Source organism: Pristis pectinata, chromosome 13 (genome assembly GCF_009764475.1).
Source record: "Pristis pectinata isolate sPriPec2 chromosome 13, sPriPec2.1.pri, whole genome shotgun sequence".
NCBI lineage: Eukaryota > Metazoa > Chordata > Chondrichthyes > Rhinopristiformes > Pristidae > Pristis > Pristis pectinata.
The window spans coordinates 18110503-18365051 of NC_067417.1; the positions used below are offsets into that span (position 1 = coordinate 18110503).

Sequence of the window (254549 nt, forward strand, 5' to 3'; positions counted from 1 at the left end):
AGAAGGTGGGGGGAGGGGGAGGGATATACGCAGACAGGGGATAGGTGAGTTCAGGTGATGGGCGAGCCCAGGTGAGAGGGGGGAAGTAGGTGGGTGGGGGAGAAGCTGTAATAAGCTGAGAGGTGATAGGTAGAAGAGGCAAAGGGCTGAAGGAGGAGGAATCTGGTAGGAGAGGGCATTGGACCATGGAATAAAGGATGGGGGAGGGGAGGGGAGGAGATTAGATGAGCAGGTTATCTAGGCGGGGGAAGGGAGCCATAGGAATAAGGGAAGATAAAGGTGGGGGGGGGGGGGGGAAGAAAAAGAAGTGGTGGAGTTACCAGAAGTTAGAGAAATCGATGTTCAGGCCATCAGGTTGGAGACTTCCAAGGCGGAATACGAGGTGTTGTTCCTCCAACCTGCGCCTGGCCTCAACGTGGCAGTAGAGGAGGCCGTGGATAGACATGTCTGTATGGCAATGGGATGTGGAACTGAAGTGGCTGGTAAACAGTGACAGGATCAGCTCAAGTCTTTACAAAAGAAAAAACACTTTTGGAGGTTATGATGAGTAGAGCAGATGGGGTGAGACAATGGATGTAATGTATTTAGACTTTAAGAATCAGGTTTATTATCACTGACATATGTTGTGAAATTTATTGTTTTGCGGCAGCAGTACAGTGCGAGGCATAAAGACATAAAAATTACTATAAGTTACAAAAATAAATAAATAGTGCAAAAGAGGAATAATGAGGTTGTGTTCATGGACCATTCAGAAATCTGATGGTGGATGGGAAGAAGATGTTCCTGAAACATTGACTGTGGGTCTTCAGGCTCCTGTGCCTCCTCCCTGACGGTAGTAACATGAAGAGGGCATGTCCCGGGTGGTGAGGGTCCTTAATGATGGATGGTGCCTTCTTGAGGCACCACCTCTTGAAGACGTCCTCAATGGTGGGGAGGGTTGTGCCTGTGATCGAGCTGATTGAGTCTATGACCCTCTGCAGCCTCTTTCAATCCTGCACATTGGAGCCTCTATACAGGCAGTGATGCACAAAAGAAAAGCACAAGAGACTACTGCGCAAAATGAAAGCACATGGGATTGGGGCTAATGTACTGATGTACTAAATGGGGCTAATGTACTGATGTACTAAATGGGGCTAATGTACTGACGTGGATAGAGAACTGGTTGACGGACAGAAAACAGAGTAGGAAAAAACAGGTCTTTTTCTGACTAGCAAGCAGTGACTAGTTGGGTGCCATGAGGTTTGGTGCTTGGACCACAGTTATTCACAATATACAGTATATTAGTGATTAGATGAGGGAATTAAATATAAGTTTGCAGATGACATGAAGCTTGGTGGGAGTGTGAGGAGGATGCAGAAAGGCTCCAGTGTGATTTAGGACAGATTGAGTGAATAGGGAGATGCACACCAATGCAATATAAAGTAGATAAGCAAGAAGTCATCTCCTTTGGTGTCAAGAACAAGAAGGCAGGTTATTTTCTGAGTGGTGATAGACTAGGAAAGGGACAGTTTCGACATGATCTGGTATCCTGGTACACCAGCAAATAAAAGTAAGCATGCAGGTGTTGTATGTTGGCCTTCATAGTGAGAGGAATTGAATACAGGAACAGGACATCTTACTACAATTGTACAGGGCCTTGGTGAAACCTAAGCTTGAGTACTGTGTGCGGCTTTGGTCTCCTCATCTAAGGAAGGATATTTTCACTATGGAAGAAGTGCAGTGAAGGTTCACCAGACTGATTCCTGGGATGACACATGTAGAATCCAGAAAACCATTGCACGTGAAGTCCAGGAATTCCTCCTCCACTGTATTGTTACTAATTTGGTTTATTCAATTTATGTGCAGATTAAAGTCCTCCATGATGTACCCTTAGTTCCTGTTCGAATCCTCAACACCATCTCTACTATTTGGAAGTCTGTACACAAGTTCCACAAGTGTTATCTTAGCTCTACCCATACAGATGTCACATCATCTGAGCTAATACCCTTCCTTGCTATTGCATTAATCTCCTCTAGAACCAGCAATACTATCCCATTTCTTTTTCCTTTTTGTCAGTCCTTCCTAAGTATTGAGCGTACCTGTATGTCCAGTTCCTCTCCTTGGTGCCCTTCAGTCATGTCTCCATTATCTCAATCACATCATGCCTGCTTACATTGATTTGCACAATTCATTCATTCACGTTATGGCAAACGCTCCATGTCTTATAACACAGAAAGCCCTTCAACTTGTTCTTTTAACATTCTTAATCTCTGCAGCATTATTTTGCATTTTGGCCCTGTTGGTTTTTCGCTCTTGATTTTTTTACCTTCCACTTTTCTTTCTCCTCATCCATTTTTTCTTTCTATCCTTGTCTCCCCTTCCTCTGTTTTCCTACAAAAGTTCCCATCCCCCATCACTTTAGTTTAAAACTCATTTTTAAAAATTGCTTTTAAAACACATTTTCTGTAATAGCTGCACTTCAGCTGTTTGATGAATCGAAATCACTGAGCTGAATTTCCCCAGAGCCCATTCCTGCTTTTCTCTAGTAAATTTGGTGTTGCAATAGAAACTCTGTTTGTGTATGTGGGCAGAGTTTCTGTCTGTTCTTCCATCACAGTCATAATTCTACTCATCCACTGGATATCCAGAGCTTTGCATTTGTACAGGCCCTCCCTTTGAGCTTTGTCCCTTGATGTATTGTTTGTTGTCTATGATTGCTTAACTGCAGAAATGGAGCCTTTGCCTTGGACAGGACTACACTTGATTCACATTCGGCCAAGAACTTGTTGAAAACTGTCAGCAGATGTTGAGAGTCACATGTGTGTTTCCAAACCCGATCACAACACAGCTTTAGAACATAGAACAATACAGCACAGAAAGAGGCCCATTGGCCCACAATGTTGTGTCAAACTAATTAAACGTAATTAAATGCCTAACTAAACTAATCCCTTCCACCTACACAATGTCCATCTCCTTCCATTCCCTGCACATTCATGTGCCCATCTAAAAGCCTCCTAAATGCCTCTATCATATCTGCCTCCACCACCACCCCAGCCAGCGCATTCCAGGCACCCATCACCCTCTGTGTAAAAAAAACTTGTCCCACATATCTCCTTTGAATTTACCCCCGCTCCCCCCCCCCCCCACCTTAATGCAAGCCCTCTGGTATTAGATATTAGACACTACAATGCTACTCTACCTATGCCCCTCATAATCTTATAAACCTCTATCCTCAGCCTCTGCCACTCCAGAGAAAACAACCCAAGTTTGTCCAACCTCTCCTTATCGTACATGCCCTCTAATCCAGGCAGCATCTTGGTAAACCTCTTCTGCACCCTCTCCAAAGCTCTCTCTTTTCTCTCCCTGCTTCACTTGCAAACACATTCAGATTTGAAGCTGTTACCCATGTTGCAGCACAATTTGTCTTCACTAATGCCACAGAGAGGTGCAACACAAGCCCTTCAGCCCATCGAGTCTGCGCCAACAGCAACCACCCATTTACACTAATCCTCCAGTGGTGGAGAGGAGTAACAGATGCAGTGGCATCTGTCATTCACCAAAGCCCGGATTTACAGTGAGGTCACATAAGTTCAAGACATAAGTGCAAGTGGCTGTATACTGGCAATTTTCATCAGAGCCACCAGCCAGAGCCAGAGTGATTCATCCCACTTCTCACTTTGCTGAAGAACCATATGGAAAATTTCAAAGGCAAATCATGTAGGACACTGGAAGAAGCTGTGTAGATCAGTGATCCCACCTGCTCCTTGAAAAGCTAGGGGAACATATGAATTTTCTTTATACCGTACTGTCTGCATGTTCAGAACAGCTTATGTGCGATATTGCAACATTGAGAATTGCAACTTCAGTAATAACTTGAAGTAAATGCACAGGGGCTAATGATGATACACTTCAAGAAAAAGAAGAGACAATGCAGGGGCTAAACTGGATATCCCCCAAAATGAGTGCAGGATTCCAATGTGTGATTAAGCTGCATCCATAGCTTCTGCTCCATTCGGAACACCAATTTTGTGCTGCTTTTGACATTGTATAGTTGAGCAACTGTGCTAACCATGTTGAGAAGTTGTATCCTTCAGCAGGTCAACATTGTGAATGATTACCATTACTTAAATCCAGTTTGCACATCTTAAAATCAGCCTGTACCTCGTAAAGGCGAGTGAATCGAGCTTGCAGCACAACACTGCGGGTATTACAAAACTCTGTCTGACCTGATAAAGTATGGTGCAGCGCAGTGGAGAGAAGGCTCCAAGGCTTTCTTCAGACACTCCACCGGAATCCTTGATGCAGGAGCTGAGGGGAGAGATGGTCAAGGAGAAATGTACTCCATCTGAAGGGAGCCTTCCAGGCCAAATCCAAGAATGCAAGGAGAAATGTTCCAAGGACCTGTGGTTATTCAATGATAAGATAACATAAGATAAGATATCTTTATTAGTCACATGTACATTGAAACACACAGTGAAATGCATCTTTTGCGTAGAGTAGTCTGGGGGCAGCCTGCAAGTGTCACCACACTTTTGGCTGGAATTGAACATGGGTCGCTGGCGCTGTAATAGCATTATGCTAACTGCTACACTATCATACCTGCCACTACGCACCTAATATGTGAGAGTCAGGTGTCACTCAGTGCAATACATCACCACCACTCAGCTACTGACAACTTTCCCCAATCAGGACAGGTTCACCTTTTATAGAACATAGAACAGTACAGCACAGGAATAAGTCTTTTGATCCACGATGTCTGCACTGAACATGATGCTGAATAAATAAGTTTGTTGATTCATCATATCTAACCGTGAGGTTATCCTCAAATCCACATGCCACAGCCGGCACACACTGACACAATTCAATTACATCAATGAAACACTTGAGAATCACTCACTGAAAAACTTCCAGACTAACTACTGTATAATCAAAAGCAGCAGAAACGAACCAGAGATGTGGCTGAAAGCACTTGCCCAATGGAGAAGATGGTGCAGGCAGTAAGTCCAGGCCTATGGCATCTATCATCCATGCAGATTAGGCAGCATCTGTGAGAAGAGAAACAGAACTGATATTTCAGGTCGAAGACTCTCTGTTAGATCTGGGAAAGAGAAATACATCAAACATAGAACACTACAGCACAGTACAGGCCCTTTGGCCCACAATGTTGTGCCGATATTTTATCCTGCTCTAAGATCTATCTGACCCTTCCCTCCCACATAGCTCCCCATTTCTCTATCATTCATGTGTCTATCTAAGTTAGTTTGCAGCATTTTCTGTTTTCATTTCTGATTTCTGACATCTGGAGTTCTTGATTTTCATCAGCTATGCAGGTTAGCATCAAATTTCATCAGCTACACAGTTTATCCCCATGGTCACCCTGGTTTGACCCTACCAGAGTCATCCCCTACCCCTATCTTCCCTACAGCTTAAAAAGCTTCTTAAGTCTTTTTCCCAATTCTGATGAAGGGTCTTCAACCTGAAACGTTAACTCCATTTCTCTTTTCACAGATGCAGCCTGACTCGCTGAGTGTTTCCAGCATTTTCTTATTTTATTTTAGCTATGCAGTTTAGTTAGTATGCAACTTTTCTCTTTGATTTAGGGGTTAGGTCTCAGCCAGAGCTTCAGTCAAAGTACTGACATTGCTTATAGGCCTTGGGTTAAGAAGAGAATAACACACTTCATATAGCTAAAGGGAGCTCTCAATATAGAAAATATCCCAAGGTGTTTCACTGAAGCCAAAGGTGGCGACATTAGGAGAGTGAATTAAAGCTTGGTCAGTCCAATATGTTTTTTTCAGGTGAGTCGTAAAGGAAGAAAGGGAGGCTAGTTTACAGTAAGAGTTCCAGAGAATATGTGGATACACATCTGATTGAAGCAGGGGGAGTGAGCTTCAGATGGAAGTGACACTGATGGGAAGTGTGAAAACTTCCCGCAGTCGGTTAGCTGTTGACTGCAATATTCTTGTGGTCAAAAGTCCTGCTAAAGCCCCAAATTACCACTGAATAATCAGATGAGGTAGCAAAATACAGCTAAGGTCTGGAGAACTATAAACAAGAGAAGGCAGTGCCTTTGGGAGACAAAGGGAGAAGAGGAACCAATGAGGGAACATCTAAAAAAAGAACAGTGGAAATTAATGGACACATCTCTCAGCAAAGCCGTATGGGAGAAGAAATTTCATGGATTAAGAATAACTCAATTTGGGGTGCCATTTTTAATGACTCCTAATACTAAACTCCCTTGCACTAGATTTAACCAATGACTAATGATTTATAATTATTTTCTGCATTGGAGTTAATTACTGAATGATTGTTATGTGAACCTTTGTTGCATATGTCTAACTATTGAATGCAAAAATAAATTCTGAAAATGTTTGAGTCAGACAGTCAATATATTAATTTGTTTACATCACAAAGACTTGCAACATCTACTCAATCGTGTCAATCCGTTGGGATTGGAAGCAACTCTGGAAAATTGCCAGGTCTTAACAACTCTATGAATAAAACTCAACTTGAACACAGTATATTAACAGAAGTAATTGGCAAGAGGGAGTTAGCAGCTGTATCATAATCTTGAGACTTATATTTGTGCTAACAATCTCCAGCTGGAATTGTGTGCGTCACTGAGGTTATTAACTGCTGAAGTTTACAGGACACAAGGTTGTTCTTACAATTACCTGGTGATAACCTACTGGATCATGTTGAAAGTCATGCACATATTTGGTCATTGTCTCTGAGTGTTTCTTGCAGAAGATCTATGTTGCTAACACTGAGGTGCCAGTGTTAGGGATGGATTCCATTCCAGTGGCAAAATATAAGCATTTCCAAAGGGATTACACTCAGAAACCACTCGGATGAAAATAAGAAGTAAGAGAAAAAAGTAATACAATTCTCAATATATATTGAGAACAACAGACAGTGGAGATAAGGTGAGATTGGAGGCTGATAATTTAAGGGGTATGGGTTTATTGTGGGAAACTGGCACTGAGGAGAAAGATAAGCCGTGATCTTATTGGATGGTGAGGAGGTGCAAAGGGGCCAAGTGCTGTGTTTGTGCTTAGATTTCTTATGTCCTTTTGAAATGGAGATTGAGATCTGCAGATGGATCAGAGACATTGAATGATTTTACCAACCCCAAGTTAGCTTAAAATTAAGCTAAGATCTGCATTTTAAATTCAGGCCATTTTATATAGAACATGGAACATAGAAGAGTGCAGCACAGGAACAGGCCCTTCGGCCCACAATGTCTGTGCCAACCATGATGCTAAATTAAACTAAACCTATCTTCCTGCACACGATCCAAATTGCTGCATTCCCTGCATGTTCGTGTGCCTGTCTAAATGCCTCATAAACATTACTATCTTGTCTGCCTCCACCGCCACCCCTGGCAGCCCGTTCCAGGCAACTAACACTCTGTGTAAAAAACATATCCAACACATCTCCTTTAAACTTTCCCCCTCTTACCTTAAAGCAATGTTCTCCAGTATTTGACAATTCTACCCTGGGAAAAAGACTCTAACTATCTACCATATCCATGTCTCTCATAATTTTATAAACCACTATCAGGTCTCCTCTCAGCACTCTGACATTCCAGAGAAAACTATCCAAGTCTGTCCAACCTCTCCTAATACACTCTAATCCAGACAGCATTCTGGTGAATCTCTTCTACACCCTCTCCAAAGCATCCACATGGTTTCTGCAATGGGGTGACCAGAAATGCACAGAACTGCATACAGCCACATCATGACCTCCTGTCTCTTAGTGTAGCGGTTAGCCTAACACTATTACAGCGCCAGCGACCCAGGTACAATTCTGGCTGCTGTCTGTAAGGAGTTTGTATGTTTTCCTCGTGACTGCATGGGTTTCCTCCGGGTGCTCTGGTTTCCTCCCACATTCCAAAGACGTATGGGTTAGGAAGTTGTGGGCGTGCTATGTTGGTGCCGGAAGTGTGCCAACACTTGCGGGCTGCACCCAGAACACTCTAGACAAAAGATCCATTTCACTGTGTGTTTCAATGTAAATGTGACTAATAAAGATATCTTATCTTATACCCAATGCTGTGTCCAAATGAAGGCAAACATGCCATATGCCTTCTTTACCACCCTATCTACTTGGGTGGCCACTTCCAGTGAGCTATGGGTTTGGACACCAAGATCCCTCTGTACATCAATGCTGTTAAGGATCCTGTCATTTACTGCATACTTTCCCTTTAAATTTGACTTCCCAAAGTGCAACGTTTGTTTGGATTAAACGTCCTCTGTCATTTCTCTGCCCATATCTGCAGCTGATCTATATCCAGGTGAGGCTTCTGTTGGTGACTAACCACTCAGCATCAGAGACGGGGAGGTCGGAGGCATGGTAATGACATGGCAGGAGTTGGAGCTGGAATAAGGCATGGGGTTAGAGGAGGAGAGGAAAGAGATGGCACGGGGGGTATTGGGGTAGAAGGGTGGTGAAAGGAGATTGAGGAGGGAGATGGTCAAGGGTAGTGCTAGGGCTTGGATATGGGACCAGAGGAGGGTGAGATTGTTGGTGGGGGGGGAGTGTAGGAAAGATGGATTCAGATAGTTGAGCAGGGGAGGGTGGAGGCCCATGTTGGTTATCGGGGACCTAGGGCCAGGTGTGGGACAGAAGAACCGTCCCTCACCTCCCCCCTCCACCTGGCTGTATCTGCCCATCGAACCATTCCCATCTGGTTTCACCTATGAGCTAGAAGGACAATCTCTTAGAATGATACTTTGAGGTAAAACTAGTAAGATTTAAGAAGGGGATGAGTTAATTAAGTACATCCTGTAGAAGTAAGTTAAATTGTAAACTATTTTGAAGTAATGATGAAAAAGGGAATATGCTGGATGTTGTGCATTTTTGGAATACATTCAATCCAGGTATTTCACAAGAAGATTGAGGGTAATAAAAATGGAGCTGATGAAGGGTTATTAAGAGATAAAATTGAATCTATTTCTCTCTCCACAGATGGAGTCTGGTGACTATTTGCAAGCTTCTCTCAGAAGATCTGTTCATTACATTTATTACAATCATTCTACTGTTTTAAATCTAAATTCTATGACTTTAAGAATTACTCTCTCAACCTACCTCATTGTGCCCCTAACACCTCATTTGTCTGCCTGCGCTGGACTTTCTCTGTAACTGTGACACCATATTCCCCATTCCATTATTGTTTTTCCCTTTGTACGACCTCAACGTATTTATGTTTGGAATGATCTGTATTTATGGTTTGCAAAACAAAGTTTTTCACTGCATCTTGGTACATGTGACACTAATAAACCAATTCCCAATTACCTGTTGAGCATTTCAAGCATTTTCTGTTTTACTTCAGATTTCCAGCATTTTCAGCTTTTTTCAGGCTTGACTGTAAACCTTGTTAGCAGAGAAGGTAGTGTGGAATAGGATGTTGGTTGGCAGATGGAAAATGATCAGTTATGGTAAATGTGTGTGGTTGAGTGTGGAACAGTGGAAGTGTTTATCTTAGGTTATGTCTTCGGACAACTCTTATTCTCTGTTTTTATTTGGTTGATTTGGATTTGGGCATTAGGAAAATGCTCTTAAAATTTGCTGACTTAAGAAATTTAAGACAGTAGATGAACAGCATTGTTGTCCACAAGGGTATATCAAGAAGATATTATTAATGAAAAGCACAAAGAAGAATGTATATAATTTAATAAATAACACACTATGGGGAAGAAAGAAGTTTACAAAAATTACTTGTGTTTACATGCTCTTTAAACGTAGTAAAATGTTTGGTCACATTTCACAGGAGACTTATTGAACAAAATTTGACAAAGTCAATAAAGAAGATATTAAGCAACAATCAAAATGCTGGAGGGACTCAGTGAGTCAGGCAGCATCTGTGGAGGGAAATGGACAGGAGACATTTTGGGTTGAAACCCTTCATCTGGACAGTAAGGCAGATGACTCAAGGAATGGTCAGTGCAATAGGCCTTAGGGAAGGTATTAAAGGATGAAATAGAGGTAATTAGGTTTAGGGAGGGAACTCCAGAATTTATGTACTTGGCAGCTGAAGTCAAAGATATCAGTAATGTAACGATTACATTTAGGGATGGTCCAGAGTACAGAAGTGGAGGACTGCGGATATTTTATTGTGTTACGGGGATGGAGGAGTTTACAGAGATAGGAAAGGGTGGGGCCATGGAGGAATTTCAAACAATCAGACAAGGGTGTCACGATCTAGGTTGTCCTTCTCTAGAAGCCAGTGTGGGAGTTAATAGATGAGGGATGAATGGGATTAGGTGTGACCCAAGTCAGATATATGAGAGTTCTGGTTAATGATCTCTAGGAGAAAGATATTGAAGGGTGTGGAGAAGCAGAATACCTAGGCATTAATCTATAAAACTTTCTGAAATTGCAAGTGGAGTATGATAAAGCACACTTTCATTGAGAGCCTATCAGTATCAAATGGAAATTTACACAAAACATCGGTAAGACAACATTAGGGCTGGGAGTATTCAGCAGGGCAGACACCAACTGTGAAGAAACAGAATTAATATTTCAGGTTGATAAACTTCCTCTTATGCCGATGAAAAGTTTTCAACCTGAATACTTCGAACATTTTCCATTAATATTTTAGATTTCTGCTATCCCCTTTTGTATTGGTAAGCCCACAGCTATACAGCTTTGGGCACTGCATTATAAACATTGAAATCAAAGAATGGGAAAAGTTTTTTCCCCTTGGTTGGAAACTCTAATATGGAGTCATGAAGAGTAAACAAAAGTTAAAGATTAGAAGAGAACTCTCTATACAGGGGGTGGTGGATGGATGGAATGAGTTACACGAGGGTTGAGAGAGAGAGTCCAATGCAATTTTAAAGAGCAAACCAAATAACTAATTGAAGCATAAGAAGGTATAGAGCTAGAAATCCAACCACAGATCTCCAAAAGAACGTGCAGAGTGGACCCATTTTGCTGTCATTTCTGAGTGCCTTAGTTCCCATTAGAAGATTTATCCCCTCACTTATTGGTGGGACTTTTCTTTCTGGCTCTTTTCTTTTGTGTACAACTCTAACAAATGATGTCAACACTAGTGCAAAATGTAAAATTCATCTGAGACAAGATTTACAACTTCACTGATTTGAAAAATGATAATTTTAATTTACTCACAGACCAACCAAATTTTACTAACCCTGTTTCCCTTGAAACCATGCTATTTAAAGGGACAACACTCAATAAAACTCTTTTGTCCTCTATGAGATCTGTGGTGTCATACAACCTCAAACATATCTTCACACGTGCCTCAACTGTCCAGATCCCCCTGACTCCCTTAGCGTACTTTCTCAGCCATCATTAGTGTCCATTCATTCAGTAGCAACATTCCCGTGTAGCTGGAGGAATGTAGTATTGTGGTTTTTCCCTTTCCAGGACAGAGTACAAAGATTGCACCTGCTACTCTATTTGCTGGCAGTCGTGAGAACTTGCTATACATCAATAGGGAGCAGGTCAGATGCTGTGTATGCTGTAGTTTAAGAGTGGTATTTCTCGGAGAAGTCAGATAACACTGTTCTGCGAACTTGGTAAATGATGCTCTTGCCCTTAATGTGATACTCACAGAGTGATTTAGGGTAACCCACAACAGTTTTAGTACCAAAAAAATGGCATAGAACAATTTCTAGACCCAAAAATTAAAAGGGGGGAGGATGTGCAGTGAGATTTGTTCAAGGCAGTGGGATTTGTTCAAGGTGGACACGTAAGACTGAATCATTCACTTCCATGTTGCAACTGCTATAGCAAGCCAAGACATTGAACATATGTCAGGAAATAGGTGGGGCCAACGACAATGGAATAGAAAGTTGAGCAAGAATGATGCAACAAAACACTAATTTGCATTTTGGAATTCATCTCTGGAACTAGGAGCAAATTTAAAAATAGTTACAACAAATACAGCATGAAAGACAATTAAAGATGTCAAGGTATTGGCAAGAGCCCAAAGGAGATCTACCTAAATGATTCATTCAGGTAGACCTCTTCTGGGCAACTGGAGAACAAGAGCTGGTTCTTTCTGAAGCAAATCACATTAAGAAGATTCAAAAGAGATGTTCAAAATGACCAGAGGGTTTGATAAATCAGAATAATCTATTTCCGCTGGCATGTGAAAAAATTTGAGATGATTGGTAGAGGTCCAGCTTGATAAATGGTGTGAATACTAGAATAGGTCAATGGCTGGATATTTGTAGCGAGTTGCATACTTTCTGATTCCCCAGATCCTCTCTATCACTTACAAAGCACGAGTCTGATGTGTTGGAATATTTTCTATTTTTCTCCTTAAGTACAACCGCTCGCAAAGCTCAGTGATATTCAGGACAAAGTGTATGATTGATCAGCTTACCATACTTGACGCACCGCCTTTGCATTAAACAAGGGTATTAAATGCGTAGGAACACCATCGATTTAACCTTGCTCCACATGACCGTTTTATAATATCTGACTGGAAAAATTCTCATCATTTTCATCAAAATTCTCAATCCAGCAACATTTTTGAAGCTCCTTCACTGGGCAGATAGTAATAGTTCAAGAAAACGGCTTACCATCTCTTTCTCAAGAGTAGTTAGGAATTGGCAATAAACGTGAGTCTCCTTGGTCATTAAGCAAAAAAAATACTGCAATGTTGGAATTCTGAAATAAAAGTTGAAAATGCTTGAGATACTCAGCAGGTCAGGCAGCATCCATGGAGTCATGTCTTGATTAGTTTATTGAGTGATGCCCACATGTTGAAAGCTTATTTAAAAGTAACTCCAAGCATTATAACCCCCTGCTTTTCATATATGGCTGAGAGAATCATTACCACAAATACAGGAAATGCTTGAGAATAAGGTCCGCCATCACCTTTTCAATGTAACTAAGAGTAAAGAATAAACTTGCAGCCTGGCCAAAATTGTCCAGCTCATAAAAAGAAAGGCAGAGAATTGACCTGGTTCCATTCTTCCATATCGAACTGATGTCTTCGTAGAGTAATCACGCTGTACAAGTAACAGGAGGTTTATCAATAGCCCGTATTGGCAGGTTCTCATGTTTTATCTGGATAAGCCTCTGCAAGATTTTTTGTAATACTTGAGGGCATCCCAACCTTGATTCTTGCAAACCTGTATTTAAAACAGCTAATTGGGAGACATCCAACAGGTAGACAGCACATTTTTGAAAACCATCCCAAACATGGTCCACTCCCATCACCCAAGAGCTGACATCTGAATGCAAAGGCTACCATGAAGATGAGTTTCATCAGAATTTGACCACTTGAGGGTGTTGCCAACATTTTCAGCTCTTATTATATCATAAGAGGTAAACAGAACGTGTGTTTTAAACTATGTATAAATTCTAAGGGCTTCAGTGAGATCTCAGGGATCTAGTACAAGATATAATTTGCAGAATATTAGAATCTGGGAAAAATTGATGGGAATGTGGGGAGGGTAAATGGGATTAGTGTAGCCTTGCTGTGATTGGGTGGACTTGGTGTGCTGAAGGGCCTTTTTCTGTGCAGTATCACTTTGTGACTCTATGACTTCACAGTTATCTGAAGTTGAAAAAGAAAGCAGTGTGGATGTAAAATAATTACATTGTGTTTCCAAATGATCTATATCGATTTTGGAAAGTTTGAAAGAGCAAGAAAGAAAAGTAACCACTTTCAGTTTTATTAAAATCATAAATATACCAGTGTACACTGTGAACCAAGAGCTTACTTCATTTAAGTAATATAAATCAATGATATTAAAGCTTCCATTTTGAAAAGAATATCATGGTTATGAGATACAAGGAGGTGAACTATCCTACAGCAATATCTGCCTGTATAATGTGAGCAATAAACAATGCTTTTTGTTCTTTAGAGTATTCTCTCAGCTGCTATAAACGGATTCAGCTCCGTTAGTGATTAGGCACTAAAATAGAGAATGTAGCACAATTGGTTTAAGGTTTGAGTGGGCTGCAGTTCTACTCTGTACATTTAAATAAATCTTCTGACTTCACTCATGTTTTACATCAGTAATGTAAAATCTAACATACAGAAAATTGCCAGCTGCCGATGAATGAATTGAGAGAACTATATTAAACATCGCTGTAGTACAAATGGTGTGGAAAATCAGTCATATATGGAAAATATTTCACTTCAAGCCAGGGGGCATCCTCTGCTATCCAGCAGAGTGCTGGGAAACAAACTGATGGGCTGTGACACACTGCAATCCTCTTTGAACATTGGTATCCATAGCTATGATGGCAGCAGTCTGACACTGTACATACTGACATTGGGTGATTTCTGCTTCTGCTGCAATGGAAGCTGTGATATTGACTTCGGGCGCTGTAATATGCATTAAGATATGTCATCTCTTCAATGCTGGAAAGTCTAGGCTCCAAACTCTGGACAAAGCTTTGTTCAAAGTTAATGCCCCTTGACCCTACATGCTGGGTCTTCTTACAAGCTTTCCAATGTACCAAGCATTTCATTGTCCATACTTATCAGCCTTCTTCTGGAGGATGCTGCCTTAATTTACTAGTCTCTAATGGAGCAGAACTTATGCCTGAAGTTGATTTAGTAATTGGCATTTGTGCTTCTCCATTTTCTACTCTGGTTGCAAGCAACTTCTCCCCTTCAACTAAAAACATGCAGACCCTTCCAGCCACTTTTAAAACTGTATTAAAGTCTAAGTTCCAGAGGTGAAAGTGGTCTGGTACAGCATATTAGCAAGAAATTGTCAATCAGTAAAAATGGGTTAAATCAGAATGTTCTTATGTGTTAGCCACGCATGGCAATTACTGTGTCCTCTTTCAGGGCTATTAAATCCAGCCTCCAAAGTATCCAGTTCTAATAGTCATCACCCACTAGTTATGGAGTAATAAACAATCTGCTGGAGGAACTCAGTGGGTCGAACAGCAGCTGGGGGAGGGAAGGAATTGTCAATGTTTCGGGTCAAAACCCTTAATCAGGACTGAGACACATGAGTTATGTGCAGCCTCAAATCCAAATTAACTCTCCCGATGACTGATTGACCATTTACTTTTCACATCTTTGTGAAGAGCTAGACAGTGAAGACTCTGAACGGAAGAAAAATCTATTACTGACTTCTCTTTTTTTGTGGCGTTTATCTTGTGTTCCCTATTGCTTCCTTTCAAATTTTTCTGTAGGAAGCCAGTGAAGAGACCTGTGGCCACCATGATGGGTGTTACTGAAGCAGAACCTTACAGCAATCTGTTCCCAGCTTTCTCACTCACCACCTAATGAAGGAAACAAGACACAACTAAATCAGTAAGAAATAATGCCCTCTTTCTCAGAGTGCAGGATAATGTGGACATCCAATCACAGATTAATCTTTTTTAACATTTATACTTATACTCATAGCATGTGCCATTGTAAAGGGAGAAACTAGCTGAGGATTGTGAATCTCGCTATTGAGGTAGTGTTCGTCATCAGATATAACTGATAGCAGTAAGGAGTATTTCAGAAGAACAGGAAGAAGAAAATGCTCATTCAGAAAATGGTACTTAAATGTGAAGCTACCAAGGGTTTTGGAAGAAGAATGATTATGTTACTAGATTAGCAATTCAGAGCCCTGGAGTAAAACCCAGAGACATAGATTGAATCCACCATAGCAGTCGGGGAATATAATTTCAGCTATTTAACCGAGAAAGCAGTGTCAGAAACTGTGCCAATGAGTTGTCAAAAAAAGAACTCATTGCATTCATTGAGGTGTCATGGCATAATAGGTGGTCTTCTTCATAGGCAGTCTTTTAGGATCAATGAAGACTTGCTTCCACTCTGGTTTTGTGGGTTCTGAGGTGTCTGATGAGGCCAATGTGGGAAATGCAGACTCTTCCACAGATGGGGCAGAAGGTGCCTGGTGGGGTGGGTAGCTGGGTGGTAGGATAGATAGAGCAGGTGATTAAGAAGTCAGATGGAATACTTGCCATTATTAGTAGAAAGATAGAGCAGGAAAATCATGCTAGAAAAGTTTAGAGCACTAATTAGGACAGTGGCAGAGCACACAGTACAGTTTATTTTGCCCTATTGAATGTGATGGCAACAGAGAGGGTGAAGAGGAGATATCCAAGGACATTAGCAGGCCTGAAGAGTTATGGCTAAGAAGCTAGACGGACTTGGCTGGGGTTGTCATTTCTGGAAAAGGAAGAAACCCAGACAGATTTAATTGAGGTCAATACATTTATGAGAGACTTAAACAGAATGAACAGGAAGGATCTATCTCCTGGAGACACAAGAGGCTGCTGATGCTGGAATTTGGAGTAACAAGCAACCTACTGGAGGAACTCAGCGGGGCAGGCAGCATCTGTGAAGGGAAATGGACAGTTAATGTTTTGAGTCTAGATCTTTCATCTGGATCGATCTCCTCTTCAATCTCCCAGTATGGTAATTGAAAGAAGCATTAGAGGGGAGATGGGGAAGCAATATTACCACCAAAGAGTACTGGGAGCCTGGAACTCACTGCATGAATGGATGGCAGAGGCAGAATCCTAATCACATTTAAAATGTCTGTAATCTACAATGCCACAGACTGAGGGGTGGGAAATGGCAGTGACCTAAGTGTCTCCAATTTTGGCTTACATGGAAATAAGAGGCCAGAGGGCCTCCTGCAGGGCTGCACATTTCCAAAATTATATAGTTCATTTCAAGTTAAAAGGAATAGAGAACAAACAGCTGTCTTATAATATTAAAGTACCCAACAAAAGCAAAACTGTAATCTAGATAATTGATGCATTGCATATCAAAAATGCTCTTTTACTTTCTAATAATCATTAATTTCTCTTACCACTTCTCTATGTGTGTCATATACAATCTGATTACCTACATGGATGGCAATAGTTCAGACTCTAATACAGTAGGCTTAAGTAAAACCTCCAAAAACTGGCTCAAATATATTTGGCTAACTGCTGGTGGTTCCTAAGGGAGCCACTGACAGTCAGCTATTCACTCTCAGATGCAGGCACATCTGACCTGCCACTGGGCTCAACAATCAGCCCAGAGGCAGAGCACTGTTGGCCTGGAGCGAGGCGAGGGCCAGATTCACCCATCGTCCTCAGCTTTACACCAGGGAGGCTGGTGTATGGACAATTCCCCAATTCATCTGGTCAATGACACAGTGGAAAAAATCATAGGTGCAGGTAAGAATTATTTTACTTTATTTATTTTACATGATCACTATTAGCCTTATTTTTAAAAACTATTTGAATTTGTTTGAACTAAATATTTGAGATGGTGCCTGTGCTGTACAAGGGGGCAAGTCACTCAACCATCCACATCAGGAAAAGTTAAGAGCAGGTGAGTGGACAGTTGATCAATCTAGTAAGATTTGGCCCAATGCTCTTTCCAATGAGAAGACATTGAAATGGCTTGATACTGAAGCTTACTTCTGCTAAAATCCATAACAGTTATTTATGAAGATGAAATTTGGCTCAGGATCAGTACAAAAAGCCCATAGCGAATCACCAGCCTTGTTTACTTTCATGTAACATATATCAGTGTGAATGTACCTTTAAGTTACCAGGTGGGTATGTCTTTTGATACACAAGTTACCAGACACTTCTGTCAATTTGGAGTTGACTCCCCTCAATAAATACAGTATATTGTTTAGTAGCTCTGTACTTGTTATTAAACAGCAATACAACCCATTGGAGAAGAAACCTGAGCAAGTGTGAAGCAAGCTGGCCATTCACTACTGGTTGTTCAGCATTGTAACCAAAGATGATTTTTCACCTCTACCTTGCAGAATTTCTGGTAGTCTCTTGGGATCTAGAATGACTCCCAGTTCAGTTTTGTGGGTTTTGAGGTGGCTGATGAGGTCAGTGTGGGAACCACAGACTCTTCCAACGACGGGGCAGGAGGTGGGCGGGTGAGTTATTTGTGACTTGGTGTGCTCCCTTGTACAGTGCTATACTAACGTCAACTGTTTTCCAACTTTATCAACATTCTTTCCATAAGTTCATTCATGAACGTGGTTTCATTTATATGTTTTGATTAGAGTCATTACCAAATAAGAGGAAATGAAATAAAATGTCAAACATTAGGATCTGCTTCAATGAAAATAACTTTGTGCTTAACTTCAGTTAGATAATGTTACTAAATATCTCATAATAAGACAACAGACTGACAGACCATAACTGTACATCTGCTTTTTCATCCCACAATTGATTCAACCAAATCTCAGAAATTAAAAAAAACAAAAAAAATTAGTGTTGTCTTATGAGGATAGGTTAAGTGAGCTAGGGCTTTTCTCTTTGGAGAGGAGGATGAGAGGTGACTTGATAGAGGTGTACAAGATGATAAGAGATATAGATCGAGTGGACAGTCAGAGACTTTTTCCCAGAGCGACAATGGCTAATATGAGGGGACATAATTTTAAGGTGATTGGAGGAAGATGTAAGGGGGATGTCAGGGGTAAGTTTTTTACACAGAGGGTGGTGGGTACATGGAATGCACTGCCTGCAGAGGTTGTAGGGGCAGATACATTAGGGACATGTGAGAGACTCTTAGACAGACACATGAATGATAGAGAAATGGGGAGCTATGTGGGAGGGAAGGGTTAGATAGATCTTAGAGCAGGATAAAATGTCAACACAACATCATGGGCTGAAGGGCCTGTACTGTGCTGTAATGTTCTATGTTCTATGTTCTATTTCACACTTTGGGAAGAGAGTGGCTTTTTGCAGACAGTAAAACATTTCAATTCAGATTCTCATACCAGCGTTAATTCCTTAGTGACGTGAGAAATGGTGGAGGTTTATATTTTTAAAAATTCCAAACTACTGGCCCGATTTGTGATAATATTTATACTGGAATCTAAATGCAACTGCACACATTCTCCATGTTACAGCTGTGCACCAAAGACACATCCATTGAAAATGTCATCGCTAATAATTTGAACTTAAACTAACTTGCTATCAAGACCAGGCCATGCGTCGCATAATGCATGGTAGGATGCAGATTTACTACGTACAATAAAGCAAGATGACCAAACCTCAGCTGACATTCTGCATGTGGTTCTTTTCTGGTTCAACTGAGGCTCTCAGAGATTCATAGCAAACACACTCATTGGTGTTCATAAATTTGACAGACGTGTACCTGGGATTGATGATGTCCCACACACGTTGCCTTCCACCCTCTGCAGACTAGTCACAAAGACAAACTCTGTGTTGCATTGTGAGACTATGACATGAGATAGCTGCAGCCAGATGACATTCAACCAGAGTGGCAAGTACTTATGGTGTGCCTCCAACCTTCCTGCACAATATTTATGTAGAATACAGGCCCTAAGTAACACAGCTATTCTCCCAACTCATAAGATTTTAAGTGCTGATCATCTTACTTTAATTTTGTTGGCAAACAGGAGATCATCAAAGTGACTTAAATTGACATATGAAGGATAAAACAGAAGTTTTAAACAAGAATGGAAAAACACTTTTGTGCTGTTAGATCACAAGATATAGGAGCAAAATTAGGCCATTCAGCCCATCAAGTCTGCTCTGCCATTCAGTCATGGATGATTTTTTTCTCAATCCCATTCTCCCACCTTCTCCCCATAACCCCATTGTGCGCAGTTCTGGTCACTTACTTGCAGGAAAGATATCAATAAGCTTGAAAGAGTGCAGAGAAAATTTACACGGATGTTGCCAGGAATTAAGGACCTGAGTTACAGGGATAGGTTGAATAGCTTAGGACTTTATTCTCAGGAGCACAGGAGAATGAGGGGAGATCTTATAGAAGTATACAAAATTATGAGGGGAATAGATAGGGTGAATGCATGCAGGCTTTTTCCCCTCAGGTTGGTTGAGACTAGAACTAGAGGTCATAGGTTTAGGGTGAAAGGTGAAATATTTAAGGGGAATCTGAGGGGGAACTACTTTTCTCAGAAAGTGGTGCGAGTGTGGAATGAGCAGAAGTGGTGGATGTGGGTTCAATTGTAACATTTAAGAGAAGTTTGGATAGGTGCATGGATGAGAGAGGTATGGAGGGCTATGGTCCAGGTGTAGATAGATGGGACTAGGCAGAAAAGCAGTCTGGCATAGACTAGATGGGCCAAAAGGCCTGTCTCTGGACTGCAGTACTCTATGACTCTATGATCCTTAATCCCCTTACCAATCAAGAAGCTATCTATCTCGATGTACTGTTGTTGTGAAATGATCTGCATGGATGGCATGCAAAACAAAGTTTTTCACTGCACCTTGGTATATATGTCAATAATAAACCAGTTACCAATTACCAAGTACCAATCTCTGCCTTAAATACACCCAATGACTTGGTCTCCACAGCCCTCTGTGGCAAAAGATTCACCACCCTCTGGCTGAAGAAATTCCTCCTCATTTCAATTCTGAACGGACATCCCTTTATTCAGTGGCTGTGCTGTTAAATGATGATTAACCACTGCGTGTTACCTGGAACACATCAGTACTCGCTGCAAAGTGGGGAGTCCAAAACACCACCAACCAGGACAGAGATTCACATGGCTCTCCAGCCACAGCAATAATTAGCTATAATGTACCAGATGTGCATTCAATGTTCTTCCATACATATTATAAGGTGAGCGTTAGCGATAAAAATGTACATATAAAAATCGCATGTGTTTTGCAGTTCACAAATTTCTGAGAATTGTGGCTCCAAGAGCTGTTAGGTTTGGCTACACTTGCTGGGGTTACTATCCCAGCTCTGCTGCAAGAGACACTGGTTTGTATGCAGAAGAGTTTTGCCCTGGAGTATAAGATAAGATTTCTTTATTAGCCACATGTACATTGAAACATCTTTTGTGTAGATTGTTCTGGGGGCAGCCTGCAAGTGTTGCCACACTTCCGTCGCCAACATAGCATGACCACAACTTCCTAACCTGTACGTCTTTGGAATGTGGGAGGAAAGCGGAGCACCCGGAGAAAACCCACACAGTCACGGGGAGAACGTACAAACTCCTTACAGACAGCAGCCAGAATCGAACCCGGGTCACTGGCACTGTAAAGCGTTACGCTAACCACTACACCACCGTTTCTTTATTTAGTTTGATTTGTGTCTAGGCATTGTTTCAAAATAAAATAGCAAATGCTAGAAACACTTGGCAGGTCAAAGAGCAACTTCCAAGAGAGGAACACAGTTAACATTTCAGATCAGTGGCTTTTCATCATTGTTTTAAATCTATGATGTTTAAACACACGATAGGATGATTTTAATGGGCTCCAGAACCTGTTAGTAATGGAAACCTACATCATCACCATCCCTCGACACCCTGAAGTCATCCAAAAAAACAGAAAATGCTGTAAATACTCAGTGGGTCAGAAAGCATCTGTGGAAAGAAAAAAAGAGTTGACGTTTCAGCTCAGAGATCCTTCATCAGAATTTTGATTTTCTAATTTGTCAGATGGTTTGTCCAACCTTGTGTTGGATGAATAGAAATTTCTTTTGACTCGATCTTGGGAAGACTGAAGCATTTGTCTGGTTACTGTGGTCAGACCTTGATTAAAAAATGTCATACTTACATTCAGTAAACTGCTTGATGTAGGGTCGGACAAGAGAGTGGAAGATTTTCTTCATGATGTCCTTTGAACTCATAGGATTGTGCAGAGTAACAATGATGCCATGTGGGGAGTCAAGACCAGCCTCACCCTCAAGATCTGAAAAAAAAGTAAGTAGGCTGGAACAGACCCCCAACTTAATCTGAACTGCCTGGGGTTGAACTGTTGAAAACATACAGAAATAGCCCAAGCTTTCCCTTGGTTAGACTTAGTGCTGCAGAGGCACATCAAATTGTTCTCAACAACCCTTGAATGTCTGTGCACAGACAGTCCTGGAAATCCTAATGTTACTGTCAGTTTTGCAGAGTAATGTCAACAAATCCCAATAACCATTAGTACTGCAATATCCAGGCTAATATAGTAGCATTCTTGTTGATCTTGTGTGATATCCACAAACTCACCCAGTCTGCCTTTTCATCCTAATATCACCTGACCCACTGTCCCAAGTCATCTTTTGCAGAAGCCCTCATCTGTACCTTGTTTCTTCTGGACTTAACTCCTCCAAGGTACCTCCTGGCTTCCCTCATCTCATCCTCTATATACTTGCCATCCAAAACCCAACTGCCTGCAGTCTAACTCACATCAAGTCACATTCACCCTTCAACCCTGTGCCTGTCCTGTTCTTGGATAAGCACTGCCTCAATTTTAAAGATTTCACCTTTGTTTTCAAAGTCCTTGGAAGCCTTGTTCCTCTTTAATTTCTGCAAACTCCACCAATCCAACATTCCTCAAAAATATCTGTACAAATCCAATTCTGGCTTCTTAATCATCTAGAATTAAATTTGTTATTGTACTGTTAACTCTCAAGGATCTAAATTCTTGATATCCCTCCATAAATCTCTCTCTTTCTACCTAGTTTCCCTCTCTTTTAAGATTCTGTTTAAAACTTACTTTTTTGACCAAGCATTTTGTCTTCCCCTTGTAGATTGCTCTGAAATTCTGTTCAATAAGGTTCCTGTGAAATATATTGGGCTATTTTTTGCTATGTTAAGGCACTTTTTATTTGTAAATTACTATTGTTTTTGAATGCAACTAATCCTAAATTTATGTGGGTCCAACCTATATGTGGGGATATGTGAGCATATAAACTTCACTTTTGTGGCATTAACATTTACATACTCACCAATGACATAGTGCTAATAACAAAGTGCAAAAATAGCAAGGCTATAGTAGTGGAGGATTTCAGCTGTCCTAACATCAGGAGAACAATAGCAGAAGATGGGTTTAGAAGGTACAGTACATAATTCTTAAAATATATTCAAGAGAACTTCTTTTAATCCATACATACCAAGCTGAACAAGAGCTTTAGGGAATGAACCTGGGGAAGCGGAGAGAGTTGCAATGGGATGCAATGTTGAAAGCAAGCATAATTTAATGAGATTTAGCACAGCTACAGAAATGGAAAAGAATGATCTGGAGTAAGGCCAATTTTACCAGGCAGAGATATGGTTTAGCCAAAGTGAAATGGAAATAGATGCTTAAAGATAAATCAGAGTCAGAGCAGTAGGAAACAGGCAAGGAGGAGATGGTGAAGATTCAGACCAAAGATTCATCGCCCTCTGCTTCTTTCTTGACCAGAGACGGAACCAGTCCCCTTCCACTAACACTCTCCTCTGCCTGGCCAAACTTGTCCTCACCCTAAACAACTTTACTTTCGATTCCTCTCACTTTCTACAGACCAAGGGCGTAGCCATGGACACTCGCATGGGCCCCAGCTATGCCTGCCTCTTTGTTGGCTACGTTGTATCGTCCTCTACAAACTCACGAATTTTCACAGCTACCTCGAATACAGCTCCTCCCACCCTGTCTCCTGCAAGGACGCTATCTCTTTTTCTCAATTTCTCCACCTCCGCCGCATATGCTCCCATGATGAGGCTTTCCACTCCAGGACATCCGAGACGTCCAACTTCTTTACTAACCATGGCTTCCCCCCTACTGTGGTGAAGAGAGCTCGCACCTGCATCTCTACCATTTCCTGCACCTCTGCTCTCACACCCACCACTCCCAGACCCAACAGGGATAGGGTCCCCTTTGCCCTCACATTTCATTCCACCAGCCTACGAATCCAACACTTCATTCTCCGTCACTTCCGCCATCTCCAACGGGACCCCACCACCAAGCATATCTTCCCCTCCCCACCCTTTTCTGCCTTTTGCAGGAACCACTGTCTCTGTGATTCCCTAGTTCACTCCTCCCCCCACTCGTCCCGCTCCCACCCCAGGAACTTTTCACTGCCCCTGCCATAGGTGCAACACCTGCCCCTACACCACCTCCATCCAGGGACCCAAACAGTCCTTTCAGGTGAGACAGAGATTTACAGTACCTGCACCTTCCTTAATATCATCTACTGCATTTAGTGCTCCAAGTGTGGCCTCTTCTACATTGGCGAGACCAAACGCAGACTAGGTGATTGTTTCGCAGAACACCTGCGCTCCGTCTGTAACCATGATCTGCATCTCCCCATTGCCAGTCACTTCAACTCCCCCTCGTGCTCCATCACAGATATGTCAGTCCTCAGCCTCCTCCACTGCCAGAAGTCCAAGTGCAAACTGCAGAAACAGCACCTCATTTTCCATCTAGGAACCTTGCAGCCTAATGGCATGAACATTGAATTCTCCCAAATTAAGTAATCCCCACACATCCCCACCTCCAATCATGCCTCCTCTTTTCTTCCCTTTCCTAGCCTCTCTCTCATTTTTCTACCCACCCTTTTTTCCTCTTTACCTTTGACCCATCCCCCGGTGGATCTGCTCTCCCCTCCTCCCCCACACCTGCCTATCACTATCTCTTACCTGCATCTACCTATCACCACCTTGTGCCCACCCCGCCTCCCCTCTTTTGTCCACCTATCATGCTCTGCTTTTCCCTCCTATGTATTGGGCTTCCTCTTTTCCTATCTTCAGTCCTGAAGAAGAGTCCTGACCCGAAACGTTGACCGCCTGCTCTTCTCCACGGATGCTGCCTGGCCTGCTGAGTTCCTCCAGCATCATTGTGTTTTTCATCAAGATTCAACCGAATATATTCCTATAAAAGGAAAAACTCACAAATCTATCCCCTGATGTAATACACATGGCATGATAAAGCAAAAAGCAACATTTACTACTGAGACAAAAAGCTCAACACTGCAGAGAGACTGGAGGAGCATCCTGTGCTGTACTCTTCCATGTTCTATGCAGAACGTTCAGAAGTGAAGCTAAAAAGGAAACAGAGAACATATGAAAAAATATTAACAAGTAAATTCAAAGTAAACACTCAATTTTCTGTAAATACACAAAAGGTTCTTTAAAGACTGAAGCAGACACAGAGGTTTGGAACTGGCAGATGTTTGCATAAATTTAAATGTACACCTAGCATCTCCCTTCAGAGAGGAGGGGATGAATATCATACTGCTGTTTAAAAAGGAAGGGTTAGACTGAATGACTACAGGTCAGTAGGCTGACAGTAAGTGGTGGACAAGTTGTTGGAATTATTTTTGAGGGACAGCATGAGTTATCATTGATAGAGGTTAATTAAGAACAGTCAGCATGAATTTGTTAAGGGAAGAACTTGTCTAACTTGGTTGAATTTTTTTTAGAGGTAACAGGGAGAGCCAATGATAGAAGCACATTTGATGTAGGCTACGTGGACTGTAGCAAGGCACCCTACAAAATCCCACATGGTAGATTGACCAGTGAAGTAAAACACCATGGTAACCAAGGATTCATTGTGTGCATTAAAACAGCTTTTGTACCATCTCCACTCAGGTTATGACAGGGGAGGGGTGGCAGAGTGGAGAGAGGGGTGGGGAAGGATGGGCTGTTGGTTAAGGAGAGGACATTGTCAGGTTAGGACATTGGTGAGAGGGAGTTGTATTCAGCTGCTGAGAGGAAGGTTATGGTTACAGGCAGGAGAATTGAGCTCAAGGCTAAGATTTAGAGTTGCAGGGCTGCCTGCTGGGGGTGCCAGGAACAAATACAGTCAGAGTAAAAGTCAAACTAGGTTGGCAGGGGGATGGGAACCAGAGTGTTAGGTGAGACGATGGAGCAGTTTGTGTAAAGGTAGATGCATTATGTGGAGAGACTGTGAGGGAGGATAGACGGTGGATAGCTCATAAACACTGTCAGTTGGATGGGTTGAAACGTCTTTACTTTAATGCAAGAAGTATTAAGAATAAGGGTGATGAACTCAGAGCATGCATCAGTATGTGGAATTACAATGTTGTGGCCATGACAGAGCCCTGGCTGTCACAAGGGTAGGATTGGCTGTTTGATGTTCTGGGGTTTAGATATTTCAAAAGGGATAGGGAAGGAGGTAAAAGGAGGGGTGGGGGGGAGGAGTGGCATTGCTAATCAGGGATAGTATCACAGCTGCAGAAAGGGAGGATGTCATGGAGGGATCCTTTACTGAGTCAGTGTGGGTGGAAGTTAGAAATAGGAAGGGAGCGATCACGCCATTGGGAGTATTCTATAGCAGCCCCCCACCCAAATAGCCACCAGGATACTGAGATACTGAGGAGCAGATAAGTAGGCAGATTTTGGAAAAGTGCAAAAATAACAGGGTTGTTGTCATGGGAGACTTCAACTTCCCTAATATTGATTGACACCTCCTTAGTGCAAAAGGTTTAGATAGGGCAGAATTTGTTAGGTCCGTCTAGAGAGGATTCCTGACACTGTACGTGGACAGGCTGACTATCGGAGAGGCCATACTGGATCTAGTACTAGGCAATGAACCTGGTCAGGTGACACAACATGGCTGGTGGGCAACCATTTCGGAGATAGTGACCACAATTCCCTGACCTTTCGCATAGGCATGGACAAGGATAGGAGCAGACGATATGGAGAAGTTTTTAATTGGGGGAGGGCTAAATATGACTGTGTTAGGCAGGATCTTGGGAGCATAAATTGGGAACAGATGTTCTCAGGGAAATGTACAGAAGAAATGTAGAGGCTGTTTAGGGAACACTTGCATAGAGCTCTGGATAGGTTCGTCCTACTGAGACAGGGAAAGGAAGGCAGGGTAAAGGAACCATGGTTGAGAAGAGAGGTGAAATATTTAGTCAAGAGGAAGAAGGAAGCATACTTGAGCTTTTGGAAGCAAAAATCAGGCAGGGCTATTGAGAATTATAAAGTAGACAGGAAGGAGCTTAAGAAGGGACTTGGGAGAGCTAGAAGAGGACATGAGAAGGCTTTAGTGAGTAGAATTAAGGAAAACCCCAAGGCATTCTATACGTACATGCGGAACAGGGGGATGACTAGGGTGAGGGTAGGACTTCTCAGGGATAAAGGGGGAAACATGTGCCTGGAGGTGGAGGAGGTAGGGGAGGTCCTTAATGAACACTTTGTTGCAATGTTCACTAGGCAGAGAGACTTTGACGAATGTGAGGTCAGCAGAGAACAGACTAATGTGCTGGAGCATGTTGAGGTTAAGGAAGAGTTCGTGTTGGAGCTTATGAAAAACATTAGGATAGATAAGTCCCTGGAACCAGACGGGATATACCCCAGGCTATTATGGGATGCAAGGGAAGAGATTGCTGGGGTGTTGACAATGATATTTGCATCCACCCTGGCCAAAGGAGTGGTACCAGAGGATTGGAGGATGTCTAATGTTGTTCCCTTGTTCAAGAAAGGTAATGGGGATAATCCTGGGAATTATAAACCAGTGAGTCTTATGTTAGTGGTGGGCAAGCTATTGGAGAGGATTCTTAGGGACGGGATTTATGAGCATTTGGAGAAGCATAGTCTTATTAGGGATAGTTAACATGGCTTTGTGAGGGGCAGGTTGTGCCTCACGAGCCTGATTGAGTTTTTCAAGTAGGTGACAAAACAAATAGATGAAGGTAGAGTGGTGGATGTGGTGTACATAGACTTTAGTAAGGCATTTAACATGGTTCCTCATGGTAGGCTCATCCAGAAAGTCATGAGGCATAGGATCCATGGAGACTTGACAGCGTAGATTTGGAACTGACTTGCCCACAGAAGGCAGGGGGTGGTAGTAGATGGAGAATATTCTGCTAGAGGACAGTGAATAGTGGTGTTCAGCAGGGATCTATTCTGGGACCCCTACTCTTTGTGATTTTTATAAATGACTTGGATGAGGAAGTGGAGGGATGGGTTAGTAAGTTTGCTGATGACACAAAGGTTGGAGGTGTTGTGGATAGTGTAGAAGGTTGTCGTAGGTTACAACAGGATATAGACAGGATGCAGAGTTGGGCGGAGAAGCGGCAGATGGAGTTCAATCCGGAAAAGTGTGAAGTGATACACTTTGGAAGAATGAACGTGAAGGCAAAGTACAAGGTTAATGGCAGGATTTTGAGCAGTGTGCAGGAACAGAGGGATCTTGGGATCCAAGTCCATAGATCCCTCAAAGTTGCCGCGCAAGTTGATAGGGTGGTTAAGAAGGTGTATGGTGTGCTGGCCTTCATTAGTCGGGGGATTGAGTTCAAGAGGCACTAGGTAATGTTGCAGCTCTATAAAACTCTGGTTAGACCACACTTACATTGTGTTCAGTTCTGGTCACCTCATTGTGGGAAGGATGTGAAAGCTTTGGATAGGGTGCAGAGGAGATTTACCAGGATGCTGCCTGGATTAGAGAACATGTCTTATGAGCAAAGGTGGAGTGAGCCAGGGCTTTTCTCTTTAGAGCGATGCAGGATGAGAGGCTATTTGATAAGATGTGTATAAGATTATGGGGGGCATAGATAGAGTGGACAGCCAGCACCTATTCCCCAGGGCGGCAATAGCCAATGCCAGAGGACATCCATTTAAGGTCAGAGGAGGAATGTTCAGGGGAGATGTCAGAGGTAGGTTCTTTACACAGAGAGTGGTGAGTGTCTGGAATGCACTGCCAGGGGTGGTTGTAGAGGCTGATACAATGGGGACATTTAAAAAGCTCTTAGATCAGCACATGGAAGTAAGAAAAATAGAAGGTTATGGGCTGTGCAAGAGGGAAAGATTAGATTGATCATGGAAATGTTCATATAATTCAGCACAACATTGTGGGCCAAAGGGCCTGCACTGTGCTGTCCTGTTCAATGTCCTAATATTTTTACTTAAAGGGAACCTACTTGCAGCCATTTCTCAGTGGCAGACTCCATGGATGGTTCTTCTCAATGGGTCCACAATATTCAGCAGGTCAGGTTACATCTATAGAGAGAGAAACATTAATAGGTCTTATTTTTCCCTACGACATTAGAGGCCATTCAGCCCATCATGTCTATGTCAGCTGTCAAAGCAATCCCATTTCCCCTCTTGTTCCCGGTAACCTATTCTCTGACACACGCACATTAGTACCCCCTCAGTGCCCCCTCCCATTTCTCTTGCTCCACCCACCAACAGAAAGGTTAATTTACAGCAGCTACTTAACTTAATAGGCAGCAGGTCCTTGGGATGTGGGAGGAAACTGGAGAAACCAGGGAAACACATGTATTCACAGGAAAGTGTGAAGATGACCTTGGATCAGAAAGAAATTAGAAATCTATCGTGTTTTAAGTCGCAGAGAATGGGGGAAGAATAGAGAAATCAAAGGGACTATCTCTGATTGGATGGAGACCAAGAGAGTTTGAATGATACAATAGCTGGTGATACCAACTGAGAGACAGCGGTGAAGACGAGTTATAATCTGCTTGGAGGAGATACAAATTGGAGGTAGAGGAACCACAAACAAGTTTGTAGCTGTCAGTTACGGGTTGAAGCAGCAAAATACTACAGGTGCTGAAAATCTGAAATAAAATCAGAGAATGTTGGGTAGCATCTATGGGAAGAGAAAAACATTTTGAGAGCCAGTTTTGATATAATTTGGAAAGGCTGGTAATCTGGAATTGTTAAATTTAATGTTAAATCCTGAGGGCTATAACATGCCAAGTCAGAAGAAGATCTTTTGTTCTTTGAGTTTACATTGAGCTGTATTGAAACAAAGTAGAAGGCCAAGGATAGAAGTCATAGAAGGAGTGGGACAGAGAATTAAAAAGAACAGTAATTGGAAGCTTAGGGTCATTCTGGAGGACTGAACAGAGGTGTTCTGCAAAGCAATCACCTCATCTACTTTTGGTTTCTCCAATGCAGAGGAGACCATGTTGTAAGAATTGAATCGAGTACACTGAAGCAGAAGAGGTACAACTGAACCACTGCTTCCCCTGGATGGAATGTTTGGATCCCTGGGTGGTGGGAAGGAGGTGGTAAAAGGACAACTGTTACATCTCCTGCATTTACTTGGGAAAGTGCTGTGAGAAGGGAAGAGGAAGAGTGTCTAAAATATCACAGGGAGAACGGTTTCTGTTATTTCTCTGACATTTGTGTTTATTTCATATTTCCAGCAACTGTAATTTTTTGCCTTTTAGGTTCCATGTAGATCTTGCCAAAGCAGGCTTCATATTTATAGCATAGACCTGCATCTGCACATGGGCCATGCATTCTGGATTTCACATCACACAAATGGCACCCAGACATGCATGTGTTATACATTGTTCAGTTGGTACCAAGCACATCAAACACGAAGAGAACCCAGAAGAAAAATTTGCACTTTGATTAGTACAATTGTTTTTCTGATAAAATTCCATCATGCAGTGTACAAGTCTTATGCTACAGGATAGAAGTTCTCAGCTTTTGGATGAGAAGTTGAAATAAAATCCACTGCTTTCAGTGGTTTTAAAGAGTTGGTTGTATTATCCAAGGAGAGAGGTAAAATGTTCTCCTTGATCCCTGGGCACTTCAACACCATTCAAAAATGAAATGACTTTCTCATCATCCACCTTGTTGCTGTTTATGGACCTTTGCTATGCGCAGTTCCATAAACAGCTTGTGCATCTGTCCTGCACTCACCACACCACACTATCAGTGTTGAAACTAACTCAGCGCCCATTCCCAATCTGCCACCATAATTAAACAGAACCAACTACACAATTGAAAGATATTCACTTACTGTTTATTTTGCCTGAAATTATTTCACATCTCTTTGTACAACAGCTACAGAACAGTAGTAAACCATCTGATAAAAGCAACAGTGCTGATGATAAACCATGGATGCGTTTTTTTTAAAACTTTTTTTTCCACGCCTGCATCTTCATGCAGTTCGAGACTCGATGCAGCACTCTGGAACATGAACCTGATTAAGACTTAACCAATTCAAAACAAAAGGGAAAGTGAAAAAGCTACCCGGCAACAAGGTATAAAACAAAGAAGCCTGGTCTCCATTCTTGGATAATTTACATACAAAACAAAATAAAAAGGTACATGTTACAATCTTTTTTTGTGTGTGTTTTTTTCTGAGATGCTGTAAATTTTGCAATGTAGCAACCATGCCAAAAATGACAAAGATAATTTTGCTTTATACAACAATGGCTCATATGAAACAAAGGCAACGGAAAATAATAAAGGCATTCCATTACTGCAAGGAATGCTTATAGTGGTTGCTATCACAAAAAAAAAGTGAAGCTATTGGTTTTGAGAGGAGGATTTCTACAAGGGCCATGCAAATCATACATGCATGTTGGAACTATGCACTACTCAGGGAAAGAGGGCAGGGGAGAAAATTTAAATAGGGTGAAACATTTAAGAAAAAAAATGAAGTTACAAAGTTACTTTTTGTTAAAACTCTTGGATGCAGATAGCTTTGGTGGAACCTCATCACAACTTCAGAAAAATGATTGGCAATTTGGTCTTTGTAAAGAAAAGTCTGTTGCTTATTTTCCTTCAAAGTTCCAGTCTCTTCATCAGAGGTGAAGCAGAAAACTTATCCTTTGTTGTTTTCTGAATCTTGCACAAATTGCAGTGATCCAAAAGGACAGACAAGAGAAGTTCATCAAGGCAAAGGAAAACCACTTAAAGGAGAGCTTCCAGGCTACCAGACAGCCAAAATAACTAGTTTTTACAGTACTATACGCAAAAAACAGGTAAAAGAATTACAATCCATAAATAAGTGTCAGGTCCCAGACCTGTCATGTGAACAATTTTTAAATATGTGTGTTTATGTAAAATTTATGTACAAAACAAAAAAGAATTATCACTTTGCATATCACTGCAAGGATTTAGGATGGCAAAGGTAATGTATCCATCAAATAACTGCTATCTTCAGCCAAAGACAATCGTGCGAACTTCCAAATTGGTTTGACATTGGTCCGTTCAAGTAGACGAAATAAACAAGAGAGGAATATATCTTTTCACACACAGCGTAAGCACAAAGGCAATTAATGACCAGGGAGGTTCCTCTTGTGGCCGGTTTGCTGCTACACATTTTTTCATCTTCTGAAATCAAAAAGCATTAAGAATGAACCAGGGTCCACAAGGAACCCAGCAGTGTACAGGCCTCTGGTGAAAGAACCCGAGCTGGCGATCTCAGCACTCCCTGACCCAAGGTAAAAATGCTGGAAAAAGTTTCTTTTTTCTGATCCTTCCACAAAATAATCTTTTCTCGGTGACCATCACGTGAGGAATTCACCAGGCTTCTGTGTAACGGACATCCACTTCTTTGAGGTTTGGCAGCTTGGCCTAATGGACAACAGATTGGTGAAAAAATATAGTTACTGTTTGATTCAACTTCATGCAATATGTTCTTCTACGGGAGACAAGTGTCTGTGACGTAGGAACTTGGTTTGCAAAAGCAGTGTGCATTTTGATACATGTTTAACAAAGAATTTTATTACAAAGTGCCATCTGTGGCAAATAGAAAATTTTACAGGTATCAGCGAAGTAGATATTGCTATTGGAATGAAGGTTTTTCCAATGCAGACTTCAATTTAGATCTCTGTACTTTAATTCCATCCACCAGCCTTAATACATTTGCCTATCAAAATTTTATTAATTTCAGTTTGGAAATTTAATTCGTTGTCCCAAATTGGACCTGGGTTTAAATGTGACATTGTCAAAGGTTTAGAGTGAAACCTGGTCACCTTGCCTGGCCACGCATCTTCGAAATTACTGAATATATTCTTCTTCTTTTATTCCTCTATGAGAACTACATCATTAAATCTACTTTAACCTCATTTCCCTAAATGTTTCTTAATATCCATTAACATCCATTAATGCATTTAGTTTTCCAATAATTATCCAATTTTCTTTTGAACAACATCATAGTCTCTGCTTTAATGACCACATGAGACAAAGTCACTTCTGATTACTCAGGTCCTTTTTAACTCACAATGTTATCAGCATGATAGGAGCCAGTGTAACTTTCAAAAGATGCTAATAGATGACCCAATACTGCAAAATGTGTTCCTTCTTCTCAATTGTGGATAATATGTTAGATCCACTCCCTTGTATGATACTCCTTAAGAACTACTCAGTAATGTATGGTGATGTTTCAATTCTTATCCTGTAAATTCTGTTCTTCAACATTCAGATTACAATTATCACAGACCAAATAAAAGATACTGCTTTGAATAGGGCAGTTACCTTGAGATCTTCATAAGTGTCAGCTGACAGTTTGGTGCTGTTCATGTTCAAACTGCACAGGCTCCTCATTGCTAGAAAGGAAATAAAACATTTTCATGAGAATTCTAGACAACAAGCTCCTTTAATACCAAAACTCATCTCATTAATTTGATTGAGCTTTTTTGAGGAGATAACTAAAATTGATGCAGGCAGGTTGGTACACATTGTCTATGCAGATATAGTAAGGCATCTGACAAGGTCCCACATGGTAGGCTGGTCCACAAGGTTAAGGCACATAGGATCCAAGCTGAGCTGACTAATTGATTCCAAAATTGATAAGAAACAGAGAATGGTGGTGGAAGGATGCTTTTCTGATTGGAAGTCTGTGACCAGTGGTGTAATGCAGGGATTTGTGCTAGGACCCTACATATAGATATATGACTTTGATGTAAATATAGCAGGTATGATTAGCAAGTCTGTTGATGACACAAAAGTTGGTGGTGTTGTGGATAGGGAGGAAGGTCGTCTAAGGCTACAGCAGCATATAGATAAAATGGAAAGTTGAGTGGAGCATTGGCAGATGGAAGTTAATCCTGACAAATGTAAGGTCATGCATTTTAGGAAGTCAAACAGGGACTGGGCATATACAGTAAATGAAGGCCATTAAGGAACTTGGCATTCAAGTCCATAGTTCTCAGAAAGGGGCAACATATGTAGATCAGGTGGTGAAGAAGGCATATGAAATGTTTGCCTTGATAGGGCGGCGCATAGACTATAAAAGTTGGGATGTTATATTGCACTACTTTACTGGTGAGACCATACTTGGAGTATTGTGTGCAGTTCTGGTCACAACATGACAGAATATGGTTGTGTTAGAGAGGGTGCAGAGGAGATTCACCAAGATTTTGCCATTATTGGAGTACTTTAGTTATGGGGAGAGATTGGATAGGCTGGGCTTGTCTTCCCTGGAACACAGGAGGCTGAAGGGTGACCTGATAAATGTAGATAAAATTATAAGAGGCACAGATAGAGCAGATAGTCAGAATGTTTTCCCCATGGCAGGGGTATCAAAAACAAGAGGGCATAGGTTTAAAGTGAGAGGAAGGAGTTTTAAGGGGGATTGAGGGGAAAGTTTTTTTTTACACTGAGAATGGTTGATATCTGGAACTTGCTCCCAGGGGAAGTGATGGAATCAGATACAATCAGTACGTTTAAGAAACATTTAGACAGGCACTTAAATAGGCAAGGCATAGAAGGATACAACACTAATGTGGGCAAATACAATTAATGTAGATGGGCAAAATGGTCAGCATGGATGTTGTGGGCTGAAGGGCCAGTTTCTGTGCTATTCAGCTCTATGACTACAAAGCTACAGTACTATGTTTAGAATTTATTGACACATGGTGTGTGTTGAAGAAGCTTTTTGTAACATCAACCATTTCCCAGACAAACATTTGTTAGTACTTCATGTTTTCTTTACTGATCAGTGGATTTTACATACTAGTTCCTTCCTGTCTTTGGGTGTTATGAATAGTTCTCTTTTCTTTCACTCCAATCTCACTCCATCCTCTGAGAGGGACACAGTTGGTGACTGGATCTCTGACCTCCAGCGGTGCCACTATTAAACAGCCAACTTGAGATAAGAGAGGGCACTTGTATGTGGTTCCAGCTTCAGCTTTTTCATCCTTGTTAGATACCATCTGGCTTCTTTCCACAAATTCCACTGCAGCACAGATGAACAGGGGAACTTAGCATGTGGTGTGAACATGCTTTCTCTCTCTCATGTTGTTGATACTGCTACACTATTGTCCATGGACACAGAAGCTTTAAAGCTGTGGCAAATAGATTTCAATGCAGACAGTTGTGAAATTGTATGACTTGGATAAAAGAAATTCATACCATTTTCTAAATGGTGAAAAGCTAGAAGCTGTGGAGACTCAAAAAGATTGTACCGAGACCATTAAGATGTCATAGATAACAAAAAAGGCTAAATATAAATGTCAGCATTCCAGTCGAGAATCTGAATATAAAAAGAGTAGAAGTCATGCTGCAGCTATTCACACTTAACCATACCACACTTGGATTAGTGCGTTCAGTTTTTGGCACCAGGATAAAAATAATGGCCTTGGAAAGTGCTGGAATGATACCTGTATTCTGGTGTAAAATTATGAGGACAGATTTTACAATTTAGGATTATATTCCCTGTATTTTAGAACTTTAAGGGTCCATTAGTTTGCAATTATTTGAGTATTGTGGCCCTTCAAGTCTGTACCACCTTTCATCAAGTTCACAGCATTATCCCCATATTACCCTTAATATATGGAAATCTATTGACTTCTGTTTTGAACAAACTCAAGTATTGAATCTCCAGAGCCCCCCAGAGCAGAGAATTCCAAAAGTATCGTCTGTGAAGAAATTCTCTTCATCCTTGTTCTATATTGATTGCCCCTTATTTTGAAACTGTGACCCCTAGTTCCAAACTTCTCAATTCTTCTAAACTCTTGCTAATAAAGGCCTGATAGTTTAATAAATAATATTTCCAATGCAGGAGGAGTCTTGGCCTAGGGTGTAAATTAGCTTAAACATATAAGTTAGGGTTTTCATTAGTAGTTAAGAATTCTTTCTCAAGGGGTGACAGAAATTTAGAGCTCTTCTACAACTGGCACTTAATGCTAGACTTATTATTAACTTTAACTCCAACATTGGTAGATATTTTAAACGAAAGGTTCATGTACTCTCATAATTTAATCCTAATTACATTATGTCTGTTGCAATAATATCTCAATATCTTACAAGATATTTTCAAATGATGATAATTGAAATGGTAACTACAGTGACATGAAGTAATTATTCATGCATCTATATGTAGCATTACACATTTGTATTGCTAGAAACTTAACTGGACCAGCTGGATAAATACAGGGGATATCAGAGCAGATCCAAGGCTGGGTAACCAGGAGTGAATGAGTCAACCCCAACACTCCAAAACCTTTTCAACGCTACAAGGAATCTCAGGAGACAAGCGGAATACTCTTGTTTTGTTGAGTGCAGCTCTAACAACAATCAAGAATAGTGACAATTTTCCAGCTTCATTGGTAATCCATCACCCTAAAAATATATTCCCTTCACCACAGGTTTACAGTGGCTTCACTATATGCCAACTACAAACTGCATCATTTGCTTGCCTACAGTACTCCAACAACCTTGCCCAAATGCACAACCTCTACCAACAAGAACAAGGGCAACAGACACATAGGAACACCACCACCTGCTGGATCCCCTCCAGTTCACACACATAGCGAACCACATACATATCGCCATTTGTCCACCATCACTGGATCTAAATCCTTGAACTCCCTCCCAACACTATTGTAGTGCTTTAACCAGCGGGAATGCAATGGCGAACAAAGTGACTCATCATCACCTTTTCAATCTCAATTAGGGGAAAGAATAGCAACAATCACATCCCCCAAAAAACATGTGTTCTTCAGGATTTAGTTTGGAACTTCCCATTCATTAATCTAACAAAGATTTTGATTTCCATTATGCAAGGTGGAGGGAAGTGTTGGCATGGAAGCTTGTTATACTTACAGCTAAGTGCCAGGAGACCTGCATCTGTGACTGGCGTCTCGCAGAGGTTCAGAACTTGCAGTGACGTGAGGTGCTCCGAAAGAACCCGCAACCCTGCATCTCCAAACTGTAACAAAGACACTAGCTCAGTCATTAACCACATCTCAACAACACCATGGGCACATCCATCACCTGCTCATTCTATTTAACTTCTATTCATTTCATTTTTATACACACTTTACACATTTATCTTTATCATGCAAGTCATTTTGAATATATTGTTGCTGTATTTCAAATGTCATAACATGTATTCAATGACTTCAGTAATATACAAAACTAAAAGACTGCTGTGGCTAGAATTCTGAAATAAACAGAAGTGCTGGATATACTCAACAGGTATATGATAACTGTCACTCTCTCCCACAGATGCTGGCTGACTTGCTACATATTTCCTGCATTTTAGATTTTTTTACCCTTCTACAATATGTATTCTGTAGAAGTGAGACTGCATTGTTGTACTGTTTTAGAATGGCACACAAATAATGTGCGAAATATATTGTGACAAATTACATGATGTATGTTCTTTATTATCTCAAAAAATGTCTACAACAAATTGAGAGACAATGTGCCATGCCTTTCAAATGATATTCATTGCCAGGCACATGAGTGGGATGAATGTTGCTTGTCATTTACCACCCAAACCTGAATAGTCCCTAGTTCTTACAACTGTTGACTATGGACTGCTTCATTATCTGAGGAATCGTGAAAGTAAATGATTAATGCACGATTATCAGCCAGCAGCCTAAGTTCTGACTGAATCATGGAGAGAAGGTCATTGATGAAGGAGCTGAAGATTGTTTGAACTAGGAAGCAGCCCTGAGGAACTCTTCCATTATTATCAACAAACAATCTGCTGGAGGAACTCAATGTGTAGAGCAGCATCTGTGGAGGGTAAGGAATTGTCGATGTTTCAGGTCGAAACCCTGCATCAGGGCATCGACAATGCTGTTCAACCCGTTGAGTTCCTCCAGCAGATTGTTTTTTGCCCCAGATTCCAGCATTTGCAGTCTCTTGTGTCTCTCTTGCATCATTATGCTGGGCATTAGCTAATTGACCTCCATGAGCAACAACAATCTTCCTTTGTCCATCCAGTGACGAGTTTTTCCTGATTCCCATTGGTTTCACTCTTACTAGGGAGGCTTGATGGCACACTTACTCACATACTGTCCATAGTAGTCACTCTATTTCAACTCTGTGGTTTAGATCATGCTTGTACCAAGGCAATAAGAATTATCTACTACAACACTCACTGCCATGACATGATCTACAAACACATAGAAACAATTTCCTGCAGAAACAATCATTATGAAGATAAGCAAGCTGCTCACCTGGGTGGACCATAGGTTTAACTGCTTGAGCGAAGGCAGTTTGATTAACTGCTCTGCACAGGCACTCGTTACATTAGTGAAGGCCAGGCTCAGATTTTCCAGATTTCCAAAAGACCCTGAGCTGAGAAGTCTGGCTAGATCTGCATCCTAAAAGAACAATCATGAAAAAAACATAAAAATGTATGACTGATAAAACAGATCAAAGAAATTCATATCTGCATACATTTTGAGTCACTCCCATTTAGATTCCAGCACTCAGTCACAGGGAAGTTAAGATGGAGATTAGCTTTCTGACTTAAAGACAAAAAAGATCTTTTTCAGCTCCTGGCTCCCACTGATTTTCACAAAAACATTCAATGCACACTTGTTATTATCATTTATGCATCAATGCCAGTATTATTATAAATCCTTAGGAACAGCAGCCAATTTGATATGATCATATTGGATTAATTGTCAAAGTGTGCCATTTCCGGGAAAAATTAGCATTAGCTGACTGCAGTTGTATAAAAAAATAAAGGAAAGACTTGTATTGTAGTGCCTTTCGTGAATATATCCTTCTAAAATATATTTCATTTGTTCTAATCGTAAGAATTGGAACAAATGAAATGTATTTTAGAAGGATATATTCACCTCTATAAGGAAATGCAGCATCTAATTTCTAGGGAACAAGATCCCACAAATATTGAGATGAATGTCAACATGATCAGTGTTGGTGGTGTTGTTCAGGACACAAAAGATTTCCCTGTTATTCAGTAAATAATACCAGTGGATCTTTAATGTCCTTAGGTTTAATGTCTCACCTTACAGATGGCACTTTGATAGTGGAACACACTCTGAGTACTCCAGCACAGTGCTGGCATAGGTAGCACATTCAAGTCTTTGGAGTGGAGCTTGATCCCAATTACCTTCCAATTCAGAAGCAAAAGTACTACTGCAGTGCATTAACCAACAGCTAGCAATATCTACTATCAGATCAGGCAATTTAAAGCCATCACTGTAGACAGATAGTAGTTAAGAAATCAACTCCAGTCTGGAAGTACCTGACTTATATTTTATTCTTGGAAATTAAAAACTTAGCATAAAATCAATCTGGTTTACTCATGTCCATTAGGGTAGAAAATTCACTTTTCTTACTCTGGCTACAGCTGCACAGGATTGTGGTTGATTCATTGCTGTCCTCTGAATTGGCTGAACATGAACTCAGTAGAACCATTCCAAAATAACAAAATAAAAATAAAACTGGTCTATCCGGCTTCGAGTTAGGCAAGGGATTGCGATATAATGGAAGTGCACTCAGCCCAGTCAAAGCTACATAATGTTCCTTTCAGATGTCTGGGGACCTGCCAAAAAAGAGAGCTGCCCAAATGAGCAGCAGCCTTACAGAATCCTACTCATGGAATCATATAACAGATTCCTCCAATCCCAACAAGGAGGTGGCAACACTTTGGTATATATTTGCGCAGGAGTGTCTCCAGGATCTACTAACTCTGACTGTAGACTCTAAACCTCAGGAATTTTCTTGGCACTAATTCAAACAGAGATGTTTCCTGTTGGTTAGCCCAACTTCAACTGACGAATCTATACTCCTGCAAGTGGAACTCATATATTGCTGCAACATAGAAAATTATTTGGCCCATCAAGTCTATTCAGATTCTGAGAGCAATCTCATCAATTCCATTTACTCACTTATTTCACTGTGACCTATTTTCTCGCACACTAAACCCCCCCCCAACCCCCGCGGTTCTCCCACCAGCCACCTACACTAGGGATAATGCACAGTAACTAATTAACCTAACCATAAGAATGGCTAATGTGGGAGGAAATCAGAGCACCTGGGGGAAACCCACGTGGTCACAGAGAGGAAGTGCACATCCCACTCAGACATCACTGGAGATCAGAACAACAAATGCCACTGGGCCACCTCCTTTACAATCAGTAATTACAATGAAGTTAAAATAAATAAAAATGTTCTAAATGTTTTTATTCAAATAAAGCACGATTTCTGGGCTCATATTCTAGTTTTTGCTCTGAATAACATAGGTGGAAGAAAATGATACCATTGTTCATGAGCAGGAAATTAACCCGAGTGACATTTAACATACTGAGCTGTACCTAAGTAACTGTAAATAACCACTAGCTCCCTCTGCTACTTCAATCACCTTCACTGAGCTCCACAGTTATGCCAACATTCATACAATCAGCAAGAGTAAAATTAAAAAATAGACACTGGACTTTATGAAAGATCGGCAAGGGAAAACAAACTGGAGTTGAGTTTGGCTTTAGCTTTCGTTAACTTGCAGATTGAAAGTGTTGGCACTGTAATGGAGATTGCAAAGATGATACTATCACATATGTTACAGAAAGATTTATTGCTATCATCTGACACCATGCATTAGGTCATTGCATGACATCTACACCAGCAACTCAGAATCTGCCCCTTGACTTTGCATATATGACATACTTACAGTCAGAATGCACTGTCCGTGTCATTCTAATGCAGTTGGTCTATTACACAAATATACAAGATTGCAATTTTTGAAAATACAATAAAAAATAGTTAAAATAAACAAAATGACAAAATGTTAATAAGCCACTAGGAGTACACTCACTCTTGGAAACTTCTCTGATGGATAACTAAGCAAATATACAACTTGGAGTGATGCTGAGCACAATGAATAGGAAGATCTCACATTTGATCTGAGGATTTACCTAGTCAATCAAGGATGTGCTGAAAGCCTCCTTGAAGACATACAGCATCCTCAAGGCCATGCATCAGGAGCAAGCAGAAGACCTGCATAGACGGCAGAAGGAGTGCACCACATCACAGTCCACCCACACGCTTGCCTGAAGGCACCTCTTGCCCCAGCTGTGGAAGAGCCAGCAGCTCCAATGTTGCCCTCATAGGCCACCTCAGAACTGGAGTGGAAGCAAGTCATCCTCATTCCTGAGGGACTGCCAAAGAAGAGGAGAGTGTTGAGACAATCAGATGTATCGGCAATTGGCTGCTGGGTCAGACAGAGTGGACCTCATTGCTCCCTGAGCTCAGTTTAACTCTCCTGTAATGATACCAGTGCTGCGGAATGAACAATTCAGAAATACCACTTCTGACTGCTCCCTCTTCACCATTCCGAAAGTGTAGATGTCAAGTGAGGAAAGAACTGGGCTTATCTGCAATCATCGGCACGGTCGAATAACATGTCAATGCTCCCTGCTTAAGCTCACAAATGAAAGATGACACTTAGGGTAAGCTACCAGAATGAGTCATCCAGCATATGCCCATTCTTCAGGAGCTGAGGGATAGAAAGACATCCCTGGCTTTTCATTTCCCAAAATCAGCTGGTATTCAGCTGTTGCTAGAACCTCTTGTAACTACAGTGGCAGTTCAGTTTCATTTGCACTCTCATGATATTGCTCTGTGCGTATATTTTTTTTAATCGAAGACAAATTTGCATTTAATGCATTAGTCAAAACTATTGCTGGTGTGTAAAGAATGAACTGTCTGTATTAGTGAGGGACGAAAATTGTTCCATTCACATCAGGGAATCTACCACTCACTTGCCCAGTGCAAGTTACATTCAAAATTACTCACCAGAGGCATTCCTCAATTTGATCCTCTTTAGCTTTTCAACTGAAAGTATGGAGCTACCACCTGAACAATGGCATAACCACAGTTATGCTTGTGCATGCTTAGAATGGATGATCTTTGGAAAGCGAGGGAGCACTGGTATCCTTTTGAACATTATTCCTTGGTGTCAGCAGGATCTGCCTGACAACTTGATGGTTATTTGTTACTGTCAATCATGCCAAGATAAATGAGCAAAGCTACCACGACAGTTTCCTTATTCTATAATAGAGTCACTTTAATTTAAATAAACTGGGTATCAAATCAAAAGGGAAAACACTGGTTATCTCCTCATTTCCAAAAATTGCTTGCTTCACAAAGCTGCAGTTGATTCCAGTAAAAACAAATGTTAAATATTCTTACCAAATACTTTGTTCGCATAGCCTATTTTGCTAATTTCATTAGAACAGCAGATATGTTAAAAACAATGCATCATTGTAATAGTCATTTTGTCCATGTTTAAAACTGCCCTCGGTATTTAAACTCCTTTTAAAAAAAGGATGAACAAATATTGAGGAAAAGCAAGAGAACTAAAGCTATTACTAGTTAAGCCCATTAAGTCTAAGTTAGAGTTGGCACCAATGAGTGCAACTCCCAAATACTGCTGCTTTTCTGCTACTTCAAACATTCTCTGCAAATTGTATCACTTATTAAAAATATGCACTATTTTGAGCCGATCTTAATTTATTTTAGTGAAATTAGTTCTTGTTTCTTCAGGGAAACATTCTCTCATTAACTTAATAAATCTCTTCTCTATGCTCTCCACGACTTTGACATCCTCTTTAAAGTAACATGCCCAATATCACATACATAGACCTATAAATTAGCAAGATCCCTAAAGCTGTTTCAAGAAGCTCTAAAAAGACAATCATGAAACATGTTATCGCTGCATTAATGTGATTTTTGTCTGCACAATGATTGTTTTTTTTGGACATTGTACAAACAAGTTTCTAGGTCATGATCTTTACAGTGTGATGTAACTTAATCCATGTTCCCGTTTATAAAAACTAGGATCACATAATGTTCATCTTTACATTTTTATCAATTTGCCCTTGCACTTTCAAAGATTCAAAGTGTATCTTTGAAAATTTTTGCATGATAATTTCACCTGATTAACTTAAAATGTTCGTTTCTAAAAAGAAAACAAATCAGAACTGGATAACTAGGAAGTGTGAAGAAAATCTTCAGGCAGGAAAATCAGAAAATAAACCAATCTGCTCTAAAACAGTAACTTATTTGCTGACATTTTTCACTCCATGAACTGAAATGTCAAAAGTTGAAAATAAATTTCCTTAAATGGAAGGATCCAATACCCCCTACTACTTTTCAATGGTTTTCTCAAACGATATCATGTTTAAACTTGGAAAAAATTAGGAGTGGTACTGTTGATCCTTTGTTTAAATTTGAAGATATTTGGGGTCCATTTATTCAATATTTTCACATGATGTAGATCCCCTTTCAATAACTTTCCAACTTAGAGGAACGGAGTTGACAACATAATATTGCTCTGTTTCTACTGAGAAATTTTAGCCCAGTTTTTTTTTCTTTTTTTTTGTTGTTTGTTTTTCTTTGAAATTTTTCTGGTTAGTTTAGTTTATATTGTTTACAATTTTTCTTACTGATTTGGGTTTTTTTTTCTTTCTTTTTTTTAATTTATATAATAAATCTTTTTCCTTTCTTTTATATTATATTCATTTACTAAGAGTTCATTGGATCTACAGTTTTTTTATATTTTATTGTTCTTTATGATTATCTATGTCATGATTGTTATCCTGATCTCTTTGTATTACACGTATAAACATTGATGCTATATATCAATCTGTATTAATCTGAAAACTAATAAAAAGATTGAAAAAGAAAGAAAATAAAGTCTGAAAACACAAAAGAAACTACGTATTGCAACATGATTTTCTTATCTTTCAATATCTTTAAATATCTTTCAAATCTTAAAGTACCTTGAAAGGTATTTTATAGGGAAGTTCAATCCCTGAGATACCTCTATTCTTTTGAAACCATAGTTGTCAACTGAGATAAGGTAACACCACCCATGTTGCCAGTTCCTTAGATGACACAATCTGAGTCAATGCAATGTAGAAAATCTTGAGTGCAGGGAATCTCCTGTGTGCTTCAACCTGATTCTTTGTCCAATGACTTGAGATGCATCCCAGGCCTTCCCATACATTTTACTTTTGCTTTTCCTAAAGATTTGTAAACAACCTGGTTTGCAATTTTTAATATTTTTGCATTATGTTTCAGCAGCAAAACGATTTTTCAAGTGATTGTGATAGCCTCAAAGAGAATAGCTAAGAGAAAAGCAAAAAAAAAAATAACGGGCACCAAAGGATGATTATTAAACCCATCTCAGTGGGAAAAAAAAAGGACAGCAAACCCCGATGACTCATCATGCAGTTACACTACAAGGCATGGCACTGAGTCATAGACCAAGATGATCCTCGATTCACCTCTGTCGCATGCTGAATTAGTCAGCTCTGAAGGCAGTGAAAGGGATTCTATTATCTGGCTCCTTATCTACAAGTTGGTGATAACCAAGGAGTCCCACTCCAAATACCTGGTGTCTTACACTTATGTTACAGCCTTGACAATGGTCACTCTTTCTTTCGACATAGTCTCAATCTTACCCTGTACCTTGCACCATTTGCATTTCACTGTTCTGTGACCTCTCAAGCCACAATAACTTCCTTTGGATGGCAATCTTAATGGCTTGAGCAAATTCAGCTTTGCTCCTGTAGGCAACATCTTGTGAGCCAACCCAACTGGAAGGTACTATTTTATTCAAATAACTGAAGCTGTGATTTCACCCCTCTCTACAAAAGTTGTTAAGCTGTGTATTTCCTTCCAATAATCCTCCCATGCACTGGAAACTTTAGAGTCAAGAGATAATGGGGAAAAAATTGTCCTAACACTAAACACTTATGGGAATATCAACCATCAGTATGCTTCCCTCCGTATATTTGATTCTACAGAAATCAACGTATTTCTCATTTCAGTATTTTTAAAGTATTTTACAGGAAAAAGCCTGAACTATTGAAAAAAAACACTTGAGTGCAATGTCTGTTATATTCATCATGTAAAAGGAAGTAGAATGGAGGAGGTGTCCTTCCCATGGATTTAGATCCTCACGCACTTTCAGCAGATAGCACACCAGCCACACCTCAGTGCCTCAAGGGTCTTTCTGCCCGAGTTGGAAGGAGGGCCCAGGACCTGGAGCTGATCCAGAAGTCCACTGAATGCCCTCTCCAGTGTGTCAGTCCACTCCAATGTTGGATTGATCTCTCTGACTCCAATAGAAGACAAATGTGGCAATTCTTCCTCCCCAATAGAAGATGACTGCTATATTGCTCCCTCACCCACCCTCTCCACCAGCAGAATGCAACTGACGTGATTCTCCCTCTCCCAATAGTATCATCTGCCAATGACCCACCCTCCCCAACAGAGGACAACTGTGCCTGACCCCTCTCTCACAGTCATGCTCAAGGATCATCCTTGGGATGTTCTGAGATATTAAAAGGTGCTATTTAAATTAATGATATTTACTTTTTTCTTCCTTAATGTTTTAGCAACAATCAGATTGTTTTGAAGTACAGTAAATCTTCCACAGGCACGTAATGGGAAAGGTCAGACTCTAAGGGGGTCACTTTAACCTGGACAGAAAGCTGACAAACTTTTATCATGCTGGCAAATCCAATCTCACCACTTCATCTCAAATGAGTTGGGGTAAGAAAGCTTCAAAATGTTTGATTGCTGATAATGTTAAAGCTCAAAGTTGCAAACTGCATCAATTCTAATCTAAGAGCTACCAAAACAGAAAGGGAGGCTTACTCATATAACATAAGTGCCTACAAGAAGTATCATAAATAGAAAAATATCGGTTTAAATCCCAACTTACTGTGGATTTTGATGGCAGTGTTAGTCGTGTGGGTCCACCCTTCCTTTGCTACAACAAAAAACATATTTGCAAATGAATGATATCCGTTAATCCATCACTACAACTGTAATTCATTGAACACCGAAGACACTTTCCATGGTTCACTATTAACCTCCTCCCACCTCTCTCCCTCACTAATTGCAGAATATGACATATGTCACTTGATATCAAAATCTGAGATCCTATACTTACTTAAAGTTGAAGTTTAATTTGGAGGTTGTTAAACAATTAAAAACATCACTATCTCTGCTGTAGAGATGAATAGCAGCAGTGTCACTTTAAAAAGTGAACACCTGCATCAATAGTACTGGTGTCAAATACAGAGTCAGGCTTTACTGGTTGGTTCCCCAACTTCTGATGTTAAAACAAATGTGTCAGTATATTATTTCCACTTGCACACCAGATGGCCTTCTGGACTTTCCACTGGTAATTTAATACACAATTACAGACAGTGAAGCTCCTCAAAAAGGCTGTCAAAGGGAACTGCATACTTCCCCAAATAGAGGTTGGGAAGTCAAGGGCATTTTATTTTACACTTCCTAGCTACAAGATTGCTGGCAGCACTAGGAAAGGCAAAGGAATAATTTATCAGCTAATATCTCAGGCTGCGTAGAGAAGATACCTAAAGTGAGAGAATACCACATAAAATAATTGTGAAATAGAGATTTATCAAAACCTACCAGCTCTTTTAACTCTCTTTGTCTGTCACAGAGTTGTTCATACATTTTCTTTCCGACATCTGTGCTTTCCAATGTGGAGATAATTTGAAGCTGTGTGTCATTGTTGTCTATGATGTTGTACTCAAGCATCAAACATAAGATCTAGAGTTTAAAGAAATCAAAGTATTTTTTTAAGTCAAAAAGCTTTAGCAAAGGATAGCATCTTATTGACCATTGGACTTTTGTAATACACTGATCCTCCAAATATACAGTGACTTCCTGAAGGTGTCAATTTTGGTTTGGTGGTGGCAAACTTGTGTGAGTCAGCAGGTTATGAATTCAAGCCCCACAAGAGAGAGAGCATGGCATACAGTCCAGGCTGAGGGAGTACCGCTTCATCAGAGATGCCAACTTACTGCTGAGACATTAACCTGAACAGGGGAAGTGATAAGTAGAGGGAGTGAGGCTGCATGATCGAACAGCCCACAGTACACAAGGAAGAGTAATTCTGCTCCTTCTGATGCCACAGAATACAAAAAATTTCAAAGTGTTGAGGTTTTCAGTGGTACCTCTATGGACCACTGGTAAGGCTGCCTATGATCTTGTACTACTGGGCAGAGATTACATTTGTACATAAGAGGCCAAACTATTTAATCAATATATTCAATGCCTGTTATCAGCAGCTACCATGCCAACTAAAATGGTGGTCATTGAACTTTGAATCCAGATCAAGCACAAGAAGTCAATACCTAATGAAATTTGACCCTAAATTTTACATATAAGATGGGTGAAGTGATGTTAACTTTCGCTTCTATTCTTAACAGTAAACTGGTTAGGTAATATGAACACTTGCCTCATTAGATCACCAGCAGCTTATACATTAATTGATTCCCTTTGCCATTTTTCAGAGGAAGTGTAACGATGGGAGTGTCACACCATGTGAAAGAGAATGTATTATTCTAAGGCAGGACTGTCTTCCTCATGAACCAAAAAGACTAGTTGTTGTTAAGTGAATTGAGTCAACGGCTAATCAGAGAGGTGTGTAGATTAATGTCAGTGAAGTTTAGTTCAACACACACTTCAAAGTATTTATAAAGCACCTTTAAAGTAGGAAGACATCCCAAGGCACATCACTGAAGAGATTTTAGGACCAATGTTCTGGAGATTGGTTGAAGAAGTAGGCTTTAGGAGAATCTTAAAGGAAAAAAGCAGAGAGGGTTAAGGTGCCCAATTCACACCCAAGGGACGAGGCTGCTGAAGCCATGACCACCAATGGTGACATGATTAAAATTGGGATGTTCAGGAGGCCAAAGATGCGGGAGTATAGATATCCCAAAGTGTTGAAGGACTAGAGGGGATTATGGAATCACAGAGCACTGATACCATAGAGTGATTTCAAAACAATGATGAAACTTAAAATTGAGCTCTTGACAGGAATCAGTGATGAAGGTGGAAGAATTTTGAGTGAGCTGAAGTCTACAGATGGGGCAAGGTGGAACAGTTAGGAGAACCTAGAAGTGGCCAAGTCCCGAGGTAAGAAAGGTAAGGATGATGATTTTAGCAGCAGAGGCTGGGACAAGAACAGAGGTAGGCAATGTAGTGAAGGGGAACAAGGGGATGGTGATCCTGCAGATAAATTGAGAGAAAACTCGTCTAGGATCAGACATAACATTGAGACTATGAATTGTTTGATTCAGTTTCAGACAGTTCCCAGCGAAAAAGATGGAGTCAGTTGCTAAGAAATAAACTTGAAATCTGGTCCAAGAGAATGGCTTAGACTCTTCCTGATATTTATGTGGAGGAAATCTCGGACAGCATATCACAATGCAGAGAGTAATATATGGAACCCTCCCTTTCTTTTTAAGTATAATTTGCCAAAGTTATTTTGTTTTAAGCAGGTGCTCTGACTTCTACATTCACTAGATCACTGTGCTATATCTTTTAAATATTGCTGATTGCTTGTTCTTTAGAGAAAAATATTGAAATAAATGTGAAATAATGTACTTCAGCCAATAACATGCAAACGAATAGCTGAGGATAGACCGCAATAATGAAAGAGAAATGAAAAGTAAGTCTTGTTGAATGGAAAATGCCTACAGATGTGTCATTTTTATTCTAAAGTGGACAAGTGCCTATGAAGAGAAAATAGTGTGTCACAACATTCTTGTCAGGCATGGTTCAGTTGGTAGAACCTTTGCCTCAAAGTCAGAAAGTGGTAGGTTCAAATCCCAGTCCAGACTTAAGCACTAGCAAGGGAGACATCTTTCAAATGCAACATAAAACTCAGGTCCGATCTACCCTCTGAGATGGGTGTAAACAAACTCAAGGCATAGTTTTGAGAAAGAGCAAGGGAGCAGTCACAGGTTTCCTGGTAATATTAATCAATCAAACAATATCATTAAAAACAGATTAACTAATCATTGTAACATTGTTGTTTGTAGGTGCTTGCTGTGTGTAGATCAATTGCCAAGTGTCTTACATTTCTACAGTGACAAAATTTGCTATAAATTGCCTTAGGAAATCCTGAGGTTATTAAAGATACTTTATGAGTACAAGATAAAATCACTGCCATTCTGTAGGAATATCTTTTTCATTAATCTCTCCGATTATTTGTTGCTTCAAATTTGGTTTTAGTAATCTGCTCACCACCAGGTTCCTAAAAAGCACTCCAAGTTAATGTAAGATTTAATTGATAAGCAGATATTTAAGAAACAACTCCCTTTTAATGGGAGATAAGTCCTTGCAGTTCCACTTTTGAGGTCACTAAGTTTTACATCAAATATTTTATACAAATAATGCAAAATGGCAAGTCTCTTTATCACTTCCCTAAAAATAGGTAAGGTAGGGGAATATTTATCATAGTAATTACAGATCGTGAATTGTCTGGACATTTTGATTCTGTTTGATCCAACTTGCTTGCAATTCAGGCATGAACAAAACTTTGCATGCCCTGCCATAAGGAGGCACAAGAGCTTAACCCAGAGATTCACACCAAGGTATGTATATCTGGACCTGAGTGTCCCCTTTCTAGCAGCTGACACAACAGTAGAAGGCCCTAGCGGTGAGAGTAGAGTGCATCTCTTTCTGCAATGTTCAAGAATGTCTCTGGCCCAAAATCCAGTTACAAATGGATCTATGGATATATCTTAAGACTAGAATCTTGAGGAAAATTAAAGCAGTAAAATAAATGAAATAGGCTCAGCCTGTAAGTGGCTGTACCACCCCTGATTGGCTTCCAAAACAAGTTATATTTAGTGTAATACCAAACGTTTTAATTGGGGATGAAAGATATACCCATCTTCCCAGCTGCCATATGAATGTGCACATAGACATTGCAAAATTAGCTGCGGAAAATACAAATGCAAGATGCATTTAGGGGGCATGCAGAATATACTGTTCATGAGTTTATATACATCACCTTGCTGTGTGGGACTTACCTCTACCATTGTTTGATTTCCCCTCAAAGCCAGCAGCATGCAGGGCCCCAGTTTGTTCTCAGCCAATGATAACAGGAACTTCTTTGTCTTGTAACAGGAACCCATTAAAATATGTACCTGAGGAAACAATATACCACTGCACTTGTAAGACAAGCAGCGCATTACAACACACACAGTACTAAGCATGTGTGCACACATGTACACACATTCTTATTCTCGCGGGACACAGTGGCAATCAGGCAGATTGCTGAATTGCAAGTGTTGCTTCATTTAGAACAAGTTTTTAATCACAGAAGGGCTCCAGCAAAGAGGTACATAATGACAGGAAGATTCTCCCCACCTCCAAAGAGAAGATGGAGAAATAAAACAAAGTGGGGAGTAAAGCAGAACTTTAAATTGTGGCATTTACTCCAGCAATGGCAGCCACCCAAGGACTGTGAAATGATGCTTGACATCACAGAACCTAAACAAAGAAGCAAATTCTTTACTGAAAATATGCACTTTAATTTTAGTGTTTTGGTTGAATAAATAAATCCAGTTACAATAGACAACCTTCTCTGTCACCATCTGCAGATTAACAAATTTGGCTGGAGAGGAGATCAGTATAACTTGTCCTTAGCTATAAAGGACAATGCCGAGTTTCACAGGTTAAAAAGGAAGGAGATCATGTAATGTAACGTGTCCTCCCCTGTCTCCTTCACCTGGCCAATATCAGGAATATTCCTAGAAGTCAAGCAGTGAATTCCATGCAGGCTCATTTAATTCTGGCAGAGATTGTTCCTGAACTCCATTAGGTTCAACTAAAGTTCACTGGTGAAAGACTTAATGTGGAAGGAGAACTGGATCTTGCCTGTTACAACTAACACAATGCCCTATTTATTCACCCACCATCAGTCCCTCAAATTCCTGTTTATAAAATGGTTGCAGATCTGAATTTGTTGTGAATTTTTGGCTAATGTCATCTAAAAGTAAAGGTACAATCCTGAGTATAGAGTTGATGATTTAATTGGAACTCTTACCTAAACGGAGTGTGCAGTGAGCTCAGGATAATAAAATAAATGCAGACCACCTTTTTTCATTATCTTCATTTTAAAGATGAGGTTTTAATGGTGTAAAGGGGATCTTAACATGCTGACAAACAGCTTGCTGCCCCATTACACTTGCAATCCTATTTGTCTCATGTTAGGTTTATGACATGCATGGACCCTGTTTGCCATCCAGGAAAGTATTGAACAATATTGCACAGAGGCACAGTGCAGGGCAGCTGCTTTCACTATGCCAGAGACCCAGGTTCAATCCCGACCTCAGGTGCTGTCAGTGCGGAGTTTGCATGTCTCCTCTGTGATCTTGTGAGCTTCCTCCCATATCCCAAAGACATGTGGGTTAGCGGGTTAATTGGCCACTGTAAATTGCCCCTAGTGTGACGGTGAGTGGTAGAATCTGGGGGGAGTTAATGGGAATGTGACGAGAATAACAAAATGTAGGATTAGCATGAATGGATGGCTGATTGTTGGCACAGACATGATAGGCTGAAGGACCTGTCTCGATAGTGTTTTTCTCTATGACTCTATGAAAATCTATTACTTACTTTGTTGGGGCCAGGAGGAGCAGATTGACCTGCAGACCTCTTTAAAAAGATTTCTGTCTCACCAGTTAGTCCTCCTCCATACTAACCATGCCCTCTAACCCATTTGACCTTTGACAAGCTACAGTACTGGCCTGGAGTAGGCAAGCAACTCTAAGGGGAAAGGTAATAGCCTAGACCATCCCTTCCAAATAAATAAAATCTCCAATGAATGCTCAAAAGTGCAGCTTTTCAAACTTCAGTTAATCCCTAATGTGAATCCAGTCAAACTTCACTTGGGAGGTAAGAGGCAATAGAGCCGTGGTGAAAATGACTGATCAGACAACTCTTTCAAGCACTGTCACAGGCATGATGGGCCAAATGGCCTCCTTCAGCGTTGTTAGATTCTGAATCAACAGAGCCTTTGCAAGTTAGCTGCTCCACACAGTCAAAATTCACCAAAGCTTTCGGTGGCATTATCTGGTGAATTGATCCCTGAACTCCCTGTGTTTAATATATAAATTGCAGAGAAAATCAATACTTTCATTCCTGTTCTTCAAAGCAAGTGCAGTGGTCAGGGATTGAATGCAGCTCTAACAGATTCCCAAGCATGTATTTTGCATTTAACTTAACTGGCATAGGTTTTTCAGCGTCTTGATAATAAAGGATATAAGCCTAATTTGCAAACAAGCAGTTTAGAGAAGGCCCTACTTCTAACTGAAGTGAATAAAGGATAGTTTTACTAGTCTATGAGCTGGCATCACATGTCTGAGGATAAAACAGATTTACTTAGAATAGGATTATTAAAAGCAAAAGGATTGTGCAAAAATGATTTTTCTCCCTTAATTGTAAAAGCTAAAACAATGCATCTGCATTTGAGTTACTTGGCTGCATATAATAGCATGTAAATAAGTGCAATTTTAACAATAAACAGCTATCTGATTGTTGTTTGTAGCATAAGCAGAAGGTGTTAACTCACATTATTGCAAACACGTACCATACTGGCAAAAAGTTCCCCATCGTCATCACAAGCTACACCTCCTGGACTGTAGAGCTGGAACCATCCATCCTTGCCAGCCCGAACACTCAGCAAACAGGAATGGACCTGCCACAATACAATTAATCTTCTTGAGTTTCTGGTGCACCAGTGATCCACATTAACCTGGCACAGAGTGACTTTTACTTATCCATTGATTTACTTTTCAATATCAGGTTAATTTAGAGCTTTCACAATCAGAATCCTGTCATTTGTGTGCATAGAGTGTGACTTCAAATGGGACTTGACAGTAAATGAATGACTTTTGTTAAATGCAAATTACTTTAAATGAAGAATAAGATGAAATAATTGCATTAGGTCAAAGAGCAAATGATACACTTTATTTTATATACTTAAATGTTTCATATATACATAAATTAACAATCATTGCCAGATTCAACAAATGAAATGTCTTAACCCCAATGTATAGTTTATGTATTGGCTCCTATTCCGGTCTCATAATCTATTTTTATTTTTACATATTTCTGATGGCATTTATCCGAATTGGTATCATCACTTGGCTGCAATTATTATTCTCTTCACTAATCTATGCATAACGTGGTCTTCCCTCACTTAGAAATGCAGCCAGTAAACAGGCAACATGAAAGCATGGTGGGAGAAGAAGTGAGTTGGAGCAGGCACAGATACTGATTGTTATTCCGCTCTGGCAGAAACTTGGCAAGAACTTTTACAGGAATGGGGGAAGTAGTTTACTTTGGGATTAATGTGCCAATGTTATGTATGGAAAAGCACAAATTAAGCATTATGAAACCAGATATAAATCTGCACAGTCTGAAATAACTGAAAACAGTAGTGACCTTAAAAGGTCAAATATTGCAGAATGGCTCACATCACAAGACCGAACACAATGGCCATGTTTGATATGTTGTTTTGTTTTTGTTTTATGTTTTTATTGTGATTCACAATTGGATAACTGCAATCCTTGTGTTGAAGCCGACCCCAAGGCAAGTTGTCGATAATTCTATCAAAGACATGCCTTTAGGATCAGCCTCAAAAAACTCAGCCATGTACAAACCAGGATTGTGAGTTGTTTCATAACTGAAGAGATGGCTTTCAGCATGATTCCATCCAAGCTTGAATGAATAATGAATGGAAAATCTTGCTGGCTGTCCAACCTCTTCTAGCTATAAAGAGAAGTTGAATAAACTTGGACTGTTTTCTCTGGAGTGTAGCAGCCTGACGGGTAACCTGATAAAAGTATATAAAATTATGAGAGGCATTGACAGGGTAGATTGTCAGAGTCTTTTTCCCAGGATAGAAATGTCAAATACTAGAGAGCATTGCTTTAAGGTGAGAGGGCAAAGGGTTAAAGGAAATTTATGTGGCAAGCTTTTTCTGCACAAAGAGTGGTAGCTGCCTGGAATGCACTGCCAGGGGTGGTGGCGGAAGCTGATACAATGGTAACATTTAAGAGGAATTTAAACAAACACATGAACAAGCAGGGAATTGAGGGATATAGGCGACGTGTAGGGAGATGTGCAGTGTAAATTGGCATCTGTTCAACACAGATCTTGTGGGTCAGAGGGCCTGTTCCTGTGCTGTACTGTTCTATGTTGCATGTTCATCCTTAGACCAGCAATAGTACATATCAGATGCCATTCCAGCTGCATTCAGCTAAATTGAGGTGGACCACTGGTTTTGGAGCCTCAAAGATTATATATGTCTCAAATTTGTTATTAATAATAATGAGACTAATGGCTAGGATCTGTATTTAAGCATAAATCAGACACATTCCATGCAGTGCAGACCAACTCTGATACTCCTCCAGCTGGGTCTTTCCTCCATATCTTGCACAAAGCCCTATCCTCTTATCTGGCTCTCACTCCAGGAGTAGAGATGTTTTTAAAGTTTGTTTATAGTATGTGGATATTGTTGGCAAGGCCAGAATTTATTGTGCACCCCTAATTCTCAATTGAACCGAGTCCTTGCTACCCATTTCTGTGGGCAGTCAACCACTTTGGTAGGGCTGGAGACACCTATATATCAGACAGGTGAGATTGGCTTAAGCATAAGTGAATCAGACTGGCCTTTTCATTACTGATGGCAACTGCTTATTCTAGGTGTACTTAATTACTTGAATGTAAATTCCCCCACTTTTGAATTGTTGCAGATTTATACACCATTCTGACTTGCAAATAACGCTTCTGCCTTCTTCCCTATGTCAAAATTCTCAAACTCCCAGTTTAAGAACACTTCACCATAAGAACTGTAGCAGTTCAAGGAATAAAGCTCAGCAATACCTTGCCGAGTGTAGTTCAAAAGAGGCGATAAATGTTGGCCTTGCAGGTAGCGTTCACACCTCACAAATGAATAAAACATTTTTTTAGTTTTTCTTTGCCTCTTTTACTCTCTTAATCACTTCATCCTTGCTTCTGCTTATTGCTCTAGTTGTACTCCATTCAGCATTGAATTCACTGTTCTAACATATACTTATTGGCTCAGATTCTGCACTGTTCAATAACAAATACTTACACTTAACTGGTTAAGAAGGTAAACAATTACCTGCCCTACTCAGACACATTTCATATTTCTATATGCCTTTTGGGGAATTTAAATTTAAGTAATTGAGTAAATCTGGAATGAACATCTAAGAATAGTAATGCATCTGCTAAGCTAACATAATAAAAATATCCACCTTGTTCAATAGAGTACTATTAGGCATTTGATAAGGTACCCTATGCGAGGCTTACGGAGAAGGTGAGGAGACATGGGATCCAAGGGGACATTGCAGTGTGGATCCAGAACTGGCTGGCCCACAGAAGGCAAAAAGTGGTTGTTGAAGGGTCGTATTCTGAATGGAGGTCTGTGACCAGTGGTGTACCACAGGGATCTGTACTGGGACCCTTACTATTTGTGATTTTTATAAACGACCTGGATGAGGAAGTGGAGGGGTGGGTTAGTAAGTTTGCGGATGACATGAAGGTTGGGGGTGTTGTGGATAGTTTGGAGGGCTGTCAGAGGTTACAGAGGGACATAGATAGGATGCAGAGCTGGGCTGAGAAGTGGCAGATGCAGTTCAACCTAGATAAGTGTGAAGTGGTTCATTTTGGTAGGTCAAATATGTTGGCGGAATATAGTAATAATGGTAGGACTCTTGGCAGTGTGGAGGATCAGAGGGATCTTGGGGTCTGAGTCCATAGGGCGCTCAAAGCGGCTGCGCAGGTTGACTCTGTGGTTAAGAAGGCATATGGTGTATTGTCCTTCATCAATCGGGGAATTGAATTTAGGAGCTGTGAGGTATTGTTGCAGCTATATAGGTCCCTGGTCAGACTCCACTTGGAGTATTGTGCTCAGTTCTGGTCACCTCACTACAGGAAAGATGTGAAAGCCATAGGGAGGGTGCGGAGGAGATTTACAAGGACGCTGCCTGGAATGCAGAGCATGCCTTATGAAAGCAGGTTGAGGGAACTTGGCCTTTTCTCCTTGGAGAGACGGAGGATGAGGGGGGACCTGATTGAGATGTATAAGATGATAAGAGGTATTGATAGGGTAGATAGTCAGAGGCTTTTCCCCAGGGCTGAATTGGTGGCCACAAGAGGACATAGGATTAAGGTGCTGGGGAGTAGATATAGAGGAGATGTCAGGGGTAAGTTTTTTACTCAAGAGTGGTGAGTGCGTGGAATGGGCTGCCGGAAACGGTGGTGGAGGCTGATACGATAGGGTCTTTCATGATACTGTTAGATAGGTACATGGAGCTGAGTGAAATAGAGGGCTATGGGTAAGCCTAGTAATTTCTAGGGTAGGGACATGTTTGGCACAGCTTTGTGGGCCGAAGGGCCTGAATTGTGCTGTAATTGTTCTATGTTCTACTTCTGCCTTCATCACCCTGCCTGACTAATGCGTGGTTTCTAGTGAAAAGGGTCAACAATGGCTACAGTATATTCTGGTCCATTGCAAGCAGGATATCTATTCAAAACAAAGTATCATTAAGTGTAATTAGTAAACATGTATTGAGATCAGTATTCATGATATAAACAGACAAATGCCTCACATCTTCAAAGATGGAACTAATCATTCTTATCCCTTACTCATGCCATAGATTACCAATGGGTTTACACTTTCAGGCCTTTTACCATTACAGATGACAATAAATTTGCTAATATTGCTATGTGTACCTCCAAAGCCATAGAGTATCTGATAAGCCACTTTGCAGATCTTACTCACCTCCTGTCTGGGGTCTTCTGCGAATCTTTGAATGACATACTTTAATTCTCTGAGAAAAAAATACAAAGATGATTATGAAATAATAGGAATAGTTTTCATAAGCAATAGGTAAAATATAAATATGAAAGAGGATATCATGCCTTAAAAAGGAACATTCTTGTCCACAACTATGCTTCCCCTGCTTATAATAAGTGAATGAGGAATTGAAGCCAACTAGTTTGTGAGACACTCAACCAAGAACATGGGTCAGGGCGAGATTAAATATTTTCAAGTAAAAGACACCAGTTGTTGTAAGTTTACATGACTGGCATCCTGCCCAAATGAAGACGACTCAAACCATTTCAAGGAGTAATATATCTATTAGAAAGATTTCCTGGGTATTCTTTGATTGCCATTGTGCTTTCTTCTTGGTTAACATAAACTACCCATGGCAGTTGTAACTTATCTACTCAGGTAAGCACTCAGCAGGTACTAAACAGAACTCAAATAACATCAGTCACACATTACACATGAAAAGTTTTCATCGAACCGTTTTTAGCTAATGTGGAGGGCCATAGCATTAAAAGGACAGGGTGGCATATTTCATCTCAAATTACATTATTTTACTGTTTCAAAACAGCCCTTTGTATGTTTTTGAATAATGGATCATAAAATACAACCAGAGTTAATTACTGTATATCTATTTAGGTAGAGCTTATATGTAAAATTTCCTTTGAACATTCTGAGTAAAAATATTTAAATATACATTCACTGACATAGTAACTGAAAAAAATACTAAAGATTCTCAGAAGCTGTTTGGAATTGTTATAAGTTATAAAAGGCTATATTAATCCACAAAACCAATAGGGTTGAAGTTATCACACAATTTTATAGAAACAACCTAATACTAATAACCGGGCATTAAATGATGGTCTGAATTGCAAATATTGTACAAACTACTGCAGTACAATGCACTTGTACCACATAGAAGCTCTGCCAATGGAGGAGTTGTGATTTTTTAAAAATTAAAGCACAACGTCAGAAGCTGGAACATATCCTTTTCAATACATCAATAATCAAACGTCTTAAGTATTCTGAGAGAATTCCATCCCATTTAAACAAACAATATGCATATAGTTTTGTGTAAAAAATCACTTCATATCATCTAAGTAAGGGACCAACTTAACGTTAAGGTATTTTGATTGTGGAAATTGATCTTTAAAAAACTGAACAAGAATGAAACTAATCTATATTTTGTTATTTAATAAGTCAGTGACTTTGGGAATAAGGAGGTTCACAATGGTTAGTTTCAAATGTCAGTTGGGCTGGATTTGGCTGTACATTCTATGTTGAATAACCTAGCCTAAGAAAATCACACTTCCAAAAATTTTTAGAAAATTACAAAAAAAAACTCTCATATGAACATTGAAACAAGTGTAAGAAGTTTCAATAAATTTTGTTTTAGGCTGCATTATAAGGAACATATTGTAAAAAAAATGTATCAGAGTCCAATATACTTTGCACTCACTGGATTTAGTGTTGTGAACACAGGGTATCAAGGGAGAAATTAAATTGAACCATAAATCCTCCAAAATAATTTCAATATGAATAAGGTAACAGATATAAATTACATTACTTACTTTGTGAACTTAACATGTGCGAGTGCCCTGTTGACAAAATGCATAGAGTCCATTATACATCCATCCTTAGTACAATGGTAGGAAATTTATTGGTTAATTCTATTTGGGATTACTGCATTTCCACAAACAATTCATAAATTTAATCATGACGTGGTAGATATATTGAAACCAAAAATAATAAGGACTTGTTACCAATGTACATTTTTATCCCCAGTTATCAGTGGTTAACAATTCCAGGTTTTTAAGTAAGTCATGGGAAAACATTTGTGAAACTATTGCATGTCATTCACTGCACCATGTTTGATTCAGCAAATATCTTAGTGAATTCTGGAACCTGATTTGTAGCTTGCTACTAAAACAACAAAATTAAATAACAATATGTCATCCATTGTTCCTTACTTTGTTTGACAGTTTCCATTAAAACTAGCGATGTTAACTGAATAAAACACTTTATAAGCCAGGGTGCTGGAGTCAGAAGTTAGCATAATTAAAGCTGCTTATTTTCACCCCTAGGGTTATACTTTCCAAACTGCCACTCCCACAATTCTGAATCCAAAGTTATTGCACTCTATAGCAGGGGTTACTTTTCAAATTGATCCTCAAACTAAACTATGCAGGCTTATGAAGAAACATAACACTGACTGCTTGTGAACTGCAAGTAATTGAATACATTATATGAAAACTGCAGAGATTTTTCCATTTAACAAGAAGAATGCTCAGTTTTTTCTCTAAGGGTCCTTGGAACTCTCTTCCCCAAAGCTCTGTGGACTAGAAATGGATAGATGCTTAAATAAACTGGGGGGTGGGGGGTGGGGTTAAAGGTTACCTGGGTTGAAGTGTGAATACAGAGATGAGTTTACAAATAGATTAGGCATGATCCTATTGAAATGGAAGAGTAGGTTCAATGGGTCGAGTACGACCCATTGTACTTCGTATGTTCATTTGTATGTCAACATCATTTAATTTTGGAATATTGACTGCTTTTATATATTACAGTAATTCAATCAAATCCTATGTCTAATTTTTATTCAGGAGAGGACTGCAAAATTCAACAATAAAAACAGCCAAAAAGTGCTTGCAATGAAACACATGATAGAAAGATGCACCCAATCATACTTAATTATGGCCAAACAGCATTTTCCAGTTGGTAGGTGACAATTTAATTTGAACTTAACGGATACTTTACCTCTGCATTTTATGGAGCATTTCAGCTATCAACCTTGCTGGCTTTGACTGCTTAACTTGCAAGAAGTGGGAAGATGCATTTTGGAGGCCAGCAAGGGTCACTAAGTGGATTCTACTCAATGGACTCCATATAAATAATGGAAAATTAGCAGTTTTTCACCAAGTATAATTATTCACATTTTCCCAGAAAATGTAGTGATATTTAGGAAATTATTGGCCTGGTCAACAGCCTGCTCTCAGCAGTGAGAATCTCCCCATATAGGAAGAGGGTCATGTAGGTCAATGGAAATACAGCAAAGCATGTCATAAAAAGACGTACACTGTAGTCCAGTGTGCAGGTCCACACTGATGGCCATGTTTTATCGGGAGTGAGTTCTGGTGGGCTAGGATTTCAACCTTCCCTTGTTCCATTTTCCTAGGCTGAGGATTGAGGAATATTTCACAGGCATCCAGTGGAATTCACCTTTCAAAACTATCTTGGAGTAGGTAATTATCAGGTCCAATAACTTCACTCCTCAAGTAGGTTTCCTGCCTAGTTGTTCCAGTTGATAACCTAGCATTGTGCCTTTGAACATGTCCTCACTCTTATCTCAATTTTTAATCCATTCCAGGTAACCAAACTCATCTATTTACCAAGTGCACTCACACCTTACTGTTTCAGCCAACCTTCTTATAGAATCATGGAGATTTACAACATGGAAGGAGGCCAGTTTAAAAAGAATCAACCAGGAACAATCCCATCTTCCAGCAATTGGTCCATCTCCCTGCAGTTCATGGCTTTTCAAGTACACGTTGTACAGTTTAAATGTGATGAGGGTTTCTGCCTTTACTACTCCTTCAAGTAGTGAATTCCAGTTACTTACCATCCTCTACCTGACAAAAAATGTCCTTGTCTCCCCTCTAACCCTTCTACCAATTACTTTAAAGCTGTGGCTCCTGGTTATTGAATGCTCTGCTAAGGAAAACAGGTCCTTCCCGTATCTAGGGCCCTCATAATTTTATACACCCTTCAGCTTCCTCTGTTTCAAAGAAAATAACCATGGCTTATCCAATCTTTCCTTGCAGCTATAACTTTCCATTCACTGCAACATCTTTGTATATCTTTTCTGTACCCTCTCGAGTTCAAGTACATCTTTCTTGAAACATTATGACGAGAATGGTTCGCAGTGCTCAAGCTGTGATCTAACTAGTGTCGTAGACAGTTCCAACATAACTTCCCTGCTCTTATAAGTGACTTGCTTTAACTAAGTTTTTCAGGAACTAAGATTTTCTAAAAATTAAAATGCATCCTACATGCCTTTTTGACCTATCCTGCTATCTCAAGAATCTGTGATGTACACTCTAAGATCCCTTTAATCCTTCACTCAGTTACCTTCCATTTATTGTATATTTCCTTGCCTAGTTGCACTTCTCCAAATACCTACCTCATCCCTCCTGGATTAAATTCCATTTGCCACTTTCCTGCCCAAAAGCTTTGGTAATATCCTTATTGTCTACATCAATGTACTGCCCTCACTGACCCTCTCCGCCCAACACCTGGTTACCTCCTCAAAAGAATCATAAACTAGCAACTGAATTTTATCTAATGTTTTCCCACACAAAACAATCTATTCCTTTTTGGTCTTGTATGTTTGCTCACCTGGGTCATCATTAAAGTAGGATTCAGTAATGTTTGTTTTATTGCAGCTTTGCTCTCCAGCAAAGTTTATTACTGTAATCCTTAGAGTCCTAACCCTCATATATGGGAGTTTTGAAGCATCCATTTCCTTCAGTCTCCAAACTGAAGTTTAATTATTTTGTCACTACTTTCTTGGGTGGCTCTACCTTTCTATTCAACCTTTGGGAACCTGCACAAGCTGTAACTCAAACTTTGCCCAAGTCATATCAATCCAACTCCTTCCGAAGCCATTGAATTATATATGAACAGGACTTGGATTTTTCTGTTTTAACTAATAATAACCAAAAAAGACACCTGCCAAAGACCTACTTAATAAATGCTTTTTTTACATGCCAGTAACACTCTGTTGGAAATATATATTTTACAATGTCAACCATGCATGTCACTTTAAAAATGCAGAATTCAAAATGCAGAAATCATGCATGGACAACCAAGTGATTGATTTGTGATGTGATTGGGGTAACTCAACAGAATAGTGAAAACATGGGCAGCAATGATACACCACTGAATGTGCAGGTCACCAACAATTTAGTTGCTGCTTATTATAGAAACTGATGCATATGTTTGAATTCTTTTTAATAACCAAAAAAATCTGATTTTGTTAAACAATTATAACCAGAACTAAATCTAAAATGAATAATTTAAACCCTAGGCACGAACTATAATTTCTGTGTGGCCTTGAACCTATTCAATTTTTTACTCCCCACAGTAATAATCTAGCAATTGACAGTCAACTCATCACATAGTTCAAACTGTAATTTTCATGTAGAATATAATATATTATACAGAGAAGAGATTTGTTTTCTGTCGATTATACTTACTCTTTGGGAAAGGGAATGGGCTGAAGCAAGCTGGCGAGTGCAGGTCTCCAGTCATCATAATCTGACCTGTGGGACAGACAGATATCAGCTCCTGCACCAATTACATTTGTGTTTACATCAAATACAGCACTGTTAACCAGAACCTTTCAGACAAATCAATTCTACAATTATCTGTTATATTCTGATGTGATGTCTAAATAAGGTTCCATATATTGCTTAAAATATAAGAACGTAAAAAATACAAAGCCACAAGACCTAACAAGACTTTTCCATCATTCAGCAAGAATACGAGTGACCACCTTCCTCACTTCCACTTTTTCACCTTATCCCCGTACCTCTCAACTCCCTCAATTCCCTTAGGCATCAGGGATAGAAAAGGAGTACCTGCCATGGAGCCATACAGCATGGGAACTCGCTCTTCCATCATACAGCATGGGAACTCGCTCTTCTGCCCACCTGGTCTGTGCCAAGCACCTGCTTATACTAGTCTTACATGAATCCCATTTTATTCTCCCCATTACTCCTCCCAGATTCTCTCCCACTTATCTATAAACTAGGGGAAATTTACAGTGCCCAATTAACCTTCCAACCTGCTGGAAATGACACAGACTATTTCTATATTAATTAATTATTTGCCAGGGGTATAACTTTCCACCTTTCAAAACCTGAAATTTACAAGTAGAAAACCACTGAAAATTTCATCTAAGTCACCCTGATTCATCTAAATGCTTGGCATTTTAGAATTGACATACGAGCATGAAAACACCTAAGGGGTCATCTGCTCTTAAAGAGAATATCCCATCGACTTATCCTCAGTTATAGAAAATTCTGATTGTTTTAATCATGTGTATAATCATGTTGTTAAAACAAACACAACCGACTAGTGGTCATTAACAATTATTTAAAACATTAGAAGAAATCTATTTGCCACTGTTTTGGCCATTCACTTCATCGAACAATATCTTTCTTCATAGTTAATGTCTGTATCTGTACTGCTTACACTGCTGCCCATCTTTGTGTCATTAGTATACTGGATTACATGGCTTTCAATTCTGTTATCCAAGTCATCTGTAAACATAAATTGTTGCGGTCTAATTAGATTCCTATGGGATGCTGCTGGTCACATCCTGCCAATTTGAATATTTGCCCTTTACCTCAGTTCCCTGCCTCCTGCCATTCAGTTGATTTTCTAATGAGGTCAATAATTTGCCTTCAGTCCCATGAGCTTTAATGATAGCTAATAGACTCTTAATAAGGAACTACATCAAATGCCTTCTGGAAGTACATATAAATAATATCCCCAGACAATCTTTTGTCCAATACTTTAACCACACATTCTGAAAACTTCAGTGCAGTCAGATTTTCCAAACAGATTCAGTGTAGATTTATGAAGTAAATTTCTCTGGCCTGCTAAAAATCTTTCAAGTCTTCTGCAAGTTTATTCTCAATTATATTCAGGCAATTTCCCAACATCAGATATAAAGCTAACTGGTCTATAATTACTTGGTTTCCATTTGTCTTTTTTAGTTAATGATATGACATGCTGAATTTTCCAATCTGAAAGAAAATTTCCTGAAAGATTTTGTTGGGATACCTACAATGTCATCATCTGGGTTGGAAACTAGCTCCGCATGGAGTCCAGCACTGGAGTGAGAACACAGTGGAATTCCCTGATACTATGCCAGACATGGCTATGTAGCAGCAGTGACCCCATTCATTTGAATAGGGACCTCCAGCCCTGTAGATCACATGGTCACTGTTTAAACATGAATAGTCACCTATTGGAAGTAGAGATGAGACAAAGTTTTTTCTTTCAGAGTTATGAATTTTTGGAAACCAAAGGGTGGTGGAAAAGTGTCTTTGAATAACTATTAGGCAGAAGTAGATAGATTCTTGATAAGCAAGTAATCGAAAGGTTCCTGCAGAACATGCAAAATCGAGAATACAAGCAAATCAACCATGATTTTGTTGGATGACAGAGCGGAGTTGACAGACTAACTAGACTACTCCTATTCCTAATTTATACATCTATATGAAATAGCAAGGTAATTTCAATTACTTTTTAATTCATTTTAATGTATTTCAATGTGTTTAATTTTATTATTTTTAAAAAGATTATTTTATACTAATCCAAGCAATTTTGATAACCTTTACATATCTAGGAATATCAGGAATATCTAAATAACATTACCAAACCTTGACAGGCTACAACGCAGAGGGAGGTGAGTATATGGAAATGAGCTGCCAGAGGAAGTGGTTGAGGCAGGTACATTAGTATCATTTAAGAAGCACCTGGATAGGTACATGGAGAGGCAAGGCTTGGAGGGATATGGGTCAAATGCAGAAAATTGGGACTAGCTGGGTGAGGACTATGGTTAGCATGGACTCGTTGGGCTGAAGGGCCCGTATCTGTGCTGTATTGTTCTATGACTCTAAGTAAGGCTCTGCCCCAGACTTGCTTCCTGTCAGGACATCCTGGGGACAGGGGGTCACTGTGATACTCCCTGACACCCACTCACTGCCGAGGCCTTGATTCAGCTCATTAAATTCCTTCTGGTGCAGGGGTGGGGTCAGCTTGTTTGACTCTCCACATCCAACTCAGGTAACCGTGGACGGGCAGGGACTGTGAGCGGTAAATTCATTCCAACTCAATTCAGCCCATTATGTTCTTGGATTGTCTCTGGCATTCTGTGATGCAATATTAGTATTCTTTGGATATCTGTCATGTTATCCTTTTCTTTATGCTAAATATTAATACAAAGTAATTGTATAATGTATGCATCAATTCTTTATTTCCCTCTATTATATCACCATTTTGATTTCTAAGAGCCACTCCGTTTTTTGCCATGTTTGCTGAGTAAATTGTAAATATTTTTTGTTGATTTTGTTATCCCTCAAAAGTTTCATTTCAAACTCCTTTTTAAAAAAATTTTGCTCTGTCATTTTTTTTATTCCATGTACCTCTCCCAGTTGTCAGGATCTGTGCTGTTTTTTTAATATTTGTATTTTCCAAACATGAAATTCTCCTTTCATGATATCTTGATACATCAAAAGTGTTCAGTGTGGTTTATTTCCAGTCATAAAGAAAGATGGTAATACTTCTTTCTCTCTTAAATGTAGGATAAAGCTATAGACTGTAAAGCTTGAGAATGTACAGCTAACATTTGATATTTCATGAAGGATTCTGCTAATGGCACTAGGATCTAACACTAAATTTGATAGCTGGTTTGATAATAAGAGAGTTTGACAGGTCCATCAACAGACAATGGAAATACATATTACTCTGCTTTTAACATCCCCCTTTCTGCTGAGCAGCCTTGATCCACATTGTCATTTATTTAAACATGGAATACGTTGGCTACGAGTCCTAACTGACAGCACATGCTGGCAATCTACCTCTCCCTGTGGGCATGCTAATGGATGAATTAAGCTCTCTGATGCCAATATTGGGACTTAAAAGGTTGAGAGAAATGTATGCAGAGCACAATTAAGCACTTGTCTGTCAGAATCTGATTAAGTGCTGTTTAATGATCACAAACTCAAGATTAGGTTACCATTTCCTTACCTCACCTAATGCTTGTCATTTTTAGAAAATACAGACTGCTTAAGCTTCCTGATGAATGATATTTTGTGTGTGTTCCCATTACGCGTCCTTTGGCTGCACTGTGAATATTTTGGAACTAGAAGTGCACATTCGAAAAGTCAGAATAGAAGGCCTCTGTCTCCAATCCATTAAAGGTAAAGAGTGGAGATGGGGTTGGAAATACCCTGGGGGGTGGAAATAGAATAGGATTGGAAAATGTGTGCTGGGATCTCAATGTGTGATTAACCCATGCACTCATGGCCAAGTGAAGTATGCACACAAATGTTGTGCTCACTATCATGATTTCAATGTGCAGAGAGCATGAATGAGCTTATTGCCTGACTGCACTGCTAAGCAAGCCATTTTATTAAAACCAGCCACCACTGACTGCTGCAAACCTTAAAGAGGAGATGTGTTTTGCCTCCGGTTGCAATGGTAAAAGTAATTTCACAGGTTTTGAACGGCCACAGGCAAAGGATAAACCTCTTGCACCCATTTCAGCTCTTGCCATTCGCCTTCTCTTGTGCCTTTCCTCTTTCAGATAGCCCAGGTGGCAGCAGAACAGCAGGGGAGCAAAGGCAAAGTCATCTGTTCACACAGCCACCAACCCACCTGCTGGCAGTTCAAGTAAAACCGAGGCAGCATCAGCAAATGGGTGGAGGTGGAATCCTGCAGCTGGGGCAGGGCGTAAAGGTGCACCGGCTGACAGCAAGTTCTGATCCAGAGGATGGGGCAACCTGCTGATGGAGGATGTTGGATATAGAGAATGGGGTGCTGAGTGCATTGGATGAAAGTATGTGTGAAATACTAAACAGCATCATGCCATCCACTTCCAGCATGCACACAGCTCTGCAGAGAACTTCGATCTCCATCTGTCCTGGACAAACCCAATGGCCAGTTCCATTTCATCACTTGCAGATACAGCTATTACAAAGCACCTGATGTCTGAAAGCTGCAACTTCTCCTGTGCAAGTTCAGATTGCTGATATCATGGTTCTGGGCACTAAGAATGTTGTCCAGGTCTTTCCATTGGCAGCGACAAACTGCTTCATTCCTAGAATGAGGTGCTTTGGTTCACATTTGTCCTCACTGAAATCACAAGGCATGCCAGAAAGGATCATGGAATATTCCTGCCTCTTCCTTCTCCTACTCCAAATCTACATGGTCACTAGGCACTGGAGGATGCAGAAAGCTGCCACAAATTGAGACACCTCCTTTGAGGGGTCCAGGAGCATGTCTCCAGAGTGATCCAGCAGCAGAACCGTAGCTTTTGCTTCATTACATTGCAGGTGCTGCAGGCAAGAATCTTCAGCTCTTCAACCTACCCTGGAGTCAGGAGCCAGGGATATGTTGGTCTGGCATGTTGGGCAATGTCAATCAATGCTAAATGAAGGCCTTTTCTATTTGTAGGCCATAAACCAGTTGAACACTGAGGGAGTGAAACTCATCTCGGTGAAGATACATTTCTGCACTTTAAAGCACTTTTATACTTTATCAGTGTTGTCAATGACACTGTGTGCCATCAAGCAACTCACAATATTAACAGTCCTCCATGAGTGCACTACCTGGTGCTACCTACCCAAGGAGAAAGAGGTGAACTTTCCTCTCCTCAAGTAGAGAGCCTCCATGATCTTCCAATGCAGCAGTGCATTACATATTGCAACACAACCCCAGCATAGCCCCAAAAGAGTCTGAAGCAGAAGCGGAGCCGGCAAAACCGCCGAAGCAGCCACAGGCAATCTGGTCCTGACATGGCACTGCAGCTGCAGTTGTGGTCAGAGTATAGATCAGAACTCAGTTGCCACATGCCTGCTGAACCAGAGTCCCCACAACCAATCTTCCCCACTCATGTATGCGAACAACTGCTGTCTGAAAAAATGTTGAGGATGTTCCCTTCTGCAGAGACCCCCTTCTCCTCCTCCTTCTAACAGGGTACCCTACACTGAGTCCCTCCTCTCCTTTCTAGATCATTGATGGCCAAGGGGATCTGCACCAAAGTGCCCATTTCTGCCAGCAAGTGGCTCACATTTGTGTCTGTGCTAAATTTATACAGCAGAGCCTGGTCTCTTGGACTTCATTGCCATTACTCTGTCAAGATTATGTGACAGCTGATGTGCAACGACCAGAACTCTTCAAAAGAGTTTATACACTGGCATCTTCCACTGTGAAAGCAAGTAGTTTTTGATCATGAGATCCTAAGAAAAAGATTATGGCTGAAGATAAAAATTGAGATTGCGGGTTCGGACTTAGCCATGGTGTTCCCCAAAAAGGTTAGAAAACATTACTCTTTTGCTGCAGTTCAAGCCAAAGAACTCTGCTCCAAATTAATCATCAAGAAACCTGCAAGTCATTGAGAATCCCTTTAAATAGTGCCGGTTGGGAAGGGAGGGGGGAGGTAGGGATCAGCCTGCAGCTAATCACCAGGTTCCTTGTGGATGATTAATACTTGGCATCAGTTGGAGCATCGCAGTTTAATTTGGAGGATCAGTGTCCTACCATTTGCAAAATTCCTGCGTGCCTGAGCACTGGCTGTGTTACTGCGCTCTCTAATCTGAGTAGCAGAACAAGTATCACTAAATTGTCCACTTACAATTCACAAGCAAAATGGGAAGCAAATCAGCACCTGTGGAGCCAAAAGAATTGCTCAATTTTGTGGCTGAGCTAACATGCTAAAAGATGTCAAATTCATTAAATATTGGCCAGGAATTTGTGGATGAAATGTAAGAATAAGCAAAAATCCGTGCCCAAAATTAAATTGTATTTAAACTGCAGTGGTTTGGAGAACAGTGCCACTGTTTAAACAATTGGAATTCAGCCATCTAATCCAGTGGGAGTGAAATTTTTCTTTGTGATTCAGTTTCACTGTTAAATGGCTATAATATTTTAACTCTCTTTCCAGCTATGTCTACAGACAAAATACTGGTAAACCACATATCCTGATTAACGTAGTTGCTTCATGTTAATGCCTCAAGATGCACGTAGACAAATGCTAACAAGGCATATTCTTGACGTTTGCACATTTTCTCACTTAAATCCATTACATCTGAGGAGCTTTAGTGACATTAACTTAAATTACGTAGGTTGCAGAAGGTATAACAGTAATTGCACTGAATCCTACATGCATTTGAATACCTTCCAACATACATTTAATTATTTTGCCATTTAAATCTCTAATGAGATATACTCCACTTTTAGGTTTGAATAATATTATAAAGAACAATTTGTTTTTTAACAAATGCTGTAAATAGAAATCAATTTAGTAATATACACATCTGAATATATGGTTATCTTCATGGCATTAAAGATCTTTATGAATAATAGGATTATTTCTCCTCATTGGGCGTCTACTCAGCATCTGATGGATACAGTAAGCAATAAATTCATCTTTTGATGCATGTGTTACATTTACAGTATAATTGTGTCTGTATGCAGTATTCTACTTCCAAAATTCTGTTTCATTGAAGTTAATGAACTATATTTGGGAAATGGAGCACAAAATGCAATCATTACTATATTGCACAAGTAATGCATGCAACGATAAAGGATTTCTTTCTCATTGTCACTGATAGGTGACAGTTGCATGTATTTCTCTTGACGATTAGTTGGATCCTTGTGAAAACTAGTGCCCAGTTGCTGGTTTTTCAGCATCACAATTTCTTGTGACTACCTAGATCATGGCCCTCTGGTGATAGAACCTACCAGCAATCCACAGGGTGCATGATATCGTCCACGGAGGGACCAGTTAAAGAAGGAAGGACTACTGCCTCTGTCTCTTTGGCCAGCTAAAGAATGCCTGAGACACTTGGGCCCCAGGGAAGGCCACTTTATTAAAAATCCTCAGACGCCTAATGACTTCAGTCTGAGAAAATGAGGTGGGTCACCCCATCTATTTCATTACAATGCCAACACTAGTCTGTCTCTGCTACTCTTAAGTATCCTGTTAAACAAAATAATCACAAGGCAGCATAAGCCAAGAAGAAACTGGCTTTGTTACAATTTTATCTTATTTTGGTAGAGGAGCATTGTCCTCTGTATGTTATTCAAATCTCACTGTTATTACCTGAAACAAGTAAAATAGCTTTGCAATGCTACTTACAGCATTTTGAGGATTTCCACGTAGCAGCCAAGGACCCTCTCAGCCTGCGAGCTTAGTTCAATGACCATGGTGCTGCAGGTAGGGCTGACTAGCAAACAGTCAATCAGGCTAGGCTCACTGTCACTGTTGCTGCTGCTGCTGGTGCAGGTACTGGTGCTGGTACTGCTACTGCTGGTGCTTCCTTTCAGTTTCTGATTAACCATGTTGCTCCTTCCCAGTTCCACGTGGATCTCAGTTGAGTTCACAATGATGGATTTCATCCTGGCGTCACTGTTGACCTCCTGCGACACAAGGTCAGGGCTGCTGTGCAAGAGCCGGAGAGGCAGGTTCGGCTTCCGATCACATTGCTGCTGACAGCCATTGCGTATTTCCTTTAGGCTGGGGGAATTGTCACGACTATGGAGGAGCACAGATAATTGTACGGTCTGTTAAAGTGACAGTTGCTTACTTAAGTGGAAATATAGCAATTTATTTATGTCTTCTCCAAAAATCCATGTTGTGACATAGATTTATTTACTTAGAGCAGGGCAAGGATGGGGTTTTCAACTCTTTTTTAGTTCTGTTTCATGTTTGTTGGTTTTTAGTAACAGCTGATAATTCCATTAGTTCTCTCTAACCTTCCTACATTACTCAGTAGCAATGCACTTGCATTACCACTCACATCTCTTTCTATACCCTGTCCCTACAAGGATGCTTATAACCTGCACAGATTCTCCAAATGCTGGAAGAATTGAGTTTCTGATGCCTTCTTAATTCAAAGGGATCCTTCTGTTTCTCAGAGGATTGGTTACTCTAACCTATCATCTAGTAAAATAAAAGTAGTAAATACTGGAAGTACTCAGCAGGTTAGGCAAAATCTGTAGAGAGCAAAAAGAAAGCAAGCGATTAAATTGACTGAATCCACTTCCCTACCCTGAATCACCATCCACAGTTCCTCCAAGCTTACACTTACTTGGACCCTCTGCACTCCAGACAGAGCTCACAGTGTGTCTGGATGGTAACAGCACCTCCGTTGGTGCAGTAAGAAGGACCTAAAATGCCCCAATGACCTTTGACATTCATCAAAACTTAGGGGCAAGATTTTGCCAGCTGTAAAAGCTGTCATCGATTTTGATAACATCTCTCTTAAAGTAAAAATTTAAAAACAAAATAAAAAACATTTCGAAGTCTTAAATAAAAATGCATAAAAACTTTACATAATTAAAAACATTAAACTAAAGCAGAATATATTTTTTTAATGTAACAGTTTCCCTTTGCCTCCAAAATCTGTCCTATATTGAAATTAATGAGGTTTTGTGCCTTGTACTGGTTCTAATGAAGGATTCAAGAAGCTGTTCCCAGTGTAATGCTGTGAGTCTCAACCAGACCAAGGTCTGTCACTGGGCTCCACAGCATGTATAGTGGCAGTGAACTTAGTTCAGCCTTCTCCCAGTAAGTCCCAGAATTCCAAAATTCACAACACTGTGCAGAGGTCCAGGACTTCAGTTTCAACTGCTGAATGCCAGCAGGTCCAATCAGAACCACCACCAGAAGTGATTACAATCAGTACAATAGCATTTCACCTTTCTCCACAGATACTGCCTGACCTGCTGAATATTGCCAGGAGTTTGTTTTTATTTCAGATTTCTAGCTTCTGCCGTATTTTACTTCTGCAGCATTTGATGCAAATGTAGAATCTGCGCCATGAGCCTGAGTTTTGAAGAATATGTATGACACTTTAAAAGACAGCCTATATCAAAAGACATCTGTAAATTATTTTTTGATTCTGGAAGCATAACTATGAATTTAAATTATCATAAACATGTTATTCAACTTTAAGGAAAAGTTTAAGATCACTAGGGTTCCACTGCATTGCAATGTTTGCACAACAAGTAAATGTAAATTTGTCAAATAATTTTATGAAGACATTGCCCACCATAAAAATAACTTTCACAAAACACATTCATGCCTAGCATTAACTTCACCTTCAAGAAGAAGGTGACAAGAAGCCAGTTTAAAGCCTAATCAGTCTGATGAGTCATGTATCATCATTCAGTCAACCCATTTTGTTTCAGCATGTGAAGTAAACATAATTGCACAAACCTGTTTATAAATTCTTCATAACAAGAATAAATGGCAGCTAAGCAGACAGCTACAAGGTTTGGGAGAACCCGCGGGTGGGGACACTGGCCGGTTGGACCATGCATACTGTAACATAAAATAAATGAAACAATTTTTAGCTAAAAGCAGTTATGTGCTAAACATAGCTAAATAATGTGGTTATATTACTCTGGATCTATGCAGTTTTAAATGTCATGAATACCAATGAATTAATAATGCTACTTGAAACTCAATGTCCTATTAATTTGGAAAAATAAATAATTTTACCCTGAATCTTCATCAATGATTATTATGAATTCTATTTCTCCATATACATTGGTCATAATGCCATTTCATCAGTAAGAATGTAAAGTTGTACGTACCTATGAATGAATTTTTTTACCACTTCCATTCCAGCATTCAACTCATTCAAAGCAAGAATATATTCCTGAGTGAAAAGTCTCAATCGAGGACACTTGCCAAAATCCTGTGAAAAAGGAGATAAAGTATTGTTTGATTTGCCATCACCTCATGTCCTCAGGCCATCTTTTACAGTGTTTCAAGCTCCACCAAGTATCACCATAAGATCAGTTTGTCAGCGTCACAATCTGTCAGAAATCCTAAGGTGCTAAATCAGTAAAACAAAAATGATTTAACATCAAAATACCAGCATGAGTAATTGGCCTTAAACATTTAATACCAAAGGAATTTGGCAGTTCTTTTAAAATTTACTCTTTGACCAGATCACTTCATAACAATGGCAGGACCAACCATTGAAATCAGTATACAAAGTGGATGCGGTTGCAATTAGATTATAGACCCTATGATTTAGGAACCAATCATAAAGTTACTGAAGAATGGATGAAAAACATTAACGTCAGTGGTCTTTTCAATTTACGAACTCAGCTTTTACTTTCTCCTTTTTAAAATCTTTTAGTTAAATGTCATTCCCAATAGAATTCAAAATATATTAACCAGCATAAACTGAAAGAACTAACATAAAAGCCATGCCAAACAACTCATGGGAAATCAGTTGCATTCATTAGAAAAATATTTGCAGTAAAATTAAGCCAAAAACGTCCTAAGTTTGTTAATATTTAATCATTATATCTCTAATCATTCCTAAATTCTTAGATTGCAGTGACTGGTGATCATTAATCAAATCACTGTGCCAAACAAAGGACTGACAAAGTTAACATTAAAGATCAGAACCACCTAGCCAAAGAAACAAATTTAATGGATCTTGGAATGTGAATTAATTAATTAATTCAGACCATTAAAGCTTCCAGTAAATTCGTAGCAAACAATATGACAAAAGCACTGTGATCTTTACAGCTCCTACTTGTATTAATTTCTGCATATTTTTCCTCTGCCAAAATTTTGGGGTAAATGATCAGACGAAAGCATTTGGTTATGCAGCAAGTCAGCATGCTGTTTACTGTTGCTAGGTAAGAACCCTTAACAGTTTGAACTGAGCAACAACATACACACCATAACTCACAGGATATATCTACAGAGCAAAAAAAGAGATGAACACAGCTGAGAAAATAAACTCTTAATAAGGGAATGATAGCAATGTGTTATGTTACTGGACAAGTATTTCAGAGGCCTGGATTAATGATCTGGAAATAGAAGTTCAAGTCCCACAACAGCTGGGTAATTCAAACTCTGCTAATTAAGTAATCTGTAATAAAAACTTGGCATTATTAATGATGATCATGAAACCACCGGATCATCATCATAACTCGCCTGGTTTTCTAGTGTACCTTTGGGAAGGAATTCTATCCTTACCCACTCTGACCTATATGTGACTCCAAACCCCTTTGGCATTTAGAGGCTCTCCACCATCTTGACAGTTAAAGGTACATTAAACAAAGTCTCTGAGGGAGAAGAACCCAATGCATGAGGGCAAACCTTTGCATAGTGGGTATAGGTCTGCTCACCAGTTGGAGGTTGGGCCATTCGCTGCTTCCTGACTTGAATCCTGGTCTTACCCTGAAGTTGCCGGTGGCTCTTTGCAGTGACTTAATCTGCCTCGACTTCGCTCCTTTAGACTGAGTGGTTGTGGGCAAGGTTCTCCCAGTTGTTAGTGGGAAGTTCTTGAGACCTTGTCACTGTATCCAAATGTTTTCCTTCTTTTCCAACATGTGTATTTCTTGAGTCACCCATGAGGTACAGCATTTGGCCATGATCTTGAGGCAGGTGCTCCATTTGTCCTAGCCAGTGAAGCCTGTGAAGTTAGTCTGGATAGTTCTCCCAAGGATCTTTTTGTTGGTAATTCATTGCTGCCAAGTCATTCCAAGGGCTTTTCTCAGATGCAAAAATGAAAGCTGTTCAAACTCTGCTCATGCTTAGGAGGTTTATGAGGGCAAAGTCTGTAGACAGACACCTTTGTGTTCAGAATTAGCTGCTTGAGAGGCACATGAGCTGGACATTGACTTCAGAAAGTGGGTGGAGCTCATGCCCCTGTACGTATCAACGGTGCTGAGGTGGAGATGGTGGAGAGCTTCAAGTTCCTTGGTGTAACCATCACCTATAGCTTGTCCTGGTCCAACCACATTGACACCATGGCCAAAAAAGCACATCAGCATCTGTGCTTCCTTATAAGGCTAAGGAAATTCAGCACATCCCTGTTGACCCTCACCAATTTTTATAGATACACCATAGAAAGCATCAGACCCATATGTATCACAGCTTGGTATGGCAACTGCTCTGCCCAAAACTGCAAGAAACTGCAGAGAGTTGTGGACACAGCTCAGTACATCATGAAAACCAACCTCCCCTCCATGGACTCTGTCTACACTTCCTGCTGCCTCAGGAATGCAGCCAACAGAATCAAAGATCCCTCCCACTGTGGACAATCTCTCTTCTCCACCCTTCCATTAGGCAGGAGATACAAGAGCTTGAAAACATGTACCACCAGGCTCAAGGACAGAGTGCATGAATCAAAGTAATCGCTCACCACACCTGCAATTCATTGAAGTGGTTTAGAGACAAATGCAGTATCACATGCAAAGGGCAAATTTCAAGTAGTGAGTTGGGTGCTGAGTCCTTTGCTCTGAAATCAATGATGATGAAGAATTTGTCATCCATCTTCAATTTAATTGGTAGCCATGTTAATTGTTTTAAAAAACAGAACTGAGGAGAACTGGGAAGCTGCCAAAGCCAATAGGCACTTGGACCAAACATTCTTCATACTCACATCCGATGATGTTTTATGCTCATACTGAATAGTTGTCTTTATTTCCTCTCAGAAATCCTCTGTGGACAGTCAAATCCCTACAAGATGTTGTCAGTCTCCATCCTGGGAATTGTGTTAAAGGCCTTTCCTCTGAAATGGCCTGGCAAGCTACTCAGTTGAACCAGACCACTTTCGCAGAATATAACGGACAAAAAAACCCAGATAAGCCACTTGGGACTCACCTAGGGTCTACATTCAGACATGACTATCCTATATCCAGCCCCTTAAATCTAACAATGTTCTTCTTGGAAATATCTGGGGAACCCAAGCCTGAAATGGAAGAGCTGTATCATGGATTAGTTAAGCCACAGGGTGGCATAACCAGAATCATAGAATTGTATCTGTCAGCTAACACCTCAGACTCCCGCATCACAATCCCTCAGTATTAATCTCCCTTCACCAGAACAGGCCCACCACTGAGGTGACAACAGTGGTACACAAATGCGGGGAATGGACCTGAGCTAGTGTAGACTTCAAGCACCATGGTTAAGCATGGTCTAGCAGACCTTCTGCAGATTATCATACTTCAACTGCCTCAAAAGCATTCCCTCCATCAGTCATGGAGTTCTTCAATATTCATGAGTGAAATACTGACAGGTAAAATAGTGACTATAACACTGAACCAGCCATCCCATGAAAGTCATAACACAAGAATTCATTATTCAGAATTAATGTGATTGTTCATCATCCCCAATGTCCAAGGGTAGCCTATTAGCTTGAGCATGGTTCTAATTGAGATTCAGTCTTCAACAGACATTAAAATGATGTCCATTAATGAGAAAATTTTATTATGATTAATATCTGGAGTATATTTGAATGGTTGTGGTTTATCCTTGGCTATTGAAAAATGGGATGAAAACATTATGAGTTCACCCAGCCTTGCTTTAGAGAAACCTCTCTCTTAAGCTTTGCCGACATGAACGAAGATGATATAGAAGTCCCAGATTGCCCTACAATTTTCCTTCAACTGCAGGTTAAAGCCAAACAAAGTATGGGAGGTGTCAGAGTGAATTAGACACATTAGTGACTTGTGATAATCACATCATGATTTAAATATTATTGATAGCTGAACCCTTTGGCATTTTGACAACTGGATTTTATCCAGTGAGACCTTAAGCAAGTGTGCATTTAAATTGTATTATCTTAGTCATTTTATGAACAGCTTAAGAAATCAAGACCCACAATAGGAATCAAAATCTGTTTTAATTAATGACATCTCATCTTGATGGGAATTTGCACATTAGACTTATGCTTGGAGCCTTGAAACATAAAATCAGTACATTTCTGTTTCTTGTGAACATCAGTGCCAAATAAAATTGGCTTTGATTGGGAAACCTCAGTGCTGATATGCCTGAATTAAACAATGGGAAACCTGAAACTCTTTTGAAGCTGGGATCAACACCATACAGTTGGATGATTTCAGTAGTACCTTGGGATTACCATGGGTTCACATCGTCACTGACCTAGACCTACTTATTACAAATAGAAACTACTCTATTCAACCATTGTAATCAGTATTTGGAGCTTTGACCATTGGCAAAGTACCAATTTATGTGTTCATATTTCAGGGTTAAACCTTTCCTTCAGTAGGATCTCTGCCAGCAATAAGCTCTTCTCAACAGTTGTAATCTTTAGTTTCACAAGGCCCTCATTTCTATTCCCTGCTGGCTGTGGGTTTAACCACACAGAGGCAAATTAAAATGAAAGCCAGAGGTTGAAATCTTTGCTGCACTGGACCAAAATTAAGTAGAGAATTTTGAAAATACTCAGCAGCGCAGACAGCTTCCATAGAGAAACAGTTAGTTACAGCTTGACAATCTTTCACTGGAACTGGGGATGACTTTTCACCAAATGCATCCATCAGCTGATAGTTTCCCAGCCATATTTACAAACTGAAAGGTGTATTCAGTAGCTTTATCCTTCGTGCTCTAACAGTTGTTTCTAAAGCACGGAAGAAATTGTTCAGGCAGAGGCCTTTGCAATGGTAAAGCAAAAAAATATAATACATGTTGGAAGCAGGTGAAGTTACAGATTAAAAGGAGAGCACGATTCATTTTGGATGACTTTAGGTGTGAGCCCACACAGACATGATGGGTCAACTAGAAATGGACACAAACTGGCTCAAGAGGTGTTGGATCAGGAAAGAGCTGGCAGCTCATGTGCACCCTCCAATCACAGGGATCTTCATCTGTATCTTCCTTTTTCTCCACCTCCTTTCAGACATGGAGCTATGCTTTTCTAAGGACAAGATTCCTTTAAGTGGCAAGCAGGACCTTATTAACATATTATTCTGTTCCATCTTCCCCTTACTAGCCAGCAGACTGGAGTATTGTGCCAGCTATTGGGTCATCTTCCATTAAGAAGGAAACTTACTGTGTTTTAATGGTCAGGCATATCTGTCCTGACCTCTGTTTTGCACAAATATGCATGAAATGGCCTAGCATTAGTAAGTCATTCAGCATCAAGCTGTTATAGAAGCTCAAGACAGTTTATTATCATCACTATCTTCTCAAGGATACTGGCAGTGTGGAATAAGCCGATTAGCCGTGACCACATCCAGAGAAATAATTAGAAACTTAGTAGGCAACAGACACTGTTTCTTGCTTCCATATTTGCTGCATATTACTGGGTTTTACAAACAATTTTTATAATCCTTACAACATATATTTTTAAAATGCAAGCAACTTTTGTGAACTCCATCACAATTCTCGTCTTTTAGTGAATGCAACCTCTTCCATGTACCCATTACCTTGTAAATGGCCCTTACCCTGAGATTCTTCTTTAGTCCATGCACCATTTCTAAACTCTCACACAGACCATCATTCTTTGTGAAAGTGGGATGAGAAATTCTAAAATTCTGGTACATTTCAAGCCAAAATCCTTTCCATATCACTTATCTGTACTTAAAGTGACCAATGAGTAGCCCAAAGTCATGTACAATATTTGTTAATAATACATAAACTTATGGTAGTTGGAGTTGAAAATATAGCTTTCTGCCCACATGTAAATGCGAAAAAAACAGAAAATGCCAAAAAAATTGATGAAAGATTATTGAGCTAAAACCTAAACCGAGTTACTCTTCACAGATGCTGCCTGAACTTTTCCAACATTTTCTGACTGAATTTCAGATTTCAAGCATTCATTGCATTTTGTTTTGTAACATATAGAATTAATCATCTCAGTGACAAATGAGTACTCATACATGCAGAACCTTTGTAAAATGTGGTGTGACTGTATATGGGTGCTGACTTCAATTACACCAATTCACCAGCTTGACAGGACATTTAAAACAAAAATTGCCCTTCATGTATTGTACGTTAATAGGGTCCTTCATGTTACAATAGACATTTTAAGCAGAAGTGGTGCAGTCAAACATGTCATTTCTCATACTTGTGATTGTGCTTGTTTGACTACACACAGGAACTAGAAAAATGATACATACCTCCTTCACCTCAGTTAATCTAATGGGCTCATCCTTTATAGGACTTAACAATCCATGGGCAAAGTGGACAGTTCCATGTAAATAGCACATCAAAAATATATATCTGTCGTCACTTTGGTACGTAAATTGTAAAATATTCCGTATTATGATGATCATAGAATCATAGAAAGTACAGCACAATACAGGCCCTTCGGCCCACAATGTTAACCTTTAAACCTCGCCTAAAAACTATCTAAACCCTTCCCCCCACATATCCCTCCATTTTAACTTCCTCCATATGCTTATCTAGCAATATCAGTTCTAATGAAGGAAATTATGTGCAGAACGACTGTGATTTTTGTTGGCAGTCAATGCAAGGTTTCACCTCGGTTGCACTATTTTGCAAGTATCCTTATCAACGTCCAACCAAGATGCTTTGTCCTAAATGTCTGGTACTACTTGTATAAAAGCATGGATTAACACAACAGATAGAACAAAGTATAGGGAAACAGGTCAGATCTGTAGTTGTAAAATTAATTATGGACCTACTTAAGAGAAATTTAACTCAACAATACATTTACCCCAACAGGGCTGTACTGGATCTGGTCTTGTTACTATAGTTATTCACAAGACAAGTTACTGCTTGTTGGGAAAGTGAAAAGGAAATACCTCTTGGTGAGGAGGTAAAAACCAGACTTAAACGAAAGGGTTACATGCTTTCAGAAACACAGTGACAAGCCAGATTATTTTCTCAATCTATCAGGAACATTAGCTTTGACAAAATTTGCAGAGACTAAAGGTTAAAGTATAAGAAAAAAAAATCACCATGCAACCAATTTCATTTTGCGTTGCACATTGTTTAAGAGATTACACTCTGACTACATCGGTAAATTAATTAATCCAATCAATTTTTGGTAGCCACACACAGGCGGTCATTTGTATCACGAATATACTCCAGGAAGAGAGGCAGTAAATGAATTTCTATTATATTTTCTAAATGATGCAGAGACCTGAGAAAAATTAGTTTTATCCAAGTCAAAACCTGTAGCCATTCACTGCTCACCAAAGAGGAGCCACTGATGAACTCCATCGATTGTTATTCCACCATAGCTTACCAAATGAATGTTCTAATTGTACAGAGTACAAAGGTATTCACACAAATCTTACTTCTGTTAATGTTTTTAAATCATGAATGTAAAGTGGGCATTACTTTCAGGAATTTTTTGCAATCACAAATTCAACTGGTAATTTGTTGCCAAGTGTATGCTAACCTATTTACGTTATATGTTCATGGCACATTTTCCCTTTTCATTGTACAAGGCCAAGGGCACAATTCCATTTCTTTTTGGATCAGCACAGCATATAAGCAAAACAGTGGTGTTCTAAATCAGTTTCAACCAGTGTTAGCTGTAACGTGCTAGAGGCAGATATGAGCTAATTTTGTCACCTCAGGTAGCTATCTCAATGAGGACTGAGATGAAATGAGGATACCAGTTATGGAATACATACAGCTTTAAGTCTCATCGTTATAGTAGAATCTATGGTGGCCATCTAGAAAAGGGAAGATTGGGTTGAATTTCTCTCTAAATAGAATAACACAATCCAAGTGGAATCAGCTGACTAATGCACAAGAGTAGGAAATTTAAAAACAAGACGATTAAAAGCAAGAACCTAAATGCTTGTGTTTATTGCAATCCATTACACTCATGGTTAAAGATCTGATTCAACCGCATCTGGCCCATGCTTAAAACTGGCCACCTCCCTGGGTCAAAATTCCATAATTACACCAACTGCACTGATTCCAGAACCTCTTCAAATTGTGCTCAAAATCTTGCACACAACTTTGAAAAACAGTTACCCAAAAATTATTTCATATTTAATTGATTAAGAAACTAACTACTGCATAAATTTATTTGGAAAAGGCATCACTGCATTTATTTTTCTAACAGTCTAGTGAAACATTCACGTCAATGAAGTGTGATGAAGTTTCACAAAATAGCACAGCTTCCAAAGATTATATGGTGTTCAATTTCGATTCAATGCCATTTAAGCTATTAAATTGTTCAGTAAACATTAATGATTTTAAATCAGGATGCTCACAGATGAAGGACTAGGCACACAATAAAAACCTTTTCAGCAGTATTTGTAAAATAGCAATTGTTAACTATGTCAAGGAATCATATTAAGAAATGCAATAATTACATTCTTATTTCACTGTCCAACTGTGATGAGTTGGGTTATGCAATTTTATTTTACTTTTGGAGCAATTTTCCTCTCTACTTGTGTGTTTTACACTTAGAATCATTCTAAAGTAGGCTTAAGGGATATGTGCATAAGGCTATTGTACTTAAAGCAACATTTATCTTCTCTGCAATTTTGAATATTAGGAGAACCAAACATGTTTTGTGTTCAGAATATATGTTGAATAAATGCATGGTATTTAGCATCACTTCCTTCCAATTCCCTGACCACATGATTAAATACACACCAATATTTTAAAGTTATCCACATGGCATTATGCTTAATCATACAAACTTATTCAAGAGAAACTCACTTCTCAACTAATGTGAGCTTTAGTCTCCTGACACCTTAAAATATGGGTTTAATTTACTCGTTAAAATAAAGAGAGAAAATATTTTCTCATAAACCCATTAGGAAAGGAGGCTCATCAGATATCACAATTTCCATAAATACTGGAAATATTACTCTAGAAAATAACAGAATCTGCAATGTCCCTAAATACCAGAACTTCTGGCAAACAGTGTAGCAAAATTAGTGCCACTCCATGCCTCCTTAAAATATTGAGAGGGGAATTCTAGGTTAATTACAGAGGAGGTTAATTAAATTATTTTAAAGGACATCTCTTACACTGCCACTCCTCTACCTGCCGCTCTGCCATTGGCCTTGTGGAGCTCACAATCTAAAATTTGTTATAGGACATTCAAGTGTATCAGTTGGTAGAATGGAACAAAAGCAGCATGATACTGTCATTTGTCTTTTAATTAGGAAGCATATAGGAGCTGCTGTTTCTCTATTACGTTTCACAACAGAAATGTAATTAAATCTTCTAAAATAATATCTAATGTATTGAATCAGAATTAACAGTTGCACATTTTGCATATGCATTCGTCAAGTATGGGAAAGCTTTTGCAATGTTTTGCATTCAGTGTTAGTATCAAATAGTTCCACATCCAGCATAGCATGGGCTGGATAAATATTGAAAGATTTACTGCACTACCCCAAAGTTATACTCTAAGCCCATTCTCTAAGAAACACTCACTCTTTTGGCACCCTTCAGTGACACTGCCAACTGAGGGTCTAATTATTAATTGTTTCCTTCCTACAGTTGTCTGTTTCAAAATTTGAAAATTAACGCCAAGATTCTTGTCTTAGCCATTGTCATTTGTAGCAGTATTGCTCTACTTTATTTTCAAAAGATAATTCAAAATAATTTCTACAGAACAATTTTTGATAGAAATCAGTTTGAGATGTTCTCTGCACAGTTGACTCAACTGTGGTCAAGCTGCATTCATTTATACAGGAAAGAGCAAATCAATCTCTTCCAATTTATAAATATTCTTACCATTTCAATGCCAAGGAAAATGAAACTAAAATTCCACCAGGGTATATTTTATTCTGGTTCTCGACAAACTCTGAGCCAACTGCATTACAATGTTGCCAACAACAACAGAAGAAACTGGGAAACGTAATACTTCGACAGTTATATATGAAGTTTATATACTCCAAAATTCAGCACATTGACTAATCCTGTAGCACGAGACCCTTGTTAACTTTGATGGCAAGATTTAATCATATGCTTCATAGTTTAAACCATTAAAACTTCAACCATTAAATTTATATTGAACAGTCAAAGGACTTCCATTCTGTGGCTGTGTGATTTTGTACTCTCATTGTCGGACACATTTCTCTTTTGTTTTATGTGTAGGAACGCACTTTACCGGAGTAAAATAAAACCTCCAAATTCCACCTGGCCAGATAGAAACTTGGGCCTAGAAATACATCTGTGCCATTTGTTTGGGTATTAAAATGTTGTTATGTGGATCCCTGGCCTCTCAAAAGTTCACGAAGTTCGTTAATGCTGGTTGAAAGACTCCTTGTTGCAAGGCCTCTCTGTTTTAGGAACTGTGGGCATTGCTGGTTGAATTTCTCACTGAGGACAGTACCTTGACACACAGCTGTATACTCATTAGCCAGCACTTAGAGGTGCAAGCACACCAAACAACCAGCATCTTCCAGCTAATGGAGCTTTTCACTTCATCATTGCCATCCCAGTGATTCCTGAGGGCAAAGAGACTGTTGCTATGTTTACTGACAGGAACCTCAAGGGGCTGGTGGAACACATCACCACAAGAGGCATGTATTTTGTTCAAAGGAACTCGAGAACCTCCAGGGTTACAGTCAGGGACGTTTCTCTTAGGATAACAGTGCAGTCTCTGAATGGCCTGTATTGCAGGTAAATGCACGGTCCACTCCGCATGCACCTCTGGACGGAAGGGAGGTGGGCTGGTCTGGTTGAGTAGAATGTATCAAGAACCTAATGGAGAAATGATCAGCAAACTCTGAGATGTTGCATACATCAGCGCATACAGACTGGAATAATCCAGAGGCCTAGAGAGTGACGATCTCCATGGATGCTTGGGAGATTTCTTTTGCATCCCCATGTCACCCAGGAAGATGAGTGTAAAGTCCAGACCAATGGGCATGTTGGGCCATCTTAGGTTGCAGCAAAGTGTTTGAAGATGCAAAGGCCAGCTTTTAGTGTGAACTGTGTGTGCAGTAATCTGTGGGCATGTTGGGTACACCAGTTTGACCACAAATGCAAGTTTATAGTGATTGGCCCTTTAAAAAGAGACCAGTTTCTGCATCAACATTAGTAGAAGTGGTTCTTCTGCGAGTGAACAGCTATCAAGTTATATATACACGATATGTTGTATGGTTTTGATAGTGTTAATAGTTCAGGGTAAGGGACATACACCAAAAACGAGACAGATAAAATTTACAAGATCTCTCAGTCTGCAGGATATTTTTCACTATTGAACAATACCAGCACTGGAAATGCATCTTACAAATGTAAACATACCATATTGTGTTTTAGGATTCTCTGAACCACAGGTGTGAATACTTCTATGACAACCATCGATCGAGGCCGCTCTCTGCAGTGCTGCAGAAGAAAACAGTTTTTATTATTATTGGTTTATTATTGTCACATGTACCAAGGTACAGTGAAAAACTTGTCTTGCACACTGTTCATACAAATCAATTCATTACACAGTGCATTATGGTAGTACAAGGTAAAACAATAACAGAAAGCAGAGTAAAGTGTTACAGTTCCAGAGAAAGTGCAGTGCAGGTAGACAATATAATGCAAGGCCATAATGCAGTTGATTGTGAGGTCAAGCATTCATATTATCACGCTAAGGAATCGTTCAATCATAACAATGGGATAGAAGTTGCCCTTGAGCCTGATGGTTCTGCTTTCAGACTTTTGTATCTTCTGCCCAATGGGTGAGGGGAGAAGGCAGAATGTCCAGGGTGGGTGGGGTCTTTGATTATGCTGGCTGCTTTACTGAGGCAGCACAGTGTAGACAGAGTCCATGGAGGGGAGGCTGGTTTCAGTGATGTGCTGAGCTGTGTCCACAACTCTCTGCAGTTCCTTAACATGTGTTCTGCATGGAGCATGTCACAGAATCATATATCACAGAAAGGAAGCCATTTGCTCATATGTTTGTGCTGGCTCTTTAAGATATTAAATTAGTCCTCCTCCCTCACAAATGTTTCCAATATATCAATTTCTCTTATGAACATTTCTTTAAATCTATTTCCACTCAGGTAACTCCCACGATACGTGGTAATGGAAATTGTCCCTGAGAGAATTCACAAATCACTAGGCAAAAATTTGAAAAACGGAATAGAATTCACTCCTCTGTGAAAAAAACATAAATAAATAAACATAAAATTTACCCTTATTTATCTCTTGCTTCTTGACCCATGCACAGGTGACGTGGTTTCACGTTACAGAAACTCACGATATGTACCCTTTGCTAGGAACACAACCCCCATACTGTACTCTGAATTCCAGATCTTAACAATCTGTTGTGTTAAAAAAAACTCCTAATATACTCTCCACCAATTAATTAATTTCAGAATCTCTTGGATCCCAGCAATCCTGCAAAGTAAATGGCTTCTGCTTATTTATACAAGAGATTAAAAAATTAAAGTCATTAAATCTCCCCTTAACCTCTGCCCTCAGACCAATCCAGGTTATCATTGCACAACAGGATTTAGGTTTACAGCCTTAATCTTCAAGAGTCCCTCATAGTTCTTATGGTTAGTAAGGCAGAGATAGTTATTTTGCAAATCCAAAGGCATGTAATGGAGATTTTCATACTAGTTGCGTTAGCTATTATTTGTTAACTTTAACAATATCAATAGCAAATGCATATTTGAATTAAACTGCAGTGCACAAGAACTGTTCCAGTTTGCTTTTTTATCCCTCCAGGCACACACAAACATACAAAAAGAATTAACAATACCTTGCAGAAAAACTCGCAGAGATCTGGAGGAGGATGGTTATTTTCCAGCAAAGGTGCTATTGCCTGAGGAGAGAAATGAGACATTTTAAACTATTCCATCTTCTTGGTTTTGGCAAATCACCTTATCCTTATGTATATACAAACTTGTTACTGGTTTAACGAGTTTGGATTGACTTTTTGTTGAATGAAATTCACAAATCAGCTTCCTCCTAAAACAATGCACTTACTTTTACATTGATTGATGTTGCTGTAAATCTCCTATATATGCTTCCTTCTCATAACACAGGTTACAGCAGTAGGTCAGAAACATTCTTAGACCCGAATTTTGAGTCCAAGTCACTCCACAGAAGTGCATTATCAGTAATTATTCCCCGACACTTTCTTTCTACCTTCTTCCACTTACAACCCAGTGAAATGTAGCCCATACTCACAGTTCCACTGCACCAGTAGCTATGAGTGAACTAGACTGCCTGGCTGATCATCATAAGTTATCTGAAGTACTATGGGGCTGTTATTGTTATTCATGCATGGACAAGGGCATCACTAGAAAGGCTAACACTCAGCACACATCCCAAACTGACATTGGGAGCTGGTGCTTCCTGAACTCCATTTCCTGTGGTGAAGATCTTTCCAAAGTGCTGATAGTTAGTGAGTTACTGACTATTGACTCACTGACAATGAAGAAATGATGATGCTTTGCCAAATGAGAACGTTGTTTGACTTGATAGAAAAATGCACAAAGGCTGAAGTGTGTGTCATCTGCAAAATGCACTGCAGGTACTTGCCCAGGTTATTTCTACAGTACCTCCCATATCTGCAACTTTTCCTATAAAAAAGACACGGTCAGCAGGTGCATGAGAACACCACTACCTGAAGGAACCCCTCCAAGTTGCATACCATCCTTACTTGAAAGTTTATTTGTTGTTCCTTCATCATCACTGGGTCTAAATCCTCGAACTCCCAACCCAGCAGTACTACGGGACAATACTATAATACTATACATATATACGAGTTACAGCAGTTCAAGAAAGCAGCTCACAACCACCTTCTCAAGACCTGTTAGGGATGGACAATAAATGTTGACCTTGCAAGTGATGCCCAATTCCTGAAAATGAATAACAAAACAAAATTGTAGACTTCCCATGAATCTGTTTCCTTCTCCTTACAGATGGTGGAACTCATGGGTTTAGAAAGTGCTTTTGAAGAAGCCTTGTCAAGTGCTACTATACATTTTGTAGAAGGTTCACACTATAGCCATGGAATGCTGGTGATGGAGACAGTGAACCCTTCTGCTATTAGATAAGGGATCGAGCAGTTTGTCCTGGATGGTGTAGAACTTATTAAGTGTTGTTGAGCTGCACTATTTTGACAAGTGGATTGTGTTCCATCACACTTTTAACATGTCCTTTCCTATGCTCTGATCTGCTTTTATAGTGACACTATTTATATAGTTGTCTAGTTCAGTTTCTGGTCAACTGTGACCCTCCAAGATGGGGGGAATCAGACTCTCTTTGTTGAAGATTAGCGTTGCTTGGTACTTTTTTGCTGTGAATGTTACTTGCCAGATTAAAATCCAAATCGAAATGTTAACCAAGTCTTGCTGCACTTGAGCAAGGCCTGTTTCATTATCTGCACAGTTACAAATGGACTGTGTAATCATCAACAAACATCCCCCTTTTGAGCTTATAAGAGGAAAACCCATTGATGAAACAGTTGAAGGTGGCGAGACCAAGGACCTTGCCCAATTCAGCAGCAGCTGACTCCCTTCTGTCCCCCAAACTATCATTGGCATCAAGCCTAAACAAAACCACATCACCAAGTATAAAATATATTTACACAAGAATATGAAAATGATCAGGGCCATTTCTGTTGTTCCTATTGCAGGTTATCCTGTGACATTATCTTCAAGCCTGTATTATAATAATTAACCCCTGTATCTATACTCAGAGATCATGTCAAAAAACCCGATGAACTTCAGACAAGGAGTTACTTTTGTAGTAGATGGAAGTTTATTTTAGGCAAAAGCAGCAGCTATTCTGCAAAAGTCTCACAAGTGGCTTTGTACTGCTGCACTATTCTGTGCCTGATGTTACATGAATGAGATTGGAAAGCACTCAACCACAGACGGAACAACTTGCAAAATATAATTGTGACCTTAATTAGGTTTTCTGATTCTCCCATGGGCTCCCTCTTGTTTGACACCATCCCAGATGAGCCACCATTTACTACCATAACACAGTGGGAAAAACAAAGCAATTGTCTTGGGGCCCCATTGTAAACTTTACACCCGCACCATCAGTTTCATCCCTCTCTGGATAGTCTCAGACAACAGCAGACTCTTGCCAGCTATGGTGTCCCATTTGATTGCAAGCTGAACTTCCAAGCCCACATACTTCCCATGAAAAAGATTGCCTACTCTCACTGCCAGAATGTAGTACAAGTTTTTAATAGTTTGGAATCGATAAGAACGTTTCTCACTGTTTTAAATGTCAGAAACAATCAGAATGCTTGACAGCTCTTGTCAAGCCAGAAGGTCAGACTTATCCAATTGTCAAAGACCTTTCCAGATACTTTGTCAGCTAATTTGATCTAGACACCCCCATCAAAGATGGAAGGGCCTTGCTACAAGAGAACCAGCTGGCTCTTCACTCCAAATTCTACTTTTCCAGATACCTCTAGATCTCTTGAGTCTTTACTTGGGAGTCAGTAATGGGCATGGCTGGCTGGTCACTGACTGCAAATTCTGGGCTATTGTGCTTTCACTTGTGAGTAACTATTGGCGGAAAAAATATGTCTAAATAGATGCAGAAGATGTCCTAAACAACCTTGTCTATGTATTGTCTAATTTTGAAAAAAAAAATCAGAACCTCTGAATGTGGAAAACTAATTAGGATTAAGTGGAAATTTAGCATTTCCACCGATCATCAAATACAATGGAAAGATATGACATGCATATTAGATTTCACAACAGGTCACAGAGGTTAGCATGAACTCTAGGCTATCACTTTCCAACACACCGCTCTAAGAGAGGCACTCAGATTAATTTCAGGTGCTTTTGAGGACGTGACATTTAATGAGTATCTTTAATTATTTTGAATTCATTAAAATAATAACCAGACACTTGGAACTGTTGAGAAATGGGTGCCTGTTCCTACATGTCCTGATATCATATAAGTGCTTCTACTAAGTGCAGAGTCTTCTTGAGAGAGAAAATTTTTAAGTCATGCCTTAAATTTGCAGCTGTTTCAAAGGAGTCTGCAGGATATATGCTATCTACACATTACATTGAACCCCAGTCATAAATATAGACTTACGACAATGATGTTTTCGTGTTCCTGTGTTGTTAGTTTAAGGTTCTGTAAGGAGATACAAAAATGAAAATGAATTTTAAGAACATTGCAGGTTAGGTGACAGGGAGAGAAAACAAATCAATGGTCTTTCATCAGAGGACAAATAGTAACATAAATTAAAAATGCATTGACCCCTCCAAGCTTCTTCCTTCCCATTCATACCAGAAATATGATGATGGTAACATAGCAAAGCACTTGGACATCCATGACACAATTTTCTGGCTTATAAATCTAAACGTGAAGTTATAGTCATTGTTCTGCAGTTGTACCAGCCACATAAAAAATTAAGATTAAAGATTAAAAGATAAAATTAGGCATAGTCAATACATGAGTACAACAAAAATATGGGAGATAGCTGTCATCCTATCAACAGTTTGATCTGTGGGACGCTAAGTTAGAAATGAAGCATTTCGTATTTAGAATATATACGTTCCATTAATTTGCAATCCATCCTCCTACCCCTAAATTAGGCAAAATACAGAACATCAAAGGAAACAGAGAGCTTCCTATGAACTAAAGGTATTGATACATAACAATCAGACTGCAGGGTGGGGGTGTGAAGGAGAGGAAAGAACATAAACATAAAAACAAAGTAAACAATACATTTGATTTTTATCAATGTTATTATTTTAGTAGAGTCATAGAGCAATACAGCACGGATACAGGCCCTTCGGCCCAACCAGTCCATGCCAATCACAGTGCCCACCCAGCTAGTCCCAATTTCCTGCATTTGGCCCATATCCCTCTAAGCCACGCCCCTGGTGGGCATAATTGTACTAATAAGGACAAAGCAGGGATGTACAGTGGCTGGTTGTGCTCCCTGCATTTTTCCTGGCATTGTTGTGTGGTGATGATCGTGTCCGCTGTGTCTCTAGATGAATTGAATCCACACTGTGATTCGGGGAGCAACTCTTTGGCCACTGGGAGGGAACAATTGAGGAGAAGCCTGGCAATGACATTCCCTGTGGCAGTTAGCATGGAGAGCCTCTGTAGTTGCCACAGTAGCACTTGTCTCCCTTCTTAAAGGTGGACCAATTATACAGCAGCCTCTGGAAACTAGATTGTATCAAAGGAGAAAATGCAACGCACTTGTGATTCAAAGTTATAAATGTGGGCAACTGGAATTAGAAGATTCCTGATGATCTATTGGATTGCCTTTATATAGTTACGTTTTCCTGGGATTTCGCTGCATGCTTCTGGAAAGACTTGGGGGCTCCATTATTTCCTGTCCCAGTATATTAACATAGCCAAAGATAGTAGCCTTGGCCCTGCCAAAGTGACATATAGCCAGAAGGTACCCGTTCATCATACTGGAAGGAACAGAGAAGATCAAAATTAAAAGGGATACTTGAAGTCTTTAACACAGCACCTGAAAGGAATAGTTCCAGAAGTAGGCCATAGCAGCAGAGGGACTCTGGGGGAAGGGGAGGTAGTGAGTGAATGCTTAATATACATTTCATGCTCCAGGTGCTCTCCCACATCCCAAAGATATGCAGGTTGGGAGGGTAATTGAACTGTTGTAAATTGGCCCTGGTATGTGGCTGACTGAGGTAGAATCAGGGTGGAGTTAGTGAGAACGTGGGGAGAATAAAATGGGATTAGTGTAATGACGCTATGATGTGAAAGGGGTGCTTGAAAGTTATTGGAGATTTGGTGGGCTGAGGGGTCTGTTTCGGTGCTGTATGACTCTATAAATGCAAGCAACACCTCACCTCTCATGTCACAATGAAGGAAAAAATTCCACTTTAGTTCCCCATATCACTCCCACTCTAACCTATCTGTCTGAGGGTTCCTGCACTGTTACAATGAAGCCAAGTTCAAGCTTCAGGAACAACACTTCATCTCTGCTTTAACACATTGCAGCCTTCTGGACCCAATATCAAAATCTCGAACTTTAGGTAATTTTCTCTTTCTTTCTGTGTGCATCAAAACTGGTCATTTCTTCCTGTCACCATTTGGATCAGTTTTTCTTTTTCTATTCATATAGTCTGGCCTGCTGGGCATATCCCATGGTTTTGTTGTGTTCAATACATTGCAGAGATAAAGAAATACAATCTGATCCTAACTGCTCCTCCTAATGCGACATTAACTCATTTGGTCTCACCCTATAAGAGATAGTCCCTTCTCCCCAAACTAACGTGTTTTCTCTACCTCAGATCAGATGAAGGATCTCGACATGAAGTATTAACTGTTTCTCTTTCCACAGATGCTGCCTGACCTGCTGAGTGTTTCCATCATTTTCTGTTTTTATTTCAGATTTTCAGCATCTGCAAGTTTTTTTTTAAATTTTCATTAACAATTTATCTCCTCAGTTCATTTCAGAGTCTTCTTCACCTCTTAAAACAGGCATCAGAAATCACCTTCTTGAAATGGAATTGCATGTATAAAACTATCATCATCAATCCATATCATTTTGAGTGATCTTTAGCTGATGCTTACCTCAGAGAGGAGTTTAGACACTATCTCCAGTGGCGCTTGGTGAATGGAATCATCCTGAAGAGGTGAAAAAAGTGCCATGTCCACCAGAGTCCGAATCTCTTTCAACACAACCTCCCAACGACTTGGGTTACTAAGTACCTTTTTATATTTGTAAATCTTTTTCTGAAAGACAAGAACAAAAATGAAAAGATGCAAACTTGGAGCAAAGATGATCAAAATGAGACATAGAAACATATCCACATCATTTGGCAAAATATTTGTTCTTATAATTGAGGAAACACAGGTCACCATTTTCACGGTAAAATGTTGGACAAACCTATTTTTATCCTGGCAGAGGGAAGGGAGAGAATTTTTGTTACAGCACATTTAACATAATTTATGTGTCTTCAAGCAAGTAAACAAATTGCTGGCCACGTAACCTTTTCATATCTCTTTAAAGAGGGATTGATAGTGTTTCCACATCACGAGTTCTGCTCGAGTACAGAGAGGAGCTTAAGCATACAGGGTGTGAACGCTTAAATTCCATTCAGACCAAGAGACCACAACAGCTCATTCAGTTGATTTTTGTCAAAAAGAAACTGAACTCCTTTGATAAATATAGCATTTAAAACACTTAACTACAGAACTGCAGCACCAAGAAGAGCTTCTATAATTGCTTCTCTTCACGAGCCACTGCTTCCCCTTTGTATTATGGGGACTGTGTTATTGTGAGCAATGTGATCCACACAAAATTTCCACAGATTTATTATAACAAACATTTAAAGGGGAAAATCTTATGGATAAACTCACAAACTCAAATAAGGATCATCATAATACATCCACCGTAGATTTTGCTACCGTGTTAATAAAATGTTCTTCAGACTACACCAAGGCGGTGAGAGAAGCTGAACTAAAGTTATTTTTCAATACGTGACTAACCAGGTGACTCAGAATGGTTCAGCTCAGAATTACCACACTTAGATAAATATTCCTGATTCTATAACTTGAACCTTAAGGCATATATATCTTTACAAATGAATCTGGTACAGTCTATTCATGCACATTTCAATGTATAGAAGTGAAAAATCAGGTGCACGTTTGTGAAATGGTATATAAATGTGAACATACTCCATGTGCTGATAATTCATTTTTATTCTGCAAGGAAATACTTTGAGCAGGATATGACGAGACAATTTTTTGAAGGTGCAGCCTATTCCTTCAGTGGTTTCTGAACTTGCAAATGCTGTTGCAAGCAAAGGCAGCTTTAGTCCGGGTTATAACTGTGCTATAGGTAACTGTCATCATAGCTAATGACAGGTGGTAGTCACAGAATTAAGGCTGCTTTCCCAGAACTCTTTATATAATTATAATAATTATACTGGTCACCCGATAGAAATGGCTGTTTGGTGTGACAAGTTCAATCCCAGTATCACTGAACTGTCCTTTTAACCACATTTTAATGTCTGTCCCACCTCATACAAGTGCTCCATGACAGTACAATTCCATCAGATTGGCACTTTTGAAATTTTCTTTGAGTCAGGGAGAAAATATCAAGGGGACAACTTTGTGTGGCCAGTGACAGCATCTAGATGACGTGCATCACAAAATGAATGCTAACATACTTGAATTACTGTCAGAATCAGTGCTTGATGTGTTTAAATGATGGATTGATGACTTAGAATGTTTTGTTTGCAAATATAAAAAGGAGCAGGTGGTGTAAATGCTCTGCCCAACAACTTTTTACACCAAGTTTGGTTCATTTTACAGTGGTTTTTATATTCAGGCAAATGCTAATATATTTTCAGGAAACTGATGATTTCTGGTAAGATCTGCTTAAAAGTTACCCCATTGATAAAATTGGAGGAAGATGGAGGAATTTTTCAACAAATTTATAATGGATAGGAGGTAATGCTGCCATTTTGATTACCCAGGCTTATTCTTGGGTATAAATGGAGTAATTTATTTTAAATAGTTCTGGAAAGGTAACCAACTTGGAATCTCTTGACATGCTCCTTAAAATCAGGTTTCCAAATAAAAGTATTACAATGTGTCAATGAAATAACGCTGCTCTCTATGTCTTTAGTGAGAATAAGTGAGAACTAATTTTAAAGTATATGTTGTTCCAATCATGCACAAAGAGTGCTATTAACGTCTGATTCTTTTGGTTGCATTAGTCAGTCAGAGACAAGGCATCTTATGAAATGGATGAAATTCAATTTCCAAGATGGGACCAGCTCCCAGAACCACAAATGGCCCAACTCAACAACACTCCCAGCTAAAACAGGACAGCCCGCACGTTGTCATGTCTTACATCACACAATCACCAGCCTCTACCACCCCAACCCCCATGATAGAACTAGATAATCATGCAAAAATTATTTTACATAAAACATAATACTCCTGCAGATGCCCATAAAACATAGCAGTCATCCATAAATTGCAGAGCTAGATTAATTGGTGGTTCTTTCAGAGAACTAGCACAGACATGGTGGGCCAAAGGTGGTCCTATGCTGTGGCAATCAGTGAAAAGGATACCCTAATTCCACATGCAGTTCATTTCAATGTGGTAACATACAGTTAAACTTTGAAGGGAAAGCTGGTATCTGTTTGGCTGGAACTTGTTTTCTGATAGCCCACTTCAGCAGCTTCAACTCCTACTGTTTACTGTTTGCAGAGGGCTGCCAACTTTCAGAAAGTCTCAGCAACATAACAGACAATTTCGACTCCAACCCCTAACATGGACCTTTCTTTCCACGTCACAAAGAAACTTACACTCGTTGATATTTGCATGTTTTCTTTTTGAATAGCAGAAAGGTTAAAGAGGTCAAAACAAAAAATAAGTACAGGAAATAGAAATTATAATGGGAAATGCAAGTTCATAATTAAATGTTAAAAGATATTTGACAAAAAGAGAATGTTTGTCCAAATGGTGAGCCAATCCCAAAATCCAGGAGTCTGTCAAAAGTAGATCTGATGAAAGAAAGCTCAGATGTAGATTTGTACTCAGCTGGTATAACCCAGACCTTAAAGACGCTTCTATACTGCTGCAGAATATATATGAACATAGGAACTGAGAGCAGGAGAAGACCTCTCAGCCCCTTTAACCCACTATGCCGTTTTTTTCTTCTTTGGCAGTCCCTCAGGATTGAAGAGGACTGGCCACCACACCTGTGTGTTCTCAGATGGCTGATCAGGCTAATGTGGGAAGTATAGACTCCTCTACAAATGGGGCAAGGGTTATCTGACAGGGTAGGTACATGAGTAGTTTGAGATGTGGTGTCCCCAATGCATGGATTCAAGGTTCCCAATACCACCTGAATGCTCCTTCTCCACCAGAGGTTCTTCTCCAGAGGTTCCCAGCAATCAGTAGGGATGTTGCATTTCTTCAAGGAGACTTTGAGCAAATCTTGAATCTTTTCCTCTGTCCACTTGGTAATCATGTCTCGTGACAAAACACAGAGCAGAGTGCCTGTTTCTGAAGTCTGGTGTCGGGCATGCAAATGACGTAGACTGCCCAACAAAGATGACTCAATGTTGGCCCGGGAGAGTTTGCTTATCCTTCTTGTGAATTGGGAAAACTTTGTAGTAAAGCATTGCTGGTATCTTTCCAGTGCCTACAGGTGCCTGCTCTAGGTAGTTCAGGTTTCAAAGGCATACAGAAGGGCATAGATCACTACTGCCTGGTAGACCATGAGTTTTGTGCCAGGCCTGAGTCTTGATCTTCAAACCACCTTTACCTTAACTGACCAAAGGTTGTGGTGGAGCATTGATGGCAATGGTGAATTGTCTCATTGATGGTTGCCTTCCCTGAGAGGTGGCTCCTGAGATATGGGAAGCAGTTTAAGTTTTCCAGGACCTCACTGCCACCCTTCTTGTTGCAGTGTGTATGCTGCAGCGGGGCAAGTCTGTAGGGGACTTTTGCCTTGTGGACTTTGAGTGGAAGGCCCATTCTCTCGAGTCGTTCAGTGGATGAGTCAACAATGATTGAAGCTCAGCCTCCAAGTGCACACAAAAACAGATGTTGTCTGCACACACTTGTCAATCAATAACAAACACCCTGTTTCATCAGAGGGACAAGAATACCACTTCATGGCAACACGCCTGGTCCAGGCACTGGCATCCGTTAGATTGTCATCCAAGTGAGTGACCACAAAAATTCCACTTCACCTGCGCCATGACAAATACTGATGACTACTGGACTGGCCATGGCCTAATCCACCTCATTATCTCCATTAATATTGCCCCAAAAAAGCAGTGTTATCAGCAGCAGTTATTCAAGAAATTCATCCTGTCAAGGCTCCCAATGATCCCACAAAGGCAACTCTTCTCAGAAAGCATCTCACAGAGAAACCCGTCAACTCCGAGCCTACAGGAGCTACTGAGTGTCCACAGTCTATGGGCCGACCTGAAGTCTGCCAATAATTAGCCCCAGTGAAGAAACTTGATTTCTCTATCGAGAAGAGCCAGGACTAGTTGGATGAGAATGACCAAAAGATCAAGGAACTAACAACAAAATGTATTCTGTACTCTACCATTTCTCAAAGGAAAAAAAACAGCCTCTACAGGCACCTGAAGGCAAAGGTCTAGCAGAAAGCCTGTAACCTAGAGAACAGATGATGGATGGAGAGAGAGCAGTAGGCTCAGCAACTCACTGATAGCCATGACACACATGGCTTCTTAAGTGCTGTCAGAATATCAGTGTCTTAAACCAACAAGGACCAAGAAAATGGGTGAACTCAGGAGACAGAGAGGAAGTTGAGGGTGGAGAGAACACTTCGTAGACCTCCTCAACCACCACTCTTTCCTTGACTGAGCACCATTCCACAGCAATCTATTCAATCCAGACTTGCTACCATTCCTGACCAACAAGAAGTTGAACAGGTCATATCCAACTTAAAAAACAATTACAAGACCTCAATAGCAGATGGCATTCCCAAAAATATTCTAAAACTCAATCTCTGCCATTTAATAAAATCATGGCTGATCTCATTCTAATTTAGCTCCACAATCCAGTCTACCCAAGATATCCTTTCAACTTCTTGCCTTTCAGGAATCTATTTACCTTTGCTTCTTAAATTATTCATGAACTTTGCTTCCACTGCCATTTAAGGAAAAGAGTTCCAATGACTCAGGAGTATCACAGAAATAATTATCTTATTTCAGTGACTCCCTAGTTCTATATTCTCCCACAAGAGGAAAGGACCTGCTCACATCCATCTGTCAAGGCCCCTCTTGACCTTATTGTTTCAATCAAATCCGCTCCTACTCTTCTAAACTCCACCAGATACAAACCTAACCTGTCTAACCTTTACTTTTAAGTCAACCTGCCCACCTAGATATTTAAGTAGGGCTGAATGCTACACTGTTACAATTAAATTCCAAGTCCACCTTTCTGAAAATCAGGTTTCTAGGAATATTGAGATTTGTATTAAAATCAGAAATCAATTCAAGTGCTGAGTACAGTATTTGCTAACTTTATGTCATGTGACTTCGTAGAATTGCTAACAGTTCTCAAAAATGTCGAGGTCACTGCATTACAACGGAGTGTGGGATAAACAGACTTACAGAATGTTGCAACATGTTAGAAACTGAAAGGCATCAAGAACAAAAAGTCTTAGAGCGTCATCCAAATGTTTTGAAACAATTATTTTACAAAACGTATCTTTGGCTGAAACAAAATGGCCCAAATGCCTTTCTAGGAGCTTAGTCAGTATCGAATGACAAATTAAACACTAAACATAATGCTGCTCAAAGCAAGTAATACTGATAAAAATTCTCACCAAATATAATGTTCACTCCCTCCTCCTTTAAAGGTGACCTTGCTTAATATGTCATTGTTTTATGTAAAGAATAATAAATGGAAAAGCAAGCAGACTTTTTGCAGCTGCATTGAATTGAAATAATATCCTTTTATGGCTAACTTGCGAATATTTTTTATGAAATATTATTTTGTAGAAAAACTGATCGAAATAGAAATTTACAAGCATTTTTTTTTAAGAAAAAGAATACTAGGAGGGAGATATGTATCACTGCACTAGCTTATAAATTGGAACAGAACACCTTCATAAATTGGAATGCTTGGACAGTACAAGTTTGTATACTTGTTCACAGGCACTAAGCTGAAATGAACTTGTGAGTACTTCACAATAGATCGGTGTGGAAGAAGCTTAATCAGATGTTATGCATGCACTATGGGTGCTTGACACCAATACTGAAGGCAACAGAAAATATTTATTTTTACGCAGTCTTTATTGATATTGTATTCTGGAATTTTTGTCTTTGAAGCATCTTATACTTAAGCTGTTTTTAAAGCATTTCAATTGATTATAGTCAAGTAACAATCCCATTTGTCCAGCTTTAAAAGACAATTTTTATGTGGAAGAATTTGTAATTTTGTTAAACTTAATTCACAAAAGTTACAGCATCCCAATGATTAACTAGGTGATCACTCTATACTATCCTGTGATTTGATGATGGCAAACATACAATGTTACAGAAAGTACTGAGTTTTAACAAAATGTTCCAAACACAGGTATATCTCATAATGCAGATAACATTCATATCCTGTGCTGCCCCTATCTCTGTAACCTTGAACCTTGTATTGTATGGCTACAAAAACTACTTCATGAATACAGGATTTCACTTGTTTGAAAACAACTTTCTTAAGATATTTTTAAATATGCACATTAGTAACATGGAACTTTAGGCCCAATTTTAATGAAACCATGCAAATGTTCCAAATACAAAGCAAAGCCTTGAGTACCTATTCATCTGGAAAGGGGGTGGGGGAAGGAGAGGGCAAGCAGCAATGTAAGATTGTCTAAATTTTTGTCTAAACTACTTGCTACTTTTCGTCCAGTATTTAGTATTAGTATAAAACTGGTAAGTTTTAGTATTCTTACCAGATCAGAATTGTGACGTGGGCAACTTAATGCAAAGGACAAGAGCAACTGGCGCTTGAGAACAACACTAGCTACAATTCCTCTCCACATCATTATACACCATTCAGACTTGGAATACACCATTGCTTTTTCATCACTGCTAGGTTAAAAACCTGGATCCCCTTCTCTATACTGTGGGAGGAACTCACCAGGAGGATTACTGCAGCTCAAGGGAGCAGCTCATCTCCACCACATCAAAGGCTTTTAGGGAAGGGCAGCAAACATTGGGCTTACCAGCAATGCTCACATCCACAAATGATTGAAAACAGTAGTTCTGAGTGAGGAGTTTTTGCCCACAAAGACCTGGTTTGAGATTGTTCAAATCCTTGATAGTGTTCATGTGGGAATCCTAAAGCTGACAAAGAAAGCTATACATATAGTCTTGTAGATAATGCAATTCTTTTCCCATCAACTTGCCAACAGGGAGCCTTTTGAAGGGATAATTGTGGGGAAATTCTAGGGGAAACTCTCTTTGTGTTTCTAACCTCTCTTTACAGAGGATCAGATATGGAAAGTTTGCCTGTGGACATCAGTCACTATCTGGATGCATCAACCTAAATAAGCTTCTTGAGCCTCTCAATGTACATTAGAGTTGGCCTCACATACCAGAATTGGAGCTCAACGTACAGTTCCTTCACCATCCACAAATGCTTCCTCCTTTCTAATCTGCTGTGAACTTTTTTTGAATGACTTCACAAGCAGACTTATTGTGGCATTTAAAAAGTGGAAAGTAGATTCTCACAAAACTTCTTTTGTCAAAATGCAAGCCAAAACCTTTTCCAATTCTAAAGTGTGTTTTTTTCACTATCTCTCTTAGCAGTTCAAACATTCCTTTAGCTTCTCTGTTCACATCTCAATTTAAGAAGACAAGAAACATATCTATCAGATTTCAACATAAAATAAACCATGCTTAATATATCTTTCTCATCCAATTATAAATTACAGCTTGTCTTTCAGTATATTTGTGCTCTAAGTGATATTCCAAATTATTCAAGTGCTGCTGTCTAGTTTAAAAGACCAGCCAAGGTATTCTTGGCTGAGTGCAGAAAGGATACAAGACAGAATTCATTCTTCCTCCAAATATCAGCCAATCTGCAAACTACATTTTCTGGTGACAGAAAGCATGGTAGAACCATTTGGCATCTACCAGACCTTCCACAAAACATTTTTGGATAGCTTTCCTGAAGGTCTGTGTTACAGCAGAAGAATCTTCAAACACCATGCTAACATATTCATATGTACATGGAACAGAGGAACAGGCCCTTCGGCCCATGATGTCCGTGCCGACCACAATGCCAATCCAAACTGATCCCATCTGCCTGCACATTGTCTAAATCCTTCAATTCCCTGCCTGTTCATGTGTTTCTCTCAATGCCTCTTAAAAGTTGCTATTGTATCTGCTTCCACCACTTCCTCTGGCAGTGCATTCCAGGCACCTGCAAGTCTCTGTGGAAAAAAGCTTGCCTCGTAAATCTCCTTTAAACTTTCCTTTTCTCAACTTAAAACCTATCCCCTCTATAAGTTGACATTTCCAAAAAGACTCTGGCTATCAACCCTATCTATGCTGCTCGTAATTTTATATGCTTCTATCAGGTCTCCCCTCAGCCTCTGATGCTCCAGAGAAAACAATCCAAGTTTGTCCAGAGAGACTGAGGAGTTCCACTTGCCCTGAAACTCTCCAGGCATTCTGCTGACTTCTTACCTTAACTTGCAGGAGGACTGTCAGAATTCCCAGAGAATCAATATATTGTGGGCAAGCTTCCAATCCTATTGCTCCCTAAGGATTTGACAGTTCCCCACAGCAACTTCAGGACTATAATTGTTTTCCTTAAGAAATCTATTTCTTCTAATTGTCTACTCATCACAATGTATTCAGGTGCTAGGAATTCGAGGGACACCCTATTCTTACCTAGTTAGGAGCAACCGCGATAATACCCAAGCTCGATTTTGATTAAACAAATCCCAAACAATTTTATCTGTTTGATCATCAAACAGTTTAGACATTCACCACCTTAAACATTCCTCCACCTTGGCAGACTGTGGCTGCCGTGTTTAATATTTACAGGAAAGCAACTCACCAAGGTATCTACAACACCACTTCAAGATTTTCTTTGAGTTTTATTTACGAGGGAAAGCAAAACTAGAGGTCATTATTTTAGGATAGAAATAAAGGTCAGAGTTCTAGTGCATCTTTACTGTCCAGCTACCAAGAAATAAAACAGGAAATTCAAAAGAAATACCATTACCTAGGTAATGATGAGAATATGAAGACTGCAATCACAGAGAGATTGAAATGGTTGATGGATGGATTTAAAGAGGGCTAGATAAATGTGTGAGGGAGAAGGGAATGGGGGTTACGCTGATATAGTTTGATGAAGGATGGGAGGAGACTGACTCAAAGGGAGGGTAAACACAAGCATAAACTGATAGAATTACACAGAAAAAACATTCTTTGGCTCTAATGAATTCCAAGTAATCTTTTTGTCCTCCAACAGCCATTATCTTATTGACAATAAGCTCTGAATTAAAAACTGTTTATTTCCAACAAGGATTGAGCTTGAGGCGATCTTTCAAACTTCTCAAAATCCTATGGAATGCCTTCACCACAAAGATGATCAATTCAAGCAGACAACTCACCATCACCTTCAAAATCGTGGGTAGATTTCAGTTGCTTGGTTTCACCTCCCATTCCTACTCAAGAGTGTATCTCCCTTACCTAAATCTAACTGGGAATGGAGGAACGGAAGTGGCACATTTTGCCTCTTATGTTCCACCATTCAATGAGATCATAACTGATCTATGGCCTAACTTCATATAGCCACGTAACCCTTCTTGCCTTTGGTTAACAAAAATCTATCAATCATATTTAAAATTAACAATTGACATAGGATGAATTGCTATTTGCAGAATAAAGTTCCAGACTTACAGCCTTTGCTTGTTAAAGATTTGACTCTAATTTTTAAACCACAGTATGTCTCCAGGTCCAAGACTTTCCGACCAGCACAAATCATTTCGCCTATGTACCCTGGTAACTCCCCATGATCTTGAAAATTGTGGTCATCATTCTTTAACTTTCTAAATGTAATCTCTCTTTGTAATTTAATCTTCAGGGTCCAGATATCAATTCACATTGCATTTCCTGTGAAAACAGAGTATCTTTCCCTATGTACACTGCTCAGAATTGCTCATTTCAGTGGTCTAATCAGGGTTTTGTTTGACTATCATATAACCTCCACCCTCTTGTATTCTAGACCTCCAGATACAACATCCAGCACACCATCAACCTTCATCGAGGGAAGCTAGTACCTAACATCCATTATGGCACAGTACCACCACACTTGGCTTATATACATAATATTAACAGACTAGCAAACAACACTATAATACTGTGTTTGACAGATTTTGGTGGCAATTGGTGACTCTGCTTTGACCTTTTTATTGCAGCAAAAGTGGATGCTAGTTGCTAGTTCATAGAGGTTCACAGTTGAAGGTTCCAGGACCAAGGTAATGCTTACCTGCTGGCTGCTGAATGTGCAAACAATGGTAGCAGTGCAACAGAATGTGGGAAATGGAATATCCAGTCAGTGGCCAGCTCCAGCTTTCAATGCATACCAGACTTGAATGTCAGCTTCACCTCATGCACCCACTAACACATAGTGTGCTGTAATGCCTTTTCTCAATAACTGCAAAGGCAGATTTACTTTAACCCCTTTGCATGCAATGCCAGTGAGAACAAGAACACAGTCCAGACGTTGGGTAAAGTGGGCTGGAACAGGAACCAATAGACAGAGGAGATAACTGATCAGTGTTTATCAAGGAATATGGAAGAAAGTTAATCTGCACCAGCTGTGTCAGTGACAAATCAAAAATGGTATTTCTAGAGTGGGTCAGTTTGCAATATGTTCTTACCCCACCAATATCTTTAATCACTGGCTACCACTACTCATCTTAAATACCTTTTGTGGCTAGCCCTGGTATTTTAATGATCTCTCTATATCCACTATTATGGCTCCAGATCTGCACTGTTTCTGTCTTTTTTTTTCTCCATATGAAAAATGCTGTGTTCCATCCTTTTTGGTCTGAAGTGAATGATCCCACATTTGTCTGCATTGAAATCCATTTGCCATAGTTTGCCCATTAGTTTAGTTTATTAATGTATCAATAATTTAATGTTTTCGTCTCCATTGTTGCAATATCACTTTGTGTCATTTACAAACTTGGAAATGCAGCTTTCTATGCCATCTTGAGAGTTATTTGTATATACATTATACATACAATATGTAAAGGTGAATAATTATGATTTCATCACAGACCCTTACAGACTAAACTAGTCACATCCTGCCAGTTTGAGTACTGGCCCATTATTAGTCAGTTCCCTAACCAGATCAAAAAAGCTATGAAACCATGCGAGAGGTTAGTTTAGATGAAAGGCAGTTAATAAATCCAAGCTTGTGTTGTAGATGTGATGTTAAGAGAATTTGAACCCAAGCATATCTGGATTATAACATTTAGATTTGCCACGAGATGCCACACAGTGTACACCCATTGTTATGGAGAGGAGGAGATTCAATGAAGAAGACTCACAGTAAGTGTTCACAACATAGGCAAGACTTCAAAACTTATGCTATACACATATATATATATATATATATATATATATATATATATATATATATATATATATATGAGGCATTTAATCTGAAGACAGCTCATGAGATTTGATGAAGAAGTTTTCAATACTGTCAAAATGTCAGAGGTCACTCTATTTGCAATCAAGAATGCTTCAATGTCAGAAGTACCCTTTGTCCTGAAGTAAAACTTTTTTTTGAGTCACTCAGAACTTCAGAGGTGTTCTTCAGCACAATAATCCAGAATCATTTCAAGCTCAGCCCTTCATCCCTCTTCCACAAGCTGCAAGCAGACTCACTTTGTCAGTAGTTTTGATGCACATCAAAGCAAGTATGAAGAAAAGGGATTTACAGCTTTATGTACCCAACAAACATACACAAATGCTTTATGGCACTTGTCCTTCTTTGATCTTCAAAATGAGAGTGGAAACTCTGTGTTGACTGTGTATGAAAAACAAAGTGTAGACAAACCAAACAAAGGGCATAATGGATGTTTAGTTTACTCCTGACACTGATCAGAATCCCTTGAGCAAGTCGCACCAAGAAGCTCAGGTGCAAGGCTATTAATAGATAAGCCATGTACAAGGAGATAATTTATGAAGCACAGAGATACAGTGTTTGTTTACCTTTCATATTAAAAGCTGGCAGATTTGATCATGGTGGGACCCGCCTTTGGCATATTTATTTGCATCTCTACCTCCAGACCTGACAGTAACATGAAAGGAGTGCCATAAATTTTGATAGGCAGCATAGAAAAAGCTGTAAGAGTTGGGGAAACTTGCTTCATAGATTCACATTGAAAAAAACGGACACAGCATTTGTTGCCATGGAAATTTCTTCCAAAAATTCCCCACAGCTGAAAGTCCTAGGTTGGGGTATGTGTAATGTACCTCAGGAAATTATATTGCTGGCCTCCATGCATGTGATGCACTTACAGAGGTTGGTAGATGTACATCAGTAATGTCAATTAACTTACAATGTGCAATTAATGTTAGAGTATTGAAGAATGGATACATCATAAGAGGTGCAGATCTTATTATCCTGTCAGCTGAATATATATAGACATTACTTTATCTCCATGGTTCTCCAACTACCATATCCCTGCCACATATCCCACCTCCACCACAATGTCCTATCGGCCATCAGGGGAGTGAGGTGCCTGTCCTCATTAATCATTCATCTCCCAATGATAAATCCTGTGCCAAAGCATTTTCATTGGAAAATGCTATCTTATGCTCCTGGGGGGGCAAGGGGATGTGCAGAAAAGTTTGCATTTCTCATGATTTTGATCCACATGATATATTCCACAAAACCACTTGCTGCTCAGAAGGAGCCCATTTGACCCATCATATCTATGCTGGTCATAAAAGACTTACCCAGCCTAATCCCACCATCTAGTACACATGCAAATACTTTTTAAATGTGATGGAACATTCTGCCTCTCTGCCACCCCTTCAGGCAGCAAGCTCCATATTCCCATGCTCCTGGGGGAAATGTTTATCCCCCCATCTCCCTTCTAATTCTTCTGCTAATTTTTTGAAATCTATACACTCTGATCTTTGGCCATTGGTCGGTAAATTCAGTGGAAGGATTGACAGTTTTCTCATGGAAAAAAATCATGGGATTGACATATAATCCAAATGGAATATTCTCATCCCTTCAATATACAACATTGTACAAAATGCAACGGTTTGACCACTGTGACCTAAAATAAAACCAGTAGTTGTTCAGATGACATTGATAATTTTGTAATAAGTAGTTGGACAATTAAAATAAAATGCCAAGATTAAGTTAATGGGCAAAGATTTAACTGTAAAATTCTCTCAACTACATGGCACTGTAATGTCATTGTTTTAATACATGCACTTGAAATCTGAACATTAAAGAACCATCAGGATGTTGTTTGGTTGATCTTGGTTTTACTGAAGTCCAATACTAAGCCAGATAGAACTTCACAACTGAAAGTTTGCTTTCTTAACTTTGCAAAGTTACCTGCAGGGTTGTGAGTTGCACTGCAATTGGCCTCAGAATTCAGAAGAGGTAAATTAGCCATCTTACACATGAATGAACAGCAGGTGAGAACAAGGCGAGATTTGGACAGTTACTCAGAGAACCAGCAGACAATTAGCCTTGTGGGAATGAACTCAACTTGGGAGACAATGTGAACTCTGCAGGTTGAGTAGAGGAGAAGGAAATAAATGCTGAGATCCATAACATCTGAAACAATTGCTCTGCGTGTACACTATCCTTGCTGAGTTGCAAGGATAATAATTTGTTTTAGTATTAGGGATAATAGGAACCATGACAACTGGTAGTCACCTGAGAACATCTCAGAATTGGCTTCATAAAATGACGTTATTCATTTATAAAAAGAGATGAGGCTTAGCTCAATAACCTACAAAACAAAAGGGCAGGGGTAAATGGTGAGTGATTAACCCATGGCTGCAGAGTGGAGTACATTGATTAAAGCTGAGCTGCACAAAGCAGTGTTTCATTGTGGCTGCAGCAGACACTGGCAGTTATTCTGCAACTGAATTTGGCTTTGGAAGATAGCCTAGAAAAACACAAGTTTTATGTTGCTGCACTGTATCTCCACCTTGGCCCTATATCAGCAGAGAGGAGGAGTGCCCACACACACATTTGGAAGGTAGCAGAAGCAGACAATTCTGGAGGTCAATGCCTGGGGTGAAACCTTGAAGACCTGAATGCAGTGGTACAAGAGGTTCAATGATTTCTTGTGAATGGTTAATGTCAGTGACTGCAGCTTCTAATGCCATGTACCACCAAATGTACCTCTATGCTCAGACACAACAATCGCATTACTCACCTACCAACCAACAATGCAGCTATGTTCCTACTGCCTTCTATTAATCAGGACTAATACCCAAAACTCATATATTCCACCACCATATCCTTACAATGCAACAGCTTGGTAGCCCCATCTCTCAACTTGCTCATGCTCCTAGATAACAACCTTGAATGCCACATGTCCCAAACTATTTGATAAGATAAGGTAAGATAAGATAAGATCTTTATCAGTCACATGTACATCGAAACACACAGTGAAATACATCTTTCGCGTAGTGATTTTGGGGGGGCAGCCCGCAAGTGTCGCCACGCTTCCGGCGCCAACATAGCATGCCCATAACTCCTAACCTGTACGTCTTTGGAATGTGGGAGGAAACCGGAGCACCCGGAGGAAACCCACACAGACACGGGGAGAACGTATAAACCGACTGCTGTTGCTGAGTCTGTGGTCACCATTGGGATTTACAGTATTCTACCCAATCCTCTTTTTCACATCCCACCTCCACATAGGCAAGTGAAGCAAACGTCCCCAAAGACTGACACACCTCATGTTTATGTGTTCCAGACTGTCCTCAATTTCTCATATACTGTGCCCACACACCAATGAATTTGGACTGATAATTGTAAGGTAACACTCATGGTCTGTTAAGAGATTTTTTTAAAAACCACAAAACATTCTTCTTTATTTGCTTGCTATGCTTCATCCCATTCTATAGCCGGATTTCCTAATCCAATGCTACACTCCAACCAAATGCTATTGCAGTCGACTCTCCAATTAACTTTCATTTCATTTTTTTGAAAAATTAACTGGCAGTGAGTAGGACTCTGCTCTGGGCGGTGCCAAGTATTTGAGCACGTGCCTATTCTGCAGAACACAGCATTGCCCTTCTCTCAGACCTTTCAATGCTTTCACCATAGATTGCTTGTAAATTCTGACTAAATTATTCTGTTTCATTCCACTTTGAACAGTCAGTTGTTAAATTTGCCACATGTTATAGATTTTTAGATAACGGTGACACTACCCACCTTCCACTGCAGTGAGTGAAACCACTGATCTCGCAGATAACTGTTTGCTGCCTGAAAAGAAAATGAAAAAAAACTGTTAAACACACAGGAAAATTGAGCATAATTTAAAGACCATATTATATATTGGTCATTTAAGATTGATTTTACTGGACTATGACAGCCCACAGTGCATCAGCTCTGCCCTGCTTCTAAAAGGAGACCCAAGTGCCTAAGATAATATTTTATGTCATCTCATAAATCAATGCCTTAGCACCAATAGTGACTGCACTGAATCCAATGTTTTGTAAATTACAGCTATCCAGTTAACAAATATAGTGAAAAGAACCACACCCTGACAGTAAATGTCTCCAGAGGATCTACCAGTCTCTGCCAATGACCAAGAAAACCTCTGTGGGATTTTAATAGCTTGCATTTCAAAGCTCTTGTGCTTGAGAATTTGAGATTTTAGACATTTGACGTATTAACCAGGAAGTGAAAAAAGGCTTTCTAAAACAGAGCCTCCTTGTTAACTTGCTAAAGTTCACCATGGGTAAAAGAATCTGTCAATTGGTAGCTTTCGAAGGAATTTCTCATATTATGGGGAAAGTAAAACCATTAGTTCCTTAAATACAGCCTGTTTTTTATTGTTAGCTGACACTATTTTAAATGGTTAGGGATAACGTGAGCAGTTTCAACCCATTCATGATGAACAAGGCAGTGGGTGGAATGAGGGGGAGATGTTAGAAATAAAACAATGGGAAACTCAACCTCAACCCACTTCCAAAGAAATAAAACAATGGGAATCCCACTCTCAACGTCCTAATGCAGGATCTCAACCTGAAATGTCAACCATCCATCCGTCTGCCTCCACAGATGCTGCCTGACCTAGTGAGTTCCTCCAGCAGTTTGTTTTTTTTAAGCTCAACTCACTACTGGTGTTAATAGAAGTAGAATGAGGGGTGGGTGGGGGTGACTTAGTTTTTACAGGTGAATCCTGAATTTAATTATTTAAATGTTTCCGTGGGCCTGATTTCTTTAAAACAAAGACAGAAGTACTGGAAGAATTCAGCCAGTCAAGCAGTATCTGTGGAAAGAGAAACCAGCCAATGTTCCGGATCAGTGACCCTACCTCAGAATTGAGAGAGAAGAGTTTCTCATTTTTCAAACCCTATTTTAAATTTAACACTGGCCTCAGGAAACCCAGCAGCTGAAAGGAGATGTGAACACCTGGAACTAAAAGGTAAATGCTTTTCCATCAAGAGAACTCACACCAAACCCACCACCACTCTCAACTCGCTAACCTTCTATTTCAAGCATAGCTGTGAACTAACAATTCCCAACATTCCCATACCAGTCTTTTGGACTCCATTTTAATATCCAATCCCTGGATGTGGCCTGGAGCCACAGGCATTCTTATCCAATCGCCAACAGTTTCTTTCGCTGGACAAATCTCCATCCCAAACACCCCCGCAAACCTGCTCCCTCTCCGCCTCCTTGCTTCCTTTAAGCTGCTGTGACTGAAGCAGGTGTTTCCTTTTTTGTGCTAATTTCATCTGGTTTTCAGTTTCTTTACATGTAAAGTTTTGCTGTCTGGGCAGTATTGTATTTTCAGCTCCTGCGCTGTTGTTTACCCTTCACTCCAACTGAAATAAGGAGGCTAGTGCCAAAACCAAAATACCTTCAACCACTGTGAAGTCACAGAGGCAACATAGAAATGAAAATGAGACCAGGCTTTGATGTTTAATCCATTAATGACAAGGTAAATACTGCAAGCCCTTGCAAGCTCTCACTGCTCTGTGAAATGCTGGCAGTGGCCCTGATTTGCTGTCTCCCATTACATTGGGCATTATTCGTGTTCTTTCTGATTCAGGTATTATTTGAAGGGTGCTACAAAACTCATGATAAAAAATGGCTGCATTGGGCTGTGCACATACACGTTTAGAGATAAGTCATTGAGAAAGTCATATCATGCTGTTTTGTTTTCAGTTTTGTAGATTAGTGGATCTGCACTTTTTCCAGTTATTTGGCCTTTCTTTCATGAACTTGACTGTACTTGACCTATCTGCAAAAAGTTTCACATTGATGTCTTATTTTTAAAAGATAGTGTATGAGGGAAAACAGAACTTAAGAAGACACAATATGGATTATTATTGCTACAGACACATACAGTGCTACTGAACTGTTAGTACAGACAATGGTTTCAGACAATACTTTTAGCTATGTCAGTGCCAGACATTGCTGATATTTGCATCAATTGCCTTATATTAAGCCTGGCCAATATGCTAAAGACAGAGAATCCTTTTTAATAATTCCAAGGGGCACACTCATTCTGGTGTGACCAACTGATTTGTAAGTCCCATAACTCAAGAAAACATCAATCCTCATGTGATTCAGGACCAATATAAAACCAGATCATGCCACAGCTGTAGTCATGAGATCCTGTTTGATCCCCTCCATTTAGCAAAGTGTTTCCATAAATGCCAGCTTGGACAGACTTCTATTGTTAAAGAGGGTCAAGGTAGCAGCTCAGAAGCAAAACTCCAATTGTTCTAACAATGTCATTAAACTGAAACACTAATGCTACATCTCTACTACAGCTGCTGCCTGACTTACAGTGGCATGCAAAACTTTGGGCACCCCTGGTCAAAATTTCTGTTACTGTGAATAGCTAAGCGAGTAAAAGATGACCTGATTTCCAAAAGGCATAAGGTTAAAGACGACACATTTCTTTAATATTTTAAGCAAGATTACTTTTTGATTTCCGTCTTTTACAGCTTCAAAATAACAAAAAAGGAAAAGGGCCCAAAGCAAAAGTTTGGGCACCCTGCATGGTTAGTACTTAGTAACACCCCCTTTGGCAAGTATCACAGCTTGTAAATGCTTTCTATGGCCAGCTAAGTGTCTTTCAATTCTTGTTTGGGGGATTTTCACCCATTCTTCCTTGTAAAAGACTTCTAGTTCTGTGAGATTCTTGGGCCATCTTGCATACACTGCTCTTTTGAGGTCTATCCACAGATTTTCGATCATGTTTAGGTCAGGGGACTGTGAGGCTCATGGCAAAACCTTCAGCTTGTGCCTCTTGAGGTTGTCCATTGTGGATTTTGAGGTGTGTTTAGGATTGTTATCCTGTTGTAGAAGCCATCCTCTTTTCCTTTTCAGCTTTTTTACAGACGATTTGATGTTTGCTTCCAGAATTTGCTGGTATTTAATTGAATTCATTCTTCCCTCTACCAGTGAAATGTTCCCCGTGCCACTGGCTGCAACACAGGCCCAAAGCATGATTGATCCACCCCTGTGCTTAACAGTTGGAGAGGTGTTCTTTTCATGAAATTCTGCACCCTTTTTTCACCAAACTTTCCTGCGTCCTCACCTCAATTCAGTGTCAGAAGTTTGCAAAGGAACATCTAAACAAGCCTAATGCATTTTGGAAGCAAGTCCTCAGGACTGATGAAGTTAAAATTGAACTTTTTGGCCTCAATGAGCAAAGGTATGTTTGGAGAAAAAAGGGTGCAGAATTTCATGAAAAGAACACCTCTCCAACTGTTAAGCACGGGGGTGGATGGATCATGCTTTGGACTTGTGTTGCAGCCAGTGGCACAGGGAACATTTCACTGGTAGAGGGAAGAATGAATTCAATTAAACACCAGCAAATTCTGGAAGCAAACATCACACTGTCTGTAAAGAAAAGCTGAAGATGAAAAGAGGATGGCTTCTACAACAGGATAACGATCCTAAACACACCTCAAAATCCACAATGGACTACGTCAAGAAGCACAAGCTGAAGGTTTTGCCATGGCCCTCACAGTCCTCCGACCTAACCATGATCGAAAATCTGTGGATAGACCTCAAAAGAGCAGTGCATGCAAGATGGCCCAAGAACCTCACAGAACTAGAAGCCTTTTGCAAGGAAGAATAGGCGAAAATCCCCCAAACAAGAATTGAAAGACTCTTAGCTGACTATGGAAAGTGTTTACAAGCTGTGATACTTGTCAAGGGGGGTGTTACTAAGTATGACCATGGAGGGTGCCCAAACTTTTGCTTCGGGCCCTTTTCCTTTTTTGTTATTTTGAAACTGTAAAAGACAGAAATCAAAAAGTAATTGTGCTTAAAATAGTAAAGAAATGTGTCATCTTTAACTTTATGCCTTTTGGAAATCAGGTCATCTTTTACTCGCTTAGCTATTCACAGTAACAGAAATTTTGACCAGGGGTGCCCAAAGTTTTGCATGCCACTGTAAGTCTTTCCTGCTTTTATTAAAGAGCAACACCAGTATAATATGCCTGTGTATGCAAGACAATCCCAATGGGAGAGTGTTTTTGAGTATTTTGCCTTGTGAACTACTGAGAGTTTCTGGAAAATTTGTTACAATAGAATAATATATATTTCAATGAACCATAATATATCCCTCCCTGGAGATAAGACTTTCTTGGGCTCCTCTGAGGTTACAAGTATTAAATCCTACATTCTGCACTGGAGGGCAGTGCATCTGCAATATACAAGACAAGCTGCATCAACAATATAGGCTACAGTTCTGAAGGTTCTAACATTTGACTTGCATGCACAGGTTCAATTTTTTAAGATAAACAAAAACAAGTCAGATTTCTGGAATCATCTTCATGTGCAGGTTGTAGTGCAGAGAACAAAACTTTGTAGATCATTCCAGATTTGAAAGTGCAAAAAGAAATGAGGAAGATGGTCTTATAGTTAATCAGATTGAATATGGAGACACAGAAAACAAAAATGTGTGAGGTGATACATCTTGAAGAATGCAGTGGGAGATACCATTCTTATTTGCTTTAGTTTGAAAGAGGATGCATGAAGAGAGAGGCAGAGAGATGATTCTGCACAAGTACAAAACTGATGATTGTAGGGCAGGTTAACAAAGCAATTAAAAAAGCCTATGTGATCCTTTGCTTTATAAACAAAAGCCTGGTGTACAAATCCACAAAGTTATGCTGAAGCCGTATTAAACATAAGTTCAGCTGCAGCATAGTATCACATTACATTCACCAAAATTTAAGGACACCATAGCTTCAAAAAGAATAATAAAGGGATTTGCTAAAAATGGTTTGTATTTTATGGATTATAGATGTGTGAATGAACAGGAAAAGCTGGAGTTGATCACCTTGGAACAGAGAAAGCCAAGAAGAAAGTTGATAGAAGTGTTTAGAATCATGAAGTGTTTAGATATAAAAAAACAAAGGGAAACTACTTCCAATAGCTGAAAGGTCAATAATTAAAGGATATGCATTTAACTGGTTGGTGAAATAACCAGAGGTGATATAAGCAAAACTATTTTACAAAATAAATTGATGGGATTTAGAATGCCTAGCAGGATGGTGGAAACAGATTTATTCCTGATTCTCTAAAGGGAATTGAACGAAGACTTGGAGGAAAATACTCGCTGGGATGCAGGGAAATAGAAGCAAAATGGAGCTGACTGGATTATTCTTTGAAAGATTTGGCACAGACTCAATGGGCCTCCCATGTATTTCTATCAAGCTACAGTTTGGAATTTGTGGATGTAATGATGACAAAAACTGTCAGTATTGATTGCCATTGTGAAATTTACAGCAACATCTGATTTCTGCATAAACAGGAAAATCCAGACATTGCTGTCAATGACTACCTCCTTCTTCAAAGAGTACACTATTGCAGACTCTACTGAATTATTAAAAGCAAGATCAGTTCCCTGATGTGTAGTTCAACTTTTTTCATAGCAGCTCCTTATCGAATGACTAAGTTTTTAAATGATGTTCAAAGTCATAATCATCGAACAACCTCTCTGAACCCAAAACACTAATTTTATATAAATGGAAGCTAATTTCCTCAGAATAATTATTTCAAAATTTAATGAACTTTAAAATAATACAAATTAGTTTTAAATTGTTATGATGTTTCAATTTCTGTCTTAATCCACCTGTATATCCCACTCTTTATTTTGTTTCCTGTAAAATGTTTAACAAAACATTAAAATTGGAACTATTTAGTTCCTGGTTTGTAGAATACTTCAGTTTGATTGGCTGATCATCCTGGTCAATAATATCCCTCTAATGGATGACACATATCGCCTATACAAGGTGCCAGACTGAAACTAACATAGGAAAGACAGGAAATCCACACCACACTCACTACCAAAGCTTCATTGACAGTTTTCATTCAGACCAATGAATGGCTGCTCTGCTCCAACGCTGGCCAGCGTTATTCCTGGGCTAATGAATTGTTAATTCAACTTTGCATTGATTCACACACTGATTCTGTGTGGTAAGATTCGGATCTAATGGACCTCATCTCCCTATTTCATTCATACTCCAACACAAAATATCAGCGTGCTAACCTCACTCAGGTGAATATCTTCTCTCTGCCATTAATGATACTCCTGCTTTGCACTCTATCAGAAAATCTCTGATGTACACATTCAGCAAGATCATATACAAAACTAAAGAATGCAATGCACCCATCCATCAGTATCAACAATCGTCCACAAATCTGTCTACCTCAGCCCTGAACATACTCAGTGATTCAGCCTCCCCAGCTCTCTGGGTTGAAGAAATGCAAAGATACACAATCCTCTGAGGGAAGAAATTCCTCTGCATCTCTGTCTAAATCAGTGACCCTTATTCTCAAACTATATTCTGTGATTACATGTTCTCCACAAGGGAAAACATTCTCAGAGCTTCTACTTGACAAGCCCCCTCAGGATCTTATGTTTCAATAAGATCACATCCCATTCTTCTAGGCCAACCTGTTTAGCCTTTCCTCAGACACCCACCTCTTCGTTTAGTAATGAATCTAGTGATCTAGGGGCCTTTTCCTCTCCCAAACCTTTTATTCTGGCTTCTGCCCTCTTCTTTTCTAGTCCTGATGAAGGGTCTCAACCCAAGATGTCGACTGTTTATTTCCCTCCATTGATGCTGCCTGACCTGCTGATTTCCTCCAGCATTTTGTGTGTGTTGCTCCAGTTTCCAGCATCTGCAGAATATCTAGTGTCTCAAGGATGCACTTAGTCAGGCCCTAGGGATTTATCCATCTTAATGTGCTGTAAGGCTGCAAATGCCTCCTCCCTAGTATTGGTATTGGTACTGGTTTATTATTGTCACTTGTACTGAGGTCCATCTCATTGTATAAGGGAACCGTTCAATGGTCTTATCACAATGGGGTAGAAGCTGTCCTTAAGTCTGGTGGTATGTCCCCTCAGGCTCCTGTATCTTCTACCCGATGGAAGAGGAGAGAAGAGAGAATGTCCCGGGTGGGTGGGGTCTTTGATTATGCTGGCTCCTTCACCAAGACAACGAGAGGTAAAGACAGAGTCCAAGGAGGGGAGGCTGGTGTCCGTGATGTGCTGGGCTGTGTCCACGGCTCTCTGCAGTTTCTTGCGGTCCTGGGCAGAGCAGTTGCCGTACCAAGCCGTGATACATCCAGATAGGATGCTTTCTATGCTGCATCGGTAGAAGTTCGTGAGAGTCAAAGGGGATAAACCAAATTTCTTTAGCCTCCTGAGGAAGTAGGGGCACTGGTGAGCTTTCTTGGCCACGGCAGCTACATGATTTGACCAGGACAGGCTGTTGATGTTCACTCCCAGGAACTTGAAGCTCTCAACCCTCTCGACCTCAGCACCATTGATGTAGACAGGTGCATGTACACCGCCCCTTTTCCTGAAGTCAATGACCAGCTCTTTTGTTTTGTTGACATTGAGGGAAAGGTTGTTGCCATGACACCATTCCACTAAGTTCTCTATCTCCTTCCTGTACTCCAACTCATCACTGTTTGAGTAAAGGCCTACAACGATGGTATCATCTGCAAACTTGTAGATGGAGTTAGAGCAGAATCTGGCCACACAGTGATGAGTGTATAGGGAATAGAGTAGAGGGCTGAGGACACAGCCTTGGGGGCACCAGTGTTGAGAATAATCATGACGGAGGTATTGCTGCCTATCCTCACTGATTGCGGTCTGTTTGTTAGAAAGTCAAGGATCCAGTTACAGAGGAAGGTGTTGAGTCCTAGGTCTCGGAGTTTGGTGACAAGCTTGCTTGGGATTATTGTATTGAAGGCAGAGCTGTAGTCAATAAGCAATAGTCTAACGTAGGTGTCTTTACTGTCCAGATGCTCCAGAGCTGAGTGTAGGGCCAGGATTTTCTCCAAACCATCTCCACTAGTTTCCCTTATCTCTTGAGCAACTACGATTTTCTCCTCAGTAAACACAGAGGAGAAATATTCATTAAAAATCCCACCCATCTCCTGCGGTTCAAGACATAGGCGGCCCTGCTGATCTCTAACGGGACCTTCTCTCACCCTAGCCACACTTTTACTCTCTATATTGCCATAGAACCTCGGGATTTTCCTTAACCTTACCTGCCAGATTCATCCCATACCTCTCTTTGCCCTCCTGATTTCCCTCTTAAGAGTATTCTTAATCTTTTTTATAGTCATCAAGGGATTCACTGGTCCCTGACCTCCTAAGTACGCTCCCTTCTTTTTCTTAACCAGAGCCTCAACATCCCTCATCAGCCAGGGTTCCCTAAACTTGCCAGGCTTACCCTTCACCCTAACAGGAACACGCCGATCCTGGACTCTTGATATCACACCCTTAAAGGGTTGTTCATTCCTTTCCCTTCAAACAGGCTCACTCAATCGACCTCTTCTAGATCCCGGTGTAGCGAGATTTACCTATTCTTATATTCCATTCCCCTTGCAATAAAGGCCAATGTTCCACTTGTCTTCCTGTGTTTCCTGGACAAAGACAGCATTCTATACCTGTCCTCTGTCTCAATAACATTCTGCTTTTCTATTCTTCTTACCAAAGTGGAGAACATTGTTTCCCTACATTGCAGACTACCTGCCATACATTTAACCAGTTACTTAACCTGTCTATATCACCTTGCACCCTCCTCACAACTTGCTTACCTGCTATCATCAACAAATTTGTCTACAATACACTTGGTCCCTTCTTCTTAGCCATTTATACAGAGTAGATCCCCTGTGACATCCCATAGGTTACTGCTTGTCAACCGAAAATTGACCCATTTATCTTGTCTTCTGTCAGTTAATCAACCCTCAGCCAGCTTTCCAGCAACACGTGAAGGATTCTTTCAAACCACATAATAACAAAACCTGTGTAATCAAAGGTGGTGGTGGTATGGAGTGCACACAACAGAAAAATTGCTAAAAAAAAATTAAAATTAACATAAATTTAGTTAAAAAGAGAAAAAATTTCATATCTTTGTTTCTCTGCCTCCAGAGACCATCGTGATGCAACTGTCCTCCATATCTGGGAAAAATGCCAACATCCATTTATGTTATTTTATTAAACAGCATACGGGCACATTCCAGATTTCCTCAGGGAAGGCTCAGCAGTTATGATGGCAACTGATGCTGGAGGAGGACAGGGCAGTAAAGAGCTGCTGTAAGCATTTCTTTCAAAGAAGCTTTATGGCCATTTTAGGAAGTGATTTCAAATCCAAAGCTTTTTAAATGTTTAATAATGATTGAAGCCAAAGTATCAAGGTCAAAGAGTTTAAATTGTTTTTAATATATAACACAAAATATTTTCTGTGCTGCATGGCTCTATAATTCTTTACAACTATATTTGAAGAGTTCTGAGAATTAAATATTTCAAAATTGGACAAGTATTTTCAAAATTAAAGCTTTCTTCAAAACAAAATGGCTGAAAACATCATGTAGAATGTTAGGATCTCAGACACAGTTGAATTTTTTTGGATTCGGTAGTGATTTAAATATATGTGTATTAACTAAACTGTACAAGACTTTATGCCAAATCTGTACTTAAAAATACCATTATTTGTCAAAGTCACTGAAGACAACGTGTGTGTAGCAATGTATCACATGAAATGGGTTCAAAAGGATTATTTGCTTCTGAGTAAAAAAAATGCACAGAAACAGACTACATCTGTGTAACACAGCCCACAATAAACTTATATAGGTTTAAAGTATGGATTGATATTCAAGAACTGGTTTATGAAGTTTGCAATGGGTGATATTTAATAATATCATTGTCATCAGCAGATACAAAATTTTTAGCAAGTGATGTCCATTGGCAAACAAACTTACAAATGACTATTGTGGAGAGACTTTGTTTTGGAAATCAGATGCTAAGCAAGAGTAGTTCTGAGTGTATTTAATTAAGTTAACAGTTAGTCTTTCAAAAAAATAAACATTGATTGTTTATTCCATTCCTTCTTAGTATTTAGTGAATAACAGTGTGACTTTAAGTACCTTAATATCATTGAAGTCTTGCTACAACATGGCTTTGGTGAGATTACACCAAATAATGCATAAACTTTTGGTCTCCTTATTTAAGGAAGGATATAATTGGAGTGGAGACAAAACAGGGAGGCTCACTTACATAATTGATGTAGTGATGGAGGTGTCTTCTGAGGAAAGACTGAAAAGACCATAGAACAATACAGCACAGCAACAGGCCCTTCAGCCCATGACGTTTGTGCCAACCATGATACCAAATTAAAGTAATCCTATCTGATTGCACATGATCCATATTCCTCCACGTCCATCTGCAAGTCTAAGTGCCTCTTAAATGTCAGTTCTGTATCTGGTTCCACCGCTTCCCACGGCAGCATGTTCCAGGCATCTAACACTCTCTGGGTAAAAAACTTGCACATCTCCTTGAAACTTTCCCCCCCTCACCTTACAGCTATGCCCCCTTGTATTTGACATTTATACCCTGGGAAAAAGACTCTATCTACCACATCTATAGCCATTATAATTTTATATACTTCCACGAGATCTCCCCTAGGCTTCTGATGCTCCAGAGAAAACAATCCAAGTTTGTCCAACCTCTCCTTATAGCTAATACTCTCTAATCCAGGCAACATCCTGGTGAACCTCTTCTGCACCCTCTCCAAAACCTCCACATCCTTCCAGTAATACGGCGACCAGGACAGTACATAAAACTCCAAATGCGGCCAAACCCAAAGTCTTACTACAACTGCACCATGATTAGGCTTAATTTCTGGAGCATAAAAGAATGCAGAAGTGACCTATAATATTCTCCTGACAAAGTAGATGCTGTGATGATGTTTCCCCTTTGGTGGGAATTTAGAAGGAATGAGAAGGAATTTTTGGAATTCCCTACACTAGGGAGCTGAAAATGCTAAGGAATTGAGTACATTTCAGATTGAAATTAGTGACATGCAGCATCCTCACCAATGGGAACTCCCAGCCCAAGGCTGCTCAACACTGGTTGGAAAGGCACAAAGCGCTTTGAATCCCTCTGATGGGAATGTGTAGAGGCCAGGCGCAAACAGGAAAAGAAGAATACTATGATCCAAACCACCTGTCCATTTGTTCCACATACGGCAGAGTCTGCAGATACTGCAGAGGATTCATTAGTCACCTCAGAACCCAGAGAACTGTAGTGAAAGCTAATCATCCTTGGGAATGGTTAAGAAAAAGAAGTAAAAGAAGAAGAAGAATTTTTGTACTAAAGGATAATCGGACGTTATAAAGTTGAGGCAGGTTAAGTGCAACTGAAACCATCAATCAGGTATTCTTGAATGGCAAAGCAGGCTTGAGGTATGGCCTTTTTTTCTGATGGCTTTGTTCTTAAGTTACAGACCAATTATTATTGTGGTTTTGCATTATCATTATAACCTTCTAAACTCTCCATGCCAACCACCATTAAACAGCTTTTGCAATCAAACAATACATCTACTTCACTATTGTCATACCAACACACATACAGAATTTATGCTGTCATTGCGCTAACTACCTGATGTCATGCTACATATACTGTTACATGGAGTCAGTAGTTAAGTTGAATAGTCTTCATAGAATCTATACAATAAATCAAATAATTAAAGTGATCTGGGAGGTAGAGAGCTGGGAGAAAAATATATTGGACAGACGTTAAATATTCAAGTTCAATGGACCTTTCAATTTTGAAAAGACACGACCAATGTACAAGCATGGTCCAATTCAAGCTGAAAAGCCAAGGTTATTTTTGAATAACCTAAGAAATAGAACCAGAGCTGGGCCATCTGGGTCCTCATGCCAACTGCTTCATTCAATATGATCACACCTCATCTTTTAACAGCGCAACTTTCCTGCATTTACCCAACATCTTGTTTCCCCTAGCATCCAAAATACTATCAATCTGTCTTGAATATTCCACGAACTGAACCCCCACAGATCTCTTGAGCAGAGAATTCCAGGGATTCACGACCCTCTGCAGAAGAAGTTACATTTCGTCTCTCTCTTAAATGGCCAACCCCTTATTATAAAACTATGATCCCAAGTACTGGATCCATGGTGAGTCGGTAAGTTGGATACAAAATTGTCTTGGTCACAGAAGAGGGTAGCAGTGGAGGGGTGTTTTTTCTGACTGGAGGTCCGTGACCAGGGGGGTTCTGAAAGGATCAGTGTTGGGACTCTGTTGTTTGTAATCTATATAAATGATTTGGATGAAAATGTAGGTGGTCTGATAAGCAAGTTTGCAGACAACATGAACATTGATGGAGTTGTGTAGAATGAGGAAGGCTGTCAGCTCCCTGGAAGTGGCAAAATAAATGGATAGGGCAATAAAGAAGGTGTATGGCATGTCTGACTTCATCAGTGGGGCATTGAGTATAAAGGTTGCAGTTGTTTAAAACATTTGTTCGGCCACTTTGGAGTATTGTGTGTAGTTCTGGTCACCACATTACAAGAAGGATGTGGAGGCTTTGAAGAAGGTGCAGAAGTGGTTCACCGGGATGTTGCCTAGATTAGAGAGTATTAGCTACAAGGAGAAGTTGGACAAATATGGCTTGTTTTCTCTGGAATGTCAGAGGCTGAGGGGTGACCTGATAGAAGTATATAAAATTATGAGAGGCATAGAAAGTGTAGTCAGATTCTTTCTCCCAGGGTGAAAATGTCAAATATTAGAGGGCACAGATTTAAGGTGAGAGGGGGACAGTTTAAATGAGATGTGCGGGGCAAGTTTTCTTACACAGAGGGTGGTAGGTACCTAGAATGTGCTGGCAGGGAAGGTTGTAGAAGCAGATACGATAGCAATGTTTAAGAGATATTTAGACAGACACATGAGCGTGCAAGGAATAGGGGGATATAGACCATGTGCAGACAGAATGGATTAGTTTAATTGGCATCATGGTCGGTGCAGCGCAGCCAATGGTGGGCCAAAGGGCCTGTTCCTCTTCTGTGCTGTTTTGTGTTCTATCTCCCCCAGCCAGGGGAAACATCGTCCCTTCATCTGCTCTGTCAACCTCTAAACAATGAATTTTCACTTTGTTTAGCTGGCAATTCTCCTGCTGGAACCAGAAAGTTGGAATTTGATCCCCACTGCAAAACATGAAAATATATTCTGAATTCAAATAAAAGAGCATTTCTCAGGGAGTGTTACATTGCCTAAAGTGACAATATCTTGGATGAAGCATTTAACCCATGACACTAATCAAATAACTCAGGGATGCTCCCAGTTTTATGGCTAGTATTCTTCCTTCAACCAAATTCACCAGATAAACATTCAACTAGTCAATCATCTGAATGTTTATGGGATCTTGCTATGTAAAGCTGGCTGCCACATTTGCCTTCACATCAATAACAACCAAAATTTAAAAATAAATCATTGTATATGAACCCTTCCGAGACACCCTAAAAAATGGTGAGGTATTATCTCTCAGGCCTAACCAAGTTGCTTACAATCTCAGTGCCTTATTCAAACCATGGCTGAACTTCCATTTCCTTTGCCCAGGCTCCAGCACTGCTTCAGCTCTTCTGCTGCTGCCTTCATTAATCCCTCCCCACATCTCCCCATCCCCTGTGTTCTCCAGGCCAAACACTCATTCCCTGCCCTGTGCAAACTTCAGTTCTCTCAAAACTCTGCATCCAATCTCGTTGAACCTACATCTGCTTCTCTTTCCCAAAATGCCACAAAAAAAACATATCCTCATATTATTAATTATTTTGGAGCCTCGTCTCTGTAATATATTCCAGCCTTATAAAACACATATGCACCCTTATCTTTTTGTCCCACCACTGGCGTCAGTGTTTTCAGTTGCTTAGACCTTTCACAGTGGGATTCCCCCTGCTAATCTCCTTTATTTCTCCATGTTCGTCTTTGGAACCTTTCTCTTAAACTAAGATTTGGGTTGCCCCTCCAAATATTACACCCTTTGGCCGGATGTTTATATTTTTCTCATATCTATGAAACACCTGCTACATTTTTTAATGTTGTTCATGACAAAAGGAACCTTAGATGTTTTGAGCTGATCAGGCCAACTCAAAGTTAACAGTCATTTCTTATAGAGAGTTGTTTTGAGAACCTTTGATCATTTACTTAGAGGTTTATCATTCAAGGAGAATGAACGTGATGACGTGCCAACTCAATCTTTGATCTTGCCAAATCATTCTGTGTATATAGGAAAATCAGCAAGAAACATTGCTAAAAGATAAATGTGGATGCCTGTTAAAGTGGAAAGCTTTGCTCCTGTGTTGTATTAATGAAACAGTAAACATATTCATTCTAAAGGAAGGAAGTTATGCTTTATCATTTAGCAGACAATATCCTATATCTTGTGTTCAATCCATCTATAATTCTAATGAAACAGTATATAAGCTACACAAATGTTTATGATTAGCTTACACTACCTAAATACTCAGTTGCCTTATAACAATCTTATAATCACTCAAAGAAGGGTTAACATTGCATATATTAGTCATTTATGGGATCTGGGGGTGTTATGCTTTCTCTTCCAAAATCAACTTAGAAACTCAAACAACTACACTACTCTAAAAGTGACTAGCCAGCCCAAGCTAAATAAATCTCTAAATCTATCTCCCTCAAACTAATATTGGATTATAATAAGGGGTTTGAACTTTACAAACTATTTTAGTTGAAGGCAGTCTAGTCCCTTTCAGTACTTCATCAGATCAGACAAAGGCATCTAACTCGGAGGTAGATGGATGAAGCCCAAATTCCTTTGAATCCTTGGTAAATGTGGCATAAAGCTGATGGGAGTAATGACCTCCCTTGACTTTGGTAACAAGCCGAGGAATTCTATTACAGAACCACTGAGGATCCCCTAGGGATGAAATAATTTTAAAAATGAGACCTTCTAAAGAAAGAATTGGCCCCAAGGAGGTTAAGGAGAGCGTCCCTGTCTTAAAGACCTTCTCTCGCCTTGCCCAGAACTACAAATAGCTCTTAATCAAGCAAACAAGACAAAAAGATAGAGAAACGTGCTTGAGAACAATATTTTTAAAATATGCCCGAATGTAATTGTGTAACTTCAGAAGAATGCTTAAATCAATCAGGATCAATTACAATGAATTTGCTGAGGAGTTGGATTTGTATGGCCAAATTTGCCAATAAATCAAAATACTTTATTCAAAACAAATTCAGCTGATTAAATGTATCTAATTACTACATCTGAACAGAACATGAAAGCAAGGAGAAATTGCTTGCAGGCAGAGGTAGGTGGTGACTATTACAATCTTAGCTGAAGTTTCCCTCTGCGAAAGCTTCTGACATTTGTATTCACTTTTGTAACATATTCTTACTCGTTTTCCACCTTTGCTTCCAGAACAAAGCAAAAGTAAAACAATTACTGAGATGTTTGTGTTTCAGTTTCTCAGAGACAGCATCTGAAAAGTTACCTGCAGTAGAACAGTGCCTCCAGGGATGGTGAGCTGTAAACAGTATTTAGGTGCATTCTCCCAGGATAACAGCTGAATGTCCTCGATAGCACTGTACGAAATGGCATTCTCCATGTAGCCAGCAGGCTGTAAAGAGAGCAAAAAGTAGTTGCTTAAACAGCAAATCAGAATAAAAATACAATGATCCTACATTTTTCTAACAGATATTTGGTGATGCCACTGAGGTTTGTGCAGCATTAAAATCATTTTCATCTGGTCGACTTGGCACCATAGAAACTGTACAACTATGCAGGAGGATTTATATTTTCCCCAGTGTAATTTCCCTATTCACTCATTTGATGCCAAATTATGGTGTGGTGCTTTTCCCCAATAAGGGGGAGAGCACTCTCTGAGTTAATCTGGCTCACTGTAAAGCACAACATACCAAATGAGTCAGAATGAGGGAAATAGTGATAGGCAACTGGTGCACAAGTTTTACAAGCTACAGTAAGGAAAAATCTCAGCCGAGAAGATTATAATTTTAAATGAGCATAAACTAAATTAAAATGTTTGACTTTCAAAACACTACCTACTTTGTTTACTCTTTCACAGGAGGCGGCTGTTGCTAGCAAAGGTAACATTTACTTTCCATTCTTAACTACCTTCTCAAGTGGCTTTAAGGGCAAATAGCAGTGAAACACACTGGCAGGCCTTTAACCACATGTAGACCAGACCCATGTAAAGGGGACAGATCTTATTCCTTGTTCGTTGACTTCTATAACCTTGTATTTTCTTCCTCACCAATCAAACATGCTGTCAATTTTGGTATTATTGGTGCAATTATTCATATTGGCCTACATGGGAACTTGTAATGAGCCCTGTGAAACCTACTACAGTTACTAAAACCTACACTCTCCATTATCTTTCATTTTCCCTTGACTGAGCTGATTGTTATCCACCTTGCCGTTTACCCTTGGATCTCATCGACTTTTACAATGGAACTTCATGACAAGTCTTGCTGAAGTCCACATGGATGACATCAAATGCACTTTCCTCCTTAACTCACCTTGCAGTCTGCTCAAGAGAATTCAATTTTAGTCAGGCATTCTCTTTCCTTAACAAATCCACACTCACTGTCCTTGATTAACCTACCTCTCTAAATGTTGATACATGCTATCCCTCAGAACTTCTTCCTATAATTTGACTACCATTGATGACCGGCTGCAGTTATTCATTTTATCATTTTTCCATTTTCAAACAAACGGACCATATTATTCATTTTGTAATCTTCTGTTATCACACCTATAGCCAAAGAATAGTAATTGAGAATTAAACCCTGTGCTATTTCTTCCTTTGCTTCTTTTAAGAACCTGATGTACATTTTCTCCATGTCTGGTGTCTTAAACACTTCTAACGACACTGTATCCCTTGATGTGTGTTTCTGTCTCTCTCCAAGAGGAAGGATTCTTGAGGAGGAATTTCTTCAGCCAGAAGGTGGTGAATCTGTGGAATTCATTGCCACAAAGGGCTCTGGAGGCCAAGGCATTGGGTGTATTTAAGGCAGAGATTGATAGGTTCTTGATTGGAAAGGGGGTTAAGGTTTACGGGGAGAAGGTGGGAGAATGGGGTAGAAAAAATAATCAGCCACAATTGAATAGCAGAGCAGACTCGATGGGCTGAATGGCCTAATTCTACTCCTTATGGTCTTATGGTCTAAAACTTCACATTCTTCCACATTAATGTCAATGTCTATATCATTCCCTTGTTTGGTACTTGAACTCAGTGCAAGGCACTGCATATAAGGCAATTTCTAAATGAATACTTTGTGTCTGGCTTCACAGATGGCACTACGTTAGACAGCATGGAGTACATCTTGATTTTCTACAATAGTGTAAGGTAGCTGATAGTGACTGGGCAGTATGTTTTGCATATCTCTGAGATGGTGGAAATAAAAGTTGTTCGAGATACATTTATTGCACAAATGCCACTATAGACAGCAAGCAGTACATTCAATCATGGAGACATCACAAATCAGCCAAATACTATTTTTATTCAATAACAACACAAGAGGACATGCACACAAAAGTCACGAGGTGGCAACAAAGAAAAGGTGTCATGCTTAATTACGTTTTGTCTCTTCTGTACCCCTTGACTGCCAAGACGAATTGCTTCATCCCTACAAGATAATACCAATGCAGGAAACAGCTAACATGCACAAACTGGAAGTCTTTTTCTCAGTAACTCAAGGGTCACACACACCATTGCATTCACTCATTGTCTGAGAGGATGAGCCCTACCCAAGTGTAATTCTATACCAGTATTGCACACCTTATCTCCTACTAGAACAGTAAATAAGAGCATACTCACTACAGATACCATGGGGGCAGTTTCGAAAGCAAGTTATGTCTCTGCATAACTTGAACCAATTACTCTAAGAACCTAGCCCAATGCCATGTCATCAGTCACCATGAATAAAGTTATGGGAAATCTGCACTGTTGTAAAGATATGTTTGACACACCTAATGAGCTCTCATTTGCTCCAATTTGTTTAATCGGTCGAGTACTCTGAAGAAGGGGTGGAGACAGAACAAGTGCATCGAGAACTATTGCATCGGTACTGCAATCTTTCTGAGGTCTTATGCATCAAATGACTCAGTTTTTTAAACAACAGTGCAAGTAATTCAACAGGAATTACAACACTCATCAAGTGTATACTTCCCATGAAAGGTTGGATAAACACTTCAGTACTTTATAGACAAAATCAGATTTAACCATGATGTGAAATCTTCTCTTGGGGGAGGGGGGGAATAAACTTTGGCTACATTAGCTTCCAAGAAGGAAATGTTATTTTCCCAATGCACAAATATAGCAAATAAGTATAAAATAACTGAGTAAGCAAGTCCAAAAGGTGAACTACAATGAAAAGCTAAAATCACAATCATCAAAAACATGAAATCATAGAAGCAGGATGGCAGAGAAGGAGCTGATGGGCACATCATGTCAATGTCAGAAAAAAAAGATATCCACTTTCTAGCTCCTACTCAGTAGTCTCATAGATTTCTGCCTTTTAAGTGCTCATCTTGGCACTTCGTAAAAGCAGGAAGGGTTTCTACCTCTACTACCCTTCCAGATGCTCATTTCCCAGTTAGTAAAAAAGTTCTCCTCAATTTCCCTTTAATCCAAAATTGCACTAATTCTATGTTTCCTTGTTGTTTAAAAGTGAAAGATAATGAAAGCAATAGGGCATAAAAAGTAATTTTGCCAATATGGTAATATTCTTTTGCTCTTACAGGACCTGCCCAGGTGATGAACTCTTTATAGCCCAAACAGTTCACAAGTTGGAAATGCAGCCGTGAACCCAGTTCCCACATGACAGAAGATACCTGTCGCCCTGCAGCAGGTGGCCCACAGCTGCTCTCCCAAATGTTCGTTCATAAGTGTGGGCTATACATTAGCTGGGCGTTCATAAGCTGGGGAGGACCTGTATATGTTTTCCGTGTGTGCGGAAATGGGTGACTTACCGATCAAATTGAAAAGTAGCTTTAAGTATCCAACACCTACGTGGGACAATCAAAATAAAACAAATCTCTAAATCTGGATGGGTGCAAAAATGTTTCAAAGAGTTATATGGGAGGTAGATTTTTATATTTGCTGTTAGAGCAGAGCAGAATTGAAAACTGGATAACATCTGTAAAGGGCAGAGCCAGAACACCAACACCTGGTGACAACACAAATCTGTGTCTGCAGTCTCTTCTCATTAGAAATGGTGAATGAGGCAGTGCCATCATGGAAAACTCCAAATAACAGAACAACGTTGTGGGTTAAAAGCTCATAAGTGTGCAATTTGAATTGTGCCATCAAAAAGTAGGCTATTGCTCATCAGACAAAAGGATTGTTTACCAGATACTTTCCCATAGGGGCTGCAGCCATTTAACAAGTTGCAATGTCTCAATTGAATGAAATGGGATCTAACCAGGGTAAAATGGAACTAAAGATTAATAGGAAAGTTTACAGCAGAACAACAGATCTTTAAGAAGACACAAGAGACTGCAGATGCTGGAATGTGAAGCAAAAAACAAACCGCTGGAGAAACTCAGCAGATCAAGCAGTATCTGGCGCAGTATCCCGACCTGAAACGTCAACCACCCCTTTGCCTCCAGATGTTGCTTGACTCACCGAGTTTCTCCAGCAGTTTGTTGTTTTGATCTTTGAGGAGAAAATATTTTGTTCTGGTTAGGCTACAAGTATTGTATACAGTTCTGTTTATGGTGCTTCAGAAAGAAGGTCCTTGAGAGGGTGCTTTCTGTGGATGGAAGATTTTAGCTACAATATGAAGTTGGAGAAGCTGACATTGTTCTCCCTGGAGCAAAGGAAGTTGAGGGGAATTTTTTTGGACCTGTACAAGAATATGACAGGTCTAGGTCGAGGTCGACACAGTAAAACTGTTCTCATTTAGCTGGTTCTCACTTGGCTGATGATACAAGAACTGGGGAACACAGGAGTAGGGTTCTGGGCAAGAGATATATGGGCAATAAGAGGCAGAACTACTTATGCAGCAAGTGGTCAACCTGGAGCTCACTGCCTAGGAGGGTGATGGAAGTGGAGATGATCAATAATTTCAGAAGGAAGTCAGCTAACAGGACAGGCAATAGAGGGAGATAAATTTGAAGGTCTATGAAAAAAAGGGAGTGGAACTGAATGGATTACATAACAGAGAGCCAGCATGGACCCGATCACCAAATGGTCTCCTCCTATTCTGCACAAAATCTACGACTTTAGGAAATAGGTAGAGATTTGCTAATAAACAACATATTTAGAGCAGAAAATAACCAGCTATTTAACAGTAGAAGTTTAACCCTTTAGGATTACAGCCACACCTCTGTACTAATAAGAAAAATAAATGAAGTTTGTTATGAAAATACTGGTTACTAAAAACTTGTTAAGAGGTGATTAACACACACAAGTGGAGGCTTGTTTCATCAAGGAGCTTTTTCTTCAATTGTGTTCATCGGGTTGAGGGGTATTACTGCAGACATCAGGACTCTTTTCATACTTGACAACCACTATCAGCATTAAGCACTCATAAGTCTGGTATAACAGAGTAAAGCTCCCTCTATTCTGCTCAATGTGGCTCAGTCTGTACCTCAGATGGACAAAGCCTATTGCATCAATATGTCTTTCTTTCTATTTTCCATACCATTCAACCTGCAGGTTTGGTAATTAGTGCTGAACCAGGCATACGTTTATACTGCAGGTCCTTGCCCAGTAGGAACTGGATTGAGACTGTCTAGTTAAACTTCAAACAAGACTCTAAAAGCCAACAGATGGAGGATATTTATAAATCAATGTTGTCTTAATTTGAACCCACATCTGAGAATTGAAAAACCCAACATGTTGAATCCACTGTAACATTTACATTGCTGTTTAGTCCCAAATCATCCCAATTACATTTGCCTGTATTAAATATGAACGACCCTCCAGATTTCTGGAATGTTATGGTGCTGCACAATGGGATAATATTGGGGAAATAGTGGTAGTTTAGTGGCCATTGAATGAGTTGCTCAAAGTGTTGTTAGGAGGCACAAATACAAAAGGTTTATCCTTCATGATTAAAGCATGTATAGAGCTTTAACAGCTAAATTTACAATACTTTGCTGCCATTTGGTTAAGGATGGATGGGTTTTGTACAGGTAGAGCCAATCTGAATATAAATCAGCCATATTCACTAAAGTCAGCTGTAGGAGGACAATGGCATTAAAAAAGGATCTTGGTGTTCTGAACATTATGCACATAATTTACACTCTGTCTACACTGACTGTGTAAGGACCACGGGTCAGAAGCCTGCAGAATAGCACTTAACCAACATAAAAACAGCTAATTACTGCCAATGTAACACCACACCAACAGCTGTGTGTCTGGTTCCACTATTAACACAATAAGTAGGTTAGAGATGAGTGAACAATACCACACTAAGCATCAACCTTTTACATGGTGTTAACAAGGTGTTCAAGTCAGTCTTTTTACTTGCTATTGACATAACAATAACTAAGGAAGCATAACAACACAGATTTAATGGCCCAAATGGGTCCTTTGAGACTGAATTAATTATCGTTCATGGTTCTGTATGAAGGATTTTTTCATCACGATATGCTTGTTAGAAGAATCTACATGTCATAATAACATACGTCAATGATAATCTTCCCTAAACAAAGCCATTTTTTAAGAAAATGCTTAAGGGTGTATGGAATATCTGCATATTTGTGGCTGGGATAGATTTTATGGAATAAGCTCAGAAACCCACAGGACTAATGCCAGTATATTATATCATGAAAAGGGCTCCAAATTTTATCAGAAAGAAATTCCAAATTAAGTGCAACTTAAAGATGTCAACTGCTTTACATCTAGCTTCCATAGTCCATTTCAGGACTTGTCCTCCCCTATCTGATTAAAGCCTGTTGTGAAATGGTTGAAGTTGATGATGTTCCACATCTCATTTGAAATCATTAAGAGCAGCCTGTGAAACATCAAAATTTTGGTTGATGATCGAACCATCACAGCTCATAATGGTAAACGTCCTGCTGTTGCACAAAACATTATCATTGAATTATTACTGAAATTATCACTGTGGTTGTTGACCTACATTGACCTTGTGTGGCACAGGGCAATTTAAAAATTCTCATTTTCAAATCTAACTATCCTCATCCTATAATCTCCTCCAGTCCCACAACACTCTAGGATATCTATATTCTGCTTCTTGCTGCTTGACCATCCCTTATGTTAATTGCACCACCATCATTGTAGCTCTCAAGACCCTAAAGTTCTTTCCCCAAATGTCTCTATCTTCTACCTCCCTCTCCTCTCTTTAGATGCTCTTTAAAACCTGCCTATTTGACCAAGTCTTTGGCACCTGTCCTGATATCTCCTTGTGCAGCTCAGTACCAAATTTTGTTTGGCAATATACCTAGCGTGTACCTTAGGATATGTTAATAAGATTCTATGTAAATGCAAGATTATTTTTGTTGTTTTTGAGTTCCTTCAGTCAAATTGACTAAGTGCACACTGCCTTATGGTTCCATGACTGCAATGGATTATATTACTATCCATGCCAGTCTCAGACTGCTGATGATTGGGTACAGCTGCACTGTGATATTTCTGGAGACAGTTTTCACTTCAGAAAACATAACAGTTCATTTTGTTTTATTATCGTGCTGCAAAGGCATGCTTGATGACACATTACTGCTCCCTCCCTCCACCTGAACAAGATAAAAAGATTCTGAAGTCACCTCACCATGGTAAACATAAGCAATTTAATGACTGGAAGTGAAGTTCCACAGCAATCTGCAATAAACTTTGCACTCAATTTAATAAAATTGCACAATAAAGCAGGACTAATTGCAGAAAAGATAGAGGAAATAGCCACAGGAATGAGTGGCAAAATACCATCACATTCAAGATAACCATATTTGATCAATGGGTGGGACATCAAGTTATACCCCAATTTTATTATAGTGAGGAAAACAAACCAATAAATCACATTGACTGACATGCAAATTAGTCTTTTGTTCCATTTATCTTGAAAATCAATTTAAAATAAAAACAATGTTGCACCACCTTTCGATAAAATCTTTTTGAAATCATTTGGAAATGAATGAATTTCAGTATCATAGCTTCCATTCATTTTCTCCTTCCATCTGATGAACTCTGCAAAATTTATAAATGGTTTCAGTCATAGAGTTTGTTATACAGCATGAAAACAGACCCTTTGGTCCAACTCAACCATGCTGACCAAGATCTCTATCTGATCTGGTCCCACTTGCCTGCATTTGGCCCATATCTCTCTAAGCCTTTTCTATCCATGTAACTGTCTAAATGGCTTTTAAACATTGTAATTGTACCCACCTCTACAGCTTTCTCTGGCAGCTCATTACATATACCCACCACTCTCTGTGTGAAAAAGTTTCCCCTCAGGTTCCTTTCAAATCTTTCCCCTCTCACTTTAAATCTCTGTCCTCTAGTCTTAGACACCCCTACCCTGGAAAAAGACATTGGCCATCCACCTCATCTGTGCCCCTCGTGATTTTATAAACTTCGATAAGGTCATCACTCAGGCGCCTATGCCTCAGGGAAAGAAGTCACAGCCTTTCCAGTCTCTCCTTTAAGCCCTCCAGCCCCATTAACATCCTCATGCATCCTTTTCTGCACCCTTTCCATCCTTCCTATAGCTGGGTGACCAGAACTATTCACAATACTTCATATGCTCCCATTAACAACTTGTGCAGTGCAACACGAAGTCCAACTCCTGTACTCAGTACCCTGACCGATGAAGGCGAGCATGCCAAATGCCTTCTTCAGTACTGTCTACCTGTGTCACCACTTTCAGGGAGCAATGTACCTGTACCCCTTGGTCTCACTGTTCTACAACACTCTCCAGGGCCCTACCATTTACTGTGTAAGTCCTGCCCAGGTTTAACTTACCCAAATGCAAACCTCGCACTTGTCCGAGTTAAATTCCATCTACCATTCCTTGGCCCACTTCCCCAGTTCATCCAGATCCTGTTGTAATCTTAGATAACCTTCTTCACTGTTCACTACACCACCAATTTTGACGTCATTGTTTGGAGGAGGCAGAATATATTAACACAAACCTCCAATAAATTATATTTCCGGATCATTTTCTCCAGAAGGCTTCAAATGAGATCTTAGGTCTCAATATTGCTCTCTCAGACTTCTTATGATGTCACAAGTGTTACTTCTGAGCATCTGTATCTGGAGGCAGATGAAGTGAGAACTGGACAAAGAAATCATGATCACAGGCTGCGTACAGAGAGTGGATCAAAGCTTAGAATCATGCATTCTGTTGGTAAGAGTATGCTCTAAAACAACCATTGTCCCCATGCCTTATTAATTCCATGGTACAGCTATTCATCTCCAGTCGTATCATCTGTTACCAACTACCGAAAAAGCACACTGTAAGTGGTAACACTGCAGCTGACATGGCATATGCTGTATATTAACCGAACTCAAAAAGTCGGATTCGCTGAACTTGTTTCTAGAACAAACTGTTCCTGCTGGTCCCAAGAATTTATTCTCCATTAAGCTCCCAATCTTTTGACAATGTCCCCTTAAGTTCAAAATACAAAAAGAGGGTTAGTGGCTTTTATGTTCTGAATTCTTTTGTATTCATATATACGTAATATACTTTATGGATAAGATAATACTGCTGTAATAATTATCTGGTGTTCTACACATACTTGCTGAGAATTTGTATTGTAATCTGGTCCAAACGTGGTGTTATTATGCAGATGATCCTTTGCAAGAATTTGCCTATGACAGATTCCCAAAACATTAACTTTCTTAAACAAAGAAACAAAATTGCATTTATATAACAGAAATCAAGCAAGCAGAACAGGAAATACTCAGCAAGTCAGACAGTATCAGCAGAGAGAAACAGGGATAACAGAAATGGGAAATGTTAGAGACAAAACAAGTTTCAAGATGCAAAGGAAAGATGCACACAAGAGAAAGCCTGTGAGATGGTGAAAGACAAAAGAGGACAGTAAAGGAATAAGGGAACAAAAAAGGCCAGTCTGGAAGAGGTGTAAACAAGAAAAGTAGAATAACTATCTGAAGTTACCAGAACAGAAACAAAACCACGATCTCTGGAAATATGAAATGCAAATTTTAGAATAATTATCCAAAATTGTTGAGCTCACAGCTGAGTCCTGAAGCCTTATGGAAAGATGAGGTGCTGTTCCTTGATCTTATGTTGACTGTTGTTGGAACATAGTAGGAAGCCAAAGACAGAGAAGTCAGAGTACTTTGCATTTACATTAATATATCACCTTTTTACGTCCACAGGTATTATGAGGCAATTTCTACCACAAATCAAAGTGCCGATTGGCCTTCTTCCATATTAAAATTATTTGTGGCTAATCCTATAAAGTGTCAGCAGAAAGACAAGCCCAAGTTGAGGTGACCAGCAGTAGATACTTTGCTCAGTTACAATGACATAGGAGAGCTGAATTACCGTCAATAATCACTCAGTGTTACTTACTTCTTCTGGAAGACTGTCTGAAAAGGTTGCCACCAACAACTACAAATTAATGTGGACTGCTGACTAAATTATTTAGAGGACAAAAATATCTGCTTCAGCTGGTTTTACTTCTTGTCCTTAATTCATTGAAATGATAGTGGGCCAAATAGTCCTGGTGTAATACAATCTTTATACAATACATGAATCCCAAATGTAAGATGTGTTGCAGAAGGCCTTATTCACTCTTAGGATCTGGGCATCATTTGCAAGGCTGGTATTTATACCACACCCAGTTGCCCGAAATAATTGGTGATATAGCTGTGTTGTTTGCTAGGCTACTTCAGAGTATAGTTGCCAATGAACTGCATGGGATCTATTGTTGCACAACTGTGGCAGCATTATTTAGATCATAGGTTATTTTTATTAAGATTTTTTGGGGTTCTTTGGTTGTAAATATGAAAATGCTCCATTCCTGAGAGAATATCAATTTCTCTTTCAGTGCTCTGCTGAGGTTTTCAGCAGCAAAAATAAATTGCACAAAGCAAAAGGCATCCAAGTCAAATGGACATGAAAATATGTAGAAAGATTTGTGATGAAGCAAGGAGTTATGGGGAAAAAAGGAAATGAACATTGAAAATCAATAAGACAAAAAGATGGGAAATTGGGAAAGAAGTATTGGTTCATAAGCAAGGACAAAATAAAAGATGAGCTAGAGAAGATGTGCTTTTTATTGGGTGAGGAACAGTGCGTATGCGCAGCATCCATTTCCATGAAGGAGTATAAAGAAAATCTGCCCAGTAGCTTTCAATCCTATTCCATCCCCTATCCTTTCAGCTCTCTACCATTCCACCTTTTTCCTTCATTTCCATCTCAGCCTTTCCCCTGGGAAACATGCACTCAACTCTTCTACCCTTCTTTTACTTTGATCAACTGGTCAATCTCATCATCATGAATCTTACTGAGAAAGAAAACGATGGATGAAATATTTTATTCAAAGAGCCAAAGGACATGTTGGGTGAGAAAGGATAATATAGCAGAATATTACAGTTGTGATGGGGAACTGTGACAGGAAAAAGGTAAAATTAGTGTTGAATCTCCTTCTGTCAGGGAAGCATAAAAGATGTCCACTTTAGCAAGGAAACCTGCATTGGAACTGTCTACATAGTTATTTTCAATGGTGCACATGCAAGAACAAGAAAAGCAAACTATTTTACCATCATGTTACACAGGGGATGTCAAACAAAGCCAGGGGAAGACAGGAATATATAAAAGGGGAATCACATTTACAAACTTAAGCATTTTAACGAGACACACTCTAACTTTACCTTTACATAATGTTATTTGATATTATTTATCATACAAAAAAGATTTTCAGCAATTTGTGACAGAAAATGGAGTTGTCCATGGATGTGGAGGTTACTGCTAAGGAGCTGGGAGGAGCTACTACACCATAGCAGACAAGGATACATAACTACAGCACAAGTTTACATCAATTATTTTCATTAAAAATATCTAGTTTATAATTGAAATATGAACAGATGCAAGATTTTTAACACTTCAAGGATGCGGCTTTATAAAAATAATCCTGGTTCAAAGCAACACAACTGAGTAAGTAGTGTCAGTGCAATGGATTCTGATAAATAGATTGCATGCAGTTAATGTGCAAATCTCTTTGTTATGATTTCTCATATTTTCCAACCCATTTACAAGAGTTAATGTATTACCAACAGCAAATGAGCTAGGCCTGAATCTACTTCAATTACCTCATTCTCCAGGAATTACTCATTGCTTTTTACCAAGAAGCAGAGTTCACAGGGCTGAGAAATATTTGCATGAACTATAGTCTCCGAATAGGCAGCTTTCGAAGAATCATCTCAAGGCATTGCTGAGACTTTGGGATTCAACTAATCATTACTTATCAGTAAAGTTTCTTTGATCAGTGCACCGTTTGATGCCGCAACGAAGATCAAACAACTCCTCCACTGATGTTTTCTGTCTTGTGTCGGCAACAGAGTCAAGGTCAAATAAAGGTCATGTGGGCATTTTTTCTTACCAGTTTCACTTCTGAAAAGGAACTGTGTGATGTAGTGTAGAAAATCAGGCCTTCCGTAATAAATGGTAAATATGGGGTGATCGGAGAAGCTGGAGACTCCTGTGGGGCTAAATCCCAGTGTCGCCAAAATGAGCTCCAATAGGAGATGTGATTGGTCAGGATGCAATCCAGCTAACACACCAGCTATTTACTGCCTGCTTGGCTCAAGGATTTATCCATTCAGTTGGCAGTAACCATGCACTGACTGGTGTCATGCATTGCCAGTTCACCCAATATTATAATTTGCTGGCAATGGTTAACGTTGCTTAAACGAGAGGTGCTGGCTGTCATTTTAGGAGTGGCCTGGAAACAGTGAACAATGACACAATATGGAAGACAGTGGCCTTCAGAATTGAAGGCTCTGGTAGAGGAGATGGAATGATGCAGGGGTCAGAAATCATCCCAGACCACAGTCAGGAAGGTGGAAACAGATACCACTGAGATCAATGCTAGGAGTCCACATTGACCTGGATGCATTGCTGTGAGAAGTTAAATGATCTCATACAATTCACCATCAGTGAATGCATCTTCAAATACCATATTATACAACTGTATTACTCACCACAGTCCTATTAGTGACTTGCTAACGTTCTCTATCAATCAGTACCTAACAAATAACCATAGCCTTTATCTCACCCTCCCACACTTAGCACCATTATATGCATCACACCCATACCTCACTACTTGCACAAACTATCAGCTATTAAACTATGGAAACCACATCACTGAACTGGAAAACATGGCACTCGATGACATACTCCCCTCTCTCTAGCGGAACAAGGTGGTACAGAGCCTGAATCAACTGGGGAGATGTCTAAGGGAACAAGTGTGACTGCATGTCCAAATGCTACTGGAGGAGTTAGCACTGACCATTACCAAAATGACACAAAAATCAAGTTGCTGGAGGAACTCAGCGAGTCAAGCAGCAATTACTGAAATGGCCTTTACTGAGAACCTGACTACCAACAGGGCTGAAATCAACCTCAATCCTGAATCCCATTGTCACATCTCTTTTTTCTCACCCCACCTTTGCTTCTTGTTTACAAGCTGCAGATGGTGGAAGGATGTGACCACTACTGGCCACAATCCCCATCCCTCCCCTCACCACAACTCCACCCATGGACCAATGCAGAAGATACACAACCTGGCCAAACAGCAGAGGAACAGCAACATGATAATAAGGACAGTACCAGTCAGTTAGTGCAGGAGCCAAGGTTAGGGCAGGTGCTAATATGGGTTCTGCTGCTTGTGGCATTGGGTAGCCTACCAGTGTGCTTGCTCTCCATATTAAGGTGGACGTGGGAGTCCAGCCGCAACATGGAGCAGGCCTTCCCAGGGAGCCAAAGTGCTGACCAACTCCACAGCATAAGGGGAAAATATTAGAAACGCCCCAGTTGGATGACTTAAAATGTCCCTCCTCATCTGCAATTACGTCGTGATTCAACTGATTGTTAGAAACTGTCTGGGCCTGTGACACAAGTTTGTGTTACTTCAGATGGCTGTAATTTGTTTGGCCATTCTAGTAGAGCTATCAAATCTAGGCTACAAAGTACTGGTAGAGTCCAAGGAACATTTTAAACAATCCTAAGGAGTAAATGTATATGTTTGCAGATTAGCGATCTCCCATTCTCCATTTGTTAAGGGTGGTGGTGGCTAGGGTGGGGGAGGTGGGGAGCCAGGAAAGTGGGGGTTTGCAGGTAGTTGGGGGCACGTTGTTGCTGGTGGAGACCTACATGCAATCCTGCATCCAGGCATTGACAAAGACCTCTCTCAAAACAGTATCATTGCAAGTTCCAGCCAGCGCCAAAGCAATAGAAACATGACACAGTTACTACTGCAATATCCTTGCAGCCTTAATACATGTTGTTCTAAGAAAGTCTCAGTAGCCATTCACACATTCTTATCCATATGGCAACCTTTTAAAAATACTTAAATCTGCTTTTCAAAAAGTACGATTCCTAAATAAATATTCGTTTGAATTTGTTAAGCATACCATGACATCCAATATATAACTCCAACATGAACTGATGTTCAGCGAGAAAGAGAAAGAAGTTATTGCCTGGTAAAGTCTCTCTTCTGCAGGATGCCATGGACACTAATGATACTAACAGAGTATTATCACAACAAAAGAATCCACAAAGGGAAACTTCCTCCAGTCTCTGACAGACTTGGTCAAGTGTTTTAAAAGCAGAGACCACCTAGCTGAATTGGGAATGATTAACTGAGCTTACTGTTGGAATGAATTCATTCTGTAATTACCGACTTTGCCAAGATACAACCAAAAAATTAGGTGTTTTCTGTTGAATCTTTGGTGAAAATGTTGAGACTAAGGGAGGAGATTAGCACCAAATCTGGAGTGTGTGCCATCTCCTAGCATCATAAAACAGAAGATACAAATGTAAGAAATAAGCATTAGAAACTGGTCAGCCACTGAAAGCTGCACTCCATTCAAAGCCCGGGCATAAGAAAAAGTAAGAAAACTTACTAAGAAGCCAGTATTTTCTGAGATACGAAAAATTTCTTAATCCCTCATGAGCACCCAATGATAATAATTATTAAAATGAAAATTAAAGTGTAATTATGAGAGACAGACAACTTTTGGGCATTTTTTATATGGGGGTTCCAAGGGTGATGCTGCAATATTCTACCACCCCTAACGCTTTAAACAGGGTCTTTGCACACAAAGATCTCTTCCTCCACGATTTCCCACCATTATGGAGATCACAGAGAGTATGGAGGGTGAGGGAGACTGGGGACATCAGGGAGATTGTGGGTGGGTCGAGATGATAGAAGGCTAGTGCCTGTAGAAGACTATGGGGAAATAATTTCAGGAATTCGCTGGGGGTGACAGTGTTGTAATTAAAAGATCACAGGGTTAAAAGATCACTTGTGCATATGACAATAAACTTGACTTTAGACTTTAAAAGATCACAGGGTGAAGTAATTGGGATGGGGAGAAAATTTGGGCTCGGGATGCTGGGAAGGAGACCAGGGAGTTGGAGAGGAAGTAGTGCTAGGGAGGAGAGGGAAGCAGGGAGGAGGATTCAACAGCCAAGAAAAGTTCTGGGAGATGTTCAGGGAGGAGATCAGGGGGCTGAACAGAAAAGTCAAGGGTACAGCGAGAAGAAAATGGGGAGGGGGTGAGGGTGCAAGTGCCACAGAGGATAACAGGATAGTGGCAAGAATGCAGATCGAAAGCCAGTATTGGTGGAGGGGCAACATGGGTGTGGCTTTAGGTTACAATTAACATGGAAGAGAAGATAAAACAGGGAGTCACTTTCAGAAAGATTGCGACCTGAACTCCCCTGCAGTAGCTCAGTTAGGGACTGTCCCTTTAAATTAAGACTGGGGCAAACCACAAACTTGCATTAAAGATCTGCATCAGAGCTCGAGGCCTGTGGTGCTTGTAAATCATATGTGCACAGCGACATTTCACACAACTTCAAATAACGTACAATTGAAATCATTGTGCATGCCCTCAGCCTCATGCTTGTGTGTTATTTTCATGGAGGACTCTATAGTCAAATTTCTGCAAGATCACCACGCACCCAGAAAGTACTTGGTCATGTTACACAATCAGACCTCAGATGGCTCTCACTCATCCAGGGCATAAAAATCTTGTGTTGTGTGAAAGAATTTCTAGGCTATTGGGGAAATGTATAATTAACCAAGGCCTATTCCATTCGATAATTCTCCAAGGTTTCTGGGTTCCTCAAATTCTGGTTCCCCACACATCCTCAATCTTAATCACTTCACCATTGAGGGCCATGACTAAAGCTGTACAGACTGAACCACTCAGGGGGTTGCAGCTCAGACCATTCCACTGTTGTCTCCTTCACTGTGTTCCTTAAAACTCATCTTGTCATGAATGCTTATCCTAAAGTTTAATTGTGAAATGCCATTGGGTGTTTTCTATTACCCTATATACATTCAGGTGAATTTTGTCATGGTTGAGATGATTGCTGACAAGAGAAATATTGAGCATTATATGCACAAGGTCACAACCCTGAAGGTGACCAAGCCTGTCAGATGCCTCCCATGACCAGGGAAATATTAGGCCTGATTGAATCCTGTGCCAAAATTTGTGTGAAAATTGTCAATCATTGACCAAAGCAGCAATCCAAAGCTGAGCAGCAGAGCAGAAAAGCCAAGATGAACTGATAGTACTTTAAAGGCTATAAATCTTAACTGCGTGGGACAATCATAGACTCACATGTCAGACTAACTCAAAATAAATCACCTTCCTCTGTTAGACTATTCAGCTTCAAAGTCTCTGATGTCATCAAAGCTGTACCTATATACAAAACCATGTTTTACAATCTTCACCATTTAATAAGAGAGATAGCCAATTCTTTTGCTGCAAACAATCTTGTGGAGGAACTCAGTGGATCAAGCAGCATCTGTGAGAGGAATGGAGTTGTCAACATTTCGGATCAAAACCCCCATCAGGATGCCAGCAAATTCTTTTGTTCTCTGGATAAGTGTAACTTCCATCATTGGATGGATTTCACTTTTGAAGCTCCAGCCATGCATGTTTGCCTAGATGTCAGCTAATCAATTAAGCTTTAAGTATTTCTCATTTAACTTGAATTCTATAAAGTGATTTTGAAGATCTCAGGTTATCTTGAAGAGGCTTACTGCCAATGAAGTACTTCTCAGGGCCACCCTACTCCTCTTCAAAATTGTAGCATGAGATCTTTAAAGACAGAAGTTGGATCCCAACAGCAAGCAACTCAACTCTAATTCCAAAGCCTTTCCACCAATACAGCGGTGGATTATGTTGGAATGCTTTCCACTTTCCTAGAAGAGTGTGTCTCCAGCAGCTCAACTCCATTCAGCACAAAGCAGGCTGTTTGATCAGCATCCTATATGCCATCCAAAACACTCACTCCTCCTACCACCCCTGCACAGTAGTTGCAGTGTGCACCCACTATGAAATAGATGGGAACAATTCACCAAGAGTTCTTCAGTATGACCTTCCAAGACTTCAGCCTCTACCTCCAAAAGGATGCCAAATGCATGAAAATGTTACCATCTGCAAGTTCCCCTCCCCATCACACACCATCCAAACTTGAATTACATTGGCACTCCTTCATCATTGCGGTCTCAAAGTCCTGGAACTCCAAACTTAACAGAACTCTGGGAAAATCTTGAGCACATAGGCAACAATAGTTAAAAAAAACAGCTCACCTCCACATTCTCAAGGGCTTTTAGAGATAGGCATTAAACACTGGCCTCGTCAGCAAAGCCTGCAGCTAATGAAGAAATACATTAAAAGTATTTATCTACCTGAAAGAGTGGACAAGACTTTGTTATAATTCCGCATCAAATAGACAGCAACACACTCCCTTAGTACTGCACAGGGACATCAACCTGGACTCAGGTGCTCAAGCTCTGGAGTCATGGATTTGAACCCACAACCTTCTAGCTCAGAGGTAAGAGCATTATCAATTGAGCCACAGCTGAATCAATAATTGTAGTACATTATCAGATGGAAAATCTCATTATGGACTGCACAAAAGAGATAAGTTCCTGTGGCGTCCTGTTTTGATTGATTTGGAATCTTGTAACTCATATATACCTACAAGGTGTTAATCATAAGAGTAATTACATTGGGTATTGTAGGTGTCCCCTCAATAACTGAGAAACAACTCAAAGTCACCTTACTTAAAATCAGTTGGAGTGCAGTGACAAGGGTTAGGCTGGTAAATGTGGCATCCATTTGACACACAAGATTCGACAAATTACAGCAGAAACACTTGAAAAAGAAAATGGCTTTAAAAATATTCTATATATATTCTGAATGATAATTGATATCTCATTGGGAAGTCTGGAATTCAAATGATGGATTCAGTCAAAGCTCATAAATTAATTGCATTTTCATTGTCGTTGGAACATTTACCACATTACAGCTTCAAAGTTACCTTTGAAGTATCAGTTATCCTCTAATAATTACAGCATTACACTTACGAAAAACTAATTTCTTCGTTGCCTTGTATATTTTGTGCTACAGCACTCCTATTTATATCTTGCAAATGCTCTATGCAGTGCTTTTTAAATTATATGTTTGAAAAGTACTCAGCCTCCAAATCTAGGGTTCCACAATTAGATGGCTGTATACAGTATTCAGTTCAGTTTGAAGCATTTTCTGTTCTTCAGATGTTTTAAATCTGTTCCAGAAGTGTGTCATAAATCAGGAGCCCTCCAGCTTATTAACTGGAACAGCATTTTCCTACCCTCACATAGATAAAATGGCCCTCCATATGAGACAAGAGCTCAGCAGCTGGATAAGGAAGGTCAGACAGGAAGCCACCTCCACTTCCTTGTTTTGCTGCATGCACATTCCAGACATCCATTTTGAAACAACATTACTCTTTATTTTTTTCTACCAGCCTCTTGTTTCCTACGCCACCTGGAATTCTTTCTATGAGTCAACTCAGTTGGCACTGACAAGCTATTCAACAGTGTGATGCTTTGCAACTCCTGAATAAACTTCTGCTGCCACCACCTCATGTCTCCACACATGATCTGTCAACAGTGCTCGCTGACGAGAAGTTCCAGCCGACACCAACATTGGTGCAATATGCAGACTGAATCTGAGGCATTCCCTAGCAATCCAAACCGAACAAGGCAAATGTCTATTTACTTCAGTAAAGGTTGATGCTAAATATTATGGAGTTCTGCAGGTAAAGGAACCTCATGACTGAAATTCCAGAAATCCTACACAGGATAAAAAGTGCCAAATTACCACTGGACAGAAGAAAACTGGCAGGGTGCAAAGTGACAGGGCGCACCCATTATAGATCCCACTACAGAAAGGAGGACATGATAGGGTGTACAAAAACTGCTTGATCCACCAGCATATGGCTTTGCTCCCACAGAAGTTGAATATCATCTTCTATGTTTCAGTGCTATATTTATTTGAAAGATAAAAAGGAAGGAGCCAACAGACAGAATGTCATAAATCCTTCTTAGCCTCAAAATTAATTATGACTCTTTGCAGCTGCGAACTGCAAGACTTTAAGTTAACTGTACAATAGCTGGCATCATTTTATTACAAACTAACTGTTCAAATCCCTTTGGATACTGCTTCATATCTTAGTAATTCTGACATTGTGTTGCTCTCTGAATGCTGAGATTAGATCCTCCAGCACTGGCTTTAGCTCACTTGGTATCACCCTTGCCTTCCGAGTGCTTGTCCCACTTCATTTAGTGAGCACAAAACCCAAGGCTGACACTGCAATATACTTCTGAGGGAGTGCTGCACGACTGGAAGTGCCATCTTTAAGATGAGAAATGGAGGTTCCATCTGCACTTTCAGTTAAAGATCCCATGGCATTATTATAAGGAAGTACACAGGGGTCATCCCTGATACTTTGACTAACATTTGACTATCGACACTACAAAAAATCTAGATGCCATCACATTTGGGCAGCACAGTGGCACAGCTAGTAGAGCCACTGCCTCACAGCACCAGAGACCTGTGTGCGTTCAATCCTGCTGTCTGTGTGGAGTTTGTGCTTTCTCCCTGTGACTGCATGGGTTTTCTTCAGATACTCCAGTTTCCTCCCACATCCCAAAGACGTGCAGGTTAACAGGTTAATTGGGAACTGCAAATTGCCCCCCAGTGTGTTGGTAGATGGTCAAATCCAGAGGGAGTTGTAGAGAATAAAAAATGGGATTAATGTAGGGTGGGCCATTTTCTGTGCTGTCTGACTCTGTGACTGTAACATTTTCTTTGGGACCTAAATGTGCACAAATTGGCTGTTGCAATTCCTGCATTACAACATAGACTAGCTTAGAAGTATGTTGCTGGTTTTGTAAAATGCAACTGGTCATAGAGTCATACTGCATGGAAGTCCCTTCAGCCCAGCGAGTCTGTACCAACCATCGAGAATGTATTTACATTAATCCCATTTTATTCTCCCCACATTCTCATCAACTCCCCACAGATTCTACCACTCATCAACACACTGGGGCAATTTACAGTGGTCAATACACTTACCAACCTGGGAATCACTGTCTTCCATACTAGAGATAAAGAAAACTCTATTTCCATTGCTGGGATGTATTTGCTTCTATACTATACTGTCAAGCTCATTTGCTGAATTTGTGAGAAATGTTTTTTCTTAACTTCCACTAAAAATTACGCACAGTTAACTAAAGCAGAAGTACCCCCTTTCTCAGTGAAATAAACAACCAGGTCAATTTCAGGTCACATTTTTTTTTCTTGCTGCAGGTTGATTTCAAAGAAAGGACACAGTCCCTATGGAAGGAGTTGCAAGAAAATACGGTTAAAATATGAGCAACATGAACAAAGCAGATGATAGTACCAAAAATAAAAACCAGGCCTATGAGTTATATTCTGCAGTCTATTGGCTTTAGTGTTGCCAATAAAAATCCCCACTTTAATAAGTTCTCTTAACTTAATATACAGCCATTGCCATGAATTAAGTAGTTTGTTCAGGTGACATAGGGTTGGACAAGGGGCTGCACTGTGTCCCACCCATCATCAACACAATGTAAAATGTATGCGTAATGTTCCCTCATGTAAAAAATATCATTTACGATGCGACAGTATTGTTTTCGGTATGTGACAGAGCAGGCTGTGTACAGTGGGAGTTGCCTGTCAAACATAATATAATGAGTACAAAGCCAAAAGGTGATGTTGGATTTGACCTTGAGAATGATTCATGATACTGTATGCATAAGTACATCTCTGAAACAAACAGGTTGTAGGGAACTGTACCAAAATGCACTTAACATTTCACTCTAATCTCTACTTAATTCTTAATATTTGAAGTAAGACACCAATAAAACTAATTAAAAATGAATTACATTGAACGTATTTTGTAGAATCCTAGAGTCATAGAAATTCACAGCACATACAGAGGCCATTTGGCCCAACATGTCAATGCCAACCCATAATGGGCTATCCACCTCCTTTCCAATTCTCAGTCTGTAGACTTGCAAGTTACAGGACCACAAGTGCTCCTCTTAGCACTTTTTTGAATGCCATGTGTGTTTCTTGCCTCCACCACATTTTCAGGTAACAAGCTCCAGACTCTCAGCATCTTCTGAATGATATAATTTCCCCTTATCTCCTTTTACCAAATCATTTTAAAGCTATGGTCATTGAATTTCACTCCCCTCAGTTATTGCTCCCTCATGCACCACAGTTATAATAAGCATTTCCACATGTAGCAAATCCATTTTAATCTTTTAAGAAATCCAACAAAGTGCAATAATTATTAAAAATGATAAATAGCTCCTTTGTTCTTAAGATAAACAGAAAGGGATGGTGTTCAGAACAGGGGAGCATAACCTAAAAGTCAGATCTATGCCATTCAAGTGCAATATTGGGAAGCACTTCTTTGTACAATGGTTAATGGGACTCTGAAAATTTCAACTTTGAAAAAGCTATTGAGTTCAGGTTCAAGTGTAAATATCAATGCTGATATTAAGAAGACTTCTGTTCGGTATTTAGTTAATGCATATGAAACCAAGAGTTCAGATCAAGTTAAGTTAATGGTGGGTCACACCTAAAGAGCCGAATGGCTTGATGATCAAGGATATATTATCCTTTTTTAAACTAAGAATGCTCCTAAAAGGAATCAGATTCTCATCATTTGAACATGTGCATTTTCAGGGATGAAAACAGTTTCCTGTAATAAAGAGCTCTGGGGATTAATTCTATCAATGCCTTACTGTCTGGAAAAGCTGCTTTTTAAGTATTAAACAGCACTACTCTTTTTGGCCTTTTGGATTCCAAACACTCACAATGACTCTTATTTTAATGAAAATAAGCCTAAGTTTTCAAGTCAATGCAATATGAACTATAGAAGTTCCAAACTGATTTTACAAGAATGATCCAATATTTTAAATGAATCTCCAATTTAAAGTTGTTGTCAAGCTAAATGCTCGATAATGTAATCTAGATTTTGATCACTAATCAAGGAGATGTTCACATACCTAGAGTTCAATAACATTAATGACAAATAAAAAGTTTTTTTAATTACAGAGAATCGTGGTATCATTGAATTGCTACAGCGCAGGTGAGTATTCGGCCCATCGTTAATGTTGGCCCTGAGTAAAGCAATCCCATTCCTCTGCTCTTTCCCCTTCAACACTCAAGTTATTCTCTCTCAAGTCCTGATACAATTCCCCTGACCCAACTGATTCTGCTTCAACCAGCCCATTCATACAGCAAGTACAGATCATAACTATATTCAGCATAACCAGAATTTCCTCACCCAGGAACTTGATCCACATCCTCTGCCACCTGTATCTTTAGGTTGAAGTTTTAAATCTATGACCCCTGAACCTTGATCCCACACTTTAAACCAGTCATGATCTTGAATAGTTTTTGAACATGAACAAGGAGCATCCCTTATGAACATTAAAATTTTGTTGCAAATGCTCAGGACATTGATGAGACCACGCCTGTCATACTGTGTGCAGTTTTCATCTTCATACACACGACCGCATATACTTGCCTTGGATTCGGGGCAGTGGATTGAATCTTGGGGTGAGGAGGGGGGTTGTCCTACATTGAGCATTATGTAGGACTGGCCTGTATTTACCTGAGCTCAAAAGAATGAAAGTGATCTCAGTGACGCACATGAAATTCTGAAAGGGATAACAGGCTAGATACTGAGAGGCTGCTTCCTCTAGCTGGATAGAACGAGAAGGCATACTCTCCTGGTAATGGGATGGCTATTTTTAACTGAGAGAAATTTCTGAGTCAAAAGGTTGTAAATCTAGAAAAATCTGATCCAGAAGACTGAATATCTTTGATTGAAAATATTCAAGACTTAGACGGATGGATTTCTGTACACAAAGGAAATCACGGAATGTGGGGATAAAGCTGGAAAATGGATGACGTGCAGTATTGATCTTTTTAATGGAAGACTAGGGTCAAAGGACCACATGGTCCACTCCTGCTTCTATTTCTTAAGTTCTTAGAAGCATTTAGCAAACATCTTTTCCAAGAGAGTAAAGGCGGCTGTGAATTTTTTTCCATGCTCCATGTTAACGCACAATGCACAGCAGGCCAAAACATGTTTTGGGCATAGTTCCACTGCTGCAAGGTTCTTGTGTTCACAAGACCCAGAGAGCTACAGAAAAGGTCCAACACACATTCTGAAAGCAAATCTCTTTGATTGACATTTCAGAGTAAGTAGAGGAAGTACAGGACATTGTAGTGGAGTGATAGGGAAAGGTGCAGGAATGGGACCTTATGCATTGGGTTGGTACATTGGGGCGGTACATTGGGGCTTGTCCTGATCAGCTGCCATTGCGGGTAGTAGAGTAGGAAGGTGTGGTGTGATGGTGGTTAGTATCACAATTGGGTGTCGCGGACTGGAATGAAGAAAGCAGGATGCCTGTTGGTGGACCACAATGGTGGATGGCCTGAAGAAGAGCCACAACAAAGGATTAATAGGCAACTTATCCAGTTACAACCACTGGACTCCACAGGTCAAGCAGGTACTATTTAAGATTCATAATATTCATTGTGAGGGGCTGCTTCTCAATGAGCAGCTGCACCATACATGCAGTGTGACTGTCTAAGCATTCATTGTACATCACTACATATACATGGGCACTTTGGGACATAAGCATCTCAAGCATAGTGGACCCTGAAGCAATTTAGTATGACTTCATTTGGAATTACACATTTAGTACACACTCTCCTTCAGTGATTGGCTTCCCAATAACATTTTATCATGTGGTGCTCATAAACAGCGCTGTGCACAATAGAATTTGTGTCCAAAAATGCCCAACAGCACATTCACCTTCTTCAAAGTTATAACAAGTAGAGCACAGATCCATTTGAAACCAACATATATAGCATTTTGCCATGGTTTGCAAACAACAGCTTGCCTTTCTAGTTTTGAGGAAAACAGTGGCCTTTCAATAACTAAAGTCTGAAACCCCACCTTGGACCTGCAGATAGATTTCTGACACATTGACAGATGGTTGATGAATAGGATAAATGGTCATTTGTTTTTTTTTTGGAATGTTTATCACAGAGACAGAGAACATGTTGAATGGGTATCACACCAGTCATGGGTTAAATCTTCTGCTCTGCTAAAGGAGAACTAGTCAGCTCGAGAGAGCTGGTGTTCATTTAGTTCCCAAACGCTTATGTTGTTTACGTCAATGAGGTTGGACCCGCAGAAAATGCTGCCAAAGGAAATGGAAAACTGAAGTTGGTTTTGGCAACCTTCAAGCTTTTGTGCTCTGCAAATTGTAGAATTTTAGAAGTGCATATGCTTGTGAAATTATTTTTAACTCATAAGGCTCTAAAAATGGTTGAAAATTCCAGGAATGATGAATGGTTAAAGTCGATTGCACCAAATATTATTGTTGACAAAGAATGCAAATATATGGCAAATTTGGGCTTTTTTTAAAATTTCTCAGACTCTGGTCCTGCAGTAGATCTGGATTTGTTGCTTCAGTTTCCTTGTATGATTATGATGTACTCCACATGCCAGGGAGTTGTGTCTGCAACCAGTAGGTTGGGTCTGCAACCAGAGTCAAACATAGAACACTGGGAAGGCTGCAGGAGTGATCACCATTGGGCATAAGACAGCCAACAACCAACCCAACGCTAGAAGACTACTTACTTTCTCTGTACTTCCTTCCTCTGTACTTCCTTCCTCTCTTCCTCTATTCTGACAGAAGCTGAACACAAGGGCCAGCAAAGGCTTCTTCCCAAATCCCTAACTTCAGGAGAATGAGGCAGAAGTGCTGCATCCCCTCATATACGGACTTGTTATTTGCTGGCACCATTTTATGGATGGTTACTTCACCCTCCTAGTGGCCTTTGGGGTTGGAATAAAAGTCCCACAAAATATTGTACAACAAAGGTAGTGCGGAATTGGCACCACAGAATCCAGATTCTTGGATATTAAAGGGAGCAAGAAATATGGGGTCAGTACAAGAAATTGATAGAGTTAAAATATCAGTCATGATCTTACTTGATGGTAGGCTGCTACGAGAAGCTGAATGACCTACTGCTCCTATTGTATATTTCCTTATGTCTCTGTCTCTTTCCTTTCTTGCATCTGAGTAGTGAACATTTCCCAAAGGCACTCATTCATTATCATTAACAAATGTAGTATTAGAAAATTGTACACCTTCAGGCCCTTTAATTAAAGCAAATGGAATAGTATGAATCTTTGGCAGAGTAAATCTGTATTGTGAGTAAGTGCACTATAGAGGCTGCTCACAAAATATACTGCAAATAACTTGGTTGGATGATCATCAACATACTGTGAGGGATAAACAACTACATTTTTTAACATGCTTTACAGCATTGGGTTCAGTGCAAAATTTGACAAACATAACACTGCCAAAATGTTGTTTTAAAACAAACCCATTAAAGGGGATTAAAGACTTCATGAGAACATACTTCTTGGAAAACCATTTTAAAAATTTATTTAGATACCCAATAAAGTGCGTCACGCTGACACAGATCAGACTTAAATATGATCCAAGACTCTTCTTTACCAGATAAGAAAAGGTCTGCCAAATGCTTTCTTTAATGAAGGTAGTGCCAGAGCTAACAGTAAGAATTACCTCAGCCATAATATGAAGGGTGCTTTCTACTTTTTTAGACACAACATTGCAGTGTATAGTCTTTATGCAATTAATTCCTAAAAATTATGTAACCCAATCTTGTCATCTTAATGTTGTCATCTTAATTTTGTCGTCTTAACTCCTCATTCTGATTCACCTCATGTAATTATCTTACAGTTTTATAATATATTACATAATTGTTGCAAATTCAGTTATATTTCTTAAGAATATGATACAGACATGCCTGTCTATGAACTATCCAGGAACTTAAACAATAGAACATCACCAACAATTTGATTAAAAATGAGTTAAACTCAGATTTTTTTTGAAGTTCTATGAACCCTGTGAAATCACTCTCAACATCAGAAGGGAGAGCAAACAATGTGATATCTGATCTTCACTAGAGCACCAGCAAAGACCATGAAGAGGTATATTCAGTCCATTGTGTTCGTAGCCTAATATCATCTCCAGCCCTGCAAGTCACAGTTCTTCAAGTACACATACATGTACTTTTTAAAATGCAATGAGGTTTCTGCCTCTACCGCCTTGTCAGAGAGCGAGATCCAGACCCTTATCATTCTGTAGGTAATAAAATTTTTCCTTATCTCCCCTCTCATCCTTCTACCGATTACTTTAAATATATGTCCCTTGGGTTTTGAACCCCATTAAGGGAAATAGGTATTATCTATTTATTCTGTCTAAACCTTGATAATGTAAGGTTAACAACAGTGTACAAAATTAACTTTATACAACACAAAATAGACTAGAAAGAGGCCTGTCCTGTACAATATCTGTTGAATTACGAAATAATACAACTGTGTGGACATGAGGAATCATGATTAGTGATTTAAATGTGTGAGATGAGTAGAGCTCAACAAACCCACAATTAAGCCAAAAAAAAAACAAAATACAATATTGTTGTCTGTAATATTCAGATTGGCATTTGCTAGCTTACGTATCTCAGTGTTCCTGTTTGCTTATGTGGAATTTCCCATAGAGAAGAATACTTTCTACATCGCAGACTTAAGTTTTAAACCCTGAAATGGGCTACTTCAATTTCAGTACAGTTAATTTATTCTTAGCACCAAGTGGCAATGTTAAATTTCCATAATGGTTTCAAAAATGACCTGCAGCCACCCTTTGAAAGAGGGCTGACTAAAAGCCACTTCAAACAACCAACCATTTGAGTCTTTTGTACTCAGTGCCTTCCTGATCATTCAAATAAATATTATGCTGTTTTTTTTCTACACATCATCAAGACCACATGACTTTCACACTTTATCTTGTTACCCTTACTAAAAAACTTTATTCCTTTTTCATAATTATAATTATTTAGTCTCTTTCATGACCTCAGGGCACAAGACCCAAGCACTTTGAACTGTGGTAAATGTTGCAATGGACAGAATATGGCAGTCCACTTGAGCCAAGTTTCCATAAGCACCAATAGAATAAATAGCCTGGTAATTTATTCCTTAATAATCATCTTGGTTGAAGCATAAACATCAGCCAGGACATTGAGAAGTACTCCCACCCCACCTTCAAAACAGTGATAGAGGATTTCTTTGTGTCTACCTGAGCAGGCAAACATAGTCTTATCCAAAAGATAGCACCTCCAATAGTGCAACACTCCTGAACTACCTGACTGGATTTTCAGTCATTTCTTCAGAAGAAGGCTTGAACCCATAAGTTTTTGATTCCAACAGAAGAATCCCACCGCCAAACCACACAGCTGAGACCAATGGATACTTGGCTAAAAACAACAACCTCTAATTATCTAATCCTCTAACATACCAAAAGCACCTCGAACAAGGAGCTGATCTTGAGCCACATAGAAGATATTACAGGAGCTGCCAAAAGCCTGGTCAAAAAGATAGAATGAGGAACGAGACAGAGAGGCAGCAAGGATATGGGAGAGAATGCCAATGCTCAGAGCCTCGGCCACTGAAGCCATGGCTGCCCATGTTAAGCGCTTAATTTGGGGTATGTTCAAAAGGAAGACCAGAGAAGTGTGGGCATCTCACATTACAGGGCTGAAGGAAATCACAGAAGGGAGGAGAGAGACAAGGATGGATTTGAAATATACTGTCTATACTTCAGAATATTTTCACATTTAAGCTTGAGAAGCTAATACTGAGAGCACTTGCCTGTCCCCTCCATTTGTGAATAATTCTTGCTCAATATAAGGCCAGAGAATCATTTTTAATTGGCAAAAGAGAGTCCACACCACCTTAAATAGCAATTAGTGACATTAAAATTCCAAATTTCCCTGCTTTATAATAAATTCTGTAATCAAAATTGATGGAACCACACATTAACTATAAAAGATAATATTCTAATAAAGAACCCATTTTAAAGTATTGAAGCCAGAACAGTAAACATCATGAAAGCATTGCACATATTTACAATCAGAACAAGTGATACATATGCCAGCAAGTCCACTTAAAAATATAATTTTTTTTTACAGCCCTTTAATTATCACACATATGAACCATAATGCCTGACTGTCACTCTTAATGAGTGACATTTGGCAGACAATGTTATAATGTGATGTTGCTAATTGCTTTGTGGAAGTGTATGTTCTGTGTCATAAAACAGGAAGTGTTGAAAGTGTCATTGCTCCAGATATTTCGACAAAAAAGGTTGGTGCAACAAACAAATAATCTTGGTTAAAATGGCCACAGTAAGTGATCACACCACTAAGATCAAAGTTTCATCCAATATCAAAAAATAATTTTTAAAGGTAATATCAGTTAGCCGAGGTTCAAATCTGGCCACTGTCTGTAGGGAGTTTGTACGTTCTCCCCATGTCTGCGTGGGTTTCCTCCGGGTGCTCCAGTTTCCTCCTGCATTCCAAAGACGTACAGGTTAGGAAGTTGTGGGTGTGCTATGTTGGCGCCAGAAGCGTAGTGACACTTGCGGGCTGCTCCCCAAATCACTATGCAAAAAAGCTGCATTTCACTATGTGTTTCAATGTACATGTGACTAATAAAGATATCTTAAAGAATCTTAGCTTCATTTAAAGAATAATTCTTATTTAATTGAAGGAACACAGAATGAAATATAATATCTTAATCAATTGGTAGATTTGTAATTAACAGAGATCTAAATGTCACTCTCTCTCTACACAGAAGAAAAGTACTTCAGCTCCTCAGTCAGATCATTTCCACATTCCTGTGCCATCTTTAATTCGAATCTCAGTCACTTCCCTGCTTCTATTACAAGCAATTGTGTTACCCACCTGTTGCACAGATGGACAGCGCGAAATTCGGTAATTGCTCACTCCCTTGCAGTAATTGGCAGCATGCCAATACTCTGGGAGTGCTTTCAAAATGAGGTATTAGACTCCCAAGGAGCATTATGTTTCACTTTCCCACTGCAATACCCTCCCCTGCCAAGATTCCAGGTTGATTCCATCCACTGAACCATCTATTTCTCAGATCAGCAAGAAACTCATCATCAACAAAATCTGCACCATGTGTAGAGGATTTGATATCCCACACAAAAAATCTTGCAAAATGGTGCACCAAGATCTCTCCAAAATGCATTTGGATAGGTTTATCATGAAGGCTGTGATTTAATTCAAGCTTGGAGAACTCACACTAAACCCTGGGAGTCAAAAGGGTGCATAGCATGCAACCAATTTTCTCATGAGTCTAAGAGACAATTGTGCAGAAGTGTATAAACTAGCTAGGTAAATAGAAAAGATAAATCATGACTATTACAGATTACTTTAAGGTAAATTAACAGACTAGGACAAGGGAATTATCAAAGAGGTTATGGAGTCATACAAACAGGTCCTTCAGTGCATTGAGCACTCATTTACACAAATCTCCTTTTATTCTCCCCTCATTCCTCCCAGATTTTGCCACTTACCTACACACTAGAGGTAATTTACAGCAGACAATTAACCTACTAACCCAAGCATCTTTGGGATGTGAGAGGAAATCAGAGTACCCCGAGAAAACAGGGACACAAGAGACTGCAGACACTGGAACCTGGAGACACACAGTAGTGTAGCGGTTAGCGTGACACTATTACAGTGCCAGCGACCTGGGTTCAATTCCAAATGCTGTCTGTAAGGAGTTTGTATGTTCTCCCTATGTCTGCGTGGGTTTCCTCCGGGTGCTCCAGTTTCCTCTCACATTCCAAAAGATGTACCAGTTAGGAAGCTGTGGACATGCTATGTTGGCACTAGAAGAGTGGCGACACTTGCGGGCTGTCCCCAGACAACTCTACACAAAAAGATGCATTTCACTGTGTGTTTCAATGTACATGTGACTTATAAAGATATCTTGTCTTATCTTATAAATACAAACCGTTGGAGGAGCTCAGCAGATAGAGCAGCATCTGTGGAGGGCAATACACAGTTGACGTTTCGAATCAAGGTCCTTACATCTGAACGCAGATGAAGGGTCTCGACCTGAAGCATCGACTGTCCATTTCCCTCCACAGATGCTGCTCGACCTGCTGAGTTCCTCCAGCAGTTTGTTTTTTGTACCCAGAGAAAACCCATGTGGTAACAGACAGAACGCACAAACTCCAGACAGTGTCCACACAGTCTCCACACATGTCAGGATTGAACCCAGGTAACTGGTTTGATGAGACAGTGGCTCTAGCAGCTGCACCACCGTGCTATCCCAAAGGTTAGTTCAAAGTAACAGAAGGTAAATTTCTGGCTGTTCACTAGGAATTTCCTTTAGTATTTTCTAAGTTGACAATGTAACTTTCAGAAACTCCAGCCAGGGTTTCTAATAATCTTGGCTATGCTACAGCATTTGATCCATAGAACCACCACAGTAATTCTCCACAGGTATGTAGGGAAGTGCTTGATCCAGATAATGACGAATATATGGCTGAGTATAAAAAAGTTATGTAGGCAAAGTCCTGGAACAACCTAAACAACTGGATACTGCAGAAGAGACACTGTTGGCTTTTTCTGCATGATTGAACACATTTAGGCCAAATGGCCTTTGTTGTCTGTAATTACACTAGGAAAACTTGCAGATCCTCTTTATTGAATTTTGAAAGGACAATCCCGTGCACTCCTTTCAAAGGAAACACTGCATTGACACAATGGCTTATCACATTATCCCAAACTTCCTCTCAACACAACTATGAATTACTCAAGGACAATGAAAGCTGTTATTTAGGTAAATACAAAAATCATGTTGTCCACAGCAAAAATCTCTCAGACAGTAGAGAAATGAATGGGCTATATATTTTTCACAGTGTTGTTGGAGAGAATGTACACTACTAGGAGCTCCTGGAGCTTGTAATACCTGCTTGTACCACTGAAATCCACAAACTCAGCCACACTTTGATGTTTCATTTGAGGTTTAACACATCTGACAATGCAGCATTCCCTTTGTGCTGTGTTACAAACACATATTCTCACATCCCTGAGACTTAAACCCAGAACAACCTGATGGAACAATGAAAAAAATCAGCAACTTCAAGAGTTAAAAAGGATATCTGTTAACTGTGATCTGTTTCTTAACCTGTGAATAATAATTTGAGCTTTGTTGCAACATGATGGACAAACCTTGTACTACATCACCCTTCAAACAAATAGCAAATCGCTGCTCACTATTGGCTCAAAACACATATGTGTCAAGAGCATCTATTTTTACTTTCCTTGTTTTTGAACAACTTTGGTCACAAGAAATCCCACAAAATACAAGAAAGCAGAAGCTTGCTTGTGTATGGTGTTTAAACAGCCTCAGGATTTTCTGAAGCACTTTTTAGGCAGCGAACGCATTTGGAAGCATACCGTTTCTTCTCTTTCTCCCTGGTCCCAACATGTGTACAAGTTGCAAATTATCTCTTAATCGGTTTTAATAATTTTAACATTCACACTCTAGTTACCAGGATCACAGAGAGCTGCACAGTCACCTAGACAAACTTCTGTGCTGTAATGACTCTTTGAGTCAGTTTTTGTTGTGGAGTACAATGATTATTTAAGGCCTGATCTCATGACAAACTAAATTGCAGAATGAAGAATTAACAGTTGGTGTTAACATGGCAAATATGTGTGATAAAATAATTAAGCAAACACATAGATAGTCCTGCTCCATATTGCAGTAGTAAGGCATTACTGGTATGATGCTTCACTCTCAAGCCAGAGGAAATGTTTTGCCATAAATCTGTTGTTGTGAAGCTGCTATCATCATTAAAGGAGAGAAGACCTCAAACTACTTTTCATCATCTGTCTGCTATAACAATTGCTTATGACCTCAGGTGGGTTGCATAGAGCTCTGCATAAGCTTGCTGTTCTCTTTAACTAGGCAATGCTACAAAGAATTGAGGAAAGGCATACCCAATGAGAATGATATTTAGTGGAGAAGCACTAACATCATTATAGCATCTTTTCAGAAGACTTCTATAAAATAGTGTCAATTAAAGTTAGCATAATCAGCAATATCTAATAGGTGTCAAATTCCTGCCATGGTAATGCTGGAGACATTTACACTGTCAGGTAGTTTGATGCTATAACACAGGCCAGTCTTTTGATGTGAAGTTGTAAATGGCTTTTTTGGCTAACTGATACCTGCAAGATTCTATTACTGGAGTAGCAGTTTGGTGGGTTGTGGTGGAGGTGTGCGAGGTGAGGTGTGGCTGTTGGTTATGGCTCCTGTCCTTCCTTAACCTTGTAATGCTTGATTCTACAGAAACTCTGCTGGTTTTTTCTATTTCTAATTCACAGGCAAGTAAAGTTGTCAGTGTTTCTATCTTTGAATTAAGTTAGCTCACTGTGTGATACATATAAACCATATTTTAGCGCACAGACTTCAACTGCAAGTAAACCTATGGTTTCTCTTGTGACTGCTAAATAACCTAATGTTGTTCATCAACTTTTGGGCCTATTGTTATCATTTTCTGGCCTTCATAATATATGAACACAACTCCACAAGCTAAGAAGAATACATATAAAAGACCAAAACGTGTGACAAACATAATGCTTGATTCTGTCTCTAAAATGCAGGCAGATCTTTCTAAGTAGCGTGAGTTTGGTTCAAAGGGACTTGCTGTTATTCAAGACAAAACTTGAAACTTCCTATAATGTAACGGAAACTCTCCACATGTTTAAATGCATTTCCTGTCCCCATATAATTGAAAATTCTCTGTTAGAATGATCACTGGAAATTTTGCTGCCACCAATCAGTCCTTCTTCCAACAACCTTACATTAAAATACACTCTTCACACCGCAAACTTAAGCCAGGAAACTCTAAGTATGTCAGGTGAGCGGCATGGTGACATTAGGAAACAAAGCCAAAGCATTAAATAGCCTTTAAACTGTGTACTAACAGGTGCTATGGTGAATGCTAAATCGTCACTAAGGAACAAAAGAGGTCATCTATGCATGAATGCATGCTCACAGCATCTTGGTGTGGTTTTTATGTGTTTACATTACTGTGATATCTATCATGTTTGAAAGATAATGTGAGCCTCAGCTTTTAAGAGTGCAGGGGCCCTGGATAATGAGGAGTTCCCATACTGAATGGCATTGAGCAATTTGGCCTGACATTTTGCAAATATTAATGGATCATTGGCAGTGCAGAATGTAAACAATAGACAGGGAAATCTGTTACCCCGAGCCCTTTTGCAGTCAGCATTCATCTGTCAGGGTTTTCAGAAAGCATTTGAATGTGTGGTATTTTGCAGGAGTTAAATTCGGCAACTGCATTTGCTGATAATACATGATGTTAATGGAATTATACATGAAATCTAAATTTAATTTGCTGCAATAGAAAACAGAAAGAGGTTGTATATCAAAATCCCCATCAAGAAGGGAAATAAATTAGGTTTTTTTTACAAAGATGGAGAAAACAAAACTCAGTCAGAGCTTTTAAAGCAAATTGACATGTATTTGCAAAAGAAACATTGTAAAGGATTTTGGGAAATGGCAAGGGAATGGACCCAAGGGGATGACCCCACATTCAGAGATGATCTCCTCCTGTGAAGCTAAATCTTACTTTTACTGTGCAGTATCTTGAAGAGCTTAATTGGCAGGTTTAGGATAATTGTGTCAGTTAAAGGAACACATAAAGTCAGAGTACTAAGAACAGTCTGCAGGTCAGCTAGACCACAAAGGAATAGGGACATGCTGTAAGCATGCAGGAGATATGTATGCCAGGGCATAGGAACAGGCTGAGGGTGAGTAGCAGCAGAAGAATAACATTTAAAGTGGTCATGCATTTGTGAAATTTTATAAAAAATTACATTAAATATGTTGCACATTAACTGCTCATTCGGACTAATCAGTCAATGCTAATAGTTATGCTCCTCCTGAGCCTTTTCCAGTTTTGCCTTTTTATCAGCCTCCATTCATACCTGGGATTTGACTGAAGGAACCAAATGACCAAATGTCACATATCCAAGTTTGCTAGGTGGGATTCATAAATTGGTAAATTATTGCCACATGTACCGAGATATAGTGAAAAACTTTTCTCACCAAGTGAGATTGTGAGTAAGGAAGCTGATATAAAGAGGCTTCAGGTAGACATTGTCAAGATGAATAAGTGAGCAAGAACATGCAGATGGAATATAAGGTAGAAAAATATGAAGTTCTCCACTTCGGTGTACAAAGCAGAAAAGCAGAGCATTTTTAAATGTTCAGATCTTGGGTAATGTCCAAGGGACCAAAGTGTCCTTGTACACCAGTCACTGAAAGCAAACATACAGGCTATTGGGAAGGCAAATGGTTCTTTTTACAAGAGGTTTTGAATACAGGAATAAAGATATCTTCCTGCAGTTACATAGAGCCTTGGTGAGACTTGGCTGGAGTATTGTGTATAGTTTTGGTCACCATGCCCAAAAAGGAATAGATTTACCATAAAGGGAATGCAGCAACGGTTCACTAGACCAGTTCCAAAAATGGTGTGTTTGCTATATGAGGAGAGGTTGAGCAGTCTAGGCCTGTATTCTCCAGACTTCAGAAGAATAAGAAGAGCTATATATGGGGAGGATGTTTTCCTGGCTAAGGAGTCCAGAACTGAGGGTAACAGTCTCAGACTAAAGGGCAGGCCATTTAGGACTAAGAAGAAGAGAAATATTTTCAAACAGAGGGTGGCCAGTTTTTAGAATTCTCTATCCTGGAGGACTGGGGTAGGTCAGTCATTCAGTTCATTCAGAACAAAGAACAATGAATTTCTGGGTATTAAGGAAATCACGGGAAATAGAAATCGTACTGGAAAATGGCAGAAGATCATCCTTGATTTTGATCCCTTTTGCAGCAGGATCAAAGTGCCAAATGACTGACTCCTCCTCTTATTCATTATGTTCCTATATGCAAATCGAGCCCCTTCTCAAAACGGATCAGTTGTATTCTCCCTAGCCACTTCCTGTAGTCATATTTTCCACGTTCTCACCATTCTCCAGATTACTTCTAATTCCCCACTTGGTACAGGCGACCCCTGAGTTACAGCTGTGCGGGTATGGAAATTTGCCCATATGGATTTCACAAATCACTACCCAAAAAAATTGAGTGACAGAATAAAATTTTGCTCTCAAGGAATTTAGGTGAAAAAAAAGTAAATAAATCAACATAATACTTTTTTTCATGTCCCATTTCTTGACGCATGTGCAGATGGAAAGGCTTTGTGTTACAGAAAATTGTGATACAGCTCGTTCACCGTGAACTCAGCTCCTCCGTAACATGGGGGTGGGGTGGTTGCCTGTGCTATCTTGTACCAATGGCCCCATGCTTTTTCCCTTCCTACAAATGGAAGCAATTACTCTGTGACCACACCACAAAGTCATTCCAGAAATTTAAAGACCTCAATTAGGTCAACATGCAGTCTTCTTCTTTCAAAAGGGAGACCCAACTCATTCATCACCTTCTGAAAGGTAAAGCCTTCCCTGTCCAGTGTCATCCCTGCAAAAATTGTTTTGCATACTTTCTTGTGTCTGACATTCTTGTTATCTCAGAATTGCACATGGTCTAACCAAACTTTGATTCCGGTTCTGCATAATATCTCAGCTTTGCCCTTCTAGATGTAAATTTGCTTTTTTTTCTTAAGCTATAAACCTGCTATTTTTAGTGATTTTGTGCTTCCATTCTGAGATCACTTTGTTCCTCTATCTCAATCAAATTCCTAATTTCAAGGTAATACTTGCCCTCCTTATTTTTCTTACTAGTATGTAATATTGGTGCTGATGCTGAACATAAAAAAATTAAAGAGAGGGCTGTGTACATTTCAGCATTTTTTTATGTTTTGCTCACCACTGTATTCATTGTTCTCCCCATCCACAATTTGATGTCATCTGCAAGTTTAGATATTGTGTCTGCAGTGGTTCTCCTAGTACTTCTAGGCTCTACTCTCTCTTGATGTCATATAGATATGCATTCCATTTCTTGGCCCATTTACTTATTGATCTACTGTGTGAAACCTTATCAAAAGCCATTTAGAAAACTAGATAAATTACATCTAATACATTACCCTAATCCACTCAATACACTCTCCAAGACCTTCCCTTTTGAAATCCATGCTGTCCTTTCAGTATTTTATATTTGGCTTCCAAATGTGTTCTCCTCTGGCAGAGTGCCCATTATTTTCCTGCTACTGATGCAAAGGTGGCTATTGTTCTATGTTTTAAATACAGGTAATGTAGCAGTTAGCGTAACGCTTTACAGTGCCAATGACCCGGGTTCAAATCCGGCCACTGTCTGTAAGGAGTTTGTACGTTCTCCCCATGTCTGCGTGGGTTTCTTCCGGATGCTCTGGTTTCCTCGAACATTCCAAAGGCGTACAGGTTAGGAAGTTGTGGGCATGCTATGTTGGCGTCAGAAGCGTGGTGACTCTTGTGGGCTGTCCCCAGAACGCTACACAAAAAGATGTATTTCTCTGTGCGTTTCGATGTACATGTGACTAATAAAGATATATCTTATCTTACTGCTGTAGTTATATACCAGTCCTCTGGCACTACAACTTTTTCTATTGAATATGTTTTCATAGTCTCTTCTGCTGCGTAGAAATGACCAGACCAGGGGTTTTATCCTCTGTGCATAATTAGGTTATTTAATGTTCCCTTTTATTTTAAATGAGGTTATACAGTTTCTAATCATGCAACATGAGGTCCAGTTGATCCATCTCTTTGGTAAATAATGCATTTTTAAAATTAAATTGAATTTAATTTCCCCTTTTTAAATATGGATGAACAAAACAGTTTACAAGGCTCTCAACCTCTCTTCTATTTCAAAATTATTCCATACTCCTCCTCCTCAACCTAATCCACCACCGAAGTATCAAGTTTTCTTCCCTCTGGTCTCAATACAGGGTTACACAGCTGTCAATAGCAACTGCTGGTATAATCTGAGGGCTCAGCTTTGCTCTCCTCCTTCTCACTACATGTTGTCTCTTTTTAAAATTACTCAGAAGTTGATGCAATATAGTTCTACCTACTGACCAAAGGGTTGTACTCTTAAGTCTGATGAGAAGACCTGAATGAGCCAATCTTCCACCGGCTGAATACTTTCAAGACAGAGATCATGTTTTTGAGTTCTTGGCAACATCTGAAAGCTTCCTGGCCTGAGTTGCTCAACCTTCCAAGAGTCGTCTCAAAGTGAGTCAATCCAGCCTCTTCCATTGGATCCTTATGTTAACACACACCAGTCTTCATTGAGGGGTCAGCGGTGGAAAGGGTGAGCAGCTTCAAGTTCCTAGGCATCAACATCTCAGAGAATCTATCTTGGGCCCAACACATTGATGCAATCACGAAGAAGGCATGCCAGAGGATCTACTTCATTTGGAGTTTGAGAAGATTTGGTATATCACCAAAAAGATTCTTGTAAATTTCTACAGATATACGGTGGAGAGCATTCTGACTGGTTGCATTACTGAAAGAGGCTGCAAAGGGTTGTAGACTCAGCCAGTTCCATCACGGACACAACCCTTCCCGTCATCAAGGACATCTTCAAGAGGCGGTGCCTCAAGAAGGTGCCATCCACCATTAAGGACCCTCACCACCCGGGACATGCCCTCTTCATGTTACTACCACCTGGGAGGAGGTACAGGAGCCTGAAGACTCACACTCAATGTTTCAGGAACAGCCTCTTCTACTCCACCATCAGATTTCTGAACGGTCTGTGAACCTATGAATACTACCTTGTTAATCCTTTTTTGCACTATTTATTTATTTTTGTAATTTACAGTAACTTTTGTGTCTTTATGTCTTGCACTGTACTACTGCTGCAAAACAACAAATTTCATGACATATGTTAGTGATAATAAACCTGATCCTGATTCTGAGTTCCTTTAGCTCACATAGTATTCTATTTCTACTCTAGCCTATGGCTTTGTCACCTCAAAAATTGATCTTTTCATACCCCAAGTGGCCACCTCTCCATATCAACCCAATGCAAACGCCACAGGTGATTTCTTCACTCTCAGTATCCAACACTCATCTTCAAGTTTCACAACTCTTGCCCTAGTTTTCCATTTACATTAGCATTCCATTTTACTTTAGTGATTTCTTTTAGCCTTATTATCCTGTAAGCACCCTCTTTGCCTCCAAGAATTACCATCTTTTCACCCACATTGTGCCTCTTGTCCACGATGCTGAAAATAAAATGTTTTCTTCAGTTTGCCCCACTTTCAAAACATTTTCAACACCTTCCTCTTTAAATATCCCTTTAGTTCTCTATCCACAGTTTCAAATCCCCTTCACCTTTCCCATGTTTGATGTCTTATTGTTTCCCTTTTCTTCTTAATATTAGTTGCACCAAGTATTTCCTGGTGTGGAAATTATTATTTAGTGATAGTATTAGAAATAGTGCTGGGGGTAGTAACAAAACAATATATGTGGTGCTGGTAGTCATGATAGTATTTATTCATCATTTTACCATTTTTGTTTTGCGTGTATGGTTAAGGAGTATCATACAAATGCCACGTAACATCCAATACAAGTTACAGGAAAACATTTCTTATGGTAGTCTGAAGCAGAGTCTCAAGTCAAAACATAGGCCATCTCTGTGCCTCCACAGATGCTGCCTGATCCGCTGAGTTCCTCCTGCAGTTTGTTTTTTGCTCCAGATTACAGCATCTGCAGTCTCTTGTATCTCTCTCACAGTAATGTCATTGGAAAGATTCCAGTTTCAAGATGAAATGATTCAGATTGGATCCTCTGATTTTGAACACTGAATTAAGATGCTGTTATTTTTGGTTATACCCCTTTCATGGCTATCAAATACCTTAGCTCACCATTAAACTGCACAAGTTTGGAACTACATCTGGCAAGATTCCCGAAATCTGACATGCACCCTCTGTCTGCCCATTGAGAAAATTAGTTGCAAACCTATATACTGTGAAAAAATCAGAAGTCAGAAAGAAAAATAACTTGTCATAAGCAACATATGTCAAACATCGGCACTATTGATTCTGATTCTAAGTATGGCAGTGTTCTCTTTGCACAGTCTGTTTAAACCACAGGGAAGAAAGTAATCTAACACGCAAAGCACAATAGATGGAGAAAGAAGTTAGGAAATGGAGCCTGCGGTAACTTCCTATCATGTATTGTCCAGAATGAAGCTTTCTTTTCCTTATTGACAGGAAATACTCACAAACGCAAGACACACTGTAGTAAACTACAGATCTGAAGAATATAAATAGAAATTATAGCATGCAAATAGAATGCAGCTTGTACTCAAGGGAACCTTATCAGGTGACATCAAGAACTGAGCTCCTCTACTGACAATAATAGAGCTTCTGTTAAGTCCGGGAAACTAATTAGTTTTTTAGTCTGTATTATACTCTCATCATTAATAAGAAAATTACCTTTCCTTTGCCTCCAAGGAGAAGGTTTGGATCACGTTGACTTTTAGCAAGAGATCAGGTTGGCATTGAAACAGCCCATCTGATTCCCGTAAAAGCCACCACCGATTAATGGATTGAACTAGGTTTATCTTCCAATCCACAACAAAACTTTCACAGCCAGAATGTAAAAGATATCTCTTGAGAGGTTGGAAATGATGCATTACTTGATTTAAAGGTATGAGTGAGGTGGTTCCTTTACATAAGCTGGAACAAGCATTGATTTTAGATACTACAGTAATTCAATGACCATGTTAATCTGACATAGTTGTGCATTACGGAGAAATCCTGCATTAATGCCTGAAAATCAAAGAATTCCTTATAAGATTACTTCAAAAGTATAAAGTAAATATTTGGATTTTCACCAAGTAATTTTTTTGTCATTAAATAACCTACGCATGTATGAATCTGTAGGAATGCATCATATTTTACAAAATTTGTATCAGATAGCATGAAAGAGAAGCACTATCAAGTCTCTGTATAACACTTGGTTCTACACATGGTTTCCCATTGCAGGGTTTATTTCTGTTTTACCACTGTTTATAAAGACTGCAATGGAAGGAATTATATTTGAAACAATGTAGAATAGAAATGTAGAGGTTTAGTAAAACTATTGAATCCAGTGCATAGTATAAGAACAGTCAGAACCTTGAATTCTTCTCCTCCAAGTAGCTGTTAAGTATGGGTTGATCAAAAATTTCATCTGAAATTGTTGGACTTGAGTTGGACATGAAATGATATGTTTAAATGGGATAAAGAGGTAGGTCAGAATGAATGGCAAAGTAGGTTTGAGGTGTTGAACGACCTTCTTCATGATGAATTTTCAATAAAATTGTGAGGAAAACATTGAAGGGATTACCCTTATTAGGCATGAAACTGACTCCAAAATCAGGAGTGGTTTTAGATATCTGAAGCAACTTGTGTTTTTGAGAAATACTTTGTCCAGGTGGGTTTGGGAGAATGGGGCGGCATGGCAGCATAGCGGTTAGCGTGATGCTATTACAGCGCCAGTGATCGGTGTTCAATTCCTGTCACTGTCTGTAAGGAGTTTGTACGTTCTCCAGTGTCTGCGTGGGTTTTCTCTGGGTGCTCCGGTTTCCTCCCACATTCTAAAGACGTATGGGTAGGTTAATTTGGGTTTAAAAATGGGCAGCGCGGGCTCGTTGGGCCAGAAGGGCCTGTTACCACGTTGTAAATAAAATTTTCTCTTTAAAAAATTTTTAAAAATTTAAAAGAAACAAAATGAATGAGCTCGTCGCTTGTCAAAAGAGTGAATGATGTGTTGGAAACAAGACCAGATCTAAGCCTCTAAGCTAAAATATGGACTTGTTTCTACTATGGTCCAATTAGTTTCAAACATTAAATCCTGCTCTTAAAATAAACTTTTAGAAATGTTATGAGACATAAAAGTTCATAGATTTTAAAGAAGTAATTCCAATAGACTCTAGCTTTTAATTTCTTTGTAATATTACTCTAATTTATGGGCAAAACAAACTATTGGTCAGATTTAGTCCTGTTATGAAACAAACCTAAATGAATTGACCATTTACTGTGCATTCAAACACTCCACAAGTCATTTCTTTCACAAGGTCTTTCATTATACACCCATATATAAAACAGGACTCGAGAGTGTCAACTCTGAACTAAATATAAAGCTGCTTCAGGTAAATAAAACCAGATTTCTGAAATATTTTACAGAATAAATTCAAAAGCCGGCCTTTAAGATATGTGCATTCATTATTTCAATTTAAACAATGGAGAGACTGAAAGTTCATAGCATGTATCTGACCATTTGGCACCTCCCCTATGTGAGACCCCAATTATTGAGACTAAATGATCGTTTATGGCAGAGTGAACCATACTTAACAGCAGCTATTCATCCAGGAATAAATTTAACAGAAACACAAAGGCTAGCCAAATTTTGTTTTCATGCAGTCTGGGTCTGTCCTTATCAAGTTGACCACTCAACCACAAATGCACAAATCTAATACAGTGAAAAGCTCCCTGATGTTCAATGCATTCCTAAAAGCCACACACAGGCAGCACTGCACTCTGTTTAATGCCATGACAATTTCAATTACAGCCAAATGTATAAAACAGACCAGGGAATTGGTCCATTGTAAAGTCACATTTTTCTGGAAATGTTTTAGGAAGCACAGTTTTTGTCCTCGGTAATTAACCAGAGTTTATACCAGCTTTAAATAGTTTAATCATGGAAATACTTCCCAACCACCCAAAGCAAGTTAAGCCATTACTAACAAATATTAGTTAATGTAATACTATAAGATAAACCTCCACTGGTCATTACTTTATTAAATCTACAAATCTTCTCTGGTCATGAATCTCCTTTGCAGAAGTTTCCAGCATCACTTAGAGGTATTCACATCCATGCAGCCTTCTTGGAAAACAGCCTTCAAAGTAACTGTTTGGGGATCAGCTGCTTCCTCGCCTCCATTTGACCACCATTTAGAAGTTGACACCATCACGTATAGCTACAACCAAGCTAGAGAGGAGAGAAAAACTGAAGCGAAGAACGAACAAAGACATTTTTGATGCATTCCCTGAAGCAATCAGATCTTGGTAGAAGGTCTGACCTTTTAGCTGGGGAACAAGCAGCAAAGCTAAATATAGCACATATGAAACTATGTGGACAAAATTCAAAATTATAAACTATTGGGTCAACAATTGTTACAAGGGGCCATGCCCTTGGCTAGTCAGCTTTCAAACCTCTCTATAGCTTCCAATGCTTTTAAATGTCTCCAATATTCAGAAATGTTCAAAGACGGCTAATAATCAATACAGCAATTAAAAAATATCAATTATTAAAGAACACTTTCAACCAATCAAAAACACTTGATTAAACATTATACTAACCAAATGCCCTTGAAGCCATTCCTGTTCATTCAAATAATCGGAGTCACTGTTCCTGCACCAGATCTAACCAGGCACACATTCAACAAGTAGATTCCCCTGCAATGGAAATCTGTTGTAAATTTGTTCTCCAACACTAGATTTCACAAGGAATCCAACTCCAGAGAGCATTTGGGAAATTATCGGCAAAGAATGATCCCAAGTTCAAGAGTTTCACATTCATGGAAAGTGCTACCAGAATCCAGCCTATAGTAGTTATAGTGTTAGTCATTCCCTTGCTATGGACGGTGACAATCCATCCTAGCTTTCAAAATGCACACACATTTAACAATACAAAGCTCAAAACCCATTTTCCCTTTCCTACCACTCCCCAAAATTTGTTGACTGAGAGAGTTGGAGAAATGATGACTCGAGAGGAACCAAAATATCAAATCTCTGGAAGGATTACAGTTTCATAATCTATATGATCACCCATTCATTGGACCAAATTAATCTCCAGAATGTATTACCATTGTGTTTGTGGTTTTCTCATTTTGATCCCACTTTAATAAAAGTACCTAGTTACTGGGACCTCTGCTTTAAAAATTAGGCAAACAGTTCATATGTTGCTGCAGCTTTGTCAGTTTTATGTATCTAAAATTGATCGGAAAACCAGATGACAGCATTATGGAATCTGCAGCTTTCTGGTTAATAACTTCACAGGGAATTAAATAGGTTTGTCATAACACCAACCATTTCAGTATGATGTTATCATTTTACAACAACTTAAAAATATCAGCATTAGCTCAGTGGTGCACTCTCACCTCCAAGACATAAGGATGGGGGTTCAATTGCCACAGCACAAGATCTTAGCTGATGTCTCAACTCAGTACTGAAGGAATGTTTTCAGATAAACCCTTAAGCTAATGATTCACACTGAAGATCCCTTTATCTTCCATAAGCACTATAAAACAAGTTTATTCGATCACTTCTCTTGTTTCCAGTTTGTGGGAAGTTGCTATGTACTCTTTGGGCTGCTCTATTTCTCTACATTATATCAGTGACTACACTTCATAAGGAATTTAGGATATCAGAGATCATGAACAAATACATAAATACTTCTAACTATTCTTGCAACCCTCAGTGGGTGAGTTTATCAGAAAAGACAGAGATGGGGAGGAATCTGGGACACTAGCTGCAAGTATATATGCCAGGTGACTGAATCCAGTGACCTCTTGTAGACAAACCTCATTGTCCCTACTTAACTCTGCAATCCTATAGTGCTTCACAAAGTAATGTTAACATGGCATTGTGAGTGAAGAACATGCAAGCAAGACAATATTATAAGTTGACATCACTTTAACCACATTTATTCAAACCTTAGAAAAATGCAAACTTCATTACTGATCCCTGATCTTGCCCCAGTGGATACATTAATGGGGAATTCGCATATTGTGCATTGGATGATAAGAAAACACCAGCATAGATGAGTGCCAGATGTGACACACACTGATATGAAGTGGTCATGACCCACTTCCCCTTTCTGCAACAGCCATTATCTTACCACACATAGGATTAAACAGAGCATTTAAGTTATTTAGGTCTGGCTCCTATTCAGGATACATGGGAAACATTTTTTTAGGGTGTGAGAAGTCATATGCACAAATATATTTTGTTCCTTTGTGCAGACACACTGCCAATCTGCTCCAAGGAAAAGGCCAATCTGAATCCCACGGTTAGATATTCGCATGTTAATCTAAACCACTGACTAGGACCAATTTTGTTTATTGTTAGATGAGAGCTGGAGAAAAATCCAAAACCCACCTATTGGATCCACCAGGAGGAAGACAATGGCATCTAACTGAAAGCCATCAAAGACCTCAAGCTCTTCCAAGCCTATATTGGAAGAATACAAATCACAGGATGAATACAGTACGGTAGGAGGACATTCCACTCATTGAGTCCATTCCAGCATAATGTAAGAGCAATCCAGCTGCTTCCACTCCCCTGCACTCTTCCATTCTTCCCACAGCTCTACAAATTCTTTCCTTTCAGATACTTAACCAGCTCCCTCTTGAATGCTACAATTGCATCTGTGTCCACAACTACCCCTGGCAGTGCATCTTAGACCCTAACCACTCACTGTGTAGTATAACTTTTCTTCAGGTCACTTTTGGTTCCCTTGCCAATCACCTTCATTCATGTTCCTATCTGTTGACTTTTCCACCAACAGAAACAATTTCTCTCTGTCTGCTCTACCTATATTCTTCATAATTTTAAATACCTTTATCAAGTCCCCCCACAACGTTCTCTGTTCCAAGGAGAACAATAACAGCTTCTCCATTCTGTCCATGTAATTATAGTTCCTGGTCCCTGGAACATTTTACAAAACATCTTCTGCACCCTCTGCAAAGCCTTCACATCTATCCAAAATGGTGGTGCCCAGAATTGGATATAATACTCCAGTCATGGCCTAGCCAGTGTCTGATAAAAGGTCCATCATAACTTCCTTGCTCTTGTGCTAATTATGAAATCCAGGTTCTGTTCTTAGAATAGACTCCAGTGTGTATTCTTGGACCTGCTTGCACCTTGACCACTTTCTCAGAAGCTCACCAGCAAAAGACAAAATGTTTGGAAATTTGGAGCCAATAGTAAAATGACATCCAGTGTGACACTACAATTTTAATGTAATAATCCCACTGTGTTAATGTAACAATTATTCTTAATTAATTTGTTAATTATATCATATATTTGACATTAAATAGACTTATGCCATGATGTTTTGAAATATATTTTGTGTAATAATGCCCAAGTCACATATTTGTCCAACAGCAGCATTAATGGGAACTTTTGCCTTAATGTACTGCGGTTTTTCCCTTATTCTTTTTGGCCTAACTGACTGGGGATGGTAATATACAACAAAGTGGCATGTCTAATTTGATTTACAATGTGCATGGATTGGTATTTGCATGTGACTGTCATATAGAAATGTTCTAAATTTAAAGTGGGAGCACCTTCCAGGCAGTCATGGGCTTTAATCTTGAAAATACTAAAGCTATGATGTAAATTACGGCTTCACTTCCAATGTCAGAATGACACCATGGATAATGTAGTGCATCACAGGTCAAAGTTTTATAATGTGCTGGTGAAAAGTCGATGGTTGCACCAGAGCATAACTCAAGCCCCAAAGGGACGGTTACATTGTCATTCATGAATAGAATTTGAATTACTTGTTTCTTATTAATTTTTCACTCAGGGATGTCTTTCCACTTATTATCATTGTTTGACAAAATTAGACTCCTTTGGTTAATAAAAAAAACTTCATACAAACACATTACTTCCTGTGTCTATAACAAATTGCAATTAACTTGGTGATGACAATAACATGTTTAATGCCCGTCTGTGTTTTCCCCACCAATTCACCTAAATCACATCACGGTCTAGAATATCCACATACTAATGCCAATAAAATTCTCAGCATTTTGACACTTCAGTTTCTTAAAGAAACATGCACAATTGACATCATAAAATATATTGCTAAAACAAAGTTTTATTGGTGTAAAAAATAGAAATAAATTTTTAATTAGTTTTTCAGGTCAGCTTTTCAGGTCATTAATAATGGTTATTATCAATTAAAACAGAAAAATTCAATTCCATGAAACATAGCAAGCTCTGAGAGAAACAGAATGTAATTTCTGGAAAAATAACAAAAGTGGATCTAAAATTACTTTGAAAAATATGAATCAAAGAGGTCAAGGAAAACATGATCAGCAAAGAAATGTCTGCATGTGTGCGTGCATGCAGGTGTGAATAAGAAAGAACACAATCCACTCAATTGTTTGTCACTGAGACCTTCTCTACCATGAAGAATTAATAGTAGTTTGATGAAAATGACCAGCAGATCCAGAACTAATTTACAACAAATGAACGGCATTCCTGAATTGGAGTTTCACCATGTCTGAAGGGAAAAGAATCAATTCTACAGGCACCTGAAGACCAAGATCCAACAGAAAACCCATGACCAAAATAACAGATGGTAGGTGAAAAGAGTGCTGGAAACCCAGCAACTCACTGACAGCCCTGACTTGTGCAGGGTCTTAATCATTATCAAGGCCATCTAAGGCCAAAAAACTGAAGGCCTCGTCCCACTGAGAGCAAAAAATGGTGAGCTTCTCAAGGACAGAAAGGCAGCTTATGTCTGGCAGAAGGAGTACTTTGAAGATCACCACTACATTTCTCTCTTTGATTTGAGAGCCTTTAATTCCTTTCAATCACAGCCTATTCAGTCCAGCCTTTCTGCCACTCTTGACGGATATGAAGTCAAGTAGGCCACATCCTAATTATAAAACAAAAAGGTCTCAGGGATAGACAATTCCTAGTGATGTTTTAAAATCCAATGAGGAGCTTAAGTCATAAATTCACAACCTCTTATGGAAGAAGGGGATATGCTAAGGGACATCAGAGATATTGTCATCATAACCTTCTTCAAAAATGGGGACAAATTCACCTGTGGTAACTATAGATGCACCTTCCTACTGTCTGATACAAGAAAGTCATTGCCAGGGTCCTCCTCAACCATCTTCTCAGTGCCTGAAGAGCTACTCCCAAGTTACAATTTGGATTCCACGCACCTACTAACAGTAGGGACATGATCTTCACCATGCAAAATCTTCAACAGAAATGCAGGAAGCAGCTCCAACCACTGTACATGGCCTTTTCCGGCCTCACTAGAGCCTTTGACTCTGTCAACAGGGAAGCACTGTGGATCATTCTCCTCAGATTCAAAGATTTGTCTATATGTTATATTTGCTTCATGTTGGCACACAAGCCATGATCGTAACTAATGGACCCACAATGGAGCCAATTTCAGTGAGTGAAAATCAGAAAACTGCAGTTGCTGGAAATCTGAAATGATATCAGAAAGTACTGGAAATACACAGAAGATCTAGTGGCATCTGTGGAAAGAGAGAAAACTAACTTGTTTTCTCCTTTTCCCACTGACTTCTGGGAATGCTTAACCCATGACCACTCAAAGTGGAAAAGGCGTATTCATTTTATCACTTAAGAACCCCAAATCCCCAGGACAGAAGCATACAGAAGTCCTGAATAAATGGCAGCCCAAAGGAACACACCACCTCACAAACTATCCATCCGTCTATCCCATAAGCTATCTCCTTCTCCCATCTATGGCAGAGTCTCATAGTCATCGCGGAACCTACTGAACCAGAGTAGAAGGAATTCATCCTTGTTCCCAAGAATCCGCCTAAGAAGAAGGTAACATTTCTTACTGAGATTTTAATTGCCTCCTTTTCTTCTGGCCATTATATAACCTTACATGCAGTTGTGTCAGCCATTTGCTTCCCATGGTGAGACAAAACTTGAACCACTTATCAACATAAGAACACATTTCTGATTTCTCGATGAATTAAAATGGGGAAAGACCAACTGGAAAGATAGAAGAGATATGGAATAATGATTCCTGCACTTGATTAACTTGTGCTGCAGTAAGACATTACTTAAAAGCATTATAACTATCTGACACAAGTACATAACTATATCCTGTGAATAGAATACCTTAGTTAAAATAATATTTATAAAATCATCTGCAATATTGAAGAAAACTTTTTTCCATTTGTATCTGCACTTTGCCCAACCACTATTTCTAATCTTTACAACAGTATATTGGGAAACTTTGATTGATATCCCAGCCAGAGAAAAATTGACACAACTGGCAGTTTAAGGGTATTCCTGCATACATTTTGGCAGAAGGGTTAAAATAGCATTGGCTAACACCCAGAAATTGGTACAAACTAGAGTTCACACATGTGGTCAGATCAGAAAATAGAAAGAAAAATAGAGGCACGTGCACTGTCATAAAGAAGTCAAGCGAGTAGAGGGATGATCAGGATGTTTCAGCAAAGGTTGTTCAAGTGCCAGGTCACTATGTACTATAAAACAGTATGTGTGGAGAAAGAAATAACTAGACAAGTGTATTTTCTCTTAAAAATCACATTGCTCTCTGTTTAAACAAGTGGTAACAACTTGCTGAGTCTGGAGATCTTCAACAATATTGAAAAATGCTGGAAACACACAGGTCATTCTCCATGTGTGCAGAGAACAGGCAGGTTATTGTTTGAGGCGTAGGTTTCTTGTCAGAACTGGTTCTCTGACTTGCTGAGTGTTTACAATATTCAATGCACATTCTTTATAAATTTGAATTTAATGCTATCAGGAAGTTTCTGTGTAACATGCTGTAATATTTTCCAGGAACTAGGATTGTTATCAAATAGATGTGATTACTCAAAGGAGGAGTGCCAGGCTGTTAATGTCTAAATATGGACTAATTGGCAGGTCTAGATCAATACCAGCTTTAGTACATGTACGTTCAGCTGGTGCTCATGACACCCTCCATAAATAAACACCTGCTGTAAAATGGCAGTTCAGTAAGCTGTGGCTGTGGTTATGGTACTGGAATAATAACCTAGAGGTTACTAGTGCCTAATCTCCCTACTGCAAGTCATCAAATTGAATTCAGTGCATCTGGTCATTGGGGTTTAAAACTAGTCGTGAAATCTAGCATTTCACCAACTTCCTTCTGGGAAGACTCCCAACTATATATGACTCTGGTCCCATTGTCAAGCTGGGAGACGTGAGCAGTATTTGTTTGTTTCTTTGAAAAGACAAATAAATGCTGTTTTGGGGAGCAGTAGAAGTACATTTTAACTTTGAGGCTCTTTGAGTTTCATTGTTCAAATATAAGGTGCAAAATCTCACACAAATGCAAAGGTGTTTTTCTTAGACTTGACAGGTTATGCAACAGTCCAGAGGGTAAAGGTCCTACCTGATGCACTGTAACACAAGGTTTAATTCGGATTCTTCACTGTGTTAGCTAATCTCAGACAGGCGAACAATTAACATCTTAGAATTGGCATTAATATCCTGAAACCTAGGACAAGGTTAGGTCATCTAGGATTTCGGCTTTATAACCGCTATCTAATATCACTTATTGAAAAATTAATGTTAATGGGCGTAATACAAGGAGTAAGTCAGCACTGCCAATGGAACTGGTCACGACAAGGGCTGCTTACCAACAGAGTTAGCTTTACAAAGAAACTACAAGTCCTACCCAGGTTACAAATGCCCAACTGACAGATAGCCCATACATACGAATGAGCCTCCGGGAGACTGGCAGGATGGATGGGGATGGATTTGCTGGCTGCTGTGGGGCTGCAGGCACCTTCTGCCAGATGGAAACGGGGCATTTCTGCGTGTCTCCACTCCCCCACCCCCATGAGCCACAACAATCGAGGACTGGGTTCGAGCCGAGCAAAGCTGGGGGCACTGGGCAGACTCATTCATTCACTCACTGAATCAGTGAGGCCGGCTGCTGGCCAAACTTCCTGCACTTTTTCACCCTCCCATCACAGCTGTTTCTGTGATCCTGTCCCACAAAGTTTTCGTTAATGTCCTACTTGCGAACAACTCGTGTTACCAACAGTTCTCAGGAACGGAACCCTGTTATAACCTGGGGACTGCCTGTATGGGCAACCAGTTTGCTTTTAAAGTCCATCTAAGAGGAAGTGATGGAGCAAGCTGGACAAACAAAATCAGAAACATTCCTGACCAAGGATGCATTAAGTACTGCTCTTAGCAAGGACCACCCACAATGTAAAGTATTTCAGTGATGTAGATTAGAAAGAAGCAGATGTTGGCAGAATTGCAAGGCTGACTCTTGGGGACTCCCTGAGCATTCCAGTAAGCTCAGGATGTGATTGGGATAGTCAAGTTATACTTGTACAGCAACGTCTCAGAAATGGCACCACAACGCACTTGTACAGATGTGAGGAGAGAGCACTGTAGCACCATCATATTATCACAAAAAATAAATGAACCATTTGCCTTGAGACTGTGGCCGTTCTGCTTCACCTTGATCATCCCCTTCTTACAGAAACTGAAAAAACTTGTTTTAAAGAACTTGAATTGCTGGCGATGAAATTAAAATCTCCACATCATTTCTTGCCCTACACCAAGCTCACCACCAACATCGCTAACGCACTACGCATGAATAAAAGGTAAGCATTCAGACAAGACCACACTGATTAGATTTTAAAGACTGATTACGCTCCAAAGTGTTAATTGCAAATATTTCTGATGACACAACACTCTGCTGTTGACACAAACACTTGTTTTTTTGCCCCCCACGTTCTCAGTTCTGGGTGTTACTTGGGTGTATATGTTCTGCAGCCAGGGAGGTGAGATCGCAATCCATAGACTGTATTCTTAAGTAGAACACTGGCGCTATCGGCAGCCCAATAACCTCCCCCTCTGACTTTACCCACTAGAGACAAATCAAATCAAAACTTAACCTCATCCTGTAGGAACCTGATAATAAACCGTAATCAGCAAATATTGTTGTCAGAGTGGTATCCATATCCATCCCTTTTATATATTGGTTCGATGACACTAACCACTATTAAAGTGAGGATTTAGCAACGAGGAAGCCTCACTTTTACCTCATTTTCTGCATTCACCTTTTAATGTAGTGTGCCTTTTTAGATCCACCGGAAATCAGCTGCAGAGCACTAACAAGTCATTAATTGAACTGTGCAGGTTGCTACAATGAAAGACAATCTGTGAAACACACAGCACACTCCTAATCTGTTGTTAATGACTTTATCACTAAAACCCTATAAATGGAATTGACGTAACTGAAAACCTTTTCCATTATGAGACTAACCAGACAGCATATGAAAGGGTTAAGCTTGCCTGGGTAAACTCCCTGCCAGGAAACATCTCTCTCAATTGCAGTCACACTCAAGATCAGAGTCCGTTTACACCATGTTTTAAATTAAGGTATGGTCATAAACAAACTTCCCTTTGGAGCCATCCTTCTCTTTGATCGTAGCAATGAAACAATAAGGATCATTGAAGTGGTGAATACAATGGTTGGAGAATATTCCTGAAACCTCAGGAAACATCAGAATGGCAGGAGGGTCAAAAATAAAGTGTCCCATTTAGCACACGGCATGCAGCACTGCTTACAGAGACAATTGCTTTTATTTACCCTGGTCTTTCCCAATACCTTCAACACATTCTTTACCAAATAATTGTCAGTTTTCCTTTAAAAAGCTGCTACAGATCTGACTTCCACCAGAGTGAATTCCATTTCGTGATAGCTCTCTCACTGTCCTGACATTTCCCTTTTCTTGTTAGCGATTATGTTACATTTTATTAGCAACATTTTATTGATCAATGGAGACAACTTGATAATTGGTCATTGGTTTATGATTGTCACACGTACTGAGATGCAGTGAAAAGCTTTGTTTTGTATGTCATCCAGACAGATCATTGCAAACATAAGTGCATTGAGGTAGTACAAAAGGACAAACAATAACAGTATATGTGTAACAGTTACAGAAGAAGTGAAGTGCAGGTAGGCAGATAAGGTGCAAGGGACATGAAGAGGTAGATTGTGAGATCAAGATCTTTATCAAGAGTCTTATAACAGTGGGATAGAAGCTGTCCTTGAGCCTGGTGGTACATGTTCTCAAGCTTTTGTAATTTCTGCCTGATGGACAGTGGGGGGGGGTAGGGGGTGGGTGGGGGTAGAAGAGAGAACGGCTGGGTGGGATGGGGCCTTTGATTACACTGGTTGCTTAACCAGGGTAGCGGGAAACGTAGACAGAGTCAATGGATGGGAGGCAGGTTTGCGTGATGGACTAGGCTGTGTTCACAACTCTCTGCAAATTCTTGCGGCCTTGGGCAGAGCAGTTATCATAGTGAGCTATAATGCATCTGGATAGGATGCGTTCTATGGTGAATCTGTAAAAATTGCTGAGGGTCATCGAGGACACCACTTCCACCCCACTTCCTGAAGTCAATGACCAGGTCTTTTGTTTTGATAACATTGAGGGAAAGTTTGTTGTCTTGACACCATGCTACTTGGTTCTCGATCTGCTTCCTGTACTCCATCTCATCATTGTTTGAGATCCGGCCCACTACAGTGTAGCTGTCTGTGAACTTGTAGATAGAGATGGAGCAGAATCTGGCCACACAGTCATGAGCATATAGGGAGTAAAATAAAGGGCTGAGGATGTCATGGCTCAGGGGCACCAGGTGTTGCTGCCTATCCTAACTGATTGTGGATTGTGGTCTTTTGGCCAAGAATCTTCTCCCTCAATAATATTTTAATACACTTAATGAAGCTAAATATGTTGATTTCTTAATCTCCCTTCTCCCAGTTTTGCTGGTTTCCCGTTTTAGACAAACCCAAACATTTGTAGTATCTTAAAAGTGAATTTCTTTACTATATTACCTATTCAAAAGCACCCAAAACTAGACAGAATAATTTGCAAGTTTAGGCTTGCCTTTCTGCTTTGCATATATATTAAGACAGCATTTGGAACCTACGTGGACTTTTATGAATGTCAAAGCTGTAAACTAGTTTGAATCCAACACTCTGCCTGCAAACAGAATGTTACAGGCTGGGTGAAGAATAATGAACTCGGGAGAAGCAGTTTATCACCTTCACAAGAGTGGATACTGATGGATCCATCAACTTGCAAATCAAAAGCAATAAACTTGGAATGATTTAGCATGAAAAATTGCCTTTAGAATGGCATCTCTTTTCATTTTATTTCCAAATATTTCTTATAACCATCACAATTCACACTTAAGTACAAGAATTTAATAATTAATTTTGAATACAAGAACGGTTAGCCAAAACTGACAGTGAATCTGAATGGAAGATGTAATAAAAAAAGTTGAAAAGGATCATAGGATTGAGTTGAGTCAACGTAGATTTATGAAAGAAAATTTGCGTTTGACTATTCTACTGGAGTTAATTGAGTATGTGACGAGTAGAATACATAAGGGGGAAGTAATGGATTTTCAGAACGCTTTTGATAAGGTCCAACTCAAGAAACTGTTTAACAAGGTGAGAGTTTCTGGAATCAGTGGGTAATATACTGACATTGATATAGAATTGTTAATCAGATAAAAAGCAAAGAGTGGGAATAAATGAATTCTTCAGCTGTGATTAGTGGGGTACAGCAGGGATCGATTCTTGAGCCCCACTTATTCACAACCTACAGCAATGATTTAGCTGAGGAGACCAAATAACATATTTCCAAGTTTGCTGATAATATTAAACTAGGAGGGTGTAAGGAGGCTTGAGGAGGGTATGGTCAAGTTGAGTGAGTGGTGAAGTTGAGTGAGTGGGCAAGAACATGACAGATGGGATATAATGTGAAAAAATGTGAGGTCATTCATTATGGTGAACAAAAAAAGACAGTGTATTTGTTAAACAGTGAGAGATTGGGTAGCACTAAGTTTCAAAGGGATCTGGGTGTACACAAGTCACTGAAGACCAACATGTAGGTGTACCAGGTTAGTCTTTATAACAAATGGGTTTGATCACAGGAGTAAGGAAATCTTTTTGCAATTGTATAGGGCCTTGGTGAGCACACTTGGAGCACCATGTGTGAGTTTAGTCTCCTTACCCAAGAAAGGATGGACTTGTCACTGAGAGAATGAACCAAGTATTCATGCGACAGGTCCCTGGGATGGGGGGTCTGCCATACTAGGAGAGATTGAGCAGACTGGGATTGTATTCTCTGGAGACGAGAAGAATGAGACAAGATCTCATTGAAACATGCAAAATTATTGGTATTGGTATTGGTTTATTATTGTCACTTGTACCGAGGTACAGTGAAAAGCTTGTCTTACAAACAGATCGTACAGGTCAATTCATTACACAGTGCAGTTACATTGAGTTAGTACAGGTAAAAACAGTAACAGTACAGAGTAAAGTGTCACAGCTACAGAGAAAGTGCAGTGCAATAAGGTGCAAGGTCACATCAAGGTAGATCGTGAGGTCATAATCCATCTCATTGTATAAGGGAACCGTTCAATAGTCTCATTACAGTGGGGTAGCTGTCCTTAAGTCTGGTCGTACGTGCCCTCAGGCACCTGTATCTTCTAGAGGAAAGAAGAGAGAATGTCCCGGGTGGGTGGGGTCTTTGATTATGCTGGCTCCTTCACCAAGACAACGAGAGGTAAAGACAGAGTCCAAGGAGGGGAGGCTGGTGTCCGTGATGCACTGGGCTGTGTCCACAACTCTCTGCAGCTTCTTGCGGTCCTGGGCAGAGCAGTTGCCGTACCAAGCCATGATACATCCAGATAGGATGCTTTCTATGGTGCATCGGTAAAAGTTGGTGAGAGTCAAAGGGGACAAACCAAATTTCTTTAGCCTCCTGAGGAAGGAGAGGCGCTGGTGAGCTTCCTCGGCTGTGGCATCTACGTGATTTGACCAGGACAGGCTGTTGGTCAAATCCCGGGAACTTGAAACTCTCAACCCTCTCGACCTCAGCACCATTGATGTAGACAGGTGCATGTACACCGTCCCCTCTCCTGAAGTCAATGACCAGTTCTTTTGTTTTGTTGACATTGAGGGAAAGGTTGTTGTCATGACACCATTCCACTAAGCTCTCTATCTCCTTCCCGTACTCCGACTTATCGCTGTTTGAGATACAGCCTACAACAGTGGTATCATCTGCAAACTTGTAGATGGAGTTAGAGCAGAATCTGGCCACACAGTCATGAGTGTATAGGGAGTAGAGTAGAGGGCTGAGGATGCAGCCTTGTGGGGCACCAGTGTTGAGAATAATCGTGCCGGAGGTATTGCTGCCTATCCTCACTGATTGCAGTCTGTTTGTTAGAAAGTCAAGGATCCAGTTACAGAGGGAGGAGGTGTGAGTCCTAGGTCTCAGAGCTTGGTGACAAGCTTGCTTGGAATTATAGTACTGAAGGCAGAGCTGTAGTCAATAAATAATAGTCTAACGTAGGTGTCTTTACTGTCCAGATGCTCCAGCGCTGAGTGTAGGGCCAGGGAGATGGCATCCGCTGTAGACAAGATGCAGGATGGATGCTCCCCTGTCTGAGGAGTCCAGGAACCTGGGGCATAACCTCACAATTAGGCCATTTCTGAGATGAGGAAATGTTTCTTCACCCAGAGAGTGGTGAAACTTTGGAAGTCTCTATTCTGGAGGGCTGTGGCAGTGCAATCACTGAGTTCACTTAAAACAGAGATTGATAGATTTCTGGATATTAAAGGAATCAAGGGGTATAGGGAAAGGATGCGGAGGTAGGAAATCAGCGATGATCTTGATGAATGATTCAAGTGATTTTATGATCATCATGACTACCTTATACTACCTCAACGCACTGTGTAATGAATGGATCTGTATGAACGATATGCAGGACAAGTATTTCACTGTACCTCAGTACATGGGACAATAATAAACCAACTCCAATTCCAACTTGAATCAGCTGTATATTTTTAATTCCAGTTTATTGATCTGAATTTAAATTCCACTCACCTGTTAATTCAGGTGTCTGGATTACTGGTCCAATACCTGACCCCTTGTACCACCACTGTTTCTTTGTGCAATAGCACTGCTATTTTTGGCATAGTCATTATTTAGATGCCAGATTCAATGACAGATCCAACTATATTGCAGGGAAAACCAAACATTACCAGTAAGCACATAGAACTCTCTGATAATTGAAATTGGAATGGTTTCCCTGTTTTGTTTTTTTGGATTTGAACATAGAGGTTAGGAAGTTGTGGGCATGCATGTTAGCACTGGAAACGTGGCGACACTTGTGGACTGTCCCCAGAACACTATGCAGAAGGATGTATTTCACTGTGCGTTTCGATGTACATGTGACTAATAAAGAAATCTTATCTTAGAGTTCAGTTTAATTAATGCTAAAAACTCATGTTGATTGAACTTTAATTCCACATTTTTAATCACGCTAGTGAATAATTATATAGTCTAAGTTTATGTAATGATTCATCTCCAAGAAGGAGCCTATCAACTGAAAAAAAGAAGTTCCATCATTAAGATTTGGATACCATATATCAGCAGGTATTCATGTCTCATGCACTCCACCTGTCACCGACTTTGGAGACTCTGTTAGCAGTTCAACAGCATCAGCTCTTCTCTGCAATATATCCACAACTCTCAAGATGTGTATTCATACCCACTTCTATGTCTTAGCAGCTCTTGTCTGGGCCTCAACTTCATTCCATCAAGAGGTGCAAATATGAACATACATTGTGAACAACTGATTTAGTCATTCATTGCAATAGCAAGTACAACTAGCCCCTACACTCCACTGCTAATATTTACTATCCCAAGGATATCCTGTAACATACTAATAGTCCTTTGGCTTCTTTTCTCCACTATCAACCATCTTCTTAATACCCTTTTCCAATGCACCCTATCCCAAGTACCTATCCGTCCACTTAGAATCATAGAATCATTACAGTACAGGAGGCAGCTAGGTGACCTATCAGGTCTGTGTTGGTTCATCGTATATGGTGCATCACTCCCATTCCCCTGAAAACCCAGCAAACATTTTCACCTTCAAGTATTTACCCAATTTCCTTTTAAAAGCTTCCATTAGGTCAGCATCCACCAAACATTCGGATAATAAATTCCAACTTAGCATTAAAAAATATTTTTCTTCACGTTGCTTTTGATCTGTATCCTCTTGACATAGATTTCTTCACTATTTGGAGTTGTTCTGCTTCTCTTACCCGATCCTGTCAAGGTTTTGTGCCTCTATATTAAATATTCCTTCAAACTTCCCTACTGAAAAGAGGACAATCCCAGTTCCTCTTGTCTGTGCTTGTAATGGAAATCCCTTAACCCTGGAGCCATTCTACTTATTTCTTTCCTACACCCTCTCAAAGGCCTCCACATCCTTTCCTCAGTGCCATGATCAAAATTATAATGCTCGAATTGCATCTCATCATTGCTCTATAAAAGGTCAACATAATCTCCTTGTTTGTGTGCAGGCAAATGGTACTCTATCACCAGAGGATACAATTATTTATCCAGGGTCCTAGTGGGATCTGGAATATTGTGTACAAGTCACTTCAAATGGAGGGATATGGACATTGTGTAGGCAGATGGGATTAACTTAGTTAGGCTTTTAATTACTGGTTTAATTAGTTCGGCACAACATTGTGGGCTGAAAGGCCCGTTCCTGTGCTGTACTGTCCTCTGAATGTTATCATAGGGAGTGCAGCAAAGATTCACCAGATTACACCTACAGTGGCTCCTTGGTCCCAACATTTCTATTTTAAAATTACCCCCCTTGTGCGCTAACCTTTGATGATGCGCCCCCCTCTCTCTTACCATAGAACAATACAGCACAATACAGGCCCTTCGGCCCACCATGTTGTGCCGCCCTTCAAACCACACCTAAGACTATCTAACCCCTTTCTCCCACATATCCCTCTATCTTAAATTCCTCCATATGCTTACCTAACAATCTCTTGAACTTGTCCAATGTATCAGCCTCCACCACCACCCCAGGCAGTGCATTCCATGCACCAACCACTCTCTGGGTGAAAAACCTCCCTCTGACATCTCCCTTGAACTTCCCATCCATTACCTTAAATCCATGTCCTTTTGTTTTGAGCATTGGTGCCCTGGGAAAGAGGCGCTGGCTGTCCACTCTATCTATTCCTCTCAATATCTTGTATACCTCTATCATGTCTCCCCTTATCCTCCTCTCCAATGAGAACAGCCCTAGCTCCTTTAGTCTCTCCTCATAATCCATACTCTCTAATCTAAGCAGCATCCTGGTAAATCTCCCCTGCACCCTTTCCAACGCCTCCACATCCTTCCTATAATGAGGCAACCAGAACAGGACACAGTAATCTAAGTGTGGTCTAACCAGAGTTTTGTAAAGCTGCATCATCACTTCGCGGTTCTTAAACTCGATCCCCCGACTTATGAAAGCCAACATCCCATAAGCTTTCTTAACTACCGTATTTACCTGTGAGGCGACTTTCAGTGATCTGTGGATATGAACCCCCAGATCCCTCTGCTCCTCCACACTGCCCAGAATCCTGCCATTTACCTTGTACTCTGCCTTGGAGTTTGTCCTTCCAAAGTGTATGACCTCACACTTCTCTGGATTGAACTCCATCTGCCACTTGTCAGCCCAGCTCTGCATCCTATCAATATCCCTCTGTAAGCTTCGACAGCCCTCCACACTATCCACAACACCACCGATCTTTGAGTCGTCTGCAAACTTTCTAACCCAGCCTTGCACCCCCTCATCTAAGTCATTAATAAATATCACAAAAAGTAGAGGTCCCAGAACCGATCCCTGTGGGACACTGCTAGTCACAGCCCTCCAATCCGAATGCACTCCCTCCACCACAACCCTCTGCTTTCTACAGGCAAGCCAATTCTGAATCCACACGGCCAAGCCTCCCTGGATCCCTTGGTCTCTGACCTTCTGAAGAAGCCTACCATGCAGAACCTTGTCAAACGCCTTACTAAAATCCATGTAGACCACATCTACTGCACTACCCTCATCAATCTTCCTGGTCACCTCCTCAAAGAACCCTATCAGGCTTGTGAGGCAAGATTTTCCCTTCACAAAGCCATGCTGGCTGTCCTTAATCAGTCCATGATTCTCTAAATGCTCATAGATCCTATCTCTTAGAATCCCTTCTAACAGCTTACCCACCACAGACGTAAGGCTCACTGGCCTGTAGTTCCCTGGACTATCCCTACTACCTTTCTTGAATAAAGAGGACAACATTCCCCACCGTCCAATCCTCCGGTATCATCCCCGTGGACAACGAGGACTCAATGATCCTAGCCAACGGTTCAGCAATCTCCTCCCTCACCTCACGAAGCAGCCTGGGGAATATTCCGTCAGGCTCCAGGGAGTATCTGTCCTAATAGTTTCTAACAACTCCAACACATCCTCTCTCTTAATATCTACATACTCTAGAACATTATCCTCACCAACACTGTCCTCAGCATCATCAAGACCCCTCTCCTTGGTGAATACTGAAGAGAAGTATTCATTGAGAACCTCACCCACTTCCACAGCTTCCAGGCACATCCTCCCACCTTTGTCTTTAATCGGACCTACCTTTACCCTAGCCATCCTTCTGCTCTTCACGTACGAGAAAAAAGCCTTAACCCTACTCGCCAAAGCCTTTTCATGTCCCCTTCTCGCTTTCCTCAGCCTTTTCTTGAGTTCCTTCCTTGCTACTCTATATTCCTCACGAGCCCTGTCCGATCCTTGCTGCTTACACCTTATGTATGCTGCCTTCTTCTTCCTAACTAGTTGTTCCACCTCTCTCGTCACCCACGGTTCCTTTACCATAAAACTCTTCAAGAATTCTGTATTCTTCCAACATTGCATTGTCAATTCCCTTTGCCGTAATTGGCCTTCAGCAGTCTGGGACCTATGCTCTTGGAATTCCCTCGCTAATCTGTTTGTTTCTACATCTCCCCGCATTACATTTTTAAAAAAAAGCTATCGGTGCCAAGTGGTGAGGAACCATTTTTTGGCTCAGTGTCAATTTTCCTCTCACTATGCTCCTTGGGATCAATTATATAAAGTGTTGATGTGGCAGTCAACATTTTTCTATTGTGTTTAGTTGAAGTACAAAAATGTCCAACCCCAGTATTGACCTAGAAACTCTATGATGCCTGGAAAGGCAGGTTAAACAGGGAGGATCATAGTGAGTGAGCAAATATTCTGTTTCACATACTTGTCATTACAAAATTCTGCAGTGCACAAGGTCTGAAGCTGGATAGAACAGACCTCAGATAAGATGTGCACTGAAGACCTTTCCTACCACCACAGTGAAGGAAAACAAACAAGTTGCGTGTGGGTTCACATTGCGGCAATGGTTGGAGGGTTGAGGGAGGAAGACAGATTACAGGGGCCAAAGTAGTAGAAAAGGAAGGTGGCATTATTTGGTGGTGAAGGGGGATTCAGGCCGGAGATCAGTGGAATGGGTTTGGGAAGTCGGCCCGGAGGTCATGGGGAAGGAGGGATCAGCACTGGGTTCATGGGTGATGGAATGGTTCGGTCTGGCAATCAGTCTGGCTGTGGGGATGATCTGGAGGTCAATGCAGAGAGGGGATGGTCATGAACAGGGAGTGTGTGGGGACCAAAAGGGAGAACTATTACAATGTTTTCCCCAAAAAATATAATTTATTCGTAATATTTGCAAATATTTCATACAGTTTATTCATTGGTTACCATTCTCAGTACAAGCCACATTATTTTATTTACTAACAGGATTTCCATTGTACCAGCATGACATCAATTTTTCCTTTGCACACATTCCTTGGTTAAATTACATGCATTTTTGTTAGATAAGGTCCACCTGGGCAAACCACCAATGTGAGGCCAGATGGACTGGGGCCCTCTCAGTCAGTTAGCAGACCTCAAGCACTGAGAAGCCCTGCTTCTGCATGAGACCAACATCTGCAAATCATACATGCTCCAACTGCAATTGCAAAAGCATGCCTTGTACACTGTTAGTCACCATTGAACATGTCCAGTTTCCTCCATGACTTAGCGTATCAATCACACATGGGACCCTTCATGGAAGTTTTTCTTTTACCATTGACTTTTTTCATGTGACACTATGCATCCTAATTTCTCAGCTCTAACCAATCCAAATCTGGAGAGTGTCAGAAGGTGACATTTATAACCACGTAATTATAAAGTAAAATGTCAGGAGTAAATAATACGCCATTGATGGTGAACAGAACAGAGCTGATATTCCTTGACAGTCATGTACGATGCCTGACAGAAGCAACCTATGGACTTTATGCTCATCAATTATCCTGACCCAGTGTTATGCACAGTTCACCCTCACAGTGCCTGTAACTACACTCCAGCTCCTGGAATCAGGACATTCTGTGAGACAGCACTGATCAAATGGTCATGAAGTCCAAAAGAGTGAAAGAACGTTCTTCAAAACATGCACTTTCCATCTGGTTCATTCTGGGACCCACTACAGAACTTTCAATCTGCACAGCTTCCAACTCAAAGCCTCACAAGAAATTTCTTATGTTATATCATCTTATGGGGCAGCACGGTAGCGTAGCGGTTAGCTATTACAGTGCCAGCGATCAGGGTTCAATTCCTGCTGCTGTCTGTAAGGAGTTTGTACGTTCTCCCTGTGTCTGTGTGAGTTTCCTCTGGGTGCTCCGGTTTCCTCCCACATTCCAAAGACGTATGGGTAGGTTAACATGGGTTTAAATGGGCAGTGTGGACTTATTGGGCCGGAACGGCCTGTTACCGTGCAGTATAAATAAAGTTTTATGACATAGGAGGCTATTTGGCCCATCGAGTCCATGCCAGGTCTGCGAGCAATCCCAGCAACCCCCACTTATTTCCCTATAACCCATCCTCTCTCATTTAGCGAGCAAATCCTCCCTGATTTTTTTACCACCCACCTACTGTAACCAATTAACCTACCGTCCAGCATGGCTTCGGGGTGTGGGAGGAAACCTGAGCACCCAAGGGAAAGATAAGATAAGATATCTTTATTGGTCACATGTACATCGAAACACAGAGTGAAATATATCTTTCTGCGTAGTGTTCTGGGGCAACCCGCAAGTGTCGCCACACTTCCGGCACCAACATAGCATGCCCACAATTTCCTAACTTGTACATCTTTGGAATGTGGGAGGAAACCAGAGCACCAGGAGGAAACCCATGCAGACATGGGGAGAACGTACAAACTCCTTACAGACAGCGGCCAGACTTGAACCCGGGTCACTGGCGCTGTAAAGTGTTACGCTAACCGCTACACTACCGTGCCCAAGTGAACGTGCCAGCTCCACGGTGACAACACCAAGACTCGGGTTCAAGCTCCCATCTGTTTAGGCATCCAGAAAGGGAAAGTGAGGGGAGAATGAGGTTGAAGACTGTGAAAGCCTCCTCTGGCCTCACTCTGCTGACTGTGTTGGCACTGCACCTACAGATTCAGCTGTACCCTGCTCTCCACACTGACCAGAACTCCCATGATGTCCAACCAATGCATTTTCCTTTGTTGACTTCACAATGAGCAGTGGAAATGCCTTTATGGGTGTTAAAATGCAAGGCGTGTACCATTGTAAATGATGCCTTGGGCCTCGAGTGCCATAAAATGTAACAACATATAGGTTGGCTCTCCGTGCACCACCTATTTAAAGCAACTTTCCCGATACAGAATAATTTCTAGGTCACTGTGCCTAAACCATTGCCTTAAAACACTGAATCATGGCAGGTTTAGCATTCCATGGTATGAAAACAAGTTTGAGGAAACAACACATCATAAAGTATGTGCAATTTGAGCCTTTGTACCCCAGTGGAAAAACCACACCCTCATTTAAAAATGCTGGAAAGAGTCACAGTGCAGACACACCCACCTCAGTGCTGATGTGTTTTAATGCTATTTGTTTAAGAAAACATGTTAATCCCATTCAACATGGTGATTTTTAAAAAATCCACCATGAAAATTAGGAATCTGGAGAAGTTTAAATCAGATATACACAAAGTGCAGTCCCTTTTTTTCTGCCAAGGCCACACATTCACAGTATCTGCTCAAACTATTCACATTACACTTTCTTTCACCAGGATGAACGGTTAAAAGGGTTTGGCTGCCTTGCTGATGGGAAGCAAATGGGTGATGGTCTGGGGTTGTTTTGACAATTGTAAGCCTGTGGGCGTTGGTGCACTGCAGGCATCGATACTGGGACCCTCAGTGCTTGCTAAGTACATTCACAATCTGAATGTGAATGTAGGGGCGTAGGAAGCAATTGAAGTTTGCTGATGACACGAAAACTGATGGTGTTGTGGATAGTGAGGATGGTAGAATTTGGCAACAGAATAATATTGGCAAAATGGGCAGAGGAAATTTTATCCTGAAAAGTGAGTTGATACACTTTGGGAGGACAAAGGCTGGGATATTCACAAAGAATGGCAGGACCCTGAAATGTAGTGAGGAACTGAGGGATGTTGGCATGTATGTTCAAGGATCCCCAAAGGTGGCAGCATGGGTAGATAAGGTGGTGAAGAAAACAAATAAAGTACTTGCCTTCATTGGCTAGAGCACAGAAAGAAAGGAGCAGGGAGGTTATGGTACAATTAAAGAACACCTTATCTAAGCCAGTCCTGAATGCAATTCTGGTTGCCACACTAAAAGGTAGGTAGTGACGCAAGTAAAGAAACAAAAAGTTTGAGACCCTGCATCAGGTCTGAAACGTTGACCATTCCTTTCACCCCACTGATGCTGCCTGACCTGCTGAGTTCCTCCAGCAAATTGTTTTTTGCTCCAGATTCCAGCATCTGCAGTCTCTTGTGTCTCCTGCTTACTATTCTCAGTCAGAACTAGAAAATTTTAATCACCCCTTTCTCACTTTTGCATCCCCACTTCTTCCTTTCCCTTCCTCCATTTCTCTTATCGCTTTCTGGGGACAGACCAGTGACGAGTATCTACCGTTGGCCCACCAGCTCCCCGAGGTAATACATTCCCAGAGCCAGAAAGCTTCACTGTGCTGACAGTGGAGCTTATCGCACCTGCAGATTTTGAAGATCCCAGCCTGTTGGTTGATATTTTCTCTCTCTGATCCAGGAAAAATACTTAGTAAAGATCCACATCTGTATTTCCACAGAGGTGTAACTTTGCTCTATGCAGAAAAGACTGTCATTCACAGATTGCTGCTTTTAAACACAAGTAATTCAATCTGAAATTTATATTTATCTCAATAAGTGTAGTCTTCAACCAGTCAAAAGAAATAGGTACTATTTTATACAGCCTATTTTATAACAAAGCTCACTTATTTCAACTCTGATATTCTTAAAGTTAATTTGCTCTAACTTAGTGTGACTACTGTGATACTTTAGAAACAATAATCCATTTAGTGAAGGGGAGAAACTTTATTTTTGTAATCATACTTTAGCAGCACTGGAAAGAAGTTCCGCTTATGAAAAAAATTGGCGAAGTATCTACTGGCTGTGTTGTTTCATCAACAAAAACATTTGCTACCAAACTGGTTCTGAATGGGCTACATGATGGCACAAGTACAACTGGAGAATGCCCCAAGGCTTCATTTTAAAATGACAATCGAGGTGGTGAGATTGAGGTAAATGAGAAAAGGCTGTGCTGTTTAAAAATTCTCACCTTCTGTAAAAAGTTAATCAGAGAATATTTTAATTATTCCATTCGTGATTAATGCATGTTATGTTAAAATCTGTATCACTGAAGGAGTGTACATCACATTTAATATCTCATTTGAGCTTTAAACTATCAACTGGGAGACTAAAGTGTGTGAAAAAAATGGGTCTTATACTTAACATCTGCAAATCAAAGGTCCTCTACCAACCTGCCTCCACGGGATGACAATGCCTTCCAACAATAAAGGTCCAAGATAAGACCCGAGAAATCTTGGAACATTTCCTTATATGTCCTACCCCTAACTGATTTCCCAAAATACATTACCTCACACTTGTCCCGATTAAATTTCATCTGTCAATAGTTCACCCAATTTAGGGAAATTAGGAAGCACAATGAAAGGGGCTGTAACAACGATGTGATTCCATTACAAAATATACCTTAGTGAAGATAAAGACGGTTACCAGGAGCTGATAACAACAAAAGGAAAATCCTTCAACTTTGGCAGACCTGCTTCTTCCCTATCTGGTGATGTACCGCAAATCTGGGCAGGATTCCAAATATTTACTAATCACAGGATATGGTGCATATTTTTCTCAAAGAAGCTGCCATACTTTTCAATAAGTGTTGAAGGTCAATCCTAACTTCCACTGCAAAACAATGGGACCTTTAACTCTGTACGTTTCCCTCAAAGGAGATTAGGCTTCCTACGAATAGTTATAATGAGGCCTAGAAATCATCAAGTTCTGGAGAAAGCAAATGCAACATCACCCTGGGAACACTTTAATCCAGCTATCACAGGTGAGATGGTATCTATTTAATGCACCTTGTACAGGGTAGTATCCCAAGTGTAATTAAACCCCAATTTCAAACTCAATGACGTGATTATGCTCCCCTGTTAATTCAGACTTTCCTTTGCATTGAAAATTGACTGCATGCCCTTGATTATAGAGCATCATACAGACTTAGCATCAAAGAATTTCTGAAAAACAAGACTTGGAAAATTATAATTAATTTAAAAAGCAATACAGAAGAAAAAGATGCTAATAACATCCTGGAGGAACCTGATTGAGTAAAATGATAAAGGAAACAATGTGATATAGCTGAAATGACAAATGTGTTTTGAAATATCAAGCTTTTGAAAATCATTTTGTTTAATGGTAGTGAATAAAAAAAGAGTATTGCAAGCGCTTTACCCTGAAAACCCAGCAATTATGTCATCAATAGGATTGAATTCATAGCAAACTTGCCTTAATTTTGTTCATCAACCCAGCGTTGCTTGTTGGGCCTGCCTTTCTTGGCAACGTCAAGCACTTGTCTCTCCTGCCAAAATAAGTGTTTAATACAGCACTTCCCAGAAATTGTGATATCTATAGGATATTAGGACCTTTACTACTTGCCTACTGGAAAAGTCCTTGACACTAGCTTTTCCAATCCAGTTTCCATGGTCATGCTAGAATTTAAGAACCAAGACAAAAACAATCTCTAGGAAAGGATTATGCCATAGGGTAAATACATAGAAGTTGTACCAAGACACTAGTTCAAAGTGATTGGTAAAAGATACAGGGGGAAAGTGAGGAAAAATGTTTTTACACAGAGTGGTACTGACATGAAATTCTCTGCCTATAATGTTGATCAATCCAGGTTTTCAAAAGGAAATCAGATAGGTATGAGGAAAACATAATTTGCAAGGACACAGGGAAAGTGCTGGGGAATGGAACTCTGCAGGGAACCAGCATAGACTTGATGGGTTGAATGACCTCCTGCTGTGCCATAAAGATTCTGTGACTCTACTCCAATGACATAAAGTTCCTGTACGTAATGCACTTCTATTATAGAGTAAGCACTACATTTTATGCTAGATACATGAGTAATTCAGTTTAAGGTAGTTTCTTCTAGTGTGAGACCAAGAGCTCTGAAGTTCCAATCTAAAAACTTTCTTTATCTAAACCCATTAATCCCTGACTGATATCAGAAATGACAGTAATTAAGACTCTGGGGCCTTAAAACATCACATTAATTGAAACACAGAGACCTTAACAGCAGAATAATACCTTGTATGATGATATAATGCTCCTGTTGTTATAAAACAATGTATCATTTCATTTATTGTAAACAATGGTAAAGAAGATCATTAAATCAGAGCAGAACTTCAGAGGAAAATGTTACCACAATCTAATCTAAAAGATCTCTTTAAAGGTTCTCAATTTATTATGCACATACAATTTATATAGCAGTACTTGAATGCTTTTTAAAAAACACTCAAATGGAAAGGGTATTCCAAAAAAGTACACCAAACTGTGTACACACCCACCAACCCAAAAGCAAAGACTATTTACTGCTCACTGAGTAAACAGACCCAACCCTCCAAGGCAATAGTAATCCAGGCAATGAGACAACTAATCCAAACTCTCCATCTGTGAGTAAAAAAGGGGCTTAAGATCAGGACCAGTGCCAAAAAGGCATCTGACACACAGTGAGGTGCTATATAAGCAGTTCTCTATGCAGCAATAAAACATTGAGTAAACAATAGAAAATGGCACATTAATAATCAAGAAACTTACAATGCATCTGAATTGACTTAGCTGTACAGAAGAAGTATTGGAAAATTTAATGTAAATTAACTAAATGAACAAAGATAGATCCAAATTATATTGCATGGATCTGTACAAAACCTGCACTCCCCTGTTAGAGGAATCCCCACTCAGGCTGTACATGTAAACACATCAGTAAGTTATGTGAACTATGTAAATAACAGAGAGCACACTGAACAAATGGCATACGCAAGGATATGTATTTCTGCAGAGCTATTTTACATCCTGTGCCAAGGAAAATGAATTGGTTCCAGAGATCTGAGAAGAAGATAACATGCAGGCAGTAGAATAGTCTTCCAGCCAAACCTGACTTTCGTCTGTTTTGCTGTCTGGTTAACAAAGGAGTGGATTTGATTTGACTTCCTTCTAACTGTGATTTTGTTTTTAATTTATTTTATTTCTTCCTCTTTTCAAATTCTCCTTCCTCCCTCTCAGATCCCTCTTGATCCCACTCCAAGAAGACACCAAGGACTGTGGGATGCCCTGTCCTTCCCAATATTTCCTCTCCCTTTTAGGAAATGAAATCATTGGCATCATGTGGAGACGGCAAAGACTGCGCATCTGTGGCATTATCACAGTGCCCATCCCACAATGTTAGGAGCTGAACCCATTGACCACTAGCTCTACTAGTGTGTTTCAATCCAGCAAGAATATCCTTCAATAAAGTTCAATCACACTACAGTAACTCCTCCTATACACTCTCAATGAAAAAAAATTAAAACAAGCAATATGAAATTACAGGGGCCATATGGCTTCTGACCACACACGTTAATTTAGACAGAGAAAGAGGAAGACTGAGTAATTCCAGTATTTATAAACTTGCAAAATAAATATTGTGCCTAATGATATCTTCAGAAATATTCAGAAGTGCACAACCTCAAATAAGTTACATGGGCGAACATGGTATACTTTTTGTAAAGAAAAACACTACAAAGAAGTGAAGTGGATAGCCAGTCTGCATGAGGTGGTTGGTTAAGGAAGGAAAGGTTGACCAGGATATTGAGAATTCCTTGAATTTGCATAGAAATTTGCCACCCACTATTTCCTTCTCTGCCCACCTACCAACAATACATCCCTTCTCCCCCATCAGCCCCTGTGGGTATTTCCCACTTCACAGAAGCAAATAACTTTAAACATTAAAGGAATAAAGGATCATGCCAGGTTAAACATTCTTCCTTCATCTATCTAGCCTAATAGTGAAGGTTGGTTTGATTTCTGCCTTAACTTCAAACACTGAAGCACTATGAGAACTGCACTCCTATGCATCTAGCCTTGTAATGACGTTTTTCCTGTCAGTGTACTTCTTGTGGCCTGAACCAAGGGAAAAACTTGCTTCCATGTGCTTCACCTTTTTCAATTAGTAGTGTGAGATGTTAAAAATCAACCAGAAAGACTAAACAGTTCACACTTAATCCTACTGTTGGAAGTTCATGACAGTTACCGTTTGTGATAGTGTTAGCTAAGCTCACAAATTCAAATGTCCTTAATGGTACTTATGATTTAGAGGCAAGGATAAAATTAGTAAAACTGAGCTCATATGAGCAGGAACCTTGGCTGGTTGATGTTTAAGGCAACTCTTTCGGTCCCCTTTCTTCTACCTTTAGCACCTAAATTAGCAAGTCATATAAACATTTGAGATTCAAAATACAAAATAAACCAAAGTAGTGGAATACAGAAACAAGCATGGATGATTCTGCACTTTAAATCTGCTTTGCCATTCAGTTAGATTGTGGCTAATCTCATTTGAGGGTACGGTCCAGGATGGCGCAAGGCATTGTTTGAAAGAATAAGGAAACTTGAAGAAGTCTTACATCGATTCCTTATGGAAATGACCTTAAGTCGACTTTCTTGTACATGGCCATCAATAATTTTCCATACTGTTAGGTTTAAATATATTAACAAACCAGCTGTTTGGTCCAGCACATCTGGTTATTGCCAGCAAAGACTTCACAGATACAACAGAGAGTTATTGCTTCCAGTTTCTTCACTCTGGAACTTAGATAGGAGAAATACAGCCATGGCAAACAACTCCAATTATCATTCCTGAACTGATAATGGTTTCAATGTATAGATTTGTGGAGTTATAGTTAATATAGCTTTGTAGATCTATATTGTGCTAGGAAGAACTCTGAATCTCCTTTGGTGTTTCAAAATAATAACGGGCAGCAGAATAAGAGCATAAGAGCAAGAAATAGAAGTAGCAATGGACCATGTGGCTGCTTGAGCTCGCTCCACCTTTCATGGTTGATTCTGTGCCTCACCCACCTTCCCACCGATTCCCCACACCTTCAGATTCCGATGGTGCCCAGGAATCAATTGTCCTCAGCTTTGAAGATAGTCAATGACTGAGGATTCAAGGCCATACTCATCCACCCACCAGATGGTGATGTAATTGGGATTGGTAGATCGCTTCACCAATTGCAGGGAGATGAAACAAATTCCTTTAAAATGAACAAAATCAAATATCGGGAATGGTTTTGGAAATCTGAACTAAAAACAGGGTGTGATAGAAATATTTGGCAGAACAAGCAAGATCTGTAGAAAGACAAACAGAATTAATGTTTTAGGAAAGATCATTGACAAAGCATTAAAGTAGCGGTTAGCGTAACGCTATTACAGCGCCAGCGACCTGTGTTCAATTCCCGCCGCTGCCTGTAAGGAGTTTGTACGTTCTCCCTGTGTCTGCGTGGGTTTCCTCCAGGTGCTCCAGTTTCCTCCCACATTCCAAAGACATACAGGTTAGGTGTTGTGGGCATGCTACATTGGCGCCAGAAGAGTGGCGCCAAAAAGACATATTTCACTGTGTGTTTTGATGTACATGTGACTAATAAATAAATATCTTAACTACTTCTTTCTCCATTGATGCTGGTGGATCTGCTGTGTATTTCCAGTAATTTCTATTTCCTTTTCTGTTTTTATACAAAACATACGTATATGTCTTAGAAACTCTGCAGAAACTGAGATCCTTCAAATCATGGGCCTCAGGCTTCAATGGACCCCATACACATGTGCAGTGAGTGGGGGTGGGGTAGGGTAATGTTGACATTGAGTCTTTCAACCAATTGTTACATGGTTTTAGTTTCAACGTTAGTACAGCCCCAGTGATGTTCATAAATGACTGGGGTACCTGATCAACTCTAACAAACTCCCAGAGACACAGGAGTTAGGGGCCTGTATACTTTTTTTTTCTTTTTTGTAGTACCCAAAACAGTACCTTAACAAAACAGAAATGAGAAAGACAGAGGAGGGCAAGTCATAATATTCACAGCCATCAGATGTTCCAAACGAGCTAACTTTATATTTGCTGTTACAGTTGACAATGGACAACTGTAGGTTGCCATCTATAATTTAACAGTAAGTCACTTCAATGAAGACAATTTGGAGAAAACGTTGATATGAAGGATCATCTTCAAATCAGAACAACTCAAAAGTACAGATAAATGGAAAATAGTTACAAATAAACTATTCAGCAAGTCTGATTTAGTTAACCAGATTCTGCTGTAGCATTTTCACATGCCTAATATAAGCTCAATGAAGATTCTGAGTAGCCAATTATCTACTTGAAGCATTAATGGCCCCATTTCTACCTTTACAAATGCTGCCTAACCTGCTGAGTATATCCAGTATTTTCTGGGGTTTATTTTGTTTCAGATTTACAGCACCTGCAGTGTAATGATTTGGGATTCTAATGTGCCCCCTAGTTAAAAACTAAGTTTGAGTTTGCTTTTCAGTCTAAATGTGATCATTACAAATCCATCCTTTGTAATTTAACAAAAACAAATGTGAAGAAACTTATTGGTACTTCACCTGGCCTATGACACTACTTGAATATAATGCAACATTAAATGCAATTCTTCCTTTCAAAAGAATTGTTTTACTTTTGCAACAATAATGTAGAATGTGAGAGGGAATCATTTAACATGCCGTTTAAAATTTTACCTGGATATTTCTCAATCTGCTTCATCCCAAGTTTAGGATCGCTACAAATTATTTATCTCCCCTCAAGACTCTAAGCAAGGTAAGTCCTCAGCAAGGAACTAATCACTGACATGGAGCCTATCACTGCCAGCGGAGAGGGTCACTAGCCAGGAGACCACAATATGCCATCTAGGCCCCAGATTGAGCTGACAGTTCTCTGGTCAGTGGCCTTGGGATCAGTACTGGTTGAAAAGGAAATGGAAGCGCTTTCCAGAACCTACATTCTTACTGCCAATTACTGTAAAACTGGTGCAGATATCTCCTTTCTGGGTATTTTTGGAAGGGCCATGAAAGGGGAGGTGGTGGAGGGAGGTTGCAACTTGTGTTTATCTCATAAAATTAGAGGTGGCAGAATTTGTTGTTTATTTTTCAAAACACTATGTGCTGATGTCTGCATTTTCATGTTTGTTCATATTTTACTAAACCTTGACTTCAAGCAATTAAATTGTAAAACGTGATATTATTGATAGAATAAATAGAGTTTCAACACTTGAACTTATTTTTATTTTCATTATTGGTCCAAGCTCTTAGAAGAAAATCAAAGAAAGTCTTCTTAAAAGTTGATATTCCTTTAAGTGTCAGTTGGAGGGAGAACTTACACACTGAGGTGACTTATAGACATGATATTATGGTGCTTCTGGTGGTTATGAATAGCACAATCAGGTAGGTCAGTTGGGCGAAGGTACGGAGGGGAAATTAAGGTTAAGCAGCACTATATAAGTCTGCAGTTCTTTGTTTCAGTGTATAGGTCAGTCTTGCCATGTTTCCTGTTAAAAGGATGCAACAGTGAGGTAAAATTTAAATTCTTTCAGCTTCATTTAGTTTGATGAATTACTAGTCTTAATCCAAAGGTTATTAACCATAAGGGAAAGATCAAAACTTGTCTTTTTCCTCATCACTGAGGCTGTGTTTTCCTAACATTTAGCTTATGTCAGGACAACAATCAACCTTCTTTATGCATTTGCTTTTTCAGTTTGTATTGGTTTTTCCCCATTGCCTTCATTTCCTCCACATCTAACAATCCACCAACAAAATCACCAGAGCATCAGACTTGAAACACAGTTCATTTTGTCAAAAATGGACTTCAGTCTAAATTGTACGGTGATGTGGAATTTAAACACTCATGAAGTTTGACACATCTCATATCATGAAGCAGTTTTTCTGCCAAGTTGCAGTAATCAATTTAAAGAAAAAATAAACTCGGAAGGCTAGCTTATTTCCTCCACAATGAGATCATCGTGGATGACTAGCTGTGTAGGTAGTCCTCCATGGATTGGATGGCGAGCCATAGTCACGTCCCCTTGCAACCTACCACACTGGTCTGTTGTCTAGGTAACTATTCCTAGAGAAGGGTATCATTCTCAGGTGCAGAATATGAGTGATGTACTTTCACCCATGATCACACCAACCAATAATCCAGACTGCTATTCCCAATTCATTAGAAATCAAAAACTCTCTACAAATTTGTGTAACTACCTTGTAGTTCTTGTAATTCTTGCAGTTCTTCAAGCTTACACCCACTTTGACCGAAAGGTACACAATTTTATTTTCTTTTAAATAAATCGAGGGAAAATGTATATGGTTCTTAGCTCTGGCATCTAACATGAGTCATTAATATCTGAGGAACAATATTTTTTGACTATTTTTTCACCTGTTTTATTCCAGCCCTTTAACGTTCTAACAAATGTGAAATCAGCAGTTGAAATTACAAGAATTTTTCTTACATCCATTCATTCATTTAAGCTTACAGACACAGGATAACATTCTCTCGAGTTCCTGTTTAAAATCCTTACCCAATGTTATTGTGGGTTATTGGAAAAAAAATCAAGACTTGTGACATATGTCAAGGAGAATCTTTACAGGAACTGCAAGCCTACAGTGGCAGCATTTCCTCTTAAGAACTGTCATGACAACCCAGATGACCTAAATAATTCTTTGTGCACCTCCCTGCCCAGAAGAGTAAGACACAGCTGAAACATTTCCAGCAATCAGGCTATTAGAAGTGTGAGTAATGGATGGAAAAGAAATGACTTCATCATAACTGAATAACTGGCATTGAGGTTTGCAATTTAAGGCTACATGCAGAGGTATTACTCGACATTGACTCAGTACAAACAGCAACTTGGATACCATTACACAAGGAACTTACAAGGATTCCATAGTATTGGCATTCTGCAGTGTGTGCTGCTGGAAGACTTTATATGATGTTTATATAAAAGCTCTATTTCCACTTGTGTTCCAATGTTGTGGATTTCATAAAAAGGCCAAGAGAAAAATATTAATATCTGAGCTTCCCCAGATGGATCATTGAGAAAACACATTTAGCCAGAAATTGGACCCATTTGGGCACATTAAAATTGCACATAAGAGCCATTTAACACACGTTAGATCACGCAAGCATTTCCAGGTCAATTAGCAAAAACTGGCCTGGGTGCTTCTGGGCTCAATTCTCCTTAGCATGACTGACGTTCACCTGGCTTCAGTCATGCAGTTGTTGATGTCATAGGCTGCACAGCTCATGCTTCCTCCATTGCAGCAGAAACTGCAGCTTCTGGGGGAAACCTATGACCACCACTGCTCACTCACAAAAAGTGTACTGTGCATGGTTCAGGAATGAGACAATAATTGAAAGGGCTTCACATCAATGTCAAGCACACAACATGTCCCAGCCTCACTTCTCAAGGGTTGGAATAATGGCAAATAATTTATCAGATCTTCCTTCAGTGATTGCAGCCTTCTACGGATGATCACTTGTGCAGCAATCACCATCCCATTTATCATCCTACACCTGGCAGTGGCTTGGGGCTTGGCCCAATTCATCCCTTGGTAAATGCCCAGGCAGGCTAGAAAGCATCTCAACACCCTCTCCTCCCTTGCATTTTCTGTCGCTTCCATGACAGTACTTTCTACCGCAGCACAGTGACTGCCTCAGGGAGAACGCTTTAAACACTGATGCACTCCACAGTGGTTAGTGTGGCAATGACACAGCAGATGTCATTGCTACATTGACTACTGTGGGCTGCAAGGTCTGCAAAGATGTGCTGACATGAGTTGCCAAGCTCCTACTTTAGAACATGGGCCTGTATATTGGATGCCATAGTGTTACTTGCCATGCACCTTTGGTTTTGGCCAATGTTGCAATGCACGATATGCAGCACGTTTGGAACACCAAGGGCAATGGAACCCAATTTCTCAACAATTATATCAATACCCATTCTGATCAGGAATGTTGAAGTGCAGTGTGATTAATGAATGGATCTTGGTAGAAATATCACAAGAGGCAATTCTCCAGGCAAAACTATCCGTGATGAAGCTTGGCTGGCAATAATGATGATACCAGTGAGTGAAGACAGAAATCAGCTCACTCCAATCCACTGGCCAACTAATGTTTACTATCTAAGTGAAGTATGGGAAGCAAAGGAACTCAGACATGTTAATGTATATTCCAGTTGAGTCTGGTAGGGGATGGGAAGAAATTGTTTATTTGATTATGCTGCCATTACTTTCTATATTAAGATCAAATTCAATTTTTATTAAGTACAGTTTAAATAGAACTTCAGGATTATACATAAATCCATCCCAGTTTGATTAAAGATTTCTAAACAAAACCACATACTGATCTGTTTTGGGTTGAGTTATTTGCCCAACAAATGATACATATTTTCTTCCCATGGGACATGCCCAACTTGGCCAAATTAGTGAAGTCTAGGGAAAATCTGAGGTGTTCAAAAGACCTGCTGGAGTTTAACCAACTAAGGATGATAAAGACTACCTCTGATAAATATTGTGCTGCTCATCACACTACATCTGTTAGGGCTGAACTGAGGCGAAGGTATCTAGAACTGAGAAGATTTCCAGACTTACTGATATGCTTATTTCTGATATCGGTATTGGTTTATTATTGTCACTTGTACTAAGGTACAGTGAAAAGCTTGTCTTACAAACAGATCATACAGGTCAACTCATTACACAGTGCAGTTACATTGAGGTAGTGCAGGTAAAAACAGTAACAGTACAGAGTAAAGTGTCACAGCTACAGAGAAAGTGCAGTGCAATAAGGTGCAAGGTCACAACAAGGTAGAACGTGAGGTCATAGTCCATCTCATCGTATAAGGGAACCTTTCAATAGTCTTATCACAGTGGGGTAGAAGCTGTCCTTAAGTCTGGTGGTATGTGCCCTCAGGCACCTGTATCTTCTAGAGGAAAGAAGAGAGAATGTTCCGGGTGGGTGGGGTCTTTGATTATGCTGGCTGCTACACCAAGACAACGAGAGGTAAAGACAGAGTCCAAGGAGGGGAGGCTGGTGTCCGTGATGCGCTGGGCTGCGTCCACAACTCTCTGCAACTTCTTTTGGTCCTCGGCAGAGCATGATACATCCAGATAGGATGCTTTCTATGGTGCATCAGTAAAAGTTGGTGAGAGTCAAAGGGGATAAACCAAATTTCTTTAGCCTCCTGAGGAAGTAGAGGCGCTGGTGAGCTTTCTTGGCTGTGGCATCTACGTGATTTGACCAGGACAGGCTGTTGGTGATGTTTGCACCCAGGAACTTGAAGCTCTCAACCCTCTCGACCTCAGCACCATTGATGCAGACAGGTGCATGCACACCGCCCCCTTTCCTGAAGTCAATGACCAGCTTTTTTGTTTTGTTGATATTGAGGGAAAGGTTGTTGTCATGACACCATTCCACTAAGTTCTCTATCTCCTTCCTGTACTCCGACTCATTGCTGTTTGAGATACGGCCTACAACGGTGGTATCATCTGCAAACTTGTAGATGGAGTTAGAGCAGAATCTGGCCACACAGTCATGAGTGTATATGGAGTAGAGTAGAGGGCTGAGGATGCAGCCTTGTGGGGCACCAGTGTTAAGAACAATTGTGCCAGAGGTATTGCTGCCTATCCTCACTGATTGTGGTCTGTTTGTCGGAAAGTCAAGGATCCAGTTACAGAGGGAGGTGTTGAGTCCTAGGTCTCGGAGTTTGGTGACAAGCTTGCTTGGAGTTATTGTATTGAAGGCAGGGCTGTAGTCAATAAACAATAGTCTAACGTATGTGTCTTTACTGTCCAGATGCTCCAGAGCTGAGCATAGGGCCAGGGAGATGGCATCCGCTGTAGACCTGTTTGTCCAGGTTGTCTGGTAGGCTGGAGTTGATGCGTGCCATGACCAACCTCTCAAAGCACTTCATGATGGTGGATGTCAGAGCCACTGGTCGGTAGTCATTGAGGCATGTTACCTCGCTCTTCTTTAGTACCGGGATGATAATGGTCTTCTTAAAACAGGAGGGAACCTTATCAGTGAGTTTGTGATCCACTGTGTTGTAGAAACAGCAAAACTGGGAGCTTTGAGTATCCAACTAACAAATCTGCCAAGGCTGGTTGACCTGGTGTCAAGTATCCAATGCCAGCAACAATCTCAAACCTAAAGTGACATCAAACCCCACCTCAAAAGGTGAATGCTTGCTAGTTGGTCAATGGGAACACTCCTCTGGTCTGGATAACATTAACTTTACATTTTTTTAATCTAAAACTCGTTACATGCAAAATGGAAAATATTATTGTAACAGACAGCAAGTAATCAAAAAGCTAAAGCAAATCAACTGAATATATTGTTGAATATTAAGTACAGAAAAACCAGGGGGTTATAATTCTGGCTGCTGAGATAAACAACTTAATTTCTCACATAACTCAGGACCTTAAAAACCATAATCTGCATTTTCTATCTGTTTAAGTGCATTATATTAGAAGAGGAAAATCAACTCGATGATGAGTGAAATGGTCAAAAAAAAAGGTAATGATTCTGTTTGTATTATCTCAGATACTGCAGGCAGTTACCTTGGAAACAAAATTCATGCTCCATTTCCATGGAAACAGTGCAGTGCTGTTCATCTTTAATCAATAATGATCTGACAGCCAAACCACTTGAAACTTATTTTCAGGACAAAATCTAAAAACAATACCAGTAAATATCACACAACAAGGAAGTGTATCAGTGTTTCTTTAACTACCGCGTACAATTTCAGACAGATGTGAAACCAAATGACACTTGTTGGACTGAGCCTCCTCCAGAGTAAGAAATGCAGTGAGGCAAACTAAAAACAGCAGTCATTCTGACACATTGTAGTCACTACTCAAAGGTTCCAGGTTCAAGTCCTCTAGACACTTCAGCACAAAGATTTAGGCTGACATATCAGTGCAATACTGGGGGAAGCGCCTTCCTTTGGACGAGATGTTAAACCAGGCTACGTCAGCTTTCTCAGGTGCATGCACACAATCTTGTACACTATTTTGAAGAAAACTAGTGCAGCTTTCCCCAGTATCCTGGTCAGTAATTATCCTTCAACCAACATTTCTAAGAAGCGATTTTCTGGTCATTATCATATCACTGTCTCTGGGAGCTTGCTGTCTGCAAATTGACTGCTGCTCTTCTACATTAAAATAGGATCTACATTTCAGAAGTATTTCAATGGAGCTAAGAGGTGTTGTGAAGCCACACAAGAGGGGCTATATAAATGCAAATCTTCCTTTCTTTCTCCCATCCACCTCGAAGCTACATAGTGCAAATAATAGCCGATGAACCTTTTTGATCTTCTATTTTATGGGAGACATTAACTCAAGTGAGATAAAATTTGATCTGAGTGGGGCTGCCAATAATTGTCTTGGAGACAAGAGTGTAGAGTCATCTGCAGGACACTAGTATCACAAGTTGGGCAAAATAAAATCTTTGCAACATTAAAAAGCCATGTTTTTTTTTCCATTTTCTTTGAATACTTTCATTTATACATTATAAAAATATTGGATTGGTGGAGAGAAATCAAATGATAGTCAAAAAATCTCTCAGTAAACAAGAATTTGCATGCTCTCCAATTAGCATGCTGCTGTTCTAGGAAGATGGAAGGATCAGCCAGCCAATGACAAGGTCAGATGATTGCAGGTCATGTGATGCAAACTCCAGGAGTACATCCAGCCAAAGTTGCCAATCCTCAATGTGATTCAGTCTTTGTGAATGTGCTAAACATTCTTGTGCATTACATGACCTGTGCATTATAATTTTGCCTCAGAGTTCTCATACAAAAGAGTCTAAAAAATACAGGGGTACCTTTCTTTAAGGTAAATCTTTTCTCCCCTGTTTAAGTAAAGTAAAAATATTTCTCCCTTTGTCAGAATACATATAATTTCCATGCCACTGATGGACACCATGTTGAATCTTGAACAGGGTTAAGTATGTTGAGCTGTCTTCCCATAAACATGACTAGTCAAGAGTGGTAACAGAATTGAATAAATAAATGTACCATAATCGTCATTCCTTGGTTATTTCAAAATTGTGCTAACGTCACAAATGTTAAGTACACTCAGAACTTTTCTTAAGTCACATAACTATTTCAGATACACACATGTGCAGATGGAGAAAGTTAGCTTCTCATCATTCTGAACAAGCAATTCTTTCACCTTTAATTGCTTCATGCTGGTAACTTAACACATTGTTTTAATTCATTGATCATTACAAGTGTTGACAATGAGCTGTAAATTCTTTGCAATATTATTGACGTGGGATTGACACAAATTTCATAATTTCTCATGGTCAGTTAGTGCAGAAGTGAAACTACTTATGCACAACAGTAAATGTTGTGATGTGAAACTGATGGATAATTGGGAACTATGATGACAGCCTTAGGATAAGAAAGTTAACACCTGCGTTTAACAGGAAGTTAACACAAAAGCATGCACCTTTAGTGGAAAAAACATGTCCTCTTCAAAGTTTACTCCTCAGCCAACATCAAGAAAGAAAAAAAGGTAAAGGTTGTATTTATACTATATCTTTTATATCCCAAATCAATTAGAACAGTTTAAATGGCCAACTGCCCCATTGTTCTTTGCTGAATCTTGCTGTGTGTAAATTAAATGCCACATTTCCCCATCCTTCATTAGAGACTAGGAACTGAAAAATTATCTCTACCATTTTCCTAATGTGAAAATGATGTTAGCAACTTGCTAAGCCTGCTTTAAATTGCTCCACAAAAATCTCAAAATTCAACAGTACCAGTCCTAAAGCAGCATTAGCAATTTTATGCTGTTCTACTCCTCCAGAAATTGCAAGTATTAGGGTCAAATTTCCCATGTTAGAAGCACCTTTTCTCACAGTCTAACCTTGGGAAATAGCCCTTAAAGAGTCATACTTTCATACAGCATAGGAGGCCATTCAACCCACTGAGTCTATACTGGCTATCAGAGCTACTCCATCAATCCTATTCCCTCACTTATTTCCCTGCAACCTATTCTCTCTTGAATGCCAATCAACCCCTTCCCTGATTCTCTGCCACCCATCCCATCAACACTGGGGGTAACTTTCAGCAGCCAATTAACCTACCAACCAGCACATATTTGGGATGGATAAAGAAATGGTCTCAGGGAAAACATACAAACTCCACACAGGAGTCAGGATCAAATCCGGGTCCCCAGAGATCTGAAGCAAAAGCTCTACCTGGTGACTGTTGGCAAGGACTGAAGCATGCTTCACTGACAGGAGGTGGGTGTCCAATATCTTTTTTTTAAATAATTTCTCATGGATGAACATAAAATCAGTTCTCTATTCCAGGTTTATTTCTTGTATTGACAGCAATTTAATTCTAAGGGAGAGCCTGCCGAAAGGACCTCAGGGACGTGGGGACTGTGATTCCACTTTGAATCAGTCTACTTGAAGTTTGTTTTGGAGAGAGTTGCACAGCACCCTGCCCATGACCACGGGAGAAATGTGTCTGACCCTTTAAATAACATTCAGTTCAAGCCTGCAGCATTGCTCCCAATTGGTTCTTCTGGGAGTGAACAGTACTAGTCACTATTAAGACCAATAGTATTGCAGAATCTCACCAGAAACAAATTTTGGACATTAAACTTCTGTAGATGTCAATTAGGTAAACTTGACAGCAAAAGAAAAGTGCACCAAAATTTCTTGCAGTAAGAAGACCATGTACTATTGATGCGTGGTGTTATTTCCCTAGATATGTGCACAAAATTGGTAAATGCCATATCAATCTGATTTTTCCTAATGGCAGGTTTTCTGGCATTGTGCAGATGAGTTTCTGAGCCAGTTCCAAAGATATTTCATTAGCTGAGAAACACTTTGGGACTCCCAAAGTCATGAAAGACATTGTAAATGCTTTCTCTTCAAGATCATCCATATTATTCATTCTAAGATAGCTCTGGCAACCTGTTTAAGTCTATGCATAAAGAATGAATTATTTTTATTAGGTAAAATAACAACTGCCTGTTATTCTATTCATATTTTCCAAGTTAGTAAGTAAAGGTCATTTTAATGCTTTAGCTCCTTTTTCCTGTGAATTTTCATGTTATTTAACATTTTTCAGTTTCGAATTACAGAGGGTGCTTGAATACAGGGAAAGTACTGTATTCTAGACTGTGAGAAAGAAATAGTTTCTTTTCAGCTGAGCGTCACAGCCTCTGGATTTTATCAATATATATTTTGATTATGTGGCAGTGTGGGCAGGGTCAAAAGGATAATATTCTTTCTTTACAAGACCCAGACAGTGCCCTTGGAAACCAAGCATTGTCATGAAAATTCATGGCATTTTATTGGAAACTTGCCTTTTAGTGTACTTTAAAACATATTTGATCACAGTGCGGGTGCACCCTCCTCCACCTTCCTGTGCTCCTCACTTTGATTATTCATAGTGCTACAGTAATGAAATGTTTTGTGGTTGAGTGACAATGATTCTCACGACAGCCCACAGATACTTTACCAGATTTTGTCACGTACAGAAGTAGAAGCAGCAGATGAGATCACCCGTCAGGACACTTTCAAGAATGGGTAGTATGAACAGCTAAAATTTGCACAAGGATGGGTTGATTAGAAATTGGATTGTACCCAGTTTTGGTGTGCTAAAGGTTGCTGTGTTGGATATTAAAGCCCAGTCATGTCCCCACACAAACGACAAAATTGGCCACAATCCTTTTTGAAAGAGCCTTAAGATGGTTTACAACAGAAGCAAGTGCTAAAGTAGGACTTGCATGATTCCTGATAGTTTTATGCACAGCTTTCAGAGAAAGGTAAGGCACACAGCAGCTTTTCTACTATGGAGGATACAGAGATTGTTGGGAAGAGGGAGAAAGCAAAGGCCATGTAGGTCCTGGTCAATGAGATACTTGCCAGGAAGAAAAGGTCCTGTTTGTCACTAGGATGGAGAAGGAAAGGTGACACTCACCAGGTCCACTGTAAGAGGTGCCTATCATGAAGTGGCTACAGTAGTCTGCTCGAGGGACGAGAATCTCTATGCAATGGAGCTACGTTGAAAAATATTTTATGATCTCACAAGTTACGTCAGGGTGATTTGCACATCACTGTTTATACTTGCAGAGTGGAGATCCTCACAGAGCATCTGAGTTCTTTAAGTGAGGTGCCACACATCAGGAAATAGAAATTTAAAGTGACTGGAGCAGGGATTTATTCATTCATGCTGTTATGATCCATGCAGATGGACATACATGGCTGGATGCCAGTTTAGCATCACCTGGCCTCTCCCAGATGAATAATGATAATACTATGTTGGTTTTAAAGTTTGTAAGCAGGTGGGTGACTTGGTTGGGGCATTTTATTTTACAGGCTCTTTATAGAAATTTAAGATAGCTTTATTAGTCATGTGTACATCGAAACACACAGTGAAATGCATCTTTTTGCATAGTGCTCTGGGGGCAGCCCACAAGTGTCGCCACACTTCCAGTGCCAACAGAGCATGCCCACAACTTCCTAACCCATATGCCTTTGGAATGTGGGAGGAAACCGGAGCACCCGGAGGAAACCCACGTAGACACAGGGAGAACGTACAAACTATCCCTGTGCTACGCAGTCCCTTTTATCCCCTACAGCCAATACCAGCTTCCTCCATTCAGCCAGATGAGGCTGTGGATGCCGAGTGAGGACACACTGCTTCCTCCTGCTCTCGCTGCTCTCCAAGCCCTCCCTCATGACCCTCAGGCCAGGGCCTTCCTTGCTGCTCTTCCTCCAGCAGCAGCTCGTGTCTTTGCCTTTCAAAACTGTGCACAGTGCGGCAGCTCTGAGCACATTCTACAGGCACCCGCTGACTGATGCAGGCAGTCAAATCTCATCTTGAGGAGACCTACGACGTTTTCCACCACTACCCTGGCTCTTGTGTCTGCACTCATCTCCTGGGCCGGGGAGTGTATCGGTGTGAAGAGTCAGATAAGTGGAGGCTGCTCCTGATCCTGCAGAGTCTATCCCTCCAGGAATGCTGACCGCTGAAAATGTCTGGCAGTAGGATCTCCCTCAGGATGAAAGAATCATGTGTGAGTTCTGGAAACAGGGAACACAGAGTGAGGAAATGGACCACCTCCACACTGATGGAGTAGGTCTTATCCATTGATACAAAGGGAAGCCTTTATGGACACATGAATATAGTTAATGGCAGGCTGCACCAATGGGAAACAGGAATGCTGGCATCCCAGAGCCTGAGGTGCCATTTGTCCTCACTGATATCGAAATAGATGACATGATTTTTCCACAATACAGTGCTTTCCCGATGCAGTGGTGAGCAGCAAGCTAGGAGCCAAAACAGATATACTGCAGGCTCCTGTGGGGAGTATGTCAAGAATCAAAGCAATCGTGACCTCCATGAAGTGAACAGTCCACACAGGAGAGTGCGGCTGAAGGTCTTCCCACAGAATCTCACTCATCACAGTGACGTCCACCTTGGAAAACAATAGCCCCAGAATAAGTTGCTCATCAGAGAGCCCCTTGCTGGATAGTAGAGCCTCTGAAGACTTTGCGGGAGTGATAACCACGTCTTTACCTCCTGCTCCAATATCCCTCACCAACCATGTATGGCCAGACATGGAATGCTGTCAGTGGTATTACCACTGATGCACCCTGGGTATCTCAGCAGCTAAACTGGGACAAGCACTCCCTGTTAGTTATACCATACTCTGTGTACTTTGGGAGATGTTTGAGCAGATTGCAGACAGTTCTAAAAGGGTCCAGTTGTATCTCCCAGTGTCAGCAGGGTGTTCATTTAAGTAACACAAATGGTAACAAACCAATGTGATGTTCCCTAGTTCTGATGATACTTTCTGCACCAACATACAGCTTAATGGGCAAAATGGGCATTGCACAAATAAGACATAATTTTATGTACACCTAAATATCTACTACATTCACGGAAGTGTACGATACAGACAAACGCAGAAACATGGTAAGCAATGACACACTTGGTCATCTGAAAACCATTTGTCGTGTCCAGTATGTTATTTTTTGATTTTGCAATTTCATGTTTGGCAGGAGCTCATCCACAAATAATTTCAGAGTGAACTACTCCGGATGAATTTCGTATTAGACCGTGTAGTCCCCAAAAAATCAGTGCCGTGAGATCCAATTTCTAGGTTAGCATAACCATCACAGCTTCTTTTCCATTTGCCTGATTTCAGCTTAAACAAAACTTCATAAAGCAAATAGAACATTCTCTCACAAACTATAACTGTGCACATTGGCTGGGGACCACTTGTGGTCACTTCATAGATATCCATCTTCTTGACAAACATGTCTTCTGAAAAATTCATCAAGTGCAAATTATTAATTAATGATGAGTGATCTAAACCTTTATTATGCAATGGAATATACAGTAAACAAGTTTCATGCTAACCACTGCCTTGCCTACTTATTGCTGAGTGTAGGCTCATATGGAGTATTCTGTAATTGTTGTCTACATAACATCTGTTAAATGCTTCTAATGGATACATGTGGTGACATCTAGAGATCATTGGTCAGCAGGCACACAGAATAAAACATTAAACCAGACCAAGTGAACTTAAGCAGCAAGTGAACCGCAAGGCATTCTTATACCGAGTGTTGAGTGTCTAATGATGCTGTTAGTTGGAACTCTGACGTTCAAAAGTGATACTCAATCCCACACTAATCAACAGTGCTTTGTTAAAGCACGGCCTAGGAATGCCCTCAAGGCCAATATAGGAATGTGTTCAATGCAAGGACTTTCGATAATTTAGGCCATCATTCCCATCCAGATGGGTTCTGCATCACGCTAATTTTTGGAAGCCGCATTCTCGTTGTAACTTTTCACAGCCTTGGGTAGTGCTTCATATTTGGAAATTCTCATGTCGATGATGCTTTTTCCATGGCAAATGGGTTATTAATCTTTTATACCCACAACCCATCTGGTGTGTTGTGTTTAACATCGAATTCTGAAAGTAATAAAATACAGGCTCATGAAACAAAGAGGAATAGCATAAGATTAAAAATTTCTGCCAAGGGTTGGGTTCAATGTTTACTCAAGTTTTCAGTCATAATTATCAGTTGAAAGTAGACATTTATATCATTATTTTGCAATTACTGGGCCATAGTAATACCAAGTACATTAAAACTGTGGTTGTTCGGTGCAAGTCCTGAATAGAACACAGAAAAATGTAAAAATATTGCCAGCAAAACTACATTTATTTATCAATCAATTATTTATGAATGATCCATGAATCCATTAAAACTACCTCATCATTCCATTTTTTGAACTATTTATTTTTGTAATTTATAGATTTTTACGTCTTTGTACTGTACTGCTGCCAGAAAACAAATTTCACATATGTCAGTGAGAATAAATCCAATTCTGATTATCCAATAATTTTTGCACTTGTCTTACACTTATACTCACTGCTAATATGACTTCACTACCAATATGCAACTATGCAGCTCACAGCATTTCAGGCGGGAGGAATCAATACAATCAATAGTGGTCAAGGGGAAACTATTATTTTTGATGAATTACAATATTGAAGGGTCGTTGTCAGCACATATTTGGGAGTAAATGGAAGCGACGTTTCCAGAGTCTGGCACCTGTGCCCCGCCTAACAGATGTCAAACACTATATGCAGGTTTGTTTTCAGATTAATGCAATATGACTTATTCAACCTACAAGATAGCCACTTAAGTTATACTGGTAGACGCAATCAGAGATGCAACATCACACTTCCCAATGGTAAATTTCCCTGCACGAAAGATTAAATGGGCTGAATAGTCTCTTTCTGCCCCACAACAATAATGGCATTCTATGATTCTTCAAGATGGTTCACTAAAGCAACACTGATAACTTTACAAGAAATCAGACAAATGGCGAACCCAACTAGTCAACAACATCTTGTTACTTTTCCCAATGACTAAATTGATTGTCCACTGAGAATTTTTTCCCCCCCAGTTAAAATCACTCAAATCTTTTATAGAAACCATCATTAGGAGCTACAAGTTTGGAAGTTCACAATATAACTGGACTGGATGAGAGAAATGCTACCTCCTGATTTAGCAAAGAGCATGATACATTGTGAGAAAACTTTGAGCTCCTAAAAGGTCAACAAATTCAACGCCAGTCATATAGTGATGTTTTCATCATTTTTAAACCACAACATAAAGAACTTAAAGTCATGACAAGAACAGGAAGTGCAAACCATTCATGCTGAAAGTTTCCCCAATTGAAGTTAGGAGTATGTAACAGATCCTCTCACACAGTTCGCTGTTAATCTCTAAAGTAAAATGAATCAAGTTTTCTTCATTTTTCTTTTCCTGGGCAGGAATCCACCTTAAAAAATTAAGCCTAAGAAAGGTAATCTTTAGGGTGCAAAAAACAAAACCCTCCAAAACTTACACAGCAGACAGGTCCATGTGGTCTACTCCTTGTTACGAGTGTGAGGGACAATGTGACAGATCAGTTTTTCTCTTCCCTGTTACACTGATGTGGACAGGTCTTGCTCTTCAGGACTGTCATGCAGAAGAAGCTTCAGGTTTTTTCTAAATTCTGAAGTACTTTTTCTGGGAAGACTGACATCAGGCAAATAAAAAAAAATCTATTTACTAACAGTCAATTAGCTCTAGCAAATGTGAAATTCATTAATCAAAATTGACCACCAACTTAAATGTTAATACTTCATGAAAACAATCAGCAATGTACCTCCACAGAAGGCTCCCATTTGCCTCATCATAATATTGGCAGAAGGGTCACTAAAACTATGGAAAATGACAACACCATCATTTTTCCAAGGGTTTTAATGCCTTTTCCACTAAAGTTACGGCTGTCAAGTGAGGAAAAGCTCCAATGATAAGTTACAATCACTCCTCCACTCCATCATCTTATTGAATGAAATTCCAAGTAAGATTGGGGTCAACATTTGCCATTTGTGTTTGGATACATCCCAGAAGTTAAACAATGTCCATTCAGAACAGAAAGCCATCTAAGTAGCTTGTACAATAAATATGCAGAACGGGTTTTCAACTCAATCCTTCCTGTAACCATATGCCCATTATGTTGACTATACAGGTGAGTGCGCACTTTGTAAATAAAAACAATGGTTCTCTGACATCAGAGGTACAAAAATAAATCACAGTAAAGCTCAAAGGATTAGGCCATTAATGGTAAAGTCTCAGGATAGGGCACAAAGTAACAGGTTCCTTTGATTTCCCACAGAAAACAGAGGGGATTCATTTAGTAACAGGTACCATATTACAATAGGAATAAAAATAAACTTCACTCCCTTTTAAAATGAGTACTGCAGGAGTGAATCATAGAAATATAAATGTGGCCAAACGATCCATTTTGCTTAAATGGAAGGATCCAATACCCCCTACTACTTTTCAATGGTTCTCTCAAACTATATCATGTTTAAACTTGGAAAAAATTAGGAGTAGTACTGTTGCTCCTTCGCTTAAATTTGAAGATATTTGGAGTCCATTTGTTCAATATTTTCACATGATGTAGATCCCCTTTCAATAACTTTCCAACTTAGAGGAACGGAGTTGACGACATAATATTGCTCTGTTTCTACTGAGAAATTTTAGCTCAGTTTTTTTTCTTTTTTTTGTTGTTTTGTTTTGAAATTTTTTTTGTTTAGTTTACAATTTTTCTTATTGATTTGGGGTTTTTAAAAAACCCCAAATCTTTTTATCTCCTTTCTTTCATATTATATTCATTTATTAAGAGATCATTGGATTTACAGATTTGTTTTATATTTTATTGTTCTTTATGATTATCTATGCCATGATTGTTCTCCTGATCTCTTTGCATTACATGTACAAACATTGATGTTATATATTAATCTGTATTAATTTGAAAACTAATAAAAAGATTGAAAAAGAAAGAAATATAAATGAAGAATTTTCCAAGAAGAAATTTTAACAACATTTATTTTTTTAAAAACAAAATTTATTTGTTTTTTTTTAAACAACATTTATTAGAACTCCAATAACAAGAAAAGGTCCAATTCAATTTTCTCAATCACCAAAAATTGACATCTAAAATGTCAATTTATTCCCAGGTGTTCATTTATGCTTGCATTTTAATTATGTAGGATAATCCTTTCAAGAGACTACATTTCCTGTCCACCTGACTCTTAAAATGGCAATGACAACATAATGAGTGAAGAAAAGGAACAACCTTTCCTCATTATTTTTGTTCTCAGTTTGCATGAACAGCATTGATTCTGAATGTATCAAAAACCAGATTGGTATTGTTATTGGTTTATTATTGTCACTTGTACAGTGAAAAACTTTTCTTGCATACCGTCCATACAAATCAATTCATTGCACAGTGCATTGAGGTAGTACAGATTGCATTAAGGTAGTACATGGTAAAAATTACCATTCAGTGTCAAAAGGTCATATTTGAAGAGCCTTTGAATCAAGGGCATGTTCTAATACAGGGGATGGCTGAATTTTCTGATCTGCTCCTGATTATGACAAAATTGGCTTAAGATGGGGCCAAAGAGAAAAATTAACATTTTCATGTTGAAACAGCCTTTGTGTGTATTTCTGGGGTTAATATAAAAATCCATAAACTCTTCTTAAATATGTAATTTCCAATAAGTTTTACCATTGCTACATACTCTTGATCAGCGCATTGAAACCAGTAAGCCACAGTCCAGCTGTCTGAGTAGGTGTATGATGCAAAATATTTAACCATAAACTATTTCCCTGTGTCCTGTTAGTCCAAAGACGTCAGGCAGAATCATACTTTGATTAGGGAGTGGCAGCCAAGTTATGTTTGTCACATAACTATGGTCAAAGTTAATCCACAGTTCCTAATGAAAAGGACTTTGTTTGAGCACTGACTTCCTCTCTCACTGGTCCTGCTACCAAATCTCAACTGAAATAATGTGAAGGCTCTCCGATATGAATACCACAATAAACTTGTGCAACCAGTTACAAGCATTGCTACTCAGTGACCTGTTTATCTATAAATGGGAGGAGTTAGCTGCACTTGTGCTGGCTGGGAAATGAGCAACAGCTGCTTATAATACAGTGATTTGATTAAACTTGTCCCTGGATGGAACAACGTCTCTTCTGAAGCTCTTTTCTTTAGTGGCATTCTTAAGATATTGGAAATCTTTAACTCTTCTATCTGCACAGTATCCGGCCACAATTTTACTTCCTGGCTTACAAATTACATCTGAATTGTTTCTGTTTCCCCCAATGATCTGTTAATGTTTCAGGTCTGGACCCTTCATTAGAAGCTGAAACATTTTCTGCTTCTTTTTCCTCAGATACTGCCGAACCTGCTGAATGTTTCCAGTGTTTAATGTTTTGATTTCAGATTTCCAGTGTCTGCAGTTTTCTTGACCGCCATTTTCAGTTAGCCACTATCTGTGCTATGCTGTCATTCCCAATAACAGTAATTTCATTTTTCTTCTCAATATATTGTTGAGAAGACCAGGGAGTAAATGATCTGTTTCTATCACATGTCCTTCACTAACCTCCAATCCAAATTGAAGAAACAAATATTCAAATATTTATAAAGACAAAATATTTGTGGAAAATAATCAAAAGGCAAAATTTTTCTGTTAATTGTTTTGCTTACTTCTACATCCATGATATGACCCATGTCTGTAGCTGCCTCTGTTTCCCCTTGTCTGTGCTTCTATTACCTTTGGATTTGACTGTTCCAAAGTTCTCCCGGACAACAGTAAACTTCCAGGCATTAACCTGAGCTCACCCACAATTCTTTTACCACAGCCTACTTCAACTGCCTCATCCAGCAATCACAACTACCTAGCTAGCAAAAACTCCATTTTAAAATGATCATACTTGTTTCTCAGTCTTTCAGTAACCTTACCCATCTCTTCCCACCATCTTCCAGTTCTGGCCTGCTCATTTTAATCGCTCCACTACTGTGTACCAAACCTTCAGCTATGTGGTCTAAACTCGTTCTTGGGGTTGGTAGCACATGCAGTGATCGCAGCATGGCAACAATGTTCTAGATCAGCTCAAATTTATAGTTGGAAGTTTATGGCTGTCTAGAAGAATTCTGGAATAGTCTTAAGAAGCTCGTTAAAACCCAACTCTTTACTCAACCTGTCCAAAGTTCTAATTTATCTTTTGTTTAAGTGGAGTAATTAACATCATATGAATGTAATTGTTAATGTACCAAAGACTTTACAGCAATATGTATATGTCAGAGCACAAGGAACAAGTTTGATGCATGCATCAAGGAACCAGCCATGCTTAAACAGTAAGTACATGTTCAGAACATATGGGTCATTTATGAAATTGAAACCCAAGGATGCTGACACTTAAGCAATTCTTGTTGTATTCTGAAAGTCACTGACTGGAATAATAGTTCCAAGTCCGAGGTTACTGTTTTGGAAAGACCATGGTTTTGGAATTTCTTCCCTACTAAATGATCTACTCAGTTGTTGCATTTTCAGATTTAGTCCACTGTGGAATTAATCTGGTTAAGGACATTCACAACAATAAATTTTGGCTTCATTTGAAATTTAAAAAATAATTGCCTTCATCCAGCCCCAGTGGTGGTCATCTCAGTTCCTGCAAACACACATAAACAGGTACACACACAGGCATACACTCTCACTCAAAGCAAGGTGCTTTGCTTTGTGATCAAAAGCAGAAATTATGACAGATTTCCATCTTCTCACTATTACAATGTTGAGACTGTCAAATAATTTAATTGTGGTTGATTTTAAATGCACATGATAAATTAGTATGATTTCTTGTATTGATAATTGGCAATATATATATAAACGTCCTGTCTTTCTGAGTCTGATTCCTTCAATGAGCAACCCTATCCAACATAGCAGCAAATGTGAACTAACCAATAGCAATCAGGCTTTCTCCTGCTGCTGAAGTTCTCAATTGATGACATGATCTTCCACACAGAGACCAAGATATCACCACGGCAACTTCAAGCAGGTGTAAGGAGTACAGAGTTAATAAATGTAGCCTTTGTCCTCAACCTATTTTGTTTCATGAAATACCACAATATCATTGTTCTCAGAGTGTGCACTGCAAACATTATCGTCTGCAACAAGTGACAAGCTAGTTTTCACTTCAATAAGCAATTTATTTTACTAAATATAGCTAAAGAAACTGCACAATAATGGACAGTAGCGACTTCTAAATTGATACCTCCCACCTTAAATTATGGATAGTCTCTGTGAAAAAGGAGCCTCCAATTCTGTATGACTAGCATCCTTGGTCCAAAGTCAATCACCGATACATGCAAATACCATCTCCCATCTTGCACAGACATTAATTGGAGAAATGACCCTTTATTATCAGATACAAATGTGTTGAAGAAACACATTTGTTGTTCAAAGATGAAGAACAGAAGCAAAGTGGAGGAAAATAAAAAGAAATTGTTTCAAATTAAATAGAGAAAGATGTTTATGATCAAGAATAGAAAAGTGAAAGAGGACTTGAGGAAATGCAGTTCGAAAAGACCCAGTCTGAACGTAAGTGTATTGAGGACATTGGTTGAAGTTGATGAGGTTACACCGGAAGATCTAGCTCTACTTTTAAGTATGACTTGCTGAGGTTTTTGCAGCATAACTAAGTTAAGGGAAAATTACCCTGAATGAAAGTTATGTACTTTACTCATCTGAATATCTTTTACACTCAGGGTAAAGTACAACATAAGATATCTTTGTTGCGTTAACAGAAATGAACTGGTGAGATGAGATCAGACTAAAAATATACTATACAGGACAGATCAAGTTTGAAAGCAGTCTGTTGAAATTAAATCTCATTGGCCAAGCCCAACATGAAATCAACGTGAAACTACTGTCTTGTGCATAAAATGCCTTCAGAGCGGAAGGTTCCTTTAAATGCAATCAACCACTATGCACAGGGTTCAGGGTTGACATTACTTTGAAAATGTGAATCTTGATAGGAAATGTTGATGATAAGCTGAACCACTTAGTTGAAAGATCCTTACTTGCTTTTAAGGGAACTGCCAAGTTACACAGTTGTAGGAGTTTCCTTTCTGAAGGTTAAAACTGTAAAGTGACATGCTGTACCAGTCTGAGTGCTGGTCAAGTTAATTATCAGATTCCTGGATCAAGTGACTGTGTGATTAGTGCTAGTGTGATTACCAGCTAGTGTGATGTAATTAAATGAAGGAGGCCAGATAAAATAATATCAAATTAGACAGTGTTTTTAAAGTGGTTTACTAAAGTATTATGCATTTTATCTTAATTTGATTGAATGTTATAGTGCATTTTTAATGCTTTCTTTGTATTTTATCCTCACAAGTTTTAACCCTCTCAATCCTGCAGATGAAAGGGTTAAAACTAACGAGCAGAAAATGTTGTCTCAAATTTGTCCAATGAGTTCAAAAAGGGAAGTGAAATGACAGAGTGATCTGGACATGGTGAAATGAAGACCTGCTGGAGTTAAGATTCAGGATTAAGCAATCAGTGCTGTTTATTCCAAAGCAGAGACACAAATCCCACTCTCCTCTTTCAAGCTGACATAAAAAAAACCTTCTGTTACAGAATAACATTCTGACTGTGGAGAAGCCACATTTCATCTTTGCTTGCCTTGTTAGTTTATGGAGAATATATTTTCTCTGTTTCTGACCTTTATATATTCACCTGGACAATTCATATACAGAAAGTTGACCCTGACTACAGTAAGCATGAAAAAGGAAAGAGTGTACAGTAAAATATGGATTATCATCCACTGCACTGCTTTTGAGCTCCATGTCAAATCTGTAGCATGTAGGATATAGGTTCTTGTCAAATGATAGAACTTCATGACCTTGGCCTGCTCACTGCCAGCATATCACTGAACAAAACTGTTTCAAACTTTCCTTCGATGCTGCTGAATAACAAACATGCCTCAGTGCACAATCACTTTTTCAGAACACTACTTAATTTTAAATAGAGTATTAACCACTATCATCTCTTGAATATTCCAAGTAGCAGCTTCTTGGAGGATTTAAAAAAAAATATTCTGCCTTTCGAGCATAAGGTCTATTGCAGATGGAGAGGGAAGCAGAACAAATTGACCGTTGCTTACCAATAAGTGGTCATTGGGTGTAACTTTGTATCTGTACTGCAAGGACCTGATGATTCATGCAGTAAAATGTAAACACAAAGTAGTTAATCATTTTCAATTCCCCCATCCATTTTAGATGCTCAAAAGAAAAGCAAATTTGAAATAAAATTCATACTAATTTGGCAAAAGCTACATTTCTGGGTTGTCTTGTGGATTTTTTGCTGTTTGAATTCCTTCCCCATTTAGCTAAGTATGAGTTGGTATCTGAAGCAGTATCACCAAATGCCTCTGACTTGGACATCAGTTCCATGTGCTTGTGTGATGCTCATAACCATTGAATTTCTTTTTATGTGCATCTCCACCCTGTACTTTGAGCATTCCATTTACTTTGAGGTAGGTGTGATGGGTCAAAGGTTGAAATGCATGATAACGCCTTGTCATGTGAACATTTACAACAACAATAAAATGCAATGAGGGTACCTATCAACATTTTCCATGAAAAAGTTCACACTTCTAAGCAGAATAGTTCAGAAAAATTTTGGGAAAATAAGAATAGAGAGATCCAACTTGAACTGCACATAAACCTTCCTGCCACTTAAATGCAATATACTTCTAACAAAACACTAGAGAGTTAGGTCAGAATCATATGTCCTCTCGTATGAACTGCTAGGATAAAGAAAGTCAAACATTTGGGCGATTGGTTTCAACACTGCCACGGTAGGCTTGGAAGCTATCTTCAAACTAAATACCCTCCACTCTGATAGTATGTAAAATTTAAACATAATTAACAGCAACAAAGTAAGCAATTCACAAAAGTTCTGACGATGGTTCAACGTTTTCAAGTTTTTTAAGCATCATTTTTCACCATAAAATGTATTATTATATAAAAATAGTGAGCTGACTATTGAAGCTTTAACATGGATGCACTATCAAAAGTTTTGCCACATTTATAATACACAATGGCAGTGTTTTTAACAAGCAAAAACACGTCATTGCCATTATTGTGGAAATGTTGATTAACCTCACACACATTAAAAAATATAGCAAACCTCTTCTACAAACATAGCATATGCCAGGTCATCATGCTTGGAGTATAAGAACCGTTGCTATAGGTAACCCTTCTACAAAACTACTTTAAAAGGAAAATTAAAAAGATTCATGATAAGAATTACAGCACAATTTTCAGAATGAACGTCAACATTTTGCTGCAGAAAAGTTTCAGTGTTCTCCACCTTTGCTCTTGGCACTCTTGCACTATTTCAGTTAGCAAGTTTCAGATGATTTTAGCATAAGGAATGGATATAAAATCCAGAGTGATAAAGCCATTCATCTGGAATCAATTAGGCTTATTTATTGTGGAATTCGCCTCTCACTACCCACTATCTGTTGATCCACCTCTTCTGAAAAGCAATCAAAAATTAGACCATCTAGAAAAAGAAATCTTCTTTCTCAGTTCGTGTTGTCCCAGCTCTTTACTAAAAGTATCAGCTGACCTCAAATCAACTAACACTGTTGGGAATCAGTTCCACAAGTCCACTAAACAATGGGGATATGTCACCTCTTTCTAGTCTGGAAATCATTCTCTTCCATCATCTTCCTCCACAGAAAATAACCCCGGATAGCACAATCAGCCCCCTTAGAAAACAGATTGGAGGGTATCTAATGTAACCTCACTACTTAAAATAAAATAGGAAGGAAAGTAGGGAATTATAGACTGGTTATCCTGATATTGTTAGGAGGGAAAATGCAGGAGTACATTACAAAAGATGCAACACCAGAGCACTAGGATAATTGACTGGACAAGTCCATCATGGATTTACAAATGGGATTTAACTATAAAGGGGCAGATCTACTGGAAATGTTGGGGATGTAGCTAGCAAAACAGAAGAGGAAGAACAAGTGGATGTAATGTATTTGAACTTTCAGAAGGCTTTTGATTAAGTTCCATATAATAAATTAGTGCGCAAAATTACAGCATATAGGATTAGGGATAAACTACTGAAATGGAGAGAGAACTGGCTGACAGAAGCAGAGAGGAGGAAATAAATGAGTATTTTCCAAGTGATAAGTAGCGACTAGTGGGCTACCGTACGGACAAGTGCTAGGACGCCAGCTACTCACAATATATATTAATAATTTAGATGAGGAAATTAAACATAATATATCCAGGTCTGCAGATGACACAAAGCTGGGAGAGGGTGTGAGCTGTGAAGAGGATGTGGAGAAGCTCCGGTGTGATCTGCTGTATAATATGAATAGATGTGGTGGCGAAAACAAGAAAGTAGATTAACATCTGAATGATAGTGATAATCTGATGATAGGTTGGGGAAGGGGGTGGTGTAATGAGATTTGATTGACTTTACGCACGAATGGCTTTGAAAAAGCAAGTAATGGTATATTGGCCTACACAGTGAGAGGACATGAGTCTTGCTGCAATTATACAGGGGCACGGTGAGACCATACCTTGGGTATTATGATAGTCTTGTTCCCTTATCTTTGGAAAGATGATCTTGCTGCAGAGGGAATGCAATGAAGGTTTATCAGACTGATTCCTGGGATTGCATGACTTCATGTATTTAGAGATTAGGTTGATTAGGTTTACATTGGCTAGAGTTTAGAAGAATGAGAGGGGATCTTGTAGAAACTCAAATTTCTAACTGCACTGGACAGACTAGATGTAGAAAGGTGTTCCCACTGCTGGGGGAGTCCAGGACCAGGATCTAAGGATAAGGGGTAAATCACATAGGACTGGGATGAGGAGAAATCTCTTCACTCAGAGAGTGGTGAATCTGTGGAATTCTCTACCACAGAAAACAGCTGAAGCCAAATCATTAAATATATTCAAGGAGTTGGATGTAGTTCTTTGAAATAAAGGGGTCAAAGGATATAGTGAGAAGGCAGGAACAGAGCAGTTAATTTGCCATTATATGGTGGAGCAAGCTTGGCGAGCTGAATAGCCAATCCCACTCCTATATTCTATGCTTCTGAAACTTAATACTCAAATGACAGCATTGCCATTGAGTTGTACAGCACAGACCCTTCAACCATCTGAATCCATGCTGACTAACAAGTACCCACTTATGACATTCCCACACTAATCCCATTTTATTCTCCCCACTTTCCCATAACCCCCTCCCAGATTCTACCACTCATCTAACACATTAGGGGCAATTTACAGTGGCAAATTAAACTACCAACCTGCACGTCACTTGGATGTGAGAAAAAAATGGAGTACTTGGAGAAAACCCACATAGTCACAGGGAGAATGAGCAAACTTCACACATATATCACCTGAAGTCAGGATCATATTTAGGTTGCTGGAGCGGAGAGGCACCTACACTAAATGCTGCACTGCATGTGATCAGATTTTATTGATGGCCTTTAGTTATGCTTTTCCACACAAATGGAAACATTCTCTCTGCATTCACTCTGTTAAAACCCTTCATAATTTTATGAATGTCTAAAGAAAAGAGATGCTGTTGATTCATTCTGTCCTGTTATGTAAATATGTATGCTTTTCTGTTATCATCCTTGTAAACTTCCTATGCATCCTTTCCATTGCCTCAATATCCTTTTTATAATAGGATAACCAAAACTGTACACAGTACAATGAATGTGGTATCATGGAGGTTCAATGCAGGTTTAGTATGTGCAGTAATGACTCTGCTATCTTTTTCCCAGATACTTGAAGATGGTCGGATGTAATCCATCTGGACCAGGGGCTTTAACCTCTTATTGTTTGGTTGATTTAGTTAATACCCTTTTTCAATTTTGAATGCATTAATTTTGTAACCCATTTCCCCATCCAATGTATTGGCCATTAGTACACTCTCTCTACTCAATACCAAAGTGAAATAATAATTAAATATTTCTGCCATTTCACTATTGTTACCTGTAGTATTCTCCGGTATAACTCTCAATGACCCTATTCCCATTCACAACCTTCTTTTTTTATTGATTTGCCTTTAAAATGTTTTAATTGTTACTTTTATGTTCCCTCCCTAATCCCTTTACATTCAGTCTTGTCTTGAACTCTTCTGTTCTTTACAAATTTAATGTCTTTAATTATTCACAGAATCTTTTGAGCATTCAGTTTGTTCTTCCTACTTAGCAAATTATGTTTTTTTTTGCATTCTGTTGAACAGTTTCAAGTGTTTCCCTTTGTTATTCTACATTGTACCCAAGACCTATTTTTAGTCCCTCAGAATCCACTTTGTCCAATCTATTAACCGGTTTCTTGTCATACTTTTGTTTCTCTATTGTCACATTGACGTATATTACAGTAAGGCCATAATTGCTCAATATTATCCTACCTTCATTTCTCTTATTAGTACTAGTTCTCTCCACAGTCTAGATCTAAAGAGGAATTTTTACTTGTTGTGATTTTTACATATTGGATTCTAAATATTCTGCAAGAACGCTGTTTCCTTATCTCCATAATCTATTGTCCAATATTGGGGTAGCTGAAATTGCCCATGATTAATGTTTTAGGATTTTGACTCATTTCCCCAATAGCTGCATATTTCTTCCTCTACCACTCTTCCACAATTAAGTGGTCTGTAGACGACATCTATGAGTTTTTAATCTCTATTCATATGGATTCTAAATTTGTCTTCCTTCTAGCGGAGTCCATTTTTTTCTCTTTTGGGATGTTCTGACAGATTAGGAAGGTATTACATAAAAGCAAAATGTTTTTCTGACATAATTGTTTAATTTTGGAATTGATTAAGAATCATTTCCAGGATACTCTACTTTCCAGTGTTTCTCAATCAACAAAAAAAAATGGTAATCCGAATTATGCTGCTAAAGTTTGATGTGCACATTGGATATTTCCCAAAGAATTCCAATTCACTTGTTTCCATATCAACCCAAAGATACTGGCAACAAATCTTTTAAATGCTAATTTCAGATTGAGCAAAGGAACAGAGCAGACAAAGGGTTTGGCAGGGATTTTGGACTGGTGCATATGATCTCAGATCTTCCACTATAGACTGACAGACAAGCTAGGTATACAAAGATGTCTTGCATCATAAATTATTCTTTATCTCCAGTGCCTTACCTTTACATCATTTTTATTAGCCTTTCATCTAAGTTACACCATGTATATTGCTTTCTCTTGAAAAGTATTCAATTTTCCACCAGAAAATATTAAAAACATATGATGGTGAGATTTCAATCTGTGACCAAATCCAGTGGTAGTATTAATGCTCACAAAATATTTGAGCTTCATTCTTAAAGTTTCTCAAAAGACACAGTTAACTGAATTACAACTGTATAACACCATTGCCAAACAACTATTTTCCTAAATACATTGCCTATGCAGACTTAAAGCTGCACAGAACAATTCAACATAACATTGAATATACCAATAAGTAGTGAGGACAAGGATTTCTCAGCATTTTCTCAAAATGACCAACTTTAGAATCCAATGTACAATTGTAGAACATGCTCCCATTAAATCTTCAGCTTTATGCTAAAATCAGATTGCACTGGATACCGAGTGCACCTGATGAAAGAGTTCTGCACCTTAAATTAAAGGTGTAGTTGTTTTTCTCTTTCATTTTCATGGCAAGCAAGGTGGACCATGGTATAAATTCAGGCTTTGCCAATAACGTTCACATCCCCCACATTAATAAATAAAACAAATGTTATTTTATATCCTGTCCATATGGAACTTCAACATTCAAATGGAACAAAAAAAATTAAACATTAGTGTGCCTTCTGTGTATTAATATTTTGCCTACAGTGAATCCTAGGATTAAACTCTGCATAAAATCATAGTCCATTCATCCTGAGCAAGAGCTTAAATTGAGGCAGTTTTACTCAATTTAAAATCAGGAGAAGATACATTTGGACCGTACTTGTTTTTCTATTTTTCATGGGCAATGTCAGCAGGAGCATACTATAATTAAACATTGGTGGTAATTAGGAATGCCCAGTATGTAAAATCCAGTTTCTGTGGTGGTTTGGTAGCTGTGAGAGAGGCAGTTACTTTGTGTCAGGTGGCTGACTGCTTGCCAGGAGTATATAATTGTTCCATAATCTGTGTGGTATGGTCCTTCTAGAAACAAATGCTTTGACTCGGGGAGAGGTAGTCACTTTCAGAGCTAAGCATTTTTTAGTACTTGTGACTCCAGAGGTTTCCATTCAAAGTCTACATTGTCCTATCTTTCTATCCAAACCCATATGCTATGATCTTTACTGTTGTGATTAGCAAGTGATAATTGAGGCAACCACAAATCACTTCAGAAAATGTTTAAAGTGCTATTTATTCCTAAGAACTCTTAATGTAACTGCTTTGCCTTCAATGTGTGCTCTAGGAATAGGGCAATGCCTTCCCATGAATGTCACACTTGTCAGCTTCTTGGCTGTCAGACCAAAATAAAACAGCATCAGGAATCCCCAAATGTACACCTGTCACATTCTGATCCATACGAAAAAAAAACAGCTGTGTTTAGTGTCATGCATGAGAATAATTAATGTCAGGCCAACATGTTTATTAAAATCAGTATTCAAAAAGCTCAGGGGCTTACTTGTTTTGAGATGTTAAAATTTGACAAAACTGTTTCTGTTTACAGTAAGTGATAGTGGGAAATTGGACAGGGATGAAGCAAAGTCTTTTTTTTTAAAAAACTACTTTAATAAAAAGCTGAATCTGTGAATACGTTCTACTGCATCAACTACAGCAACATTAATAACCATATACTCTCATTGTATAGGTCAAATGACATAGTCACACCATCAAATGCTACCATCAACTATGAAGTACTTCCCTTCATGCCACATAATTCTAAGCTCCCAACTGCTCAGTTTCAATGTTTTTAAACTCATTGGTAAAAACACATGAACTATATTCTGCCAGTCCACAATGAATGAAGACATTTCAGCGTATAATGAGATGAGTGTTCATTAAAAGTCTTAGCCAATTATTTAAACTTCCCTTTGGTTATTAATGATATTATTTGAAATTTTCATCACTAGTTGTGGTACTTAATCATCTCATAGAGAATTAAACCATCTTTTTAGCTGATGAGAAGGCTACAGGATATTTTATTAAATCAGACATATCAAATAACATAGCCCAGTGAGTTGGCTGGTACAATCACAGATTTTTCAGCAGCTTCTAAAAATGCAACTACTACTGAAAAAGATTATTCCCGAACAGCCTTATATCAGGTCTACATCTTTCTGTGATGTTCCAATTTTCCACCACCTATTGCCACTTCCAAAGTCCCTGAGATGTGGCTGTCAGAAACTATTGTCTTTATAAGCTGCACTCTCTGACTCCTTTTGCAATTTACTGATGCTGGTAGGTGACTACTTGTCCTTTGATCTGTGACCCTTCGTAACCTTCCTCAATTTTTTCCTCATCTGTTTCATAATACTCCTACCATGCATCATGGATTATTGAAAGAAGGCAAATGAGTTAATTGGGCTCAATTTAGTAAAGGAATTCTAAAGCACAATAGATATTAGTCACATCAAAACACACAGTAAAATGCACCTTTTGTGTAGAGTGTTCTGGGGGCAGCCCGCAAGTGTCGCCACGTGAATTGATAGGTGTTCAAAAGGCAGAAGGGACAAACTGAACAACAGTAATGGGAATAATAACAGAAAACATTGGATGCACATATCAGGACAGGCAGCAGCTGTGAAGGGAGAATGAGCTAATGTTTCAGGTCATTAATGTTCCATCAGAACTGGGAAAAGTTGGAGATAAAACATGTTATAATATGCAAAGAAAGAAGGTGGGGAGAACTAATGGGAAGATCTCAGAAGATTAAATGGCAAAAGGACTGATAGAGCAAGGACCAACGTGCTGGTGATAGACAAGAGAGCAAAAGGTCAGTCTGGAAGAAATGCGTTAAGCAGAATAATTATCTGAAATTCTCAGAGGAAGTTGGAATGAATGCAAAATCTTGATCAGTTTGAATGGTTGAACTCATTGCTCAATCTGGAAGGCTGTAACATGAAGATGACGTTCTGTCCTCGAGATTAATTAGAGCTTCATTAGGACAGTGCGGGAGGATAAGGACAGAGTGAGCCGACAAAAGTAATTAGGGAAGTATTTGTTCCGATGAATGGTCTTCAACCTAAAACTTTAGTTCGGTTTCTCTTTCCATAGATGCTGCCTGGCCTGCAAAATGCTTCCAGCATTTACTGCTTTATTACAGGAAAGTGTAACTAGTTAGAATCAGGGTAATTTTTGAGAGATTAATATTTTGTCTAACTAATATAATGGAGTAATTTTACAGAGTCACTAATTTTTGCATAAGATAAATAATGGATTTTTCATGCATATATTTCCAAAATCTATTTGATCAGGCTTGCTAAAATAGAGGTATATTAAATCGGAGGCAACCTGTGAAATGGATAACTCATTAAATGCACATCAGGCTTACACATGAGTCGACATGAGAGGTGTAATAAATTGCAAAGAAGTACCCAGAAGAATGCAAATGAGAATCACTAGATTAAAGCAGAAAACTGGCAGATGCAATTTAATATGTAAGATGTACATGGGAGAAATATGGAAAATGGGAGTACAAATTGGAAAGCATTAAAGGAAATATAAATACAGGTATTTAAATCATCTATGAAAGTAATTCATAGGCGCAAAAAAAAATTCAAAAAGGCTAAAAAGATTCGAGGGTTCTTCTAAAGAGGTTTGGGAAAAAAAATAGTAAAAATGTATTAGCAGAGCTCTGAATATGTCTTTATTTGGAAGACCGTGCTTATCTCAGTTATCTCGTTAGAAGTTCTTTATTGATTTTGAAGGAAGTCCATCAGAATGTGACCATGATTAATAGTGGACAATGTTCCTGATAGTGAGGATAATGACCATCTGATGTAGTTGTTTAGAACTAACAGGAGAGATAGGGAATGGCTTTTTTAGATGAATCACAAAATCCAGCACAATTGGACACATTATGCCAAACTGATTACAGACAAATTCAGGAAACATATCCTCATACCAAATCATAGCATCAAGTTGAGTACTCCAACTTTTATCAGCAACTTGAACATTTTAGGTTGGGTATAGGCCCCAAGATTCCATGATACATGTCTGTGTCTTACAGTGGCAATAACAATTTACATAGCCATGTCTCGGGAATTTCAGGAGTGCAATGGTTGGAAAATTGGTGCGGAAGTGGAATACAAGGCTATATGTACAATCTCAATTGAAATGTTTTAAAGAAGAGTTATTGGTTACCATCCTGCCAAATCTACATGGGACTTTCTCCAGGGGTTTTGAGGGATAGAAGGACAATGGAACCGGAGTTGAAATGACACAGCTGCTGTGATTAACAAAGTGCAGAGCAGTCTATGTGACTCAAATAGTCAACTCCTACCCTTAAAATGCAACCTTCAGTATGATTCCAATACAAAAAGTTAAATGAATTATCACATTTTACACAAACATGGTTAATTTAACCCATTAAATTACATGGGATATACCCTTCCAGAAACAAATCATACTGTAAGCATTTCTGTTAACTCTATACATATTACAAATATGAGAATGACTTGCATTTATATAGCACCATTCACATTCCTTTCAGAATGTTCCAAAACATTTACAGCCAATGAAGTACTTTTGTAGTCACTACTTTAGTTATCAAAGCTTTGAGGATATTCTGATATTCAGAAATGTTTTTAAAAAATACTTAAAATAAGCAAAGTAATTTATTTAAATTTTTAATGACCAATTTTAAAACAAAAATATTGTTAAGAAAGACTACATAAATAATCAAAAACATTAAACAAAATTGATTTTCTTTTTAACAATAGAACTTATCTTCCTCTTTGCTTTCTTCTCGACAACCCTCACTGAAATCTAACCTGGTGCTGGGGAATCTCAGCAAGACCAAACGCAGCCAATCCAGGACAAAGTGAGCTAAATATCAATTTTACTTGCATGCATGCCTTCGCTAAAATAAATTGCGCTAAATTACGTGGCTGTCTCCCGTAATCATTATTTCATCACTGCCGACATGGAATGTAAGGAAACATCACTAACAAATATCTGATGGTCACTTTGGACAATTTAGATTAATAAGGCATGAAAGGTTGCAGCTCTGTCAGTGATAATGATTAGTTTCATGTGGGTGGATTTGAGCTCCAGCTTTTGAACCTTCTGGATTACTGAGTCAAATAATAATCATACATATCTTCACAATAGCCCTTATGGCTCTAGTTCCACATTTGTGTTGAATTACCAGAAAAATTCCTTATAATTAGCTGCTATTAAAGCTGCTCTCTCCTAGCGAGGACAAAAATTTAGCAACCCTTCTGTTCTTGGAAAGGCTGAAGACCTTTTTGGCATTGTCAGTGTGATCATTCAACATGCATGTGATGTTATATAACATGCAAGTGAAAATACGTCATATTGCATGTTTGTAAGTATATGATTTGTTCCAGCACTGTTACGTGACCATTTAATTGTAGTCTTTGTGATGGCACTGGTGGTTACTTGCTCACAATACATAAATGCCAGCATTAACCCATGCCAAATGGAACTAGCTGATGGTAAGGAAGTTGTAAGAAGCAACATAGAAATTCAAATTCAACCTAAGTTCTTGAAAATAGAAAGTATAGCAAAAATAATGCATATTCACAAAAAGATATTGGCAAGCATTTGGTTATTCCTATTCTTAATCCTAGTTGGATCATTAGTGGAAGCAAGTAGAAATCAATATGCCTCAGAAATCTTTGTACTGCATGGGTGGACCCAATATTGGAGATCAGTCCTTGTTAAGATCAGAATGACAAGATACAGGGACTTCCTGGGCATCCCCTGGAAGCTTGCTGACAAAAATACTTCACAGGCAACCACTTAAAAGAGGAAGGAAAGACAGCTGGGAGCAGAGAGATAAATTGGCAAACTGGGAAAGTGTCGATCAACTGACTGGGAATTCAGTTTTGGCATTCTCCCAAACCGGTTTCAGTCACTTTATTTGCATGTGCAGCAGGGATAGTGTCTGCTTCAGGGACGAGTTGAGATCTCTTATTTTTGTGCTTCTACTGAAGGGCAGCACATATCTGGCCTGTTAGGAGTGTCTGTCTCCCACCTTCCACATTGGAAGTTTAGTTATTTATTCAGTGCCTGAAACTTATTGACATTTTAGGCTATGCTTTGAAGAGATAAACAGAATCAATCATCCATTTTAAAACCAGAAACCACCTTGCAAGATGACAAATACATTTTGAATGGAAGTGCCAAAGATAAGAGATTAAAAAACTAATTTAAGTAAAAACAAATATCAAAAGGTAAAAGATGCAGAAGCAGGAGTAGACCATTTGACCTTTGTGTCTACTCCACCATTCAATAAGATGATGGCTGGCTTCAGCGTCTTCCTGCACTAACCCCAAGATTAATATCCAAAAATCTATCAGTCTTTGTTGAATATGCTCAAGATCTGAGCCTCTATGGGATCTTGGGTACAGAATTCCACAGGTTCAACATCCACTGGGTGAATAAATTTCTTCTTATCCCAGTTCTGAATGGTTGATTCTTGTTACACTGGATCACGGAATGTTTACTGCATTGGCTCAATGCAAAAGCAAAGCAGTTGGACCTATGCTGCAACCCTCTCACCAAAACTGTGCAATTATTTCCTTGCAGATACTTATCCAAACCCTTTTGAATGCTACAATTTGGATATGTTGCTTTCAGTCATCTTGTCTGAATCATTGATATAAATGGTGAACCACTGCAGCTCGGCATCAATCAATGAACCATCCCAACCCGTGATTGGTTTATCCCCAATGTTTTTTGTCCATTAACCAATCTTCAATCCCATGTGGTCCAATTTTGTCTGATACCATTTTGCATACCTTGATTTTCAAGTTACTTTTTGCAATTAAACAATAAGCCAAATTCCAAGGAGTAGCACCGGGTGGTGCAAAGGTAAACAACCTCTTCAACTGAGATATGGGGCTCAATCCAGTTGAAGACTGTTATTTGAAAATATTTCCTGGCCTTAATGATTCAATGTGAAATTGCCCTGTATAATCTTATACCAGTTCCTAGTGGTCAGGGGCTACTGCTACAGAACAAAGCTACCAGTAATTTCATGTAAATTAACCATCTCTATCAAAGGGAGGAAAGGAGCCAAGGCATATAGCTGATTCAACAAAGGTGCTTTACCCAACTGGTACTAGATACCAGAAACAAGAAAATAATCCCACACCACTGTAAACTATGGTAATAAAAAGCATACCTCTACATTTATCAGCAAAAGATACACATTACAGCAAAGGTTTAACTTCTGCTTTAATGACATAGTTTTCTTTGAAAGTGATCTTCAGTCAGATGTTTAGGTTGCACTGCATAAATTTGCACCTTGATATCATGTATTTGCACCACTTAATAACTATAAGGATTAATGAGATTTGCAACTTTTTAATAAGTTCCTATCATTTGTCATTAACTGGGAGGAGAAACAGACTCAGGATACATATAAATAGTGGAAGCCAAGTCTCTCATGTGTGCTAAAGGGACACCACATTTTTTTTAAGTAAGTGAACCTCAAATCCACAGCATGTTTTAATCTTAAACATTGTGGTTGGGATGAACTTAAAGCCTTTATTTTTGTTGCATTATTCATTGACTTTAAGCTGGAACTTTAAAGTGACATCTCTTGTAGAGAGTCTAAAATGTTACCAAAATGTGTAAATAAAAATGATGTTCACTTTCTGAAGAGCTATGTTTTTGTTAATTCAGAGAATACAATTTGATGCTGGTTAATAGGCAATGTTATGGAATCACATACAATTTACAGCAGGGAAACAGGCCATTCTGTCCTCCTGGTTTTGTACTCCCCACAAGCCTCATCTTACTCTTCTTTGTCAAACCTTATATATTTCCATTTTTCCCCTCATGAGGTACATTATTAATTCAAATCTTGTTTGTGATAATGAGAAAAGGTCTTGCACCTGAAATGCTAACTCTGTTTCTCTCCCCACAGTTGCTGTCTGACCTGCAGCATGTTTCCAGCATTCTCCGCATTTTATCTCCAATTTCCAGCATCTGCACTTTTTAATTTCATTTTCACTGAATTACACTGTTATATTCTCTCCACCCATGGTGAAATTCAACTCTACCAATGGCTTTTGTTTTCCTTATTACTCACAGGAGAGGCACATTATGTTTAACTTTTATTAAAATTCAGCGATGAAAAGAAAAACTTGCATTAAAAAATGTTTGCCCATTTTATTATGAAAATCAGCACAGCGTTTTTTCAATCCATGCGTTTGGTTTCACTTCAGTTGTTTTTAAAAAAGGCATTTGTTCAGGTCTCTTGCTTAACTTCTTCACAACTATTGTTGATTGCCACTTAATTTAAAAATCAGCTTTCAACTACAAAAAGGCTTGGAACTCTGGTGCATAGAACAAACGTAGAGCACAGATGAAGACAAGCAATGTCCCATTTACAGCCCCAACACTTAACATTGGGAGTACAGACAATACAGCCAATTAAAGCAGTAACTTTTGAGAACCCTCGTTTTAGCTTATTGGTAATGACATCAACCAGGCGCCGAGATAGATTCTATTAAGAATGCGACACTTTTGGGTACACTTGATTCTCCCAATCCCTAGGTATGTTTCACACCAGACAATTTTCAATCACAGATTTCACCTTGGTCCATAATGCAATGAACTTATTTGTTTTAGTCACCGTCCAAAATAATATCGGAGAGCAATATATGGAAATAAAAACAGATCACAACATAACCAAGTACATTTTTTCCAGGCTGATTTCCCCCACGCCTACCTCACCTTTCTAAACGTGAAAGTAAACATTGAATCCCAACAATTTGTTTCAATAAACAAGCTGACGTTGACCTTTTAGACAAAAATGCTTTTCTAAGAAAGCAATTGGACTTGTGAAATTCTTTCAAGTGTCACGAGCAAATATTTATCTTTAGCTTTAAAATTAGTTTACTGACATATTATAAAAACTTATTTCTGCTAATTTCCACAAGTGGGGCTTTGCATTAAAGGAAAAGGGTTAAATTGAGACAGCGTGCAGATAGGTGGAATTAGATATAATACTATGGTCTTTCTATGTACCAAGTAGTCCTCTGAGATCTCAAGCATTCATCTGAAAATATACCTTAAACCTGGAGAAAATTTTGCTGATTCTCCGTATAACCGCTAAAGAGATATTTGCCCTTGATAGTGCAACTCTTTGGAAAAAGTTCAACGCGTTGAAAAAAAAACACTTCAATTTCGAAAGAATCCCACCGGAGAGCCAATCTTAAACAAGAATCAGCCCATGTCCTAAACTGTGTGCTTCGATCATCAACTGGAGTTCCCCATCGGGAGATATCCATAAAAATCCCACTGCTTCCAATTACAAATGGGTTTTAGCATTAACTTCTCGACACAATAGGCACTCCAGGAATAGGCATTCCCGTGGAACCCCAGTAAAGTGGGAACCCGAGAGCAGCGACGTGAAAGGTGAGCAGGAAATCCACCTACTAACGGTCAACGTCCAATGTTAAGACAAACCTCTTTTCCCCAAAGTGCCCGCCTGCTGCAGAATTATCTCGCTTTCGTTTAATTATCACCTGTCAGAATATCTATTTGACAGTGAAAGTTAGGCATGCCTGTGTACTCTTAAAATTAATCAGCCAATTCGATTAGAAAAAAAAAGTCACTGGTTATAACGAGCTGTTTTCAGTTCTGTCGTTTTGCCCTGCTTGTTTTTATATTGCAAGGACAGATCTTGATACCTAATTTCAGACTGACTTGTAGCTCCTTTAATTATACCAAGTTCATTGCATTGGATAATTTCTTGCATCCTGGAATAAAACTCTGGCGTTTGGAATTGGCAATATTATTCTAGCTTTTGTTTAATAACCTGATTTGATCACTATGTTTGTGATTGTATTTGTGCCCAGATTGAAGCCGTGGGTTTTGGACATTAAACGGATGCCCATAGTGCACACATAACGATCAGTTTAAATTATTTGCAATACAATACAAGTTAAGGGGTGTGTTTAAGTTGATATTAAACACTTAACACGATGATATAGGGTGGTTTAAAACTGAAATGTTTCCTCTTGTTTTATTCAATCTTCTGCCTTGAAGGAATTTTGCTCACAACGGAGTGAGGGTGATTAATTGGAGACATGTAAGTGTGACAGAGAATGCCTCGCTCTCCTTTGCTCCATATGCTTTACACACCCCTTCGGGATGTTGAGCCGGTTTTAATTACAGTATCCAAGTTGTGCTCATACAAGATCTAACACCACGAAAGCTGCAGCAATGCAGCTGGAATATGATCAATATGAAAAGAAACGGCAACTAGTGTTGGGACAGTCCAGGACAAGTTTCCCTATTAACGGGACATTGTTCTGCCTTCGCTCCCGAGAACTGACCCCAACTTTCTGTTCAGACTGGGAACGTTGGGCGCATCGGAAATGAAAAGTTCACCCTCCGCGGCTCCCGCTGTGTTCTTAACTACTTTTTAAGTACCATGTGAGTTGGACTAAAATGGTACGTGTGAAACCATTACAAAATAATCTGAAATCGAAAGAAAACGATTATCTTCCATGCGGTTTTCTTTTGGTTTCTGCATTAGAAAATTATGCCACTGTGAATTCACGTATTTGTTAATGCCGGGTGGATAAAATAGCGAAATAATAACATTATGACCTGTTCTCAACCGTACAGTGATACTGCCTGTTCACCAGTCTGTTGAAAAGTTCGGGATCAGCGGGTAAATCGTACATCATCTTAAGGAATCTAACGGGGATTTTTGTTTATTGTTTGTGTTTATGAAGCCCCGCCGTAAATTTCCCGTCAAAATCCTTCCAAAATCCATTAGAAAGACACCTGTGGACCAATCTCCCGCTCTCCCACCCAGAGACATGCGGTGCATCAAATAAAATGGAGAGCTGGCTTTTGCCGGATTCGGTGTAGAAGTGTGCTCGATGTACAACAGACAGTTGTTTCACTGAATAAGATATCCCGGATGTGTCTATTCTGAATAACACCAAAGCTGCTTCTCCCAGTCCCAAACTCTGCTCTGGTGAGTACCTCGCCCTGTTTATAAACATCCTGCCCTTTTCTGCTCCCCAAACAATTCGTTCTTCTTCCGTCGGGACAGAACTTGCCGGCTCAAGTCGTTTGGTTTCTAACGCCTGGTAACTATCTTAGAGTAACTCACCCTGACACCAACGAATCACAGTGGTGTGTCAGTGGAAACTAAATTAATGCTGTATCGATGATTTCTCGTTGCCAGCTACTGCTGCACTGCCCTTTACTATTCGCGTTTGCAGTTCCTGTTTGTCACACTCATTTCTAAACCATCGGCTTGATCCATTTGCTTTTCCTTTTGGGAACTGAGGGCAGATCTAATCGGTGGCACTTTCGGGGCCAGTGTTGTACCAAGCTGTACAGTGCACACTCTTAACTGCCCGCCCGGCCCCTGATCGCGAACGGCTCCAACCTCGCAGCAGCTTCGTTTTAATCTAATATTACAATGTCAGAAAAGGCTTTTTTTTGTTTTACTTTTTGAAACTCACCGCCCGGTTCTGAAAGGGGATTGCTTAAAATTCGTTTTTAAATCAATTAAACTTGGCCACTTAAAACAAAAATGAATCACAAGGTGTAACTGAAACAAGGTCACAGACAACGAAAGCTAAATCATTCTGATTTACATTCTGTCATTATTGATAAACTTCACATGTCACCTGAACTATAAAGTACGTGTATTGATTCCAACCAAATAACCCCACTGGTTAACTGTTTAAATGAGAATGTAACCGGCGAGGCACTGACAAACTCGTTTGATTCTGCAATTGCACACAGCGCCTTCAATGTACGTTGGCTGTATCTTGTCAGCACCCTTCACTATGAAGGAAGAGTCTACGGTGTCGGCACTTACCGTGGCTGAAGCAAGGCTGTTATCAGCCAGGGTCAGGTGGTGAGGCTCCCATCTCCGTAAGAATTTGGAGGTGAGGATCTTGCTGAGGAATGTCCTGGGATGCCTGATCACGCACACCTGTATATCCCCTTCCTGCAGCAGTTTGTACCTCATGCCATTAGTACAGTAATTCGCACGCCTGCAGGGCGCAGCCCCCAGTTTGTTGAGATCGGACGCCGAGGATTCGGGCAGAAGGCAGGACCTGTCCTCGGAACCCTGCGTGTGATCGCCGCCGCCGCTGCTGCTGTTCAAATCCATGGCAGACATTCGGCGGACTCCCAGCCTACAGCCCAACACGGAAAGGAGGACACCCGGCGCTCTCCGCAGCCAACAACAGATCCCTCTCGGTAGCCTCTTCCCCCTGTGGCTCCTACAACTGTGCTGTGCCAAACAAAGACATGGTCTCCACAATAACACCCCAAAACAACAGTAAAGGACGCAGCCGATATTCCCAAAAAGACAAAGGCGAAACGTCACGATTCTTGTGCTTAATTTAGTGGGGATAATCTTGGTACTGGAGGCAGGCAATGAACATTGCAGAAACTCTTTCCCGTCTGGTTGGTCTCCGGCTGATCATGTGGCTCTTCACTGACGTCAATGGATTTGGTGAAACTGACCAGAGCGGATGCGCTGCGTGGTTTTAAAGGTACAGCAACGGAGGCGAGAGAGAGAGAGAGAGATACCACCATTTTATGAATCTACTTGACACATTTGTTTTTCAGGCAGTCTGTCAAGGGGGGTGAAACAATTCCAAGGGGCTGCCTTTGGTCGATGAGTACGGGGAACGTTTCCAAAGGAGCAGAAGCCCTTGCACGTTATCTGCGAGTGAAGGGTTGGTGTGTATGTGCACACATTGAGGACAGACCCATGCAAACCCCCACCATTTTAAACCTTTTATCTTTTGGGCAATAATCTTCTGCACCAGTGGCTGAGGCTGCGGAAATGTAGAACGAGAGGCTTACTGGCGATTATGTACACAAAGCCTTTCTTTAAAGAGAGAGTCTCGCAGTTTTTTATTCCGGGCATTTTTTATTCACGCTTTGTTCAGCGGCATCTACATTGTTAGTTTGGTTACAAAGCGATCGCCACCACCAATGCTGTTTGCACGGTTACCGGATAATGTAGGCGTGCCTGTCTAATTATTGTGAGAGGGAGTTTAGAGGACGGTTTACAACACAAAAGAAAGGCATAGCCACCATCTTAAGGTGTTGTACTGTATGGATCAAAACGACGTTATGTTAAAAAAATGTATCATGCCTATTACCAGTGCCAATATTTTAGTGCAGTTGAGGAAGAATAATTAAATCTAAAACGATAATCTTAAACAGAAGGGTGTGCAGATCTCTTTCTCACGTTGGACAGTAACGGATATGGAAGGCTCCAGTGTCCCAGAAGAGGGAGCTGTAGTGTATTTAGATTTATAATGATCTGCCATCTGCATTTTGCGTATCGACTGGGATTTTTAGCAGCTTTCTCTAATTCGTAGGTAAAAGATGGCCATCCTCCGTATCCGTTTCCTCCTCTTTGCTATATCTCCAAAAATCTTCAACCATGTCTGCAAAGCACTTCAAATTGAACCAGAGCCATAGCATAATACAGTACAGAAACAGGCCCTTTGGCCCATCATGTCCATGCTGGCCATTAAGTACCACTAGGCATATTTAGACGAGATGTCCGTAAGGGAATGCTGCAGACTGGCACAGTCCAGGCTGCAGGAGTACGTGCTGAGGAAGGCACTGAAGCTCGGTGCAGCCAATGCTAAGTCTGTGGGGAAGGTCCACAGTCTGGCCTCCTTCTGCTACCGCACACGGAGGGGCAGAGTTGGGTGGGGAAGCCCCTCGAACAATGAAAAGGGTGTTTCACCTCGGGGGCCACACAAGTGGCACAGTGCTATGTTTGTCTGGTTTTCTTCAAATAAAAGTTTACACTACTGAAAGTAACGACCAAGAATGTAAAAGTTTTTTGCACTGCTTCTTCCTTTGTATATATATTTATTATGAATAAAGTTTATTTTTGAAATAAAAAAATGTTTAGATGCAGTAGGGGTAAGTTTAGATGTTACCGAGGGGTTGATCTTACATTAGAAATGCAAGTTCCAGCTGATCTTCCCATTTCCTGATACACACACCCCAGCTCCCGATCACCCAGCTTCTTTCCCCTCCTCCACCCACTCCATCTGCCCATCACTCACACACTTGCCCCTCTGGGTCTCCCCCCCCAACCCCCCATAGTTCCTATCTGCCCACTCCTCCTGCCTCATTTGGTCCAATGCTCCACCTTCCTCTCCTATCAGGTTCCATCACCTGCAGGTCTTTGTCACCTCCACCTGTCACCTCCCAGCCTCTGTTGCTATTTCCACCCTTCCCTCCTCCATCTGCCAATCACACCTCCTCACCTGGATCCACCTATCGCTTGCTCCACCCCTTCCCCTCACCTCTTTACACCAGCTATCTTCCCTCTCTCAGTCCAGATGAAGGGTCTTGACCCAAAACATCGACTGTCCATTTCCCTCCATAGATGTTGCCTGACTGCTGAGTTCCTCCAGCAGTTTGTTTTTTTTTATTTCCACCTATTGCATGATCCAAATTTCGACTGCTATTAGTCTGACAAAGATGAGAGGCTGGTGTTCCTTACAAAGAGGAACAAAAAAGTAGAGTGAGTCACTTCAGAGCATTTTCACCAATTGCTAGAAGTTATACAATCGAGAATGTCTTAACATTTTCTTACCAGTGTGATGGAAGGCTTGGGAGAAAATGAGTAATTGGGGAATTCAGATCCAATGGGATGAGGGGTTAGAGTAGGATTACATCTATTGACTCTGGGGAAATCTGCGGTGCAGGCTGACAATTCTCTTAGTGACTGAAAGGAGGAATGTCATTTGAGTGGAAGGATCCAATGTGAAATGTCCACTATTGTATCACTCTGATCAGCACTAATACCCGACTTAAGTGTGCTTAAAACTAGGTGTCTGAACAGGCATCAGAATTGTTATTGAGCATCGCAATGCCCAAAAAAGGGAAGAGAGGCAGATGATTCAGTCAGCGAGAATGCATTCACAACCCTGTCGTGACGAATGTGTTGTTTTGTTGCTACAGCAGTCCGAGATTCTCCAGTAACAGTTTCAAATTATAAATCTCCTTCACTTTAATATGTTTTTGTTTCTGTCATGTTATGACTCAGAAGGAGGCCATTGCGCCCTTCAAATCCATGCTGGTTCTCAGCAGAGCCATCCCATCAGTCCCATTCCCTCTTGTTTTATTCCCCAATGGTCTTGAAATTTATTCTCTCTCTCTTGTGCCTACCCATTTCCCCTTTTGATTTTTTTTGTTTCTTACCTTCACAAAGGGACAATGTACAGTAGCCAATTAACCTACGAGTAAGTTTTTGGGATCTGGAAGGAAATATGGAGCATCCTGGAGCTGTGAGGCAGCAGCACTGACTGTTATGCCATCCTCTATGTCCATTTAACTAATAACTTTAATGTCTTCATGATGCCCAGTGCCATTCACGGTCAATAAAATGTCAATACATCTGTTGGTAACTTGTGTACAGCAAAGTCCCACAAATAGCAAAGACAAATGAAGAAATCAAATTATCTTTTCCCCACAGTACAATGCTGTGCAGAATACCAGGCAAACTCTACTCCATCTTTTTCAAAAAAAGTGCCCTCTATCTTATGCACCCACCCAAGAAGGCACACAGAATCCTTCTGTAACACCTCTTTTGAAAGGCAGCCCTCTGATTGCACATCTTCGTACAGTAGTTTCAGCCAAAATAATGGGCTCTTGTGTGGGACTGACCCCATGACCTTCTGACTTGGAGATGAAAATGTTACCGCAGAAGTAAGGCTGTGGACTTTCAGTTAGTGTTCATATGACGCCAGAGGAAATGGCAAGTGGTGACAAAAGAGACCACAGATGCTGGATTCTGGAGCAAAGTACAAGATGCTGGAGGATCTCAATAGGTCAGGCAGCATCTGTGGAGGCAGAGGCAGAGGGACATTTCGTGTCAAGACCCTGCACCAGGACTGAGAGTGCAGAGGGGAGGTAGCCAGCAGAGATGCCAATACAGTTAGTCAATATACTAATCCTGTGATGGCAGAAAATGCAGCACTGACATGCTATGGTTTCATTGCATATTTCATCATAACCACCTGATGCAGCCACTAACCTCAGGTCAAATGATTCAGATGTGTTATGTTCACTGGAAGTGCATAACTAACATTTTGTTGTGTTTGGCTTTTGCCATAAAATGATGCCTTAAATTCCAGTCAGGTAGAACTCAAGAATGCTCAGTGTGAAGAAAAGGGTTAAAATGCAAATCTGTAATATTTGTGAAGCTGTAAGCAGAACATATTGTGCCCTGTTTTTACTACACATTTTGCATTATTGTTCTATCATCTTTTGACACATTTTGCATAACTTGTCAGCCAGCTCAATGCTATATTTTTAAACTATGAATTGTAAAATAATTTTAGGTAACCTGTTATAAAGTTGGTAAATTTCAACTGGTAAATACAATTGATCTCCCCATAAATACACTTTTAATTTCACAATCTGTTAGGGGAATCTGGTCATAATCATTTGTATATGTTTTAGTAGAGATGTATAAATCTGCACTTCTCCACTCAAGAGTGATGTGGTGGAAAATGAAGTTATCTGTTTTTTATGGGGGTGATCAATACTAAATCTGAAAATTGAACTCCCTCCTTCACCCTTCCAACCCCCCAGCCCACATTTTTCCTACACCCACAGCACTCACCAAGGTCAACCACAAGAGAAATTTTAAAAAGCTAACATTTGAGATCACTTGGATTCTGTGCTGAGGTTATAACCAGTTCAGGGGAAACACTAGAGTATGAAGTTCCAAACTCTAGTGTGGGGGACTCACGTCATTTTGTTCCAGTGATGCTGCAGTTATCACACATGGTTTAACACTTTGGGTGCCTACATGGCACAATTTACACAATGTTTTGCAGTTGCATACAATAAATGTGTGTAACATTGTGACTTGCAACCACCACAATAAACAGAATTTATGCTGTTGGGCATAATGCCCAGACCTCCTAAAGTGGTGATACTCAGGTGAAATCGCTGCTTAAGTGTCGACAGCCAGGGGTGAACTGCTTAGAAGACTGACAAGAAGGGTGGGTGCGAGGGAATGCACCCCATTTTTCTGACGTTGATAATATAATGGTGGCAGAGGTCAACAACTAGTGTCAGGATCCACAATGTCTCATCCGACAAACAAAAACAATTCCTTCTCCTTGTTGCAACTTACCTGGCCCCATCAATGCCTTCACTAAAGGAGTTGCCAACAAAGATGCAAGCCTATTGTGTACAGTTGGTTGCCCTGTTATAGAAAAGACATCATTATACTGGAAAGAGTGCGAAGGTTTATGGGGATGCTGCCAGTTCTCAAGGGCCTGTGGTATAGGAAGAGGTTGGGCGGGCTAGGACCTTATTCGTTGGAGTGTAGGAGATTGAGAGTGACTTTATAGAGGTAGGATAAGATAAGACATCTTTATTAGTCACATGTACATCAAAACACATAGTGAAATGCATCTTTTGCGTAGAGTGTTTTGGGGGCAGCCCACAAATGTCGCCATGCTTCCGGTGCCAACATAGCATGCCCACAACTTCCTAACCCGTACGTCTTTAGAATGTGGGAGGAAACCGGAGCACCCGGAGGAAACCCACTCAGACACAGAGAGAATGTATGGACAGCGGCTGGAATTGAACCTGGTTTGCTGGCGCTGTAAAGCGTTACACTAACCGCTACACTAGGGGTATAGATAGGGTGAATGCACATAGTCTTTTTCCCAGGGAAGGGGAAGTAAAAGCTAGAGGGCATGGGTTTAAGGTGAGAAGTGAATGTTTTAAAAGGGGCTTGAGCGGCAACTTCTTCACACAGAGGATGGTGCATATATGGAATGAGCTGCCAGAGGAAGTGGTTGAGGCAGGTACAATAACAACATTTAAAGAACACTTGAATAAGTACTAGTTTGGTGGCACTATGGTCAGCATGGATGAGTTGGGCCGAAGGGCCTGTTTCCATGCCATATTACTCAATGACTCTATTTAGTAGTGTAGTTCCTTAGATAGTGGACACACAGGATCTGTGCATATCCCACATTGTTTACTTGCTGCATATGTGTGAACCAATGTGGCAGCAGCAGTGTTGAAAGTTCAATCTACAATGATTCATATCATTGCATTCTACTTTGTTTGCATTGCCATTAGTGGATTATGCACACAGACCAGCACGATCAAAAGTTTCAGCATGTACTACACATACATGTTTATATCACAGTTCAATCCCATTAGCCGTTAAAAAATATGCACCATGTGGTTTAATTTCTAGATCTTTTGGCTATGACAAGTCATGAGTCATGACGTTAATGCAACTTCGGCCCAACTTGTCCATAGCAACCAAGTTACCTACCTGAGCTAGTCGCATTTGCCTGCATTTGGTTCATATCCCTCTCAATCTTTCCTATCCATGTAGCTGTCTAAATGTCTTTTAAACATTGTAACTGTACCCACCTCTATTACTTCCTTTGGCAGGTCAATCCATATACCCACCCTCTCTGTGGAAAAAAGTTGCCCCTCAGGTCCCTTTTAAATCTTTCCCCTCTCACTTTAAACCTATGGCCGTCTGCACTGGGAAAAATACTGTGACTCCCCTACCATGGGAAAAAGACTGTAACAATCCACCCTATCTATATCCCTCATGATTTTATAAACCTCGATAAGGTCACCCCTCAGCCTCCTGTGCTCCAGGAAAAACAGTCCCAGCCTATCCAGTCTCTCCTTATAACTCAAGTCCCCATATCCCAGTAATATCCTTGTTCAGCTTTTCTGCAGTAAAAGTAAATCTGAAATGGAAAGAAACAGCAAATGCAGGAAACACTCAGCCAGCCAGGCTGCATCCATAGCAGGAGAAACAGGGTTAATGCGTTAGGTTGAAGATTCCTCTGACAAAACATTCCGCTGTTTCTCTTCCCACAGACACCACCTGACCTGCTGAGTACACCCAGAACTCTCTCCTTCCACCAGATTCCCAGCATCTGCATTCCCCTTTTGATTTTTGAAAACAGAAACCCTCAGCAAGTCAGGCAAAGTCTGTGGAGAGAGGAGCAATTAACATGTCCAGTCGGAGATCCTTCATCAGACCTGGGAGAAAGAGTTTTTTAAAGGTAATCTTCAGCTTCAGAGAAGGTGGGGGAAGGAATGAATCAGACAAAGGGGACATCTGTGATTAGATGAGGCCAACTCAAAGGGAACATCTGTAACTGGATATGTGGACTGTCTTTGAATTCATGTGATCTGTTGTGGATTTAGTAGGCAAACTCATTCCATACTCTTGCCTCTGACAAAACAAGACCATTTATTAAGTAGTGTGCACTGACATCATCAAATTAGCTGTTCCATAGGAATAAAGCACAAGAATGTGCATAGGGCACAACATAAGTCAGAAATTTCTCTGGCAAAAAAAATGATATATTTGGAGATATTAGTGATAAAAACCCAAAGAATAAAGCAGAATGCTAATAGTTTTAGCCTGAGGTCAGGGCCAAGTAAACCAGTGACCTTTATGCTGCAGATAATATTAAGAGAAAATATATACAGATACTTGTGAAAAGGAATAAGCCCACAGTTAAAGCAGAAATAAAATGCCAACTCGAAGAAACTACCACATTGAACAATGTGCATTCTAAAAGTGATCCAAAACCAATAGATCAGATCAAAGCTCTGCAATCTTATCAAAGTTATTGATGAACTATTACTCAACTAATGGGAAGAGGAGAGTCCTTGAACATTCCACCCCCAATGATGGCAAAACCCAGCATGTGATTGCAAAGTGATCAAAACATTTGCAATTACCAGTAGCCACAAGTACCTCAGCTGCCTCCTGAGGTTCGCAACATTACACAAACCAGGCATTGACAATCGGATTCACCTTATGTGATAGCAAAAAATGCTGAAAATTATAGTCCAATAAGATCTAATGGCATTCTTGCTGAAATTCAGCTGTTTCATTACAACAAGGACACAAGCATCAATGTGACAATTTGAAAATATGTCAGACAGCATTCAGTCAACCCGAAGTGGGTCCGGTTCAATCCAGTCCTGTTAGTTTACTCTCAGTCACAAATAACATGATGGAAGATATCAATAACAGTGCTATAAGGCAGCACTTACCAACAACCTGCTTCCTAATGCTCAGTTTGCATTCCACCAGCAAGATTAAGCTCCAGAACAAATTGAAGCCAGAGTTCAAACTTAGATTCCTGGGGTGCAACATTTTCCCACGTGTAGCCTCAAGGAGCCTTTATAAAGTTAAAATCCATTGGAATTAAGAAAAGTTCCTACTTGCACAAAGGAAGGTGATTGTGATTGTAGGAGGACAATTAACCTGGTCCGGGACATCACTGCAGGAGTTCCTCAGCCACCAACCTTGGCCGCATCCTTGGCCCCAACCGTTTACAAAATCACAACTTTCGCTTCACAAGATCAGACTTGGGGATGTTCATTGATGAATGCACGCTGTTCATTTGTATTCACATTTCCTCGGATAATGAAGCAGTGATTATTGGTTGCAGTAAGACCAGCACAATATATAGGCAATGGACTGATAATTGACAAGCAATATTAATACCCCATAAATATCAGGCAGTCATCATCTCCAAGAAGAGAGAGTTCAACTATTTCCCCTTAAAATCATCATTGCCAATTCTCCTACCATCCACATCATTAACAGGAAAAATGAGTGGATAAGCTGCACAAATACCATGGCTACAACTGATGGTCAGAAGCTTGATATCCTGGGGCTAGTGACACACCTACTGAATTCCTAAAGCTTTTCCACCATCTACATGTACAAGTTGGGAGGAATGGAACGTTCTCCAGTTGCCAGGATGCTCCAAGAACACCATCAGTGACAAAGCAATGCACTTGGTCAGTACCATGTCTAAGACGCCAGATTTCTACCCTCTCCCTCACTGGCCAGTGTGTACTTATCTGCAGAACACATTGCAGCAACTTTCCAAGGCTTCTTCGGCATTACCTACCAAACCTATGACCTCTAAATCTTGGACAAGTATAGCAGATATATGCAAACACCACCGCCTGCAAGGTGGAGGTCCCCAAGTCTGATAGCATCCTGATTTGGAAGCAATTTATTGTTCTTCATTGTCATTGAATATCTATCCTGAAACTTGCTAGTGAAAGACATTGTGGGAGCACTTCCACCAAAAGGCTCCTCAACATCTTTTCAAGTGTGTTTAAGAATAGGCAATGAATGCTTGTCTTGTAAACAATGGCTATATCCTGGGAGTTAAGTACATAAAATGATATGTCTCTTCAATAACTATGTAAGCTAAAACAAAATATTCATGACTAATCTTTCCACAATAAAACAAGTCTGTCTTCATTTAAACATCATCACGATCAATATGCACAAGCAGTGCCACAATGACATTTATAATTCTGCAGTAATTTCCTGTTAGTTGCTCTATGTAAATTCCGTCCACAGAAAGTGAAGCCCTTTTAGTCTGGTGTTGGTTCAACAACACAAGAAGTAGAAATCTTCTCTTAAGAGTACTCGCTGAAATAAGGTGTAAGGAGAATTTGTGGAATATGCAGTGCTTTATTAGATGCTTTATTAGATCGATATGTTGAGGAACCCACAAAGACAATTTTGAATCTCGGTTTTGTGCTTTGAGAAAGGGTTAAGTGATAATCTTGTTGTCAAGAGGGCTTTGAGGAAGAATGATTATAACTTGATAGCATTTAGTTTGAGTATAAAAGTAATGTAGTTCAATGCAAAAAATAGAGTCTTATGTCTAATTGAAGGAAGTTATGAAGGCAGAGTCAGAGTGGTTGAATGGGAGAATATATCGAAAAGTATGATAGTCGACAGGCAATGGTTATCATTTAAAGAAATAATGCATAAGGTATACAAAATATATACTCAAGGCACCAACACACAACAGAAAATGTGATTCATCCATGCCTAATGTGGGTATATGGAAGGAAAATCATTTTTGAATATCATGCTGGAGTTCTTTGAGGATATGACCAGTAGAATCGATAAGGAGGAACCAGTGGATGTGATGTATTTGGACTTTCAGAAGGCGTTCAATGAGGTTGGTCAGCAAGGTTAGAGCACATATATTCAGGATAATATACTAACATGAACTGAAAATTGGTCATTGGACAGAAAGCAAAGAATGGGAATATATGGATCATTGTTGGGTTATTAGGCTTTGACTAGTTTTATACCACAGAGATGGGTGCTTGGGCCACAGATTTTCACAATCTACATCAACAATTTGGTTGAGGTACCAAATATCATATTTCCAAATCTGCTGATAATACAAAACTAAATGGGATTTTGAGTACAGAGGGGCATGTCATATGGCTTCTAGGGGATATGAACCAGCATGTAATAATAATAATAATAATAAAAATAATAATAATGGAAGGTTTTTCTACAGATAATCATTGGTGAAATCCCTCTACCACTTGGATCCAGACTGAAAAACCAATCAGGGTTTGATGCCGGGTATCGACCCCAAACAATTTCTTTCCTCTAACAGATGCTGCTTGACCCGCTGAGTTCCTCCAGCAGATTGTTTGTTGCTTCAGGATTTAGTTCATCACCTCTCTAGGTAAGGTGACCATGCCCTGTCCTTAGTTTAAGGGGAAAAAAAATCATCAGAATGGAATGCATCCAATTCACAAGGCTAGTGTGTAAGTGCAAATTAATTAAATCATCCAATGAATAGAAGCCTGAAATAGCTCTTTTCCCTGGAACAACATAGTTTTATATTTGAAGCATTAAACCTTAATCTTTTACATTTACCCTTCTAATACAGTTGTGGTATTTGAACACTGGAAATCAAAGAAGCAGTAGGTCATTCATCACCTCATGCCAGCTTCACCCTTCAATGAACCCCAGCTGATTTGTTTACCTCAGTGCCACTTCCTGCACTGGCATCATATTGCTTGATACCCTTAGTATCCAAAAAATCAACCAGTTATTTTCTTAAATACACTCAGAAGTGAGTCTCCTTGGTCCTCTTACAGAATTCCAAAGATTCACTTAACTTTGGGTGAATTGATTTCTTCTCATCTCAGCCCTAAATGGCCAACCCCTTATTCTGAGATTCACCCTGACTCCTGACAGCACCAACAGGACAAACATAATCTTTGCACACACCCTGTCAGGTCCCGTTTACGTTTGCAGACCTGCATTGATTATTCAGTTGCTGGTAATGTTAATATTTTACATGTACTTAGGCAAATCTATTCAAACACTGGAAACATTAGCTGACAGTAGTATGACTACTTCATCATAGCACTGGTGTGAAGGGTGACTGATACATAGCAACAAATTCAGGCAGGAGAAGATCTCTATCGATCTACACCACCTGCCTACAATCCACCCTGGGTAAAAAGGAATATAAAAGCTGAAGGCATACAGAAATAATATGGCAATATTTAGCATGTTGACATATTTGTATATAACTTAATGTGTTCGCTTTGCTTATTTACATTAATTGTTGAAACTCTAGTTACTGAGAGAAGTGCAGTATATTGCCTAATCAATGAGTGGTCACTATGTGAGAGACAAAACTGAAGTCAGTGGAGCTGAATGGAACAATGGTACTGACAGAAGATAAAGGTGACACGATTACTGCTCAAATGATTGGATTTACTAGGCATTGGCCAGATAGACTCCAACATTGATTAAAGGAATAAACAAGAATACATTAAGTACACTTGTGGAATGCGGTGTGTAAAGAAATGTGTGAAACTTGGCCATGCTGGAGACATCAAAAGAAAGAGACAGAGAGACAGAGCTTAGACCTACCTGACTGTTTGCACCAGCCTGCTGTCCGACTGTGTAAGAAGTGACCAAAAACTCTTGAAATCAGGGGACTAGAACGTCAATCGACATCAACGTACAATGTACACACTCCATGGGAAACCTGTGAGAACTGGCCATCTGAGAACGGAGGCTGTAACAATAACATTTCTTTTGGGAATTTGTTACAAAAGCAAGAGGTGGCCATGGACCCTTCATTTGACTCCACCATTCAATGTCATGGTTGATCTCCCCTCCACAGCCTGCGACCTTATTGTTCCCCAACCCCGCACTACTCATCTCTACCTCCCACCCAAGATTCACAAACCTAACTGCCCTGGTGAAAAAAAGGAACAACACCTCATGTTCCGCCTGGGCAATCTCCAACCTGGCGACATGAACATCGAGTTCTGAAACTCCTGGTAACTGCTCCCCTCTGTCCCTTTTCCCTTGTTTTCCTCTCTCCTCCTGATCCAACTGACCCCCCCATACCTATGTCTTTCCCCCCCCCCACTCTCTCCCTCTGCCCTTCACCCATACACCCCTCCCACCGGTTCCCTTCCCCCAGTCGCTTCGTCGAGCACCTTCGCTCTCTCTGGTGTCCCAGCCAAGATCTCCCGGTGGCCAGCGATTTTAATTCCACTTTCTACTCTCACATTGTCATGTCTGTCGAAGGCCTCCTCTACTGCCAAGATGAGGCTAGACACAGATTAAAGGAACAGCACCTCATAATCTGCCTTGGTGGTCTCCAACCTGACAGCATGAACATCAATTTCTTTAACTTCTGGTAAGCACTCCCCTCCCCACCTTTATTTCCCTTTTCCCACCGGCCCCCATCACCTCATCCCTTTCCCCTCCCCTGCCCCCTTGATCCACCCATCACCCACACATTCCTCCCTCCTCACCTCCTTCCCTTTATTTTCATGGTCCACTGTTCTCTCCAATCAGATTCCACCTTCTTCAGCCCTTTGTCACTTTCACCTATCACCTCCCAGCTTCTCATATCATTCCCACTCTCCCCCTCCCCCACCTGCCAGTCACCTCACCCTCATCTGGATCCACCTCTTGCTTCTCCCCCTCCCCCCACCCTTCTATACTGGCTATCTCCCCTCTTTAATTCCAGCCCTGATGAAGAGTCTCAACCCGAAACGTCGACTGTCCAATTCCCTCCGTAGATGCTGCCTGATCCACTGAGTTCCTCCAGCATCTTTTCTATTGATCCGATACCTCTTCCACTTTTCTGCCCTCTCCTCATATTTCTTGGTTCCCACTTTTAATAAGACTGCATTTCGTTTTAGAGGTGTGTACGAGTATAACATTTAATTGGACTCAAGCTGATGCAGCCAATCCGAATCTGACCTGAGTTGAATCCAACACCCTGACAGGCTTGGATTGGGTAGTCAAGTTCTATAGTTCAGCTGTGCATGGAAAAGGAGGGAATACTCAGCAGTTCTGTTGAAATATCATAGCCTGAAACATTAAGTGTGTTTCTCTCTCCTGACACACTGGGTATTTCCAACATTTTCTGTTTTTATTTCGTATTTCCAGCTTCTAAATTGTTTTTACTCCCTCTGAAGGATTCTCATCCACTGAGGGATGAGAATTGCTTCCTGTGCTTTCTCCAGAGTCCTGGCTACTTGCAGACAGTGAGCTTTAACTTGTCCCACAGGACTGAGCCTTGTTACATTTACAGAGAGCGAGCCTTGTCAGTCCTGAGCCCCAAAGACAGTTTTTTTTTTGATACTCAGCCCAAACCTAGTACATCCATTCAGGCCTGTTAGGATTAGGTTGGACACAAGCTTTGTTCCATTTGTTGACGAGGCTGTCTGATTCTCTCTTGATACTAACTTTAACTACTTTTTGCGTGACTCTCAACCTGAAGTGGTAATCTGGTTCACATCCTTGTCATCCTTTCAATAAAAGTACATTAGCGATCTATAATCAAAGAACCCCACCAACCGGGCCATACCATCTTCCTGCAGCTACCATCGGCAGGAGGTACAGAGGCTTGAAGTCCCACACCACTAGCTTCAAGAACAGTTACTTCCCTTCAACCATTCTGTTCTTAAACCAACCAGCACAACCCTAATCACTACAGTTTAAATACTATAACCACTTTGATCACTTTGCACTAAAACGGACATTTTATTTTGTTCTAATTGTGTTCTTTCTTGTAAAAATTGTGTAAAACGTATGATTAATTTATGTTTTTCTTGTGAATGATGCTTATATGATGTTACTTGCCCGTGATGCTGCTGCAAATTAGTTTTTCATTGCACCTGTGTATACATGTACTTGTGCATATGACAATAAACTCGACTTTGACTTTGAATTCACAGTTTCATCTGTCACTTCCAGAAGGAACATTTGCTATTTACTATCCTCTATGATTTGGCTGTGGTGCTGTTGTCTCCAAAAATGCCCCTCATTTTCTTTTGTAGTAATTATGACACTAATTGTTTAAAATTTATATAAAGCGGAAAAATGTAATTGGATCCATTTTGTCCCAATCTTTTATAATCTTAAGCACATCAAGTAGATGCCCTCTTGGCTTTGCTTTTTAAGAGAAGAAAGACTCAGAATAAAAAATCTTCTCCTTTGCATAATTTCTTTAATTACAAAGCAGTTCTTCTGTGCATTTCCCTCAATTACTAACATGACTTTTGCATACACTATTCCTGATATGAAATCACCAGAGACAAATACAGTTTTAAAATTATCTCTCCACATTAATATTACACCCCTTGCTAATGCATACCAACATTCCATTTGCTTTTTTAACAGTCTGCAAATATCGTGCTAATGGTTTTAGTAACCTGCCTGATAACCATCTTTCTCCTACTCAATTAAAAGAAGTACATTCTCATTTAGTGAATAATTTGCATCAATCTCCCCTCTGCCAAATCTTATAGCCTTTTATTTTCCAACATTAAATTGGGTGTGCCATTTCTCTGCCCTCTGGTCAAGCTTGTCAAGATCATTTTAAATTGTGTACATTGATATTCATCATTTGGTACTGCTGTCAGTCTGGCAGTGTCTGCAAACTTTGGACAGAACTTTGATTATGCAGTGCTCAATGTTATTGCATTTCCATGATAACTGACTGCCAACCAGAAACATGCCGGTTTTCAACTATTCTTTGATGTCTACCAACCATCTTTTATAATCTATTTTCATACATTTCATTTTATCCCATGATTTGGACCCTACAGTCTCAAATGTCACCCTGAAATCTAGGCAGCTATCAATTCCTTCTCCATTTCTCTGCTAACCTCACATCTCTTTGGTTTATCATCAACTCAAGGACATCCTGGAGCTGAATACAACTTAATCCGCCACTCATTAAACTATGTTGCATATCTTAGAATAGCTCATATCCCTCCAGATTCTCCTTTATCCCAAATACTTCCCTGACAGTGAAAGGAAAGCTTGGAGATCTGTAATTCACCAGTTTATTTGTCCCTTCCAGCAAATCATTTGCTCTTTACTATCCTTTGATGTGGTTGTAGTCCTGTTATCTCCAAAGACGTGCAATTATTTGAGTAGATACCTTCATAACCCTGCTCTACCAAATTGTAGAGCAGAATACCTTGAGTTCAACAACCTCCTCTTTCCTGATAAATCCCAACTTTGAAAATGTTGGTTCACCAGGAAGTTATAAAGAGCTTGTATTCACACTGACTTGTGCCTTTATCTTCGTCCAGCAAATAAGCAACAATTTTCTTTTGTTGCAATTAAGGCAGAATACCATCAAAAATGCAATAACCATCCTAGTGAGAGGGAAATCCATATATAAAAAAACATTCATTTTACCTTTCTTAAATGAGATTTAATGATAGCCTGGCTACCTAACCAAGCTGCATGCTTTGGGTCTTGGGTCAGGATGAGTGTATATTTTGCTAAAAATATTTCAGTTCAGATTGAGTCATGCCATGCCAGCCCATCTTAGCACTTTGTCCAGAGCAAGGTGAGTAGCTTAATATTACTGTAAATGCTTGCTGTTTTTGATCAATAGCAGTGTATGTGCAGCAGACTACGTCTTTTTGTCTGCTTTTCTGCAAATGCCACTGGGTCTACTTGGGTCAGATTGGGTAAGGGAAAAAAATTTTTAGGATTGGGTCAGTTTTAGATTGGCCATATTTGTTCGATTTGGGTCATGTTTTACCTTTACACCTGAGCAGACCTTCGGATGGAATATATTTTATTCAAAGCTTGGCCTCAATTATGCTTTTGATGAGTGGCTGAATAAGAATTCTAAACTGAAGAACTTAATAGCATCTTGGAAGAAATTGGAAGTAGTTACTTGTCCCATGACAGCTTAACAGTGAAATCGATGTGTAGCTTTCCGGAGGAGATCCGCTGAATGGATAATTCAGTGATAGAATTACTGAGTTCCAGACATAGTGAGACTATGCAAGTACGCAAATGATTACGAGTATATGGAGAATCAGAAAATAATCCAACAGAGTGGAAAAGAACAATTATTTTTATATTGTGTTTTAATGCAGTAAAATCCCATGGAACTTTATTGGGGGGGTGGGGGGGGCAGGCAGAAGGAAAGTAACATGGTAACCTATGAGAAGAAAAGCTTAACGTTCCTGAATCCAATAACCATCAAAGGATCACCCCTGTTGAGAGGTGGGATAAAAAATAGATAGCACAAATATTAATGTTAGAACAATTTAAACAATCTGCACATTGGCTTTGTAAATTCCAAGAGGAGGTTTGAGTCAAATACTTGCACCTTAACCAAGTGTTTTTCCTTAATTTAGTTTATTAAAATACATATAAATCTAAACAATATACAACATAAATGTTACAGGGATCTGACAGAACAGAAGTATTACACACAATAAAAAATGTCAAGATAATTGTAAACGATGAATCACTTTTTAGTTTTGTTCAACAACAGGCAGTCAAACCCTGGTAAATAGGTGGGAGGGCATGTTGCAATGAGGATAGTTGGACTCTGCAATAGGATACGGAAAGGTTGAGTGAGTGGGCAAAAACTCGACAATTGGAGTTTAATGCAGGAAAGTATGAGGTCAGGCACTTTGATGAAAGGAATCTAAAGGCAAATTATTACCTCATGTTTGCAGATGAGCAAAACACAGAGGAATCTAGGTGTTCTTGTGCACAGGTTGCTAAAAGTTAGCAGGCAGGTGCAGCAACTGGTTAAGTAGGGAAATGGCACATCGGCCTTTATTGCAAGAGGGTTGGTTGGAGTTTAGAGATAGGAGAGTATTGAGTTACTGATGAGACCACACGTGGTGTTGTGTGTAGTTTTCTTCCCCTCATTTAAGAAAGGGCACACGACCTTTGGAGGCAGTTCATTAGAGATTCACTGGGCTAACTCCTGGAAAGAGAGGTTCTTTTATCATAAGCGGCTAAAGAAATTAGATCTATATTTTTTTTTAGAATTTAGAAGACTGAGAAGTGATCTTACTGAAACATACAAGATCCTGAGAGTTCATGACAGGGTAGGTGTCGAGATGTTTCCACTAGTGGAAGAATCTTGAAAGAAGGGACATACTTACAAGATTATGGGGTGGTCATTTAAAGCTGAGGTGTGTAGGAATTCTCCTCACAGAATTGGTGAACCTCTGAAATTCCCTACCCCAGGAGGGTGTGCAGGCTATATCATTGAGGGCACTTTAAGAGGAAGCAGATACATTTTTGAAAGATCCGGGAAATGAAGGCACAGAAGGCACAGAATAGGAGATGAAACTTGTGGCAGATCCGTCATTGAACAGTGGAGCAGGCTTGAGAGGCCAGGTGGCCCATCCTTGCACCCATTTTCTTATGTTCTTAGGCATAGTCTTCAAATAGGGTAGGCTTAGCAAACAGGAAATAAGTAGGCCAGAGAATGCAGACAACCCCTGTTTTAAACTAATATATTCTGTCCCTAATTTTTTTATATAAAATTTAAATGCTAGGTTTACAGTTTAATAAAAATATTTGCCATGGTTTGGGAAGTAGAAATGTTTGGGCCCACTTGGGTTTCTCTGCAAGTTCAGGCTGATGGAGTTAAGATGTATAAACAGGTGGTGTTATAGCATCACCTCTGGCTGGAGGGCAAGTTTACAGCCTGACAGTAATACATTTAATTATTTATTACCTAGGTATTTAATTGAGTTATAATTAGGGCTTGAATTTCCCTATACTTATTCCTGGTTCAGTTCAGGGTTATTTGGTTTTTGTTGGCCTAAATGTGGCTCACTGCCAGAACTCACTACCCAGATGACTGAGCTGACCCTCTTTATCCAAGAAGCGTCCTGTGAGACGGAAGGGTCTTGAGGGTCAGATCCTGAAGTCCTGACCCAGAGTGCCCTGACAGCTTTCTAAAATGTCTTTAATTAAAAACACTTAACATGGTAGAAAATAATTTAAGAAAACATTAACATAAAGTAACTTCATAAATTATTTACTTTTAATCATAAGATCAGTGACCCCTTTCAAGTGAAAAAAATTGTGGTGCTCATGCTTCCCAGCCCTGGCAAAAAAAAGTGAGGGGCCAGATGAGAAATGCACCTGGACCTCAGCATATCTCTGTTCCAGCAGTGGCCAGATGTGCCAGCACCAGTCTCCAACTTGTCTTGGACTTCACATTGACCAACATGTGGGTAAGTCCAAGACATTCTGAGCAGCAGATTGTGGAATGGTGTGGAACTACAGTTTGTTTTCGGCAAAATCAGGTATTTCAATTATTAAAGTTCTTCAGTCAAATGTATGGGTTTTTCATCTTTGCAAAGCCAATCAAATTGAAAACAATAATAATAACAATCCATGCATATTCTAAGTCATATTCATATTAAACTTTACTCGGTCACTGCTTGATACACCATTGACCAACATATCTCACAAATGGGATTGGTCAGTGGTCTTTTTGCACAAAGTAAATAAATATATTGACATGTAGAGGTGACATTTATCACCAGCAGTGAGTTTTAAGTGCTTAAAAAATAATTTTTCCAAGGTGACCTGTGAGGTTTTGTTTTTCAGTTTCATCAGTTAGAAATACAACCTTCAGGCATCATTTAAAATAAAGATACACACACAACACGGACACACACAGATTGCTAACATTATGCACTAGAATCACATCAGCCTCGAATTTGCTGGCATGGAACACCTTGAACTGCGTGCCACATGTTAGATCCTTCCCCTCACACTGCAGCTACAATTATTTTGGTGCAGCGAATTGCTGGATGAGCAAATTGATCTTAGGGGTTGAAGTCATTGTAGGTCTGTGGATTTGCTGAATGTCTTGATGAATGGAACAAGCCAAAAGTTAAAGTGCAAACCTGGAGGAGGCTTGAGTACTGTGATGGCATTTGGCGTCAGAAGAAAGAAAATGGCAGATCAAGCACAAGCATCTTCATTAGAATGTGTGATACTCATTCACATCCAACGTGGGGAGAACTGGGACGAGTTTAATGATCAATAATATTTTTGAACAGAAAGACACTGCAGAAAATGTACAGATATTTAATGCTGCTGTGAAGGAATGTCAGAAAAGAATATTATGGAGATTTTATTGAAGCAATATTCACAGTCACTCAGTAGCTCTGCAGAAGGCTACAGGTATGTGGTTTTGAGAGGTTGTTTAACGGCTGGAAGAATATGTTAACCCACAGCCCTTTGAGATAACTATAAATTTATCATTTGCATTCCAAAGCTGGGAGAAACCACAAGTGATTACATCACCACACTCTTGTAGAGTATATAGAGTTTCTGGATCATAATCTCAGAAACAAATTCACACATGATCCAAGAGACAAAAGGAGTCTGTTGAAGTTGTTAAACACAAAAAGTCTTTAGAATCAGGTTTATTATCACTGACGTATGTTGTGAAATTTGTTGTTTTGCAGCAGCAGTACAGTGCAAGACAAAAATTACTGCAAGTTACACAAATAAATAAATAGTGCAAAAGAGGAATAATGAGGTAGTGTTCATGGACTATTCAGAAATCTGATGGCGGAGGGAAAGAAGCTGTTCCTGAAACGTTGAGTGTGGGTCTTCAGGCTCTTGTACCTCCTCCCTGATGGTAGTAATGTGAAGAGGGCATGTCCCAGATGGTGAGGGTCCTTAAATGATGGATGCTGTGGATTCTTGAGTGGGATTATGTAGGGTTGTTGGCAGCCAAGAATGTCAAGGAATTCTGCCCTGTGCCAGCATAGTGTAGTGCTGGCCTGCAGTCAAAGGAGCAGAAGTGGGGCAGCATCATGAGACCACAAGCAAAACAAGTCACTGTTCTAGATATTACCAGCCATACTCATTACAAAAAATGTTCTTTAAAGAGTGTAAGGGCCAGCTGTGTCAAGAGCACACACAACAGTAGTATGCAAAAACAAAGCACAAGACAAAAGTGTCATCTTGAATGCAACAACAGCACAGAAAGAACAAATTCCTCATAAAATGGCACAAAAAGGGAATTTGCACATTAAAACTGCTGATGATGATGCAAATTATTTGTCCAGCATCTATGCTACAAGCAAAAATGCTGTGTTGATCATGAATCTATTTCTGACATTAATACAGTCACTCCTGTTCAAAGAGCACAGAGTAAAAGTGAATGAAAGCAAGAGGTTGCAAGACCCTCAGCTCCAGGAACAAGTGGAACTCCAGTCAGTTTGACTTCAACTGTGTACTTGTTTCTGAAGAAGCCAGAAGACTGAACCTGCAGTGACCATCTCTAACTGTGAAGTGTTTATAGATATTTTCTTCAAAGAGTGAACGCAGTGTGCTGTGTTTGTATATAGCTATACAAATTAGGGATGTGGTTAGAGGACTTCATATCACATGTACATATGAAGCACCACATGCAGGGAGTTCATTGCTGTTAGAGTTAGAATAAAGACTCCATGGCCTATAGTTGCTATAACAGCCTTCCAAAAGGAGTACTGTATGAAGAAAATGCAGGTATACATGGGAAGTTAATCAAATGGATTTCTTGGAAGAACCAGCACAGACAATGAGCTGAAAGTCCTTCTGTTGCATAATTTCACAGCTGGTCAGAGGGAGTTGGTAAATCTCTGGTAACTCTCTGGCTCACTTGCACACCACAATCATCAGCAAATACGCTCCAATCCTGGAAGATGCAGATGAAGAGGATTTGTACTCTGACCTTGGAAGGGTTAAAAAAAAACCTAGTCCACATCCCAGAGGGAGATAAACTGATTTTCTTGGGTGACTTCAGCATCAGGTTGGGAAAAGACACTACCTTCTGGAAAGGTTTGATCAGCAAGGCAGGAGTGAGGAAAGCAAACTCAGGGTTAGGAATAGGGTCATCTTGCCAAAGTGCTTGGAACGCAGTCATGGTCAAAACCAATAACTTGCTTCCTCAGAGAGACGAGCAGGAGCTCATGGTGAAACCCCCGATCCAGGCATTAGTACCTGTTAGATTATATCATCTACTGAGTGATAGACTGCAGGGATGTTTGCAGCGCCTGCTTCATGACATGTACTAACTACAGTAGGACTGACCACTGCCGAATCCATTGTTATCTGCATCAACCCGGCACCAAAACCAATGCTGAAGTTTTCATGAACACTGCAATGGAAAGCTCTCCTCACATGGTGCCTCACTACAATCAAACTGGAGCTTTAAAGTATCCACAGCTTCTGGACTGCCCTTGTCCACCATAATTAGCCTCCTGGAGAGACTCTTGACATCTCCACCAGAAGAAAAAAATAATAGTTTTGATTTGATGAGAATGACCAGGTGACCCAGGAGCTAATTAACTGCAAACACAAAGTATTCCTGGATTGGAAGCGCCATCATGCCTTGAGTGTGCAGTTTAACCAGAGATTCAGTTGACCTTGGTTCTGGGAGTGAAGGTGAGAAAGGTTGAATGCCACAGCAAAGTATCCACTCCAGCCTTGCCATCACACTTGACCAAAAATAAGCTGAAAATGTCATGTGCCAACTGAGAAACAAGGCCTCAGGAGCAGACTGCATCTCTACTGAAAACCTAAAACTTAGTAGTGAGGAATTTTGCCACATGGAGGAGTTTAGCAGGGGTGGTATTGTTCTAAAGGTATGTAGTCCAAATATCAGTGGCATACAGGAGGGTAGCTATCACTGTTGCCTGGTAGACCATGAGCTTTATGCTAGATTTGAGGTCTTGCAAATAACTCCTGACACCCCAATTTTTTTCTATCATTTCTTAAGCAGTCCTTCAGGCCACAATGGGGCAGTTATCAGCTTCTTTGTCCATATATTGTGTTGTAACTGCTAAATTTCCTAATAGAAGAATAGTGACAGAGATTGGTCTCAAATGCATTTTGCATGTTGGAAACCAGCTGTGAGGATATTGTATTTGGTTGTGGTAGATGGCTGACTTAAAAGGAAAGCCACAAGTCTAACTGCTATTGTAAACTAAATCATTTGGGGACTTAAACTAGTAAGTTGCAAAAGAAAATATTATTTCTAATAGATTGATATTCTTTGGACACCAGTTTACTTCCACTAGTTTTATTAGTGCTGTGTTTGTCAAAGTTACATAATGTGGTTCAATTGATCATAAGCCCCTATTTCTGATAAAATAGCTTTATTTCAAGTTTCCAATGCACCCTATTACATAAAGGCAAGCAAACCCAACAACCATTCTTAACATGAAACAAATAGATTACACTTAATTTATTCACGTGAATAAAAATTCAGTTGGTACAAACCAAATCCCAATTGCAGTAATTTTATCACATTTTCCTCAAATAATGCTGAACAGCTTTACATTTATAATTTCCAAAACAACATTTAAGTTGAAAATTATCATTCAAATAGTCATCTGAAGAAATATATGATTTTTGTAGTGCTTCTCTTGATAAATTTTAACAAATGTGTTATACGACTCACTTTGGACATTTCCATTTGCAAACTTTACTCCATTAAAACAAGCTCTGCTTCTGTGACATTTAATACAAGTGAGCTGAAGAGGTTTCCTTCATATAAAGGACAGCAGAATGAATATGACCTAGTTAAAGGCCAGAGAAATAACAAACACAACCAGCTCCTGTTCTTGCTATGTAGACACAACAATACATTCAGTATCATTTAGAGATAAACTGTGCTCTTGGCAGAAAAAAATTTAAGAACAGCATAACCAACAAACTTCTCTTTGTATTCCCCATCTACAAACATTTGTATATTTACTAATGAAACCACTATTAGTTAAGCAAAACAATGTGCTGACTCAGCAAATTTCACAAGTTGCAACAGACAATATATCAATCACATGCATAATTTACACAATTTGTGATTGGTAAATACCACTGGTATAGGTCACATATTAGGCTTAAGGTTTAACTAGAACTCTCTGCCAAATTTTAGCCAGTCACATTGCTCAAATTGCTGGATAACAAGAAATGTTGCAATTTATTATAAATAATTTGTTAACACCAATCAAGATTTAAAAAAATGTACATTCAAGTAAGGCAACATGGCAATACTATTACTTTAAATCTTTTCCAAAATATAATAGTTTAATTCTTGTCCCAAATTCAACAATTTGCAATAAAATTTAAGATTTATTAAAAGGAGACCATCACCAATTATCTTCCCCCTTTTTGGGGATCAGAGGTAAAAGAGAATGACAATGCCTCCTTAGAATGTCATTTTACTTTTGTGTTACACGCATCATTCCTGAGTGAGAATTGACCTGCTCCCTGGGTTCCACTCATGTCACACAGGGATCATTTGATAAAAAGTGCAGGCTCAAGAGATATAATTCCCTGTATTTCCCTTCTCTTTCTCTGGGTAAAATCTGGCTTCTGTTCATGGTTTGGCACTGCAGCATGATTAAGGTTAGCAGTGGACAGAGCTGCAAATATTAATCTGTGTTCCCATAATTTACATTTATGCAGTAACTTTTAAGAAAACAAAGAACTTAAGGTAAAACAGAGATTGCAGTGGGCTAAGGAAACTGACAGAAAACATGGTTGAAACTCCTCACAGGCTTTTAAAGAACGGGGGATAAGCAGCAGAAATCAAATAAATTCTGCAGCACAAGGTTGAGAGAGCCGACATTGTTTAATAAAGAAGAAGAGGAAGGAATGCACAGGAATTCAGAGCCTGAGAACTGAAGGATATGGGGCTGAGTGTATGATTAAAAGATTGATAGGTTGTGCATAATGATATGGAAATAATTGAAAGGGTTCTGATTTTTTTTGTTTGCAATCTATACCAATAATATGGAAAAGAATATTGGCA

The 254549-nt window shown here is 39.7% G+C and overlaps 1 protein-coding gene across 2 annotated transcripts; it reads right to left on the bottom strand.

Annotated features, from left to right (window-relative positions):
* Positions 1 to 30371: 30371 nt before the first annotated feature.
* cmip (c-Maf inducing protein) lies at positions 30372 to 231195 on the bottom strand. Of its 2 annotated transcripts, none has more exons than XM_052028597.1 (21): positions 230426 to 231195; positions 121299 to 121424; positions 105693 to 105743; positions 90311 to 90472; positions 87836 to 87877; positions 84522 to 84584; positions 83069 to 83149; positions 71689 to 71792; positions 71309 to 71413; positions 69227 to 69622; positions 61548 to 61613; positions 57864 to 57890; positions 56245 to 56293; positions 52003 to 52128; positions 49460 to 49576; positions 46044 to 46184; positions 45325 to 45372; positions 37796 to 37942; positions 36429 to 36534; positions 32859 to 32929; positions 30372 to 31955 (listed from the first exon to the last, which is right to left on the bottom strand). In XM_052028597.1, the coding sequence occupies exons 1-21, from the start codon at positions 230729 to 230731 to the stop codon at positions 31902 to 31904; spliced, it is 2388 nt and encodes a 795-aa protein (XP_051884557.1). In that variant the 5' UTR covers positions 230732 to 231195; the 3' UTR covers positions 30372 to 31901. The 2 variants fall into 2 exon arrangements, with proteins under 2 accessions (XP_051884557.1, XP_051884558.1); XM_052028598.1 differs by having other exon boundaries at positions 52021 to 52128; positions 230426 to 231194.
* Positions 231196 to 254549: the final 23354 nt, after the last annotated feature.

What these genes read in the sequence shown, in the direction of transcription:
- cmip (XM_052028597.1), bottom strand. Translation starts at nt 230,731, where the DNA reads ATGTCTGCCATGGATTTGAACAGCAGCAGCGGCGGCGGCGATCACACG. An exon ending in AACACGAAAACATCATTGTC is followed by an intron (nt 84,585 to 87,835) that starts GTAAGTCTATAT and finishes TTCTCTCCTCAG; the next exon opens with GCAATAGCACCTTTGCTGGA. An exon ending in AAAGAGAGTTAAAAGAGCTG is followed by an intron (nt 45,373 to 46,043) that starts GTAGGTTTTGAT and finishes TTTTTGTTGTAG; the next exon opens with CAAAGGAAGGGTGGACCCAC.